This window comes from Magallana gigas, chromosome 1, assembly GCF_963853765.1.
Source record: "Magallana gigas chromosome 1, xbMagGiga1.1, whole genome shotgun sequence".
In the NCBI taxonomy this organism is placed as follows: domain Eukaryota; kingdom Metazoa; phylum Mollusca; class Bivalvia; order Ostreida; family Ostreidae; genus Magallana; species Magallana gigas.
The window spans coordinates 12,896,589-13,159,092 of record NC_088853.1 but is presented as its reverse complement, the minus strand read 5'-3'; the positions used below and the strand labels follow the sequence as shown (position 1 = coordinate 13,159,092).

Here is a 262,504-nt window from a genome sequence, read left to right as displayed (position 1 = left end):
TAAATTGTTCTCTTTGATCTCCATATTCAACTAATATTCCAAACATCAACGTTTAATTATATGACTTACTTGAACCGGGTTTCCCACACGCATACCAATGTTTCTCTGTCAACATAAAAAGCCCACATGTCTCTTCGTTCCAAAAGCAACCCTGTGGTTTGCATCAAGTTGAAAGAAACACATTTTTAATTTCAAATGACTGAATTTTCATAAACTTATTTATCCACTATAAAACACTTAACACATGATTTACGGATATAAGAAAGATACCGGGGAACCAGGCTTAAAGGTCGTGACAAAAAAGTAAAACAGTTTTATATTGATTCCTTATTTTACGTGAGTACTTAGTTTTGCATCAAGTCGCAAGAATATATAATCGTAAACACTGTACTTTTATGATAGTTTCATTATGTATACCTCTGCTCGAAAAAAAAATAAAAAGCGATATTTTAAAATATAAAGATGTGCTTCTTGCGATTTTAGGCGTTTATTTTTTATGTTTAATTACCAATCAAAAATATATTTTGTTACCATTTCATTAGCCTCTAAAAATTCATGTAAAGGTTGATACATAGCAGTTGACGATATGAAAACAGCTATCATGTGTTAATTGTAAGACAAAATACACATAAGATAAAAAAAAAATAATGGAAATCTACTTACATTGCATTGACAATTCCAACAATCTGATCTAAGGGAAGCAACTTGATTAAAAAGAACATTGTTTGTAAACGTTTAGTATCATCTAAATGTAAACGATTGTCAATATGTGTTCTCCTTCATTTATACTTAATTTTCTTATTTAAAAAATTAATATGCTCTAGTGATATTCGAAATATAGAACCTTTTTATTTTGCCTTTTATTTGTAAGAACTATCAATTTGTATTACACGAGTGACAATTCAGTTGACCACACTAATTTCAAAGCAAATTTAACATTTACTTTATTGTTTCCTTCCAAGTGGAATTATTTCATTTTATTCCAACTTTACATAAATATTTTGATACATACACACGTTGCGTTATGAACGTCCGAATAATTTAATAGTTTGTTAGGTACACATAAAGAAAAAGAGAAAGTCGTTACCTTAAAGTTTATGATTTATTATGACAAAACAGCACACTGTCATTATTACCTGGCAACCATGTCAGGAAAATAAAAATATAAAGTGTCTTCTTCATTTTTCTCACCCGGAACTGTACCCTAAACGACAATGTAATGAAAAACATTTGTGTATTAACTCGTCGCCTGTTCAAATCAAGACAGCTGGAAATTGTTAAGCAATCAAATGATTCTTAAAAGTAACCGTAAGTCAAATGTGTAGTTTTATAAAGCAATGTCTTTTATATGCAACTGTAATACAGTTGCTTATCAACTATATTTGGATCTGTAAGGTTTTTTTTTTAAAGAATTGGTAAAAAAGAAACAGGAAGCTACATATGAACAATATTGTAATAGTTCGTCAAAATGTAGGACTGTTTTAATTATATAATCACGATTAGTAATTTGATAAACAAAACAAAATGATTTTAATTTGAAATTATGTTTAAAAATTTTCTGTAAGAAATGACTCCTGATTAGAATCCAACTAAATAATATTAATTTATATTCATTGGCAAATCGAAATAAAATAAGCGTCACCTAATTACAATCTCACTTATCAAAATTAAGAGGTTTGGTGATCAAAACTATTTTCTACTTTACTGATCTCCTGGGGGGATGAACTGTATATAATATATAACAGGACATTCAAATCAGTGTATAAAGAATAAGATAACGTTCAAATTATAACGTTAAATTTTCTATCATTATTCTTTACTATTAAGACATACACTTAATAGTTAAAATAAACTCTAAGACTTTAAGATAAATCTAGAGTGTAATCTGTTGAGCACATATATATTTTCTCCCTAGACATAAGAAAGCAGGGTAACATCATTTAAACAACTTAAAAGATCCCCATTAGAGATGGCATTATATGCAACACGCATAAAAAAGTGAATGTATTAAAATGATTGACTACACTAATGAACAACTAAATTGTTAGAAATACCACAATGACGAATTATCATTTTAATTTTATTAATCCATTGAAATAAGCATTCCATAGACAACCTATTTTATAGATATCGTATTTGTTATCAATAAAGATGAAACGCTTTACAAGCTATGAACAGTTTTAGCATATGCCAATAATACGGATAAGCGTTCGAAAGACAAATCAACTTACCTCAACAAGCTCTTCCGTAGCAGAACTATGTAACAAGTCGTTTATGTTAGGCTATTAATAGATTTTCAATTTAAGGTTGACAAAACATATCATTGCAACCTGTTTTTGATTTTTCTTTGATCACAAAACCTGAACAACATTCAGTTTATATTTAACAACATAAAAAGGTATAAACCATGCATATATTAGTATCAGATATCTAAAAAAAACGGAGGATCACATTTAACTGTTTAAATTTAGGTCTTGCATCAGCTATCTAACCAAGATCTCAAATATATGAACTAATATGAATTGCAATTACAATAAAGGGATTATTGCCATTTGAGTTAGTTTACATTACATTGCAATTTTAGCTTACTTGTGCCATCTTGAGATGGCTTCTGCTTTAAATGGCGTTTAGCAAGATTCAAAAATCGTTTGCAATTAAGACATATGCACTGCAGTTTCACTTTTTACCACCAATCAATTACATTGTCTGTATATTATAGATCGAATAGTGATTTACCCGACCAAGACCCCCCTCCCCTTTCCAAAAGTATATAAGTAAGTAAAAAAAAAATAGAACATGTCTAAACCATACGATGGGTACTGTTTTTTCCCCTCAATTTTAAGCAACATAGTGTTTGTTTAAAACCCCCGACCCCCCCCCCCCCCCTCAAAAAAACAAAAAAAAAACAAAAAACAAAAAACCCAAAAGTAGCCGTATAACCAAAAAAAAAGAAAGACATACGACTTAGAATCTGGGTTGCATTTTACAAAAAAAAACCTACGACACGTCCGTAAAAATTAACAGCCTCGTAAAATGATCTTTAAACACGAAAACTGACATTCAACTATTTGTTTACAAATATTTTAATTGATATACTTTGGTCGTAAGTCGTTATTTATTTTGTAAAACGCAGCCCAGTTTCACAGTTGTTCTATTGGTTATTCTTAGATATGTCTTCTGTGTACATGTACATGAAACAGTAGCTCATGATGAGAGATTTTGTGATCATGAATTACGTTTATGCCATTTCTTTCCACAAAACTGTTGCAACTTTTACAGGTAATCTATCGGAACAAAACAAAAGCCCAATCATCACATGTATAATCGTATGTTATTATGTTTTAATTCCATAATGCTTTAAATAATTATCATTTTAAAACACAAATTAAAATGATTTTGACTGCCTTTATTTGTTGTATACGAAACTACTTAATCATACGATGTTTAAAAGCAATTAACATTATGCATATCAGTGAATGCTAATGTCATTGTACGTAATTAAAATTATTAACCCAAACCCGCCAAAAAAAAAAAAAAAAAACACTTTCAAGCAATCTTATAAATGCATTCGATGCTTGTTTAAAATCAAAACTACATGTAAATTAATAATTACACTATAAGACCTGGTAATTGAGTGTATTTTGTTGCATTTACTTGATAGAGATGTAGGGGAAGATGGGCAGACAACCATTCAGATAGTTAGACAGGCAAATAGACAGACAGACATTCATGCATGCTTACAGGAGGACATACAGTCATAGATAGATAGATAGATAGATAGATAGATAGATAGATAGATAGATAGATAGATAGATAGATAGATAGATAGATAGATAGATAGATAGATAGATACGCAGAACATAGCTAACATTTTTGCTTATATATAAATACAAACTTCAATTTCAGTAGAAACAAAAAAATAGAGTGAAAATGAGAAAACACAATATAACAATGGTCGATTAATTGATGGGAACGCATTTCAATGACAAGAACTGGAATAGTTCTTCTCTCTCTGTTTAAGATCAGTATAATCCACCTGTTTAGTAATGCCACTAAGGCCCTGTGTATGTACGACACACATTTCTGTCCTGGTTTAACATCAAGCTGCTGCAGATTGCTCTTCCTTTTTGCTTGAACTTTTACATGCATCCTCTCTATATTTATCTAAAGTTTCTAAACCTGTCAACATGCCAACATGTAAACATGACATGTGATACAGCATGCGTTCCACAGATGTATATGCCGGAAAATCACGATAGTTTGCCATTTTGGTTCCTCGTGCATTTCCAGCTCTCTCTCTCTCTCTCTCTCTCTCTCTCTCTCTCTCTCTCTCTCTCTCTCTCTCTCTCTCTCTCTCTCTCTCGTAGTTTTCAATTTCATTGACTTTTAAGTTTATATACATTTTTTTATTCAATGGATCAATTTTGAACATCAGAATTAATGATAATTGAATATATAAAAAATACGGTTCTAACACCATACATATGATTACAGCTGATTGCGTTTATGTGTTACTGCATTGGTTTAAATGCAGATGTTATGATGTTATCTTGACACATCTATCCAGATTCAAAATAAGGATCCTAGGCAAGTGTTAAAAAGTCTTTGAATAAGAATTGTTATGCCCCCTTTCGAGGAAGAATAGGCATATTGTTTTGCTGTTGTCCGCCTGTTTCTCGGCCTGTCTGTCAGTCGTCTGTCAAATTTTTGCACGTATTGAAATGAAAGTTGGTACACAGATTTATCAGTATATCTAGACCAAGTTCAATATCGGGTATGATCGAGCTATGTTCGACAGAATTATGCCTCTTGGACTTTGAAAATTCCAATTATTTGCACCTTCCGTTCATTTTTTTTTTCACTTATCGTCTCTTTCAAACTACGAAAACTGTTTCAAAAATATGAGAAATCTGTAAATATTTTTATAGTTCATGTGCAGTAAAATTATTCATTCTGAAAAAATCCTAAAATTACGCCTAAAAATTGTAACTGTCGACCTAACGCAGAGACGCATTTTGATAAAACTACAAAAAAGAACCAGGCATTGGACAAATTTTGAATTAAATCTAATGCTGTTTCATGATCGTGTGGCCAGGAAAGGTTAGCGGAAGCCATGAAGTCACTTTTTAGTTTAATTTTGGTAATATTTCAGGGAGTTTAATGGTAGACGCTAGCCAAGTGGTATCCCATTCGAATGTTGTTAAATGTGGTAAATCAATATAAAAATGCCTTGTGACTCCCACCTTGTTCTGTAGAAAGGAAATTATGTATGAACGGATGACTTAACTGTTGTCACGAAAGTGAATATAAAGATACTTAAAATAACTGAAAATTATTGCATTTTTTACAATTAATTGATATTTATTTGAAGTTGTAAAATTATAATAGATACATAATTCATTGAATGATATTGAATCAGCATAGCACATTAAGTAGCTACCACTGTGTATCATCATAATGGCAGTAACGTAATAGCTGTTGATAGTTCTCGCGAGTGGAAGACAAGGACTTTTTTTCATACTATCAAACTAATTACAAAAAAGAAATCACAATAGCTTAGCTAAAAAACGTTACATATTGTAATTTAATACAGAAACACAATTCAAAAGAAATACTTAACTTTGCATCTACGGCTGCATGATAATATATAAAGATGCACCATGTCATGTGCACTCCGACTGTACTTAGCCCTTTTTTAAAGATGAAAGGATGAGCAAAAATCATAAAAATTGAGCAATTGCAAATTACGAATTCCAATGATATCTTAGAGCTAGATTCAGAGTGAGGTAACGAACCACCAGAACCCCTGCTCCCGTTAACTTCATTCGATAGCAATGTATTCGCACAATTTACCAAGAAATGAAAGCATATATGTGTCGATATACCTAAGATGTATAAATTGTCATTGCTTTATGTTAACATCTCTTTCTCGAGGTGACTAAAACTCATTGTAAAGTTTTATCTTTTGACCCAATATTTTGTAAAGTCGATATGGCAGATAGCAAAAAATCTGATTAATTACTAATAGGTGATTTAAATTATGTAAAATAACCTCAATACAATGCAAAAACATCTGAAAAGATAATGACAATGTATTTGATATTCTGATAATACGATAAAAAAGTGTTTAACTATTAACAACAATTTTGAAAGGTATATATTAGTTTTTACGATGTTGAAAAGTAGACCCAAATTCTGTCAGCATGACTAATTAAATAAAAAGATACACAAGTATTTATATTCTAATTCTTTCTTAAGACTTGAAACCAAAACTGTTTTATTTACAAAATTCTAGCTAAAAATAAGAGCAATTCTAGCTTATTAGGTTATTATTTACCAACTTAAAAATTCACTTAAGCATTAAAGAGCGATTGCCTTAAATCATGTTTACAAAAAACATATTTGATACTTATTAAAGATAACACATTATATAACAAACATTACTTACATTAAAACATTCGGAGACAAAATTAAAATTATTTTTTTTTTATCTATCTTTGAATATATTTAGTTATCATTTACTACGCTTTAAAATGCGTTAGTGCAAATAAATGTTTGTTTGTTTTTTTCCAACAAATGGACAACTATTTTAAAATATAAGGACAAGAAACACATTGATTTCTTATTCATAGCGGTATCTCAAGTTATGTAGATGATTGAAGTAAAACAATGGACCCCAATGAAAATGAAAAAAAAGACTATGATGCACCTATGTCTTTTAATGGTGCTCAATAAAAGGGTGCGTCATATCAGACATGGGAAAAATTAAAATCATTTGCCCACATCGTTTACATTGCATAAACCTTTAACTCAAATATTCATTAACTGCAATGTTGGAATTGTATCATCAAGACACTACACAGGGAAAAGTGGCTCGCATAATTTTCATGCGATTTCCTTTTCGCATGAAAATCATGCGCTAATCATGCGAAAATCAGATGAAAAGTTTCTCATGCAAATATCATGCGAATATGTTCGCATGATATTCGCATGAAAAATGTACAATTTTCATGCGAATAATTTTTCGTATGTTTTTCATGCGATTAGATATTTGTGTCATATTCATATAAAATTCATGCAAAATTCACATGAAAATTGCATGTTTTTCATATAAAAATTTAATTATGACAAATCAATTTATAACACTTTAAAAACATTCTTTCATTCATATGTTGACATATTAGTGTCTTTTTTTTTAAAACAAATTTGACATTAAGACAACTAAACAATTTCTACATGTGTTAGAATTAATACATGTATAAATAAAATTTAGAATAGAGTTTACATTTTATCACAATATAAATGTTTTCAAAACTTTTAAAGTCTTTGTTTATGTAAACATGTAAAACTTTGCCTTTACAATAGTCATTCACACCAACTGAGAGTTATGTCTCTCTTCTTAGAAGGTCAGTAAACATTAAGATTTTATTACATGTGTAATACTGTGCTGATTGCATTGGTCATTATTTACGATACATACTTTAAGTCTTATGTTTTTGAGATACAATTTATGAGTTTGCGTGTACCAAACCTGTTGAACACAGTAAGTGAATTACATAGGAAAATTTCCAGCTATATATTCAAACATAAAATTAATTATTTCTATGCTAGACAATGAAAATTCACTGAAAATTGTTAACACTGTGATACAAGTTTTCCATGATTCCAAGTGATATTGCACAGATGACATTATATTTCAAAAGAATCCAGGCCTTTGTGGTCTTAAGTTTCAGTGTGTACCAATGTTATTGGACTGATGTTGGTGTAATCACTCTGGTGTCTGTATCATGTGCCTTTATCTTCCTTCTTCTGTAGCATGTCTCTTTATCCCTCTCCATATTTAAATATCTTTGTCAACCTTGTGTATATGCAAGACAAAAAATATAATTCATAATAAAACATGCAAACAAATGTACATGTATTGAGTACATGTATAACAGCGTAAAAGCACAAGATTTTTACACTCAGATAAAATTTAAAAAAACAAAACAATCATAATGTACCTCTGTATTGAAATAACTTACAGTATGTTTTATTGATCAAAAGCAAATGAGATCAAGAGGTATGTCCAACCTATTTTATCAAATATATGTTAATCCATGTCTGATTTTATATACATGTAATTACAAACTTTAGAAATATTCAAAACGCAAGGCATAGGCATATTTCACCAAATAAATACTTACATGGTATCATCATATGGACAGTTTGTTGTGCATGATTTCCCAAGTGATATACATGTCTGTTATTGTTATAGCCATCATATATACAACATATACTGGAGAGGCATTGACCTATTCTTCTGTCTGTGTAACATTGCTTCGGATCTTAAAACAACCCTGTAGAAAAAAAAATAAAATGTTATGAACATTTTCAAACTGCATATATACTCCTATAAGTGGATTCACCGTGACAATATGCACAAAAATTATACATGTAGACCGGATCTAGGAGGGGTCAAGGGGATCCAGACCCCCTAAAAAACTCTTTAAATTTAAATTATAAAATTCATAAAAATATGGCTTACTCCCCCTCCCAACCTTGTTACTCAATAAATCACACCCCCCCCACCCCCCCCCCCCCCCGGTCCGAATTTTTCGCTTGAAATCAGATTGCATGCTTGCAACCGCATGTTTAAAATATATATCTGCAGATTTATTTCGTAATCATTACGGTTACACTGGCTGATTCTCCGAACGCCTACTGCCCAATTATCATTATTCAATTATACTTGGCAATTATGGGGCCTTCTAAAGGGGTACAGGTAAACTTTACCTGTGTTTCCTTGAATGAGAAATAATATAACAGTTTGTCATTTTTGTTAAATTTTGAATGTCTTTATAATTAAAATTGTTGCATAAATAAAAAGAGAACATTGAATCAATTTTAATATATTTATTTAATTTATTAGCACTACATGTAATTTAAAACAATAAAATAATGTTTTAAAATTGCATAACATTTTATATACAGTTTTCTTTTTATTTTGACACATAGCACTATTTTATAACAAACTCATAAAAACAGGGTTGTCTAAAACATAAATAACAATTCAAAATGACATTAAGTTTTAAAAAGTATAATTCATACCAGTATATATACAATATTTACACATATACTTGTATGGGCACGGAGTCTGTCATAATGTCCTTTCACTTTCACTGTCACTATGTCAATGTCCTAAATAAAGAAGTTCCGAAGCTGAATCTGCGTAGGTCATAAGGTCGATGATCCCGTCTTGGTATCGCTCCTTCAGGGTCTGCAGTCTCCTCTTGATGTTCGCGTACTTCTTTGTTTCTGGATCTGTAGAATTTCTTTGCCATTCTGGATGTCCTTGAAGATCTTGATGACAGTGTAGATGTTTGGGTGCGCGTGTAGGGCCATCCTCTTCAGCTTCCCGTGCCATGCTTTTAAGTTGTTATTGGTCCGTGGTCCATTGGTTCCAAAGTGATTCCAAATAAGTCTGTCACGCTTCATCGCGGTCTTCCAGGACCACACGTCTTCGATGCTGTCTAGAGGAACTAGGGGTAGGACGGCTGCTCTTCTTATCAGTTTCTTCACGTTCATTTATTTATTCACAGCTTGGACAAACTTGTTGAAGAAAGTGATTTTTTATCATAATTTTATCTCAGTCATAATTTAGATAATCATCATTTAAAATCTCTGATTTTAATTTATACCTTAAGAAATAATGTTTTATTCTTATTTTGTTAAGATGTAAGTTTAAAAATGAAGAAAGATATTTAATTTTAATTTTTTTTATTTAATGATTATTTTATTTCAGTGAAACATTTAGGTTATTAAAAAAAATATGGTATTTTTAATATAATGTTAGGTACATGCAGCCATTACCCGGTAGCACTATTTATTGCATCTTTTTTTGTCCCCCGTCGCAACGCGGTGCGGGGACATAGAAATGCCGTCCGTGTGTCCGTGCGTCCGTCCGTCACACTTTTTTGTAAGCGCTCTCATGCCTACAAATTTTGACGGATTTTCATTAAATTTATACCAAATGTTTTTACCACTATTACCTTGGTCAAGTTCGAAAATCAGCATTGGTCGATACTTTTTGTTGGAGTTATGAGACTTTGACCACAATAATGACTCTGTTTTATCCAAAAATTGACCTTGTAAGTGCTCTCATGCCTACAAATTTTGACGGATTTTCATTAAATTTTTACCAAATGTTTATACCACTATTACCTTGGTCAAGTTCGAAAATCAGCGTTGGTCGATGCTTTTTGTTGGAGTTACGGGACTTTGACCGCAATAAAGACTCCGTTTTATCCAAAAATTGACCTTGTAAGCGCTCTCATGCCTACAAATTTTGTCGGATTTTCATTAAATTTATACCAGATGTTTATACCACTAATACTTTGGTCAAGTTCGAAAATCAGCATTGGTCGATCCTTTTTGTTGGAGTTATGGGACTTTGACCACAGTAATGACTCCAGTTTATCCGAAAATTGGCCTTATAAGCGCTCTCATGCCTACAAATTTTGACGGATTTTCATTAAATTTATACTAAATGTTTATATCACTAATACCTTGGTCAAGTTCCTAAATCAGCCTTGGTCGATAGACTCGATACTAGTATACTGCTTGACCGGCGGGGGACCCAGGAATTCTATTCTTGTTAAATTAAAAATAAGACAATGTCGTCTACCTGTGAACGAAAGTATATACAGGTAAAGTCTACCTGTGTCCCAAAGTATATACAGGTAAAGTCTACCTGTGTCCCCTTAGAGGGCCCCATAATTGCCTTGACCAATTATTATTTTTAATTGAGGAGTAGGCGTTCGGAGAACACACCGTTACACTGTGTTCATTCATTCTTGTTTAAGAAATACACAATAGATAGAAATTTATCCGAAGCTCTTCGGAGAAAATTGACAGACCCTCTGTCAACCCGAATTTCCCCGTATATTGTATAGTTACATGTAAAGACCTGCATCTAAGTTCAATAATAACGGTAGATTTTTTAGTGTTTAAACACGTATCTGGAAACGTTAGTTAACATATAACATGTAAACATAGAATATGCACACACTTGATACATCGTAGTTCTAGGGTACCTGCATGTTGACGATCCGCTCCTCTCCTATCCAGGATCACGAACTTTTCAATCGCTGAGTAAATAATCGTACGATAGATCGGACACATCTTGATGATGTTGATGTAAAGTTTCTGCTGGCTTGCATCACTGATCAGCCAGTGCCGATGTACATAACTTTGCAGCTAGAGAAAATTCAGTTTGTCTGCATATGAGTTATCGCGGGAGATAACTCGAACGGGATTTCGGAAACGAATAAAATGTTTGCAAGGGCTTACAAAAAAGATGCACACCAATATGTAGCGCTTTAAATTATTAATGATAATTATTCTAATCATATCTAAATTACAAAATCTGATCTGATCTACTGATTTTTGGTATATTGCTCTATGTAAAATCAAACACCATCCTGACGGTTCTCAGTACCAAAAATTTACGCAATATGTGACGTCAGCGGGAACGAGACTCGAGTACAAAGTGAATGACAGAGGTAAGAAACATAGGCCTAAATGAAATTTTTATGTATTATCGGAAGATCTCTGCTTCCCGTTTTGATAAATAAAAACCATCATTCGAAATTTTTGCAAATTATTATAAAGAATTCGTTACAATTATTTATAACTGCATAATAAAGATGAAGTGTATTGTGATGATGAACAGAGCTGAGCAAACTTTGCTTATATCCTTAGCGTAATGTTATGGGCTTATGCAATAAAATATCTGATATCTTTTTCATTGAAGCATGACAAAAACATCCCTACACGGATATGGAGTTTGTACTATTTGGATGGAGGTGTGAACATGATGAGATGCCTGTTGGCTGTATAAAAGGTGAGGATAAATCAAAGTACTAAATATACTGAGATTCTATAGGCCTACTCGAGCCAATCCAAAGCCTGAAAATTGTTCATTACAAAGCTTGTTTTCTTCCAAAAGTCAAAAGAAGAGAAGAAAAGATCCTTCCATATTTTTCCAGAGTGTCTTTCCGCCATTAATAGCAGGTTCGTAATTGAGTAAGCACAGCAACTTACATGTACATGTAGTTTTGTTAAGAATTTGTATAGGAGATGTGAAAAATATTAAATAAGAAATCTATTAACGAGGCCGAGTCTAATTTTTTCTGCCCTAGATTTTTGGATGAAACTTTTTACATGAATTTCTACTGATATAATAATTATTTGAAGATTAAAAAATAAGACATTTACCACACCGTTTGTTTAGGGGGTCATCTCAAAGTTTGTTAATCTTTAACATAGGACCCTATGGGATTTTGCTCAAAATGTATCAATTTTGCACAATTTTTTACATTTTTTCAAAACTTCTGCCCTAGGGATTTCTTTTTCCGTTCTACATATTAAAGTTATTGCTAAAAGGCATCAAATGGTCAAATAAAAATAACCTTTTACCTCCTGGTTTGTTCCAGGGGTCTTATCAAAGTTGATTTTTGTATGCCCAATTTCCCAGATTCGTCAGATAATGGCTATTTTTTATTTGACAAAGGTGGAAAAGGTGATCTATATAGTATTATTAAAACATTCAGACATATTTAAGTAATACAAAATATATAACATCACATATTAAGGGTCATTGATATAAAATACATGGTACCTGTCTTGAAATATATGAATTAAGCTATATTTAGGCGGGTTAAGAAAACGTGACAGAGGGCTAGGCTTGCTGAACCCTCTTCACGTTTTCGACCCGAGCCCAAATATAACTTATTATTCGAGACATTTATGTTTTTTCCACAATATAACATTAATTTTACGCATCAAACGAGCTATTTTCAACAATTTCGCTGAATATCTGCAGTTGAAACTATCACGCCATGGCGTCAACCAAGCAAAAAGATGACGTCACAATACAAATGAAACGCTGCGCGAAAGCGTGCGTACTCGTTCTGTACTCGGCCTCGTTAATGAATATCAAGATTACAATAGCTGTATTACTTATATACTTAATTATATCTAGATATTTATAAGATCAAACAGGAATGAAATCATTTAATAATTATACAACAATAATATTTGCAGAGAACCTTAAGTTTGCAGATTTGCAAAGACTCTTTGGAAAAGATTTTAAAAGCATGACAACCAACAACATTCCGGAAGAATTCATGGATGCAGTGGTAAGTAATACTTCTACTTTTTAAGAATTGTATGATAATTTGGATCAATGTTTAACATTGAAGCTCATTTAAAAGATTCGGACAACAGGCTTGAGCGAAAAGTTTATGTGTTGATCACTATTGTCTGTCTTAATTCTGTCCCTGGACAGTCTACATCCCTCTGTAAAATTTTGACATTTTCTCCTTCTCTAGAACAGTTGAGCCAATTTTAATCAAACTTGACACAAAACATAATTAGGTGAAGGGGAATTCCAGTTTGTTAATATAACAATGAAAAGTCACACCTTCTTTTAGTGAAATTAGAATGCGTTGTTATTTTAAAAAAAAATCTTAAAAGCCTTTGGTCGGAATAGCTGAAACTTGTATGGAAGCATTTTGAGGTATTGTAGATTCGAATTTGTTCATATACATGTAATGGTTCCTAGGGTTGGGCCACAATAGAAATTGTTTTTGACATTTAGAAATATTTTCCTAAAAGATTGAAACAACAAAAGCGGCTTGATGATTATGTGAGGAAAAATTTGAAAATCCTCTTAAACAAAATGTAAAGTACTCTTCAAAGTTGTCCAAATGTTTTGTATTTGGCAGCATAAAGTAGATTTGATAAGTTATGGCTATTGATGCTCAGGTGAGCGATTTGGCTTATGTAATAAACTCACAAACTGAAAGCTTAAAATAACAATAAGGACATGGATCAGAGTGATAAAGTGAGAATCGTAGTATTCGGATATGACAAACATAAATTTATTGTATTTGATCAAATCTGCTTTAACGAGCATTTATCATGTTACCAACTGCATGTCATATATCAATTAATTTTGTTTTTATCTTCCAATATTAATAATTCACATTCAAAATAGATACCAGTATGCCATTCAGCAATAGGAAAATTTCATGAACACTGCATTATGTATATTTTCTTGTAGATTGATGAACTAACAAGCCTTTTCGAGAAGTGGAAGAAGAAGAAATTTGAATTATGTTCTTATCTAAATAAAGAAGATTTTCTTATGAAGATAATTGTCATTGTTTTCTGTTAATGTTAATTCTATATAAAGCAAATTAATTAGGACTTCAGTTTTCTTGTCAAAATATAACAGATTATATTCTCAAATTTAGATAAAAAGAGATCAAGATTTCAAGATTATTGAATTTAAAAGCTGCATAGTATTTTGTATGAAAATTGCATGATATTTGCATGATATTCGCATGAAACAACAGTGAAACATAAGATATACATTTTCGCATGAATATCGTGCGAAATTTTTATCATATGATATTCGCATGAAAATTATGTCAAAATCGCATGAAGTTTTCGCATGAAATTCATGCGTGTTACTTTTCGTCTCTTTCTCATGCGAAGAATTCGCATGAACTTCATGCGAATTTCATATGAGATTCATGCGAGCCACTTTTGCCTGTGTAGGGACTTTAAATGGGAAGAAATAATTTAATGATGAGCAAAACGAAACTATCATTATTCAAAAGCTTTACATTCCACTCCCGCAAAATAAGAACCCTTTTTCACAAAACGGTGAAAAAAAATACAGAAAAATATTGCATTGATGTATTTAAAATTTACAAATCAAATATCTATGACTGATTTGAAATGAGTTTCTTTTTTGTAATAGAAATGCATCGCCTTGGAATATATAATTGTATAACAGATATTAGCTTGAATTATTTATTGACATTAACATTTCTCGCTTTGTGTTCAATGTTTTTACTGTTTGAAAAATTCGATTTATTCATCATAGTATTTCAACATGATATCTAACAGTTCTAACATTTTAAAACATTTTAATTAAAAAAAAAACCTCATTTGTTTACGGACTTTCCTTGGAGTATTACATAATTTAGTAGACGTGCAATATTGAATTCAATTTTCAACAGGAAAAGAAAACACCAGCCAAAAGATCAGTAAGGGACAAGTCAATTCAATGAAACATATTGAAAACATCGATTATTTATATACAACAGTCGATATAAACGATGCAATTAAATGATGAGAGCAGAACTTCTTGGCACAGGCTTGTCAACAGAACTAACGTAAGACAGTACATGTACCTTTGATTCTTTGTGCATTCGTGTATCTAATGACAGATTGTGCAAAAGGTATGTAAGTTTTTTTGTTCGTATTTTTTTCTTTCCATTCATGTATTTCTTACAAACTGAAAATAGAAACGTGCCGTTCATGATATTAACACATCAGTGCAACCTTAAAAAATTGCATATGTAGAAAACATATATATTCACAAGAATGAACTGAAAAATAAAATTATAGGGACATGGTACATGTATATGTATTTATCAGAAAAAATCAGTCAAATAGATCTTCAAATTTAGATAGCCTAATCATTGATACTTTAAAATGAAGTTATGAATAAAATTTCTTACAATATTTAACTACAGATGGAGGCTCATCCTGCAGTGTATTTTCTTCTCCTTAGTCTAATAGGTATGTACATGTCAGCATTGTTACATTAGTGGAAGATAATTTGCAAGACAAACGATTTTGTCGTATGTCATGGCATTATTTTAACTAACAGATACGGTATACAGAGGAATGTTTGCTTCCATTTTATTATCATGCTTTATGCCTTTATGTAGAAGAATAGAAAAAAAACCAAAAACAGAAAGGGACGGGAGTGCAGAACTAACCCCACATACAGTGATACTGATGACTTAAAGTAGAAAACAATACACAGACTTTTTAGTGGGATATGCATTTTAAGTCAGACATATACACTATGCGTTTGGGCCAATTGTAAAACATAAATATGTGTAACAGTTTGCCTTTCTTGCATAGTTTGACATTAGAATACTTCACTTAAAGCTGCAAAATAACATGTTAGTTTCTTATATTGCAAAAATAGTTTATACCATCAGAAATATCACAACTCAATGTACCTTATGCAACGCTAGAAAAAAAACATGGAAAAACCTTTTTTATTTCCTTCGTTTCACGTTAGCTCTCGCGATATAGTTTTTTTTTTCTTAAATTCTATCATGACAAATCTTTGCTTAGGTCATACCTAAAATTCACCATTTATATTCTCAGTCAGTATTTGCAGTGATGTAAAACTGCATCGAGTTCGCTAAAGAAAAACATAATCCCAATCAGTCAACCGAATTGAATAGTCTGGAAACGTGACAAAGTGGCATTAATTTGCCTTTTAGTCATCTTTTATAGTTATTCCCATTACCACTCACCTACATTTAGGTTGATTGTATGATAGAGCTTAATGTTAATTGAAAGACATGGTAAGAAGGCTGAATGGCTACGCCATGTCATTCAAGTACCTTTGAGTTATTTCAGTCGAATTGCAGTTAAATGAATTAAAAAATCCGTTCCGATATAAAGACTTAATAAATCTACTCTTTGTTTTAGCCGCGCTAACGGAATCATCAAGAACTAAACCCCATGGGCAAAATAAAGCAGCGATCAATCCTTACAACTCATCAACGTTAAGTATTTTGTTATGTGATCAAGCATGTCATGATGATCAATTCTGCAATGGATATTCCGTTGACACTTTAACAAATGGCTGCTATTTAAGTAGATGCAACATGTTTTATGATGTTCCTTGTTCCACTTGCTCTGCTGGTAGTAAGATATATCCTACGACTAATCCGTATTGTCCAACGCCTGGTTCATCGACGGAGAAGACGACACAGAACAGCGAAAAGAATAGCACACTATCAACTGATAACAAAATGGAAGCATGGTGTCCTTGCATGTGCAAAAATGAATTTAAAACTATTGTGGTTTTGATGGAAAAGAGAAGAAAAAAGCTTTTGGTGGACAAGTCAAAACTTTCGGCTACTATTAGAAAGCGTACGTGTGCTACTGATAGAAGGACATCCTCCACGGTCATTGGCATGGTCAGTGTCATCATACTCATTGCTTGTGGATCGATGCTCATTGGCTCTGATGTCAGATCCGTATTGCATCTGTGTTATCGCAAATGTAACAAACTATTTTAGCAAGTTTCTTTACGCTAATATATACAACATGACGTCTCTATTTGTTTTTAGCTACATGCTTTTGTGGTAAATTTTTGCCCGGCTTCCGTCTTTCTGTGTGTCTATCAACTTTTTAGGAATCTTCTCAAGAAGACTTTTATCTAAACTTTGCACGATGCATAACTAGGTATGTGGGATTTAAGTTTGTAAAATAAAAGGCTAAACCCTCTTTTAAGGGGAGATGATTAAAACGTTTTCCTGGAAAAGCTAATAAAAGCTAATATAATTTTAATAAAAGCAAATTCAGATTGTGTCCGTTAAAATTCGTCAAAATCATAATCTTCAGCGTTTGGATGTGACAACATTTGGAGGTACAATTTAAAAATGGAAAACATTTCAAATAAATCACAGAAACACAAATGTTATAATATATGTTATAATATTTATGCAAGCAATTTTACATTGAAAAAAAAATTATTATTTTAGACTTTTAGACGTTTAAAAATTCTTGGGCATCACAAGAGGTTGAAAGTTTAATGTAGATTTATATACCATATATAAACAGTTGTTTAAATCTTCTTAAGAACTTCAATTCTTAATATGTGATCTTACTATAAAATCATTCTGTTACAGGGGGTTTAATGATAAAACTTAATATTATGAAGGGTTAGAATTTGATTTTTTCAAAAAGGGCATATTATACTACATTGTAAAGGTATTCGGTATTAAACTACATAAAGCTGATTTTATTATGTATATTGTTACTCAGGTGGGCGGCGTTGCCCCTGGGCCTCTTGTAGTTACATTTGTCAGTAATAAATCGTGCATTTAAAGCACTAACAAAAAGAAGTGAATATTATAAAGGTGATATCAATTGATTTCTTTAGCAAAAATTTAAATGTTAATGTTTTAATGGATTGCATAATTAAACTTTCTGCAAGTCGAACACCACCAGCAATAATTACTATCGTCATATTTGATTTATAAACTTATCTGTCGTCTGGCTTTAAAAATATAAAACTGTTTAAATATAGTAAAAGGAGATAAATGTTTTTGTCATTGTTATTGGGTAGGGTAGATAATCAAGTAACTTTAATAGTTTTTGGTTGATATTTTTAACCGTTACTCAAATACGTTTGCATGCCTGCTCAGTTTTGAAACGTTAAATGAGAAAGACTATTTTTTGATTTTAAATCATATCAGCAGCAGATCTTCCGTAAACGAAGATTTGTAAATATTTTATATTTTAGGAAATATAAGTGCAAAAAATTCTGATGATTTGTTTCTCTTTAACTAGAAACTTAAACGTCTTTTTGTTTGATATTTCAAAACCCTCTTCAACATAAATGCAACTTATATACATTTGAATTTTTGTTACCAAAACTTGTGACGAAAAAAAAAAATCCGATGAAGTCTAAAATAAAGACCCTTAACCAATAATATTCTTTTAAATAAGAAATAAATAGGATCCAAACATTTTCAATACACGGAATCTGGGAAAATATTGGTAACCAATGGAGATAGTAGAGATAGTGAAAATTGTCGTTTAACTAACGATAAACTAAAGAAACCATTCAGAAGGCGATATATTTTCATTGGAAAACAAAAATATTTTACATTGAGCATTTCAAGTTTTGGTTAAATAAACTTTTAATGTGAAAATTTCTACCAACCATTGCATGTGCGCATACCTTTAGTCTAAGACACAGTAATGCACTTTAAAAGTAGACGATTTTTTTTTAACTTTTCAACGCAGTACAGTACACTATGATACTTGAATAGAATTACATAATAAGCAGAAAAACGGCATATGTCAAACATGTCTTTTATACATGAACAGACACATTGCAATTCATAAATATTTGAACCACGTTAATTTAATTTAAATAAAAATCAAATATCAAAGGTAATAACAAAACTCGCGAAGGGGAAAGGAAAGCAGGCATAATTTACATTCTGCGTATCATTAAACATGCGTGTAATTATAAAATCAATTATTCATACAAAACGTTGCCTTTTATTACCTACTTTTGATTATTATCTACGCGAACGATTAATTTATGCTATTTTGAAACACAGTTTTCTTCCTTTTTTGTTTCTTGGGTTTCTTTGGTTTTTGCTTTTTTTCTTGAGTGGAATACTTACACAAAACCACTTTATATATGTTAAGAACAAGACGTGTGTCGGAGAGAGAGAGAGAGAGAGAGAGAGAGAGAGAGAGAGAGAGAGAGAGATTGGTCCTAGTATTTTTCATTGATTTTTCATTGATAGATCTTTACGTTATAATTAATTTGTTCCTGTGCAGTATGACTTGTAGTAGTATGCGGGCTGATTTGGATATAGGGAGGATAGCACTTTATCTGTTACCAATCTCTTTTTTATGGTTTCAAATTATCTAATTGATATATACAGTATAGCTTTGTTATATCTTATTTTCAATTTGAAAGGCCAGTGGGAATATGAAAATCAATCCAGTTGAGAAAAGTATGACTGTATTATTTTGTTCCTTGTTTAATATTTCTTGAATAAATATTTAAAAAGCGGCTAGAATTGATGATTATTTCGTTTAAACTAGATTACACTGTTTGGAAAAAAAAAACGGAAACTAAAATTTTATTCCTGAAATGAAGTTAACTTTTGAATTAATAATGGTCTGTGCATATACTCGATCAAACTTCTAATTTTTAGAATCGAAGGTTTGAAAAATTCAGCTTAAATTACATGTACATTTGAAGCAAATGTTTTAGAAATTGGCTGACTTGTCATGTGTTTGAAATGTTTTTAGAAACTTCCTGATTTTTTTTTAATTGATGCTAAACAATGATGGACCAATGAGCTGTGGGCCATTAATAATCCACAACTTATGTTTTTAAACGTATGAAATGGGTTTACATTCTTTTCTTTTTTTATCAATGACACGGGTGTCTATTTCAAGTGAACAGTTACAACAGATATCCAGCTTTAACTATCTGTTAAAAAAACAAATGTTTAATGTTAAACGTTTAATGTTTAAACAGACGAGAACTATTGCGAAACAAAATTCTGTCTTGGATTTGATTGGGCAAGGACATAAGAAAAAGGCAAGTATTATTTTTAAAGTTGCGAGTTTGTGTTTAAGTGTTATGGTTGTTGGTACAACGGCATTAATATATACCAATTAACAAGGCCGGGTTTAATTTTTCTGCCCTAGATTTTTGAATGAAATTTTTTACAAGTATTTCTACTGATAGAATTATTATCTTAAGTTAAAAAAAATAAGACATTTACCACACCTTTTGTTTAAGGGGTCATCTCAAAGTTTGTTAATTTTTAACATAGGACCCTATGGGATTTTGCTTGAAATGTATCAATTTTGCACATTTTTTACAATCTTAAACTTCTGCCCTAAGGATTTCTTTTTCTATTCTACATATTAAAGTTATTGCTAAAAGGCGTCAAATGGTCAAATAAAAAAAACCGTTTACCTCCTGGTTTGTTCCAGGGGTCTTTTCAAAGTTGTTTTTGTATGCCAAATTTCCCAGTTTGTCAGATAAGGCTATTTTTTATTTGACAAAGACGAAAATGGTGATCTTTATAATATTATTAAAACATTCAGACTTATTTTAGTAATAAATAAATATACAACATCACACATTAAAGGTCATTCATATAAAATACATGGTTACTATTTTGAAATATATGGATTAAGCTATAAATAGGCGGGTTAAGAAAACGTGACAGAGGGCTAGGCTTGCTGAACCCTCTTCACGTTTTCAACCCCATCCCAAATATAGTTTATACTTCGAAACATTTATGTTTATACCACAATATAATATAAATCTTACGCATCAAACGAGCTATTTTCAACAAATTTCGCTGAATATCTGCAATTGAAACTATTACGCCATGGCGTCAACAAAGCAAAAAGATGACGTCACAATACAAATGAAACGCTGCGCGAAAGCGTGCGTACTCGTTCTGTACTCGGGCTCGTTAAATTGAAATAAATATATCAGCTATGTTAAGGGCATCCATAAAAAATAGCGATATTTATCACATAAAATGTTAGCCTTGAAAGTGCTGGGAGCTTGAAATATTCAAATAAGAAAAATCATTAAAACGTAAACAGTGTATGAACAGAAATTTGCAGATAAATCCCAGAATTAACGCTCATTTATGTGAAATGCGTAGCGATTTCATACAGCTCCCAGCACTTTGTGATATAATGGGGATTTAATGGTAAGATATGTAAGTTTTCAATATACTTGATCAAGTGTATGCCCTAGCACTACCGCATTATATTTTTCCTATATCACGTTTGGCGTCATTTCCATGGAATTCAAACGCAGCACTGACAAAGATCATGATTTTAGTTTACATTCATAACATTAAAAGCGGCAAATGTCACTAAAATAATGTTAGAATATTAATGTTGTTTATGTTCACACCAGTAATCATTACCAGGTGTTGAAATTGTAATTTACACATTTAAGTTTCATAATGGTTTATGTTATTTTGCTGGTAAATAAATAAGAATACTTTAAATGTATGATCAGGTTTACCTGTAATTATAATTAATAGCGAGCGCAGCGAGGCGGCGCGAAGCGCCGCTCGCGTAGCGAGCTCCATAGACAACGTGTACGAACGGAGGAAATTCGAGTTGAAATCTGCACATTGTTCAAAGAAAATTTTATGAGGCCACGTGAAAACGTTCTACTATCCCAGTGATCCTTTGCGGTGCATAGCAACATGGCGGAACAGAAAGCGTTTCTACGGAAAATTCTTACCTGTAAATCACATACATCATTTTCATTTAACAATAAAAAATCCTTTTAAAAACATTAAAGTAAACAACACATAATACTTACGTAAAAAACTGTACCTATGACGTCATTTCCTTCCCCGAATTTGTCCGACAATTTACGAAAAGTGTCGAGCGCAAAAAGTTAAGTATGACGTCACAGTGATCTTGCGTTTTATATTTCCCGCAATACATTTAGAGGTGGATCAAGCATCTGTACTGAATGTAACGTGTAGGAAGTACACAGTAGGGAGTCACCAATACTGATACTGCGCTCACTATTAACGGAGGATCTTTGGCTGATTACTTTTGTTTTGATGATTTTTTTTTGCTCAGTAAATACACATGCAAGTTCCATGCTAAATTTATTGTCATATTGATCCAATCATTGTATACGTTAGGTAGGTGACAAAAATTATTAAAAAAGAAAAGTCTAATCATTTTTAGATCTACGTGTAGCCACGTCATTTGGTAATGAATAAATAAAAGAAAAAAATTAAACTGTTAAAATATCTACATGTATTTGTTATAGTTGCATATGTGGTCAAACCTTTCAATAATATTGGATATCACACACTAAAAAAAAGGGGGAGGGCACATGTCTACAACGCTTATATAGCGTACAAAAATTAAAAAGATCAAAAACAAAATTGATGTCACAGAGGAAAATAATTAAAACACAGGTAATAACAAGAAATGAGACTGAAATAACACAGACACACAAGTTATTGATTTTAATGATCATTATTAAAAGGTAAAAAAGATATTAAAAATAAAAAAAAAACGGCTTTGTGTTTATCAAAATATTTTAATAAGTCTGTTTAACATTTTATTAATGCTCAGTGGTAGTTTTTTGTTTAAGTGTATAAACCTAGGAAGGGGCCATTGGAATAAAAGTTTGATATCTTCCGGTTCCTTGCGGTGGTAAAAGTTTTCGAGACAAAGCCAAAGTTTTTTGGTTTGGTTAAGTCCACGGGTTGCATTTAACAATGATGACAGATGTGTGACTCCTTCTGCGCTCGCCCCAACGGTCACACCGTAAAACATATTATATTTGTAATAAATAAAGAAAGCAACAAAAATCAGTATTTATCAAGAATTTATTATAATAATCATCTTGACAAATACTGTAGAGATTGCTTTTCTGTGACAAACTTTTCAACAAGACTAGTGTTTTCTGATTTTCAGTATTGTTCAGTCATGATGTGGAATTTATGGAATTTGACTATTCTTCTTTCTGTTTGATATTAAGAGGCAGCGCAGTTGATAAGAAAACCAATGCCTGAAATGATGAATATTTATCAGTTTCAAATTTAATTTCAATAGGTATCAATGAAAAATATAATGATAGGTTACTTTATTTAGGAATATGAAATATGATATACAAAAAGTTAATGAGGATACGAAATATTTATAGAGTGCCTACTTTTTATCAACATCCCCCAAAAAAGTTTCCAGTGCACAATTTTCTGCTTAAATTACCCTAAATTGAATGATATGCCATAATTAGCAAACTATTGTGCTAAACATAACATGACGATGGAAAATTACTCAATTATTGTGCATAAAAATAGCAGTTTTAATTCCGTTAATATCACAACAGGCATAATCAAATGTTTATTCTTTAAAATGTGTGGAAATTCTGTTTGAACAACACTTTAATTTTGTCTATTCATACATGTTATCTTCATAAAATAAGCCTAAATGAAATAACACATTTCGATTTACATAAACAACAATACAGTCTTGTCTATATTCAATCCAGATCCTCACAGTAATCTTTGTAGTGCTAGCCACAAGAGCCAAGCCCGTTTTAACATTAATTTCAATGTAACAATAAAAAAAGGGGTCGAACTCTGACCCCGATAAAAAACTACCAGCTCGCTTTAAAAGTCTAATAAATCAATTAATTTAAAAAAAAACAACCTCGCAATATGCATATATTTTTCATAAAAAGTAATGTCAAAGATACACTCATGCCGCATTTCAAGTTGATAGGTCTTAAAAAAGCGGAGATATACGTCATTATTCTCTCGAAGTCGCCAGTTTATTTTTACTCGGACATTTAACGGTCCAGGGCTCACGATGGGATTTTGCCTATGACAGCAGCAGTATTGCAACAAGTCGAGGAACATTCGCACTAATCTTTTGAACTCTCACATCAAACGTATGCTAATTACATCCTTAAATTCAGATAAAATTCATTAAATACTCTGTTTCATTGGTTAATATTCCTGATTGTCCAATCAGAATCAGTGTTTCTCGAAGACGTCAAAATGGCTGGCCCTGTCAAAAGTCAATGTGGTTGCAGAATAAAAGTTCAGTATTGAGAGTATTTAAGGAATTTTATCGGAGTTTTTGTTACATTGAAATTAATGTTAAAATGGGCTTGGTCACGGTGAATGTATCCGATTGATGAGTTTCAGCTCTATATATTGCATTGATTATTTAAGTACATGTCAATTTTAAATCCAATTAAAAAAATCACGGTTATCAAAGTCATCACCATAAGGTTTGTAACAATATGAGTTGTACAGATTTGGCTTAAAGGAGAAACAAAATTAGAACTTAAGGAGAATTTTAGAACCAGTTTAAGCTTTACGGATGATATTTTTATATTAAATAAATTAAAGCAAGGTTTTAAGATTGCTTGATGATTTTGGCCTTTTCAAGAATATCAAGGTCCCTCAATACACCTTGGAATAGTTTCTTAAATCAGCAGAAAATTACTTGTTTATGATAGATAGCATGATGGATAAGAAGTATATGTGTCAAAAAGGCGAAGAAATGTGCAATTTTAGATAAAAAATGATATTTCATTCAGTAAACACGAACAAAAGCCCCAGGTGGGTTCAAACTCATGACATGCGGTTCACAAGCGTGATACTTTAACCACTGAGCTAATACGATATACATGTGACGTAGTGTCTTAAAAAGTATAAGTCTCTATGGAGTGAAGTACCTTAAAGAGCTCTGTGTAAATCTAGTACAAAATATTCAAATAAAACCTTTATTAATCAAGATATTTTCTTTTTTTTACTAAAATTCTTATGTAGATGCAATTTAGTATTTTAAGGTAAATAAGATGCATACATCCCCAACTAAGTCATGTTTATATTAACTTGAACGAATTACATGAATATATTTTTCATCAAGATTAGGTGCAATGATTATTAACCATAGTTCATTGATTTAATGGGTTTTCACCATGCTCGTCTTGAATTTACTGGAAATTCAACGAAAGACAACTCTCTCTCTCTCTCTCTCTCTCTCTCTCTCTCTCTCTCTCTCTCTCTCTCTCTCTCTCTCTCTCTCTCTCTTCGCATTCTAGATCTACAAAGAGAGACAACTTCGTTTCAAAAATCGACTTAGGATAACAGAAATAGAATTTTAGATAGCTTGAACTTTATTGAGAAATGAAAAGAGTATTTTTTTGTCTTCAAGCATGATTTTTTTCTGCTGCGTTTCAGTGACGGGATTTTAAAACAACACTTCTCCGTACTATCAAGTTTTCTATTTCTTTCATTCATTGCATTAACATATTTAATCTTACGGCCAATGCAGTCCGACACAAGAGTGCTGCAAAATCTGGCCAACTTGTCAGTCTAAAAGACAGAGCAATTGTTTCAAATGCCAGGGAAAAAACGTAATGGCAGATACACGATTCGAGATATTGTCAAAGCTGTTGCCATTTCGCTTTTGCGGATGTATTTCATTTAAAAGTGCATTATGAAATCACAAAAAAAATCCTGCCAGTAGGATACTGCTTATGACGTCATATGACAAAAGTGGATATAAGTACCAACTGCTAGGAAATTGCTGATAAGGTATCCGAAACTCAGTCAATGACAATGTGAAAATGTTGTCATTGGTTACGAAATATTGGTTAGCGTTTTCGAACCAGTAAGAAAAAAATGGAAGCAATATGACATTAGAAGGCATGCAGTTTCAAAATAGAACCATAAACACAAGAAATGTAATTAATTGCATATTCTTCTTATGATGGTATTGCCGTGCGTATCCCGCCGCTGAAAAGAACAAGTGTTACAAGTCGGTATTACTGAGATGTAAGACTAAAAATGTTTCGGAATTTAGGCATGTTCGTCTTCTTCGTGGTGATGCTCCATTATACATCTTAGTTTGTGAAGAAAGTTTTGTTTAAAATCAGAGAAGGCTACCGTGTCGCCACATTAACTTGATCTAGCCACATGCACCGTTTTGCTTTGTTCTTCCTTTTTCAAAAACTTTAAAAGTTCTGGTCGTCGTTACAAGCCTTTTTTCTTGTGCCTCAGAGGTCTTTCTAAATCAGCTTACCATGAGAAATGAATATTATTGAATATTTAATATTCAAATATCAAAATAGTTTTTCTGTTTAATCTTATTATACTGACTTTTCTACTTTTTCTGATTTTGCACTGGAGTTGGATATGTTTCAATATATATTTTTTTTAATAAAAGAGGTTTGATTTGGATGCTACTTTCTATTTTCAAGAAAACTACAATATGAACAATGATTGAGGATCTTTAGTTTATGGAATTGGTTTGTAGGACGACCACTATGCCGTTTCTTAATAAGTTATGCATTTTAATATGAAGTCCCTATATAAAAAAATTACACTACAGAATGGTAAGCAATGTAAAACATAGAATAAAGAATCCATGTTGCAATAGGCGATTGACTTATATAGGTTTTGAAAATATTCTACTCATGCAAAAAGTCTTTTATTCAAGTGCCAATATCAACACTTTGTATCATTTATTCCTTTGTACAACTCTTCAAGAGATCCATTTACACTGAACATTTATTAATTATTTTGTTTTTAATTCAAAAATGAGGTACACAAATGTCACATTGATGAGCTTTGCATCAAAACGCGATTTGCAATCCATGAAATATTAAGGTTAGATACACGTATACAATCAATAAATTAATGCTAGATTTTTTTTAAATTACTAGCTGACAGAAAATAAAGCACATATAAAATCGATTATTTGATTTTTTGGTATAAATGTTAGTTATTTGCTCCAAAGGTAATGGATTTGATTTGAGATTGATAACCGTTTTCTAACTTATTGAATGCTCACATAAAATTCAAAACTCATAAGTGACTGTTGTTTTCTTTTCCCTAAATAATCTGAACATTTTTTTTACAAAAATATTTTAAATGCTTTTTTGCAGATGAATATGCATTTCCTACTCATTTCACTTGCATATATGCTTGAGGGTAAGTTGTATAATTTTACATTGCTAATGGATTTCTTTGTAGCCAAATGCATTTTTCGTCTGTTGTATTTAATCTCCTTGACTTTCATTTAATTATTTGCTTTCGTAAATAGTATCCATAGTCATTTTACGAAATGTGTGTATGTCTCTGGTATGACTAGAACAAACAGGGGATGGTAATTTGCTAATGCATATCTTCGCGCTCTACATTCACAGAAATAAGAATTAAGCTCAGTATACATATCATACAACAACTTAAACTGCATTTTTTATGATCTCGTATAATGTCTCAGCACCCATGGCATAGCGTATGGATATTATTTCACTTTTACACTTTTTTGTACATGAAGTTCTAATACAATATTTCATTTGTTGCGGTTTACTTTCCTGTTTTTGGTTAATTTCTTATGAATGTTACAAAGTTTTTTTTTTCTTGTTATTTTACAGCACTACATATCTTTGCGATGTACATATGCTTAATAAAATAGATAGCACATGACACAGCTGATAACTTTTCGGTTGATATACACTCATAATGATTTTAGATTCTTACAAACACCAAAGAAATGCTTATTGTAAAATAAATGCCAACTTAAAAAATCATAATATGGTAATCAAATTTATTTAAACGAGTAGAGAATCAAATTGCGCCAATATTAGAAATGCCATCCCACGGGTACAGCGAATGCTTTGAAAATATTGATGAAATTGATAGAAGAGTCATTTTCAATAAATATAGAATTTGGCAATTTAAAGGAAATATTTATTAACATTGACTATTTCTCTCTCTTTTTAGCACCTACAAAAACATTATTGTATTGAACCTTGTATTTGTTAATAATTTGTTTATTTTTTAAATTAAGATTTCAAATTAAATGTTGATTTTTTCTACTACTTGTATACGCAATGTCATAACAGTTGAATGATACTTTTTCTTTGAAAGAAAGTACTTTTATATAATATTTTTCAGCAAGTGTGCCTCCGTCAACAGATTTTGTGTTTGACGGATATGACAAGGTCGTCATTGATCATTACGAGATGTTGACAAGTTTTCCCGTTGGTTGCTCATTGGAATGCGAACGAGATATTAATTGCAATGGTTATTCCGTAAACAAAAGTCTTTGCTTTCTCAGCAAATGCAATAAGTATATCGATGTCCAATGTCCTAATTGTTTTTTTGGAAGGAAACGAAACCCCACGAACACAGTATCGTGTCCTTCTCATACAAGTTCATCAATGCAAGTTACAACGTCATCGTCGGATGGCACTGTGGCGACTACACAACCGAGTCGAAACGTAAGCGAGTCATCAGTTGCTGACGGCACGGAAAATAATTCGAACATCACGTTATGCCATTGCATTTGTACAAATGCCTCCCGCTCACTAAGTGAATCAATAGAAATGAGAAGAAACGAGTTGAAGGTTAACAAGACCGCATTGAATTCCTCCATTAGAAGACGTACTTCCGCTTCCGATCACCGCATGTCGTCGAGAGTGATTGGTGCAGTTGGTATCATCATCATCGTTATTTTTGGAATGCTGATCATTTGTTCTGATGTATTTTCTGTTTTTTATTCCAAGTCCAAAACTGTTTAATTTTGTCTTAAGAAAAAAAAACCTGTAAGGTGTTTTTACCTTTAAGCATTTATGTGTCTTAAAACTATATTATCCGTAATCCATGAAACACATGATGGTCAACTGCATCAGGTGCACACAAATATAACTGTATTTGTCCTGAAAATTAATGTTAAATACATGTGGTAATTATAGACATCAAAATGGGTACATATTTGAAATAATGTGACAATTGAATTATTTAAAAGTTTGTCAACAGTGTTATTGCCTCGAAAAAACAGAACGTTATATTCTCCTGCTCGTGACCTAGAAGATCAATATATTTGACTTTTTCTACATTGGACTAAAAATAGATCGTCTCTTCCATCTATTTTTCACTTACTAACTTCTTTTTTCAAGTAGTATACATGTACATTTGTAAACGAGTTGTATGCATAATATATAGGCCTACATTATATTTTCTTTCTTTAAGAGACAATCTTTTACTTTGTAAGATATGTGTACTTGTATCCTTTGTATCTTTTTTTGTATCTTTTTCTACTGTCTTTGTCAATAAATTTTGTCAACCAAAAAAAAAATCGTCCAATGAAACATTGCGTTTCTCAATTAGTTCGGCATACACTGGCTTTGAACTAAATATTGCTTAATAACACTCAATTTAGTATACGTCTGTATCAATTCGTCGCTGAATCATTTGATAAAATATTTATAGCTGTTTTTTCGATCAATACGATGATTTAGCTTCATAAACTGTATATATTTTTGCGAGTCTGAATCAGTCTGGAAACAACATTGATTTTATCAAATTCATATTAAACTTTTACAAAACAGCGCACTCTATAATCTTGTATACCCATAGTTTGGTTTTTAAAGCTGTTTATTGCTTGTTTTATATTGTTATTAAGTGTTGTTTTCTAAAATGTTAATCAACAATGTGTTTCTATTTATACTAAAAAAACGCACCCTCATTATCAACTAATGCTCATTTTGGACGTGCGTTTTCGTATTGTCCTATTGTTTACCAGAGCAATTGAATAAAGCGCTTTACTGTTATGTGATAGTTTTTTTGATAGGCATTATCAAAATATAAGCAGGCTGTCGTTATCTTACATGTTCATTCTACATTTGCCTAAACTATAAAATTAAATGCGATGTATATCTTAGACCATAACAACAAATCTTTTTGAAATATGTTTATACACTATTATCAGACTTGATATGTTTAATTGAAACATGAAGTTCGTTGATTTACAATGCAGACATCAGGCAAATGCACACTGAAAGGGAAAGTTAAAATTGATAAAACACCATTGCGGTATGATTCTGTGTATTGAATATTTATATCATATTTGTCTAACCTCAGTAAGGATTCCATTTTTTTTCTACATTATTTGCATACTGTTATATATTGTCGTTGAATTGTTTTAATTGTTTATTCAGTAACATCGTGCAATTTAAATAAAATTACTTATTTTATTAACAAATGTTCATCAAAATCAAGCTCAACTTTACATCTGTAGTTTTTTTTTATAATCTGCATGCTTTAAAGGGGTTTGTTATACTTTCATGTTAAATATTGAAAGCTGATTGGTTAAGACGCAGTTAATAATATTTACTATTACCCTCAGCGTTAGCAACGCACTTGGCAACGGGTAACATTAAAAAATGTTACATGCGCGAAAATTATACGCGTACGGTTCGCTGTAGAATTCACGTTATTCCTATATAAAAGCAGTAAAATTTTCTTAAAAATTTTAAAAAAGACATTCAGTATAACAAAATAAATAGTGCCTGTTTGGGAGGATAACAGTTGAAATTGACACCCCTCGAAAACCATTGTCAACCTCCGCTTCGCGTCGGTTGACAATGGTTTTCTCGGGGTGTCAATTTCAACTGTTACCCTCCCAAACAGGCACTATTTATATAATGGTCACGATTTGGCTTAAAAATTATTTTCGATTTTTATGTTTACAATGCTTCAGTAAGACATTTTTAGTAGGCAACCAAAATGTGAGTGTCATTTGTTGAGTTATTATCTAGTTACAGAGCTTAGAATTATTCGCTATGTAAACAAGGCTTGTGTTTACATTTTTAATGTTGAAGTAAAAATTCCAGTTTTAGACCTCAAATGAATCGGTTTGTCGTTAGGAACTGTTTATATATGTTCAAAATGAGCTTGAAAAAAGATTTTTTTTTGGTATATTGAATCTATGTAAACAAAAAACAGGGCACTGGCCTTGTTTACGTGGAGAAGAATTGTTAGCCCTGTATCCTGCTTAAAACACATCGACTGGCACCCACATTTCATTTGATCATTGCATTTTAAAGCATTGTAATTAATGAAGACAGAAATGTAAAATTCTACCAAAATCGTGACCATATCCCTATGATTTAAAAAAAAAATTAAATTCATTTTTTTAACATATTGCAATGTTCAAAAAGAAGTATTAGAAGATAAAATATAAAATGACTTTCTTTATAAACAATTGTTAGTCAAATATACGTGGAGTAAGTTATATTTAACAACTAGCAATGCCATAACACTATCTCATATCGACTGTGATTTAATTGCATTGGAGGTTTTTATAAATTAAGAATGTATCGTTTATTGAATAAAGCAATTTTAAACTGTATGTTTTTGCAAGTTCCATAATCAATAGGAAAAGAACAGTGCAATGCGATCAGTGAAATTCATCAACGGTGCAACAATAGAATTAATAGGCATGGTGATTGATATTTTATGAATTTGAACAAAAATGTGAATCAAACCACCAAGGTACATTTTACAATTAAACCTTCGACAGAGTAAAATAAATGATATTTGTTAAAAACTAGTCAAGATGGCGTGAAATATACAACATGATTTGGCTACACATATTTTGCAATTTCTATATTGACATCGTACTTATAGTGCTTTAAAGCTATATCAATTAACGGTTAAAACACCAATCAATTATTTATGTTTTGGTTTGTACCAAGCTTTGTGTCAAAACTGAATGCACACTTGTTCATGTTGCAGCAAGAATTGCTAAGCCGTTTTTAATTTTCGAGTTTGTTTCGAAGCTACTTTTTCCAGTCAGTACTCTTGCACCTGATGTGAGTTTTGAGATTAACGTTAAATCTCACAAGTTGATTTTCAAAGTTTTGCAAAAGTTTTGCACATTTAATTTGATTTAAAATCTATAAGTCTATTGATTTTATTAAATTGATCTCTGGACGCTTAATGAGAACAATTCCTTACAATATAATGGTTTTCAGTTTCGTAAATAAAGCTTAAAGCCAACCCAAACATGTTTTGACTCGCGTATTAGCAGTCAGTGTGATTGTCTTTTTTATCAAAAAAACATCAAAAAGAATCACTCGATATGAATGAAAAATAAACCGTTATTTGTTATACATGTTACACCGGTAAAATCACTACAGTGTGGGTTCATAAGGGAAATTGCGCAATGACGTTGATATAGTCATACTTTTCAGTTACATGTTGTATTGATTTTCAAGGCAAATTTCGAGGTCACCTTTATATTCATAATTCACATTAGTTCATTTTTATATTCAAAATAATAGCAGTCCCGTTGGCAGAAATATAAGAACATTAGGAAACGTTTAAGTCTTTTGTGTTGTGAAGTTCTGACATCATAAACATAAATGAAAAATTGAAACGTTAAGCATTTCCATATAACTGTTTAGGCATATCGATTTGTTTTTATTGTTCGCATGGCAATGGTAATTTCTTTATTCTCTGAACTGCATAAAAACAGTGTTGGGAAGAATCAATTGAACAATAATAGATACAAGACATACATTGCATGCGTTAGAGAGTGACAGTGTAGAAATGAAAAAAAAAGTATGCTATGATTGGTAGTTAACCTAGAAAGCTAATTCTCTCATTTATAACTTAAAAGAATATACAAGTATTATTTGCCAATTTTTTTTATTACCATAAGTATTAAATCGTTAAATTTTGTAAAGATTTGGTTTTGTGTAGAAATATGAAGGAATGTATAAAACTCTCCTATCTTTAATTGATTCATCTGTACAATGAAATAAATAATGAAGTAAATGGTATGTCACTGATCACTGCACAGGTCTTTTTGGATAAAAAGTGTTAATTGATTAATCGTTGAACAAACCACATATGCCAGAAAAATGATAGCATTTTCCATAGGATGAATAACAGACATATCATTTATTCAAAATATAGATTTAGAATATTCAAAATTTAAACTATTTTCTAAAGTAACTAAACTTTCAACTATTTTGAAATATGAGCTATTTTTGGACAGGGGATACAAACGTGACAGGTGATAAGACTTGATAAATTCGATCATTGAATCTACGAATAAAAAAATATGCTACAAAATGGCCGTTTTTTCGGACGCGCAGAGGGCGCCTCCGTCAAGCCATAGAACAACACTTACAACTTTTTAAAATTGAGTCATGCAATTAATATATTTCACTGACAATAAAAATTAGACTATATATGTTTCTTCTGATTTAACTTCACAATAATTTGCAAATTCTTCAATCCTTATGATAGAAAAACCTTCGCATTTTGCTTCCGTGTCTTTACTGTCTACTTTGTATGACGTCACCTTTTGTCAGGGTCGCGAAGAATTATTCACGTTACTGGTTACGAATTAACAAATCGGGGGCGATAAATTTAAATCGAGGAAATGTTTTCTTGATTATATTTCTAACCGGTCAATATAAAATATATATTGACTGCTCGATATTTTTTGGACGAGCTAATATTACAATAATTGACTATTCGTCGAAAAAAACAATGTTATATATTTGCTTTAATATTATGTTTATCTCTTTATGTGTATCCTACTCAAAATGACGTCATAAGTAAACATCTAGTAGTTTAAGGAGATTGACTGATGCAATATATTGACCGGTCAATATTTTTTGGACGAGCTAATCCTGCAATTATTGGCTATTTGTCAATAAAGAGTTATATAATGAGAATGTACTAAAACGTATAACAACATTATACGGTATATTTTTTTTCAATCCAAAGTGATGTTTTAATTTAATATTGATATTCAACACCAGTGACAACATACCTTTTACAAAAAAATGAATACTCGTCTTTGGTTCTTCTATAGTAGACAATAGGTAAGAATCTTCCAGCAATTGACCACTCCCCTATTTCACCATTTGAACATGGCTATCATGACATTTGTTCACATACACGGTGAACAACAACTTGTGCTGAAACCTTTGTATACTGTTTTTTCCGAGTTTGATGTTTACCTGCATCATGTGACTTTTTATGAATGATATTAATATTGCTAGCTACAGTTGTTTACACAGTTTCTGAAATGCAACGTTCAATCCCTACAGATGCCGTTATGACGCCAGGAAAAAAAGAATTGTCAACTGAACATAGTTAATACGCTGAAATTTACATTCACTTTTTTTACTTCTACTTAATTGCACTGACTGAATTTAGTGATATTTACGCATGACACAGAAGACCCAATCAACAATTCTGGCGCGTATGAATACAGTCCTTTTTAAGTATTTCTCAAAGATTCTCCTTTCGACTGTAAACCGGATCTCGACCTGTTGTTTTACCTACGCTGTTGAATATTTCATCGATTAAACTATGTGTCAAAGTTAAATGAATCAATCAAAGTACTGATAGTACTGAAAAGTGCTAACCTAGCTTGTTTCTAAAGGAAATTTACTTTGTGCAAGCTTAGTTAGAAAGAATCGATTTGATTTTTCTATATTTCAGCTTCTGTTTAGGCAATATATTTCCTCCTCACTGCGTGGCAGCCCCTGCAATGATGTATGTAAGCCCCGCACCTTGGATTCACAATAGCCCGAACTTTATACGTTTTAATAAAAGCCCGTGCAACAATGTGCATAAACCCCTGAAACTGGTTTTCTGCTCATAGGGGGCGGTTATTTGATGCACCGGAAGTAGAAGTCTAACGACAATAAAGCCCTTAGCTATGCTTAGCGCTTTAAAAATGAAATTGTGTAATAGATCTGAAAGCGTTTTTGTCAGCATACGTCGGCTGTTCCAATCGCTCATGACTGGTGCATTACTCGTAGAATAAGCCGGATATTTAAAAAAATAAATCATAATTGTGGCAGTAGAAAAACAAGGTGAAAAACGTATATATAAAATTGAATCAGTATTTTTGGAAAAATGTGGTCTCATAACTGCAACGGTGTGCGGGTATGCAATGTGTATGCAAACACCGTTGTAGTTATTGGACCATATCTTTCAAAACTAATGATTCAGTAATTAAATGTATATGACTAGGCATACAAGTCATACCATATTTTGAATAGGAAGGAATATCACAATATAAAAACAGATAAATGTACAGCGTAGAAATCAAAAGTCTGAGAATGTCTGTGTTTTATTTGATAATTAATTTTATATGGAAGTCACCTGATGTCAATTGTTTTAACAACAACAACAACTATTTTGAAGACCGGAACGAAATCAATAAGTTGTCTTAAATTGATTTTCAAATTTTATTTATTCAATAAAAACTTATTTGAATCTTGTTTTCTATTTGTGATCAGCAGCGTAATACTGTACGGTTAAAAAAAAGGGAGGAGGTTACTGTACAAATTCCTGAACATCCTAATCCGTAGGGGAGGGAGGGGGCACAAATATGACTTCAATTTAACATAGTATTTCCTTATTTTTAATTCTTTTTTTTACATGGTCCCATAAAAGTAGGGAGAATCTCCATGTTAATTAATTTTTTTAAATGTTAATTTCTGAGGAAAATATCTATATGAAAAAAGTGAAATGTTTCAAAGTTCAATTGAACTAAGTTTTTAAGGATACAAGTTTTTTCTCTTAATTGGAAAAGTTGACTTACCCAGATAAGCAGTATTAAAAGGGTAGCAAAAACTAAGAATTTATTCTCTATGGAACTGACCAAAAAGGTCAAACATAATCATCTGCAATACTAATGTGCACTAAAATTTTGTTATGCACAAGGAAAAAGCAATACAATTAGACTAAAATGAAAGCAGTATTCCCCACATATGCTTGAACTTAGAGTATTATATATTTCCTATTGTTTTTATTTGATGTATTATCGGATTAAGGATGCTTACAGATAATTATTAATCAAAAGAAATAGAATGCATGATTCAAAGATATTATGAGAGTCCTATTCGTGCACAGTCATTTCATCGGGTTTTTTTTTCAATTTATAAAATGTTCTATCTTTACAGATAATGATATCAAAACTATATTGAATTTTTAATTACAAACAGGATGGTCCTTCAAAAGCAAGACAGTTTAGTTTTCGCGGATTTATTTTAGCTTTGTTTCCTTCATCGGATATAGCAAACAACGTCATTTGTTGATAACATTTATAAAAACAACACAGATACGAGTTAAGATATATAAAATTTATAATATATTCCAAATTTAGAAAAAATTAACGTTTAAAACAGTACCAATTCTACATGTTTCACTTTTTAAGATGTTTACGAGCGTGAACGGCTAGTTTTATATATTGATTTTTTTTTTCGATATTAAATCATCGCATTCTTATTGGTTGAAGAAGATATACGTATATATAAATATATTTGATATCAAGTAAACTTTATACTACATAGGAATTAATAGCCCATGCAGTCATGCTACGACTCACTTTCAGTGTTTTAGTTGCTCTATCGTTGGAAGTTCTCGGTCAGCTACGACAGGTCTCATATTCTTTTTTTGATAGAACAGTATCTGAAGGTTCATTAACCATTCTTTATGGGACTGGCAGCATTTTCCGCTGCGGGGTATTTTGTATGGAAGATGGCTTTTGCACAGAGTTTTTATACAATGCAGAACAAAGCAAATGTTTTGGAATCCATGAGGAAAACAGGAAAGGATATTCTTATCTAAACCTAATTCCTAATGCCGACGAAGTTCAACGTTTTCGTAAAGGTAAGATTTCAACTATATAATCTGTTGAAAATGCCAAGGTGTTAATGTATGCATACATTTATCTCCTGTTAATTCCTAAAAGAGTTTCGTCATATTGTAAATTTTGAATTCACTGGGCCGGTGTTAATAAAAAGGTATACAAATTGTGTATTTACACCTACCATGTTTATTCAAAATTTATATTACATTTAAAAAAAAGAAAAGAAATACAAATGTGTTTTATACGTTCGTTTTCAATTCAAAACTAGCGTCATCGTGTTTATCGCCAGTAAAATTGTCATCTTGTAAGTTTACAGATCAACATGTTAATGATTGGATTTTCATTCCTGTTTAATCACAAAATTTGAATTTCGATCCCTTTGTTTGGTCAACAGATGAAAACTGGATAGCGTACAATAGTCATTTGTATTTGTATGAAGAAAACAAGATCACTTGGCATGACGCTAGGGTAAATATTACTACTGTAAATCGGTGTTGACAATATTTACTCACATAAGTAGCTGTTTTCAATGTCTCTTTTGATGCTTAACGTTAACTAATAAAAGTGTTTCTTGCTATGTATATCTGATTTGCTTCGATGATAAAAATAATATCATAATACTACCAGGGAGGTTGCGCAAATTTAAATGGCTGTTTAAAACTTGAATGACATTGGTTTTTGATATTGTTTTAAAATTAAAAATAGCTGGAGTGTGAAGAACGTGGTTCATACTTGGTGGAAATAGAGAGTGTAGAAGAGTCTCAGTGGCTGGCTACATTTTTCATCTACAACGGTTGGTATTATTCGGCTTCAAATACTTAAAACAATCAAAATATTTAACTCACACCAACAACAATGTTCGATTGAAAGACATGTTCTGCAAATTGTTAGCTCTCTGTCCTATTTGTTACTTTCAAATTTTTTCGTTACGCTGTTAAATCATTAAAATTCGCGAAGGCCAGATTTCGATGATTACTTTAATTTGATAATCAAGGTTCGAAGTGCCGGAATTACGTGTGTTGTTTTATTCCTACTAAAGAAAGTATGACTGTAGATCCTAATTTGTCGGTGATATCCATTCGTAAATCACAGGTTCTTACGACTTTTAAGAAAGTTGAGCCACAACAAAGTCTAATGATTTCACAGTTTGTTTATCCATTATACCTTCATTTCTTCATGAAACATAATAGACATATACTAGTAGTACAGATTTATCCAAATTAATTAGAGAGTTTTAAATGATGTCAGAGAAGCACACTATTTTACGATTTGTCATAATTTAACAGACCTGCCCTTATAGTGCAGACTCATTATTATATAGCCTGTCCCTCTTTAATAGGTAAAATATTAAAATGTTTAAAAAAAAAGATATATGAAACTTTGCACTGACTTTTATGAAAAGTATATATAACATGTTGTTAATTCTGAACAAACAATGGGCTAATTTTCGCTATGACGTAAGCCAAACAGTGAGATTGTTATTGTACATTATCATTTTGATATTAAAATGAGACATAATTATATATAAAGATATAAGTTCTTTGTAGATAACAGACGGGTTTTTTTAAATTTGTTTACCATAACGAATTGATAATGAGCAACAAAAAATGATTATAATCAGTCAGCTAAATGATATACGAATATTAACGAACGATTGTTAGTCATTGCTCGAACGTCATTTGAATTGCATGTTTGTTCCAAAAGTAATTTTCAGGGTTTCTTTATTTCAATTTATTAATTTCAGAACACTGTGGCGACAATTTTCACAACTTTTGCACAGCATGGACGGGAGGTAATGATATTGAAAATGAGGGTGAATACGTGTGGAACAATTCAAACACACCCCTGACCTTTACAAACTGGTATAACCTCGAACCAAGCCTCCACGACCCAAACGGAGCGATTTCTCGTGACTGCATTGATTTACTGAGAAATGGAGAATGGAATGATAGGCCTTGCTCTTTTCTGAATCCCTTTATTTGTGAAAAATAGATACTGTGTGTCTGTTATTTAGCTACTAAAACAAAGATGTAGTGAAATGAAGGAGCTTAGTTGCTTCCTTATTTTTGTACGATCTTTTTTTTTAAGCAAACCTGCTGTCAATAAAACTATCAATAAACTACAGCAATTAGCTTTCAACCTGCAGAAATTTTAGCTCATTATCGAATACACTTTTTGAAAATTAAAGTTCAATAAATCTTGTCTTCAACACATTTCCATATATATTTTACATAGTTAGAACCATTTAAACAAGACCTTAGACTTTCTTCAGGATGGAACCATCGTTTTGTTGAGTAAAAAAGTTAGGATAAGGTACATGGTTTCAAATGAAATGTACACAGATTGCGTAGCATTTGCTCAAAGGCCACACACATGTTGTTCACTTCAAAGAGTAAGTGCTGGGTGGCCAGCAACGAAATAGAGAAGTCTAAGTCACGTTCGTTTTTGTAACAGCTACCCGAAATCCCAGCCATTTACAAAATAGTATTCAACGTATTCGAGAGAGATCTAATATCAAACTTATCCCTCGTGAGACGATGTAGTAGCTACTTTATCCGTTAAACATATCACATAATTCCTTGAAGCAATTTAATACACCGCTTTGAAAATATATGAAGTAAGTTTATCAATCATTGAGTTTCATGTAAATTAAAATTACATATTAAGTATTCCCATTTTACTTCATACCATATCATTGTTATTACATACATCAGAAATACAGGCTAACAAATTTTCACGGACCTCCTTTAAAAATTTCAATAGTAAATATTTGAACTAAATACAGTTAAATGTACAATCGAATTATAAGGCTTCGTAAAGGTAATAGTTCAAATGAAAACGGACAGTAACATGATAAAGGCATGCCATTATTTAACTATGACTCAGTGGTCACTCACATAATAAAATAAACGCTTTCTTTAGTGATTCATGTTGAATAAACTGCAATTAGTCCTTGTTCGGAATTATAGTTTAATACTAGTTTATGATTTTAAACTTGACCATTTTATGACAGCGGACCAAAACACTGACCACATTGATATGAGATATTGTCTCTAAGGATAACCTTATTTAGATATATTTAACTCAATTCTTTAGGGCATCTGGAACAAAAAATATGTAAAAATGAATTTCAGTTGTTCATACATTTGTTCAATATACTAGAATATATATTAATGCATATCAGGGAGGAAGGAAATGATGCAATAATGAAAAGGGTATATTAGTGGATCATTGCCAATACTTCGGTATTCAAAAATTAAAACATACACAGCGAAAAAGCTATAATATTATACTAGAATACAAACATTGCTTTTCACAAATGCTTTAACCTTAAGAGTAGTAATACATTTCCTATTGATTTAACTTCTGTATAGTAGGATTAAGGATTATCATTGATAGTTATTAAACAAAAGAAATAAAATGCATGACTCAGCGGTATAATAAAAGTCCAATTAGAGTACAATCGTTAAATATGTCTTCGTATTTTTTTTAATTCACAAAAAGGTTCACCATTACAGATACTGATATCAAAATTGTCTTGAATTTTTAATGACGAGCAGAATGGTCTTTCAAAAGCATGACGGTTAAGTATTCATTTATTTATTTTAGCTTTGTTTCCTTAATCAGATCTATACTGAAATATCATTTGTGATTAAACATTATAAAACAGCTTATATAGACAAGTTAAGAATATACATGTATACAGTTAAGATTTTTTTTATCAAACTTAAAAAAAAGATAACAAGTATAGAAAAGTTTTTTTTAAATTACGAGTGAAACCCGCTAGTTCTTTTTGTTGACTCTTTTACAGATAAAATCATCTAATATTTATTGATCATAGTAGCAATGCTTAAATATAAATATCTTTAATATCAATAAAACTTACTTACAACGAAACTAATCACGCATGGAAACATGATGATTTGATATGTAAACTTTCAAAAAAAAAAAAAAGGTCATGTAGTCAATACAAAAATGTGGCCTTTCGATGTACTGGTTGCCTCTTTTGACCCAGTTGTAAAGTCATTTTAACATCAAAATACCGAATTCCCCGCGTATGCATGTATAACATTTGAAGATGGATAGTGAATTATCCGCGTTATGATCAAACATAACTCATTAAGCATGTTATGAGACTTGTAAAATGATATTTTGAGTGATATTTTCGAATTACACCGAAGACCCAATTACTAATTCTGATACGTATGAATACAATCTTCCTTCAGTATTTCTCGATGACTCTCCTTTCGACTCGACACCGGATCTCGACCTGATGTTGTACCTACGCTGATGAAGACTTTATTGAATAAACTATTTGCCAACAGTTAAATGAATCCAATTTATTAATTAATTTTCATAACAAACGTTATATCGTTCGGTTAACAGAAGGAAACATAAAATTGCCTACTTATATTCAAAAGCTTTGTGCATATTTTAGTCAGCATACTGCTGCTGTTTCAATTGCTATTCAATGAATGCCGAGATTTTGAAAAAAAAATCATTCTTATTATACTTGAAATAAAAGATCGAATCATAATTTTTGGAAATATATGGTCTCAAAACTTCAACGTTGTGTGCTAACAATTGTTCATAACGCGCTAGAGCCCCAATATATCATCGCAGCATATTTCGTCTAATCATTCTGTAGTAAGAAAAGGTTTTAGAAAATGCTCGCACAAGATATGAGCTAATTTAAAATAATTTTAATTCCTTTATAACGCACTTTATAGCAATTCAGATGTCATTATATATCTGAAGATGTAAGAATCCATAAATCCTTATGACAGCAAACCGTTGCATTGCACGACCGTGTCTTGACTGACTGCTAATAATTACGTCACCATGCGTCGGGGTCGCGAAAACTTATTTGATTCACCGGGTCCGAATCAACGAATAAGTATCGATAAATTGTAAAAGAGGGAATATTCCCTTGATTTACGTAGCCGATCAATATCAAAAAATATATTGACAGATCAACGTTTTTCGGAAGAGCTAATATTACAATTATTGGCTATTTGTCTATAAAGAGTTATATTGTGAGAATGTACTACAGAATATAACAACATTATACAGTATATGCATTTTAATCCAGAGTGGTGTTTAAATTTAATACTGATATCCAACATCAATTATTACATACATTCTACATAATGATGAATATACGTCCCTGATATTTTTTTTAGCAATTGCCCACTTCTACCCCTATTCCACCATTTAAACATGGCTATCAGGACATTTACACACATGCATGGTGAATATATACTTGTACTTGAACATTTGTTTATTGTTGTTTTTTTTCGAGTTTAAGTGTTTACCTTCATCATAATATATATATATATATATATATATATATATATATATATATATATATATATATATTTATAAATTATATTTATATTGCTTTTTCTATTGCTTGCACAGTTTCTGAAATGCAACTTTCAATCCCTACAGATGCCGTGATGACGCCAAGAAAAAGAATTGTCAATTGTCTTTCCTCCAACTTAATCGCATTTATTGATTTGAGGGATATTTATGCATAACACAGAAGACCCAATTACAAATTTTGATGCGTATGAATACAATCTTCTTTCAGTATTTCTTGAATCTCCTTCCAACTGAAAACCGGATTTCGACTAGATGTAATATCTACGCTGGTAAAGTATTCGTTGATTAACATATTTGTCAAAAGTTAATTGAATCCAATGTATTAATTAATTGTTATACTGAAGATTTTATCCATCGGTTAACAGAATAAGTAATGAAATTGTGTAAATTGATCTTAAAGCGTTGTGCACTATTTTTGTTAGCATACTTCGGCTGTCCCAATCGCACTTTTGTAAATGGCGCATTACTTGTAGAATAAGGCAGAGATTTTGAAGAAAAAATCATAATTGTGGCAGTGAATAACAAGGTAAAAAAGGAAAACATAAAATTGAATCGTTTATTTTGGAAAGATGCGGTCTCATAACTGCAACGGTGTGCGCGTTATTCAATGTGTATGCAAACACCGTTGTAGTTATTAGCCCATATTTTTCAAAACTAATGATTCAGTAATTAAATGTATATTACTAAGCACACGAGCCATACCTTATTTTTAACAGGAATGAATATCACAATATAAAAACAGATAGATGTATAGCGTAGAAATCTAAAGTATAAACATTTCTGTGTTTACTTAATAATTATTGTTTATGGATGTCAAGTGATGTCAATTGTTCTAATAACAACACCAATTTTGAAGATATGGTAAACGTCGTTTAAGACTTGAACGAAATCAATAAGTTGTCTTAAATTGATTTTTAATTTCTTGGTATTCAATAGAAACTTATCTTATTGGTACAGTCTTCTTTTTTTTTTATCTTTGATCAGCAGCGTAATACTGTTCGGTTATCAAAAAGGGGGGGGGGTTACTGTACAAATTCCTGAAAATCCAAAATCCTAATCCGTGTCCGTCGCGGGGGGGGGGGGGGGCAAGTATACTTTTGACTTCAATTTTACATATTATTTCCTTATCATTAATTCAGTTTTTTTACATGGTCCAAAAAAAGTAGTCGGGGGATTTTCATGTTAATTCATTTTTTTAATGTAAATTTCATGAAAATTTTCGCTGAGAAAAAAAAATCGATTTGTTAAAAGTGGCATAGTACAAAGTTCAATTGAACTAAGTTATGTTTGTAAGGATATAAGTTATTTCTTCTTCATTAGAAACGTTAGCTTACCAAGATAAGCGGTAAGGGGTAGGAAAAACTAAGAATTGTTTGGCTATGGAACTGACCAAAAAGGTTAAACATAATCATCTGCGAAACTTATGTGCACTAAAATGTTGTTTTGCACAAGGAAGAAGCTATATAATTAGACTAAAATGATAGAATATTTACCACTTATGCTTTAACTTAGAGTAGTTATAGATTTTTTATTGCTTTTATTTGATGTATTATCGGATTAAGGATGATTATAGATAATTATTAATTAAAAGAAATAGAATGCATGATTCAAAGATATTATGAGAGTCCTATTCGAGCACAGTCATTTCATTGTTTTTTTCCTAATTTATAAAACGTTTTATCTTGACAGATAATGATATCAAAACTATCTTGAATATTTGATTACAAACAGGATGGTCTTTCAAAAGCATGATTTGACAATTTAGTTTTGGTGGATTTATTTTTGCTATGTTTCCTTCATCAAATCTAGACTACAACGTCATTTGTCAAGAAACATTATAAAAACAAAACACGTTCGAGTTGAGAATATATAGATATGAAATATATACCAAACCTTAAAAACCTAACGTGTAAAAAGTATAAATTCTACATGTTTCACATTTTAAGGTGGTTACGAGCGTGATCGGAAAGTTTTACATATTGATTTTTTTCTGATATTAAAACATCGCATTTTATTGGTCGAAGTAGATATATAGAGGATATCTATATTGTGTGATTTTATATTTGCTTTATCCAACGAGTTGAAATGGTGTATATATTCGCGACGCTTGCCGAGCGAATATAACCATTTCAACAAGTTACTGTGACCTTGCGCAATACAATTTAGTACGTCATTCCTGAGACAAATCTAACTGTTTTAATGTCAAGTTTCACTGAAATAAACCTTAAAATAATTTTTTAGCTCTAAATAATTTTTCTTAGAGCTTATTCAGTGGATTAAATGGAAATTCCGATTAGAAGACTTTAATAATCAACTTTGTTGACATACACAAAGTTGCGAATGCTCGTTAGTTTGAATTGACTCGAACGAGGAATAATTGTTGATGTTTAATGAAACAAACACTAGGCTAGCCTTATGATTCAAAATTGAAATAGTGAATAAGGATACTTACTGGTGGTGGAAAAAAAGTCTTATGAAACATTAGTTCGGTAAGTTCTTGTATATAAACACAACCAGAGCGCTCTGTTTTCATCGCGTCGTCAGGATGAACTCCTTGATAGTTAACGTAATTTGCAGTTTTATAAACTTCACAAAGCAAATTGAAAGTTGGAAGTTGGCTAAACTTATCAACAATCTTGACAAACAAAAAAATAGGGTCTTGTGGTTACGCTTATGAATAACTAATAAGGTGTGGGAGGGGGAGCTAATCCCCCCCCCCTTCGATTCCGATGCCTGTGCTACGCAGTTATGTGTTTTCCTTCATATTTGTAATTTAAATCAATTTTATATTAATTTTTGTAGTAGATATAGTTATGTTGAAAGTACTAACAAATCTTCGAAAATAGGTCACTGAAGCGTTGAGGCAAGGGGTTGTGTCAAAAATAGTTCGGACAGGAAGTATTTGATAAATCATCACCCGTTTGATATAGCAAAGGTTTATCTCACGGGTAATATACACCACACGTAGGAGATAAACGTATATATCAATATATTTGATACCAAGAAAGGTTTTACAGGAAATGATTCTCTATGCAGTCATGCTACAACTCTCATTTATTGTTTTAGTTTCGTTTTCTTTTTTTAATAGAATAGTAACCAAAGATTCTTTAACCATTCTTTTTTATGGAACTGGCAGTATTTTTCAATGCGGGGGATTTTGTATGGAAGATAGCTATTGCATATAGTTTTGATACAACGCAGAAAAAAATTTTTTTGGAATACATGAGGAATACAGTGAATGGTATTCTTATCAAAACGTAATTACTAATGCTGACGAAGTGCAACGTTTTCATAAAAAGAATGAAATGAAACATAAATTTGTTTTGTACGTTCGTTTACATTTAAAAACTAGCATTATCTTAATAGCCAGTGGAGTAGTCATCTTGTAAGTTTAAAAATCAACATGTTAATAATTGGACTTTCATTACTGTTAGAATTTTAATTTCCATTCTTTGTTTGGTCAGCAAATAAAAATTGGATAGCGTATAATGGTCATTTGTATTTGTATGAAGAAAACAAAGTCACTTGGCATGAAGCTTGGGTAAATATTATTACTGTGAATCAGTCTTGAAAAAGTTTACTCACATAAGGTAGTTATTTTCATGCCATGGGGGTTGCGCAAATTTAAATGGCTGTTTTAAACTTGAATGCCATTGATTTTCATATTCTGTTTTAAAATAAAAAAAAAAAAGCTAGAGTGTCAAGAACGTGGTTCAAACTTAGTGGAAATAGAAAGTCTAGACGAATCTTAGTGGCTGGCAACATATTTCATCTACAATTGGTTACTCTTTGTCTTCTTTGTTTCGCTCAAATGTTTTCGTTAAACAGTTAAATGATTAAAATTCGCGACGGCCAATTTTCGCTGATTGCTTTAGTTTAATAATTAATTATTGGGGGCCGTGCTTACGTGTGATTTTTTACTCCGTCTAAAAACGTTTGACTGTTGACCCTAATTTATTGATTTATCGATGATGTCTATTCTTAAATGACAAGTTCCTACAAATTTTAAGAAAAATGAGCCACAAACACGTCTAGTGATTCCAGTTATCCTGTCAATTTTCTTATAAACATAACATACATTTAGCTACATATTCATACAAATGATCTAGAGAGATTTAAATAATGTGAAAGAAGCTCAATATTTTACAATTTGTCATACTCTAACAGACCTGCCAATATAGTGCAGACTCATCATTATCCAGCATCTCCCTCTTTAATAAGTAAACCATCAAATTGCTGCTAAACGAGAAATCATATGAAACATTGCACTGACTTTAATGAAACGTAGATAGAACATGTTGTCAATTCCGAGCAGAAAATGGGTTAATTATCGTTATGACGTATGCCAAACAGTGATATTCTTATTGTATAATACTATTCTAATTTACGAATAAAACATTTACCATCATTTATAAAGATAAAAAGTTCATTGTGCATTACAGACGATTGTTTTTTGTTTATCATAACGAATTGATACAACTGTAGTGAGCAACAAAAGTGATACACAGGATGAAACTGTGCCATCCAGTCAACTGAAATGTGTCTGACATGTACCTCAAATGTGACTGAATGATTACTGAAAGGTGACTGTATGGCATAGTTATGCCATTCAGTCACCTTTCCAGACCATTCAGTTAACATTCAGTTGACTGAACGGCAGAGCTTCATCCTGTGATAATTATCAATCAGCTAAATAATATACGAATCTACACGAACGGTCATTTGTCATTGCTCGAACGTTATTTGAAATCTATTTGTTCCAAAAGTGGTTTTCAGGGTTTCTTTATTTTAATCTAGTATTCATTCCTTCTTTTCAGAAAACTGTAGCAACAACTTTCACAACTTTTGCACAGCATGGACGGGAGGTAATGGTATAAAAAATGAGGGTGAATACGTGTGGAACAATTCAAGCACACCCCTGACCTTTACAAACTGGTATAACCTCGAACCAAGCCTCCACGACCCAAACGGAGCGATTTCTCGTGACTGCATCGATTTACTGAGAATTGGAGAATGGAATGATAGGCCTTGCTCTTATCTGTAATTTGAACAGAAGAGAATATTACAATATAACAAAAGGATTAACATATAGCATAGAAACCATAAAGTTCATGATGTAATCCAATTATAGGATTGTGTTTAATATTATATATATTTCTTGGTGATATCTATTGGTATGTGGGCTTTTTTAATCATCAACAATAGCAAAAACAAATCGTGATTTTTACTGCGAAACTATTAGTATATAAAAAAATCGATCTAAATGTATACGGCAAAAATAGATTACTTACAATATTCAGAAAAAAGTATAGTCATAGTCCTGTTAAATATTAGACAGATAATTTCCACCTGTAGGTTTTATTACCGACTGAACGGTGAATTGTTTTAGAGACTACTTGTAGTAAGTTATTTTTATAACGATATATTTGCTTTTTTTTCTATTAACTGGACAATATACTAACCCAACAGTGTGGTAATTGAGGAGTGGATAAAACTGGTAGTTCCGATCTTCTTAAACTGACGAAAATGGTAAATTAGTTGTTCATCTGCAATACTTAGGTATTCAAAAATCAAACATGCACAGGGAAGAAGCTACACTATTAAGCTAAAATACAGGCATTGCTCTCCACTGATGCTTTAACCTTAAGAGTAGTAATACATCTCTTTTTGATTTTATTTGATGTATAGTAGGCTTTAGGATTATCATTGATAATTATTAAACAAGCGAAATAAAATTCATGACTCAGTATTATAATCAAAGCCCAATTAAAGCACTGTCGTTTAATTTTTCATTGTTTTCTTTTTCAATTTTCTAAAACGATTCTTCTCTTCATCTTTATAGATAGTGATATTAAAACGGTTCTTAAATGTTTAATTACAAGCGAGATAATCTTCCAAATGCATGATAATTTAGTTTTCCTGACTTTATTTTAGCTTTGTTTCCTTCACCTTTTTTGAGTACAACGTCATTTGTTAAAAACATTATAAAAATAACCCATATACACGAGGAAAGAATATATAAAGTTAAGAATATTTATCAAGCCTAAAAAATAACTTAAGTTTAGAACAGTTTCAATTCTACGTGTAATACATATAAAAATGGTTACTAGTGAAACCCGCTAGTTTTATATATTGAATCTTTTACATAATTAATTATTTATTTTTGTTTTCTGGTCAAAGTACCAATGCTTATAAATAAATATATTTAATGTAAAGAAAACTTTGCATACACTGAATTCTAAAGGCCATTGAAACATTATGATTTGATTTGCAAACTTTTAGAAAAGGTCATGTAGTCAATACATACGTTTGTACTTTTGATGCACTTGTATTCTGACTCAGTTGTAAAACCGTTTAAACATGGAAATAGTGAATTCTCTATGTTACAATTAACAAAAACTATATAAGCATGTTATAAGGCTTGTAAAAACTCGTTTAAAACATCCATGGTTTAGCGAAACACTATATATTTACAATTTTACTCGCTGAGAAGCGAATAAAGTTCAATAGTCTGCCCAAATATATCATCGCAGCACATTTATTTGGTCACTTTTTATTAAGACACAGGGTTTAAAAATGATCCCACAAAATACGAGCTGGTTTTATTCCTTTAAAACGCACATTCTAGCAATTCAGATGTCATTCCTTTAAAACGCACATTCTGGCAATTCAGATGTCATTACATATCTGAAGATCTAAGAATCCATTAATCCTTATGATAGCAAACCGTGGTATTCAACATTCGTGTCTTGAATTCTTATTATGACGTTACGTTAACACTTATTTACGTCACCGGCTACGAAACCACGAATCGGTTGATAGGTTAATTTTTTTTGGACGAGCTAATGTTATTACAATTACTGGCTATTTATTGTTATAAAGAGTTATACAGTGAGAATGTAATACCGAATATAACAGCATTGTAAATTTATTTTAATCCTAACCGATGGTTTAATTCAATACTTGTAATCCAACATCAACCATTACATACACTCTTCAAAATGATGCATATACGTCCCAGGTTCTTCCAAAGTAGGCAAAAGGTAAGACTATATAAGTGATGAACCACTGTACCCTTATTCAACCGTTCAAACATGGCTATCGGGACATTTACTCACATGCACGGTGGACATCCACTTGTACTTTTGTGTACTGTTTTTCTGTGTTAAGTGTTTGCCTGCATTATATGAATTTGTATGAATGATGATGTTATCGCTAGCTACCATCACTTGCAGAGTTTCTGAAATGCAACTTTCAAAACCTACACATGTAATACAAAAGCTACATATGTAAATATGTAAAACAAAATTTAATCAATCGATGCCAATTTTTTAAAACACCAACGACAACAATTGTAAAGATTTGGTAAACGTCCTAAACGTCATTTAAGACCTAAGCAAAACTAATAACTTGTCTTAAATTGATTTTTATTTTTTGGTTTGATTATATTCAATAGAAACATATTTGATTGTGTTCATAATAGATCTTTGATAAGCAAAGTAATACTGTTATTAAACCTTGTTTCCCTCTTTCTGTCCCGGTGGCATTATTTCTTGCTATTTTTACTGCTAAACCGAAAGGTTTAAAAAACAATGTCTTCACAATTTATATGATAACTACATTGTATTAATAATACACCAGAAAAACGGTGATGTACAGCAGTTTCCACATATTAGCTTTTCCCCTGGTAAACCTACTATTTAGTAGCTTTTTCCCCATAGTAGGGTTTCTCCCTCACGTTTTTATATTAGTTCCAATTTTGTTAAAACTATTTATACAAACCCATTAAGGATTAAAATTAATGTGTATACACTCCTAGGTTGCATATATCTGCATTAATATTACAGGTTAAGCTTCGCTTTGCCGATTTACATTTTTATTAACAATGCTTGAAATTAAACGTGTGTAATGGAATGAATCATAGAACCTAGTTTTTGGTAATTAAATTGATTAAAGTGTACTTGGTTTTACAAGATATATACCTATATGTCAAATTCTGTGTTCAGAATTTGTATGTGAAACTGTTTTGAGAATGCTTTAAAACATTTATCCGTCCATCTGTCTGTTTGTGCCAATTTTTTTCAAACTAAACCTCTGTTTTAGAGAAATTTTGTTTCGATGTTCCAGAATCTGATGTTTAAAATCCAACTATAATGAAAAAAATGCATATTCTTTAGGGTCCCATATCTCTTAAACTAGAGATGACCACATCACCATATTTACAGCTAGTGGCAGTGGTAAACCTTTTGTGAATGACTCTGAAAATTTCAGCTCTCAGGGTAGGGTCCCTCGATGTTTCAGGGGCGATGTTTAAAACCTCATTATTGTGATTGAATAGTGTTCCATAAGTGTGGACCCGAATATCAAATTCTAGATTCCACTTAACCATACTATCACAGTTGTAGTGGTATACCACTAGTAGATGACCATGACATGTTTAGCCCCTAGAGTAGGGGCCCTTGAAGTTTCCGAGCCCGATGGTTGAAATCCAATAAAAGGAATATTGTATTTTTAGGGCCCCATATCTCAAAAAATACAGATGACCACATCATCATACTTTTATGGTCATCTTAAAGTAAAACCATCATTTCAAAATACTTATTCACTTATATATTTCTTTATTTAAATGGTTGACAATTACATTTAATTCTGCTCTCTTTTTTAAAATTTACGAACAAAAATTCTTAAACAGGTACGCTGGTGAATTTATTACTCTTCAAAACAATAAATCATTCATAAGATGAGTAATGATGTAATAAATATTTACACAAAAAAATCAAAAAATTTGTATTTATAAATGTAGCAACCGAAAAAAAAAAACAATTAAATAAATAACCAACTAAAGTGCACTTGATTTAGGACATTTTTTTTACTTGCCTATTGATTAGAAGAACAAGCTTTTATCTAAAAAAAAAAAAAATAGGTCAGCTCAATTGTTGTTGTTTTTTTAAGTTACTCTTGTTTCATTGTTCAAAGAAATATAATGGTACACAAGTAAATCTTTATTTCAAAAATATATATGAAATAAATGGTAAGATAAGATTTTTAGGTAAGTGAATCGTATATCGTATTTTATATGGTATCGTTTTCAGAGCTGCACTATGTATATAAATCACGTTGCAAAATAAAAAGCGAAAAGAATTAACACGCAGTGAATGATTCGAGGTATTCTGAAATCCGTGTAAAATGTGTTCCAAAAAAGGTGTAACAAAAGGTGAATTAAATGGTGTTGACTTAGGAATGTTATGAAGGCGATTTCCTTTGTTCGTATCAGGGGTGAAAAAACCATATATTTTATTCTATGTATTAATGACTATTATAATTATACTTTAAAGGCTTTATTATAAGAAATTAATAGCATATCAGTTATTGTAAATTATTGCCACGAATGGTCCGCCAGAAACATTACCGGAATGTAAAAAGGGGGAAGACCAACTTTGTAGTCAGTTTTCCGGGGGGGGGGGGGGGGAGGGAACTGCTATATACCTATTTGTTTCCTGGTTGTTTCATCAAGCCTGATTAACAGTGATGTCACTAAGCAAATGTACGAGAAATACCAGCTTTTATTTTTATTAATCACTTCCGTTCGTCCGTTTCCGGTCTCGAAACAAAATATATTGTTTTAAAGAGATCTTAGATTTGGCAGAGACGTGAACAACCAAACTATGAGAAAAGATTGAAAATGATTGTACAAATGGTTTACATGTTTTGTTTAGTTAAGAGTTAGTTCCGGTTGTCACAGAAAGTACTTCAAAAATTGATTTCTTTTTCATACTCGTTGTTTTACATGGAAGTAACGTATGGGTTCTATTATGTTTAAGACATGTCTGGATGTAAGAATGCCGTCGTCATTCACAATAATTATCATATCCACTATTTTTTCTATATGAGAGAAGCAATGTCTTACAGTTAAATTGATACATGGATATCGAAACGGAAGACATTTCTGTTGCTATTGCAACAAGAGTCTAGTTATTATTATTTTGTCCGCCTTTTTGTTTCGTGAATTTCTCAGAGATGTCTAGATAGATTTTCCTATAATTTTGAGAAATGATAACATTTTGAGAGATGATGAAAAATAAAAAGATCTAAAGGTATTTATTTAAAGGTTTTTTTCTTAATTCACTTCAGTTCCTCCGTTTTCTGTCCTGCGACGAAAAACCTGTCATCTCGAGATCTCAAAAACGGTAAAGACTTTAGCAACCAAATTTGTAGGATGATAGACCTATTTATGAAGACACTAATTTTTTAATTGTTACGAGGGTCGTCAACGGAAGCACTTCAAAAATATTTTTTACGCATTAAATTACTTTTCCATAGAATAAATATAAAATTATAAATATATACATAGGTTTTCTATGCGATGTTATATTAACAAAAAAATCTACTTCCGGTGAGATATCTTAACTAGTTCAAGAACCTTTTTTAAAACAAATTTTGTACCGATGAAACCTCAGAAACTATAAGTAATCAAAGCACGAAACATTCATTGATGATAGACATTGAATTGAAGATGTGTTTAACAAGTTTCAGCTTGTCTTCCGTCACTCCAGGTCCACACAGAACGAGTTCAAACAAATCGAGCTGTTTATCAGTGTAACTTTTTTCGTTTGATATTTGTAGTGAGCTCGATGAACAATAATTTAAAAAAGGCAAGTATACAAGAAATATTTATTACAATTTACATTGAGCACTTCTGTTTGTCCGTTTCCTGTCCCGAGACAAAAACATTATTTCAACAAGATATCAAAATGGTAACGACTTGAACAACCAAACATTTAGGAGAATAGACCTTTTTATGAACATGTGTTAACACTAATTAATTTTATCCGGCATAACTTCCAGTCGTCACAGGAAATACACCCAATTTTGATTTTCAAAAATATTTTGCCTTTTTATCATGGAAGTAAGATTTTAGGTAAAGAAATACAAAAGGTCATATACACATATTTAAAACAAGTTCTACTTCCGGTGAAACATCTCGTATATCTCAGTTAGCTTTTCTTTTTTTATAATAAGCTTTCAGAAACTGTGAGAGGGACACAAAACGTATATGGATAATGGACATTTGATTAAACATGTGTTTAACGGGTTTCATTTGATCGTTCGTCACTTCACGGTTCCAACTCAAAGCGTTCAAGCAATTGAAGTTTTCTTTTTTTAACTTCAGCTTTTTTTAACATGTTACTCAATGTGATGAACAGTAACGTACCGTAGGTAAATGTACTAAAACATCTACTTTCAATTTCTTTGATATCTTCCGTTTGTTCGATTCCGCTCCCGAGACGAAAACCTTTTCTCAACGAGATATTTTAACTTACAAAAACTCGAACATCCAATCTTTGATGAAACACAAAACAATAAATAAGATTTATGTTTACTAGGTTCTGTATGATCCGGTGAAACTTCCAGTCCTCACAAAAAGTACTTAAAATTTACCATTTCTTTTCTTGTTTTATTTTTCTTGGGAATTCTTTAACAGTATATTATAACCATTTTCTGAAATGATTTTTTGTACATATTAATACATGACGAACGGAAGACCTTTTTGTTGCTAAGATACAAGAGTCATTTTTTAAAAAAAATTATGATTGTTAAAGATTTTAACGCAATTTTAATACCAGTCTATACTTTAAAGTTTATAAGGCCGAGAGCACTATTCAAGCTTCACCGAATTCAGGTATTTTATACACCTGAACAAGTTACCTTGAACGAAAAGACGTGCCGAGATGCGTTTTGAGCAAAAATGATATGACAACCACGGCACTGGCAAGGAATATCCAATGAACGACAAAACAAGATAGGTACATATACTTCAAAAATCCTCGATAATTGTAGACCGTTTTCATGTGAAATTTATTACATCGCACATGCTCAAGCACACACTGTCGAGCAATGTCCCATAGATTTTTAAAAAGCCATAACACAATGAATTAAAGGATCGGTTTCCATTTGAAACTCAAAAACTTTAAAATAGATACAAAATCAATATTCAAGTTTGACATCAGCTCGGCTGATAAATATATTTTATTGTTAAAACAAATCCAATTTAAAGACACCTAATGATTTGTTTGACGATCCATTATTGACAAAGAATGGATCTTTTTTAATGTTAAATCAGTTAATGCGTATTGATGATTTAGGAAGGCATATTTACAGTTCTTTGTGACAATTAAAGGTTTAAAAGTCGATTTATTTATTTATCATGTTGACTTTGCCAGCTTTTTTAATGAAAAGAAAAATCAAATGATTTTTTTTGTAACGCAAAAAATTGCATCGAGTACTTTAGCTCATTTAATTTTATATTTGATTCAATCAACATACACCTATCGACAAGCTAGCAAGTCATAACCGAAGTAGACACTACTAAAATGTTTTTTTCGACGTTTCAAATATATTTCTGGATCTTAGTATTTGAAACTGTTAAGTTGCATGTTAAAGGCCAGGCGACTGTTCGTTTTCTAAAGTTAAAACAAAACGCAAGGTTTGATCACATTTTACCCAGATCAGATGAGTACTACATCTACACGCTGTTTTTACCTTCTGTAATTCGATGTGCACTGGAGTGTAATGCAAGACAGCCACTGTGTGTTGGGGTACTGTATAATAGTAATTCGAAGACTTGTAAACTACTGAGGTTCTACTTAACCCAGGTCAACATATACAAAGCGGAATATGGAGACAACTGGAAATACTACCCCATGAAACTAGGAGGTAATACAGTATTTAATATCTTTATCAACAAAAATAGCACATTTTATAAAAAAAAAAAATCTTCAAGATATGTCCTAGTATCTCATTAATTTTGAAATGAATTCAAGAGCATATATGTTAATTATTTGGCTGTCATTATTTTTAAAGTTAAAAATAATAAACAAGTCATTTTAAACTGGAATAATTCATAAATAAGAATAATTGCGTTTAATACAGAAAAACATAACATAAACTGTTGATTGACTTTCACATGAAAGAATTTTTTGCCTAATTACGGCCACTGATGATACATTATACATCTTATTGAATTCTACATTAGAGTCTATGGGCAGCGCATGTTTATAAAGATCTTATGAGAAGTACTTTAAAATTAGTACAATTATTATGGTGAATTAAGGCATATACCTTCTTCTATCAAAATATTATACAAACGTAATCACTTGCCGTAGATATTTTGACAGAATTAATTTTTCATCAAATGGATACGATTCTTCAAATCATGCAACATGGCCGGCTTTTTATGTGTAGTAAGTTATGTGAATTGTATTCATTGTTATCCGGTTATAATATTTACATGTCACTAGTTTAAGATGGATCAATATTGTTCAAGATTCCTATATTATACATTGTAACTTTGAGGTAACGTTAAAGAGTAAGACTTTTATATGTTAAATACACATATCATAAACATCAGGTTTTTTGTTTTTTTTTTTTTTTTTTTTTTTTTTTTTTTAACGACATTTATTCACTTATATACTTTATAATATGTTTTATTACAATCAAGTAGAGTACTCTGAAACCATTTTATGTAGCTTAGTTACCGTGGAATCAATATTATTCGCGGGAAATAACGGAGTTACTGTTCGTGGCTTTCGTTACTTCATGCAACCCTTGCCCACGAAATGACATCCCCATGGACGTACGAGGGTTGTCCCAAAATAATGTAGACAAGACACATAATTTATAATCTGTTCACTGCAATTTCATTAGACTTCAATGTTTTCTTCAATGACCCTTTGGCAAACAATGCTGAAAAGTTCAAATCTGTACGTTATTTATTTCTCGAGAAAATGAATAATTAGTAACAACATGTTTTGTCAGGCGGCGCAATGTGCGACGTCGAAAATTTCCAGTTTTACGTTGTTCCTAAACCCTCCACATCGTTTACGATAACATTTACGTTTTATTTCCGAAAATGTCTTTAAAAAAAATATCTTTAAACATGTACCAAGCATGTACATTCAATATATATTTCCAGTTTTGTTTTTGTTTTTTTTAATATTTTTTAAGTACAAGCGATCTGTCACCTCTAAACTGTCCTGTATTACTTGTTGTCTAACGTCCGTCTTATCGAAATGTGTCGTTCAACATGTTGACGTTCATTGATATTGTTCGGGGTTTCTTTTTTCCACATATTGTCATCATACTTGTTCAAATATTTTGAAAGTTGTTGAACTACTTATTCATAAAACGCATTTCTCATCGATTTTGTTAATTTCATTTACTTCCAAAGCCGCTTAGGATTTATTTCATGGTCTTTACAAAATTGTATCAGTTAATGCTGCGCCGCCTTAAACGCTGACAACGTCATTTTATTACTAGTTAACTTTTCAACTTCTCACAAAACAGGCAATACAATATTTAAAAGTTTTCTTATAGACAAAACATTTTCTGAGTAAATAATAGAACTATTATCAAATATCAGTGTATGTTTTATTTGAATTTTTGCATTCAAAAAGTACTTTTCCGCCCAATTTTCAATTCATTATGTTGATTTTAACTTTTTGTTTTTGACATTGCCCCGCATGTCGAATTTCTGATCTAACATGCTTTCATTTCACTAATTTAATCTCAAACAATATTCGATTTTAAAACATTATTTGAATGCAAATTTCTTGTACCTTTTGTGCCACAAATTTCATCTTCCTTTGTCTTCGATTAACTGAATAACGCCACTTGTCTACGCTATTTTGGGACAACCCTCGTATATACAAGAATTTGTTTAATATTTAAAATACTATTATTATTATTAATATTATTATTATTAATATTATTATTAGTATGATAAAAATATTCTGATCGTTATACCAACGTCCCAACGAACCAAGAAAACGTTGACTACCCACGAACACTGATTTTGATTTCATAAAACCAATTTTCATTATCTTTAATTTAAATGTTTATGTTGGCAGGGTTTGAACAAATGTAAAAATGGTATTGCTAGTTTATTTCCTAGATGTTTTTTTTTTTTTAAGATAATGTTCCACAATATAATCTTTGTTTTCTTTAACTTTAGTTTGCCTCAAGATATTTTACTCTAGGAAAACCAATTAATAGGAAAAGAAATCTGTGAATCACCTCCCCCTACCCTTTTTAAATTTTAGATAAAACATAATCTGACTTGTTGGCATACTACGCATGTATGTTTTCCACAAGTCATCTACATATTCTCAAATTCATTCTAATTTTAATTTCTTTGTATAATCATAACTACCAGCCTCCACTCCCAACCATGTGTGGCCATTTCTGTAGAAGTTTAAATGATTCTAAACACATTAAACATCACATGATACACAGGAAGCTATTAGTGTGCTGAAAGTCATTGAATCGTTGCTGGGTACCCTACAGACCTGACTATACAAAAGGTTAGAGGTTATTAACGCATATGTACCTCTAGCTTAGTGGTTTGGGAATTTAAGTACTAGATAAATATTTATTTATGTCGCTATAGCAATACAAAAAGAGTTACTACAATTTGTTTCTTCATATTTTTCAAGTTTCTGATGGACCTTGGTTTCAGTACATGGAAAATAAACACTGGTACTTCTATAGTGAGAATGAAATGACATGGCAGGAAGCCAAGGTTAGTAATATGTATATTCTTTGTAACGGTCTGTGTCAAAATGTGTTATTTTCATCAGAAATATGTATGGGTCAACCGCAATTTCAGTTACATTTTACATTTGGCTTGATGAAAACATTTCCAATCTGCATGTTATTTTTAGAATTTAGATCTGTATAGAGTAAGCTGAAATTCAAACGAACACGTATGGAAATAATTGTTTTCTCTGAAATGAATTGTTTTTTTTTTATTATTATGCTAGCGTTACAGTTTACAAATGATGATGTTTGAATTTTTTTAATTTTTTTTTTGGGGGGGAGGGGGTTGTTTTTTTGTTTTGTTTTTTTTCTGTGAAACATTGTTTTTTAACTATTAAACTTGTTAAAAATTCTTCTAATCATAACGTTTAGCAAATCTCATAAGGATTGTATAGGAATTCAGCAAAACGTATGATTTTCTTTTAACCAATAAAATTGTTGTTGTTACTATCTACATATTTGCCAGGACGAGTGCAGGGTAAGAAATTCGCATCTAGTGGAGCTAACGACCATCGATGAAAACGACTTCCTTCTTCAAAAAAGCCTTGAAATAGGTAGATTGGTATAATTTTAAAGCAAACATGTAACTTGCTTTTCTTTAAGTAAAACTTATGCTATACGACCTATTTTATAACATTTGAGCAATGGTTGAACGTACAGTGTATCAAAGACATTGGAAAAAGTAATAAAACAAAGAACAAAAACATTAATATTCATTAAAATGCAAAAGAGAAAGAAAAGACCAGATACAAAAAAACGATTATTTTCTAGGTTCATGTGTGCCAATCAACACTTATAATTGTGGTGTGTGGATCGGACTCAATGACCAAGAAGAGGAAGGCCAGTTCAAATGGGAAAATTCCAACCTCCCAGTGACCTTCAGCAACTGGTTGCCGGGGGAACCAGATGGTAGAGAACATAAGAACTGTGTAGAAATGCTGCAGGACGGAACATGGAACGATCGATATTGTTGGCGTAACAACCCCTTCGTCTGTGAGATGGCTTGACATTTGTTTATCATTAAGATTCCACCCTCCAAATTTTTTTTAAAAGTTGGATAGATGGTTTTCCTGAAATTTTCATGGATGATAAAGAATGATAATATCGCGAGGCTTTTGTTGTTATTTTTCAAAATCCATTTCAAGTCGTCTGTCGCCTGTCCCGCGACAATAAGCTTGTCACGTCGAGATATCAGAACCGATAAAGGCTTGAAAATTAAAACTTTGTGAGATGATTAATATATAGCCGTAGATGTGTTCATTATTTTTTTATTCGTCGTAATTTTCGATAGTCAAAATAAGTATTTCACACAATTATTTTTTACATTTTTTTTTACATGAAATAAATGATTATTATTTAATCAATATCAAAAATCCTTACACTAAGTAAAAAAAAAAAACAAACCCAAACTCTACTGAGATATCTCAATTATCTAAGGTAGCGTTTTATAAATTAATGTTGTACCATCGAGATCTCAGAGACAAAAAGTAATTAAGACACAAAACTTACATGGATGATTTACATTTGATTAAAGATGTCTTAAACGTAATTCATTTTTTGAATACCACCCGCTCTTCCACGGAAATGTTTAAACAAATCATTTTTTTTATACGTTTAAGAGTTTTTCTTTGACAGTTTAGTTAGTTTGATAAACAATAATGTATGATAGGCAAGTGTACAAGAAATACTAAGTTTTATCTTTATTGCATTTTCATTTGTCCGTTTTCTATCCCGAGACTAAAATAATATGAGATATCAAAATCGGTTATATAGCCTTTCAGTTCTTCAAAAGAATTTTTAGGCGGTGTTTTCTACGTATATCTATTAACATCATGATGGCCTGGTTCATAACCGTGAACGTCATTGTTTAAAGAAACTTAAATCTACCATATATCAGAACGCTCATGATAAATTGTAATACTAAAGGAATTCGGTTCGTGAGAAGATTTTTTAACTACCCAACTGTATTTTCATTCTTTCCCAACAAACTTGGTTCCTACCCCCCCCCCCCCACCCCCCCCACCCCCAAAAAAAAATAAAATAAAAATAAAATGATGTTCAGTGCAAACTTTGGTAAACATTGGCCCAGTGGCTCTGAAGACGAAGACATATATCCTTGTTTTTTTTTTCTTTCTGATTATCTCCCTTTTGAAGGGTAAATTTCCCTTTTTAGAACACACTTAAACGTCATTCTCCAAAAGGATGGTAATATGTGCCAAGTTTTGTTACGACTGGTTCAACGGTTCTCATTTTTGGGTGTTGATTTAATCAACTCTCCTATGCAGTTTCTCTAGCAAACCGAAAGTGAAACAGTGTTTGGACCTAAGCACAAATCAACACCGCTGACAAGACTTTGTTCTTTAAAAAAACGACAAATTCAATGTTAGTTATGCTGAAGCATTGGGTTTTTTGTTCAAGGAAACTTATTTATGAATATACCTTGAAAGATTTTAAATTGTACGAACAATTTAGGTATTTTTTGTAGTCGTGTGTATTCCTACGCCGGAGTTCAATATAGTCTCATTCAACCCAACGATTGGCTGTCTCCGTAAAGTTTCTTTAGCTTGTTGGAGATTAACGGCGACAGCCGAGCGTCGTGTTGAACGAGACTAGAATTTAATATTGCCTGGATCAATACAGTTTTCCAGATGTATTTCGATTTTTCATACATACTAGTTGTATGATGGAATTAATTTTTTCTCCAAATATTACTAAACATTATTCATATGGGGTTTTCTTGAAATTCTTGTCGGAAAAGTTCGAGGACTCATATAATAAAAATGTGCGTAGTTCAGATACAGATTAGAAACTACTTGTCATACAAAATAAGATATCGTTGATTTTAATAAATACAAATCGATAAAATCAACCCCCGTTAGTATTTCAGTACTTTGATTTTAAATAACTAACCCCATCGTAACTGTTTACTAACTATTTTCCCTTTGAAAAAGGAAATGACCTTTCAATTTAATAAAAATAAAAGTCATCGCTATAGGATGTGTTGTGCCAGGTTTGGTTGAAATAGGCTCAGTGGTTCTGGAGAGAACAAAATTATAACACTTAATCATATTGTCCCTCTTTCTTGATTATCTCCTCTTTATTCAAACAAACTTGAAAGCCCTTTTTGTAAGGATGTTTGGTTAGAAATTTGACAAGCGGTTTTATATTTTACGAAGACGACAACAACAAATGACAGATTCTGACAAGAAAGCCCCTCTTCAGTATTCAAGTTAGCAAATATTTTTATTGGAGATACAAATACATAAACAATTTTACTTCAATTTATTAGTTTCATTTTTTATATATACACACAGACATGTATATTTTTATATTGTATATAAAAAGGCGTCAACAAACGATTGTGGATATTTATGTGCAATTAATTGCAACAAAATATTAGTATTGTGTTTAAATAATTTTTAGGATTTGTCAACTAGTTCACACTATTTTTGTTGTTTGTTTTTTTAAATTTATTTACGGTTTTTTTAGATTATTCATAATGGAATTAGGTGTGATAAGCCATGAATAAATTGTTGTAAAATGAATCAGTATTCGTTAGAATATCGAAGCAAAAGCATGAAATGGTGTATATTGTAAAAAATAAGCTTTAAAAAGCGGTTTGGTAATGCGAGTTCTCTTTTTTTGCTTCTGAAAACTAATTGTAATACATGCATTCAAGGTTGGTCAATGTCTCAAAATGTTTCAATCCATAGCTCTTTTGAAAAGCTCTTGCTGTTTAGTTGATTTGCATCCATATAAATCAATCCTCCTTATACTCATGATTTCCAAGTTTCGATAATAATATACTCTAATATCTGCTCACAACCTTCTGATAAACACTCACAGGGCGAACAATAATCCTTAAGCAAGTCCTTAAAGGTTGCTTAAAGGATATATAATTTTTAAGCCAACTTAAGTCCCCTTTAAGCTGAGCTTATAGGTCCGTAATGTCCAAACGTCATTAAGTCACATTTAAGCCATCTTTAAGCCACCTTTTAATCATCTTTAAGTGGCATTTTCGCTCCCCTTAGTTGTCTTTAAACCATCTTAAAGTTCCCTTTAAGTCAAGTTTGATCACAGAATAATAAAAACATATATTAAATGCAAAAGCTCTTTTATGGGGATTGGAGGGGATAATCCGAGTGATGATATAATTTCCAAGGAAGGGGGGGGGGGGTGTTCCAGGCGGTTTGAATTGTCCCTCCATTAAACATATACATGTATATAAATTTTAAACATAGATCGCTGGCATCAACAACAAGATGGACACAGATTGTCGTTATAAAATTCTTCATTATTTTTTTTTTGTTTCAAAATTATTCAAGATTATTGTAGGGGTGATCTCTCTCTCTCTCTCTCTCTCTCTCTCTCTCTCTCTCTCTCTCTCTCTCTCTCTCTCTCTCTCTCTCTCTTTGTTCATGAAGTTATTAAACAAAATAAAGATAATGAACCAAAAATGCATGATTTAATTTAATAATGGGTTTAAGGTTACTATGTATTTTTTTTTCAATTTTAATGATTTTAAATGATGTTAAAGATGAAAAGACTCTCAACTGCCTTGTTATATCGGGCAGGATATTACTGCTTTGTGTGTCTAGTTTTGTTACTGTGTGTATATCTCATTAGAGTCTTTTGTTTGTCCAACTTAGGAAAACTCCTGGAACTAACACAGAATATACAAGCTATACACAACAATTGTGTTGTGTGCCCAGCTGCAAGTCAGGATTTCTAAAGGCGTTGAAATTTGAGTATATACGTGTATACGATTATCTAGTGAATAAAAGTTAATTTACATTTGTAAATCATTTTCAAAGTATTATTTCCTAACTCTGGACTTTAAAAATGTTACGTCTACAAATTAAAGATACATGTATGTAAGAGTAAAATCTAGAAGGCAAATTAATTACTGTACCTGTGATCATAAATAGGGGTTAATTGTTTAAATATATGTATAAGAGTAAACATGTCACATACCAGGTCTGGCACATCATACAATTGTATGTACAAGTATATGTATACATCATTTGCAGTTGCCACATGCAGTAAATACGTCACCCGTAATTGGTAATATTGTTTGTTATAGAATTGATAGTCTAAAAATCATGTATACAATCAAATATTTAAACATACTGGAACGGCGCCGTGATCATGAAAACCGGGAAAATTGCGTAGAACTAATACCTTTATAGTTTCAATGCATTTAATAAAAGAAATGAGTTCATCTTCTTTGCCGCATTTCATTTAGCTATGAATTAGATGAACGTTTATCTACTTGGTTTAAATTTATTTACAAAGTAAGCCTAACGGTTTCCATTTAGGTATAATATATATATTTTTTTTCACTGAAGACCAAGTTCCGTATTTCATTTTAAATATATGCATGCATGTAAATCGAAAATTAGATACACATGTAATTGATTGTTACAATTTGAATGGAAGTCAAAATCTTTCAATACAAAATACACATTGAATACATTGATTAAATATCCACAGATATATAGGATATAAAAACCGATTAGAATATATAAGTTGCCGTGACGTAGAGGTAGTGAGGTGATGCTGATAAAAGAAGGGTACCGGATTCAATTCTCGTCTTGGGCGTTTTGATTATTTTTGTTTTTCATTTTATTTTCTAGAACAAAAACTGTTTGAATACATTTTCTATCATTATCGTATAGTTAATATATTTTGTTGGTAAATTAAGCACAATATTGAATTAAAATATTTTTATTGGCTTAAAGATGGCTTAAAGGTGGCTAAAACAAGTTTGTACATTGTGGATATTTATGTGCAATATAAGGACCTATAAGTTGTCATTAAACGTGGCTTAAAGTTGGCTTAAAGAAAGTCTTTAAGCTGCCTTTAAGCCATCTTTAAGCAACACATATAGCTTAAAGGTGGCTTAAAGATCGTCTTTAAGCTACCTTTAGGCATCTTTGAGCTATCTTTAAGAATAACTTAAAGATGGCCATTCATCCTGTGACTTGTATATAAGTTGGTAATTTTATTGGTCGGAAATTACGCGGGTAGGTTAAGGCAACTCTGAGTTTAATGACCGTCAACATTCTGATCAATTTGAAAACTGTTTATTTTTTTATGAAAACAGTGCGGAATATTAATACCACGTGCATGTGTTCACCAAGATATTATTTTTCTACTTCGGAATCGACGCGATCTTTGTAGCTGTCGTGCCATGGTATCACGTGACAGTAAAAATAGATCAATTTTTTACCTTGACAAAAAATCAAAAAGTGTAACACTACCCCGAAGTTCATTTGTATGTTTGCTACAATAATTCGATCGGCAATTAGTTCAGGTTTATTAGTATTACTGCTAGAATCCTATTGTTAATCGCATAAAATAAATATTGTAAGTATTTATCGGAAACCCTCTCAACTTCTATAATTTCATTGAAAATACTACGTATTTTTCATTTAAAACAACGAATCACAGGATTCTAGCAGCACTTTTCAAGTAGTTTAAGTCATATAGTTGATATTTATTGAAGTCATCATTCATAATATCCGGGGTAGTGTTACACTTTTGCCTTTTTTTTGTACACACTGACAGAGGAAAGGCTGGTCAAGCCATATAAATGTCGATCTGCTTACCTTATAACACTCGCTGATTAAACAAAATATCTATGCCTGTATTATCCTGATTATATCCTAACTGACACTCATTTAAATCTTAGGTATCTGTATTAACTATGTCATATTTCGCCATTGTTTACACTGCATTCCGATGATTTGTCTCCCGACACGATCTTCTCTATTACACATGATTGTGACGTCATCAATGATAATTATACGTAATAGAGAGAAATCGACGATATTTTCAGTTAGAAGAGTTTTTAGTGATATTTTATGCCTGTAGTTTTTATAATTTAAACCAGAGATAGAGTTAAAATCGACATGTTTCTGAGTAAAATATGACATCATGCTGCTTATTGTGACGTCATTTCGATCAGAGGAATTTGATCGCTGAGAGTTGCCTTATCATACCCGCGTACATCATTCATGTTGTTCTCAGAAACATAGAAGATGCATGTACCCTACGAGTAAAATAGGCCTTTAAAGTCATGGTTTTATAGTTGTTGTCTAACCAGGCTTGCTTACGAAGCGTAGACAGCCTGTCCAGTTAATTATTTAAAACACTTTTAGATACATTCATATACATTTTTGACCATTATCAACTGATTTATTTGTATTCCTGGGCTGCGTTTTATAAAAGAACTTACGACAAAGTCATAAAAATCTCAGTCTCATTAAATGATATATAAAGAACAAAACTTGGACAGAACTCTATTCTATTTGTATCTGTTTGTGACCAGGTATCGATGATTTGACAAAATATTACATCTACTGTTCTATTTGGCCAGAAATGATAATAATAAATTGATTTACTGTCAGCGTCTGTAACACCAGGAACTACAAACTGTACTGAAATAAAAAAAAGTAAAAATAAAATTCAAATAATTAAAATGGCATTATCTGTTTTATTAAATATTTATAATTATGAGTCAATTATTAATTTTGAATCGTTCTACAAGTGTTTGTGTAAATAAAAATAAAAAATTGAGGAAACAATGTATGCTGATCACAAAATACACAAAGGGTAAATGTAAACAATTTAAGTTTATGTCTAAGAAAGAAATAATTGCAGTAAATTATTGTATAAGTTATCTCATTGTACATTGATGATATCTCTATGTACAATTGGTATTAGAAAACTATTTCTTTATGACGTACGCTGCAAAATTTGAAGTACACGCTATGATTTTGACACTAACTAACTTTTCAGTACCTTGAAATGTTAATACATTTTACATTAAAGATTTTCATTATTAAAAAGCTAATAAAATAGCATACTTACAGTAACCAGAAATAGTCACCCTATTCAACAGAAGTGGCACATGAAGAAGTTTGTTTTTTCAAGTCATTTTTATGTATGTTTTTTACACTTGTCTGTGTATCCTCAACTTATTTTTTTACTAGTAATATATTCGCAGGAAAACGTGTCATTGCATACAAATGTAATACTTCCGCGTAACATTGACCTGTTTTGATTCCTGATCAACAGGAGCGGAAATTCTTTAAAGTTTTACTTCTGGATATAAATGTCTACATTTCATTAACGTCAGAGTCAAATTAAAATTCATATTTGAAAATTTTTACAAGTAGACCGCAATTCTGTGTTTGGAAAAAAAAATCCCATAAACGAAAACCTGTCCTTAAGCTTGCTATGAAAACATTGTGTTTTTATTAACTTTACGAGTATAACTAGTTTACGCATATACGACTGTTTGTGTAGCGTTTACCTTATGAGGTACAAAATACCTAACACCGTATTTGATTACTTGAAAAGAGTAATCGTTTGTCAATATATCAGTACCTCATCAGATTTATTCAACAAAAGGAAATGCGTCAAAATCTAAATTTAATAACAAGGAGTTGTTTAGTAGATTATGACGAGTGTAACTAGCAGTCATATTCAACTACCGTTTATCATTCATCAGGGATATATTAACAGGATCAAGTTACTCAGATGTATAGACATAGACGTCTCCTTACACTGGAATTTGAGAATTTAATAGGAATTAAATAAAACCAAACAAACAGACTGTATTTCTTAAAAATATATAGGTGCACAAGTTTCATATTTCGTTAAAAAACTGAACCTGTATTTTAGAAAAGATGCTGTTTGACAAAGATGTTGTTCATGTTTGTATGTTCCTACCAAGATTGATTAAGAGTCATTCGATTACATGACTGTATTTTTGCATTTTAAGCATACGCTTTGTATTTCTTTTGTAAGTACCATAAGTACCGTCATTGTTCGACGGAAATAAGTTGGAAATAAATTATCCAATTTGAAAGTTATTTTCATCTGAACAAAATATTACTTCACCGTTTCTTATGCATGATATTTATGTATGACATGAAAAAGTAACATAATTTTGGAGTAATGCGATTGAAAAAATATGGCTTTTTTATATGTTTATAATCTTGTACATATTTATTTACAAATTTCTTTAATTTCTGTTTCCGATTTCTATTCATCTGCGTTTTTGTGGATTGTGGACTTCATGACCAAACCATGGAAGGACAGTATAAATGGGAAAGTTTTAACCTACCTGTGTCCTTCATTCGGGTCAACCTGACGGCGGCGACAGTAAGGACTGTTTAAATATGCAACAGAACGGAAAATGGAATGAACAATTTTGTTGACATACCGACTTCTTCGTGAAATGGTTTGACGTTTGTATAATATCTCTTTACTGTTTCATGTAAAAAAAGAAATCGGTCCACTTCACTTCTTACTTATTGAAAGTCCGAAAGAAAATCCTAAATAGTTTGCTGTGTATTGGTGGACTTTTAAATGTGAATATTCAAATCTTCTTTCAGATTTTGAAACAAACATTTTCTTATTAACGTTAGGTGTTTGTCATGTTTCCTTTGTGATCCCTATGTGATGGTCAAAGTAAAAAGGCTAAAAATTCTAGGGTTTGAGCTAAGGTTATTGCCGAAGAGTTCTGCATCGTTAATAATGATTGTTTACATTGTATGACCAATTTTCTTGAACTCTATCAGGGAATAACACCAGTTATTGTTTCTACTATGTAATACTATACAACATCTTTGCTAACCAAGGTTTTTTGGTCCACTCTACTCCCTATTAACCCTTGGCAGATTTCATTACGAAAACTCGGCGACAAGGTCCGTTTTATGATAAGCTGCAGCTGAGAGTACACTGTAGCTGATCCAATGGCTGCGTTCAAAACAGGCACTTCTAAATCAAATTTAGAAGAAACACATGTGTGATATTTAGTAAAACATTCGAAGCTTTTACAAATTGAGGCACAAAAATTCACAGGGTGAATTTCTGCCATTCAGTCAACTGAAAGGTGACTGAAAGGTTATGGAGGGTAATCGAGTTCAAAAATCCAGACATGTAAACTTGTAAATCCGAATATGCAATCGTGTTGATGTGTGAGCCTGAGCATGAATATGTGTAATTCTGATCGTGTAACCTATAAAACTCGGGCATAAACACGTGTAAGATTTGACTCAGTTCCTGCGCATGATGCACATTTTGCAACTTTATTGTTTACATTAGTTAATTAAACCTTCAACTTTGCACACTTTCAATCCGTAGTTTCTGCGTTTGTAACTTCAGGCTTGGCAATAGCACATCTGACATGATACAAATTGACAAATGTAAAGTCTACAAGTTTGTCGAATTTTGACATGACCTTATATGGCAACTGCCTTGCTGCGGGAAAAGGCATGCCGTAACCGCCGGACCGGAATGAACGAAAAATAAACATAATATTCAGCTAAACTGTTGCAATAAGCTTTTAATGAACGACACCTTTTCTATCGAAAACACCGGTATTATTTTTAGAAAAAAAAATTGAGGTATGATTGAAACTGAACCAAACAGGAAGAGGTTCATGTACAAAAAAAATCGTTGCCGATGTGACGAATGCGCTAATTTCCCTAATATAATTCTCATGATATTATAAAAGGAAATGCCTAATATCTTATATCTCTAAAAAAAAATTGACATGTAATTTAAACTGGAATATAAGTAAATGCGTACTCTTTTTTAGAAATGAGACGGATCAAGAAATTTCCTAAGGGGGTAAATATATTTTAAGCGGCATGGGGTTCGAAGACCGCCGTGAGGTCCCATGTAACTCCATTGCTTCTGAATTCTAAGAATTTTGAGAGTGAATGTTGAACCGGGTTTCTGATTATTGAAATAGTAAAAATTGCAGACGGGCGAGTGGCTGTCAAAAAGGTGCCCTTATTGTACCGATAACTCCTCGAACAGTTTTCAAGATAGGATGTTGTTCTTTTGCAGATCATTTATACATATATATCAGAAGTATGCAAATTGCTAGGATTTTGATTTCTGATAATTTATAAAAATATCAGCTGTTGAACTTAGTCATTTTTGGGCAAAAACATTGCATATAGAGTACCCCATTTTTACTCTTGTTATTTTTCTGAATTAGTTAGAATAAACGACCTGCAAGGATTTGGTCATTTTTCGCGGAAAAATTTGTTACTTTACATGTATTTATATACTTTTTGTTGTTGTGTAAGTGAAATATAAATAATAACACAATCTTCAATAATAATAAAAAAAAACTAGCGCATATTTTTTGTGCGCCGTAAATTGAAGTTTTACTATGGGAGGCACTGTAGCTCAAAGATCGTCCATCTGTATTTTTAGACAGGGAGCTACAGACCTGTAGCTAGTTCACAAGTGGCTGCAAAGCTGTATTATACTAGCTCTCCAGAAAATTTTTATCAGCCAACTTCACAAAGTGAGTCTGTATTATACCGACATTCAGGACGTCATACTCAATCCCGTAATAATTGCTTAAAATAATTTTTAAAAAATGTAAATTTTTGCCTGCATGATAGGCTTTTTCCCTTTATATTGCCGACAATGCAAAGAAACATTTCTTAAAATAACCTTATCTTTGGATTTTTTATTCATTTTTTTAAAGAGGGTGTCGCTTCTTATGACTCATATTACCGGGTAATCACAATCTCAAAACCAATGTCTTTAAATAGTTTGATTTTCTTATCGATAACTTTGCAACTCAGCTGACGGACCCCGTGTAATTTTTCGCGTGGGGGGGGGGGGGGGGGGTGGGGGGGTCTTGTCACAACTTTGTGGTAGCGATAAGGATGCATTTGGAGATATTTTCTTAATTCAGCCGAGGCCTATACTTTAACAATTTGTTGCATGTACTCTAATAACAGTGGCGTCGGAAGCAAATTGAAAGGGGGGGGGGCTGAACTAATCATAAAAAATATTGACAAGAATTCCCATAATCATGAAAATTCTAATCCTTGCGGGAGGGTATACCAATAACTCCAATCTTACCTGCCCAATCCCCCCCTCCCCAAATCATGAAATTACTAATCCGTGTTGGTGGTGGTGGTGGGGGGGGGGGTGCTAATATACCTACTATGACTCTAATTTTCAATATCACTATTAATATTTCATTCTCTTTAAGTTCTTTTAAGGAACAATTTTGTTTGCTGCGACGAAAAAGTAGGGGGGTTGAATCCTCCCTGTTGCTATATTCCTAATGGTTAGGTCTAACTTGGCAAAAAAGTCGGGAGGGGGGGGGGGGGCTAAGCCCCCCTTCCCCCTAGCCCCCCCCCCCTCCCGGTTCAGACGCTTATGAATAAAAATGCGTATATATCTGTATACACGTGTATTCAAACAAAGTCATTAAATGTAATTTTTTCAGTTCTAAGAGGATATCTGAAGCCGATCGAATTCTTTACTCGCATCTTTTATACATTCTCTTGTTAAAATGTACACCAATTTCATAATTTAATTTTCCGAAAAAACAATACTCTATGAAATGTTGTTATCCAGAGAGATAATAAGATTATAGGCTTACCTAATATATTTTTTTTTTATTCCGTCCCTATTCCGGCGATTACGGCATGCCTTTACCTGCAGCTAGCCTTTTTCTATCAGTGACGTCACTGTTTCCATATAAGGTCATGTTAAAATTCGACAAACTTGTAGACTTTACATTTGTCAATTTGTATCATGTCAGATGTGCTATTGCCAAGCCTGAAGTTACAAACGCAGAAACTACGGATTGAAAGTGTGCAAAGTTGAAGGTTTAATTAACTAATGTAAACAATAAAGTTGCAAAATGTGCATCATGCGCAGGAACTGAGTCAAATCTTACACGTGTTTATGCCCGAGTTTTATAGGTTACACGATCAGAATGACACATATTCATGCTCAGGCTCACACATCAACACGATTGCATATTCGGATTTACAAGTTTACATGTCTGGATTTTTGAACACGATTACCCTCCATAAAAGGTAACTGAAAAGTGGTTGAATTCAGTTATCATTCAGTTGACTGAATGGCAGAGCTTCATCAGCTTTTTCACAACTTTGAATCTACACTATCTTCGAATACTTTTAAATATGTTCAGCTTTCTTGGCTAATTATTTTCTGAGAAGACGATTTTCAAAGATCCTGTTTGTATATTCCTATGTAAAAGTTCAACCCCCCTTGTGGACCCACACTATCCTCGGGGATAATGATTTTCACAACCAACTTTGAATGTATACTGCCTGGGGATTCTTTCACGCAGGTTTCAGCTTTCCTAGCCAAATAGTTGTCAAAATTTCAATAATTTCTAATTATTTCCTTTAGAATAGGGCGTTGTCCTTAATTTTCACAGCTTTGAATTCCCTTTGCCTTAGGATGTTTTGTGCCAAGTTTGGTTGAAATTGTCAAAGTAGTTCTGGAGAAGATGTTGAAAATGTGAAAGTTTACAGACAGACGGAGAGACGGACGGACGACAGACAAAATGTGATCAGAAAGGCTTACTTGAGCTTTCAGCTCAGGTGAGATAAAATCAAAAAAATTCAGAACTTGTAATATGTATAAGTTAAATTTGCTTCATTTCAATAAGAAAGATTCACTGGTTAATTATTCACCCACTTATTTATTTAACGTATTTACAGAAATAGTTGAATAACTCTAGCAGGTTGCAAAAGTGAACGGGCAATTAGGCGTCTTATTGTAAATTGTAAAATTAATCAATGTTTTGAAATCAGACCAAATAGTATTTACTTTTAAATAGATGTATATGCAATAGAATTCAGTAGTATATCACAAACACCTCGGTAAATTATCACGTGAAAATTATAAATAGCCCTCTTTTATTTCATAGTATAAAAAAGCACTTTCACAATATTTCAACGAAACAGGAAAATCATAATAGGTAAAGACAAAACATCTAAGTGTTATAAATTATACTGCTAAAATCCTACATTCTCCTCAATTTCATTGTTAATCATCTGGTTCTCAAAAACCTTCCAAACCTTTGTACAGCTCGCACAGAAAACGGTTTATTGCATCAAACAAACACAGAACATAAGATTCTAGCAACACTTTTCAAGTTTAGCATTGATCAAAATGTTGATACATTTACGTGTTAAATGTGAAGTTCAAGATACACGGGAAAGTAATGTGAACTTGTTTCCCTTTTTTTAATGTCAAATGTTCTTAATGAATCTAAAATTATCTAAGATTTTTATACATTCGTAAGGTTATTATTTGCCAAAAACTGTTTTTTCAAAAAAAAAGTTTCAATTCATAACACTTTTGATATCACTTGCTGTTTACCCGATTTCGTTTAAAACACTTGTCTCTGTATATTCACCCCTTCGAACACTTTTTGTTCCAGATTTTGATACTGATATACACTAATAACTTCCTGACAAATATTTGTATATGTTGCAATATTATTTCATTTGGTGAGGATTACATCATACACGCCGCTCTCTGAAATAAAGAGGTATATTCAGTGAAGGGTAATATAGAACACGATATTTTAAAACATGTAAAGGTCTTGACTATATATATCATTTGTCTTATCACTATTGCTTGAAAGTTTTTCCAGAAACTTAATCAGATAAAAAAATATTTCATTCATACATTTAATACTTTAACATTTATGCCCGTTATAGATTCATTTCTTTGTATTCCTGAATAAATATTCCTTTCTACCGAGTAAATCATCAATAGGAAAAAGATGATACCTTCATTTAACTTTAAGTTCAAGTCTTTCAAAATGGATTTTACCTGACTTAGCGTTAGGTAAATCGTACATGTCGACCTCGTTAATTTGGCCCTGTGTTTCTTTTTTCTTGCTAGCATTCCTAAAATTAAATTAAACAAATATACCATAAAACTTGCATATAACACGTATGAACAAAAACACCATTAAATCAGTCATAGTTTGCAAATATCAGAATTTAAACTCATATTTTTTTTAAGCAAACATGCAAGTGAATGTTGTATCTTTTAAAGGGAAGTGCTGATTTGTAAAATGCATTTAGGTTTTAGCTGCTGTTCAGTGATGCATTGTAATTGTAACTTATGAAAGTAAAATGCTATTTTTCTTCTATAAAAACATGTCGTTTTTTATGATTTTATATTTATATTTTTGAGTCTTTGAGGAAATGAGACATTGAAATTATCCATGAAAACATTTTGCAAAATCCCACTTTTGATTAGTTATCCATTTAGATATAATAAATAACAATAAGTGTCTTCTCCAGAATTACTTGGACATGGAATCAATAATTAGTATGCACCTTAAGATCAGAAGAACTGCTATGGCAGTTGCAAGGATGACAATTACGGCTACAAAAACAGCGATTACTGCAACATACGGTGTGTTTGATTCCTGTGACGATCCTAGAAAACATAGGAATTGATTTAGATAGATAGATAGATAGATAGATAGATAGATAGATAGATAGATAGATAGATAGATAGATAGATAGATAGATATATAGATAGATATTAAATACTTTTTTAACTAGATTAATTTTCTTTTTCTTATATTCGAATTGCAAAATCAATACGATATCGGTAATAATCTTTCATTACCCTGCCTCATATTTTAACATAAGAACATAAAAGAATTAGCTTTGATATATTAGAAATCGTTTTGTCAAACTTCGGTTGATTAAATTTGATCATTTTAAGAAAAGGCAAACTGGTTTGATGATATTTCATCCGGATTTTATTTATAAAACTTTAATTACGGAATGCATCTAGTTCTTCTGTTAATGTAATTTAATATGAATTTTTAAACAAAATATTTCCTTTTCAATGAAACTTCATTTGATATAAATGTGAATTTATATTCATACTATTTAACAATGATGGGTTTGAACACCAATAACATTCGAAATCAAAGTACTGAAAGTACTGATAGGCGGAAGCATGATTGCAGGTTGTCAATGTCATAGTGTTATTATAACTTTTTTCTTTTTAAGAATTAGTTTGAGAACATAAAACACTTTTCTAATATGTCAATTAAGGTATATACATGTAGTAAATGTGGAAATACTCTGTTACTGCACCAGATTAGTCTGGATCATGCCTTAAATAAAGATTCGATGAGAAGAGCAATTTAAACATCAAAACATTTATTTGGTGAAGTACATTTGTATAACAGTTGATACTTATATGCAAGCTGAAATTACAGATATACATTTTCATTTCTTATGCCGATTTATTAAAAATGTTCACTTTGACATCAAAATGATGAAAGAATATTATAGTATTAGAATTTAGTAAACTGAACTTCTGAAACTGTAGTATTTTATTCTTAACAATAATGTTTCACAAACATACAGAAGTTATATTTGTACATCATTTGATTACAGTATTGTACAGAAGTAGTATGTGTGTCACTTTGCTTACCTGAGAAGCAATAGCCATTGAGAAATCAGCTTCATAGAATAATACACAAAATATCTGGACAATGTGTTGTAATAAAAAGGTATTTAACAAAGATTTTTAGATGTTTTCTTAATATATTCTCAAGTTTAACAGTAACAGGGTGATTTCAAAGTCATTTTATTTGTGGAGAATTGCAGACCTCTAATTGATCCACAGATTGCAGTTCATATATTTTGTTGACAAATGTTTAAAACTTAAAAAGAATGTATTTACTTACTGTACTGTATACCAAACATATTTTACAAAGATTAAACATATATGCAAATGTTGAGAATTAAAATACAATGTAAAAGCCCAGTAATTTATGGATAACTATATATTGATATTCAATAATGTACAAATTATGTGTCCTTTACAATTGCTCCATGTTGTACTGTCAAATCACAGGTCTCTAGTATTGAAGACATTTGAACTTTTAACTTTTAAGTTTTTATTTTAATACTAATGGAATCTTCAAGAGAACTTCCACCATTACAGAACATAGACTTTCAAAGAATCCCTTTATGGCTGCATGCTGTAATGGTGTTTTTGGAAAGCGTGTAATCCTGGGGTGTGCCATTTGTGGAACAACAATTTCAATTCACTAGTGTTGTCTTGCATCCATTATACCAATGAAAACTGTCTTTTTCAGCAGGATATTCTAAAATGTGTTGATGAAAAATGAATAATGGATATGTTATCAAGCAATATTTCATTACAATATACTTGACCTCCAATAAAGAAAATATGGATTTTAAAAAAAATTAATCTATAAAATATTTTGAATTTATATGTGTTTTACCTTAAATAATTTATTTTCAAAAGTAGACATGTATTTTGCAAATAAAGGATGAGATATATAAAAAGATCACACAATATGAATTATCAATAATTGTAAGGTTATTTTGGTATATTACATACATGTACAAGTAATGGAAAATAAAGTGATTGAACTGTAAATGAAAGTTTAATGTTTTTTCTCCAAAATTCTTCAGTTTTAAATTGCATTTAGTACAAGAATATTTACTATATTATTAAAGATATGACAACAAGATATCTGTGAGTCAATGCTCACTAGTGATACCCCTGCTCTGATGTGTATACAAAAAAGCATAGTTAACATTACATGTAATGGGAAATGACATCAAATATTTTGAAAAATTAATCCTACCGAATGGCATGCCTTAACAAAGACTGAGTTAAAATTTCAAGCATCTGCGATTGTTGCTGAGATATCTTTGACAAAATTTGTGATATAGACAAACAGACATACAAGGGTAAAATAATATACCCCCTCTCCTTCCGAGCATGGGTATAATTAGTTCATACTTAAACAAGAAAACCACGGGGAATATCGTATTTAAATTTAGTTGTATTTACTAACCTTGAAAATGGTGTTAAGGCCATTAAGATGAGGATTCCAGCATATTTCAGATGCCCTGCTTCCATTTAGAAGTTGCAAACGTGCAATGTTTGTCCCTCTTTAAAAGCGCTGAACTGGGAAGCCAACACCGCATTTTTATAGCATCCATCTTTTTCTTTATTTTGCTTGAATTTAGCCGTGCACCCAAATTTACCAACTCTCCCCTTCACCAGAGATGAAGAATGATGTTGGGCTCTCATTGTCTCCTCTTGTCAGTTAATGTTAATCAGTTTCTTGACATTCATCTGAAAGAACATATACATATAGAACAAATAGATATATGTAAGGTTATTATCTATAATCATTGTCAGGTATATAATTGAGTCTTTTTGGAATTGAAATTAATCATGAACATGGTGGATCAAAGATATACTGGTATATAGCCCAAGTTCTCATGAATTGGAAATTTTAAAATTTAAAAACAAAAGATACAGTCATCAAAATTATCATATAGATTATGATGTAGAGAAATTTCCATAGGAAATTTTAGTCACTCTCATTATAGAGTAATGATAAGGTAATTATGAGATACAAGTAAAAACAGTAGGTTAAAGGATAAATCATATTAATTTTTTTTTAAATGTTCAATTGAATATCTTTGCAATAGCCTATCTGAAATATTCATTATATCAACCATGAATTGTATCTTGTATGATACTTAAAAGCTATATTTGAGATATTTTTAGAGAAAATTCATTTGCATTATTCATGAGTCATTTTTAAACCAAGCTGAATATGGTATTTTTTTATAAGCAAAATGAATGAACCCTATATCATACAGCGCAGTTCGTAACATATTATAAAATCACCATATGAACATATAGATCTGCAAAGATGTCACAAAATATTAAAGGTTTAAAAAAAGGAAATGTTATCTTCCTTTATATTCGATTCCATTGTGCTAAATTTTAATCTTTAAAGATATCCTGTAGGCCTCGCCTTGTACAGTATTCATAACAAAAAACCGACGTTTCAGAATTATCGATGAATGCCTAACACAAACAATATAAATTCTTTCATAAAATTTATGTACTTATCAGAGATTTCTCTGATTCTAACCCCCGCTTTTATATTGTGACATGTCTCCTCCGCACGTCACAATATACAAGCGGGGATTAAGAACGTACCAGCTCCTCGATCAAGATTATTGTAACATGAAAATCTAAAATGATGAGGCAAACGTTTATACAATGAGAAATAACACATTAATTACCTAACTTACCTTACGTATGTCGAAGATGGACAGTCACTGGTTGTTCTCAACGTGCGTTTGTTGACAAAATTTTTTACACTGCATAACGTTATGCAGTATTGTCTGAGATTACTACGCGAAACGTTGGTATGTTTACAAATAATTTATAAGCATTGTATCATTCTAATAATCTTTTTAAATAGATTTATACACACCCTTGTTTTTTTTTTTATAAAAGGCATTCATTACCTGTTTCCCTATCAATTTTTCCTTCTGTACTCATAAACACGCAATTTCAAATTGAACTATTTTTCCCTCGGAATTTCATCTACAGGCATCAGACTCCGTGCTTATCCCTTGTTTATGTCGCATACCATCGCAAGAGTTATCGTTCGTTCCTGTACTATCAAAAACGTAAATCTGCCACTTGCTATCTTTGCTATAGGCATTTTCAATGGATAATTAAAAGCGATGAAGTAAAAATTTAGAGACATACCTCAGTTCTATTATCAGAAACGATGTTTAAACGGGGGTGGAACAGTGAGGGGGGGGGTATAGAGTTGTGTGCCCTTAGTTTAAATAACATCCGATAGTTTACCATGAAAAAGGGCAGGAATTTGACCTATGACGTAGAAGGTCATGAAAGCAATTGCAATAGGCGCTTCCGCCTAAAAAGGGCCCTACTTTCTGCACACATTCCTCCTTTGTACCCTTCGATACAGCCACCAGAACAGCTTCCGTTGGAATGCAAACACTGTTGGGCTTTAAAGCAATGTCCACACTCAAGTTGACAGTTTAAACCGTACCATCCAATATCACACGCTGTAGTTCATTTGAATGAAAAAAGAGTTTACAAAGTAGCACATTTATTGTTAATGGTGTATAAAGTTAATCTAAAACAAATCCTACATCGTTATTTTGTTGTTTAATCATGTTGAAAAGATATCCACAGGAACTTGTTGCATTTTTTTTTAAATTTTGAAATATTGTAAATCAACATTTCATAAAAAAGGTATTGCGAAAAAAAATATATGAAAACCACTAATAAGGTTTTTTTTTCTCTCATATACTATTTGAAATTACTATATAAAAAAGTTAACTATATTATCATCCCTTTCGAATCCAGTTTCATGTTATATGTTCCTACTTTTATTACAGAGATGACCCTTCCATCCAGGAGCACAGGTTCTGCATCCCCCGTCAATTTTATCACAGGTTTTATCGTCCAAACAATTTCCACTACATGTATACGTGCATTCTTCTCCAAAAGTACCATTTCTGCATGCTAATATTTATAGACAATGTAAACGTTTGCTCATTAAATTAAACAAATATATTTAGATTAATGAGTACATAACGAGTTGTATTTGGATTGTATCTAAGCGTTTGCATACGTTGATCACACTTATCTGAGTTCTGCCATCCTGACATACATCCCGCGGGACAGGTGCCATTAATGTTGTTACAAGTGATATTATCTACGCAATGTCCACATTGAAACATACACCTCTCTCCATAATACCCACGGTCACATTCTTTAAACGCCAAAGAAAAAAAAAACAAACAATATCTTAACAAACAAAAGAAAACACATAAGCAACATGCAAAATCAAAAAAAAAATATACTGTTGCATTCCAATAATATCAGTGAAAATAAAGACAACTTTCATTCATATAAAAATAAACTTACGCTTATCACATTTAGCTTTCTGGAAGCCATCCGCACATTTGCTACAATTTCCGAAGAAGGCGTCACAAACTTCGTTATTGTGACAATAGTCACTGCATCGGAACTGACAGTTCCGCCCATATTCTCCAGGGCTACATGCTAAAATTACAACAATAATAACTGATCACAATGTATTTGAATGCTGAAATGTATATTTCAAATGCATACAAACATTCATTTATATCATTTCAAGACAAAAACAGGATATTCTTTATACATGTATTAATGAAATGATCGATGTTATCGTGATTTGCAATGAAAGCAATTGCAACCAATGTTTTATCTTATGTACTTTTCAAATAATTATTCATAACGTTTTGACAGATCAAAAAGTACACTGAACAAAAGTTCAAAGTTTTCACCCAGCATTATGTACAAGCATTAATTTACTATATGAAATGGCCACATTGTTAGTTTTTTGTCTGGCTGTCGAAGGGAGTGATTTCTACTTTATTTAAAATTGTTAAGAATGATGCATTGAATTTGACCTTTGGTTGTGACCCAAGACCATGATCTTTGCGAAATATCAAAACACTTTTATGTTTGGTTCAATTTTGCTCAAAGCTTTTGGATTGTTTTTCAGTTGCCAAATGAAATGCCGTTTCACTTAATATGAAAAAGAAAAATTATATCGAAATATCGTCTGCTTCGGAAAGTTTAGTTTATTATTTAAAACAGCAATGTCTAGGACAAAATATAAAGTGAATGTAAAGTGTGTACACTCTATTTTCGAGAGAATGCAAGCGCCGATTTTTCACGTTTCGTCATCTGCATTATTTGTTATCAAAAGTGACTTATTTTTTAACCTGTTTTACATAAATCTCCTTTGAATCCCTCATTGCATCCATCCATACACATTCCGTCAACGTTGTAACATGTTTCGTCACCCAGACAGTTTCCACAAGTTTCCAGACATTTTCTTCCAAAACCGCCATTTGGACACGCTAAATTCAGTAAAACATAAAGAAAAACCAATCTTACAAAAACATTATTGGTGTTGTTTCAATTTTTAACACGAATAATTGATTTTCAACACAAAATCTGCTCCTAATTTATCTCACAAAGTCTGCAGTATTTTGATCATCTTGAAGTGCAGCTTCTTTTTTTAATCTCATTTTCCTACATTTCTTACAGAGTCATAAACATCCTGAGGATAAAGTTTACATAAATCCATACATCTATTGTGTTGTTATTCCAAAATCAATAGCATGGAGTGATAACATATCTTAAAAAGATATCGTCTTAAAAATTACGACTGATATCTTACATATTGTGCAGAGACCTCCAATGTATCCATCTTTACAACCGTGAACACATTCTCCTGTGGTTTGATAGCATGACTTTCCGTTGCAGAACTGACTACAGTTTAAGTTGCACTCATTGCCGTAAATTCCAGAAATGCATTCTATAAACAGCAAAACATTATATTACAGTGACGTATGCTACAAATATTCAACATGCTATGGCATGTGTGTATGTTATCTATTTAGGCATTAAATGCTTATTTTATCTATATAACGCGCGATAGTCTGTCTACACGGCCAGGTGTCCTATACATATAGACCGACGATATCATAAAATCAGCTTTTGATTATATTTATACTCAAATTGATGATTTTTTGTAGGAAATATTTCTGTCTTGTCGCTTTAAAGCAATTAAATACGTTCTTTATCAGTAATATGAATAAAAGAAAAAAACAGGCATAATGCATGCTATCTTCTCGTTTTTGCAGCTACGAAATATAATGTCGTTCGTTTTTATGATAAAACGGATATAATTTAGCGATTTAAATAGGTACATATTAAAAGAATCAAGCAATTTCGAACTTATAATGTATTTAAAAGTATAACATTGTGATATGGTCATGATATTTTCCCAAAATTACAACATTTTTCCCGATAAGACATTTTTACCGATATGACATTGGGCGCACGGCGGGTGTGACCGGTGAGCAGAGGATGCTTACTTTTCCATGACACCTGACACCTCTATCTTTTTAGAGGTCCGTGTTCCCTGCTTTGAATTTGTATTTCGTTTTATGCATTTTTGAGATGGTTGACAGTTTGTTATTGTCATATTTTCATCTAAAAATGGCATTCTATTAAAAAGCGTAATAACGTCTAACTGTGTTTTGATAGGTGTGGCATGTTATTTAAAATTAAACGTCACCGATTTCAAATGCAAACATAAGTGGTATTATACATCAAATGTTAATATATACCGGTAGTTTCAACATAGGTTAATGTGTACATTCATTTTCGGAAACTGTAATTGAATTGAAGACTAGCCTTCTACACTTTATCTGAAAAAAATGCCGTATGCCTAGAGCCATTAGTATTTATTTTATATTTTGAGAAAAAAAATATAAACTTTTAAGGTGAAACCTGTTTTGTTGCAACATTTAAGTTGCTCGTCTAATCTTCATTCCCTTTCATTGTTAAACAACATATGTCTGCTACTTTTAATACATCATGATGTGACTGCAAAACATATCAATTCGCATGATGTAAAGTTAAATTAAGCTTATACATAAGTTTATACGTGTATGATAAGATAATCTAAGCGTATGCATACGATTTATGATAAAATATTTAAAGCGTATACGTGAAAAAATGACAAACACAAACCGCGACCCATTTCAAAAATCCATAAAACAAAATGCAACTTCAAAGCAGAGCAACACAGACCTCCAAATTATATACATACGTTTATCGCATTTGTCTGTCTTCTGCCATCCAGGTTTACATCCACCGAAGCACTTGCCATTTACATGATCACAAGTCACAGAATTAAGACATTGCCCACATTGGTATGTGCAATTCTCTCCATAGGTTCCATTATTGCATTCTATGATTAGTGAGAACAGCATTTATTTTAGAAAAATGTAAATTGCTTGTGTTTTGGTTATAATATTTTCTCATGATTTCATTCTTTGTCTGTGTAACTATAAGATGACAAATTTAATATCTTACTTTCGTCGCATCGTGCATTTTGATAACCGTCAGCACATCTGCTACAATTTCCAAAGAAGGGATCACAAGTTTCATTGTTATAACACTGATAGCTGCATACGTTCTGACAGTTTCGTCCGTATTCATAAGAACTACATTCTAAAAAATCCAACTATAAAGATAAGCATGATTTTTTCTCAGACATCTAAGACAATTAATGAACAGATTATTTTGTAATTATAAAGTATACTCCTATTTAATTTATATTCATTATTGCAAATGTATCTAATCTTGCAGCTTTTTTGTTACATACAAACTCTTAATGGCTACAAAGTATGAAAGTGAATAATTGGTCCATAGATTGATAAAGTTAGGTTAACGCGGAAATTACAAACATGTAAACAGTATGACTATTATTATACTTTACAATATAAAATCAAACAAACGTTTTTGTTCCTTTGTGTGATTTTCTAAATGCACTAAAACGAATACCTATTTCTAAAGCACAAAAAATAAGCACAAAGGCATCTGTTGAAAGAAAGAGTATTCTTTTATTTGAGTTTGACACAAAGTTATATGAAAACGCTGTTTCAACTAAATCGTACCTGTTGTGCAAAAATCACCTTTAAATCCCTCTTTGCATTCATATGTACAGGTACCGTTGATATTGTCACATGTGTCATTATTCAAACAGTTTCCACATGTCTTGGTGCAATTTTCTCCGTAATAGCCATGCATGCAAGCTAAAGGCAGAAACTTGTTTATGTAATGATAAAAACAGAAAAAAACTTTAATAGCTGATATGAAAAAAATACGGATAAAAAGAGATTTACCAAAGAAAAAAAACTTACGTATATTTTTTTTTTATTTTTAATTTTGTAAGCTTTTAGCGTTTAATATTTTATTAATTGATGTGTTTTGAAACCAAATACACATGCGTTCGATAAAAATTTTACATCACCATAGTCTCCATTGTGACAATTTTCTAAAACAACTTTTAATTCTTAAGCAAACGGTTATGATGCATATAGGCCTAATGTTCTTTGAACTACAAATCTTTTGTGATTTGTTTTGTGATAACACAATACCTTAACACAGAAATACAAAGAAAGGTTGAGATATATCTTACGCATAACGCAATCTGGCTTTTGATATCCAGGTGGACAACCATACAGACATTCCCCAGAGTAACGGTCACAAGCTTTCTCTTGACAATTCAAACTGCAACTTGAGCTGCAATTAGATCCGTAAGATCCAGGTCTACATTCTAGAAAAGAAAAAAAAAAACAGTCTTTAAACTAGAAAAAAATCCACCCACCTCAAAACCACTGAAAGCAAACAAGCTAACTAACCCTCTGTCCCAGTTTCCATGGTTTAATATTTTTACATATTTTCTATGTAAATGAATATAGAGAATGTGTGTATAAGGTTATACATGTATAATTTGGGATAACAATTTGTTTGAAGAAAAATATGAGTTTCCTATTGTTGTTGCAGTTGTTGTTGTTATGATGTTACTGAAGTTACAGTATATTTGATGGAACAACCCCCCTTCCCTCCCCTTAATAAAAAGGTTACAAAAATTTTGGACAAACAAAAGAACATTAATATATATTGCAAAAAAAATGTTTTTCAAAGACAAAACATTTGTAGAGTTTATTTACGTTCTTTAATGAAAATACAATGAAACTTGAATGAAAATTGAAATTTTACATTGACAGGACATCATTTCTCGAAATTTGTATCAAAATCTCATTTTATTTAACAGATTGGTATATATTTATACACATTAGGAAAGTTTGGAGGTTTAAATAACAAATGGATAACACAAAGTGAACCAGTGTACACATCCTGTATATGTTAAAAGTAAATATTTAGGCGGTCTGTTAGCGCTCAACTGTCAACATAAACTCAGAAAAAATGCAAATGCCTTACGAATCTAAGCGATTTAATTGCAATGCATTTATCGTTTTTTCATTATCTTACAAAAACAAATGTAATCATACATAACTAATCAGTGCAGTGTATGATGCAGCAGAATAACTTAATTTTATTGAAGGATGCAATCGCGCCACAAAGATATAGGAAGTACAAGTCGGTTAAGAGACCATATGCGCGTTTTTACGAGCCTTTTGGTTTTCATAATTCTATCTAAAAGCTCCCAAATATTTACTCTATGTTTTTTGATTAAAAAACCTTCACTATTTACTTTAATCAGTGGTGTAATAGGTTAACCAATTTTCTTTGAAAAGGTCAATTTGTAAGCTTTGCGAATATTTTCAACTCATTTGAGAGAGAGAGAGAGAGAGAGATTTGAAGGTTTCTAAAGAGCAAATAATGTAATGTATCTATCAAGGTGAGAAAGAATGAAACGTTCACCTCTTTAACTATTTAGACTTGTTAAAAGATTTTCGTACTCTTATTTTGACTGTAATATTCATTTTGTTGATTGACTACTAAGCCAAGATTTATTTTAAATCAAACAACAGTTCGTCGGTCACTTAGAAAGGAAACGACAGCGATTAACGTTAATTATTTTTTTCAAACAGTAAAGTTCACATTAATTCTCAAAGATAAAAACTAACGTTCTAGAAGTAATCATTCAGGAGTGATAAATCTTAAGATAAGACTTAACACAATTAACACTGACGAATACACAATACTATTTTGCTAAATTTGTTTACTTACCCCTACACAAAGGCGGTTTAAATCCTGGAAGCGCACACCCATTAACATCACATTCTCCAGTGTCAATGTCACAGGTTTCATTATTCTTACAATGACGACATGTTTTAGAACAGTTGACATCATATGTTCCTGTTTCACATCCTAGATAACATGTTAGTAATCTGTTACTCTGATTCAAGAACACTTCATCAAAAAAACATGCAGTATTTTGTGTATAATATCCTGTGGAATCATTAGATTTCGTTGAGGCTCAATTTTCGTGGAATTCGTGGGTACCTCTCATCCAGGAATTAACATCCTCCATGAATTAATAAATTAGAGTAACGAAGTCATATATCATTCGTAGGTTTAAGAGAATACACGAAATTAGGTCCCCACGAACCTGTAAAATTAAAGCAATCCATGAAAATTGGCCCCCACGAAATTTAATGATTCCACAGTAATTGGTACCTATAATGTGACACAATTTTTCAGCTTACCATATATCTGCACTTCACATATTTCCAAAACTGGAACTTTGTCATACCAGCTTCTTACATGAGGCTGATAGAACCATACATATCTTGCTGTTTTGTTACAGTCCTCCCGGATGATAGTTGGTAATGTGTAATAACTATCATCAGTGAAGCAAGCATCTGTTAAACTAAGTGATACGTTTGTTGTGTTGGATACACGGATGCTGTAACCCCGCAGACGTTCTGTGCTAAGTGTTGTACTGCCTCCTTATGTACAGAAAAGATATGCATGTAATATATTCTTGAAAGCAAAAAGCTTTTTCATGCACATACGTAGACGATCATTTTTCTTCACAACCTGTCATTTATTCAAAACGTTGCTCGCCTACACAATGATAATATATATGCGATCATAAAAAATTAATAAACATTTATTATTTGTCGATCAAGGTTGTGAATCTTTCGTCCCTATAATTCTTTTTAAGGTAAATATATATAGCACAAAAAGTATAATTGTCATGTGAAACTATGACACGATAATTTACGTGAGTTACTTGTGACGCAGAAAGAAAATAAATTGATACGTTTATACATTCACTTGTTAGTAATAAAAAGCTTAGTTTTCATTTTTTTTTTTAAATCATTAAATAACAATTATGCCTTCGCCATTAATTTAGCTGCGTAATAAATATAGTAAACTGTTTTGCTTTGATATTTTAATGCATCTATATATGCATTGAACTTATTCATACTTCGCTACTCCTACAAATGATTAAAAAACACACTTCTTTTCTTGTCGTTTAAAAACCAAATATCATGACAATTTTTCTAAGTCTTTATTTGCATTGAATGGATTTGAGGTAAGTCACTTCTTTATTAGTTTGCATTTTTTTCATAAACGTGCAAAAGTTTCTGATGTCATCCTAACGTAGCGTGAAAACAAAAGTATAAAGTTTTACCATTTTTTACTTTGAAACTGTTTTGTAAAAATACCTAACCCCAATATAGATTTTTTTTTAAAATAAAAAATCTCAATTTTAACGTTTCATTTATGGTGTTGAGTAAACATATATTTACTTAATATAAACTTAGGAACATGCTGTTGAAATGCATTTGCCGACTGAAATATGTATGTTAATATATATTTTATATATTATGAATATTGCGTTGTCTAAAACGATCACAATTTAAATGATTGGTACTATAACCTCAATAAACGATTCTAGAAAAAAAAATTAAAAATAAAACGTTGAGAGCAATGAATGTAGAAACATTGTAATAAAAACACAGACTATGTTTTCGCACAAACTGTAAATCCGCAAACTACCTTTAAAATGATTATGATTTTATCTACAAAATCCTTTTTAAATGTATTAAAATTAATTGTAACAGTCTTTTTATAATTAAAAAAACAAACAAACAACCATTGTTAATCCTGTAAATGTATGTTTTGCATATCAAATTAAAGATTTGAAAAGTGAACAAAAACTGTCCAATACTTGTAAAAACCCTAAGCCTTTACTATTGCTTGTATTGTAACAACTGGCATTCCCTATTTAAGTTGTTTAAGACAGGCTTAATCATTTCCCATTATCCAAATATGATTTTTATATTTAAAATTTCTCATTTCACAAACTGTTTCATTTTACAAAAGAGACTCCCCAGTTCAAAATTGTATGGAATTAAAAATTGCAATTCAAATGAAGAAAAATTGTCAAGCATGCACTTGATCATTGTGTATTGGACGAGCGTACAAAAAAAATAATTCTAGAACGTGTTTTCAGTTTGTTTTATACAGATTTATTTTTTCAGTGAAAAAATGGTTTATGTTTTAAAATATATATACTTACTGTCATTTCTGTACCAGAATTTCACAGACTTGATACTTTTTACGGATTGTAGATCAATTTGTAGCCACGCCTCTGTGATACCAGACGATACAGCTGTATGTAAACAGGCTCTGATGTTTTGACTGAAGTTTCCATCCACGGTCCTGTTTGACCAGTAAGGGTATACGCCACCAGAAGTATGAACAGGACTACTGTCAGTCTGTGTAACACCAGGAACGACAAACTGCACTGTAATAATAAACGTATCTTCTCTTGGATGCAAAAATGGTATGAACCATTGGAATGAATTTGGAATGAATGTGTATTGCTCTACTGGTGTCTCTATTAATGAACATTAGAATATATCGCAACAATTCATGCTGATCACAATTAATTAGGCAAGCAATAATTGTCAACAATGTTCTTATTTTAGAAAGAACATCTTGTTACAAATGAATACACAAACTACTTGTTTTACATTCTGAATGACATATTTTCATACTCAATGTTGGGCCTGAATTAGTCGTTTAAATGTCTAAGGACTTTTCCGGATTACGACAAAGAGCACACAGCAGGTGTGACCGGTCAGCAGAGAATGCTTATCCGCCTAGTCACCTGATCCTATCTCTATCTTTTTAGAGGTTTGCAGCACTGTAATGGTTTACTTTGTGGTCGCGCCAACCAGAAAGTACGGAAAATCTTAACTATGACATCATACAAAACAACAAGTCGTCAAAAATGCTAATAAATAAATAATTTCCGAGTATACTGGGTACAGAAACATTTAACTACATTAAAAATTACCTGTGCGTTCAACTTTGTAGTCAAATATGTCCAACAACGATAAATATAAACAACTGACTGATTGCTGTGCACTTGTCGATGTGATGTTATACTATACATTTTGACGCATATGTTGTGTAGAGAGAGGTGTATTAATCCTTTTTTAGCGTGGAAAATGCATTTAATAAATGAACAGAAGATAATCTTTAAAAAAAAATAATATACAATTAAATCTTATTTTTGATTTGGCCTGTGATTTTTTTTCAGAGCGTTTTTTATTCCTTTTTTAGACTTTTTACTGTACAAGAAGGAATAGTGTTATTATCATTTCATTTTTTTAATCAAATAAGGGTATGCCCTTGTAATATTGAAATTTGTTTATGACCTCCTTTCGAGGGAATTATCAACAAATGTCACTAGACTATCAATTCAGGGGACCACACTATGTGTCATACAAAGTAGCATTTGCTATACTTTTTTCATTTTATATTACATTTGCATCGTGATAAAATAACTTTTTTTATATTTTTTTTTTATATTTTATTATAATAGATGCATCGTTTTATGAACATTTAAATCCGCTGATATTTTCATAGTAAGCCTTAACAGTATTCCGAAAACATTTCTTAATGAGGTGCCCTGTAAAAGATTAAAATACCTTTAACCTTTATCTGAGGACTGTCTTACTTTTAAATATTAAGAAATTTAACACAGTGTTACATGTTTTTATCACATTGAAAGAACCAAACAAGTCGCATATTTACAGTCGCTGCATTTGACAGAAAATCACATAAATACATAAGTATCACATGACACCAAAATACATTAATGTTTTTAGATATGTAAACCAAATAAGTTCTAGAGAAACACGAAGTAGTGTTAGTGGATTGCTATATGTACCAAAATCAAGGACTGAATATTATAAGCGCTCTTTTAGAATATCAACAGCCAGTTGATGGAATTAAATGCCAGATTGTGTTCGAACATGTAATATGATGTCTTCTTTTGAAACAAAGTATTTACAGCAATATTATCTAGCGAAGTAAATGGTATTGATTGTGATATCAAATCAGTGCATATATATTTATTGATGAATGTGCATATTTATCTGCATTATTTATCTATGTGTTTTATACTTATTGTTGCACATATATTTTGTACAGGACCACAATGTAAACTAGTACTTTGACATTAATTGTGCTATCCTTTCAAAATAAAAACCGTTATTATTATTATTATTATTATTATTATTATTATTATAAATATACGAGTTCTTACACTTGTTTGTGTCTTTTTTACACAATCTATGAATTTTTTTAGTGCGCAAATGCTTTCTTCCTTACAGCAATTAAACATCCGCATTACACTGCATTCTCTAGATTAAAAGCACTTTAAGCGGGGAAATTTTATTAAGCTTTAGTGTAAGTTTAGTGGATATAAAGAGGATAATGGCATTTTGATGAAACACTAGCATTCGTTATTTAAATTCATTTGCAATTTTTTGTGTACTGATACATTAAGTGGTTTAATCCATAGCGATATATTTAATTCAACAATATAAGTTGATCGGAACATATTGAGCACTTTTCAACTATAAACAATATAATAGTAATAAAATTGTAAGAAATTATTCAAGCAGTCGTGTTTTTCATTCATTATTTCCAATTTACACATTCGATATCTCAAAATTATATCAACTACAAAACAGCTACACTTCTAAAACATATCAAAACTATTCAACTTTGTAAACTATTAGCAGTCATGAAGTTTTATTATGGGTTTATATAATACATCAATCATCATAAAGCATACGTACAGTAACTGGAGACGGCAATTATATTCAGCAGAAGAAGCACGTGAAGATATGTATTCTTATCGTCCATCTTTGTACAAGCCAATTTATAATCTCTCGTTTGCGTTTCAACGACAGTTTTAACCAAAAATGCGTCCTTGTATGATAAAAATTTCCGTTTACCATTCAATATTCTTACTATGCAAAAACCTCATGCGTGTATTGTATTCGCTGTTTTGCTTTATGTTTACATAACACACTGACTTCATTTACTTGTCTTATATTTAGCTGTGTGATACTGCATTGAAACTTATTTTTTTTATAAATTAACTTGAATTTAAAAAAGCGTTTTTCTAAATGTACCTTTTCCTATACAACTGTGCATGGTATTTAGCAATGTACTTGGTTTTGCATTTGGATGTACAGTAAACGTTTTTTGTTCACACCATGGCAGTTTAAAATTAAAACATGTCGTATTTGCAAATTTCCCTAAGTTAAAGATTGTACTAAACGTCTTAGATATTGGTGCAAATATATAATGTAGTGAGACATTATATTGGTTCCCTTTTAACACTTTTTAAGCACATAAACATGTTTTTTATAAGAGTTGACATTAGTTCATAAAATATTTGTAACTATTATTTTTGCTATAGCTCGACAGATAAAACTCAAGTATATATATCGGTGGAGAAAATAACGGCCGGCTGCTTTCTGATCGAGACATCCAGGCTGCACAGGTATTCATACAGAGTGCATAACGTCTATTTAAAGAATAAAATGCATTCTTTGGTGATTCATTCGGGATATGAAGGTAGCGACATTGCAAGAAAAATACATAACCCGCGTTAGCAATGATCGCTACATTCATAACCCGCATGAATCATCAAAGAAAGCATGTTTTTGTTTATATTAACATCTTTCTTTAACTAATTAATAAACTGATTATGAAAAGTTAGTAAAATTCACAAAATTACTGTTCATTTACAAAAGTACGTTAGCTAAAAGAAACAGCCCAATAGTCTCCTGAGAGACTTTGAGTCTGGCATCGTCATGATTATTTCGTGCAGTCCGGGATTTTACTAAGGTCGCTGTAGGTTCAGACCAATCGATAAACAGTGCGTGTCAGTTTCAGTCCTGTCACTTTCAGCCGCTGTAGATTTCGACCAATCGATAAATAGGGCGTGTAGATTTCAGTCTGTCTGTTTCTATAGAGCTATGAATTAGCTATAATTTTTCGTAAGAAATAGAAGAAATTATGCTTGGTAGATGTAAATATATCATAATGTATACTCGGCCAAACTATATAACCAACATAGTAAATAAGCTATAGAAAAAAATCACTGCATGATCTATGTATACCACAGTGCACGATTGTGTGTGTCGCGATGAGCATAACTTTAGATGTTGTAAACAGATACAATGGCAGTCGAAGATAAAAGAAAATAAATATGAATATATTTATGAATAAGGGTAGCTTAATTTTTTATGGTAAATGATATAATGTTTTATAATACAAACACATATATGTACTTTATTGTCAATGCTTATGTAAGACGTATCAATTCATAATACTTTGAAAAACAATTGCGATTGATTTATATCCTCCCAATCAATCGTTTTCATACAAAATCCCCACTCTTGATACTTTAAGAATGGAGTCTTTTCTGGTTTTTGACCTGTCAAACGTAAATTTGATTAATTGGTCATTAAATCAAGGTGAAAGGAAATTAAAATAGTATATTTTCTTTTTTTTCTAATATCATTCAACTTGGCATAGAAAAAGTAATCAAAGTTTAGAATCTAACAAGGACTATATTTTTGGCGGAATATTGGCGTAGGAAAATATCACATGTTTTGCAACTCAGAATTGCTGCAGATAAATTTTCGCAGATGTTTTCGCATTTTTAAAACAATAACATCAATGTTGAATTTTTTTATAATGTGAACTAATGATATGATACTTGGTTTTCAGAATTTGTTTTTTAAATATGATTTGCCTATCAAGTTATATATTTATAAGCTTTTTAAAGCGCCCATTCTATACATTGATTTTTGTGAAAAAATCACTAAAATCAGTTTTCGCTCTTAATAAATGGTCAATATATTAGCTTTTTTCTCAATTTATATTTTTATATTAAGTCTTTATAATATATAAAAATCAGAAATATTTTATCATTGGAAGCATAAAAAATAATCAAAATTTCTTCAAAATTTAAGAAAATTAGAGGAAATGCGGGCTAAGCAATATCAATTTTAGTATAAATATTTATTTTAATTTAGTAGTATAAGCTGACGGACATTCTGATATTCTATCATTTCATTGAAGAATAGAATCTTCAAATCTTAAACAAATGTCTACATAACTTTAAAGAGCTACACTTATTTTTTATCATCCTTTACGTTGAGGAAAAAGGTAGTGACCTTGACCTGACCTTTATGCGAAAACAAAAAGGTCAAATTTAATTAAACTGATAGAATCATTTGGTAATATGATCCGTTTGACTGTGTCAAAATTTCATGAATTTCTTATTATAAGAAGTATGTTTGATAACGAGAAGACTCCTTCCTTAAATGTCTTAAAATATGATATACTAGTATAAATTATTGTCAATTATAAAAGGTATCGATTCATAACACTGTTGAAAATATTTTTAGTTGACTTCTGATTTCTGTCCTCCTTATGAATAGCTTGAATGTAAATTTCCACTCCTTATTCTGAAGATGTTCAGATTTGGATTATAATATAATTATATTAATATTTGTTTAAGTTGTTAGGTTTATTAGTTGGAGATTACATCATACAGGCTGTTTTCTGAAACAAAAAATGGAAACATATACTGTGAATAGTAACGCAGAACATTTTATTGTCAGCAATTTTAATGTGTGTCTTAATGAAAAATACCAAAAATATAATGAATTAAAACGAATACCATTTTATAGTTTTATTTGTTTATTATTCCTCTATCTATTTGTGTTGCTGAATTAAAAATTAAATTATGTTCTATCAATCAGATGCCTCATTTACTAGTTATTATCCATAGTGTAATTAGGTAAAGGTTGTTACCTTAATGCGGTGAAAGGTAAGGGAATGACTGTTAGAATAAATCATTTAACTGTTTCTTACCTATCTTTGCGTTTGGTAAATCATACATTTCGGCTTCGTTTATTCGACTGTTTGTTACTAATTTCTTACGAGTATTCCTGGAATGAATGAAAAATTACATTTTATAAAACTTAACGAATGAACAATAATACAGTGGAATCAGTCATCTCTAGTAAATATCAGAATTTAAACCAGTTATATATGAAATGCACATGTCAATAAGAAGTTCTGCTTAGACAAAAAACTTTTGTAGATTTATTTTTAGTAAGTCTTAGCGCAAATGAAGTAATGAAATAATCCGTAAAACATTTTGCAAAACCACACTTTTATTTAAATAAATTTTATCCTATAAGATACACATTTTTTTTATCGAATTTATCTATAGAATTTTTTTACGCATATTACGTTTGAAATGTGTCACTTGTCTCGATTATGAAATAGTGCAAAATGATTACAAAAGATCGATAATTTAGTTAATAGATTCTACGAATCATACATTGACCATCTTTTGAAAGAATTTGAAATTCAATGATATCCCATTAGAACAAATACATCATATCCGTCTTTGACAGGCTGACACTACATTCAGGTAAGATTTTTTTGTATATTAGGTCGAGAGTATAAAATCATACAAAAATATAAAAAAGAATGAATAATAATTGAGACCATTTATATTTGTTCGGAACGCTGTGATAGAGCAAACTACTAGGAAATGTGCATGGTTAGAATATTGTTACATGGCTCAGCATGTAAAATATTGCTTCACAATATATAGTATGTATCTTAAATCCATAACAGCGACTGCCTTTTAGACTGATGATGTATATAATTTAAAAAAAAACATATAATCATTGTGAACTGATAAGTAAATAATTTATATAAAAGCATGTAAAATACGGATTTAGACTTTCGATTATTGGCATGTACCTTAAGACCACAACACCGACTGCTAGAACGGCTACCAGGACGACGATGACGACTACAAGAACAGCGATCACTGCAATATAGGGTGTGTCTGAATTCTGTGTCGATCTTAATACACCTAAAATTTTAAGAAATATATCTCAAAAACAGTTCGATCTTTTAAATTTGACTCTGAATCTAATTCGATAATTTTAAACTTAATCAGTCGTTCATTTTGTAGACTATTAAACACGTGGCGAGAAGAATCCCAATTGACGACAATGTGTCATATGTGAACGCCCACGAATGAATTTGAACAATCAAATTTATTGACAATGGAATTATTTGTGTTTAGAGAAACTGAAATAATAGTATTTACGTATGATAAGTGAACACAGAATTACAGCTTTTGTGGACTGCACCATAATCTAGATAAGATTTTGAAGCAGGATTACAAAGATATACACGTAGAAGCATTTGATTTGATATATCTTGTTGCCTTATAAATGTAGTTGAAACTGTATATGCATAAACGAAATATTTTCTTTCTTATAAAATTACTTACTGTTGTAATAAAAGCAGTGGTAAATTATACAATTTTACAACTTAATAGTGATTGGTTTTAACATATAGAACGTTCAAAATGCAAGACCCTTACTCTCTGAGCACATTTCTCCTCTGTACCCTTCCATACACCCTCCAAAACAGCTTCCGTTGGTAGGAAAACAGTGTTCAGCCTTGAAACAGTGTCCACACACATGCTGACAGTTTAAACCAAACCAGCCAATATCACAAGCTTTGGTTATTTGCAAAGAAAAGAAGTTACTTAGTAGCACACTCATTGTTAATGGTGTATAAAATTCATATAAAGCAAATATACATATATTTCTTCTTCAAACATGATTTTAAAATAGATATGCAGGAATTTATTGCGAATTTCCCTCTTGTAATAATGAAAATCAATATCAAGTTATTGTGAATAAGATAAATACGCCTTTAAAATCCAGCTTTATTTTATATATGTTCTTACCTTTATTACAGACATGACCTATCCATCCAGGAGCACATTTTCTGCATCCCCCGTCACTTTTATCACAGGTTTCATTATTCAAACAGTTTTCACTGCATGTATGCATGCATCCTACTCCAAAAGTACCCTTTGCGCATGCTGAACATTTAAAAGATAAAGTTAAACGTTCGTGAATTATTGTAAAACGTTGATGAAATTCTACCAATCCGATGAACGCTAAATGAGATGAATATTTGACAAAGGATCATATCTAAGCATTGGCGTACGTTTATCACACTTATCTGTGTTCTGCCATCCTGACATACATCCACTGGGACAGGTGCCATTAATGTTGTTACAGGTGATATCATCCAAACAGTGTCCACATTGAAACAAACAGCTTTCTCCATAATTCCCATCATCGCATTCTTAAAAGGCAAAACAAAACAAAACAATAAAAAAAACACACAAAGAAATAAACATGTTAACAGACAAAGGAAAACAGAGATTGACAAACACAGATTTATTGTTTCTTGATTTGTCTTGCAGATATTTATATACAGGAAGTTATATTCATTTTCTTACCAATCAAATTTCTGACAGAAATTGCAAAATACAATAAATATAAAAATAAAACTTACGTTCATCACATTTGCTATTCTGAAATCCATTTGCACATTTGCTACAATTTCCAAAAAAGGAATTACAAACTTCATTATTGTGACAATGATCACTGCATCGGAAATGACAGTTCCGCCCATATTCACCAGGACTACATGCTAAAATTACACAAAACTAAACTGATCTAAATGTATTTAGATATATTATTTAATAACAAAATGTCTTTCTTTTTTTTTTCTTTTTTTTTCAAACAGGATATGCATTACATAAAAAATGATTAATATTAAGTGTATGTGATGAAAGCAATTTCCACCAAAACCTTTTTTATTTATTCTTTTTAATTTTTTTTTTTTTTTTGTTTTAGATAAAATCATATTCATTATATTTATCACTTTTCAAAGTATTAAAAAGGTATATCGTCTTCGAATATATGATGCAAATCATATTCATTGACAGTCATTTATTTTATTATATTATGTTAATTATCATCAAACTCGAATTTTGTATTCAAACAGTTACCTGTTTTGCATGTATCTCCTTTTAATCCCTCATAGCACCCGTCCATACAAGTTCCATTAATGTTGTCACATGTTTTGTCATCTAGACATTTTCCACAAGTGTCTAGACACTTTCTTCCAAAATAGCCATTTGGACACCCTAAATAAAATTGTTATCAAATTTTAGTAATTAATTTAAAAAAATGTTTGAAGCGTCTCAAAACAGAACAAAACAAAATGGTTTTTCAACACCAAAACAACGCGTTTACTTGATCTCGCAAAATATGCAATATTTTGATTTTTTTGAATTGTTCAAACTATTTTAATCTCACTATCACACAATGGTAACTGAATCATACTCATCATGAAAATACATCGACAAAAACAATCAATGGTGTTGTTATTTGAATATAAATAAAATGCATTGATTACACATTGTACATTCAAAAGATCTTAATATACATGATTACGGCTGGTATATTACGTGTTTTGCAAAGACCTCCAATGTATCCATCTTCACAACCGTTCACACATTCTCCTGTAGTTTGATAACATAACTGATCGTGACAGAACTGACTACAGTTAAAGTTACACTCATTACCGTACAATCCAGAGATGCATTCTATAGAAAAAATAAATCACACCACGTTAACATATACAGTGAAACGTCTCAATACCACTACCTCTTAAGATTAATTATACGTAAGAATCAAAATTCGGTGGCCATACCTAGTCACAGATTTTCCTCATACTTTACAATTTGGTAGACTTTGATGAGTAAAAAAAGGTTAACACCATTAATTTGTTGCTATATGGTCCCGTTGCCCGTAACAGATGGTAAAGATGTAAAAATGTCATTTCAATGCTTATTTGAGAACATATTGTAAGTAATGTGCACAACTTGGGGCCTCTAGGATGGAATATACTATTAAACAATATAATCATTTTTTCAAGAAAAAGAAACACATTTATGGAGAAACACATATATTTAAAGTGTTTCCGTTGTACTACAGAAAAATGTTTTTTTTCATTCAATTTGAATTAAAACTGCAAATCTTGATCTTTTTGGTATGCACTATTATGTCTGTGCATTTAAGAATTTATAAATAAAAATTGAAACCGTTGCTGCATTGACAAGCTAAAAAATAAGTTATATTCTAATATTTTGAGGCATAATTGAATAGCATAAAAAGTATGGATAACTTTTATTACGGTTTAGAAAATGTTAAGTATATCCTCAACTTGAAAGCAACTAAAATTATTCTGGCATTTGCTAAAAAAATATTTCAAAAAGTAAGATTTTCTGTGTGATTTTCTATGCAACTTTAACTTCCTGAACAACAACACTTCTGTTTTGAATTACATGGTTTTTTGTGGTTAACAATAAAAACGTATGCGTATTTCTACAAGTTCCGACGAAAGCAATTACTAAAAATTTCTAAAATCAGAAACCACAGCATATCTAAATCATCTTCAATTGACCAGTTTTTTTCTGTTTCTTGTTGCCATAGCAACGGGTGTCAATTTTCATAAATAGAATATATATTGTATGGACATTGATAAGGTTATAAAAAATAAATAATTTACCATTTCAGCTTATAAAAAAATACAAATGACCTATTTTAAAAATTCCTAAGCTCCATGTCTGTGTTTCAAAAGTGTTGGTTTCTCCAGTAGTTTTTTTTTCTATGAAAAAAGAACTGACAATAGAACAAAGATCGTTTAATACCTTTGGTAGTTATCATTAGTGGGCAAAACCTTCGAATATGGCTTTTAAGTAGGTAAGCTATTTTTCCATCTTTCGCTTCGGTTACCATTCCAACGGCTACCCCATCACCCAACTACATGTATCAGTTTCATTTTACACCTACATATGTATGTGTGTCCACGTATGAAATATAAAAAAATATAGTTACTATGCGTGGCCAGACCCTTATATAAATTATTGATTCTTACATGTACATAGAATTGATCTTAAAATCAACACACTCTTAATACCGGCTGATTCAAAAAGTCTCAGCTCCCTCTTTATTTTTTTAATACCCCTTGGAAACCGGACATCAGGATTTTGCCGGTCGGTATTTAAAAGACATGACAGAAGGTTTAGAAATATGAGGAATATCAACTATGTATTACACCATACGATGGCTTTATAGGATTATGTGCCTATGTTCGTCTCAAATGTAAAGAAAAATTATCATAAAAATAAATAATTATTAGTCTTACTTTTAAGTGCAAATCCTCTGTGGCGTGTGTTTGTTTTCTAAAATGTATTGATTACATTTATCCAAAAGGATTATTTTTTCATTGATATGTTGTAATTTATCATTTTTTCTTGGGCGCGATCCTTGTCAACGCTAATAGTTCTCAACATGAGCCAGTTTCGAAATGTCTTTGTACATCATTTATTAAGATTGTCGACATCTGGATCGCAAAAATTGGTCACCGTTTAACAGTTTTTTTTCTGTTAAATCGTGAAAGAAAGTCATCCTCGTTTAATGTGGTAAATATTTTCAAAGTTAACCCAGTTATATGCATCTGAAGTATTAGTTGTATGACTAATTTAACACCTTGTAGTTTCAAGTATGGAAAATGATATTTATTCTGGTAAAAAGGCAATGGGAAAAAAATTCAACAAAGAAAAAAATAATGCAATTTAGCTTACAACATGCTTCAGAAAATATATAATTTCCAAAAGAAGTTTTGAAATTTGAACAAGAGTTAAGACTATTTTATATAGGGGATAATCAATAATGGACACCCATTATGGTATGTTGTTTCAATAACTTACCAATACACATTGGCGATTTAAATCCAGGAAGCGCACACCCTTTACCATCACATTCTCCAGTTTCAATATCACAAGTTTCGTTATTCTTACAATGACTACATGTTTTAGAACAGCTGACGTCGTAAGTTCCTGTCTCACAACCTTAAAATTACAGATAAATCAATTTTGACAAAAAATTCCATTTCCCAACTACAATGTAGTAAACAACTAGAATTAGACCCTTTCGTGCACGGGTTGACTTTGCATATAATATCGGACATTTACGAAGTAGATCGATACATTGACAAACCGTATTGTTGACATTTACATAACCAAACTTTAAGCCTACAATGTGCTATTAATTTCACTACACTCTGCTTAGTTAGAATAATTCAACTGTGTCTCGGGACAGGTCATCACCATAGTTAAAATGCCTCCCATAAAGAAACATGTATACCCGTAGCAGAAAATTGCAGTATCGCTGCGAACTGATTTTTTAGAAAATTAAAGAAGTTGCATTGAAAATAACGGTCAAATTATTCATAAGAAACCATTTTGAGGCTGTAAATACCTTTCATCTTAAGCTTTTATTCATATTATTTAAGAATTCAACACTTTTTTGCCAACGTGTTTACTTCCTTCAAATTTACACACCATGATGACATTCGCAACTCTTCGGATTTTTTCATAGAAAATGCACTGTGTTAGAGTTATTTCCTGTATTTTCTTTTATGAACAGAATATACAGTAAATATCCAATGTATTTTAATTATCGTTTCTGAGTTTATCCATGCAAATGTGATACTGTGGAAACATAAACTAAAGCGCTTCTCGGGATTTTGCGTGACTTTAATGCGCAAGATTGTAAAATCCGAAAAAATATGACCGGAATACTTTGTGGAATTATCGCTGATCACTAATAAGCAAAGCCTTATTGCGAAAAAATAAAAACAGATGGGTCATCTTCAAGTACCAATGATGTTTAAAATATCTATTACAAAAGGCAGTACTCTTTCGAATCATTGGTATTAAAGACAAAAAATTGGAGTCTATTATTTAACAAAGTAGTATAGATATAACGATTAGAGAATATGATAGCAGCAACTCATCAGTAAACCTACCGAAAATCTGCACCTCACATATTTCCAAAATTGGAACTTTAGCATCTCTTACATGCGGCTGGTAGAACCATACATATCTTGTTGTTTTCTTGCAGTCCTCCTGAATGATAGTTGGTAATGTGTGGGACATATCATCTGTGAAGCACACATCTGTTGAACCAGGTGATACGTCTGATGAATTGGATACACGGATACTGTAACCCCGCAGACGTTCCGTACTTTCTTGTTTACTATTTCCTGTCAATGACACAATGTTTAACTATTTTTAAAAGAATAAAACACATGATTTCCATTGTTTGAAATACACTAAAATATGAACGAAAAATTGTGTTTAAATTTTCCAGAATATATACTTACTGTCATTCCTGTACCAGAATTTCACAGACTTAATACTTTGAGCAGTTTGTAGGTCTATACGTAGCCACGCCTCTGTGACATTTGATGTAGCAGTATGTAAACAGGCTCTAATGTTTTGACTGAAGTTTCCATCCACGGTTCTATTCGGCGAGTAAGGGTATGGTCCGGATGGAAATTGAGAAACATGAATGGGACTACTGTCAGCCTCTGTTGTACCAGGAACGACAAACTGCACTGTGGTGATAAACATATTTTCTCTTTCATTAACCATTTGTTTAGATAGTTATCATTGTTAAGTCAATATTTTCTTTTGGATACATCTGTATCACTCTACTATTGCCTCTATTAATGAAAAGAAGAATAATACGCCAAACGGTTGTGCTTATAACGTAAAAGGTACGGAAACAGGTATTGTAATCAACTCAATTTTATATCTATTTTTTTATTTATACAATTGCTAGGGTGTTTCCTTCTAAAACACTTTTTTGAGAAAATCGTTGCTATTTCTGCATAACACCAGGCTTAGTCAAATAGTCACAGTAGCGCATTAAATTTGTGGGTCACTACTTCTATATATACACACGGAAGTGTTCATAAAGTATTATAAAAAAAACCACTTTAAGCAACATTAATAATAAGCTCCGTTATAACATATCTATTATATGTAGTATAAATTGTATTCCTTCATTTTTTTTTACTATGAAAAAATGTCAATAACAAACTGCGAACAATCTCAAAAATCCATTAAACGAAATACAAATCCAAAGCAGAGCAACCCGGACCTCCAAATAGACAGAGGTAGGATCAGGTGCCCAGAATGAATTAGCATCCTCCGCTGACCAGTCACACCCGCCGTGTGCTCTTTGTCGCAATCGGGAAAAAATCGGAAAAGATAACAGAAACAATGGTTGTCACATAAGATCCTGCTTACGGGTCGACATCGTAACAAAGCGTCATTGAAAAGGTTTTTTTTTATCGTTTTATTTTCAAATTTCCAACCACTCTGTAACTTTATCTTCAGCAGAAGTAGTAATATTCCGCCGAATTTTAAACTTCTTTTTTTTCAAAGTACGATTGAATAACTCTTTATTTTTTCATTTTAATATTATAGAAACATGTTCATTGAAGCGGCTATCTAGGCCAATATTCAAAAAAAAATCTGCAGCATTTTATTTTTGCCATAATTTGCTACAAATGTAAACATAAGAAATTAGGCATTATTTTTGGATTTATGTCGGGATATAGGTCGGTACGTGATCAAATCTTCCACAAAGCCATTATGGAGGAATTTATCACGAACCAACTCAATTATATCCCAATATACATCCAAATAAGCTGCCTTTTTTAAAGTAATAAATAATCCAATCACCTGTCAGTAAATTGTTTAAAATACAAATGTACATTTTTAATCTAGAGAATCATTTCTATGAGATGCTCTGCATAGACTTAGGTATATTTAACTTATATTTTATAATTTAAACAATTTTCACCTTTTTAATATTATCATCATGTGTCATAGGTGATTTTATAAAGGGAGAAAAAACGCATAATTTCAGTAACTACAGACAGACAGGTGTATATTCTGACAAGCCAATTTTGTAAACGCTGTTTGTGTCTCTTTTACTTAATTATTGTGCAATTCTTAAAGGGGAAGGAAAATGAAAATATGTTGTACAATAAATCAATTAATTATCATCTACTATGATTGTAAATCGTATTTATTTTCAATAAAAACCCCGGAACAATGAATAAATCAATAAAATCGATCGCTTAATTTAAATTTTCCGCCGCCATGGGGGCTGCCATTGAACTTTAATCTATGACGTCACAACATCTATTCCGGTTTGTCTTATCAACATAACATCAGTATATTCGCTCTAAATGACAAGTTCTGGAAAATTTGAAACAATATTGATTTGAGACCGTTCTTTTACCTTTGCAAACTACAAACTAACGTAAAATGGAGCATGTTCGTTGAAATCTAAAAGCGGAGGTTAGTGTCGGAGAAATCTCCGCGTAAATGTGGAAATTGTCTGCCGTCGTTATTTCGACATGGTAATTCCGACCTCAAAGATCCCGATTACAATTATAACATTTATTCAGTTAGCGAAGAACTTGACTTTGAATAAAAAATTTAATCGAGGTCGTTTTCAACTTTCATTGATAGCAGATTAACAGCTGTCATTTACGTATGAAAATGCATATATTTATGCATACAATGATACATGTATTTATTCTTTAGATTGACGTGTGAACTCAAACAACAATTTTGTTTAGTCGATTATTTAGGTAACAGAAAGGCATAAACCAGCGGTAATTATAGTCAGAGCACTGTGTACATTCATTTGTATATGTAAACCAAACCGGAATAGATGGTGTGACGTCAAAATAATTAATTTTTTTGGTTTTTAATACAAAAGAGTTCTACATCATGTCAGCCTCCAGTAAATACGATTTCTCCGACTTCAAACGTTCATTAAAGCTTAATTACGTATTTTATTTTCAAAACAGCATGACCACATGTAATAATTTACACCACTTTATTAAAATAAAGAAATTATGTTTTTGACTTTCCTTCCCCTTTAAGTTCAAATATGCATTACCATTCTTACTCACAACAATTAAACGTCTGCGTTATATTAAACTGTTTTGATTTAAAGAACATCAATTCTGGAAACTTATTGACGCTTTAAGTTTAGTGAATACAAAGAATATAATGACATTGTTTTAACACTATCAATCTTTATATACGATAATTTACCTTTATATAGCAAGTACTGCTACACTGCGAGGTTCAATCGATAAAAATATTTTAATGCAACGACCGTAGTTAATTGCAAAATATGCACTTACCAGCTCCAGACAAACGGAATAGTATTTTAACACAAGCAGATTTAGAGAAATTTTTCTAGCAGGTTTGTTTATATTCTTCTTTTTTTCTCTCCTATGTAGACATTTTATTTCACAAAATAATATTCATTGCAAACCAAAAGTACATTACTAAAAATATATCAATATTGTCTACCTTTAAACTCTATATATACATGTAGTAATGTAGGGCGTTTTATAATAGACTTTATAATGATTACATTAGAATATTACTACATACATGTACTTACAATAACAAGATACCGCCAAAACATTCAGCAGAAGAAGAACGTGAAGACATAGTTTCTTTTCATCCATGTTTGATTGTCCTTATTGAATGTCCTTCGTCCGTGTCTACAGGAACCAAAAATGCGTCGTTGTAAAATGCAATATACTTCCGTGTACCTTTCAGTATATTAACTGTGTAAAATCCTTATGCGTGTAAATAAGATAAAGCCATGCCTGCTTTAAATGGAGAGTTCAAAGTGCATTTTATACCATCACTTTATTCAAGAGTGTATATTTTTGTGAGATATAAATCATTTATTAATGGCGGTATGAATTTTTCTATTGATGCACATTCTAACAACTAAATAAAAAACAAACAAAACAAAAAAAATCAGATTATTTGATGTAAACTTATTTTATTAAGCGTGCACGATACGTGGATGAAACTAAATTTTCACTAGTAAGTGTGTGTGTTTGTGTGTGTGTGTGTGTGTGTGTGGCAGTTAGCAATGCACTTTATTTGAAGTTTGCTGCTAGAAATGTGTAGTATTATACAGAGCTAAATGTAATACGTTTACGTTTATGGAACCTTGATATAAAACATTTACATATCTTTCTTTTTTTCATATTGAATTTGATAATCATACCAGACATTTATAATGTTGGTGCAAATGCAAAATTTAGTCAAACATTTATTATACTGCTTATAAAAGATTTAAATGTTTGAGTTTGTACAGCATTAATCACTTCCACTTTAACACTTATCAATCCTATAAATTAAACATGTCTACAACATGAATTCATTGAATTATTTGGTCGCCATATTACTTCCGATTGCTCCTCAACTACAATCAGGGTATATATATATATATATAGAGAGAGAGAGAGAGAGAGAGAGAGAGAGAGAGAGAGAGAGAGAGAGAGAGAAGGAGAGCGATACGGGTGTTTTCCGACAAAAAAAGTAGTCAGCACGGACTTCTAAATACACGAAATTTGCTGAGATAATGTTGAAACTGCAATCAATTGATTCAAAAATGGAGTATTCTTTTTTTTCAATACCGAGGGTATCCAAAATGTTATGAACATATAGTATTGCCTTACTTTGTTTGCACACATGTGGCCTTCATATAAAGTGCATAACGTCTACAATGTATTGTAGACTCGGCCGAAGTATACTTTCTTTAAAGTAAATGTCACCTGAGTAGCATAAAACCCGTACATAAATTTGTCGAGGAGTCTCATACGAGGGTTGTCCAAACAATTCGTGGACAATCGCGTTTTTGTCATATTAAATGGGGTTATATATACATATTGTATATCTAACTCTTTGTTATAAAATTTCAAATGAAACTAAAGTGGTTTTGAATGTTTTTCATTAAAATAAACTAAAATTTTAATGTATCAAAAGGTAGCGGAAAGTACACACGGCCCAGCGTAAAAATTGTCCGAACTTTGTAATTGAGTTTTTAGATATGAATACTTATAGTTTTTATAAAACATTTTAAAACTTCATAATCATCTATTGTGATGTAGACGGTATGTTGTACGTCATTCTCATACGTCATTTGAAGCTATTTTCAAACTAGCAGAGGACTTTTCATAGATATTAGGCAAGAACATGTCTTTGAAAACGCGTGAAAAAGCGACATCGGCTGACCGCACGGAACAGCGCGCCATCATAAAATTGTGTCGACTGAGGTAAAACTACGAAAGCCGAGAAGGATCATTCGAGATTCGAGATTCGAAATACGAGATTCGAAATACGAGATTCGAGAATCGAAATTCGAGATTCAATATCTAAATTAACCAATCAAATCATGGATCTGAAACCTGTATCCTAGCAACATCAAACTGTTCTAAATAAAGATCATTCGTACATGCTCTTTCCTACAAATAAATGTCTTAATAGCTCTTATATAGTGGTTATAAAATGTTTAAATCAACATTAATGAATTAACCCCACACAGTATAAACAATTAAATTAGAAATAACACTGTTGGCTTTGCGAATCTAAGTGGTTTTGTTTGCCCTGTATGTATTTCCCCCCGAACAATTTTAACCCGAAGTGTATTCGCCCCAACTGTGTAAAAATCGGCTCGCGAAGAAAGATCTGTTTAATCTAAATGTTTTAGCTATGAAACGAAACTCAATGAAATAATCGACATGTTATTTTGTAGAGTCAAATTCAGTTTGATTTAGAATTTGAAATTGATTTGATTTGTTACAAGCATATATAGACAATAATTAAGCCTCTAAAACGAGAAAAGAGAGGAGGTAGCTAGGGTAGGGCAGACCAACTAGCAAGCTTTAATTTTAACGGTGTTAGCGCACCTGTGATTGACATCGACTCTCTCTCTCTCTCTCTCTCTCTCTCTCTCTCTCTCTCTCTCTCTCTCTCTCTCTCACCACCTAGCATTTCCTTTTCCGTGAGGGGGTTTGGGGTATTTGTGATGTCTTACATTAGCTAGCGAAAATGATAAAAAAACATGAAATTTTCTTTAAATTGTGTGTGGATGTTGTACGCAAATAATCTGTTTTCAGTATATACATTTCAAGAGGGGGGGGGGGGGGCTATATAGTCCTAATTAATTTGTCAGTTATTCTGTCCCCACTTTGTTTTCTCTTCGTTTTCCAGGTTTTTTTTATTTGGCTCGGCAAATTAATATAAAACTTTCTGTGTAGCTCCATAACGATGCACTGTAGATAAATTATGAGTAGTTTTACTTTTGATAAACAGGTACATATCCGTACTTGATTTTTAATTTGACTCTAATAATCGGATTTAATATTCCAATAATTATAGGGTAGGAAAGAGTAGACGGGACTTTTTTGCGCATATCCTACTGTACCATTCATTCAACACAGGTATTAGCACTCATCGAGTTCGACTTGCTTTCCTTTTCTTTCATCCACTGGATTTAAAGCTATCAATTTTTTAAAATATTTTGAATTTATGGCCTGATTATATATAAATTAGAGCTGCGCTGATGCATATATTTACCCAAATGGACCAAAATATAACCAAATGAATCTAAAAATTTTGACAAAACTAGTTTTAAACGTACGACTCTTTTTCAATTCTAATCGGGTATGTCCTTTAGAAAAATCTTGAACCACACACATTTTAGCAAATAAAACGACAATTGTTTCATTTTTTTTATGGGGAGGGAGGTGGTGCCGGTAAAAGACATGTATTGCTTGTGGCAGTTGTGCTATACTCTCATTTGTTATAATAGGTAATACTGATATAAAATGAAAGTTTCCAATTACACTGTACATAGCTTCTATCACGCATTTTGACCCGTGCGATAGTTTAAAACAATTTTCAAAGCATTTAATGTAATTCAACCGATCATTTTTGAAATTTAATTTTCTGGATCCCCGCCTGATATGTCTGCCTTCTTGTATATTAGAATTAACTTAATCGGCTATGTTATGGGACGATACCATTCTTTATCAATGTTTTTGCAGGATATGTAACAAATAACAGACAATTTGTGGGTTTTTGCACTGATTATTTGAGATAATTTGCCGCCATCTTTTATGCATTCCACACACCACTCACAGTTTCTTTATTTGGTGTTCTGTGTGTATGGCGACAAATTGGTAAATTTGCACCACTCACCCCTTGTAGCTTCATCCTGATTACATTTTATCTGGCTAAGTGTACTGTAGTAGTATATTAAATACACACATCTTTGTTTGCAGTGCTTATTTACATCTTTAGAGATTTACTTACAAAAAAAGTAAACATTTGTATGACTTATATGTAATTATTGTCAATTTTGGTGCGGTGGGGGTAGGGGGGTAGGTAACTACAGAGAAACTTAACTTGGCTGGGAAACATATGCTTTTATTCTTTCTTGTTGATATATCAATGAATGAATTATAACAAAATATATGTACAACAATTAATTTTGAAATATTCATGCACAATCAAATAAAAGGTTTTACTGTTCTCTGCACAAGAAATCGGCAATGTGAACAAATTGGCACCCTATCACCCCTACCTTTAATTGTAGAGAGTAGGTATCCTTCTATATTGAAAACAATTCCAAAAGTAAGACTCATAATAAGTTGTTTACTGAGGAAAAGGAAAAAAAATTGTATTTATTAATAATTCCGTATGATGTGATAATATCTCAATGATTTGTTTATAATCATAGTACTAGTGTATCACTGTATGCATACATAAAAACGATTAGTAATGCTTATATTTATTAGTGAAACAGGACAGATTATTTATATTTAGATTATTTAGATACATGTGCTAATCTTCATGCGGGGATCTAGAAAGGAGGGGGTCAGGGGATCTAGACCCCCTCCTCGGGAAAATTGGAGCTTATTAAATTTACTTAGTAAATTTTTTAAAAATTGGCCTAGGACCCCCTACAGAAAAAATTAGCTCCGCTTATGAAGTTCTCTACCATAACCGCATTTTTACACAAAAGGGGTGAATAAACCCGGGTTTTAAACTATTACTGGTGGTGAAATACCTTAGGGTTCAAACGCATCAGGTGGAAATGCACCAGGGCAAACAAAATCACTTAGATCCGCGAAGCACACTGCATTATTACTAGTCTACTTAGGTATTCTGTGTAAAAGTAAATACAAATAATTATTTAGTTAGGTAGGAAGAAGTGAACATAGCATTTATTTGTATATAAGAGCATGTACGTATGATTTTTATTTAGAACAGTTTGATGTCGCTAGGATACATATTTTCAGATCCTTGATTTGATTGGTTGATTTAGATATTGAATCTCGAATTTCGAATCTCGAATCTCGTATTTCGAATCTCGTATTTCGAATCTCGAATCTCGAATGATCCTTCTCGGCTTTCGTATAAAACACCGTCAGAAACACAACGAACGATGGAAGAAACAGGAAAAACATCGAAATATTTCGAGTTTACTTGTCCACAAGTGGCACAAGCGATATTTTGATAGAGTATGCGATTGTACCCTCTGACCAAACGATGAATGCGGCATGTTACTCTCAGGTAAACCAAGGACTACGACGCTATAGAAACGTCGTTATAAATCAGCGTCAGACTGGGCCGTGTGGCCTGTATAGGCAATGTTTATACAATGATAATTCCAAAACAAAAATGTACATTGCTCTGATTTTTAAACATATACATTATTATGATCTATATTAAAATATCATAATACTTTCCTAACAATGGCGCCGTTATTTTGAATAAGATTACATGTGTCCACGAACTTTTTGGATAACCCTCGTATATTCATTTAATTGGGTTTCATTCTGGAGTACAAAAATTTTAAATTTGCAATGACGCCCACCTCCCTGTCTGATATCTTTCAAAAAGAACTATGAAACCTGTAATTTTGGTGAAAAAATTTAAGATCTCGTCTATAAATTCTTGAATTCAGATTTCCTTTCAGGTGTTTGGGAGTAAAGAAGATAACATTATATGCATTAACATCCATATTGGCCCTGCCCTAGAGTCAAAACCCATACTCCAGGGGGAATGTCATTTAAAATTGTGGTATATATACAATAGATCACCTACGTTTACCTAAAAAAAATCGATAGTATTTATGTAACCGCGTGTTGTGGTTCTTCTCATTTAAAAAAAAAACTAGATTGTATTACGACCATACTGTCTCTGCTTGATATACGTATAACAAAGTGTTATTTATATTATAAATTTGCGCTAGTGCGGTGATAAAATAGAAGAACAGAGGAACACAATAAAACATTCATCAGGAAATGTGTGTTTGTTTTGTTTTGTCTTTCATTGTATAATTCTTATCAGTGCAATGTTTGTCATTCTTTTATGGTTTCTGTCAGATGTATTTTGTTCGTGTGTGTAGAATACCAAAAGTCGACGAGGAATTAAGAGTGTGTCAGTTATTAAAAAGGGGTATGTAATGATGACCGCAGTAATAGATATTTTAAACGAATTAATTGGTTCTCGAAGATAAAAGAAGAAAATACATTCATTAATTCATTCATGATTTTATGAAACCTGCAAATCGACTGCTGAGAAATGTTTTATTATATATAAATTATTGTCAATGCTAAAAGGTCTCGAATTATAGAAATTCTTAAAATATTTGCTGTTAGTTGACTTCTTTACTCCTTATCAATTAACAAATCACCACTTCTTATACTTCCAGATTTCGATAATAATATACTCCAATATCTTTTTGACAAATACTAGTATAGTTTGTTCAGTCTTTTGAGCAGATATTATATCATGCATGCTGTTTTCTGAAACCAAAAAAAGTAAAAAGTAAAACACCCTGTTACGATTAAAGAGTGTTCCATGATCTTGGCCTTTTTTTAAAAACGCATTGATTTCCTTTAGAAAAAGATCTATATATAGAAAATATAGATGCACACCAAAGTTTCGAATATGAAATATATATAACAAATATACGGATATAGCGAACTGATTTTGAGTCCCATAGAAGTTAATAATAACGAAATTTAACACTTTTATAGCGAAGTTCTCTCAGTTTAATAAAGTTTGGACTACTATTAAGATAATATTCATATATATATTCATATAAATTTTTCGACCCACAGTCCGATCATTATAGGTATCAATGTAATATATTTTTTATTCTAAGCCTCAATTAGTAAAAATTATAGTCTTGTGAAAGAAAACATGTATATAGTGAATTCGCTTTAGTTATTATTACAAATTCCTTATACGGATATAACGAATTACGGATATAGCGAAGTAAATCCTTTGGTCCCTAGGATTTCGATATAACCGAGTTTTACTGTAATGATTTATAGCTAAAAAAAACCATAACTTGAATTTTCAGTTAAACCCTATGTTTAATTTGTTGGGCACCATGCCTCCTTAAATATTATGATATATATCATTAATCTAACAACGTTTGATTGTATGCGATGCGTAAAAAGCTTTCAGAGAACTTAATGAAATATAAACTAATATCTTTAAAAAGTTATTTTGCCCATTATCAATTTCTGTAATTGTATTCGTAAATTAGATATTCCTTTCTACTAAATTGGTGCTTCGTTTTACAGAGTATTATCAATAGTATAGGGTTACGTTCATGCAGCGATAGATTAAGGAAGACCTGATAGAAGAAACCATTTAAAATTATTAACGTTTGGGGAATCATACATATTGATATCGCTTACCTGGCTGTTTATTTCGGGGAGGTTTTTTGGGAGCATTTCTAAAACGAATCAGAAAAAAACCCAATAAAGATATTTGCTCCTCAAGATGGATACAAAGACTATGTTAACAGATATAAAAAGCAAATATCAGGATTTTAACCTAGTACCTATAAATTAATGTGTATGCATATGCCAACCTAATTTCTGTTTTTCAAAAATAGTGCTGCTTCTAAAAATTGCTTGTGTGAATTGTTTAACCTGATTATCTAAAACGTGTATCTTTCTTCTGGCTTTTTTTTTCCGGAAGTAAAACTGCTCATTGTTTTCCCCTTTTTTCATGAAAACATGTCATACCGTATGTGTTAATAGACTTCGTTTCCAGTAAGTCTTTAATTAAGCAATTGAATAAGGAAGTCATCCATAAATAATCTGCAAAAAAAAAAACAAATCTTAGCTTGAGAAAAATATGTTGCCCTTAAGCAATTTGTGATGCAAATTAAGTTTAAATATCATCACATATAAGTTTTCAGAACTTCTACAAAATTTAAGCTTGATTACAAAATTTCAAAAATAATAGCATTTAGCAACAAATATACCTTGATTCGTGTTTAGATAAATTGGCATTAAATCCCCCAAGAATTTACAAATTTTATGCAATGTCATCTTAATACTTAGTTATTATTATGTATTTGGTATGTACTTGTAAGTAATCAATGCATCAAAAAGCAAATTGCATTGTAGTTGGTTTTGATAATAATCATCTATACTATTTGGTGGAACGTTTTACTATAGAAAGATGCAAATTTAGTGTGAAATACTGACAGAGACATTCAATAATATGTATGAACCTTAACATTACAACAGGTACTGCTATCTCTGTTGTCAGGACGGCGACAAGAACAGTGATAATTGCAATATACAGAGTGTCCAAATATTGTGTCGATCTTAATAATGAATACAATAATATATATCGAATAGGCAGCCATTGTCTACTCTTAAGGCTCGATCTTATTTAATGACTTGCAAGAAATCAGTCTACCGATAGTAGATTGTAATTAAGGTATCCCAAAGAAACCCAATGGAAGGCATTATGTCAAATGTAAACGCTCATGAATAATTTAACAAATTAAATTGATCGAAAAGGATCTTTTTATCAGTTAAACGAAACAAATAGTATAAACGTTGCAGTTTTTTTCTGCGTCTGGTGATACATATAAGTGAACATAGAAAACCCGCTAATGTCAACTGCTTTATAAAACAGATAAGATTATTAAAAACAGCACCTTTTATTGTCAACATTACATTCATACCATATTATTATAGTTTATAAGGCGGGGTCATGTTTTAAACGAAACCTTTTTGGTGATATAGTGAATGTCTAATTAAAATGTACATAACGAATAGCAGTGATCTGACATTTAAATGCTTACAATTCTCAGTTATGTAAACACAGTGAATTTATACTACGAGGTTATAGACATAGAAAAAAAACTCAATATATGTATAAGGAAGTTTTTTTTTTCCAAAGTACCATGCGATTTGGCAAATTTACCTGAATTTTAAAAAAATGGTTGAAGGAAGTAGCATTTAATTAAAAATACTTATTTAAAGATTTTAGTTTTATGTTGCTTGGAACTAAGAATAGGAAAATAAAAGTTGTTTTAAATATTCCTAAAAAGTTATGGAAAAGTGTTGTAGTAATGGCATCTCAAAATCATTAAAACTGGAGACAATTCAGGTTAGTTTACTCATTTGTCCTTTATGATGATTCAAAGCTGGTTTTCGTTCCTAGAGGAAGTTTCTATGTTAGTTTTGGTTATAAAGTGAGGTTTTTGCAGCTACAGGGAAATAACTCATATATCCATATCTATTTTGCTAGGTTTTGTAGTGTACCCGATTAAAAAAAAAACAGGTCACTAGTATTTTATCCATTACCACATAAAACGAATTCTGCATCATATGGTTTAAAACAAACCAGAAAGACATGACTGCACATATACTATCATAAGATTTATTTTGAATCGATGGACTTGGAAAGGTGTTATGTTGTTTTGTTAACATGCAAGTCGTCCAATTTTCTAATGATGTCGCATTTAATTCATTAGAGATTAATACAAATGAATCTTAAGATAAATAGTGACATAATTTGGGCTTTCTGCAGAAGTTTCATCAGAATACTTTTCTATTCATGCATTTGATTATATTCGTTTGTTATGTAGCTTCAGTAAAAAAAGCATTACTGGCAGTTAATTTTTAATACCCAAGATGCTGGAATAAGTTCCAAATTACATGTACAAGTTTTTGCCAATTATGACCAAAATGATTATAATGACAATATCATAACCACAGCGCTGTTTTTTTTAACTTAAGTGTTGGCCAATATTGTTATAAACCTAAACTTATTGTTTATTTGTCTTTCTGGAAACTAGCAGTCAGAATGTACCTTAAATATACAATCATATACTCTTGTGAAAGTAATGCGATTGAAGTCAATGAAAGATAAAATATCAAAGATATCTTCATTGACACAATATTTGTTTTTTCACTCGGTAAAATTCAAAGGAAAGAAAAATATATTTCTTAAGGAGATTCAAAAGGGAAATGATTAAATCTTTTTTTTCTACGTTCGGCGTCAATTGGAACACCTTGCACAATTTTTCATCGCTATTACCGGGGAATTTTCCTGTCTGTTGCAATGCAAAATCCCAATAAACTTCCTATTTTTAGCCGAGTTTATCGATTTTTTTGCACTCCATCGAATGAACCTTGGTTGAACCCTGATGTATTTATTTATAAACATCGAATGATTTAAGATCATGGGTGGAAAAATATATTGGGACAGGGTTTAATCAAATTGTATTTTTTTTTCAACCTGGCATAATTATATTTAAACGCACTGAAGGATAAAAAGTTAATCAAATTATCACACTTTCTTTCCTTCTTGTACCAGAATTTTAAAGTCTTTATGCTTCTTACAGTTTGTAGATCGACATGTATCCACGCCTTTGTGACATCAAACAGTGCAGTATGTAAACGTGCTTGATGATTTTGACTGACGTTTCTATCTACGGTATTATAAGGCCAGTGATGGTATGTCCCAAAAGAAAAGATTGGACTACTTTCAGCCTGTGTGACACCAGGAGCTACAAACTGTACTGTTATCATTCTAAAAAAAAATCACAGTCCCTTAGCAACTAAAATGACACAAAGCAATTGATTGAATATCTATAATTTTGAGTTAATATTTTTTTTCACTTTAAAAAAATATATTGCTTTAACAAGTAGATTAATATAGGAAAATGTATATTGGATGAGACGAAATAAGGTGATCATAAAATAAGAAAAACGTTAAAAGTAACAATGAACAAGCGAAACTTTAATCATCAGGCATTTTCTGAAGTTACGTATTTCTTATTATATACAACCCTTTCTCAACGATTGGCTGTATAAAATGAAAAAAAAAATCAAACTTAAATTTGATGCTTATTTCACTACATACCCTTTATATTTTTTAACATTGTACAAAATGGTTTCATCTAAATGAAAATCTACACACCAGAAGAATCGTAATCAAAAGGCCCATGGGCCACATCGCTCACCTGAACAGCAGTTCCTTGTAACATTCTATTTCGTAGCATATGTTTTTTTCTATTTTAAACATTGAACCCCTTTCTGGGGCCCCATTTTTGGTCCGAGGTTTATGGTTGGCTTTAACAGCATAAATAGTAACATAGGAATGAAGATGTGTAGCACTGCGGCGGGACCGCACGTACAAAGCCTGAAATAACGTAGAAGAGCTCCACATCAAGAGGTATACCTCTCAGACTGTACAGAACAACATCAAGAAAGATAACTTTTGGTTCCACTACATTAGAGTTTACACAATTTGAGGATCCTTGCGTAGTAATCTCACAAACTTTAGCATTATAGTTCTCGAGAAAAAACTTTTTAAAAACATTTTCAATATATCTTTCTATGTTAAACTTTGAACCCCAGCTTGGGGCCCCAGTATTAGTCCAGTGCCAAAGCTTTATTTATTTGGAATCTACATTATTTAAGGATGCTTGCACAGTAATCTCACAAGCTGAATCATTATAGTTCCCTAGAAAAAGATTTTTAATCATTTTCCCTCTATATTTCTCTGCATAACTTTGAACACCGCTTTGGGCCTCAGTATTAGATCGAGGGTCACGGCTTTTATAATTTTGAATCTACACTATTTGAGGATGCTTACGTAATTATCTGACAAATTGAAGAATTGTAGTTCTCGAGAAGAAAATTTTTAAACATTTTCCATATATACTTCTACCTTTAACTTTTAACTCATCTTGGGTCCCCAGTATTAGTCGAGGGGTCACTATTTTAAAACTTTCGAACCTACATTATCCAAGGTTGAATGCATGATAGTAATCTCACAAATTGAAGTATTGTAGTTCTTGAGAAGAAGATTATTCAGCATGATACCTTTTTATTTCTATAATAAACTTTGACCCCTTCTTAGGGCCCCAGTATTGATCTGGAGGTCACTATTTTACCAATTAAGAATTTACATAAGCCAAGGATGCATGCATAATAATTCCACAAACTATAACATAGTACATGTAGTTCTTGAGAAGAAAATTTTAAACGTTTCCTTTATATTTTTTAAAATGTTTAAATTTTGAAACCCTCTTGGTGCCCCACGTTTCTCCGGGGGTCACAATTTTTACAATTTAGGATTTTCACTATATATACAATCTTTTGTGTAAATATTGGCATTTTTGGTGCAGTGGATCTTGAGAAGAATTTCTTACCATTTTTCCTATGTAGTTCTATGTTAATCTTTGAACCCCGCCTGGGGCTCCAGTCTTGGTCCGACGGTCACGATTTCTACAATTTAGAATCTTCACTATACATATCAAAGGCCGGAACGCCCACAAAGGGCTCGAGCTGACATTTTCTTTAATATAGGTATCATTAATTTAAATTTCTGTACCAATAGTCAAATATTTTGTGTAACTAAATTTGTACATATTATATTATTTATTGCCAAGCAACAACATACAAATACACATAAAACATGGGTTCATCAACAAGAGTTCACAATAGCACTCGCCATGCATCGGGACACACCAGTCCTCGACCATGAAGCCCGCGAGATAGAGATCCCTGCACGCGCTGTCTGAGATAGGTTGTTCGTACAATAAGTCCATAAATATCACAATATGCAATTATATTTTTATATGCAATTTTAACATCACTATGTGATTGGATACTCAGTATATTTCCTTATAAAATACGTAGTGATACATTTGTAATACAATGAATCATAACTCATCATGGTTACAAAAATCGAGGAAATTTCAAAGTCATATTAAATTAATTAATAGAAATTAATACTTGCAGAGAGTCGAAGACCCCCCCCCCCTTTTCCCCTACCTTCTTTGAGTTCATTGTTCATGCATTTAAAATTAAGACTTTTCTACATGTATTATGCTTACCTATATTGGTCAACATCATAATGATAATCCAATTAAAACACAATAATGAATTCCTTTAGCTGATCTCAATTAATCCTTTTCTGCATATGGAAAACACAGACATGTAAGTATACAATCGAAGAGCTGGGTAATACTAGTACCCGCTAATGAGACATGCACACCTGTGTTGTGTACGTAACTTCAGACAAGATCAGTTATTTGTAACATGCATGTATTTTTATGACCTATTCTTCAAATCCACTTGCACTATTTTATTACGTAAATAACAGCTTTAAGGTGGTGCAGGACACCTGCATATTGTGATGTATACTTCCTATTGAGATAAACAATAAAGTATATTAAATATTAATTAAATATTTACCCCCCCCCCCCCAAATAATGTTACCTGACATTGAAGCGCAATGGGTTAGAACGTTTACATGTCTGTAAGAGCATTCTAATCTAAAACCGGCAACCGCCACGGGGAGGGGGCATAATTTAATTTTTAATTTTGTTTGTAATAATTATATAGACCATTATACTTTCTATGACATGAAATGTAAAGATTATTGATTAACTGAAAATTCACTGCAAACAGTTCAACCCCAACATAAAGTGCTGCGCATTGTTATTATCAAATGGGAAGGGATCTCATCCTTCAGTTATGAAAATTATTATTTTAGATGTATTACCAGAGCTTGCATGTGGCCTTCATTTTTAATTAAACTGGTACAAAACATTTATGTATTTTTATTGTTATTTTGGGGCAAACACTTGGTGCGGGTATTACTGTCTAATGACAGCATCTAGTTTAATTTGAACATATTCTATTATGCAAAAATACATTTACATAAATTGATTAGGCAGCAGGCAATGCCTATGTAAGCCTTCTCCATAAGATAGTCTTTCTGCTGGTCATTTCAATCTTGAAATCTTAAAATATCTCTTTGGAAAATATTTGTATTGGATCAAGCAGTGCAAACATTCAGTAAGAAATCGAAACATATTTTTATTGGATCGAGCAGTGCAAACATTCAGTAAGAAATCGAATCAAAATTTCTAGAAAAGAGTTTATCATTTCTTTCACATTTTTTACATCCACTTATCAATTCGTTTGATTAAAATATTTGACTGTTCGCAGAGCTACCTAGGTCTGCAGGTCTCATTAGCGGGTACTAGTTTTACCCAGCTCTTTGATTAGATGGGTTCGCGTGTATACATACATGTCTGTGTTTTCCATATGCAGAAAAGGATTAGTTAAGATCAGCTAAAAGAATTCATTATTGTGTTTTAATTGGATTATCATTATGATGTTGGCCAATATAGGTAAGCATAATACATGTAGTAGCAGTAGCACATTATAATGAGATGCCAGCATTACATAAGTTCTACTTTCACTTTCTAAATGTTATCTCCCTTTGACAGCATACTGTATCATCATCTTTTAATATTTAGATAAGCTTATCATCGTTACCTATCCTTCGCATTTGTAAAGTTTCTGTCATTTTAGTTGCAAAAGTTATTTTTTTTCATTTGTCAGACTTGCACTATTGAGTTGACCCCATATTGACCCTGTATAAACAACTTCTTATATTAAATTTTTGTATTACATGTAAGTAAGTGTAGACACTTATCATTTTTATATGAGTTATATTAGGAGGGAAGGAGTATTTCTTTGTTAATGTATTATAATGCATCAAATACAATGTAGGTCATGACCTTATGGGACTGTTCTGACCCCACGAAAAATTGAATTAAGCAATTTCCAAAACGTTATGTGCATCAGGAGAGAAAAAGCAATCAAGAAATGATTTAAAATTTGCTACTGTACACATGTAAGAATGTATTAAGAAGACTGAATCTTTAGAACCAGGTTAGATAGCGGGGTAGGGGTGGGGGTGAATGTGTCTTGTGAAATGTGAATGTGAAAGTCATGAACATGAATAGTATAGAACAAAACACACACTAATACATGTATATATACTTAGGAAGTATTACAAAACATAGATGATTGATCTATATCTGGGTTCTTAAATTGAATCATATATCATGTACATATTATATTATTGTTTCTTTGTTCAAGGCATTTCAGATGGTATGAAGGTCATGATCCCAAGTGCTCTTCCTGAAATTATCAAATATTATAAAAACCATTGAGATCCCCACCCTAATCCAAAGATATTATTCCTCCTTAGGTCATAGCGCATCAGATCATTAGGACATGTAAGTCAAGACCCTAAGGGGAATCAGAATAGAATCAGAAATTGTCAATTATCTTTAAATTATTGATGTTTGATGATCCTATCTCTATTTAATCTTTATTATTAAGTCTCCCGAATGAAATTTGGAGACTTATTGTTTTTGTACGGTTCTTAATGCATGTATTATTATTCTTCGTCCTCTTCTTTTTCTTCTTTCCCGCTCTGAACTTGTTTCTCAGAGTCTCAGAGATGGCCGAACAGAATTGTACAAAACTCTAGGATATGATAGGCCTGCATATCTTGTTGTGCACCCTGGTTTGATTATTCTCATTTTGGGTTAGACAACCACTTTTCGGGGGGAGGGGGGGGGGTCTAACATTGAACCTTGTAGGAACAATTCATGGGCTCTGTGGGTGGTCCTGACCCCCTCAAACAGCAAGTCCCTTAATATTTTCAAAACAGTTGAGATCCCCACCCTTAAACCATATGTATTCTTGTTCCTTGTGTCAAGGGGCATCAAACGGTGTGTAGGTCATGGGCCCCGGGGGTGGTCATGACCCCCCTCGAACAGGAAGTGCACGATAATTTCGAAAACGGTTGAGATCCCCACCCCTTAACCATATATATTTTTGATCCTTAAAGGGCATCAAAAGGTTTGTAGGTAATGGGCCTCAGGGTTAAATTTAATTTTTCAAAACCGTAATGCACATCTATGGAACAGTTCCTATCATATCCCAAGATATCATGTGTCTATCCATTAAATCAAAAAAAGGAGTTCTAGGATCTATGTTTTTTTGAAGAGATAAACGTCAATTTTCTGCTACTTTTGGACTCCCTGGATGAAATTTAAATTTTTAAAACCTTACTGCACATCTATAGAACAGTCCCTATCATATCCCAAGATATGATGTGTCTATCCATTAAATCATAAGAGGAGCTCTTGGATCTATGGGTTTTTTTTTCAGTGATAAACGTCAATTTTCTGCTACTATTTGACTCCCTGGATGAAATTTAAATGTTTAAAACCTTATTGCACATCTATAGGACAGCCCCAATTATATCCCAAGAGATGACGTAGCTACTCCAAAAGTTGTAAGAGGTGTTCTGGGAACCATACTTTTTTTTGCAAAAAAAAAAGTCATTTTTTGTTGCCCACTGATCCCCTTAATAAAAAAAAACTCTGGAACTTGATCACACCTCAATATGACACCCCCAATCATATTCTAGAAGATCATTTGGCTACTGCCAAAAAAAATGAGTTTTTAAAACCAGTTTTTTTGTAAAAAAAAAAAAAAAAAAAAAAAAAAAACACGTCATTTTTCAGCCATTAAATGACCCCCAGGACAAAATTAAAAATTCCGAAACCTTATTGCGCATCCATAGGATACTCTAAAACATATTCCAAAAGATGATTTGTCTACTGTTGAAAATGTAGGAGGAGTTCGAAGAATAAGGTTTTTTGTGAAAAAACGTCATTTTTTACCAATTATTTGACCCCGAGGACTACCAGAGAATTTTTGAAACCTTTTTACAAAACAACATGATACCCCAAATCAAACTCCGAGAGTTCAGTTTGCTGGTTTATAAGATGTAAGAGCAGTTTGAGAAAGTAAAACGTGACAGACGGACGGACGGACGGACTGACGGACAGACGGACGGACGGACGGAACAGGGTAACAACAATATACCTGAACTTTCTTTAGAAAGTGCGGGTATAATCAAAGATTAACTTTTCTAGTTAACAACCGTATGAAAATTGCGATACTGTCCCTCCAAATATTATTTATTTACGTATTTTCCGTCTACTTTGTACATTGTACAATCAAAATACTGTTCGCAGCGCTTCTTGTTATCTCGCTTCGACAAACATCACTACCCAAATCTGTACACTTACGTCCTTACAATGTGATATGTGCATGTACATCACAAACATGTATTATAGAAAAATAAAATAAAATTTAAAATAACACAAAATATATAACTATATTATTCTTTTTGAGAAAGTGCAATTGTTTTCATCAGTCCTTAGATTTGATTTCGTTGAATAGAGTTCGTGAAAAAATATTACGGGAGACAATATATGTTCTACCGTTATAATTCTATGCGCTATTTAAACTGATCAGACTACTGCGTATACAATCTTATATTATAGTTACAAAGTAACTTAAACATGATTTAAATAAAAAAGAAATTATTAGTGTTTTGATTAAGTCATTCAATATGTCGGCGATATTTTTGGTCTTAACCTCAACAGAAATCCAGCGGAACAATCGTATAGGTCTTAGGGTTGTTAGTCATGTAATTTGGTGTTGTTGTTTTCTATTTTTCCCCCTTTTAGTTTCTCTTTAGTAAATTAATACATAGTTAAGTTTGTTTAAAATAACTATATAAAACAAAAGAGTATTGTTCTTGAATCCTCCATTTTTTTTTTTTACATATATATGTATACACCGGGTGTTACACGTTGTTGAACCATGTCGCACCGTGCGCGTTCGTAAGCTGTATTGTATGCATAATTTAAGAATCAGTGGAACAGTATTTAGGGCGAACAGAATAATTTATCAATTTTAAATACATTCTACTAATCAGCTTCTCACTCAGCGTCGATAGCGTCGATAACAATTGATAAAAACGTTATTGATGTCAGTAGGATATCATCTTTCGTATTCATTTTCTAAAAAAATCATATTGTTCACATGTGACTACCAACACCATTTTAATTGTATGAATAAATGATGAAATGATAAGCCGGCACGTAAACTATAAAAGTGGTTGTCGCATGTAAAAGTGTCTAATTTTAACGAAAACTACTCATAAAACATCATATTGTAACGCATTTAAACGACATTCCATGTTTAGCGCACATTAGTGACTTCATAATAAAGTGCCTGTTGGATTTCGATAATAACATAATTAGTACAATGCAAAACTTCAATAACGCAGTCAGACGTTGAAAGTATCGTAAATTTTGCGTCCAAATAATGCTTATACCGTATCTTGTTCTTTCATATTATTCCACAAACGCATAAAAAAAAGTGTGGAAAACTGAAGCGGGACAGACAGACGAACAGACGGACGGACGCAGAGGAAAGATATAATCCCCTCCGTTGAAAACCAGTAGGGGACTAATAAGCATCAAATTTAAGTTTGATCTTTTTCATTTTATACAGCCAGGCGTTGAGAAAGGGTTGAAAAACTGAGCGGGACAGACAGACGGACGGACGGACGGACGGACAGACGGTCGGACAGACGGACAGACGGTCGGACAGACAGACAGACGGTCGGACAGACGGTCGGACAGACGGACTGACGGACGCAGAGGAATTCATATTATATGACAAAAAAAAAGGAAGAATATACAAGAAAATATCAAAGCTTTAGTCCCCTCCGGTGAAAACCGGTAGTATAGACTAATGAGATAATTGTACTTAATGTAACCAGAGACTGTCATTGCATTTGACAGCAAATGCTCATAAAAATATATGGTTTTAAAGCAATCTTTGTTAATGTGTGTTCACAAAATGTATCCTTCAATACAACAATGAAACTTCCGCGTAACATAAGCTTGTTTTGACGTAAAACCACATGCGTGAAATATTTATGGATTGAGGCAGGATTTAAATGGTTACCTTTGCATGGATTCCCCCTATAATTCATATTACTCATTTGTAATAAGTGGAGCGAGAATTCACATTTAATAAAACTTCCTACATGTAGTATTCCTAAACATAAAGGCACTATTCATATGTAAAGTACATTCCGTCAAAATATATCACAAACTACACGTACCTTTTAAAAAATAAATCAAGAAATGTACCTTGCTTCTTTTTTTTTCTTTTTCTACTTAAACAATGTATTTTGAATCACACTTTTTAAATGCTGTCGCTCAAAGATTTGAAGTGTCGATTACAAAAGGCAGAATAATCGCCGTTGATTTTTTATTTATCAAGTCAAATATATTGAGAACTTCTGCGTGATATTCCAATTGCTTGAACCAAACAAATCGATGTTTTACCATGTCATTCCTGCAGTTCAGCGTTTGGTTTGTAAATTTATTTGGCATATATTAAACAAAACAGTGCCATAAAAGTTAAGTCATGCTCACCTTTGATTTTAGTCTCACATTTACAAAAGGAAGATATAGATGAAAAGCTAGAATGAGATAAAAAATGAATGTTCGTCTACTTTTAGACCCCAGCGCCTAATCTTTAAAAAGATAATGAGATCAAAAACTAAATCTGATTTAATTTTATTTTTTTTTTATTTATTTCACCAATAAGTTGCTTTTAATGAAATAATAAAACGAAACGGTGTACTCGAAAAAAAAACCCAGTGATAGTCATTGTTGGAGCAATAGGGAAAACATTAAATTTGTGTGAACCACATAAGAGACATTGGATAGGGTAAGACACAAAGCGCTAAAATGTACAATGTATAATCTAAATAAATATCACTTTCACACAGTGTGTAACAGCGACTAGATATTTGGTATTTGAAACCAGGAAGTAAAAGGCTGCACAAGTATACTGTGTTTAAAAAATAAGATAAATTGCATGGCATGAGCATTTTCATAAAATTGAAAGGTGCGTAAACTTTGAATTATGTTCCGCGTCGTAACTTTTGTCTAGATTAACAGTGTAAATGGTTTTATCATCACAGAAAACAAGGCATGGGACGTTTTAAATGCCTGGCCACTATTTATCAAGATATAGTATTTTACATGAACACTTTTCATGCCTAGAGGTTTTTAGCGAGATTGATTCATTGATGATTGAATTATTGACTTTTAGATTTTCTTAATTTTTATATTTCATCAGGTAAAAACTGTCACATACTGTTTCCTTTCATCTAACTTGCAAGTTCCTAAATTGTATTGACTTCTTACAGGTGGTTATGCAGGCCAACCTGATTTGTTATATTAACCTAGAAATAAAAAAGTCAACTCTATAAAAGGAAATCCGACAAGGGTCTTGTGTCGCTGATTGTCAAAAATATAGCACTGATATTATCCTTGAATACGAAAAGACATTTAAAGCCAGACATCATAACATCGGTCGGACGTGTAATATCTTGAAATCTTCAACCCGGAAGAGATATTGCGCTGTAGTAAAGCACAGTATACCGCCACAACACAGGAGAACAATGGCCACGAAAGACGCTCAAAGTGCTGTACTCCTACTCCTGCTTAGTAGTGTGTCCGTACTAAGCTATTGTAAGTATCAGATTCTACCATTTTTTGTTAAAATAGTTATATCGCGTTCAAAATGTAAGAAAGAAATTGTTCTTTTAAGTGTATTTGTAGGTCGTTGTTACGTAAGCCGAGAATATAGGTCATTCATGCATTAGCTTACAATGCAATGTAAATATTGGCTGATTATTCATATTATATGATAGAGTTGTATTTTCATGAATAAGTTTTCAGAGCTTGCAAAATATAAACACTGACGGTCAGTAATGCATGAAAAAAAATTGACGCGAACTTTCAAGCATCTAAATGAAAAATTAAAACATCTTCTTTTATACGAATTCCGTGTCAACTGTTATGCTAAAGAAATTGCGACACTGAGACGGTCAAACAATTGAGATAATATTGGTAGCAGGGCTATTTTTTTTTTTTGGGGGGGGGGGGTGCTATCACATTTTAATTCCTATCAGGACCTTTTAATTTGATAAACCACATTCAAGAGTGTATAGAAAATTCTTGTTTTAAATATGATAACAGAATCGCGGCTATCGATGCCATTCAAACCAAAAACCTGGCCTCTAACGAAAAAGGGACACATATATGCGATAACTACGAAAGCCGAGAAGGATCATTCGAGATTCGAGATTCGAAATACGAGATTCGAGATTCGAAATTCGAGATTCAATATCTAAATTAACCAATCAAATCATGGATCTGAAACCTGTATCCTAGCAACATCAAACTGTTCTAAATAAAGATCATTCGTACATGCTCTTTCCTACAAATAAATGTCTTAATAGCTCTTATATAGTGGTTATAAAATGGTTAAATTAACATTGATGAATTAACCCCACACAGTATAAACAATTAAATTAGAAATAACAATGTTGGCTTTGCGAATCTAAGTGGTTTTGTTTGCCCTGTATGTATTTCCCCCCCGAACAATTTTAACCCGAAGTGTATTCGCCCCAACTGTGTAAAAATCGGCTCGCGAAGAAAGATCTGTTTAATCTAAATGTTTTAGCTATGAAACGAAACTAAAAAAAAATAATCGACATGTCAAAATATAGGTTATGATAAAGTTTTAAACCATAGAAGATATAATGATTTACAACCTCAAAGACAAAAATCCAGATAAGAATAATGTGTTGTAGGGTATGGCAATGCCATTGTCGATATGAGAGAGAGAGAGAGAGAGAGAGAGAGAGAGAGAGAGAGAGAGAGAGAGAGAGAGAGAGAGACAGACAGACAGACAGACAGACAGACAGACAGACAGACAGGCAGGCAGACATACACAGAGAGAGTTTTGTAGTGTCAAATTCAGTTTGATTTAGAATTTGAAATTGATTTGATTTGTTACAAGCATATATAGACAATAATAAAGCCTCTAAAACGAGAAAAGAGAGGAGGTAGCTAGGGTAGGGCAGACCAACTAGCAAGCTTTAATTTTAACGGTGTTAGCGCACCTGTGATTTACATCGACTCTCTCTCTCTCTCTCTCTCTCTCTCTCTCTCTCTCTCTCTCATCACCTAGCATTTCCTTTTCCGTGAGGGGGCTTGGGGTATTTGTGATGTCTTACATTAGCTAGCGAAAATGATAAAAAAAAACTAGACACGATCTCGTTGCGAGCAACGAGGAGGTCTTCCGTCCGCTGAAGACGGAAGACCCTAATAATAAAACACTGTTTTTGTCTAAATCTTAATTAAAGAGTGTTTTTCAACTTGTACTACAGTCCAACAACCCTTTTATGTTGAATATTTTAGTTAGAAAATTAGATAAAAAGGAGAGAAAGAACAAATCTTGGCTCCGGCGAGATTAGAACACACAGCCTTTGCAGGTGTCTCAAAACATGGCTGACGCGAAATAATTCCCGAATTTGTCTTTGAATTTTGGAAGTTTCCGCCCGGGAGAGGAGCTGAGTTTTTGTATGAGATGAAAAACAATGTGTAAGATGTCTGACTATTCAGGTTTGGTAACAGTGCGAGGTCATTTGAAATATTGATGCGTGTTTGTGTCTGGAGGGGGGGGGGGTGAAAAGACCCGAGCTTGATTTTCGTCTTAAATAAATCGAAAATAGAATTTTGAGGTGTGGATCTCAGATTCGGTTAACAACAATTAGGGGAAGTCCTAAAATAATGACTGATGCATTTTACCCATGTATTTCAGTGTTGAGAATGTTTTTTCGTGTCGTTTACTATTATGTTTGACTGTTTTATTTCAGCAGGATTGATCAAATCTTTATAAATGTAGAAATAACGAAATCAGTAACACGTAAATTTATTCGGTAAAAATTTGATGACAGTAATTTCCACAGTTCTAACATTCATAAGTAGTTCACACGCTATCGTAGATACAGACTAAACGGAAAACAAGAAATATACATGCAACAGAAATATTACGCGGCTGCTTACATCCCTTGTACTGTGTAAATTTTAAGTCCCCGTACAGGCTATACTCGCCGTTTGATCTCAGGAATTTCTTCTTAATTGTTCAATCCGCTGCATATTTCACAGACAATAAGAATGGGGTCCGAGGTACATTTACACAATTTCATTAGGATTGAGTAAGGGGCTCGGGAGTTAGAATTTTTTTCTTCAGTACATCTCAAGCACGCCAATCGAAACTCGAATGCCCAAAAATTCATATCTCTCTTAAAAATGAACGAATAGGTCTGGTCATTAGTACAGTAATCTAGACTTGAACTACGTTGAAAATAAAGGTTCAAGATGACAGATCCAGTAAAATCAGGCCAGGAAAACTAAATGATTTTGTGAATAGGAAGGGGCGGGGGGGGGGGGGGGGGGTCGGTGCGTGTACTGTGTAAATTTAATTTCCATGTATAGGCAATAAGCGCCGTTTATTTCAGGAATTTCGTCTTAATTGTTCAATCCGCTGCATATTTCACAGACAATAAGAATGGGGTCCGAGGTTCATTTTCACAAATTTTCATTAGGATTGAGTGAAGGGCTTGGGAGTAAGATTTTTTTTTATAGTACATGTCAAACACGACAATTGAAACTCAAATGCCAAAAACTTCATAACTCTATTATTAATGAACGAATTGGTCTGGTAATTAGTACAGTAATCTAGAATGGTTATTAGTTAAAATTAAAGGCTCAAGATCAAAGATCAAGTAAAATCGGGCCAGAAAAACTAAATGATTTTATGAATTGGGAGGGGGGGTCGGTCGTTGACTGCTTTATTAAACGTAGAATATTAAATTCTAAATATCACATATTACACAATTTCTAAATAAAATACATATGTTAGAACAATATATAAGCGTTGTTTGAAAGATGTAACTATTGATTTTTTTTACATCTATTTATTCTTAGGCTCAAACACTCATAAACGGGTGGTCAGTTTTTAAACCTTGTCGCAGTCACCCGTTCGTTTGTATAGTTACGTGTATAAACTTCGGAGGCTTTTCTTAATCCCAGACAGGCAACATATTTGTATCAGTATATAGACATGCACAAAAAAGGAAAAAGTACACCATCTTTAATAAAAATGACTTTTTAGCGTTGACTTCCAATCAGTAAGAAGACAATCATTTAACAATGAATTTCAAATTATTTGAATCCATAGACATTATCCCGTAACTTGATATAAAATATGTATAATTTTTTGGGCGCCAATGTACATTTAGCTTCTATCCAATTTACTCCACGTTACCTGAACTAGTTCTTATTCAAATGCTAAAACATTTGTACTTGAGAGAGAGAGAGAGAGAGAGAGAGAGAGAGAGAGAGAGAGAGAGAGAGAGAGAGAGAGAGAGAGAGAGAGAGTGAGAGAGAGAGTTACGTGGGTGCATTGCTTAATGTTGTGTGCATACAGTTATTGAGATGGCGGCATTTCTTTGATGCCGGCAAAGCGACCCAGCGAACTCTAATGCGGTCGAACTGCAGGGGCACTTCGGCGGCATGTCTTTGATGTCGGCGATGCGACGAGCGTCGTAATTTAGAGAGCTGCTGACAGAAAAGAGCTCTATATTTGTACTAAAAAAATCCGCTATTTTTTTTTATTTATGACAAAAATAAAACGGAAAACATTCTAATCCATCATTTTAAAGATTAACCCATTTATCAAAACACAAATAAGAGAGAAAAAAGATTCGGCACTCAGGGACTGAACCCGGGTCGCCTGGGCACAAGTCCAACACTTTAACGACTGAGCTACGCGGGCCCTCGCTTCAGAATTTTGGAGTCCAAAATCTCAAGAATGCGTGGATCGATTTTAAAACGAATATCATATTCAGAAGTTTTTTAGAGCGTCTTTATCGAATAAAAAAATAAAGAAAATTCAAATCCAAATAATTGAAAAATTAAGGTTTTTCATTTCCTTCCGGTGACGACCGGAAGTGACGGCGGACGTTCGGATATGCGAAGGGCACTGCGGCCGTTCACTCTCTACCTTCTCTGAAAATTTGAAAGTCCTATCTTGAATACTTTTTGAGAAAAATCGTGAACAAGCAAAAACATAAAATCTTTAATATTTCGGTACCGGAAGTGACGACCAAAAAAATCTCGTGTAATTTTCTTACAAATTTTGTCATAAATAAGATCTGAAAGTTTCATAAAAATCGGCTGAAGCGTTTTTGAGAAAACGTGACAGAAAAAAAAATTAATAATAATAATAATAGAGGAAAAGAAACAAAGCAAAAACAATAAGGTCTTCCGTTTCCAACGGAAGACCTTAATAATAGAGGAAAAGAAACAAAGCAAAAACAATAAGGTCTTCCGTTTCCAACGGAAGACCTTAAAAACATGAAATTTTCTTTAAATTGTGTGCGGATGTTATACGCCAATAATCTGTTTTCAGTATATACATTTCAAGGGGGGGGGGGGGGGGGAGGCTAGATAGTCCTAATTAATTTGTCAGTTATTCTGTCCCCACTTTGTTTTCTCTTCGTTTTCCAGGTTTTTTTTATTTGGCTTGGCAAATTAATATAAAACTTTCTGTGTAGCTCCATAACGATGCACTGTAGATAAATTATGAGTAGTTTTACTTTTGATAAACAGGTTCATATCCGTACTTGATTTTTAATTTGACTCTTATAATCGGATTTAATATTCCAATAATTATAGGGTAGGAAAGAGTAGACAGGACTTTTTTGCGCATATCCTACTGTACCATTCATTCAACACAGGTATTAGCACTCATCGAGTTCGACTTGCTTTCCTTTTCTTTCATCCACTGGATTTAAAGCTATTAATTTTTGAAAATATTTTGAATTTATCGCCTGATTATATATAAATTAGAGCTGCGCTGGTGCATATATTTACCCAAATGGACCAAAATATAACCAAATGAATCTAAAAGTTTTGACAAAATTAGTTTTAAACGTACGACTCTTTTTTTCAATTCTAATCGGGTATGTCCTTTAGAAAAATCTTGAACCACACACATTTTAGCAAATAAAACGACAATTGTTTCATTTTTTTATGGGGAGGGAGGTGGTGCCGGTAAAGGACATGTATTGCTTGTGGCAGTTGTGCTATACTCTCATTTGTTATAATAGGTAATACTACATATTGATATAAAATGAAAGTTTCCAATTACACTGTACATAGCTTCTATCACGCATTTTGACCCGTACGATAGTTTAAAACAATTTTCAAAGCATTTAATGTAATTCAACCGATCATTTTTGAAATTTAATTTTCTGGATCCCCGCCTGATACGTCCGCCTTCTTGTATATTAGAATTACATGTACGTTGACCATATGTACACATTAACTTAATCGGCTATGTTATGGGACGAGAACATTTTTTATCAATGTTTTTGCAGGATATGTAACAAATAACAGCCTATTTGTGGGTTTTTGCACTGATTATTTGAGATAGTTTGCCGCCATTTTTTATGCATTCCACACACCACTCACAGTTTCTTTATTTGGTGTTCTGTGTGTATGGCGACAAATTGGTAAATTTGCACCACTCACCCCTTGTAGCTTCATCCTGATTACATTTTATCTGGCTAAGTGTAATGTAGTAGTATATTAAATACACACATCTTTGTTTGCAGTGCTTATTTACATCTTTAGAGATTTACTTACAAAAAAAGTAAACATTTGTATGACTTATATGTAATTATTGTCAATTTTGGTGCGGTGGGGGGTAGGGGGGTAGGAAACTACAGAGAAACTTAACTTGGCTGTGAAACATATGCTTTTATTCTTTCTTGTTGATATATCAATGAAAGAATTATAACAAAATATATGTACAATTAATTTTAAATTAATACAATTAATGTTAAATTAATTTTGAAATATTCATGCACAATCAAATAAAGGGTTTTACTGTTCTCTGCACAAGAAATCGGCAATGTGAATAAATTGGCACCCTATCATCCCTACCTTTAATTGTAGAGAGTAGGTATCCTTCTATATTGAAAACAATTCCAAAAGTAAGACTCATAATAAGTTGTTTACTGAGGAAAAGGAAAAAAAAATGTATTTATTAATAATTCCGTATGATGTGATAATATCTCAATGATTTGTTTATAATCATAGTACTAGTGTATCACTGTATGCATACATAAAAACGATAAGTAATGCTTTTATTTATTAGTGAAACAGGACAGATTATTTATATTTAGATTATTTAGATACATGTACTAATCTTCATGCGGGGATCTAGAAAGGAGGGGGCCAGGGGATCTGGACCCCCTCCTCGGGAAAATTGGAGCTTATTAAATTTACGTAGTAAATTTTTTTAAAATTGGCCTAGGACCCCCTACAGAAAAAATTAGCTACGCTTATGAAGTTCTCTGCCATAACCGCATTTTTACACAAAAGGGGTGAATAAACCCGGGTTTTAAACTATTACTGGTCGTGAAATACCTTAGGGTTCAAACGCATCAGGTGGAAATGCACCAGGGCAAACAAAATCACTTTGATCCGCGAAGCACACTGCATTATTACTAGTCTACTTAGATATTCTGTGTAAAAGTAAATACAAATAATTATTTAGTTAGGGTGGGAGAAGTGAACATAGCATTTATTTGTATATAAGAGCATGTACGTATGATTTTTATTTAGAACAGTTTGATGTCGCTAGGATACATATTTTCAGATCCTTGATTTGATTGGTTAATTTAGATATTGAATCTCGAATTTCGAATCTCGAATCTCGTATTTCGAATCTCGTATTTCGAATCTCGAATCTCGAATGATCCTTCTCGGCTTTCGTAGATAACCCAGTGTGATATAAGCTCGTACGTTAGATATCTAACAGTAAAATAATATTTACACGGTACATGTGTACTTGTTACCTACCAATTATTCTCTCTGAAAAATGATAGTGACAGTTTGCAAGTGTCTTTAGCCCCTTTTTGTCATTTGACTTGCCAAATCTGTCAAAATCCATCTCGTTGAACACCCACAAAGCCATTCTAATTGTTTACATCCAATGCTGATGCACTGATGAACGAACTGTAAAGTTATCATTATGTATTGGCCGTCTAAAATTGTGAATTTTTGCAAAAAATTGAGAATCTTTTGATTTTACAAAGCTTTTTTTATTATTTTGAACAGCTCATGCTTCAGAAAATTGCAGCAAAATTCATGTAACTTGTAGAACAATTGTACATAAATAGTTTTTCACAAACATTGACTGTAGTGTGATTACAATTAGTTATTACTATGAGGCATGTCAATTTTAACAGCAAGCGTATCATGTTTTTTGAAAACGTTCTTTTTAAAAAAAATACTGTTTAGTGCAGATTTTATACAGTTTTGGTTGGAGGGAGTTTGTTTCTTGGCATATTTTTGTGTAGCAATATCTGAGATAGGTTTGTTAAAATAGGTTACTCATTGTATATTGTTGAAATGATGAACGGTGTGACTATTGTTTAACGATGAAGGATAGTTCAGAACTTTGACATCTGATTAAAAAATATAGAAACTATTTTGTATATAGTATTTTCCATCCTGCATTATTTATGCAAACAAAAACATGCCGCAAGCATTGTTAAGATAACATTGAATTGTTAACTCTCTATATCGCTTGAAATGCGACAATTCACATTAATTGGTTAATTAACCATCTGATAATCCTTAGTAATGCATTTTAATAATTAAATATAATTAATCGAAATGGAAAAAAGAGAGCAATCTTAACTTTGCCCAATTAAGAGGGAGGAGACTTTATTATTAGTTGTTAGTATGTCAACAACTTATACTGCACTATTTCTGCACATTGCAAAGCTTAATGCTATTTTTAATTTACGTTGTGTTGTATTATTAGCCGCTGTTAACATTTGTTTCAATGATTATATTAGATATTTGTTGATTATCAGATATAATCAGTATGTCAGTATGTACATGACACGTTAGCTCAATATTAATGATGTTTAATGTTCTTCCAGTACAGTTTGTCAATCCTGGTGTAACACAGGCTAACAGTAGTCTGATTCATGGTTTTGGTGGCACATACCCTTATTGGCCTAACAGGACGGTAGATGGAAACTTCAGTCAGACTTATACAGCCTGTTTGCATACAGCTGTATCAGATGTTACAGAGGCGTGGCTACGAATTGATCTACAATATGTTAGAAGTATTAAATCTGTGAAATTCTGGTATCGGGGTGATAGTAAGTATAATATCAAGGGGAATTTCAACGCATTTTATCTTTTTTACGAGTTTAACCTGTGATCGATCCGTCAATAACAATTATGTGTTTTATTCCATGAAAAATAATCGTAGGTTGTATAATTAACAGGAGGCAGTGTAGCGGAAAGTACGATACGTCTGCGGGGTTACAGCATCTGCGTATCCAACACAACAAACGTATCACTTAGTTCAACAGATGCTTGTTTCACTGATGATATGTCACACACATTACCAACTGTCATCCAGGAGGACTGTAAGAGAACAACAAGATATATATGGTTCTATCAGCCAAAAGTAAGAAGTGGGGATGATAGCGTTCCAATTTTGGAAATATGTGAAGTGCAGATATTCGGTAAGCTGACAAGTTGTATTACTATCTTGACACCAATTGTGATAAATATAAAACATTGCTATTTTGTGATAAGTGTACTTGAATACAAATAACAGATCACAAACATTTTTTCTAGGTTGTGAAACAGGAACATATGACATCAACTGTACTAAAACATGTAGTCATTGTAAGAATAGTGAAACCTGTGACATTTATACTGGAGAATGTGATGATAATGGGTGTGCGCTTCCTGGATTTAAATCGCCTCTGTGTAGTGGTAAGTTAAGAAGCAAATTAAACAAACTACTATTATGTATTCTTTAGTGTTTATTATGTGAAGTTTTATTTCAATATCTATCAATCCTGAATGATCAGTGCAAGAATGTTTGTTTTTATCTTTGAGAATTACTGTAAACTCCTCGTTTGAAAGTAATTATCAACGTTAAAAATACATCGTTGTTGTCCGTTTCCAAGTAACCGACGAATTGAGTATCACTTTCAAATAAACCTGTCCTTAGTAGTCATTCAATCAAATGGATATTAGACAAAATTAGAACACAATGCAAAATGCTATTAAACGGGTTTAATTTGATGTAAAAGGTCAATGTTTGATTCTTTCTGAGCTTGATAGTTACATTTAATATTTTGCTCTTTAGAAACATTCAAATCTTTTGATATCTCTCTCTCTCTCTCTCTCTCTCTCTCTCTCTCTCAGTTTAACCTCACCATATCTGTTTACAAACACGATCAATCATGTGTTCTTATATTTGTACATTTAACGCTTGCATCGCTTGAGATCACCGTTTCCAAATCGTCTATGGGCTATTTTAAACATAGTCACCAACTGTAGCTGTTAATTATTGTTCGTGTTTGTTGATTACATTTAAAACAACAGGAATTCAATACTGAACAAGCTTTTGAATACAGTAATATGAACCAGAAGTTCGTAGAAACGTGCATTTATTTTCTTTGTTTCTTTGTTCTTTGAACCGACTTCAAAATTTTCAAGATCACTTTTGCGCAAATGGTAACTTTTAGTAACAGTAATAGTTATGCCGCGTTTCATGTATTTCTCATCATTTCTGGATGATAACCTTTGTGGGGGTGTTAAGGAAGCATATGGAATCTGAGTTACATGTAATTCCGTGAAATCACAAATCTTTGTTATAATGTACATATTCAAATATCTAGGCAACGAAACGTAGATCAAAAACAAATACTGACGACAATTTTTTTTCTTCAGAAACTAGTTTGCATTACGTAGATTTACACATTGATGACATCATGACTAAAAGTTTGATGTCGTGTGAATTTGATCGGAAGGCATTGTAAACATATTCAAAATATAACTAATCTAAGAACTCTAATAAAGTATTGCGGTGTGATTTCTTGAAAATAGATGTCATTTTATCAATCATACGCTAAAAGGTATGTAAATTTGCTTTTATTTCACGGCCAGGCTTTCCTCTGTCGTTGTTTACGATATAAACGACTAGAACAACACTACTCTGTATATATTGAACTTTGATCGTTAGTTTGATCAATGCTTGAATTGAAAAGTTCTGCTAGAATCCTATGCTGTGTATTGTTTTGATGCAACATACCATTTTTCGTGAAAAGTTGGGAATGTTTTACTAGAGCTGGATGAATAACTATTCAGTTAAGAAGTACACAGAATTCTAGCAGAGGTTTTGATCAAACTGAGATGTTTTGCCTTCACTTGGTATGTTTAATTTATTTTGGAAACTGCGGGGTAGTGTTGTTCTATCTCATTTAATGTTAAGGAATATACGTAAGCTATTTAAAGTTCTCACGTGATAATGCACCAATGTGGCAGTAATGAACTATCCAATTTTATTACACTGACATATAGCTTAAAGGACAGTGCTAAGTTTTTGATCTTATTTAATATGATTATTTAATTTCACAATTTTGAATAGATCAGTCAAAATAAGACGCCAAATTGCCCATATGCTTCTTTAACACCCCCGCGTTTATACCTGCATAATAACAAAATATGTACAATACGATTAATGATTAATTGCATTACAGATTAATCGTTTGGCTTCCGTTCGTGGTGCATTTGCATTTCAAGTGAGCTTTACGCGACAGTTGAGCGTGTACAGACAGCTTAATTAACGCTTTCATTGTACACAAAATGTGTACATCGGTTTCCATTGTGTTATCTCATTTTTCATTCAAACCTCAAAACTATCCTGTTTAAATATAGACCAGTCTGTTGAAAAGTAGCCATTTTCATACATTTTTCGTAAAATGATTTCCTGTTAATCCATATTTTCAATTTCCATAGCATTGTATTTTTAATTTTTATTTTTATTAAAGTACACAACTCAACAAAAGTTTTGGAGTAAAAAAGCAATTATATTGCAGAATAAATTAATGTACTAGTGATTTGTTTTCCTTTTGGGGGGGGGGGGGAGGGGGGGGGTTGCAGTTAGTATAAATTCATTAGGGGGGGGGGGGGTTGCAGTTAGTATAAATTCATTAGGATAACATCAAAAACTACAACAGGATATCTAATTTTTTCCTTTGAAACTAAACGTTTTCCCTAATATATACATGCATCGTATATTACACTCAATTATTCAGTAAACTAAGTTATATAGAAATATACATCTTTATGATATAAAATAGGTTTTTGTTAAGGGTTTTTAGAGGGTTTGTTTTCGGAGGCGTGGTTTGTTTTCCGAATCTATTTATGTGGGGTGTTTCGTGTAATTTTTTTTAGAATGTGGACCTGGATATCACGGATCTGATTGTAGTTTAAAATGCAGTTTGTACTGTGAAGAGAAAGTTTGTGACCGTTACTCTGGTGAATGTCTGTATGGTTGTACACCTGGATATCAAATGCCAGATTGCGTCAAGCGTAAGATTTATTTCAAACTTTCTTGTTTTACTTTGTTGATGTAATGTGTTATCACAAAAAATCACAATAGATTTGTAGTTCTAAGTTCAAATATCGCTACATGTACATATGCATTATAAAACAAGTAAGTTTAATTAATTGCAATAATAGAGACTATGGTAAAAAAGAATTTGTCAACGAACTTGTAATGTGTATGTAGTTTTAAACCACATCAACTAATAAAAAATATTAAACACAGCTCACTGTCAGTCTATTCCTGTGCGCTTATTAAAACCTTTAAAATATTAGATAAAAGAGTAGTAATATGACATTAGTTAAATGCATCCTCTTTTTATCGATAATTTTTCTTATAAACAATAAATATTTGTTTCTGTTTGTATCGTTACTTAAAGAAGTTTGTGCCTTTAGCTTGCATGCATGGTTATTATGGAGAAAATTGCACCAAGACATGTGGAAACTGTTTGAATAAAGAAACCTGTAACAACGTCAATGGTACCTGTACGGATGGATGTAGTGAGGGATATAAAGGGGATCTTTGCACAACAGGTACGGTTTAGATAGAACCAATTTTTAAAGAAAGCTATTTATGCAATTCAAATGGACGATATAATTTATTTTACGACATCATGTTAGAATTTCATGATTTTTAAAATGATGATTTTTTCAGTCTATTTTCAAATCCTATAAACAAACTGAAACGTTTGTTGTTTTTAAATTGTAAAAACACGTACTGTTTATAATCAGGAAATGTTTGCAATTTTGTGTAAACATAATCAAATTATTTATAATTTAGACACAAGTTCTAAAAAAAAGATCACACTCTCCATATAAATATACAATACAATATACCTTTGATAATATTAATTTCACAACATAGAGGTCAATGAAATTTACATTTATAATAAAGAAACTGTTTATAATAATACAACTATCAATTCTGTATTGGGTCATTTATTTAATGTCACATTTTTTTGTAATAAAGGTTTTGTCTTAAATACCTAAAACTTATTAAGTTCTTAGAAACGCACGCTTAGAAACGGTTGCAGCAGTGTATGAATTAATAAGAAGGCTAAAGTGTGCATTAATTTTCTAATACGTTATTTCTTATTTTAAGATTTGTCTTTGTAGAATGCAGTTCCTATGAATACGGACAAAACTGTCTTAACCGATGCAGCTCTCATTGTTACAACAACGAAACTTGTGACACATTTTTTGGAAATTGCAGCAGGTGTGCGGACGGCTATCAAGATGCAAAATGTGATAAAAGTAAGTTATTAAATGTTTCACTTTGTTGTCTAAAAAACAAAACTATGAAGGAAATCGTTAAAACTTAATGTATTTTTTTTCACTTATTATAGAATGCAATGATGGAGCCTATGGAGAGAACTGTACGTACCAATGTGGGGAATGTCTTAATGCTGTGATTTGTAACCACGTTAATGGCACGTGCCCTAAAGGATGTAAACCTGGTTGGCAGAACACAGACAAGTGTGATAAACGTATGTAGAATTTACATATAATGAATTTATTTACTGATTCTTCATTTTAATCTTTCATAAACAATAATATCAAACTTCGGGCAGTTAATGTTTATGGTCATTCATTATTATTCATTATTAATACGTATTAGTATTTAGTTATTCTTTATGATTTCGATATCTGCAACAAAGTTCCGGGAATTTTGGTTAAAAGCAACATTTTGTTACTTTTTTTTAAAAGTTGATAATCAAGCAGATATGTTATTTTTGCACGCAGAACATGAATGACGTATTTGGTGAATTGTGTTATACTATGCAAATAATTTAGATAAGTTATATATTGCAACCAATTAAGATTTGCTTCATACATTTCTTCAATATAATTTTTATTTTTGCTTTGTTAACATAATATCAGCCTGTAGGAATGGTACATTTGGAAGTGGTTGCAAGTTTATATGCAGTGGAAACTGTGAGAATAATGACACTTGTGACAGGACAAATGGAGCATGCTTAAATTGTGCTCCTGGATGGGAAAATCAATATTGTAATAAAAGTAAGAAAAAATACATCAAATGCGCATCTTGGTTTAGATATCAAAATTACCGAAGAACACAGTTATAAGATCATAACAATGAATGTAAAAAGAGAGTTGTTTTTCATCATAGCTTGTGATGTTGGGTGGTACGGTTCAAACTGTATGGAAACATGTGGGCGTTGTCTGGAGGTTGAAAATTGTTCCATTACTAACGGAAGTTGTTTTGGTGGCTGCATGGAAGGATACACAGGAGATGCATGTCATGGTAAGGTTTGGTATTCAAAACAAACATGAAGCTGTAAGTATAATTACTTATGAAAATTTGTATCCCCCCATAATATCACAATTTATCGATATATGAAGTCAAAAAATAGATGTTCTATTGAAAAAAATTGCTATATGTTTTTTGATATTTATTAGGTTTTTTTCCGAGTCAAATTTATCAACATGAAAAAAAAAACATCGTAAAAAGGCAAGTAAAGCAGGACATGTTTAACATTGTCAATGTATTTTTGAAATAAATTTTCAATACAGAACGAATACAAAGTTTACTTAAAGAACCTGAATCACCGAGTGCCGCAGTCATCGCCGCTCCTGTGGTCGTCATTGTTGTGCTGATAACAGTCATCGTAGTTGTTGTCATCTTAAGGTAGTTGTTCTTCTTCTTAGTTTTAATATCAGTTTTAATACCTGTAACTTAGTTATTCAAATCTTGTCTGTGTCAGGACTGAAAGGTGCTTGCTTTCCAACTTGTTCGAGATAATTTGAGGCTATATGATTATATTCAATGACGTATGTTGAAATATTAAAACCGCCTGCGTTTAGTCCATGCACATAAAATGACCTTTGATAACAACGCGTAGAATTATATATAGCATAATAAAGCTTCGAAACCTTTTAAAACATTCACTCTTTTACATCACAGAACACTGTGGACATACACATGTAGTGAAAAATAGCAGTATGTTACTCGAGTTTGATTTTATGATATGCCTAAACGAGTTATAACACTGAACAATTAAAAAAAGTATAATATTAGTTTAAAGAAGGGATGATTTTGCATATTTTTTAAGAAAACAGTTTGAGAACCTCTTATAAGATTCATGCTACATGTATAACGAGGTTCACTTTTTAAGATTTAAACAAATATACACAAATTTTTACAAAAAAAGTTTGACAATTTTTTTTAATTTTTTTTTCAGAATGTTTTAGACTTATCGTTATCTGAGTGTACATAGTATTTATTTGCTTAATTTCCGATTTTGGCAAAAACAGCGATAAAAAGATCATAATTGCTTTCTTAAAAATTGGCATGTTAAAATAGTTTTTGTCCAAACTTTTTTAGCACATTACTTAAATATAATCTTCATGAGGCAAATGACTGATAGAACTTGTTTTTTAAAATAAATTGTAGTTTATTATTTTTAAATCCATTGCTTGATATACTCTTGAAATATGGTTCTATGTAATCGTAGTGGCACATTATAATCCCAAGCCTGCATTTTACACGTGAACTTTTTTTCACACAACATCCATTTATTTCATGTTAGAAAAACATTTATCCAAAATACAAACGTAAATATGATCGGTATTGCTCATCATTTTGTGAGGTAATATTACGAACGGATTTATATATGCTCATACATTTTTATGCATGTAATAACTTCAGAAGAAAAAAAGTTCTACAATTCAAACATTTGATTTAGCACAATAGATGTATTAAATTTCTTCTACTGAAGGGTGTATTTTTAATCAAACTCAAAAATAGACACCGTGCATGTGCAATCGTTCTGGGTTTTTTTGTTTATTTATTCTTCTATACGTCGACTTACTAGTATAAAGTTGCGAAATGTTAACCTAACACAAAATACAATTATAAATTTGTAAAGCAAATATGATTAAATGTATTTTCTTTTCTTATTTTTTTTTTTAGAAAAAGACAACCTTCTAAGAAAAATAAGCTGAAGGAGCACAGTCTGCAATTGCAGGCGATTCCAGAACAAGGTCTAAACGCTAAATTAAGCAACTTAAACTTCAATTTTTTTTATTGTATATTTATTTCAAAATTATATCTGTCAATTTAGAGGAAGAAGTAGAAATGCCTTGTGGGGACGAGGTATATTACACAAATCATCAGATCCACACTAAGCATATCAAAATCCGAGAGCTTCGAAGTGTTATTCATTCTCTGGAGCATGACATTGAAGATGGATTTGAAAAAGAGTTTCGTGTAGGTTTAGATACAATCTTTTTTGTAAAAATGTCTTGAGTTCGCAGAATTTATATGATACAGTCCAATTGATTATTGCTTCAAAAACATAATTCCCAAAAGACAAAATAAATAAAGGGGTAGTTTCATAACACTTGATAATATTTAGAGATTTTTATACTGAAATTTAAAAAAAATGTAGAAAATAGCATGCTAGAGTTGTATTTTTACATTATTTGCTAATTAATGTGTACCTTAACAGCAAAACAATTTTTATATAACATTGTCACTTCACAGGCTATTCCATTTGGCGAAAGTCCTGAAATTCCCTGCACAGTTGGCAAGCTGCCAGAAAACATGGTGAAAAATAGATTCAAGACGACCTTTCCATGTATGTTTTTTGGTTTCTGTTTTTTTTTTTTTGTTTCTTTGTTGTGGTTTTTTTTTTTTTTTTTTTTTTTCTGGTGGGGGTATCTTTGTAATGTTTTATCTTTGGTTTTTTTTCTTAAGATTAACATAAGTAGATATTTATTTTACTTATAAATTAAATGACACTCTTTTCATATATGTTAACTTTCATTTAGTTATAGATGTAATATTAGCTTAGCAGTGGTACATATGAAACATTATATTATTAAGAAATGACATTTGTCGAGAACATTGTTTTCTTAAAATACAATAAGGCTTTTCAAAATCCCTTTACTCCTTAGCGTATGTAATTCAAAAAGTTATGGAGAATTTGTACATTTTTTTCTAATTAATAAGCGCTTTTGTACTTGTATAGATAAATGGCATATAAGAACTGATAAGAAACTTAAATGCCCGAAGAAAAATAACTGTAGTATTTTTTTTATCTGAATACATCGTTTAATTTCGTCATGAACATTTTTTGAAAACCTCAGCAAAATGTACTTATTTTCGAAGGAACACAATTTTGTATGGCTAGAGTTTGTATGCTTGTCATTGTTTGAGCAAAGAGCAATAACTCTTTTTTTCATATTAAGAATAAGTACTCTAACAAATTATGAAGGTAGTAAAAAGGTAGACCTGGGGGCCATATATTTTTAAGGTTAAATATCAATTATGAACTATGACCCAACACGAGTCTTTAAAAAATGTTGAAAAATTTTAAACTAATTTCAGCTATATTGCTGTTTTAAACTTCGACCCTAATATATCCGTAATATTGTACAATAGAAAAATCACTGAGGAACCTTTTTCAAGAAAAATAATGAAACATAAAAAGAACAATAGGGCTTTTAATCCTAAACTAAAAAAAAACCGAATTATATCAAAAATATATCATAATTCTATGTAAAAATGCCATGGATAACAAAAAAAGTATACTTTTGCCAAGAAAATCTTATTCATTATTGTAAATGCAATCTGCATATTTAAAAATTGTATTTCTTTCAGATGACCATTCTAGGGTGATTCTTGAATCTACGGAAAATGGAGATTATATCAACGCTAATTTCATCAAAGTTTGTAATTAAGAAACGTAATCTTTAAATTCTAAACATTAAATTAAAAGAAAGGTTATTTATCCATTGCATTAAGTTGTGAGACTTGAAATAAAAGGTTCACCTTATTTTTTTTCCAGAATGCATATGGGGAAACAGCATACATAGCGTCTCAAGGTAAAAAAAAAACATGCTCTTTTTTTAATAAAATAGGTTGACTTGAATGAAGTTAGTCCGGAAAAAACAACAATATAATTTGATATTGAAAAATTGCGTGCACACTTATAATTTTTGTCATTTTTAGGACCAAGAGCCAATACTGTGGTTGATTTTTGGCAAATGGTGTGGCAAGAAAATGTTTCGGTTATTGCCATGGTAACCAACTTAATGGAAGGAGCAACGGTATATTTTTGATTAAGTTTTCCTTTTATATCGCTTAGTTTCTATTATTTTACATTTTCATAAATTTTCAGAACTGGTCAATAAATAAACATTTCATGAAGTGATAATCGGTAAAGATAGATTGAATTAGTTCCATGGCATTTGAAATGCATGGAAAAAAAATGTGACTGAATATCAAGGACAAATGTAATTTTAATTTTGTTTCATTTTTTTCTCAAATACCAAATTATTTGTGATAATGCTTTTTTCCAAAATGGTTCCATTAAAATTTTATAACAACCCTGCAGTGATGTGTAATAAGTGGTATATTCGTATACAAGTTAATTAAGTACAACAATATTTCTGTTCAACTGTTGTGATAGGTAAAATGTGAGAGATACTGGCCTGAGATTGACGGAAGTAAAATAACAAAAGGAAAGTTCAGCATTCATCTGGTATCTACGAAGACGTATGCTTATTTTGCGATTCATCAACTAAAGGTTGCAAATAACCAGGTAAACTATCTTGCATTTGCGGAAACAGTTGTTTCTTAAAAACTTATAATGAAGGGTGTTAAAGATACGTATTTTCAAATAAAAATTACTTATTTTTTCTTTAAATGTTTATGGTAAATAATTATTGTCGGACTATTTATCAATAGTCCGACATAATAAATTTTGCATACTTGTATAAGACAACTATTTTAACGGATTCCCCTGATTATATACAAGAATTTTAAATAAACATAGAGATTTCTGACTAAATAACAATGATCTGAAATAACTTTGACTAATATTCCACAATGTTATATTAATTTCTTCTGTTTTATGTAAGATAAAGAAAAGCCGCCTGATCACACATCTCCAGTACACAGGGTGGCCTGATCACGGAACCCCGAGTCCATTGGAACTCCTTGCGTATCATCGTTACGTTTCATTGGCAGTAGAAAAGCGTCCCGAAAGTAAACTTGTCGTTCATTGCAGGTACATGCAAAGTTTATTGTTATTTTGTTTCTGTTACATAAACACAAATGATGCATAATAAAACTGCATTGCATATTCATTAAAAAAGATAAAAGTATATCTAAAATATTACATCGACATGACTTTGTATTATATCAATCGATATTGTTATACTTTCATGTTAAATACTGAAATCTGATTGGTTTAGACGCAGTTCATAATCTGTTCTATTACCCTCAGCGTTATCAACGCACTTAGCAACGGGTAACGTTACGAATTGTTACATGCGCGAAAATCATGCGCGTACGGTTCGCTTAAGAATTCACGTTATTCCTATCTAAAAGCAGTGATGTTCTCTTTAAAATGAAGACATTCAGTATAACAAAATAAATAGTGCCTGTTTGGGAGGATAACAGTTGAAATTGACACCCCTCGAAAACCATTGTCAACCTCCACTTCGCGTCGGTTGACAATGGTTTTTTCGGGTTGTCAATTTCAACTGTTACCCTCCCAAACAGGCACTATTTATATAATGTTAATTCTTAAAGACATGATTTTGTTAATATCTTGGTTATTAAAGTTTATTTGATTTTTTTAAAGAAATTCGCTCAAATGCTTGTATTTATTCTGATTAAAACCCATGGCGAATAGTAGATCATGTTTGGTTTTAGTGCTGGAATCGGCCGCACTGGGACATTTATTGCCCTTGATGCACTACAAGCGCAAGGGGAAAGAGATGGCAGAATTAACATTGTGGAGTTTGTACATACGATGAGAGAAGATCGCATGAACATGATACAAAACGCTGTGAGTACTATTTAACATTCAGTCAATCCACTTGATAGCTAATGGGCTGGGATTTTTTGTTGTTGTTTTTTTTTTGTAATGAGATCTATTTTTTATGCATAAAATTTTGTATTTATCGTTGACCAGTGGATAAGGAAGTACTGAAGTATTTTTTTTACGTTTTAGAAGACATTTTAATAAAAAGAAGAAAAAAGCAATGAACCAACGCTTATTTACTGTCCTATGTTTTACAGAACCAGTTCCGGTTTCTTTATTATGTACTTCACGAAAATGTCCGGGCAAAAGGGCGTGTGCGCAGCAAAACTGACTTTATTCAGGAGGTGGAGTCAGAGATATCGTCCAACAAAGCTGTAAACTTGTCAAAGTTTATGAAAGAATTCAATGTAAGAGATTTTTCAAGAGTTGTATTTTTTTTAATTTTAACATTTTTTACACATTTATGACAATACTAATTTCATAAATGTGATTTAAAAATACATCTTTCTTGTTTAAAATGAATACGTTCACGTCTTAATTTTATTTAAACACTTTGATTACTGCAGTGTGTAATAAAGCGGTTATGGTGATGTTAACAAACATATAAAGTGTATTAAAAGAAATTTAGATCTTTAACATTTTAGGAACTTGCTTCGATTAAAACTGTGTTTGAGGAAAAAGATATGCAATTCGGAAAACAAAACCAAAGCTTAAACATGTCCAAAAATGTTTTACCAGGTAAGTGTCTCTTAACAAAGAGATAAATTCATAAAAATTGGAAGACCGGTGCTGACATAAAAACATTAACTTTATGTTTGAGTAAGCATAGGCTACCTTATTTATAGTTTATGTAATGTAGGATACGAATACAGCTCTCCATAATATTAACTAATGCACCAATCAGAATAAATAATAAGCTAAACAATAAAGTTGTATGGTCACAACAATATGAAATATTTTAGTTTTGATGTTACTATCTATAGAAATATTTAATTTCTGTAATTCAATGATGAACAGTACAGGGGTTTTTTTCTTGCCTAATATGATATATATATATATATATATATATATATATATATATATATATATATATATATATATATATAGGTAATTAAATTTTAGTATCTTTAAAACAATTACGAATAGACAACTTAACTGTTGTTCTAAGGAACTCTTTCTGTTTGCAATTTTAAGCTGACAAGATGAGAATAATACTGTCGTCCCATGTCCCTGGACGCAGCACGTATGTCAACGCTGTACCAATTTCGGTGAGTACTTATAGTTAACTATAAACATTGGTTAGACAATATATGACAAAAAGACATAGCAATCAGATGGGGAAATCTGTGTTGTCTACATGTTTTGTCATAGCAGTAAAACACGCTTATAAGGACGTTCCAGGGACAGAAACGTTTGCTTCGTTATAAACATACTGATTCATCATATGTTTAAAACCCACAAAGAACATAAATCACTTCACTATAAGCGTCATTTCATTATAAGCTTGTTCGCGCTTTAAGCGTATTCGATACGATTTCAACTAGTCTTTAAACACGCGGCCTAGTAGACAAGTATTAAAGTAGTAGGTCTATAAATGTCTAACAAGTTGTACATAATTTAATATTTGAATGTTGCAGACGTTTACCATGAAGGACTGTATGATTGCCGGTCAGTATCCGGTACAGGGGGCGGCTATAGATTTGATCCGCCTTCTGATTGACCAGGAATGCAGTTTCATGGTGTCCATCAACCCTTTGTCTGAAATACCATCGGTCAGTTTATAGTAAATATTTTTATGTTTCTTTTTGGAAACCGAAACATAAATACAATGTAAACAGTAAACAGCGCTAATAATTTTAGGGTAAAAATTTTATTTTCGTAGGTAATTTTGAGGGAAAATAAATATTAATGAAAACAATTTTAATCAATATTTAATGAGAAAAATATTGTATGAATTGACCCTCTTGTTTTATTATCGAACCACTAATAATGAAACATTGTTTGATTTGTAGACTGTTGAATGGTTTTCTTTGTCTGACCGTCGCCGTGAGTTGTTTAATTTCGAAGTGGAAATTATGTCCAGTTCTAAAATATCGGATAATGTCAGAAAGTCGAGCGTTAGAATAAAGACTGCATCGGTGCGTATTTTGTATAAAAAAACTCATTTCTTTAAGCTTTTAGTTAAATTTTATATTTGTAGATAAATTATGTCTTTCGATACATGACAAAGTTTCATCATGAAGATCGTATGATTTTAAGGGACTACATATTGTTGAGCCTAACATTGCCCCTTTAAATGAATATCGTCATTTTACTGTTATTCTTTGTTTTGTTTGTACAGATAAACATTTGAAGTTTTTTCATAGCATTTTTTTTTAAGTGTCCACAAATTAAAAATATGAAACCCTTAAGATCAATTCTTCCCGCTATGTTCGCATTATTCAAATAAAACGGCTTGTTTTGAAGCAGAAAACATTGAAAACATTGAGCAATTGCTTGAACAACCAAACTACTTTCATCAAAGATATATCTATCCAGTACTTTTAAGTGACAAAAAGTTCTTTTTCGTTCACCGCGTCGCTCTATATTTCCCATTCGAAAATTAAAAAATTGAAAAATGTTCAATTTTCACAGATTTTGGTTAAGGTAAAAAAAACTAGCATCACTTCTCACCTCATAAACTGCCAGTGAGTGCTATAACAAAATCAAATAAATATTCGAAAAATATGTTTTATATCAACTCTTCTGAAAACTAACGATTAAATGTACCTGAAACGCTTTTAAAAATTTCGAATTATGGGGACCAAATTTAAATAATATCGTTATTATATAGGTTTTTTTTATTAGAGTCGTTGTTTGAATAGAGTTATGTTATCGTTCCTAATACATGTACGAGTGTGTTAATTTTTTTTCGTCTAATTTTCATTTCACATTCAGTTTTCCTTTTATAAAAGGTAATAAACATATTTTTCAGTCTAATGATTGGCAGGAGGTTACTATCTATGAAATCACATCGTGGCATTTCAAAGAAGACCTTCCAGCTGAAACCAACCCCATTTTAGAACTTGTAAAGTTTATAATGCAGGGGCCAAAAATCGATCCCGAAAACAAAATGGTTGTTCTTTCCAGGTTAACATCTCATTTTATTTATAGACTAACATAAGAAATAACCTATCTGAGTCTTAATATTTACATACACTTTTCTTTTACGTATGCAAACGTAATATGAATGCTATATTTTTAGGCATTTGTTGATGTTCTAACCATTTCTTTGATCTTCCTTTTGAGAATCACACACTAAAATTTAAAACATGGCCATGAATACTTGAATACTTATTAGTATTGACATTTAAAGTTATAAACTCATACTATCTGTTGCATCAGAAAAAAAATTCGATATGTTTCTAGAGATGGCGCTACTGGATGTGGAGTGTTGTTTGCTGTGTATAACGCCATACAACAGCTACAACAGGATCAGGAAGTGGACATGTTCACCATTGTCAGACAGCTACAGAGTCGTCGTCCGGAAATGATCACCAGCATGGTAACACATGTAACGAAACACTTTGCTATTCATGTTTAAATACATGGTTTACTGTCAATATTTGTTTATTTGTTATTTGTTTGATATCAAAAATTAGTTTTGAACAAAAAGTCATTTTTATTTTAGAATGAATACACTTTTTGTTGCCAAGCAGTGGCTCAGTTTATCAAAAGTGACACTGGGATGGAAGATGTCTACATGAATTCTCAGCCTGAAAATGACGAAAGCATTTACGCAAATGTTTAGACTTGTGTATATATAACTCTGGATCTGAGAGTTTTACAGTTTTGTTTTACAAGTTTTTTTTTTAACTTTTTCATCTAGTACCAAATAGCCTTTTCCAGATTGCTTTGTTTTGTAATGACATTTCTTCTGTGCTTTCTACACGTTTATGTCATGTCGACTTTTTTGTCAAAAAGAAAAAAAAATGGAGTAAATGGACTTTTGATTTTAAAAAAATTATGAATTTTATCTTGATATGTAAAATATATATCGTATATCATAAAGCGTTTAAAACATAGTTTAAAAAGAGGGGTTTTTTAAAGAATGTTTTATCATAGAAGAAAATTAAGTATGACATGTTTAAAACATCTGGCCTCGATAGAAGAAAACAATCCATGTTTAAAAGTCCCTATTGAGAATGATTATTTGTAAGTCGAATACACATAGTTTTAATTTTTCAAGCGTATGCTTTGCATATATTTTATATTGAGTACCTAATGGTGGTTATGCTGGCCTACTACTTTTAATAATTTTCAAATTCTTATTTTACTTGTCAGGCAATATCAATTTTCTTTATTGATCCTAAAATCATATATCATTTAACGTCTGTATTTTTTTCGCAGTATGAGAATGATCTTCATTGCATATGTATTTATCGTGTAAAAAGTGATTGGTTCACAGTGTATCCTTGTTTCTTACTTATATGTTTCTAAATTATATTGAATTCTAGAAAAATAAGCGATAGAAGACCCTTGTTTAATTTCCTTTTAGAATATATATTATTTTTTTTTATTTTTAAGTAATTACATATATATGTATGATAGGTTGGCCTGTGTTACTAATACACTGCAAGCTATTTCGTAGGCTAACATTATTATATCTGTTATTATTTCGACGGATGCATACACCCTCGATATAAGTTGCAAATTCATTTGATACGGTGTCTGGAGTATAGCTAGCTAGCGCAGTGTTGTTTCTTCTAGTAGAACATCATGTTTCACAAGGAGCATTGCTAAAACGTAGAACGAAAAATAAGACGGAAAAAGAAAAGAAACGAAAAAACGGAAAATTTAATATTCCAGTTGTTTTTTCATTAAAAGAGTAAAGACTGGACAGAAACAATTTTTTTGTATCATTTATCATATCTAACAAATGGTTACTACTGTATGGTTGTTTGCCTTGTAAGAACTTCTATCAACCATGGCAACTGCTTTCAAATTGTTATGCTTAAGTTCGAAATTAAAAAAGAAGAAATGTGTAGACATTAAGAAGCAACTAGATGGTATACCACGCAAGCGCAGGAAAAAACACTTTACACATTAATATGATACGATTTTTTTTTATTATTAACCAGAGGTTTCCGACCCAAGGTACCTGATGCATGATGGACTCGTTCTACACTTTTCGACATGACGTTAATTAGTCACCCGTTTTCTTGGTTATCCCGTTCTGGAAAGTTCTAACCGAATCTCTCACAAGAGGTCGTTCTATCCATCAACACCAAAATCGCACAGTCACGAAACGAATTGGCTTATTTTATCCTATTCAACATTTGTCAAATCCTAACTTCTGTGTATACTCTAAATAAATTACCAGTAAATATATTAGTTCATTCTTTATGTAATCATTCAATGTTATTTCATTGCAATCAAAAATTTGATGTAAACTTCCCCTGACTTGAATCCGCCAAAGCGTGTCCACCTCTTTATTCTCATTTTTACTATTTCGGGTTTCGAAAATGTAAGTAGGTATTTGGTTAATTTCACAATAATTACTTATCAGTTAAAATTCAATTGTAGCTTATATACGGACATCATCTCACACGTGTTGAAATACCAAATGTGAAAGCAGCTACTCTGGTACAGGCATTTTGTAGTTTATTTGCAAAGAGTTTTAATGTATATGTAAAGATGTTAGAGTATATTAGCTGCAACTTTTGGAATTTTATTCTACAGTAATGATAAGCTTGCAAGTTGTCACGATTCATGTGACGTCTAAAAAAAGAATTGTTTACTGTAACCATTTCCGGAAAACGCCGTGCGCATGATCGAGTTAAAAAAGTAATGGCAGACGTCAGCAAATGTCAATCCAAGAGTTCAACTTCTTACCAGCCAAGAGTGAAGGTACAGCAAGCAGATCAAACCGTTTAAAATATTTCAATAAAGGTAATTATGACCAGAGTAAATCCAGAGGAACAAAGCACTCGTATTCACGCGAAGCAGACGATAACTGTAAAACACAAACAACTGATAATGATGTTTATTACAATGCGGACATTGCGCTCGTGGAGACAGTGGCAGAAGACAGAGATATTTCATGAAGGGACGGCAAGAGGTTGAACTGAAGCATATGGCTGACCAGCTGTTTTGCGTTAACTTAAAGTGTTCTCACCCCCTTGTATAATTAGCTTAGGTTGAAGCATTTAACTGTTATTTATACTGGCTTGGGATTTTACACTTATTTGTAAAGCCGTATTTGGAATACGATGTTCTCTCATATGTGTGTTTTTCATTAAAGAAATAAGGAATCACTGTTTGAGTATTTATGAGATGATTAGACACGGTCGAGGCGTGATCCAATCCAATAAAATCCCGAATGGAATAATGATGAATTTGATTTCCATGGTATACTTCACCACTTCTTGATAATATTAAAAAATGTTTCCTTACTGTTTATATATTTATATCATTTGCAGTTTTTTTTTTCAAGTGAATATTAAATAAAATAAAAAATAGAATTATCATTAAGCTTTGCAATGTTAGGAAATGGTGAAGTGTTAGTTTTTGATATCCATAATCACAAATGTAAAGTTACGATTGCCCCCCCCCCCCATGTTATCTTTAAAAAAAAACTCGACCCACGAACCATTAAAAATGGCTTAGTCTAAAAAAAATTATGATTTTGTTATATGTTGTTCTCTGGAAAGTCTACTTTCGGGATCTGTTTTTCTTTTTTCAATGGCGTCAATATTTTTCTCGAATGAAGACTTCAAAGTTGGTGTCATACTTTTATACAATCGCAATTATACATAATGTGTACGACACTATTACACATGTAAACCTATACATGCACACGCACATATAGCTACGTAGATAAAAGTTTGATTAATTATAAAATGACTGCCGTCATGAGAAAAGGGCCCTTATCTTTTGACGTCACAATGCTCAATTTTCCTCATTCTATATATTGTTCACTGATGTTGAAAAGTAAGGTAGGTAATCCTTACAGATTTTATTAATTTATAGCATTAAAACACCCTAAAATATATTTATATAAAATACATTCAAATGGAGGTTTTTTGTCTTTATGCGTTAAATAAATTTATCTTTTATAAGTATTCTATCAACTGACAATGCAGAATTTTTGACGTCAAAGCTGCGGCATTGTAAACGCATTTTTTTTTTTTCTGTTTCTATTTTTTCTGCGTCTGTGTTGTGTTTTCTGAATAATTAGAGTCTAACCTTGTTTTAATACCGCGATTGATATTTTTTTTCACTCCAATATTACATGTTGATTAAAAAAATAAACATTTTATAAATGAAATATACACATTTAACGTCAATATCTACACATTTCGAACGCGTAATATTGCACACAAGATGATGCTGAGACGTCATAAAATTGCTGCTTTTGCATCCGCTATGAAACACTACAATTTACATTCTAGTGTATGATGAAAAAATGCTCTAATTGGGAAATCACTTTTTCATAAATCATTGGTAGAAACCAAAACCCACTTGCATAATTTAATGCGAGACTGGTCGTGGATTTCCGATGATGAGTTATAAAGTAATCTGAGTAAAATTATACAACTTTAGTTTGCATAATCAATACATGTATGATTTAATAAAGTAAAAAAACAAACAAAAAAAACCTACACTGCACACTCTTTGTTGATAAGAGGGGTTGAAGGCTGAGACCTACCGACCTACATAATCGATGCAGAGCAGTATTGTTCAAATCTAACAGTTATCGGTGCAGTAATTACTGTGAAACAATAAAAGTCAAATATTTCAAATCATAAGTTTGGAAGTTCCCTCCCGGGAGACGATTCTACACTTTTTAAATTAGTCGGAAGGAACACGAGAGAAGCTATGTCTCAATTATAGTGCTACCGCAAACATACAAAATAAATTCTAGCATATTCTACGTGTATTACAATTTGCGATCAAATTTTGAAATTATTTAACGAATAAAAAGCTATAATTAACGGATAAGAAGAGTTTGAGAAATATTTTGACAGGATAAAAATCTACTCTGATATGTCGCATTTGATTTCATGGAAAAATCTGATTCTTGGTGACATTTTCATGTAAAGTGCCTTTTTAAATATAAATGTAAATATACCTGTACGAATGAAAAAAACTTGTTTATTATTTGAGCGCAACATATTTTTTTTTGTGCAGTTTAACAACCCAAATCCACATGTGTACTTTTTGAGCTAACTTACATAAAAAAAAAAAATCAGTTATAACATGCCTGAAAACTCACCACATGGATTTATAGCATTTTATATGATTATGTTCATCTCCAATCAGTTACATACATGATCGATTCAAAATTCCTTAAATTAAATAGGTTTGTAAATGCAATCATTATACATGTACTACAATACGTTTGATATCAAGTTGATAAAATTTACGTTTTATAAATCAATTCATGTTTATCGATAAATACATGTATAAACACTACATGTGCGACATTTACAATTAATAACATCCATAGCAATACAATTTGGCTTCATAGATGATGGTTTCTCATCTTTTCTTTTTTATACAAGAAGCAAATTTCGATGATACTGAAGTCAATGTTTATGTGTGTTTGTTACAATGTACAGCAATAAAAAAAAATCCGAGAATCGCGATATTTCTTAAAACTTCGGAATACCGTATGCAACTTTATGCACTCTATAAACGTTTATCATTTAATTTGTCATTTTGTTTAAAATTGATAATCACTTGGCCGATATTTGAGAGAGAGAGAGATAGAGAGAGAGAGAGAGAGAGAGAGAGAGAGAGAGAGAATCGTTTAACATCGATAATAAGAAAATTAAATTTAGTCAACATGTAAAAATGTTACTTCTCACTGAGTATATGCTACGTTTATCGGCACTGTACTACCAATTAGTGCTAAAGATAAACATAATTATTGCAGAAGTCTTATTGAAATTTACCTGCAATCTTGCATTTTGAAAAAAAAGTGAATAATGCTGATATAATATTTAATTATTTCAACGATTATGGTTTATAAAAATCGCATCACAAAAATACCACGGTATGCGTGAACTTACAAAGCGATTAAATAGAAGTGTAGATTCAGCACGTGGGGTGACTTTTGGACAGTGTTGGTCTGTCGTATTTGATACACTTAATTAGGTGTGTACGACTATTTTAAAACAATAAACCTAAACAAAAGGTAGCGATCAATACCGAAAAAATTAACGTAACCCGCGTTCTGTAATGTGGCTATCTTTATAGCCCGCGTGTACAGGTATGTAATGGATAAATAACGAGATGGTGTTGAATAGTTTAGAGAAAACATTCCCTCCGAGGGCCGAAGGCCCGAGGAGGGGATGTTTTCTCTAAACTATTCAACACTATCGAGTTATTTATCTTACTTAAAAAAATTCCCCCATTTGAGCCTCTAAGAAGCATTGACCCATTCATATATCCAACTGTGATGTCATACAAAAGGATCTAGCTCATTTATGATTTAAATAGTACCATACACAATAGCTTAACCAAACACACCCTTTATTCATGGACGAGTGAACAGGTGCGCATGTTAAAGTAAACCATTCCGCTGTACTGAGCAACCTAAACTTAGATGATGCATTTTTTTAACGCAAAGTACATTCAATGTATATAGAGGTCTACACTACCGGGAAAGACGCGGATACCATTTGAATGATATTTTAGACTTGCAAGGAGAAAGGACGAATCAGAAATTTGACGAAAATTAACAGACGATTATTCGTTAAAATTTTTGATAGGAGTCTTAAGAAGTCGTAGTGCGACAATATTCCTTAAATTGTTAAAACTAAGGAAAAGGAGTGATATGGTTCAAGGTTCAAAGAGGAAGTCTACAAGTGTTTATGGAAGTGATTTATATGTGATCCCAAATGTATCAAAATAAAGAAAAGGAAACATTTCTGCTGAAATTTCATTCGTTGCTTATAGGATATACATTTATGGATGACAGGATTCTGTGTTTATGTTGGAAATACACGTTTCAGCATTTTGTCATTTTTATTTGTTTTATGCACTGTTGGATATTTTGAATATCCAACCGATGGGTGGTTGGATATTAAAAATATCCAACTGCCGAAGAAAGCATTTTAGTGTTTTTATTTACATCTTTCATTTAATAAATTAATGAAATGAATTGATCGTAAAAAGTAAGTAAAGGTCATTAAATTATTGTTAATGTACACCAGAACGATAGATGAAAGCTATAGCCAAAGCGTCATATATGGTATTTGAGTTTGGCATCATCATGATTATATAGTTCGTGCAATCCGTGATTTTTCTTAGGTTGCTGAAGATTTCGAAAGATCGGTAAACTGCATGGTTAGAATTGGACCGAGTTGATTTCAGTCCTGTCTGTTTCTATACAGCTGTGAATTACAATTAATTTTCGTAAGAAATAGAGGGAATCATACTTAATGGATTTAAATTTAAATCCATAAATATAAGATGCCATTTTTGTTAAAATCTTTTCTCTCAAATCAACTGTCCACATTCTTGTAGTTGTAATTACTTCTCAGTGAGAGAGTCGAAGACGATTTTTTTTCCATTGGTAATTTTATAAAAAATGAAGTGTTGATAACGTATAAAAGAGAAGAGCAATCATGACAATAAATTAACACAATAACACTCGAGTTTCAAAAACAGCTATAATTGATTTTAAACTTGCTTCAGAACTATGAAGATACTTAATAAGTAATATCAGTAAATATGCGATAAAATTTCCGTGCAAAAGGTTAATTAAAAAGAATAAATATTTCTCTTTTTGAAAATAAATTCGTGTATGCAATTTGACTATGCCCCGAAATTGTGAAACATAGGCATCGAATTTGACCATCTTTATGTTTGTTACATGTTTGCTTACAAAAAAACTTTGATGTATTCAAAGGTTGGGGAGAAGTATTTGTTTTCCTTAGATATCCTTAATGTATCCATCTTACATGTATGTTTGGGGGGGGGGGGGGGGGGGTTATTGCATGTGGAGTCATCAGAAGTGTGCAGAACTTAAACTATATCTGAATATTCAAAATGTTTTTTTTTCTCTTCTGTTAAAATTGTAAGAAATCTAGAATTGTAGAAATTTATTAATTAATTCTACTTCAAACAATTAAAGACGATGTGAAAGGAGGTATAGAAGAAAAAAATGTAATGCAAAAAAAATTTTGACGTTCGTGACATCGTGACGTTTTCAAAGAGCTACGTCAAAGTCGTGTTAACATATCTTACTAAAATTGTCATAAAATGCTTAAAACACACAAGATCTTGGATATCTTTGTATATTTGTATTCAGAAAGAGTTGACTAATCAGAATAACAAAAAAGTGAGTTTGTGAAATTTTGACCTTAAGGGCCCTTTTCTCATGACGGCAGTCATATATTAATGTGTATTTGATAATATAGAAAATTAATGAGAAATACATCACATATTGAGTCTGGGGGTGTTTGATTTTCCATAAGAAAAAGGCGTAATGAAACCAGCCATTTTCATTTCTTGCCGGTTGAATTAACTGACCAATGCGTAGGCGGCATACATGTAACGTTATTTATTCAAAAGCTGTTCAACTGTTATTAAAAATCAATGTATAAAAGTATACAGTTAAAAAAATTTATCTAATTATAATACAATAATTCGATCAGTAGAATATTGACCTCGTCATGCGTTCCACAAAATATACTGAATACCTCTGATAGCGATCCAACGTGAAACCGGTTCCGGTAAATATAATAATTTCGAATTTACTCGATTCTACATGCTGTGATTGTTGATTATGCAGAGGCTTATTCAGAATTAATGGTTTGTGGCTGTCTTCAGAATAGTAAGTAACACTTTTTGGGTGTCAATAATTTAAGTTTAAGAAATGTCATTGGCGTTGTTGCATCATCATCTGATACGATTCACCAAATACACTTCAATCAGCTGATTGATCAAAAATAACTCCTTTATATATGAACTTTATATTATACTTTAAATGTTGCATACATCTGTGTAAGTTTTAGTTCTGTGCATTTCCATTATGAGTGCTATAATAAAATATATTTGAGAGAGAGAGAGAGAGAGAGAGAGAGAGAGAGAGAGAATAGTTACATACACATACATGTACTATAGAGTCAAGTTTGAAGCTCTACATATTTTAGAAGCAATTTTAGAAACTAAATTAATGAATGAATAGAAATTATATGGTGACACATTCACAAACATTAAATTGACCGTACATGTCCCAAAGATCAACAAGTCAACTGAAGGGTTCTTCATTTATTCAGATACATGTATAGGGATTAAAGGATTAAACCCTGTAATATAATTAATATATATCAGCATAAAAATGATCAATGTTTACAATAAGTTTCAGCATAATATACAATCATATTCAAAATATTTTTTTCGTGAAATACATTACTGCTCAGAGTTCACTTATCAAACTATTTGTAAAGAAGGATAACTCTGATTATAATGCATTATACTTTCAGTGTCAAGAAGAGTTACTGCCCTTGAACACAATTTACAATTATGCTCTATATCAAATAAAAACAAACTTTCAATCTAGCTCTTATGTAGATTACTTTATATTAAGATACATATAATAAATTTGCAACGATCACCTGTTTATGGAACAAGGTTTCACAATCCTGATTACTCTGATAAATTTGGTAGTACATGTACTCTCTAACTACAAGTATTAAATATGGTAACAATTACTAACCTTTCATATATATTAGAAATGAAATAATATTGCTTAGATATCAAAACTATTAATTACTGGGATACTTTATATAATACATTCTTTCATTAACAAGAGGCCCATGGGCCACATTGCTCACCTGAGCAACAATAGACATTATAAAATCAGCTTTACGGAGTAATATACCAAAAAAAAATATGGAAAATGTAGTCTAACAGATCCTGTATATAAAAAAAATCAATGTTTCCTTTGATATTCTGTTTATCATTGATCCCTTTTTGTCACAGCATAGTCATTTCACCTATTGAGCATTACAGTTCTCAAGATGATCTAAATCAAATGATATATAAACCTACATCAATCTTGTGAAGCCCAAGAATTGCCCAGAGGCCAAAGTTTAAACAATTTTAAAGAATCAAAAATGTCAAAATGCTTGCATTTAAGTTAAACCATCTATTATAACATTTGAATTTTGGTGAATTTAAACTGTTTTCTTTTGTAAAATTGGTCCCCGATCCCATGTGGCTCCATCCTACTCCTGAAACATGTGATTTTGACAAATTTGAATCTACACTATCCAAGGTTGCTTTCACTAATGTTGCACCTTTTCTAAGAAAATTTTTTTTACAGAATTTTTTTTTTCTCAATATATTCCTTTGTAAAGTTTAACCGGTCCCCATTGTACCCCTTCCCTACCCCCAGGGATCATAATTTGACCAAACTTAAATCTACCCTACCTGATGATACATGTACTTCACACAAGTTACAGCTTTTCTGGCCAGTCCTGTTCTGATTAGAAGATTTGAAATAAAATTTCTCTTTATATTCCTATGTAAAAATTTGACCCACGATTGTGGCCCCATCTTACCCCCAGAGACCATGATTTGAACGAACTTGAATCTACACTATCTGAGGATGCTTTCACACAAGTTTCAGCTTTTTCTGGCCTAATGGTTATTGAAAAAAAGATTTTTAAAGATTAACTTTATTTACTCCTATGTAAAACTTTGATCCCCCGATTGTGGCCCTATCTTACCCCCAGGGACCATGATTTGCACAAACTTGAATCTACACTATCTGAGGATGCTTTTACAAAAGTTTCAGCTTTTCTGGCCAAATGGTTTTTGAGAAGAAGATTTTTAAAGATTAACTCTATATACACCTATGTAAAACTTTGACCCCCCCCCCCCACCCCCATTGTGGCTCCATCTTACACCTGGGGACCATGATTTGAACAAACTTGAATCTACACTATCTTAGAATGCTTCCACACAAGTTTCAGCTTTTCTAACGAAATGGTTTTTGAGAAGAAGATTTTTAAAGATTAACTCTATATTCTCCTTTGAAAAAACTTCGACCCCCCCCCCCCCCCCCTTGTGGCCCCATCTTACCTCTGGGGACCATGATTTGAACAAATTTGAATCTAAACTGTCTGAAGATGCTTCCACAAAAGTTTCAGCTTTTCTGGCCAAATGGTTTTTGAGAAGAAGATTTTTGAAAAATATCACCAAATTTTCAATAAATACTAATTATTTACCTTTAAAATAGGGTGTTTCCCTTTATTTTAACAAACTGGAATCTCCTTTACCAAATGATGCTTTGTGCCAAGTTTGGTTGAAATTGGCCAAGTGGTTCAGAAGGAGAAGTCAAAAATGTAAAAAGTTTACAGACAGACAGACGGACAGATGGTTGCCGGACAAAAAGTGATCAGAAAAGCTCACTTGAGCTTTCAGCTCAGGTGAGCTAATAAGGTATTATAACCTAAAAAAGTAGAATTAGCAAAATGTAACAATTAACAGAAAATGTCATTTATTTATTATCTATTAAATTATTTATTTAAGTTTAAGAATACCAAAAATAGAACCCTTACTATAACTGACTGCTTCCAATATGTTGGTCAATTAAATAAATAAGTTAAATTGCCTCTTGAAGAAAACGGGTCTTTCTTAAATGAAGCCTAGCCTTGGTCTGTCACAAAGGCTACTCAGTTAAAGCGGGAAAAATTATAAAAACATACTATTGGCTAAATAAACAACCTGATCCTGGCCACATGTATGTCAATCTAATTAAAATTAGACCTTTCATCTCGCTCTCTGTTATATATGGATACCGCTCATCATCCATATATAACAGAGAGCGAGATGAAAGGTCTTATTTTAATTAGATTGCATGTATGTAAGAGACCATACAGGTGAAAAGACTTAAGGTACCTCACTACACCTAGACTTATACTCAGATCTTGAGTTTGAATTCGTATGGAGCTTTTGTTCATGTTTACTGAAAATGCAATTTTTCATCCAAAATTGCAAATTTTTTGGCCTATTGGACTTAAATACTTCTTATTCATTATGATATCTATCTTAATCAAGTGATTTTCTGCTGATTTGAGAAAATATTTAAAAGTGTAGTGAGCCACCTTAAGGCTATAAAATATCAGAAGCCACTAATAATGATTACTTGATAGGTGCATAAAAGACAGGGAGTTACAGGGATAGAAGTCTGTTTCTAAATATTTACATGTAAAATATGGAATGTAGGTTGTTGATGATAATGATGAAATTTCAATATTAATATGCATGAATGTAATTATCAAAAAATACACCCTATTACACTAATAATGCCGTCATTGTAATTAACAGGGATTGCATGACATGATTTTGTTTCACAATACAAATAAAATGCATATAGTATATAAGAAATCATTTTTAAGGCATACTTATATTCTCTCTCTCTCTCTCTCTCTCCCTCTCTCTCTCTCTCTCTCTCTCTCTCTCTCTCTCTCTCTCTCTCTCTCTCTCTGAGTCTCTCTCTCTCTCTCTCTCTCTCTCTCTCTCTCTCTCTCTCTCTCTCTCTCTCTCTCTCTCTCTCTCTCTCTCTCTCTCTCTCTCTCTCTCTCTCTCTCTTCCACCCACTCACAGATGTCAGAAATAATATTTCTAATCTAAATACAATGTGTATCAAAATTGCCAAGGAATTATCAAACTTTCAATCAATGATGTACATGTATACTATCAATTGTCATATCATTTGACTATCAATGCAGCTTGTTACATGTTACAATTGTTACAATTACTTGTTACAATCTTGTTACATGCAGATTGAGACAACTTTCAGTCTTCACAAATCAGAATGAAGTTAAAAACAATTTTAAACTAATACAACACAAGTATTTAAATAGTTTGAACAATGACAGTATATGATGAAAAAAATATTAATGTGATAGTTTGATTGATTATGCAGAAATGTATTTACTTTTATAGATATAAGTAGGAAATGAAAATGACTCGGAGTCTGTACAGAGTATAAAACACTAACATGTATTTCTAATCAAGTAAGAGTTTGGCAGATAACTGTAAATCAAAGTGAATGTTAATTAAAAGAATAATAAAATTGAAAAATATATTCACTTTATATTAACACAACCCTTAAATTCATTACAGGATGATACAATGGAGTTAATTCATTCCTCTGGTTCACTGTCACTCGAATTGTCGGAGTCACTGACGAATGAAGCGTCACTGATGAACTCACCCCAGTCTCTCACACCCAGTTTACCCTCCTTGTGGTGACAAGCATAGCCAACATACCACAGAATAGCTGCCACATGGGCACACATTCCTACCACTTGGGCACCAGCTCTACATTTACAGAACCACCCACAGATCTCACCTGCTTCGTATCTTATCCACAATAAGTAGGATTTGGAGGAGACGTGGCGACTCTGTTAAAGCACTCGTAATAGACCTGGCTCCTCTTTGTGTACTTGAATGCACAGTCACCTTCAATGTGCTCCTGGGCATAACTAGGCGATAACCTTAATTGGTATGTGCCACATGTAAGGGATCTGAGTTGCTTCTCATCCAGGCAGGGTAAATCTGTAAGATCCTCATTTTCCGCCCAGCAAACTGTTCGACGATCTAGTTTATTTAGTTCCACACGCTTCTGCAGTGTATTTACCTGCTTGGAGAGATAAAGGTAAAGCATCTTGGAACCAAGATCCAGGTCTTTTTCGGCATCACCAGCAGAAAGAGGTTTCAAATACCTAAGACAAAATACATTGATAAGCAATTGTAATAATGTAAATAATAATCTAATAAAATATGGATATTTAACCAGATTTGTATTGTCATAGAAATTAATGTAATTTTAAATGTATAATCTTACAGTTAATAAGCTTATAAGAGTATAGATTATATATGCATATTTTAATTAATATCTTTATATAAATACATGTACTATTATATGTAGTGATATACAAAAGGTACATGCCTGTTAGATATGGCACACACAATGTGGACAAAGTCACCAATATGCGGTATTTGATTTGATGGGAGAATTTTTCCTAAATAAGGCCACTGTTAAATTCGAGCATTGGCCAATTCTACAACCCACCGGATCTATGAATAGATGTAAAGATATATGTTATGTAAGATGATAGCTAGTACATGTATAAGCATTGCTATAAAATTACATGGTTCAGAACTCAGAAGATACAAGTTTCTAAATTAATTGATATAAAAATTGGAATCATTCTTTTAAAGACTTAAGTGTAATTCTTATTCAAATATTTTATACCTTTGTTACAAGTCGACTGGAGTTTGCATTTTCAGTTGGCATCTGTTTCTCTCCCTCATCTGTGCTTGTATTCCCATCTCCTCAAGGAAGTCCAGAGAGTCCCTGAATCCTCTGTCAATGACAAAAATGTCTTCCTCTCTGACCCAATCGCAAATGTCCTCAATGTTGGTTTTCATGACATGATTTAATATGGTGGCATCACTGTTCTTGGTGATGTAAGGACCCATAAAAGAGATGAAGTACCCAGCCGTTGACACAATAACCAGTGGTTTAACTAAGGGCCTGCCTTTGTGTAAACTAAACGATTGTCTCTAAAACTTAAAGTATCCACTCTTATTGATGTAGATGTATGTTCCGTCTAGAAGTAGTACAGTAAATCTCGGTTATAGCCAAGTCCTAGGGACCGATGGATTTACTTTGTTATATCCGTAGTTCGCTATATCCGCATAACGAATTTGTAATAATAACTATAGCGAATTCACTATATACATGTATTCTTAGACCAGACTCAAATTTTTGCTCATTAAAGCTTAGAATAAAAATATGTTACTTTAATACCTTTAATAATTGGATTGTGAGTCGAAAAAATTATGTGAAAATAAATTTATTCATATTCATATCAATTCATTCATTATTTATGTAATAGGGTAGTGCAAACCTTTTTAAACTGTAAAGACATTTGTAATAAGGTGTTAAATTTGTTAAATTCACATCTATGGGACTCAAAATCAGTTTGCTATATCTGTTAATTTGTTATATCCGAATTCGTCATAACTGTGAAAATTTGCAAAGATTTGTTAAGAATTTATCAGGGACTCAAACAAAACTTTGCTATATCTGAGAATTTGCTATATCTGTGTTCGTACCAAACAAGTTTTACTGTATGGCCTTCTGGGTTGCTGCATCACCAAAAAGAGTCTGGGCCCATGGTCGAGTATGTTGTTGGATGACCGTTTCTCTTGTGATCCAAGGTTTTCTTTAACAAATCTGTCATTCATCAAAGCTGTTCTGATTGACTTTATGCTTCTGTGAACACTGGATTTGGAAATATTTAACAATGTAGAGAAAATGTGGTTCGAGTCCCCTCCCCGAAGTTTCATCAAGAAGATGGCCAGGCTGGTACAAAAGGATCTTTCGGGGTTGATCGGACTTTGGTATCTTCAACATATGTAAGCAAATCTTGAAATGAAGCTTTGGATATCCCAAGAAGGTCTATGTATTCTGTGTCAGTAAGACTATCACTGTTGCCAAATTCCAGTCTTGTTTTTCCAATTCTCAATACTTCTGAATGCAAAAACTTGACAAGGCCTAAAAAAAAAAGTTGTGTGTTTAGGGTAACCCAACCTAACCTAGAAAAATGCTCCGTTCCTACTATTTTTAGATGTCTGTTTTTATCCGATTGTGAATTTTATATTATTTCTATTAAAAAATCTGTTTTTAAATATGACACAAACAAACATTCTTAGGATTCATGCAGAAAAAAAAAATGATAAAATAAAAAAAAATCCCTACCTACCTAACCTAATTTTTTCATCAGTGTTAAAATTACCCTAAACACCGAACTTTTTTTTATAGGCCTAAGCTGAGTAATTAATGTCTTGTTGAAAGTGGTGGTATCTGCTATTGGGTTCAGCTCATTGATGTTTTGCTGAAGATGGTTCGGACAACAGCGAGATCCAGCTGGAATGATAATCTCCTTAGAAAGAAAGATACGATGCCTTACATCCACTGGAACGACGACTAATTTCGGTCCTGGACTTTTACAAATGCAGCACATATCGTGTCCCTTGATGTACATGGAAAGGCAGTGTAACAGAAGGTGGGCTAAAAGGAGGTACTGGAAGCACTTCTGGCCTACCTCGATCTTGTGTTTTGACATGCTTTGTGTGCTCCTTTTGTCTTAGATGGTAGTAGCACATACATCTGCATTTGTTGCATAGATGATCATTGTCACCTGGTGTTCTTCCAGAAAGCTTTGTTAAGACAGCCCTACATTTCTTGGGAACACTGCGTCTATCTTTTTGTTGCACTCTAAAACTTCATTGTTTGCAGAACTTGACATCTGAAATAATAAGAAAACAATTCAATTTTTTTTTTCTTCATAAAAGTACCAGTATATGTAATATACATGATTTGATTAACAATTTTAATCCATATGTCTTGAGTGAAATGTTTAAATATCTGTGTCTGAAGAAATAAAATTTGATATTTTAAAAAAAACAAAGGGATAAATGTAAGGATCTCTAGGTTTCAGAAATGCTAAAACTTCTTAGCAAAATCCAATAACGTATGTTAAAAAAGTCAAAACATATCCAATGGAAGTTCTCCGTCACCGTATCTTATCATAATGAGCGCAGCCTGCACATCCAGGTTGCACTACAGTATTAAATTACTATACATTCTTACCAAAATTGCACAACTTTACATACTGATTAAAAATTCAAAACGAACTTCTGGAAAAAATTCCCTTGACATCTTTTTAAACAATGCTTCATTTACAATTTTCTAACAAAATACACACGTTCATCCAGCAAGGCGTGAGACTTTGTTTACCTCGAAGTTACACAACATTCCACAAAATCATCAAAATAATGCACATTTTTACTAATCAAAAGCGATTTACAAAAAATTGGGCTAAATCCGTAGGTTTTCCAAGCACGATTCACATTGGTACTTATATTCTTCATCAATTTTACGTAAAATATTCTAAAATTGTGTTGATCTTTCACCTGCGCCATGCCATTGTTTTACATGTGTTGTGACTGTATGTATTTGTCAATGATACTCACAAATATGAGTTAATTGTTAAAAACCTCTAAAGTCTGACGGATAAAAGTTTTTAGTATTTGAGCAGTTTCTCGCAAAATGCCTTATCTCCCCACACTTGAAACATTCTCTCTCCCTTTTGAAACTATTAGATCTTGATCTTTTGTTATCTGTGCTATATAGTATTTTATCTTTATCATCAAATGTGACTCATTTGTCATCTTCCTTTGGTCCCATAATCAATAATTGGTTTGTAATTGCTGTATTCATGTGTTGAACTGCTTCTTCAAGTGTTTTCGGATCTTTATCAAGTGTAACTATTGCAGCTCTTTTCTCCATACAACCCCTTAAGAATGCATAAATGGTAATGGTGCTTCTAAAAAACTCTGGACAGCTGTATGGGTAAGCCTCAGTGAATATTTCTTCTATCTTCACTGCAAATACTTCAAGAGTTTCATGTGTCTTCTGTTTGATCTCCTGAAGTTGTTGTCTCATGATATGAAGTTAATTGGTCACTCTTGTGTAGTCTTTTCTCTTTCTGCTCTACAAATCTGCCTAATTGATCATCTAACTGTCTAGCATATATTATTTCTTTAAGATCATTCTCTCTCCTTTCACCCATATCATGCACATCATCCACAACTGTATCTCTCTTTCCTCTCCTTTTGTACAACAGTGCTATTTCTTTTTCTTTCTTATCTATTGTACGGTCTCTTTCTTTCAATTCTTCCTCTCTTTCTCTAATAACATTCTCTCTTCCTCTAATAATTTCTTCTTTCTCAATCAGCTCTTTTTTTAACCTCTCAATCTTTTTCAATCAATCTGTTACTTTCATGTTAGACTCTGCCAGCTGTCTGCTGTGTTTAACAGGTCCAGTACAATCTCCAGATTTAGCTATATAGCTTGAAATAAGCTGAATAGCTTTATTAAGCTATTCAGAATAGCTTCATTTAGCTATTTTGTCATACATTTTTCTTAAATGTGTTATTTTTTCAGTATGTATAAAAAATCGCACTTTAGAGCAGTGATAATTTTCAACTTTGAACTGTTCTGTAAACAATGCATGTAAAGATTACTCAAAAGTTTGCGTCCCCTTAAGAGACTTTGCACTGAAAGTTTTGGGGCAACTGATTCATGACCACACAGTTACTTCTTGAATGAAATATAAAGGAGGTCAGTTATGTTAAATAAGATAATTGATTGGTAATAATTTATCACAATGAGAAGAAATCATACTTATCCACGCCTCATCGCACACAAAGTGGTGAACAGTTACCCAAACAATGAAAATATATTTTTTGCTTAAAAGTGTTTAAAAGCTGCAGTGTTAAAACTATCTTACATTTGGGTCAAGTTTATAATGGTCAGTGGCGTAAATATATGAGTAGCAAGTTAATTGCGATTTTCGTCCATTTCTTACCATTAAATTTTTCTTCAAAAACTGCATATAAATAGCTTTATTAAGCTATTTTGAATAGCTTTATAAAGCAATATAGCTTTTTCAAGCTATATAGCTAAATCTGGAGATTGTGCTGGACCTGTTTAACGCTTCCATTGCTGCTATAATATGTTTACCAAAATAGGAGTAGCCATGATCTTGATCTTTTACTCCTGTATACACCTACCTAATACTGATCTTAGTATATGTATGACCTAAATCATCAGACATTCCGTCGAAATAGTCAAGTTGTAGATCTTAAACAACATGTAAGTGTATACTTGAAAAAAAAAATAAGAAAAAAATGTAGAAAAAAAAATCAAAATAAACAAGAAAAGTAATACATATAGTTCTTTCCAAAATATACCAATAATATAAACTTTAATTGAAATGAATAAATATCTTCCTAGATTGAATTTGGAAGACAGAAAAAAAAAATTAACTAGGCATACGGCTCAAAAATGCACGAACTGATGTGCGGGGTATCTAATCTGAAAAATAATCAGACATATACAAACACTTCTGACACCATATTGTGAAGGTGTATATTTATTACATTTATAACAGTGCCCAGTTAGTGAATAACTCACCAGGCTGAATATTGTATTAATCGCAGGATCGGCGAGAACGTCCGTCTGTATGTATACAACTACCGATCAGCTGACTGTTATTGAAGCCCGAACCCGATGTAAATAAAGCACTACACAGCAGAGAGATGTTTGTAAATAGTCTTTTACTTAAAAACGAAGCTTTAAAACTGCCGATTATTTGATACTGGTTTTTATGTAAATGAATTATTTACGTCTTGCATTAACCATGTTAATGACAGCTTCAACATGCGGTTTTATACTGGGTTGATATAATTCACTTTTAATACATTCCCTGAGAACTATCGACAGGAATGCAGATCGTGACGTCAAAGTTAACTATGATGTCATATCATATGTGGCAAAACATGGCCACGGCCACGAAAGTTGCTCAATGTGTTGTGATTCTTCTTCTGCTTAATAGCATGTCCGTACTGAGTTATTGTAAGTATTATTTTTTACCATGATATTTTAGATTATTTCTATTTCGATCAGGATGCAAAAAAGACATGGTTGTTTTAAATGTATTTACTTGTCTTGGTTACGGAAGCCCAGAATGTAGGTCATTCATGTGAAGACTGTAAATCGAAACTAGATGCTGTCATTAGACAGTAATACCCGCACCAAGTGTTTGCCCCTAAATAACACTGTTTTGTACTAGTTTAATTAAAAATGAAGGCCACGTGCAAGTTAGGGTAATTTTAAACATTTAAAATTGTAATTTTCATAACTGAAGGATGAGATCCCTTCCCATATGATAATACACATGAGCAGCATATTATGTGCAATTTGAGGTTCAACTGTTTGCATGTGCATTTCAAGTTAATCAAAAATCTTAACGCCATGTCATAGAAAGTATAATGGTGATAATACACATGAGCAGCATATTATGTGCAATTTGAGGTTCAACTGTTTGCATGTGCATTTCAAGTTAATCAAAAATCTTAACGCCATGTCATAGAAAGTATAATGGTGTATATAATTATTACAAACCAAAATAAAATTATGCCCTCTCTCCGCGGCGGCTGCTGGCTTTAGATTTGCTGCTGTGTGCCTACATGTAGATAATCGTGGGCATGGATTTAGAGAAGGGGTGGGAGTGAGGGATCCAGACCCCCCCCCCCCCCCCACCATGACAATTTATTTATATCAGTACTAAAATTACCAAAAATACACCTCGGACTCCAATGCCCTTACAGACATGTAATTGATTTAACCCATTGCGCTTCATTATTTTTGGGGAAAATATTATATTTATACTTTATTGTTTATTTCAATAGGAAGAATACATCACAACGTGCATGTGTCCTGCACCACCTTATAGCTGTTATTTACTTCATTAAATAGTGATCGGGGTTTTGAAGAATAGGTCATAAAAATGCATGCATGTTACAAATAACTGATCTTTGTCTGAAGTTACGTACACAGCACAGGTCTACAAGTCTCATTAGCGGGTATTGGTTTTACCCAGCTCTTCGCTTAGATGGGTTTCATGTGGTGTATACATACATGTATAAGTTTTCCATATGCAGAAAAGGATTATAGATAACATGCGTAAACATTTCTTTTGTGATGATCAGCTAATAGGATTCACATTGTGCTCTTATTGGATTATCATTATGATGTTGACCAATACAGGTAAGCATAATACATGTATAGTGAGTATTATAGTAGCACAATACCATGAGACATGCACCAGTATGTACGACGTATACAAAGTATTACTTTCACTTTCTGAATAAGTGACCTCTCTTTGCAAGCGTACTCTATCAATATCTTTTAATATTTAGATAAGCTTATCATCGTTACCTATCCTATGGCATTTGTAAAGTTTTCGTCATTTTAATTGCAAAAGTTATTTTTTGATTTGTCTGTCAGACTTACACTATTGAGTTGACCCCATATTGACCCTGTAACAATTTCATATTAAATTTGTGTATTACATGTATAAGAAAGTGTAGAGACTTATCACTTTTATATGAGTTATAATAGGAAGGAAGGAGTCTTTCTTTCTAAATGTATTATATTTAATGCATCAAATACAATGTAGGCCATGACCCTATGGGATTGTTCTGACCCCATGAAACAAGAAAATACAAAATATCATCTTATGTCATTATGATGCATCAAATGGTATATTAAGTACATAACCCCCCCCCCCCCCCCGGTGTTGTCTTTACCCCACCCCCCCCCCCCCCTTATAAAAAAGAAAATGGTGATAAACTGTATATTGATAACATTTGAGATCCCCATCCCTAAACCATAATAATTTATGCTTGCTCTTTAATTGTGTCATTGCATGTTGAAGAATATAACGAATTATTTAAGTCATTCACGAATAGTTTTAATCATGAAACATTATGCATGTATATACATCCACATCATGCTCTCACGCACGCACATATACTCAGCATGGCTATTTTCCCGTGATTATATCCCCGAATAATACTCTCAAACAACGCACACAAAGAACCATTACTGTTACTCACATCATACTCATACATTCATACACAAACAGTTACTTCCCTTAGATCATATAAATATAACTACAATACCCCCCCCCCCCCCCCCCCCTTTTCCAAGATTTAACTGTTATACTGAAAAAAATATTAATAATCAGATTTCAATTTCTTAATAAGATTACTGTCCAATATTTCTGAAAAACATGTTACATTCACAATTTTTGAACATTTAGTAATCAGCCACAGTTCACAGTTTACAAAGTTTACAAAGTTTAAAAAGACAGTAACAGTTCAAGGTCCATGTCGATACAAATAATTTCGCACGGAAGCACATGGACACGGCTGACATTTTAAATCCTTAAAACGTTGCATCCTCGTCGCCAGTGAAGAATATAACGAATTAAATCATTCACGAATAGATTATTCATGAAACATAATACATGTACATCCACATCATGCTCTCACGCACGCACCTAAAATAAATACAGTTGAAATCGATAAAAGGGAATACATCCAAGATATCTTCATTGAACAGTTATCATTTTCCACTCATAAAAGTTCACAAGAACGAAAACAAATTTCTTACGAAGATTCATAACGGGAAATGTTTACATCTTTCCTCCATTCGGAAGTACTCTGGATACCTTGCGCAGTTTTTCAACATTATCATCCGGGCTTATTAGTGACTGATGCAATGCCAAATCCCCGTAGACTTTTTTTTTTGGGGGGGGGGGGGGGTGTATTGTAACTTGAAGCGGTAGAGGGGGCTCTTCAAAACAGATAATCTGGACATTTTTCATATTAGTGAATGAACGTAGTTTGAGCACAAAGATATTTATGATTAATGCAATATCAAGCAAAAAGTGGTGGAAGCAAAAACTCGGGACAGAGTAAAAAGAATTTATTTAAACACTTTTTTTATATATATTTTCATTACCAGATCTATACAGTATGTACATGACACGTTGAAATTTCTTTTTTAATAATGATATTCAATGTCTTTTCAGTACAGTTTGTAGTTCCTGGTGTAACAGAGGCTGAGAGTAGTAAGACTCATGTTTCCAATTTATCATCCGGGCTATACCCTTACTTCCCAAACAGTACCGTGGATGGAAACTTCAGTCAAAAAATACTAGCCTGCTTACACACAGCTGATGAGTCAGGTATCAGAGAGGCATGGCTACGAATCGATCTACAAATCGTAAGAAGTATCAAGTCTGTGAAATTCTGGTACAGGAATGACAGTAAGTATCACCTTATTGAAATATCTTTATTCATTATCACGTTTAACCAAATAGTTTTGAACTTTCCTTTTTTTATTTTTTATTTTTCGACAAAGTAGGTCATAAATAAGAGGGTATGAGGAGAATGTGTACCCTTGAGGACAGGTACCCGTATCCTACTGATACGGGTTCTCTAAGGGAAACCGTATCCGGGTACTGGTCGTACCATAGGGGAATGTAAATTTTCCTGTTAATACTAATGAATAACATGTATATCAATTAACGTATACAAGTAGATTGTGGTATACAGTAAACGACTTTGCAAGTTTCTAAAACCTAGATTTAATTCAAAAGTATATTTATTGTAGCAAAGGCAAGAATTCATTTCACATATGCATCACGTTAAGTTGAATTAGGTTCTAGTATAAAATTAAGATTAAGGTTTAATGTATGATTTCAAACGTCCATTAATTTGTTCGTTTAAATCATTCCTGGAGATATTTTATTTAGTTATTAAACCTTTGACTTGGAGAGAGAGATAGAGAGAGAGAAAGAGAGAGAGAGAGAGAGAGAGAGAGAGAGAGAGAGAGAGAGAGAGAGAGAGAATGGTGCGTTTTACAAAAGTTCTTGCAATTCTCTTTGGTTTAAATCCCACACTGGGTTCTATTTTAACGAGAATATACTTTAATAAAAGTCATTATGTATACTTAAAGTACATGCGATATAATGTCTACTCACGTTAAACACATAAAACAGGAAAGTCAAGTGTATATCCAATAGACTCGTATACGCTCATACACAGGATATATTTGTGTGTCACAGGTTGACAAGAATGTGCAGTACACAACTTTTTGTTGTTCCTTTACCAGCGAATGTTGTTGTCATTTAAATTTAGACCACGTGGTTTTATTTTACCCTTCTAGTTTTGCAGTAAAAATCATGCCTCGTGTTTATATTCTATTTCATAGAATCTATAGGTACTTGTAGTCAAATATAAAATCCAGACGTTTTTTGATTTTAAACTTTATCTTTATTAATTAGAGGATAAAACGAGCTCTAAAAATAAATATGACAATCGAAATTATAGTTTTTTTTTCTGATCTGCAACAATTAACATGCTTAGTAGCGGTCCCCCCTATAAGATAAATGTTTGATCCGCGCCTGACCTAGTTTAATTTAAATTTCTTCTAGATGATGAAATAAGACATATATCTTAATAGATGTTCATGTTTTAACATAAATCAAAGTAGGATATGATATGAAAAATGACCAGTACAGCTGTACCTACGTATTTTGAGAATATTATCCGAACACTAACACTTCCGCTCGAAATTTCATAGGAACTGAACAAATATCGGTGAAGTCTCGTAAACTTTCTTTCGAGCACCTTTGGATTTATTACATACTTAACAACGATAAAGAAAATATCCCGAACACATTTGCAGGGATGACTTTTACTTTCTTGAACACCTGTGTACAACATATCGATGTTTATCAGCATAATGTTTTGGCTTCGCACAAGCTTTCGCATTCGTTCCATGCATTTTTTGGTGGTCGCATCAAGTCTCCTCTAAAAAGTGGACATTGACACTATTCGGACGCAACCGAATGCGGTCCAATGCGGACCATGGGACGGTTGCACAACGTGCCTCATGTAATCTTGCAACGTTTTACTACAACACTCGCGACCTTCAGTTTTCGACTATTAATATGATTATTAATACTATTAAAAGAAATAAATATATAAATTACATTTAAAACATTTACTCGTACAGGTACACGTTACAACTGCTAAACAAGAAAAGTAATGAGAGCTGTTATGTGTACTTCTAACTTTTAACCTACAAGTACAAGTACGCGTACCCGTCAGTCTGCTAAATCTCTCAAATATGAGACTTTGAAATTCGCCGTCTTAATCCACTATCTGACAAAAAGAGCGGGGGCGAATACTTCCCTTTATCAGTATACACCGTATAAGTATAAATGATCTCTTTCCGGCTACAATTGACATTGATTTTGGCTGTTGCATTTGTCATCTTCTTGGGCGGTACATCTTCTCTTGCATTTAATTATTTCTACTGAATAGTATCGAAAATGGGTGGTACATATAAATTCAGTTCAATCATATATTTTACAACATACATGTACACCATAGCATGGCATATCAGGCACCCCTCTGACTCCTACTAGCATTCGTACGATGAAACGTTTGATCGCACAAGCGCCGATCGTCCAATCGCGTTGGCACACGTTTTCAGTCAGTCGTCCGATCATTTTGTCTTTCGTGCGATTCTATCGCATTGTCTAACAACACTTGATTACAATGTACAACAATTGCATGTAGACGCAAGATATACCGCAAAATTCAATATGTATACCTTGCTCAGCGGTCGCTCTGAATCGTGCGAGTTTCGTGCAAGTTCTTTTTAATATGCGATAATGCTAATGTAACAGTTTACAAACCATATCTGATTTGCTTTTGGTCGCACGAATATTTTGTGCCCTCAGCTCGTGCGATTATTGAGAACTCATAACCTATTACAAGGGTACGAGTGTTCCACGGCACGGGTTCTCCAGGGTACGACTTTTCCATGGTACGACTTCTCTAGCATTTCGTAGGAGTGACCACTAATATTATTATATCATTTTCTTTATTCTCGACTATCCATTAAAAGGACATGGTCACGATTTTGGTCAAATTTTATTTTTCTCTTATTAGCTCACCGAGATGAAGTCAGGGGGAGCTTATGCTATACCCTCGGCGTCGGCGTCGGTGTCGGCGTCGGCGTCCGGACCTGGTTAACGTTTTTGTTGCAGGTCCTGTATCTAAGCTATTACTTGTCCTATCTTCACCAAATTGCATGGATGATGCATCTGGACCTACTTATGGACTTGAAAGACTTGGATGCTGAATCTGAGTCCTAAATTTCAGATGCTGGAGGAGGTTAAGGTTGTTGGACCAGGTTAAAGTTTTTGTTGCAGGTGCCCTTTGATAGCAATATCTAAGTTACTGCAGGTCCGTACTTCACCAAACTTGCATGGATGGTGTGTCTTATGATACTGATGCACCAGACAGGCTTGAATGCTGAATCTGAGCCATAGGTTTCGGATGCTGGAGGAGGTTAAGGTTTTTGGAGCAGGTTAAAGTTTTTGTTTCAGGTGCCCTTTGATAGCAATATCAAAGTTACTGCTGGTCTGTACTTCATCAAACTTGCATTGATGGTGTGTCTTATGATACTGATGCACCAGACAGGCTTGGGTGCTGAATCTCAGCAATAGGTTACAGATGCTGAAGGAGGTTATGGTTTTTAGAGCTGGTTAAAGTTTTTGTTGCAGGTGCCCTCTGATGATTACATCTTAGTTAATACAGGTCCTAACTTCACCAGACTTCTTAGTCTTATGATACTGATGCACCTGACAGGCTTGAATGCTGAATCTGAGCCATAGGTTTCGGATGCTGGGGGAGGTTAAGGCTTTTAGAGCTGGTTAAAGTTTTTGAAACAGGTGCCCTCTGATGATCATATCTTAGTTATTACTTGTCCTAACTACACCAGACTTCCATGGATGGTGCGTTTTATTATACTGATGCACCTGACGGGCTTGAATGCTGAGTCTGAGCCATAGGTTTCAGATGCTGGATATGGTTAAGTTTTTTGGAACAGGTCACACGTTTAATAGATAATAGTACTATTTCAAACTTGCATAGTTGATTAAACTGTAATATGAATGAATCACAGAGGAAGCTTCAGATGTAGAGCTTAATCTCCATTATCAAGGATGCTAAAAAATATATCTTAGTTAATACAGGTCCTAACTTCACCAAACTTGAATGGATGGTGTGTCTTATGATACAGATGCACCTGACAGGCATGGATGCTGAATCTTAGCCATATTAGGTTGCGGATGCTGGAGCAGGTTAAGGTTTTAATTGCTAGTGCCCTCTGATGATAATATCTTAGTTATTACTGGTCTGAACTTCACCAAACTTGCATGGAGATGCGTCTTATGTATACTGATGCACCTGACAGGCTTGAATGCTGAATCTGAGCCATAGGTTTCGGATGCTGGATGAGGTTTAGTTTTTTTGGAACAGGTCACATGTTTTATAGATGATAGCTTGCATAGTTGATTTAACTATATCATAAATGAAACGGAGAGGTTGCTTCAGATGCAGAGCCTGATCTCCATTATCAAGGATGCTAAAGAAATCTCCCATCTCACTCAAACCTGCTCGATAGATAGATGTGTTTGTTGATAAATGATATAACATGATTCCTATGATATAGTATTGTATGGTATGAAACAATATTCTTTAATATGATACAATATAATATGTCATATCATATGTGATATTATAAAAAGTGATATGATACGATATGCTATTGAATCATTTTTTTTTATATTTTATGATATTGTAACATGATATCGTTATGTATTGTATTGTATATTATGATACAATATTGTATAATATTATATTGGTTTATTAATTTATTATTTTATCACATGTTACTATTACATAAGATATTGCAAAATATAATATTATATCCTATGATACAATATTGTATATTCTATAATATTGTATCATACGATATTGTATAATATGATATTAGTTTCTGTGTATAGAATTATATCACATGAAATTGTATAATATGCTACTGTTAAAGTATATAATATCGTATCGTACGATATTGTATAATATGATATTGGTTTATAATATGATATATTATCACATCACATGAAATTGTATTGTATGATATTGTAAAATATATTATTGTATCATATGATACAATATGTATAATATAATGTTGTATTATATATTTTACTTTATCACATTATATTGTATCATTTGATATGATACAATGTTGTATCAAATTATATTGTATCATATGATACAATATCATATTATGTTTCCAAAAAGATACAGTATCATACAATATAATTCTATATTATACAATATAATATCATATGTTTCAATGTTATGATGTATTATGTAATATGATATTGTAATATAATACTATATTGTTTTATATATTATGATATTGCATTAAGTGATCAAATACAATAACGTATAACACAATACAATGTCATACCATACGTTACAATATCATATCTCATCATTGTTTATTATGGTTTTTTATTGTATTATATGATATATATTGTAAATATGATAGGATGTAATATTTAATTTTATATGATTGTATTGATTAATATATGAACATATGATTATCATACAATTTTTTAACAGATGATATACGATATTGTGTCAAAACAGAATCCATGAATATCCAAGATCATAAAGTATGATTTTCATTTTATATGATAAAGGTGGTCTCATAAAGGTAATGTGTCAAAAGGGTGATGTCTCGTCTCGGTGAGCTTTGTAATCTGTGATTACCTATGTTTATTATTTACAATGCTATAGGAATGCATTTCTAACGATCATATGAAACTTGGGTGCCAGTCAATGAGTTTTAAGTAAGATACAGGGCTCACAATTCTTCGTCATGTAAACAAGGCTCGTGCCCTGTTTTTGTTTACATAGGTTCATTATACCAGTAAAAAAATATTTTTTAAGCTGATTTGTCTATCTTTTTATTCATTTTAAGCATAAAATAAACAGTTACTAACAATTAACTTATTCATTTGAGGTCTAAAACTGGAATTTTCACTTCAACATTCAAAATGTAAACAAAAGCTTTGTTTTCATAGCGAAGAATTGTCAGCTCTGTAACTCGCTTATAACTCAACAAATGACAATCAAATTTTTGTTGCCCGTTAAAATGTCTTACTGAAGCATTGTAAACATTTAAATCGAAAAAAAAAAAAATGACCAAAAACGTGACCATGCGCCTTTAAGATACCACTAAGTGGGATTTTTTTTTTTATATTTGGACCTGCAACAAGTCAAGAAAACATGTTTGTCTATTTAAGAAAAATAATCACATGTTATGTCATTGTTAGGAGGCCATCCACATACGAGCACATTACGTTTGCGAGGGTACAGTATTCGTGTATCAAACACATCAGACGTATTTCCTGGTAATTCAACAGATGTGTGTTTCACTCATGATAGCTCACGAATGTCGCAAACTATCATTCAGGAAGACTGTAAGAGAACAACAAGATATATATGGTTTTACCAGCCGCATGCAAGAGACTCGAGAAATGGTGCTCCAATTTTGGAAATATGCGAAGTAGAGATTTTCGGTAAGACGAAAGGTTTTAATACTCTATTGACAGCCATTGTATAAAATATCAAATATTGCATGTTGTTGTGAAACAGTATGTGTACTTGAAAGAATTGAATCCAAGAAACAGATTACAAATATTTTATCTAGGTTGTAATACAGGATCATATGGCGTTGACTGCTTAAAAACATGCGGCCATTGTAATAATAGTGAAACCTGTGATATTGACACAGGGGAATGTGATGATAATGGGTGTGCACTTCCGGGTTTGCGTCCACCAATATGTGATGGTAAGTCTGGCAAAGTATTACTTTGTATTCATCAGAAATCAGTCAATTAAATGGAAGTTTCAGTCAAAATTCCATCACTAAATGCTATTTAACAAGTTTAATTTCACTGCTTTCAAAGGTCAATGTTTCATTCATTGAGAGTTTCAACTTTCATAGCTTTTAATTTTTATTAAAGAACACAAGTCAATGAAAGTTTTGAAATAAAACAGCATTAAATTTCAAGTTATGTTAATTTTAAATGATACTTTTTTTATGATAGCAGGACAAATATGCCTGTTTTGTACAAAATAAGCATTTAAATATCATTGTTCTATCTGTCAAATACGCCAGACCTAAATCAATTGTTTTTAATGTTTTATTATAGGTTATTGTGCGCAAACATTGAATTCTCTTCGGCATAATGCATAAAGAGGCAAAATGAAAATGTGATGATTTTGAATTGAGTACTTATTAAAATTTTCAAAAATTTTGTATTTGTACATAACTCTTTTTCGTACATAAAGATTAATTTGGTTTTTTTTATATCAATTTTCCTTGTAGAATGTAGATTTGGATCATACGGATCTAACTGTAGTCTTAATTGCAGTTCGTACTGTCAAAATAAAACTTGTGACCGTTCATCTGGAGAGTGCCTGCATGGGTGTAAACCTGGATATCAAATGCCCAATTGTGTCATACGTAAGACGGCCATACTTCTGTGTTTATTGTTTGTGCTGTGAACTCTTTTTGGTTGGATTAATTGTGATGATAAATGAAAATCTTAATAGGTTTCTAATTTTACGTCGATTAGGATCGGACGCACGTAACATTTGTATTAAACTTATCAAAGATATTGAATACAACTCGGTGCTTGCCTATGACATTCCTAATGCGTCTGTAAAAATCTTAAAACGTTAAAATGCAGGTACATGTATAAATATGACATTAATCATTGCTTTGCCTCTTGTTTTTGATAGGGTTTTTTTTGTATATCAATTATTTTCATTTTTTTTTTCTCTTTACCACAAATTATCCGATATATTTGATTGTAGCTTGTACGGCCGGACATTATGGAGATAATTGCACCAAGACATGTGGAAACTGTATAGATGATAAGACATGTAACAATGTCAACGGTACCTGTACAGATGGATGCAAAGAGGGATTTAAAGGGGATCTTTGCATAACAAGTATGTTTAAGATAAAACCTAAATTTAATGATACATATGTATCAAACTGAAACGATTAATATACATAATCACATATAATTTATTTCAAATAGACAACATTATGAAAGAATTTCACAATTTTTTTATAATTATTTTTTTCAGTGTACTTTCAAATCCTACAAAAAAACCAGAAACGTTTGTTTGTTTTAAAATTGTAAAATTCACATGCTGGTTCCAACCAGAAAATAATGCTCATTTTAAAAAATGTATTATTAGATTGCAGTGAGTCTTTTGAATACGGACAAAACTGTCAGAACCGATGTAGCTATCACTGTTACAACAACGACACTTGTGACCCTATCTTCGGAAACTGTAGCAGATGCGCTTCCGGTTATCAAAATGCAAAGTGTGATGAAAGTAAGCTATTGAAAGCATCACCTTGTTGTCGGAAAGATAAAAGAAGAACAAATGAACAAACGAAATCATGGAACCAATAAAAAGGTATTTTCACATGTTACGGTTGGGTTTTTTTTTATTTAATGTAGAATGCAATATTGGAACTTATGGAGAGAATTGTACGTACCAATGTGGGAAATGTCTTGATGCAGTGACTTGTAACCACGTTAATGGTACGTGCCCTAAGGGATGTAAACCTGGATGGCAGAACACAGAAAAGTGTGATAAACGTATGTAGGATTTTCTTACCATGATTTCATATATTGAATTTTATGTATTTAGTATATGACTTTGATCAATCGCAACTTCTCGGGCATATCTGACAGGCTCGGAAAAACACCTTAAATGTATTACTTAAGCGTCCATGACAACCCCTCATTTTATTTATACTACTATATTAAAATAATAGACTCAAAATTTTGGTCTTTAATACCGAGAAATCGAAAGAGTACTGTCTTGTATTATATATTTTTAACATCATTGGTACTTGAAGATTACCAATTTGTTTTTATTTTTTCTCAATCAAGCTTTACGAAAATGCCTTGAAAAAATCAAGAAATCATCTTGGTTTTTTTTCATTTTACAATCTTGCGCATGCGCATTACATTTACGCTTAACCACGGGATGCTCTGTAGTTTATGTTTCCACAATATCACATTTGCATGAATAAAATGAAATACAAGTAAATTTTCATTGAAATTTTTTTCATATATTCTGTTCATTAAAGGAAATACGGGAGATAACTCTGATATGAACAATCCCGAGAGTTTCGAATGTCAACATGGTGTATAAATTCGAAGCTAGTAAAAAAACGGTGGTGTTTAAGTGTTAAAAAAAGTGTTTAATTTTTCATTAATATGAATTAAAGAACTAGGTACACTTTGAGTCATATTTTGCCCTGTTTTAGAGTGATTTTTAAAAGTATCACCAAAAATGAAAATGAAACATTTATTTACACATAAATACCCATAAACTAAGAATCTATAAAGAGTTACCTGCTTAGACTTTCATAAGGGTAATTGTGACGTCACAAACTGCATTTTCCCGTAATTTTCATAAAACTGAGCAGAAGACACCAATTCCTATGAGGTTTTTTGAACAGAAAACTATGTCCGCAACCATCGCCAACGATGAAACTCACATTATAACTTTATCATGTTAAAACACATAAAATATATTAATTTTGTTGTGGGCGACGGCTGCGGACACATTTTCCTCTTCAGAAAACTATGAGAAAATGTGCAATTTTTCAACATTTTTGACTAAATATTAGAAATGTGCCAAAATGTTGAAGTCATATTTATTTTTTGAAACAAGATAAAAAGGTATAACTTGGCATTTCATATACACACCTGTTCAAGATATTATATGTGTATTTTCAGGAGATTTAAACAACTTTTGAATTTTAGGGCGAATATTAAAAGAAACTGTACCTTCTTCTTTTTCGATGAAAGATATCAACAGCCTCAAAATGGTTTGTTATGAATAATTTAACTGTTATTTTCAATGCCGCTTCATTAATTTTCTCTTAAATTTTTTCGGAGCGAATCTGCAATTGTTTGCTACATTACGGGTATATATGGGAGGCATTTTAATTGTGGCAAGACACAGTCGGGTTATTCTAACTAATTTAAGCAGAGTGTAATGAAATTAAAAGCATTATTGCAGGCTTAAAGCTTTGTTATGTAAATGTCAACGATACGGTGTGTTGATGTATCTATTTCGTAAATGTCCGATATCATATGCAATGTCAACCCGTGCACCCACGGGTCAAAGTCTTGTAAAATAAGATATAATTACCACATATTTTAAGATCTATTAAGACTTCGTTTAAATCAATGATATACCCTAAAATATACCACAAAAGTGACACACGAGAGGCTGTCTAGCCGATACTTATTTTTAATGGGAAGCGACTCCATTTTGTATAAAATTCTAACATCCGGTGATGTTTATACATTCGACGTGTTTTTCCGAACCTGCTGTAAAGGTTCGAGAAGCTGCGATTGGACTTTGATTTAACTCTATTTTATATAATGCTATGCAATTTTAAGCAGGGTATGTTAATAAACTGATGAGTATTAGATTATTCTTTATTATTTCAATTTCTGGAACCAAGTTTCAAAAATAAAACATATTTCTCTTATAAACAACATTCTGATACTTATGATACTTAAAAAATAGATATAACGTAAAGCGGATGGATAACTTTTGCGTGCAGGTCATGTGTGACGTAGTTAATTAATTGTGTTATACAATGAAAATGATTTAGATTAGAAAGTCAACCAAATGAAACCAATAAAAAGTATTTTCATATGTGAGGGTGTTTTTTTTATTTAATGTAGAATGCAATAATGGAACTTATGGAGAGAATTGTACGTACCAATGTGGGGAATGTCTTAATGCAGTGACTTGTAACCACGTTAATGGAACGTGCCCTAAGGGATGTAAACCTGGATGGCAGAACACAGACAAGTGTGATAAACGTATGTAGGATTTTCATACCAGGAATTCATATATTGAATTTTATGTTTTTAGTATATATATATATGACTTTGATTCAAAGGGGATCTTTGCATAACAAGTATGTTTAAGATAGAACCACAATTTAATGATACATATGTATCAAACTTAAATGATTAATATAATTTATTTTAAATACACGACATTGTGTATGAATTTCACAATTTTTTTATAATTATTTTTTTCAGTGTACTTTCAAATCCTATAAAAAAACAGAAACATTTATTTATTTTAAAATTGTAAAATTCACTTGCTGGTTCCAATCAGAAAATAATGCTCATTTTAACAAATGTATTATTAGAATGCAGTACTTATGAATACGGACAAAACTGTCAGAACCGATGTAGCTATCACTGTTACAACAACGACACTTGTGACCCTATCTTCGGAAACTGTAGCAGATGCGCTTCCGGTTATCAAAATGCAAAGTGTGATGAAAGTAAGCTATTGAATGTATCACTTTGTTGTCGAAAAGATAAAAGAAAAACAAATCTACAAACGAAATCATGGAACCAATGAAAAAGTATTTCATATGTTACGGGTTTTTTTTTTATTTAATGTAGAATGCAATAATGGAACTTATGGAGAGAATTGTACGTACCAATGTGGGGGATGTCTTAATGCAGTGACTTGTAACCACATTAATGGAACGTGCCCTAAGGGATGTAAACCTGGATGGCAGAACACAGACAAGTGTGATAAACGTATGTAGGATTTTCATATCATGAATTCATATATTGAATTTTATGTCTTTAGTATATGACTTTGATCAATCGCAACTTCTCGGGCCTTTCCGACAGGCTCGGAAAAACACCTCGAATGTATTACTTAAGCGTCCATGACAACCCCCCCCCCCTTTTATATATACTACAATATTAAAATAATAGACTCGAATATTTGGTCTTTAATACCGAGAAATCGAAAGAGTACTGTCTTTTGTTACATTTTAAACATCAGTGGTACTTTAAAATTACCAATTTGTTTTTATTTTTTTTTTCAATCAAGCTTGATCAATTCTATGTAAGAATCAATGATTTATAAAGGGTCTGGCCACGCATAGTCACCAATTTTTCTTATATTTCATACATGGACACACCTAGGTGTAAAACGCAAAAACCCACTAAAAGTTGGTTGCTGGGGGTAACCGTTGCCATGGTAATCGAGGCTAAAGATTCCAAATAGCAAAACTTACCTACTTTGAAGCCATATTAGAAGGTTTTGCCCACTAATGTTAACTATCAAAGACATAAAACAGCCTTTGTCCTATTTTCAATTATTTAATTATATAAGAAAATTGATGGAGAAACCAATACTTTTAAAATGTTACCATGGAAACCGTTACAGATTTTCGAAATCAGTTTTCTGCTATTTTTTAATAAGCCCAAATGGGAAACTGTTAAATTTTTATATCCATATCAATGTCCATGCAATATATATTTTGTCATGAAAATTGACATCCGTTGCTATGGCAACAAGGCCAAAAATTAAGAAAAACTGAGAAATTGAAGATTTTTTTGATATGCTTTCATTCCTGATTTTAGAATTTATTTGCAATTGTTTTAATTGAAACTTGTAAAAATATATCTAAATTTTTATTATACACGACAAAAACCTTTGTTATGCAACAGAGAAGTGCTGATGCTATGGAAAATTAAGTTGCGTAAAAAATCACACAGAAATTCTTACTTTTTGAAAAGTCCATAGCAACGGTAGTTATTTTTAGAAAATTTCAGATTTTTTTCAAGTGTCATTGAAGTTAAGGACATACTTTATTTTTTCTCACCATTTGATTTTATATATTTATTCATTAATATTGAATAATATCCATTCAAAGATGCCTAAAAATATAATAATTTTCCTTATTTTGAAGCTTTTACCATAGCAACGGTTCTCAATTTTCATATTTAAAATTTAAATTGCACAATCATAATAGTGTTTACCAAAAATTCCAAGATTTGCACTTTTTATTCAAATTAGATGAAGAAAACAGATTCTAAAATTTATGTTTAGTAACCATGGAAACACTCTAAAAATATGCGTTTCTCCATGAATTGTTTTCTTTCTTTTGAAAAATGACAACTTTTTAAAATAATATATTCTACCTTGGAAATCCCAAATTCTGCACATTACTCACAATATGTTCTCAAATAAGCATTAAAATGCCATTTTTACATCTTTACTCCCCGTTACCATGGCAACGGGATCACATAGCGACAAACAAATGGTGTTCGGCTTTTTTACTCACCAAAGTCTATCAAATTGTCAAGTATGAAGAAAATCCGTGACTATGCGTGGCCACCGAATTTTGATTCTTACATAGAATTGATCTTAATAATCAACGATTTGGATTTTTTTTATTTTACAATCTTGCGCATGCGCATTATATTTACGTTAAATCACGGGATGCTCTGTAGATTATGTTTCCACACTATCACATTTGCATGGATAAACTCAAATACATGTAAATTTTCATTGAAATTTTTTCATATATTCTGTTCATTAAAGGAAATACGGGAAATAACTCTAATATGAAAAATCCCTAGAGTTTCGAATGTCAACATGGTGTATATATTCAAAGCGAGTAAAAAACGTTGGTGAAAAAGTGTTGAATTTTTCATTAATATGAATTAAAGGACTATGTGCGGTTTGGTCAAATATCTGCCCCCGATTTCAACCAATTTTTAAATAGTATCGTATAAGAATGAAATCTTCACAAATCATTGTAAGGAGGATGCCTATAACTTTAACCTTGATTTTAGTCATTATTGCTCACTCGCTTTTTATCTATGACGTCATCTAAATGACCTAATTCCCGCAAAGCTGCAAACAAATGAAGATATTCTCATTTTTGCTCTATATTTTGCATTCGGAAGTATAGAGCGCATGTCTGCTCAAGTGCAATTTTAACATATGTTTTTCTTCAGATAGTTATACATATTAAACTAAAAAATGGTACTTGAGCAAGCCTGCGCTCGATGTTTCCCAGTCGAAAAACCATCGGAAAACACCCATATTTTGCTACAAAACATCAATTTATCAAAATAATGCAATATTCATGACGTCATTTCTACGTTATGACGTCACTGTGGTGATAACCTTTTACACCTTTATTTCCAATATGATTTTAACTATCTTTCATCTTATTTTAAAGCTCTTTCTAAAACTTTGATTTTGGGGGGCAAAAATTGCATAAAACCGCACTTAGTCCTTTTTAGATGAAAGATATTAACAGCATCAAAATAGTTTGTTATGAATAATTTAACTATTATTTTCAATGCAGCTTCATTAACTTTTTCTAAAATCGTTTCGGAGCGAATCTGCAATTGTTTGCTACATTACGGGTATATTTGGGTGGCCTTTTAACTGTGGCAAGACACAGTTGGGTTATTCTAACTAATTTAAGCAGAGTTTAATGAAATTAAAAGCATTATTGCAGGCTTAAAGCTTGGTTATGTAATTGTCAACAATAAAGTGTGTTGATGTATCTATTTCTTTAAATGTCCGATATCATATGCAATGTCAAGCCATGCACGCATGGGTCAAAGTCTAGTAAAATTTAATATAACTACCACACATATAAATTGTGGCGAGACACAGTTAGGTTATTCTAACTATTTTAAGCAGAGTGGAATGAAATTAAAAGCATTATTGCAGGCTTAATGCTTGGTTATGTAAATGTCAACGATACGGTGTGTTGATGTATCTATTTCGTAAATGTACGATATCATATGCAATGTCAACACATGCACGCACGGGTCAAAACTTAATATAAATACCACACATTTTAAGATCTATTAAGACTTCGTTTAAATCAATGATTTACCGTAAAATATACCACAAAAGCGACACACGAGGCTGTCTAGCCGTTACTTATTTTGAATGGGAAGCGACTCCATTTTGTATAAAATTCTAACATCCGGTGATGTTTATACATTCGACGTGTTTTTCCGAACCTGCTGTAAAGGTTCGAGAAGCTGCGATTGGACTTTGATTTAACTCTATTTTATATAATGCTATTAAACTTTAAGCAGGCTATGTTAATATACAGATGAGTATTAGATTAATTTTTATTATTTCAATTTCTGGAACCAAGTTTCAAAAATAAAACATATTTCTCTTATAAACAACATTCTGATACTTATGATACTTAAAAAATAAATATAACGTAAAGCGGATGGATAACTTTTGCGTGCAGGTCATGTGTGACGTAGTTAATTAATTGTGTTATACAATGAAAATGATTTAGATTAGAAAGTGAACCAAATGGAACCAATGAAAAGTATTTTCATATGTTACGGGGTTTTTTCTATTTAATGTAGAATGCAATAATGGAACTTATGGAGAGAACTGTACGTACCAATGTGGGGAATGTTTTAATGCAGTGACTTGTAACCACGTTAATGGAACGTGCCCTATGGGATGTAAACCTGGATGGCAGAACACAGACAAGTGTGATAAACGTATGTAGGATTTTCATATCATGAATTCATATATTGAATTTTATGTTTTTAGTATATATATATATATATATATATATATATATATATATATATATATATATATATGACTTTGATTCAACTCTTTATTATTTCAATTTCTGGAACTAGGTTCCAAAACCAAAACATATTTCTCTTATAAACAACATTATGATATTAAAAAGATAGATATTACGTAAAGCGGATGGATAACTTTTGCGTGCAGGTCATGTGTGACGTAGTTAATTAATTGTTTTATACAATGAAGATGATTTCGACTAGAAAATCAACTTATATGTTGCGACCAAGTAGGTTTCGCCTCATATGTTTAGACATCATTCATCGATAGAATATTAATTTTGCCTTATTAACACAATTCCAGCTTGTCGAAATGGTACATTTGGATTTAATTGCATGTATAACTGCAGTGGAAACTGTGAGAAAAATGACACTTGTGACAGGAGAAACGGAGCATGCGTTAATTGTGCTCCTGGATGGGAAAATCAACATTGTAACAAAAGTAAGAACATTTGAGATATAGTTGGCATCTTCTTAATTTCTGCATAAGTAGGGATGCAGCAACATGTTATTATAGAATGTCACAGGTGACAGCCTGTCTATACACATCAATGTCACAGGATTACAGTGTTATATAAAAAAGAATATTTTATATTTTGGTATTGCCTTATAGAGTGTATACACCTATAAAACTTGTCGGTTTAAGTATTATATGTACTGGATCATCGCATCCCAGTAGACCTACATTATCTCGTTTTCCCTACAATTGTCTATATGTTTGTATTCTTCTAAATATGTTATGATAATCTCCATTTGGAGGAAATAAAGAAAGAAAGAAAGAAATGTATATCAATTATTTTTATTTTTTTCTTTACCACAAATTATCCGATATATTTGATTGTAGCTTGTACGGCCGGACATTATGGAGATAATTGCACCAAGACATGTGGAAACTGTATAGATGATAAGACATGTAACAATGTCAACGGTACCTGTACAGATGGATGCAAAGAGGGATTTAAAGGGGGTCTTTGCATAACAAGTATGTATAAGATATATCCACAATTTAATGATACCTATGTATCAAGCTTAAACGATTAATATATATATATATGATTTATTTCAAATAGACGACATTGTGTAAGAATTTCACAATTTTTTTATAATTATTTTTTTCAGTGTACTTTCAAATCCTATCAAAAAAAACCCAGAAACGTTTGTTTGTTTTAAAATTGTAAAATTCACATGCTGGTTCCAATCAGAAAATAATGCTCATTTTAACAAATGTATTATTAGAATGCAGTACTTATGAATACGGACAAAACTGTCAGAACCGATGTAGCTATCACTGTTACAACAACGACACTTGTGACCCTATCTCCGGAAACTGTAGCAGATGCGCTTCCGGTTATCAAAATGCAAAGTGTGATGAAAGTAAGCTATTGAATGCATCACTTTGTTGTCGGAAAGATAAAAGAAAAACAAATCTACAAACGAAATCATGGAACCAATAAAAAGTATTTTCATATGTTACGTTTTTTTTTATTTGATGTAGAATGCAATAATGGAACTTATGGAGAGAATTGTACGTACCAATGTGGGGAATGTCTTAATGCAGTGACTTGTAACCACGTTAATGGCACGTGCCCTAAGGGATGTAAACCTGGATGGCAGAACACAGACAAGTGTGATAAACGTATGTAAGATTTTCATACCATGAATTCATATATTGAATTTTATGTATTTAGTATATGACTTTGATCAATCGCAACTTCTCGGGCCTTTCCGACAGGCTCAGAAAAACACCTCGAATGTATTACTTAAGCGTCCATGACAACCCCCCCCCCTTTTATATATACCACTATATTAAAATAATAGACTCGAATTTTTGGTCTTTAATACCGAGAAATTGAAAGAGTACTGTCTTTTGTTACATTTTAAACATCAGTGGTACTTGAAGATTACCAATTTGTTTTTATTTTTATTTTTCAAACTAGTTTTTACTAGTTAATAATCAACGATCGGGATTTGTTTTATTTTACAATCTTGCGCATGCGCATTATATTTACGTTAAATCACGGGATGCTCTGTTGTTTATGTTTCCACAATATCACATGTGCATGAATAAACTCAAATACATGTAAATTTTCATTGAAATTTTTTCATATATTCTGTTCATTAAAGAAAATACGGGAAATAACTCTAATATGAAAAATCCCTAGAGTTTCGAATGTCAACATGGTGTATATTTTCGAAGCGAGTAAAAAACGTTGGTGAAAAAGTGTTGAATTTTTCATTAATATGAAGTAAATTTTTAGATGAAAGATATTAACAGCATCAAAATAGCTTGTTATGAATAGTTTAACTTTTATTTTCAATGCAGCTCCATTAATTTTCTCTAAAATAGTTTCGGAGCGAATCTGCAATTGTTTGCTACATTACGGGTATATATGGGAGGCCTTTTAACTGAGGCAAGACACAGTTGGGTTATTCTAACTAATTTAAGCAGAGTGTAATGAAATTAAAAGCATTATTGCAGGCTTAAAGCTTGGTTATGTAAATGTCAACAATACAGTGTGTTGATGTATCTATTTCTTAAATGTCCGATATCATATGCAATGTCAAGCCGTGCACGCATGGGTCAAAGTCTAGTAAAATTTAATATAAATACCACACATATAAACTGTGGCGAGACACAGTTAGGTTATTCTAACTATTTTAAGCAGAGTAATGAAGTTAAAAGCATTATTGCAGGCTTAAAGCTTGGTTATATAAATGTCAACGATACGGTGTGTTGATGTATCTATTTCGTAAATGTACCATATCAAATGCAATGTCAACCCGTGTACGCACGGGTCAAAGTCCAGTAAAATTTAATATAAATACCACACATTTTAAGATCTATTAAGACTTCGTTTAAATCAATGATATACCGTAAAATATACCACAAAAGCGACACACGAGGCTGTCTAGCCGATACTTATTTTAAATGGGAAGCGACTCCATTTTGTATAAAATTCTAACATCCGGTGATGTTTATACATTCGAGGTGTTTTTCCGAGCATGCTGTGAAGGTCCGAGAAGCTGCGATTGGACTTTGATTTAACCTTATTTTATATAATGCTATTAAACTTTAAGCAGGCTATGTTAATAAACTGATGAGTATTAGATTATTTTTTATTATTTCAATTTCTGGAACCAAGTTTCAAAAATAAAACATATTTCTCTTGCAAACAACATTCTGATACTTATGATACTTAGAAATTAGATATAACGTAAAGCGGATGGATAACTTTTGCGTGCAGGTCATGTGTGACGTAGTTAATTAATTGTGTTATACAATGAAAATGATTTAGATTAGAAAGTCAACCAAATGGAACCAATGAAAAGTATTTTCATATGTTAGGGTGTTTTTTATTTAATGTAGAATGCAATAATGGAACTTATGGAGAGAATTGTACGTACCAATGTGGGGCCTGTCTTAATGCAGTGACTTGTAACCACATTAATGGCACGTGCCCTAAAGGATGTAAACCTGGATGGCAGACCACAGACAAGTGTGATAAACGTATGTAAGATTTTCATACCATGAATTCATACATTGAATATCATGTCTTTAGTATATATTATATATATGACTTTGATTTAACTCTATTTTATATAATGCTATGAAACGTTAAGCAGGCTATGTTAATAAACTGATTAGTATTAGATTATTCTTTATTATTTCAATTTCTGGAACTAAGTTTCAAAAATAAAACATATTTCTCTTATAAACAACATCATGATATAAATTTTTTTTAGATATAACGTAAAGCGGATAGATAACTTTTGCGTGCAGGTCATGTGTGACGTAGTTAATAAATTGTGTTATACAATGAAATTGATTTAGATTAGAAAATCAACTTATATGTTGCAACCAAGTAGGTTTCGCCTCATACGTTTAGACATCATTCATCGATAGAATATTAATTTTGCTTTATTAACTTAATTCCAGCTTGTCGAAATGGTACATTTGGAATCAATTGCATGTATAACTGCAGTGGAAACTGTGAGAAAAATGACACTTGTGACAGGAGAAACGGAGCATGCGTTAATTGTGCTCCTGGATGGGAAAATCAACATTGTAACAAAAGTAAGAACATTTGAGGGAAAAAACTACTTAGAATGTGCACATCCTTTAGATTGTCAAATTCCTCCTCGCTTTAGTTTTTAAAGAAAAATATACATTAAAATACGAAATAAAATTTAATTTAAACGTCGATCTACCAAAAAGAACAGTTATAAAATTATGACTATAAACGTACAAAGATAGCTTTGGATTTGTTTTTTTAAAGCTTGCGATGTTGGATCGTACGGTTCAAACTGTGATAAAGCATGTGGACGTTGTCTCGGGGCTGGCAATTGTTCCTTAACTGATGGAAATTGTTTAGGTGGCTGTCAGGAAGGTTTCACAGGAGATAATTGTCATGGTAAGGTATAATATAAAAATAGCCAACCCGGAGCTGTAAGTTTAATTACTAATGAAAATTATGAATCACTTACAATATCAGTACCAAAAGGAATATTAAGACAAAGAATCGATGTGTATAGATTTAATACACTATGTGCCGTGTGATATGTATTAGTTTTAATTAAAGCAGGATCTGTAAAACACCTTCAATGTAATTTTCAATTGATATTTCATGCAGAAAGAATACAGAATTTACATAACACACCTGATGCCGCAGTCATCGCCGCCCCTGTCGTCGCCACTGTTGTGCTGATAACAGTCATCGTAGTTGTTGTCATCTTAAGGTAGCATTTCATTTTCATAATTTTAATCAATTGTATACATGTTTCTTAGTTATGCATGTTTTTGTGTCAGCACTGAAAGGTGCTTGCTATTCAACTCGTATCTTTTTATTCCAGTTAGTTTTAGGATACTTGTATATAATTACATTCAATAACCGAAGTTGAAAAATTAAAACCGTTTGCATTTAGTCCAAGCACATAACATGACCTTTGATAACAACGTATTAGATTGATATAGCAAAACAAAGCATCCAAACCTCGGAAAACATTTATCCTTTTACACCATTAAACCTTGTGGAGCTAAAGTCTGAACAGGCTTCAACATTGAACAATTGAAGGAGAAATTAAATATTCGTTTGAATGGTGGAATTATTTGAATAATTTTCTTTTATGAAAACTAGAAGTTCAATTTGAGACACCCTTATAAGATTCATATATCGCATTTCACTTTAGATTGAAATAAATGTACACAAATTTCCAAAAAAAAGTTTGGCAAAAAGTTGGGTTTTTTTCAGAATGATTTAAAACTTATCTTTATTAGAGTTTACATGGTGGTGCTCGGTTTAATTTCCTACTTTGGCAAAACAGCGAAAAAAAGATCGTAATTGTTTTTTTAAAATCTGGCAGTTTTAAAAAGTCAATATTCCAACTATCATTACACATTATTTTAAAATGATTTTGATAAAGCAAAGAAGGAGGACCACTCAGGCCATGACTGATCCAACTTTTATTTTTTTTTTTTTTTTAATATTTTAACATTATATAAATAGTGCCTGCTTGGGAGGGTAAGCATTGAAATTGACAGCCTGAGTAAACCATTGTCAACCGACGCGAAGCGAAGGTTGACAATGGGTTTCAAGGGGTGTTAAATTCAACTCTTACCCTCCCAAACAGGCACTATCTATTTTATTATACTGAATGTCTTAATTTCAAAGAAAACTTTACTGCTTTTATATAGGAATGACGTTAATTCTATGGCGAACCGTACGTGCATAATTTATGCGCATGTAACAATTCGTTGTGTTACTCGTTGCCAAGTGTGTTGATAACGCTGAGGGTAATAGAACAGATTATCAACTGTGTCTAAAGCAATCAGATTTCAGTATTTAACATGAAAGTATAATAAATTTGAATATACTCTTGAAATATGGTTCTATACAATAGTAGAGACACATTATAAATTTAAAACTTTTGCTCTTTTGCACGATGCATTTTACATTTTGTTCGCACAAAATCCATTTAGTTAATGTTAGAAAAACTGTAATCCAAAATATCAACGTAAATAGGACCGGAATTTCTAATCGTTATGTGAGGCAATAATTCACACGGATTTATATGTGCACTTACATTTTTATGCATGTAATACCTTAAGAAAAAATTTTACAATTCACAAAATTGATTTATCACAATAGATGTACTGAATTCCTTCTATAGAAGGACACGATTTTAACTAAACTCAAAAATAGAAATCATGCAACTTGTTACATCATTCTGGGTTTTTTTTTATTTTTAGTTATTGTTTAATTTTGTTTTTTGTTGGGGGGGGGGGGGTTCCATACGTAGACTTTTAAGTTTCTAAATATTAATCTAGCACAATATACAATTGCTTTAGTAAAATTTTAAAGCAAATCTGATTAAATGTATTTACCTAAATGTTTTTTTAGAAAAAGACAACCTTCTTAAAAGAATAAAAAGAAGGAGAACTGTGTGCAATTGCAGGCGATTCCAGAACAAGGTCTGACAACTAAATAAAGCAACTTTAATTTCCAATTTTTATTGTATTTTTATTATAAAATTATATTTGTAACCAGGGTTATATAATTATAATATATATTTGCGCTTTAGCATTTGTTTTGTTCGTGTGCTTGTGAGTGTTTATTTTTAGCCCAGCGACGACAGACTTCATCTATAAATAAATGTCACATGATATGGCCAAAAAAAAATTAATGATTTGTTTCTCAGGCACCGCCGCATCAGTAAAATTATCGCTGCATAAAACTTTTTTATCGTTATTTTTCCGGATTGTTCATATCTTAGCATTATCGGTTTTCTCTATTATGGAATCAATGTAAACAAACGCTCAGAATAAATGCTTGTCTCTGTCAGTGAAAACGATATTTTATCTAACACATCTACCAAGTGACCAACCAAGGGGGTTACTTGGGCTAAATACAAGTTTATGTAAATATAAGTACACGCTTTGTGGTTGGTAACTTAATTATCTAATTCAAAAGACATTTTCATAGCCTAAGTTAACCTCTGTTGTGATTAATAACTAGCGACTGTCTTATCTTTAGAGGTTATGAATTCGGTTGATGCAACCAAATACAGTGCACTGAAAATTACGACCTATGTCAAGTTAATTCTAAAATAATCATAAAACCGTTTGTCTACAGTTACCCTTAAAAGTAAACAGATCCAACTAGGTCTATACCACGGTTGTAATTAGGTCAAAGGGTTGGACTAATACCTCAAAAAAACACTGAAACACATAGTCTGCTTTGTTTTGTCATTTCGCCAACACAGTTACAAAACATTTCATCTACCAAATGTATAAATACACCTAATAAATTGGATAAGATTTTAGGAGTTGTTTATCTTAATTGACTTGCTTCTAATCCAATTTAAATTGAAAAGTTACCTGCAGCCCAGCCGATGTGAAACTTATGTCAAAGTGTTTATTTACCAAAATATAATGTAAAAAACAGCATCGAAATCGATGCAAAAATAACGGAGTTACGCCGCTTCAAAGTGGCTATTTTTACCTGCTTTGGGAAATCTAATCAAGAGAAAACAGAATTAGGCGATAACGAGGCTTCAGTGGAAGTGACGTCATGAGGTCAACAGGAGGGAAATTTCTTTACAAATCTATACAAATGAAATTCGATTTTTCAGCCAAAATGATTGATATAGGTCTGATGTTTTGACCTATATAGTTATTTTAAGTGTTGTGGATTTAGAAATTTGTATTCGTAATTATTTTATTACAGTCAGATTTCTTTTTAAAGGATTTTAAAATTTCCTATTCTCGTCGCCTTTTTACCGATAATTACGATATCTTAAAAAGGCTTGTGTTATTGAGACAATGACACAGGTAAACAGGTTAACTAACGATGCCACTGCTCCAGACACACGTGTATCTTGGGTATGTAAACACATGGTACACGAGTCTGGTGAACAAAGAGAGGGTTTCACATCTCTAGACTGGTAAAATGATTTGTGTATAATTAGCTACTCTATTGTTAAAAAATAAAACAGAAAAATAAATAAGACTGTGTAAAATCAAGCATTTGTAAGCTAATACATGTGTATAGTCCGTAAATCAGTGATTAAAGAAAGATGCATGAGACTATCAAATAGTAAAACTTATGTTCGAAGTAAATGCCTTTATTGTTACTTATCTAATCACTTAAATACTGACCAAATTTACAATAAAGCAATTCAAACCTTTTTTATGTGATCAAGTAGTTATTTCGGAAGAAATTACGTTGGTCCGAATTTCTTATTCAATAAAGTGCAACTTTCTTTCGAGCGCTATGGTCAGCAATTTAACGCTTTAACTCCACATTGGCAACGAATCATTATGAAATCTGAATAAACTTGAACATTTTGACAAAGGGTGTAAATGAATATAAAATGAAATTCCATAATCGTATTTTTAAAAGAATACAAGATATACTTATAATCATGCAGCCATCTTGGACTTTCGCCTTGATCCGTTTATGATCCCGCGTTTGTTTGTTAAAGAATGCATACTATTTTGATTGTTATTGGTCCGATATCAATATTATTGAATAATCGAGCGATATCATTTGTAATTTTATGCCTTATACGAGGAATAGACCCTGCGTTACCTTTTACGAAATATCATTATGTATTATCATTATTATTAATCAGTTAATAATTTCACGGAAAAATCATTCGAAAGAGTGCAATATTAACAAAATATGTTTCTAATAACAATAGTGCTTTGATTAATTGTCATTTTGCTACATATGCTGTGCATTTATATGCAAAATGTGTTACACATTTGACTAAATTCATGAAGCAAACAATTTGCCGAATTTGGCATTTTCATTCGATAAAATACGGGACGGTTTAAACTCAAACAACAGTTTTTTTAATCACACAGGTTTGATAAGGAAATAAAACAACAGGAAAAATGTTCATATATCGGTAAAACAATGCAATAAAACAAACAGTTTACATACGATATTCCTGTTTCTCATACAGCGGCGTTGAACCCGTGACGTCACAATTCATTTCGCGCCAAATCGGCTTGATTCAAAACTCGTTCAGGTGTGAAATCGGGTTTTCTTTTCCCCAAATGTCTCGAAAACTACTTATGCGATCTCTGTAAAATTTTCAGGATGATGTTTTTAGATATAGATCTCCATTATATCAAAATTTGACCGGCACTGCAGGTACCCTTTAAGGTTGAATATGTGTATACATGTATTATCATTAGCATTATGCCATTGTCAAAGAATGGAAGTCTACCCGATTTCTCAAATTTCTCCTTTTTTTCTGTGAGGGAGAATTTGAAATAAAGTCTTCCTAAACTAAGTTTGCCCTATGTGGGTCCCTGTTAACACTACCACTGAAATTTCTTTGTTATCTTTAGAAATTGAAGCTTCAATGATATTGCCTAGTACCATGAATAAAGAACAGTTTTATGATGACTAATTTAATTTTCCTTGATTTCTGTCCTCAAGGCACTAAAGATTGATAAGAAAGTAATTAACACCCTATATGAATGCTTTATTTGATGAATTTTTATGGCAAATTCAACTAGTGAAATGCCATAAGAAATCCCCAATTTCAGTTCAGACTTGTGTTATTACTGTGGAGGGGAAAGATGGGCTGCAAAATAAAGCAAGGGCACAAACCATTTGTCATGTTTGTTCATCTACAAAATCTAAACCTTTGAAAAGGAAACAGAAACAGTTTAAACTAAAAAGAACAAATTTAATATTTAAACTTTGCCAATGTATTAGCTTGATGAATATCTGCTGGTGAGTACACAAATAAGTCATACATGTAAAATATGGGTAACAAAAACCTGCCTGCCTCATCAACATTTCAAAACTTGGCCCGAGAAACTAATGATTATTATTTTTTTGGCCTATCTAAAACCTGTTCTACCTGTTCCCGCCAATATTCTGCACTAAATGTTATATGTTAAATACCTGGACACTTTCCACTTCGATGTCCAGACAGACACATCGTTTGAAAATTCTGATGAAATATGTATTGTCTGTCTTTGGGGAAGCTGTCCCGGTAAGGCGTTTTAATAAATGTAATCATGTAATTGCTTTATGAGAAATGATTTATGTGTTTAAATATAATAATGAATTATTACCAGTTTTTATATAACTTATAATTCTACTGAATGAAGTGAAACTTTGACCAAATCACGTTGTCTGAGTTATTTCTTCCGACACCGACTACAAATGGCGCCCACGTCTATCCTTCATGTTAAACTGTAAACCACAAAACCGGGATTAGCAGGCAAAGCAATTTAAAGTTGTTTGTTTTTTCATTGACACACCCGGGGGTCGAAACTTCATAGAATACTTAAAGGTAAAGATTCTGCGGTGCCTCCTGTGAAGAGAGTTTTGTCTGTGTCTATATAGCTAAATATTTAGAATGAATATGTGATGAATCTGTCCGAAATGGAAACGGAAGATGTGTTTAATTGTGAATATATGTGAAACCTGTCCAGTACCGTTATTCACGGACTAGAAGGAATTTGTCGGAAAAACGCGCGGATCCAAAGGTGCGTTGTCACGTGACCGAGTAACTACGAGGCGTGAGCAATCAACTTTGTCGCAGGAAAGCCAAGGTTAATGCTTGCAAGCGACGCAAGCGAAAGAAAAGAGGTACTGTAAATTATGCATTGTAATTTTTCTGATTTACATTTTGTTTTTTTTTTTAGATTTGCTGTGTTTGTTATTTTGATTTTTTTTTTATTTGCTTATCAAAGATCTACTGCTGTTCTTTTTTTTTCAAATTCTGCTAAAAAAAAATTGTTTATTTTGAATTTTATTTCATCATTTGATTTTAGGGTTGTGTTGTGCCTAATGTTTATGTTCAAATCTTGGCTATTATGTTACTTTTGTGCAATTTTAGTTAAGTCAGTACCAATCATAGGTAATACCCTTCATGTATCTAACACTATGTGCACTCATTTCTGAAGTACTAATCAGTAATTAGACATAGTGACAAAACAACCTGTGTGTTTACCCACCCAGTGTGTTACATGTGGTTGTGTGATTTATTTTGGATTGGTTTAACAAATTAAAAAGCGCTGCGTTTTAAACTTCAAGCCATAGCAATTCAGTGGTATATTTCAGTTGTATTGATAAATTGTGTTTACATATGTTCAATTGTGCTTGTGAAGGACTAAGTTCAGTTGGTATCTGTCATGTCAGATCATTCTATTGCTGATAGAATTAAGATGTCAGTTGATAAGAAAGATTGAGAGATGTACTCTTCGAATTGGAGATTCAAGTTTAATGCAGGAAAGTCAAGTGTTCTCCGGTTCACCCCCTCACCACCTGATAATGATTCGCCTGTTACATGTACATGGTTTCTAGGTACATAACCCGTATACCTGTCTTATACATATAATCACTTAGGTATTCACCTTCATTCAAAACTTGTCCATACTGAGAAAATCGCTAACGCCTGTAGAAAAGGGCGACAAGCCTACTTTGCCTTAAAAATACGTGAACATCTCAACCAAGATACCATATCCCGGCTTTACACCAGAGTTATTCTCCCTTCCATCGTGTATGGCTGTGAACTCTGGTATGACCTACGCAAAAAAAGATCTGCTACTCTTCAGCATTTTATCTGCAAACATGCAATTGGTCTCCCAAAGAGTACCAGATCCGACATATGCGAATCACTCCTTGGGCTTCTCCCAATAACATCTGAAATTGAAAAAAGAAAACTTCAATTCTTCTGCCGCATATGCAGTCTGGACACCCAAACTCTTACTAAGAAGATTTTTCTTCACCGACTCTTTTCTTACATCAACTCACCTGAGCGCAAGAAGTTTGGATACATTTACGACGTTATCAACATTTTGGCTAGATACTATCTCACTCAACATCTCTTGATATACCCGCAAGTTGGTTACTTCCCCCCTAAGGATCTCTGGAATAAAACTGTGAAGGCAGTTGTAACCCACCTCCACATCGACTCTAGGCGTCAGTGCATGCTTTTGACCCCGACTTCATCTAATTTAACACCATAAACGCATGAAGACCCCCGTTCGCTGTTTGAAAATTTCCATCCAACATACACGAAAAAGAACTCTGTAAATTCGTTGTCAAGCTATAGAGTCTACCAACCTTACCTCCGGAAGTATGTTCTCTGTGTGGCAGTTACTTCATCAATGTGTTTCAGCACATCTCGATTGTCTGCCTAGGAACTGTTGCTCTCCGAGACGCTTGGTGGAACACAGTGATTGAGGATTTGACATTTTACTTAGTGCCGAACTTTGCGGCCTTTGTCATTAATCATCATTCTAGATTTTCATTGATTGAATAAAGATGTGCATTAGCAACAAGTTACCTGGTCATTGATGGTAGTCAGAACAGAGTGTAAGAAGGTCCCTAAGGGGTACAGCAAAGCAAATGTTGATTCCATTGGGGTAGAAAGCCAGATTAAGAGATATACTTGAAACAATTGACATACTTTTTGGGGAAGTTTCAGATAATGGAATAATTATGCAGGAAGTTTTTGGTACTTGTCAGTTACCAACAGAGTGTGCTACCTCCTTTGGGTGTAGATTAAAAACAATGTTGCAGAATGCAATAGACAATGGGTATCTTGACAAAGCCTATAAGAATTACTTAGATATAAGTTTTGGACCTCTTTAAGATCAGAAAAACTTAAAGGTCAGACTCGACATAGATATGACTCCATTACCAAATATGATAAGTTGTTGTTAGAAATAAGAAGGGTTGAGAGAGAATTGTCTATTAGTACCAGAGATGACGAGAAGAAAGGAGTTGTACATTAACACGGTATGTCAACAGGTTCAGATTTACAGGTACTTGAACAGAAAATGAACAAGAAAATGGAAGACATGGAGAATACACTTGATGGTAAGTTAGATGAAAAGTTAACTCAGATATTGGCTAAGTTAGATGCTAGAAAAGAGACTGGATCGAATTACAATTATCATGGAGGATGGAGTAGAGGCAACAATGGACGAGGTCGAGGCAACTACAGAGGTAATGTAAGCCAAGTATAAGGACATAGTTATGACCGCAGATACCAAAACAGAAGACAGAACAGGGAAGGTTACTACTCAAATAATTCAGGTAAAGGTCTCTGTGGATGGCCGATCAGGGACCAATTCTACTCAAGGCCAACAGATTATGTGTGAGTTGATTGGTGAGTCAAATGAAATGATGATTGAAATACAGAGTGAAAAGATAAATGCACTTTACATGTTTGGGGATTATTAGAAAATCAACCAGAAATGAGAACTTTAGCAAACCTAGGTTTGGAAGTATCAGTAGCAGATGGTTCACTGTTACAATACAAGGGGTATATTGAATGTACTATAAAGATTTCACTCCTTGATATTGAGTTCTTTGTGCCTATGTTGGTTGTACAAGATACAGAATTCAACAAAAAGTGTCCAATTATCATTGGTACTTGTGTACTTAGAATTTGTAGATATGTATTGAATAACAACATTTCAGGTACTAGCATTCCTTTACAATGGCAAAGGGCATTAAATACTTTAAAGGGTCAATCTTACCAGGTTAGATCAACATATAAGAGAAGTGTCATTATTGAACCAAACAAATCAATTGTTGTAAAAGGGAGAACAAATGGTGTACCTAGAAAAGAAAGTATGACTTTGATTACAGAAAATTGTGACAAAGATTTAAAGTTTGCAGTGTGTCCAAGAGTGGTTGAGTTGTCAGGTTCTATGAAACCAACCGTACATGTTACAGTTTGTAATATCACTGCTAAACCGATCACAATTAAGAGTGGTATGATACTTTGTAACTTAGAACAAGTTAATATTGTCATTAATGTTGTTCATTTTCATTATTGTGATGAATCAGAGACCAGTGTGATCCAATCAGTCTAGGAGTTAAGATTGCCTCTATTGTATTAAGAGGCAGTCTACGATAGAACCATGCAAAATCAAAATTTTATAATGAAAGGTGTAGATTAATTTTCATAGTTCATCTGGATATATCTAAAGTATATTGTCTATTTTATCAAATTTTCATGGTTAAATTTATATGCACCACCGAAATCCCCCAGATAAGACCATTTCTATTTTGAGCTCATTATTCATGATAAATTTCATGCATGAATAAGGCTAATTTCAGATAGTCATTTAAGTATTAAATAGAGTTTAATCATGCCTAGAGTCAGATTCACATAACATCTGATACAAATACCTTTGATTTGGTGCACAAATATTTTTTAATTCATTCTTTGATTTTAAGCTAGATGATCAAATATTACAATAAGATAGGTAATGTCCAAAACACACAACTTCTCACAGCAGGATATAAATCTATAAATATATATCAAACAATTCTACCCCTACTATATATATATATAGTAGGGGTAGAATTTTTTGAGATATGACTTATTAAGCGACTGATTGATAAAAATTCAGGTGCCTGTGAAGCTGAGCACACATGTTCCCACTGGTTCTGGTAAGAAAACCCTCGCCTTTACGTAATGGCATATTTCTTAACATACCAAAAATATTTATATAACAGTCCAATTATGTGTACCAGTAAATATTGCTAGAACCTACTACATGTATCAATCATGTCAATGTCTAATCGGTTTAAAACTACCCCCCCCCCATTTGATTAGATATCTATGCCATTCTATGGAAAAGATGTATATGCACAGTACATTTTATATAGTGTTAAAGTGTTTTAAATTTGAATTTTACTTGTTTATTTGAAAACAATTTTTTTATTCAAGGAATGAATTAGTGCTGTTTTAAACCCATGCTTGATCTCAATTTTCTTATCTGTTGTCATTGATAAATTATTGTTTTGAAAATGAACAAAAACTCTTTTAAAGAACAGCAAATGAAGCAATGTTTGAAGGGAAATTAATGCATCGATACATCAGAATAATGTTTGGAATTTTACCAATAATAGGTGTTTGCAGAAGATGTATTGAGAAGCATAAAAACTGTTTCAAGAATAATGCAGATATGAAGGAGGAGTTGAAAGGTGTGTTTCTTACACAATTGATTGACTGAATTATTATGATGTATTCAACTCTTTGTTGCACATTATATATGAAACAGAAAATATAAATACAAAGGGGTTGAGGAGTACTGCATGTAAGAACAAATGTTGTCTGATATTTTCATACCAAAGATATTGAATGGGGGGGGGGGGGGGGGGTATGCCAGACCTGCTTCTCTCACTGAAGCATTTAAGAGCATAACACAGATTGACACATACAAAGGTTTAAAAAATCAAAGGGTATTTCAAAGGGTTAATGTATTTTTATCATTAAGATAGCTCTTAGTTTGTATTCATGCTGAAAACTTGTTTAGCTGGAAAACATTAGAATAACTGATAATAACAATATCTTTTGGATCAAAATCTTTAATCGTCTACACTTTGTATTTAGTTATATCATAATATGTCAATAAAGTTCAACTAATCAACACTTGGGATATCCAATTGATATTTGTATAATATGTACATTAGATATTGTGTATGAAAATCAGAAATAAGATTTATATAGATTACATATACTGTTATATTAGATGATATTATATACATGTACATTACATGTACTTTTTTGTAGAAATATGCTTTTTATTAGAGAGAACTACAAATTCTGAAGCAATGGACGCTGATGGATCTTTTTTTTTTCACCCAAGAGGTATAAAATAGACAAAAAATTATATTTTACAATTTAATAGAATCATTTGTATTGTCTAGTGTTGTGGCTGTTTTGTTGGTAATCATCATTTTGAATGAATAATACATTGGTTAAGTGAGCTTTTTTTTTGTTCTTTCAGAGGACCAAGAGAATGAAAGGCAACTGTTTGTGCCTGAAGACAGTATGGAAATATCAGGTAAGGTGATATCAAGTGCATAATGCTCTGTTATATATTATATTTCATATATTATAATATAGCACATACCTGAAAAATAATTCTTATTTGGGGGAGGAGGGGGGGGGGGGGGGTGATCCCAACCCATTTATAAAAAAACATTGTGTATCATGTTCACATGCAACATGTACAGGTGCAGCTGTGCAGTTATGAATTACATGTAGAATATAAATCTCAAGATTTCAATACAAAGACCTATCACAAATTGGTCCTTGTGAAGTATGACTTGTACAAACTAAAAAGACAAAGTTTAATTTGCTATTTTGGATATATACATACAGATTTCAATTTTATTTTTAGACACGGATAGAAGAATTGATGCTCCAGAAAATACCAAAAGCGATAGTGCACCATGCTCTCAGACAACAGATTCAGGTACGACAAATACATGTGCCCCTCAGTTAAAAATATTCTGATTATATGAAGTTAAAATTATATTAATTCCCAGATAGCAATATTGTGAATTTTTAGGAACCACTTTGTCTGCAAGCTTTCTCATATACAGAAGTGTATTAGAAAGTAAATCTTGCACTCATTATCTTTCAATTGAGAACCCTTTGCCTGATAAATATAAAACTTTGTGCAGCGATTGATTCTGGTGACTACAGTTACAGTCCATGAAGCAGTCTACGTTTCCACTTGGATGGTTAGCGAACTCTGAATGGAATTCGCAATGAGCGAACGCAAAACGCAATTGAAGCAAAAGCACAAAGTGAACGGTGAACTCATGATGAATTTTATGTAAACGATTTATTCGGAGTGCCTTGGGAGCTTACTCTTACATTGTATTTCATCAATAATCAGGATGAAACATAACAAACAAGAAATACAGCACCTAGTCATTCACTGTTAACTTACACTGTTAAAAAAAAGAAGAAAAACATGCAATGTTATTATGGTATTCTTTAAGTCATGAAAAAAACAAAAATCAAAAACAAAACATAAAAAACCCCTTTTTTGAATTTATGGACTTGCGCAATATTGTGTACTTTAAATTCTACAAATTAAATGCTGATTTAAATGACTTTTCTGATGAAAAAATGTAAGTTTCCTTCCACCATTATATCACACCCTCTTTCCTCATTTTCATATCCCAGTGTACTTTTTAACATTGCTGTATATTACTTATATTTAAGTTTGAAAAAAACAAATTGTTCAGAACTGTTAAAATTATCTAGATTTTATGTTTACAATAATCCAAGCGACAAGAGATAAGCGCATGCTATGATCATTGTGACATCACGAAAAAGTTCATACAGAATTGAATGTTTCAAATGTTTATATATATATATATATATATATATATATATATATATATATATATATATATATATATATATATATATATGCGTGCATCCAACAGCTGGGTTTAGTGTAATGCTTTGAATAAATATATTTGAAGGAATATACCGGTATATATATAATATTTATTGTTATATTTATTTTTAGATTTTGATCTTCTGTCATCTCAGAAAACTGTGGGGTCTGATTGGTCCAAAGATGAAAGATCACAGCGTGAAATCTTTAATGAAGCTATGGAATTAATGTCAGATGGAAAGTACTCCCCTTTAAAATCACAGCCATCAATGAATCTTGATCAACTTCAGTATTCAACGAGAATGTACTACATACGTCAAGCTCGTACTGCCTTCCAATATGTTTGTGAAAGCATTGCACCATCCCAGGGCTCCCTCTTGATGAAGGATGTCTTGGAAAGCATAAAACCTAAAGATCAGGAACCCAGACCTAAAGATCCCCTCACAGAGACTGTTGTAGAAGCTTACCGAAAAGCTGAAGATTATACAACTAAGATACAGATTTTGTCCATAATTGTGGGAATGTACACCAAGTCAGAGCTTCAGACTTTTATTGAAGGATTGACCATCTACAAAATTGATGCTGCAAGAAAGTACGTTTCAACACATGGACCTGGACAGTATGTAACTCCACCAAAAATATCCCGACTACGTCTTTCAAAGGAGAAAATTCATCACTTTATTGAATTCATTTTTGCTCCGTGTTATCTTCAAGTTGTTGGTTTTGGATCAAAAAACTTGAAGTTATCCTCAGGCCTTACAGTGAAAGTTCCAAAGATGATTAGAACAATGATTGCTTTTCGGCTTATTACCGCATATGAAAACTACTGCAAGGAGAATTCTCTAATTTCTCCATCCAGGGCAACTCTTTACAAAATTATCAAGGCATGTGCAGCCTCCCAGCTTCAATCTCTTCATGGTTTGGACAACTTTGTTAGTGATGGTCTAGAGGGCATGGATACCTTGAAGAGGATTGTGTCAAATCTTGCACTTCCAGAGATTAGAATATCTGAACTTAAAGGGAAGATTGACACTTTGAAGCTGCATTTAAAGAGTGGGTTTAGAAGTCACATCAGACCTGAAAGTGACTGTGCTCAACACTGTATACAATATGCATTGTCGGAAGAAGAGTGCCAGCATGCTCACACTGGTACCTGTGAGTCTTGTGACATCATGTATAGTGTTAGAACCGAAATTCATGACTTAATAGAGGGTACAAATTTTCCAAGCATCCAAGAAAGGAAAGAAGTTAAACATGACTTTGGGGTGTCAGCAGAGAAAGTTTGGGCTTGGAGGGATCATTTAATCAGGAATGTTAATCAGGACTTGTGTAAAAGGAACATTCTCCAAAACTTGAAGTCACACGAGGTGTTGATAATTGCCGATTGGGCCATGAAGTACTTGCCTTAGACTTTCCGTGAGACACAAATGGTGATGTTATTTGGCCAATAGTGAAACGTACATACATAAATCAATGTTCATAGTCGTCTAACATTGCTACATGTTAAAATTGATGATGTTATTTGGCAAATAGTGCTTCATGTATGAATTGATGTTGTTTGGTTATTAGTGCTACATGTATGAATCGATGATGTTATTTAGCTTTTAGTGCAACATGTATGATGATAAAAGTTGTCTAATAGCACTACATGTACGAATTGATGATTTTATTTGACTAATAGATAAGTGCTACATGTGTGAATTGATGTTGTTTGGTTATTAATGCTAACACATGTAGTTGTCTAATAGTGTTACATGTATGAATTGATTTTAGATGTCTAAAAAGGCTACATGTATGAATTAAAGATTTTATTTTACTAATAGCACTACATGTATGAATGGATGTTGTTATTTGGCCAATAGTGATCCATGTATTAATTGATAATAGTTGTCCAATAGCGCTACATGTATAAATTGATGATTTTATTTGACTAATAGCACTACCTGTATTATTGATGTTGTTATTTGGCTAATAGGGACACATGTATTAATTGGTGATGATAGCTTTCTTAATTTAAATTAATTACACATCTCTATCTATTATTATTAAGTAACTGAATAATGAATATTTCAATTCACGTATTTTTTATTCTGAAATTGAAATTCTCTATCTGATATATTCATTGAAGGTTGAAATTTGTCTCTATTGCATATTTTATTGCATAACTTTGTAAAGAATTGCTAGTCATATTTCATTTTAATAACTGGTCAGGAGTAATTTGGTCTTTGTTTTTGCTCCATTTGAAGCAAAGGCTCATTTCAAGTATTTCTTGTAAACGAGTGTTACATGTAGGCATTTTTGTTTTCATATCAGATGGTTATATGTACTTTTTAACGTTCATTATTGTACCAAAAAATCCATGAATATTAAACAGGTTATATATTAACTTAAAAGATTGTTACTTGTTGTGTTTTTCTCAAATATCATCTTATCAATATGCTAATGTTGTAAACTTTGCTTAAAAATGTATGATAATAAGAATCGTTTGATATGTACACTCATTAAAATTTGAATACATGTAACATGAAATCCATTGTTATTGTACAGTTTTATGTCAAAGTGGATACTTATATAAATTAAGGTGGTATGGGACATCTGTCAATATTATTATGGATTAATGTATGTTTTAATTCAAATATTTCCATCGGTTTAGAATTTTCAAATTTTACAATATTTAACTGGAAAATAGCTTAAAAAAATATTTGGAGAGGTAAAAATTGTAAAAGCCCAAGCAGGATTCGAACTCATGACTTGCAGATTCGTAGTAAACCCTCTAACCCACTGCGCTACCCTGTTAAGTGACAATATCGGGAAAGAAACTACTTAATATATAATTACACATCATTTTATTGTTTATTTCGATAAACAATATGTAAGAACATGGAATTGTCCCAAACCACCTTAAGGATAATATCTCTTGTAATAGGATAGTGCCATTCATAAATTGAGAAACCAATCTTTAAATTATGAAAGTTAATATTTGTCATTATCGCACAACATTCATAATGAAAACATATAATCACATTCCGGTAAGTTTTCCGAGAAATTTATTTATGGGTGAAACACATTCTTGATAACAAATTATAGATACATTTCAGCACAAGGCTTAAAATTGCATGAGTGAATTAAGCAAATGAGACAGGGGCAATATTATTTAGAACCATTTACAATAATAGAGCTCTTTTTCCTGGACAAAATGATATGACATGTATACAATACTCAACAGATTCAAATTGTATTGGATTGCAAGCTCTACCTTAATGGTCCAAGTTTCCTTTCAATTGCACCCCCCCCCCCTCTCCCCCCCCCCCCACCCCCAATGACTGAGGGCAATCCATAGTAATAATGAGTGTTTAATTTTTAATCATTGTAAGACTATTTAATTCTTCAGTTGTTTTATTTGGCGAGAAAATCTAAATAATTATGTAAGAGCATTTTACCTACTTTAAGTGTTAGTGCACCATGTCCACCCACCCCCCCCCCCCCCCCCCCCCCCGATATTTCCACTGAATTTCATTTGCAACCAAATTCCATCAAACAGATTAAAGACAAGTGAAGACTCTTTAAGTTGACAAAATATTATATTAATTGATGCGTTTCTTGGGCAGTTATGCTGGTTTTAGTGCAAATAGGTCAATTTTGGTAAAATTTCAGTATTTTCATGAAGTTAAGACCCTCATATCTTTGTGTATTGTGTTTAGAAATTTAAATTCATATTATTTAGAATTACTATGGGTTTTCACAATGTGAAGAAATGAGTTTCATTCAATTGCAGTGTGTAATATTTCCAATAAATTAAAAAGAATTGCATACTGTCTGATTTCTTAAAAGTTCTATAAATAGAACAAGGGAAAACCCAAGTGCCATCCGTTTCCATGGTTACTGATGTAATGAAATCAAAATCCTTCTCATCATAATCAAGTTAGGTTATCATGAGTATTTGTGCCAAGTCTCATGAAATTTCGATATACTTCCATTGATAGCCATTTGCATGGTTCTATCATAGACTGCCTCTTAAGTACAGAACAATTTGACAGAGTCAAATCTCTTCTCAAGGAAAATAGTTATGTTTTTTTCAAAAGGTCTTTTAGATTTGGGTAAAAGAGACTTATTGAATTAGAGGATGAAACTCCATTCAAACAACCGTACAAGAGAATACCACCTAATATGTTAGCATGTTAAAGAAATGTTACATTCAGGGGTTATCAGAGAATCTAATAGCAACTGTTGTGTTTGTCCGCAAATCCGACGGATCTCTTCGCTTTTGCATTTACGTGAGACTCAAAAACGAAAAACGATTGCTTTATTCTACCGTGTTTTGATGACATTGTCGATACTTTGAGTGGAGCGAAGTATTTCAGCAAATTGGACCTCAGATCTGAATATTGGCAGGTGGAGATAGCAGAGAAGGACAAACACAATAGCTTTTTTGGTAGGTAACATAGGATTTTACGAATGCAATAGGATGTGTTTTGGACTTACAAATGCTCCTGCTACTTTTCAACGCTTAATGGAAAAATTTACGGGTGAAATTCATCTTAAAGAATGCTTGATATTTCTTGATGACATTTTCTAAAACATTTTAAGAGCATTGTCAGCGATTGGAAAAATATTTAAACAGCTAGCACACCATGTATATGATCAAAGCGAAATAACTCATTTTATTATCAGATTAAGAATAAGTACTCTTACAAAACATGTAAGAAGTAAAAGGATAGCCCTGGGTGCCATATGTTTTTAGGGTTTAATTCCAATTATGAACTATGAACCAACACAAGTCTGAAAATGTTAAAAAATTGTAAACTAGTTACAGCTACAGTGCTATTTTTAACTTTTACCCTCATAGATCAGTGATATTTTACAATCAAAAAACCACCGACGAACCTTTTTTGAGAATGATAATAAAAGAGAACGAAAAACAAAAGCCTAGGGCTTTTTTTACAGAAATTCAAAACTATATCATTTGTTGCAATGCCATGGATAACCAAAGAAAATGAATACTTAGTTCCATGGCATTTGAAATGAATGGCAAATCATGCGACTCAAAATTAGGTACAAATTTTATTAACCGGGTTGTCCAACGGAAAAATCCGATTATTAAAATGGTGAAAATGGCGGGCGGGCGGCTGCCAAAAGGGTACCCTCATTGTAAGGATACCTCCTCCTACAGTTTTCAAGAATGGAAGTTGTACTTTTTCAGATCAATTGTACATATATCAGAGGCGTGCATAATGCTAGGATTTTGATTTCCAATAACTAATGAAAAAAATACCAGCTTTTGAACTTAGGCATTTTTTGGCAAAATATTGCATATAGGGTACCCTCATTGTACGGATAACTCCTCCTACAGTTCTCAAGTAAGGAAGTTGTTCTTTTGCAGATCAATTGTACATATATCAGAGATGTGCATATTGCTATGAATTTGATTGCCGATAATGAATGAAAAAATACCAGCTTTTGAACTTAGTCATGTTTTGGCAAAATATTGCATATAGGGTACCCTCATTGTACAGATAACTCTCCCTACAGTTCTCAAGATAGGAAGTTGTTCTTTTGCAGATTAATTATACATATATCAGAGGTGTGCAGATTGCTAGGATTTTGATTTCCGTTAATTAATTAAAAAAAACAGCTTTTGAACTTAGTCATTTTTTGGCAAAATATTGCATATAGGGTACTCCATTTCACTGGATACGGGTTGACATTGATTACGGATACAGTTCACATAAATGAAAACCCGGTTTGCTGTCACATTGACAGCTTTTCACTTGTTTTAATTTTGTTTCATTCTTTTTCTCCAAATACCAAAGTATTTGTGTTAATGTTTTGGGTTTTTTTTTCAAAACAGATCCATTCAAGATTTTTAACAATCCTGCAGTGATGTTTAATAAGTGGTATATTCGTATAAAAGTTAATTAAGTACAGAAATATTTCTTTTCAACTGTTATGATAGGTAAAATGTGAGAGATACTGGCCTGAGATTGACGGAAGTAAAATAACAAAAGGAAAAATCAGCATTCACCTTGTATCTACGAAAACGTATGCTTATTTTTCGATTCATCAATTAAAGGTTTGCAAATAGCCATGTAAATTATCAAACTATCTTGTTTTTGTGGAAAGACAGATATGCAATCTTTATATACAATGCATTTTGTTATAGATACTGATTTTAAAATAAATATTACCTCTTTCTCCAAAATACTATTATTTTTTTTAAAGGTGACATTATTTGTTAGGGTATTTATCAACGTTCAATTTTGAAATTGTTTATCACATGATGTGTAATGTTGTTTCTGACCTTAGTCAGTAATGATTATGCTTTGAAGTAGGGAATTCCTGAGTAAACATAATTTATTTATTGATGAAATAAATGTATGTAGAAATATATATGACTATCATGCGTTATTGTATGCGTTGTGTTATAATGATTTCTTACGTGTTACTTATTTGAACAAATAAAGAAAAGCCGCCAGATCAGACATCCCCAGTACACAGGGTGGCCTGATCACGGAACACCAAGTCCGCATGAACTCCTTGCGTATCACCGTTACGTTTCATTGGCAATGGAAAAACGTCCTGAAAGTAAACTTGTTGTTCATTGTGGGCACATATTTTTATAACGTTACTATAGATTCTGCATTACAAACCCTTCTTCGTTAAATTTCATGAGAAAAAATTCAAAAATCAAATCGACATGACTTAATATTTATCACATTTTATATTTGATATCAATTGTCAATTTCAACCCTTAAAGACACAATTTTGATAAAACTTTGGTTTTTAATCGATTTGAATTTTTTTTTATATAAAACGCTTGCAGGATTGTGTTTCTTTGCGATGACACTAATTTTCTTTACAACATCCATGACCAATAGTAAGACATGCTTCGTTTATGCGCTGGCATCGGCCGCACTGGGACATTTATCGCCCTTGATGCACTACAAGCGCAGGGGGAACGAGAAGGCAGGATAAACATTGTGGAGTTTGTACATACGATGAGAGAAGATCGCATGAACATGATACAAAACGCTGTAAGTACTATGTAACATACAGTCAATCCACTTAATAGCTATTTCTTTTTCGATAATGAAATATATTTTTATGAATATTTTGATGCACCCATGTGATTGTTTTAAAGCAGTATATAAACTAAAATGCATATATCATTGACCAATAGGTAAGGAAGTACTTATTTTTTTTAATAATAGAAGACGTTTTAATAATTAAAAAAAATGAACCCACGCTAAATAACTGTCGTATGATTGAGTAAGCATAGGCTACCTTATTTATAGTTTATGTAATGTAGGATAAGAATACAGCCCTCCATAATATTTATAAACTGCGATGCACAAATAAGAATGAATAATGTGCTAAACAACAAAGGTGTGTGGTCACAACATTATGAAATATTTGATTTTCGATGTAACTATCTATAGAATTCAATTATGAACAGTACAGGGTTTTTTTCTCCCGCTTAGTATGATGCATATGTGAGTAGCTTCATAACAGTTGCAAAGAAACAGCTTAGCTGTTGTTCTAAATAAATAATTCTGTTTACAATTTTAAGCTGACAAGTTGAGAATAATACTGACATCCCATGTCCCTGGACGCAGCACATACGTCAACGCTGTACCAATGTCAGTGAGTATTTATAATAAATTGTAACTGAAAATTGAAAATCAATGCAAATGACATAGCGATCAGATGGGAAAATATGGGATGTCTACATGTTTTATATATTTTGTCATTACAGTAAAACTAATAATGCAACATTGTTTGATTTGTAGAATGTTGAATGGTATTTTTTGTCTGACCGTCGCCGTGAGCTGTGTAATTTCGAAGTCGAAAGCATTTCTAGTTCCAAAATATGTTCCATGTCATGAAGTTGAAAGTCAGGATGAATGCTGTATCGGTGCGTACTTGATATAATTTTTAAGCTGACAAGTTGAGAATAATACTGACATCCCATGTCCCTGGACGCAGCACATACGTCAACGCTGTACCAATGTCAGTGAGTATTTATAATAAATTGTAACAGAAAATTGAAAATCAATGCAAATGGACATAGCGATCAGATTGGAAAATATGGGATGTCTACATGTTTTATATATTTTGTCATTACAGTAAAACTAATAATGCAACATTGTTTGATTTGTAGAATGTTGAATGGTATTCTTTGTCTGACCGTCGCCGTGAGCTGTGTAATTTCGAAGTCGAAAGCATTTCTAGTTCCAAAATATGTTCCATGTCATGAAGTTGAAAGTCAGGATGAACGCTGTATCGGTGCGTACTTGATATAATTTTTTTTTATCTTGTAAGCTTTCAGTTCAAATGTTTATTTGTGCATAGTGGGTTTTTTGCAAATGCATGACAAAACAAAATCAAAACACATGAAGAACATAGAATTTTAAATTTATTAGACTCATTGTTAGAGTAAAGATTATTTGACAGTTATTTAATGTTCCTAATAACAGTGTTCATATTTTGTTGTTCATATAATATCTTCTCTATTGGTTTACCTGTAATATTGGAATAATAATTCTATTTTTCAGTCTAATGATTGGCAGGAGGTTACTATCTGTGAAAGCACATCGTGGCATTTCAAAGAAGACCTTCCGACTGAAACCAACGGCATTTTAGAACTTGTAATGTTGATAATGCTGGGGCCGAAAATCGATCCCGAAAACAGAATGGTTGTTCTTTCCTAGTTGCTATCTAATTTTACTAAAAGACTAACATAGGAAATAATCTATCTGAAATCTAATATCTAGATCCACTTTTTTATGAATGGAAACAAAAATAATGAATGCTATAATTTTAGGCATTTTGTTGATGTTCTTACCAATTCTTTGATCCTCCATTTGAGAATCACACACTGAAAGAGACACATAAATATAAATATTCAATAGTATTGACTTATAAATTTACAAAGTTATAAAACCTGCTACATTAAAATAAAATTTCATTCCGTTTCCAGAGATGGCGCTACCGGATGCGGATTATTTTGTGCCGTCTACAACGCTATACAACAACTACATCAGGATCAGGAGGTGGACATGTTCACCATTGTCAGACAGCAATAGAGTCGTCGTCCGGAAATGATCACTAGCATGGTAATATATGTAACGAAACAAATTGATATTCACGTTGAAATACATAGTTTCTCCATCAAATTTGTACACGCACACGTGAAGTATTTCTTTTTTTTTAACTTTTGCAATCATGGTTTGTTTCCTCTTATCTTGATATAAAAAATTAGTTTAAATAAAAATAATTTTCATTTTAGAATGAGTACACTTTTTGTTGCCAAGCAGTGGCTCAGTATATCAAAACTGACTCTGGAATGGAAGATGTCTACATGAATTCCCAGCCTTGAAAATGACAAAAGCATTTACGCAAATGTTTAGACTTGTGTATATAAAAAAGCTGGATCTGAAAACTTTACAATTTTGCATTTTTTACATTTTCAGTTTGTATCAAATATTCTTTTGCAGATTGCTTCTCTATGTGGTAGAACAGATTTATTATTATCTATTTCATATGTATTTATTCGTTTTTGGATTTTCTATTTTCGTTTTGTGCAGTATATTCTTAAATATTATTCATCTAAAGTTTTATTGCGCGCGTATGGTTCTTTAATTTCATTGGTTCATATTATTATCCAATAAATTTGATTCTCTATTAGTATAAGTAACCGTTCAACCTAAGTCCAATTGGGCAGTATTTCATTTTAAACGACGTCGGACAATCCAGTGTTTATCAGCTGCATCTTGTGGTATGTTAATATCATATTTAGTTATATATTTCTTTACTACCATGATAGTGATTAGGGCATATTATTTTAATTGCAAGGTTTATACTTTATCGTATTTTTGCAGTTAATCTTGCCATTGTAATTTCTGAAACTTGTTTGTAAGTTCTAATATTAAATTGCTACAAAACATGTTTTACCATATAAATGAATACTGAAGTAACGGTTGCATTTTTATGAACAAATTATCGAAACTAAAACATATTGAATTTACATGTAAAATTGTATTTTGTCTAATGTATTTTTCTTTGTTTATAGGTCAATGCTTTAAAACGTTTAATAAATCTGTTAAACAAAACGGCTGTCTTTTGGAATTCCTTACTGCTCGGTTACATCTAGATAATGACAATTTGTTTGTGTTTCTACACGTTTTAGATTGTTTAACCTTTGTACATATGTAATTACTTGTAAACTATTATCATGCCGACTGATTTTGTTTTCTTTTTATCAGTCAAAAAGATATACGAATTAGATGAAAATCGACCTCTGATTTTAAATAAATATTGAATGTAAAGTTAAGACCAAGAAATGATGCACTTCCGCATCTTTTAAGAAAATATTTTTATTTTCTACTCCAACAAAAGTTAGAAAACATTATATGCTTGGTATGATGCCATGAAACCATGTATCAAATTGCAAATGACATGGTCTCTGGGTTAGGGGTTCAGGCCCTGAAGCAGGGTCAGTAGGCCCCTAATGTTAAAATGTATATACTCTTAGAAAATATTCCTTTATACTTCCAAAATTTTATATTTGAGAAAACCTAGATGCATTGTTATGATGTGTATAAATACATCTACATGAAGGGGTTTAGGCCCTTTGGTACGGCCAATTTGGTAAGATCTTCTTTAATATAACATGTTTTGATTTTATAAGGTACTTTTACAGTCAAGGTTGATAAACAAAATTCAATAATTTTGTCAAACATGTTTTCTTAGGACAAGGGCTTACTCTTTTTGGGGGAATCGGGGGGGGGAGGGGGGATACATATAGCCTTATAGAAAAAAGTATCTATTTATAGGTCTTTTGAGTAACTTAGGTAACCTATTGCTGTTGGTCGTGTATCGCATCTTTACAATTTTGCATTTCTTACTTCATCTTGAAAGCTTCTTGGTAAATTTCCATATGATATAAAAATATGTGTTTTAGTTTAAGAAATCTACTTTTATTTCCTGTGCATTGTAGCAGTAAACTGTATTCATAGTTTGTGCATTACATGTATGTGCAGAAATAAAATTGTGATTATTATAATTGTTGTATCCTCCTCTTAATGTATTGATGAGGCAAACATAAACATTAAATAATAAAAGAGGGGTTTGAAACGCAAACACGATATTTCCAAAGTTGTCTCTACAAATACAGGCTAGACATGTTTAAATTAAGTAACTGCTGAAATTATTCGCTAAATGTACATGTTACTATCGACTTTATTTTTAAAAAGAAAAAGAATTTAGAATGGAGCTACATTTTAAAAAGACAATTAATTCATGATTTTGTTAAACATTTAAAGATGTTACATTAGCAAATTAGCACTGAAAGTTATTGGAAATATTCAGTTCTTGTGCAACACTTTTCTAAAAACCGAAAGAGAAATAAGGTACACAGCGTTAAGAGCGTATAATCTAAAAAGATATCAATGCGGTGTGTAACATCGAAAAGATATTTGATATCTGTCATAAGGAAGTGAAACAGGTTGTTCACATAGGCATATTATGTAAACATGTTTAAGTGCACGATTTTATGCAACAATTTTCTTGAGCATTAACGCGTATAAGTGGTGTGTAAACTTCAAATTGCATTTCGCCTTTTAACATATTGTCCAAAGTGTAAACTCGTTTTTTAAAGATAAAGAACAAATATTTTTTTATCATACATGTAGTAGAAAATTAGGCATGACATGTTCAAAATATCTGGCCTCTATATAAAAAAAAAAATCCATGTTTGGAGGTCCCTAGTGAGATTTATTGATTGTCAGTCGAATATATGTATTTGTCACTTTGAAGCATATGTTTTTGGTTTATTTTGAAACCTTGTCTGTCCTGCCCTCCATTTCGTTGGTTAGATATTATTATTGGAGGTTTTTGATTGTTTTTCTCTTTTTGGGGGTAGGCATCGTCTTCAACATATTCAAATCCATGTGCAATTATATCTACTCATTTTACTTAAGCAATATCGATTTTCTGTATTGACTCTAAAGTTATATGTTATTTAACATGTTAATTTGTTCACAATATTTGAATGACTTGCATTTATTTGTATAAGGCTAAAAGGTGATTGGCCGATAGTGTGTCCTTGTATCTAACCTGTATGGTCCTAAATTATATTGATTTCTAAAGGTGGTAATACAGGCCTACCTATCACAATTACTTAACAAGAAAAAATAGTATATTCTCTAAAAGGAAATTAAACAAGGACTCATATTGCTGATTGTGAAAAAAAAATTAAAAAGACATTTAAAACCAGACATAATTGGACGAACGTGTAATGTTATCCTGAAATCTTCCACCCGGAAAAGTTATTGTACCGTAGAGAAGCACACCACAACACAAGCAAACAAAAATGGCCACGAAAGACGCTCAAAGTATTGTGTTTCTTCTTTTATTGAGTAGTATATCCGTACTAAGTTATTGTAAGTATCAATTTTTGTCATTTGTTTTAGTATATTCCCTTTGCGTTCAAGATGCTTAAAAGTAATTATTGTTTTAAGTTGATATGTGTTGGTCGTTGTTACGGAAGCTCATAATATAGGTTATTCATGCATACAATGCGAATAAAGTTTAAATATTTGTTGATTGTTTTTTTATGTAATAGAAAATAAAAACATTTCACAACCTGTAAATAGATGTTCCCTACATTTATCTTATGAGGCCGTGATAAGACAAACTATTGAAGCTAAATGTGGTTTTGGGCATTGAAAAATTGAAGAGAACTTTTATGTATCTAAATTAAGATATTTCCTTTTAAATACAAATTACTTTCCTACCAACGACATTGAGCCAGTCAAAAATGAAAAACAAATTATAAAAACTATTGATAGCATTAATGTTTTCTTGCTCTTTAGCCATATTTTAAGTCTGATTTGAATGAACATAATGAACAGTAACAAGACAATTGATGCAAATCATTATACATCTCTGCACAAGATGCATGTGCAATTAGTTCACCTTTTATTAAACCAAATGCAGTATTTTACAGTAATGGTATCGATAAATTCAATTAACGTGCAGATCTAAGAATTAAAACATGTAAAATTGATTGTCTCTGAAATATGTGTTAGAATGATAAGTAAAAGATTTGAAGAGGACATGTTTAAAGGCCAGCAATTTGGTATGTTAATTATCATGAAATCATCCTCCTCCTCCACTGAAAAGGTTTTTTTTTGTTTTGTGTTTTTAAGAGAATTGTATGCTATCCTTGTCATTTTGGTTTTTTATGTTTTAGTCACAGTTTGATAAAAGAATACAAGTTATACTTGTGCTTAATGATTAAATCTTTTAACGACAAAAGTAAACTCGCCACTTGTGTGTTTAAGATATTCCTGAATTTAAAATGTGTATCATGCTTGCACTGTATAGGTTTATGTACATTGCGTGATTTTAGATAACAGCAGTCGTCGATAGAATATCGCAGGTATATATGAATAATTGGGAACACAATTTATGCACAAGACAAAACAGATGTTATTAACTTCCTGTTCGGTACGACTTCGTTACGGGGCATCTGAGGAAGATAGGGAAGCAAATACACGAAATTTAACGGGATGTGCATGTCAATGTTTCAAATAATCTTATAATATGTTTTGTTAATTTAATATTATTGTCACTAAAAATTGTACTTCGTTTCCATATTCTGATTTGAACATATTTTATTGCATATATATTACAATGGGATTAGGCACAAGTTATAAAAACTGAATTTGCCCTCTCCCTAATAATATTCTCTTCACATTCTCGCTGAACATACTGAAACGTTTACAAACAAATATCGATCCGCTAATAAACAAATATTAAGTTAAGAATATGTGTAGACTGTCGGATATTATCATTTTTAGCGATGAACTTTGTAAAGTTTATAATGACTTAAATATTGCAGCAAAATTCACAAACGCGTAGGATATTTGAGCAAAATTGGCTGTAGGTTTTTAAAATGAGGCAGTGTTAGTAAATGAGACATTTCGTGTATGAAATATTTTTTATACCCCCCTTACTATGAGATTTTTTGAGAACAAATATTGAATTGTGTGGATCCTATAAATGTTCCTTTGAGAAGCATTTCGTGTGATCATTGGTGCGATTTTTGAAAATCAGATTTTATTTACAAATTAATTTACAAATATATTCTGCTTATTCTTTTTATATTTAAAAGGTTGATTATTCGTTTTCATAAGCAAGAGAAGAAAAAGTTTCGGCAAAACATTTCACTCATCGTTCTCCTTTGAATTAATGAATAGTTCGAGGGTATCTTAGGAGTGAATGTGAATTATCACCATAGCAAAGGTTTTCAAAGTTGGCAATCAAAAACACACAATTTTTAATAATATTTGAGAAATGCTTGTTAAAACAATCTATTCGGGGTATATTAGTGAGATGACAAACAGTGGAACTGATTTAATTATGAATGCGAGATAACTCGGATGTTCTACATATGACTAAAAATCAAGGGCAAACAGAACCAATACCGCTTGTACATGTATTGCCATCGTTTACGTACGTTTTATATTGAAGGTTTTGACCTTTCTGCATTTCTTTGCTGCTGTATTTTGACCCAAAGTATATCTGGTTTTGAATTAGGCACTTTCTATCTTGCAATATGTAAAACAAGGCACAACTTTTTTTGATATAACATTGTATTGTGAACTCTCTGTCTTGCTTGAAATGACATTAAAGAGTTTGATTGACCATTACATAATTTATAGTTATGCATTTCAACAATAAAATATTTATGGATAAAATTGGGGGGGGGGGGGGAAGAGATCAATCGTAACTTTGCCTCAATGAAGAGGGGACTTTTCATTAGTGGTTACGAATGTCAAAAACTAATACCGGGTACTGCACCACTTCCTCACATTGCAAAGCTAAATGACAATTCTATTTTAAAATATTATTATGTAGTGCAGCCGCAGCCTGCACCAACACGCCTCTTTTCTGGAAACTTAAAGCAGACAAAGACCCTGGTAAAACTGAAACTAGGAACGTGAAACGCAAAGAGGAACAGAACAAGAAATCCATATTTACTTGATTAATGTAATAGATGAGCCAATAATGATATATTTTACGGATTTTTTTCTTTAATGTTAAAATGGGTTGCAATATGAGTTAATTTAATGATATAGAAAATTAATGATATCCTCAAAATTAACTGCGTATGCATTGACCAACAGGCATTATTAATAATCGAAAAATCAAACTAGATACTGTCTATTGGTCTCAATTTCCATCATACATTAGATTGCAGGCATGTTTTATTATGCAACTGCATTGACAAGACAAATTAAAAGGCAGTTGCTAGTAGGCCTAATATGTTAGTACGGTAGAAGATTAAGGAAATAAACGCTGATATTAGTAGAAAGAATGATAAGAAAATAAGACATCTAAAATCATCAAGGGAGTACATTAACATTTTTAAGTGTCTTTGTCCGTGATACTATGGACATGCCGCCGCAACAATTAACAACGAATGCGGTTGAACAATGCAACTGCATTAAAAAAGTGTACTGCAGGTCAAAAAAACAAATAACTTTTTAAGCATACTAACATTTCATATCATTACTAATATCGGATTGACTTTTTTCAAATGTCAAAAGAGAGGGAGAAAGATATGGAGAGAGAGATAATGAGAGATAGAACTTAACTTGCCAAGCAAGCATCTTCACAATGTCAATGTTTTTTGTGATTACGGAACTCCATGAAGTTTGTGCGAAGTTCCATATTTATAAAACCTTGATATTATGAGAATCAGCGAAGCAGGGCTTTACCAGAATTTAAAAGAGGTTCCACCGGTTTTTGCGTGGGTGTTTTTTTTTTTCATTTTTATTTTTTGCATACTGAATATTTGATGCCGGTATAGTTGCAGCCGATTGTGCTAATTAGAATGCACTTATTTAGTATCGAGTTTTTCTGGGTTGACCCCTGAACTCCATACGAACTACATAGAAGCTATTCTGTAGCTTTTTCGCTGAAGAAAAATTTTGGCGGACTTTTGTCCAATCAAAAGAGAGAGAGAGAGAGAGAGAGAGAGAGAGAGAGAGAGAGAGAGAGAGAGAGAGAGAGAGAGAGAGAGAGAGAAGTAAATGTATCAATACGATTCAAACATGTGAATACAATATTCACGAAAACAATTCATAAACAACATTTGTCAGTAAACGCGTGTATATATGCATGCATGGACCTATGTGAATAAATTCTTAACAGTTTAACATTCAGAATTATTGTTAAGGTTGAGGCATTTCTTTAATGCCGGCAAAGTGACCGGTTAGCTTTAATGCCGTCGTATTGCGTGGGTGTTTCGGCGGCATGTCTTTGATGCCGGCGATGCAACAGGCGTCTGAATTTAGCGAGCTACTGACGAAAACAAGACTGAAAATCTACGGTATTTTGAAACGAGCTCTAATGCACATCAGTACGTTAGCTAAAAGAAACAGTCAAATCGCCCCTATAGGAATTTGAGTGTTGTCTCGTGCAGTCCGTGATTTTTCTTATGTCGCTGTAGGTCTCGTTCAATCGATAAACGGGGCTTGTAGATATCAGTCGGGTTGTTTCAGTCCTGTCAGTTTCTTGTCAGTTTCAGTCGCTGTAGGTTACGATCACTCGATACATGGGGCGTGTAGATTTCAGTCCTGTTAGTTTCTATAGACCTATAAAATACCGATTAGTTTCCATAGGAAATAGAGGGAATCATACTTAGTAGATGTAACTATTACGATATGGTAATTCTGAATTTATAGAATGTGCAAAGCTCACTGGTAGGGTTTTTTCAATTTCTCATTTATTTACAACAAATATCGATACAGTTGTCGACATTTGTGACTATTATCACAGATGAATAGCTTTCATTTATTTTTCTAAAATGTCTATGTTAAGGCTTATTTGTATTGATTTTATCATTTACTGATTATTGACGTGTGATTATTTTGGTTAGTTAAATGCTTAAGTAGTCACAGAAAGGCATTACATGTAACCAGTGTTTTTATTCAAAGCACTGTGAACATTGTCTATATATATGTAGACCAAACCGGAATAGATGGTGTGACGTCAAAATAATAATACCGAGCGCAGCGAGAGGCGGGCGAAGCCCGCTTCGCGAAGCGAGGATTAATGGTAACACGTATATATAAGAAAATCAGTGAAAAATGAAAGTTGAATCGGGGTACTAAGGCCAAAAAAATTTCTTCCAGCCCTGGGCGCCGCCATATTGGCAGCAATTTTGTTTTTAAAACGTTAGTTCGATCTTTGATTGATCGGTACTTATCGATGTTTATTGTCCCTAAACTCGATTAAAATTTTCCTGTGTTTCAATAAAAAGTAATTTGATTTAAAAAAAAATAAAAGAGGACACCAGATAAGTTTCAGTACTGCTTCAATCAAGAAATACGACTAGTTCTATGTATGTCTTATCAAATTATCAGATGGAAAATAAAAACATTAAGGTCAAGGAACTGATCATTTCGGTACCGAATAAAGTGTTCAATTTTATTACAGCGGCATTCATATGAATTAAATTGATAAACAATGAAAGAAGAAATAAAAAATAATTCGGAATAACGTTACTCTCTTCGGCTATTTCCGAAGACAAAACTTGAACGTTTTACGTCTGAAATCTAATATGACGTCACAATGTAGACTGAGCACGCGACGTTTAGTTAAACTTTGGCTAATGATTTGAGTAGGCAACTAGGCGGATCCTACTGTGTGCATTTCAAATAAATTTTATTCTACAAAAATCAAACTGCACTGTGTTAAATCTGCGCTTAGTCCAACGGTCACACCGTTTACATATTAATAATTATTATTATTATTTTTTTTTTTTTGGGGGGGGGGGTTAATACAAAAGAGTTCTACATCACATTTTGTTTAGCCTCGGACTAGAATGTCTCGACGTCATTGGATGAATCGCGTCACGTGATTGTCTTATAAATTTCTTTACACTGCGGGCGTCAAAATTTATGGCGGACGTAACGTTATTTGAGTAGTCTCGTTCAACCAGACGCTCGGCTGTCTCCGTAAATCTCCGACGAGCAGAGATTTACGGAGACAGCTGAGCGTCTGGTTGAACGAGACTATATTTGAGCTGATTTTTTACTCAAACGTTCAACCATACCTTGAATTTTTAAGCCCAAAAATATTTTAGAGTGACCCCCCTTTGCCCGTGACGTAATGAAACGATTCTATATACAATGGCATTCAGGTTTGCTCAGACGACTGACGAGAAAGGTACAAAATTAGATTATAAGCCTATGAATTTACTTGTTATGTATTATATTTTGTTGTTTAGGTCCTCGACAAAACAAAACACTTTTTGATTTGTTACTGACTGTTTACAAACAATTTGTTTTGCCTCGGACTAGAATGTCGCGACGTCATTGGATGAAACGCGTCACGTGGCTGCCTTACAAATTTCTTTAAAAGGCAAGCGTCAAAATTTATAGCGCAACATGGCGGACGTAACGTTATTTGAACTGATTTTCGACACAAACGTTTGTTTACATATCAAACTTTAGGTCCTCGACAAAACAAAACACTTATTAGGTTTGTTACTGACTGTTTAAAGAAATTTGTGGGGTCGGTAAAGTCCATAGAAGGCTCGGCTCCGCCTCGCCTTCTATGGACTTGACCGACCCCACAAATTTCTTTAAACAGTCAGTAACAAACCTAAAAAGTAATAATGTCAGCCACCAGTAAATGAGATTTCTCTAACTTCAAACCTGCATCAAAGCTTAATTATAGCATTATCAAACATTATTAATTTAAACCACTTTTTTTGGTATGAATAAATTTTACCGAGCGCAGCGAGAGGCAGGCGAAGCCCGCCTCGCGAAGCGAGGATTAATGGTAACACGTATATATAAGAAAATCTGTGAAAGTTGAATCGGGGGCACTAAGGCCAAAACAAATTTCTTCCAGCCCTGGGCGCCGCCATATTGGCAGCCATTTTGTTTTTAAAAAGTTAGTTCGATCATTGATTGACTGGTGCTTATCGATGTTTATTGCCCCTAAACACTATTAAAATGTTCAAGTGTTTCAATAGAAGGTAATTTTAATTAAAAGAAATAAAAGAGGACACCAGATAAGTTTCAATAGTGCTTCAATCAAGAAACAAGACTAATTCTATGTATGTCTTATCAAATTATTAGATGGAAAATAAAAAACATTAACATCAGGGAACTAATCTTTTAAATACTGAGTATTCAATTTAATAACCGCGGCATTTATATGAATTAAATTGATAAACAATGAAAGAGGAAATGATTTTTTTCTCGGAATTACGTAACTCTCTTCGGCTATTTCCGAAGACAAAACGTGTACGTTTTACGTATGAAACATGACGTCATAATGTAGACTGAGCACGCGACGTTTAGTTAAACTTTGGCTAATGATTTGAGTGAGCAACCAGGCGGATCCTACTGTGTGCGTTTCAAATGAATTTAATTTGGTCTACAAAAATCAAATTGCACAGTGTTAAATCTGCGCTCGGTCCAACGGTCACACCGATTACATATTATCAAGGTTATAGCGAGCGCAGCTCGCCGGCGCGCAGCGTCGGTGCGAAGCGAGCTCTACCGGCAAGGCGTGTGTGAATAGAAAATTCGGACTAGTTGCACATTCAACGAATTTTTTTGGCGTCAGTAAATCGGACCAGTAATGCATTGCTTTAATCGTCCCAGTAGTTCCCTGTAATCATGGCAATTTTTATCACTTCACACTCTCACGAGAATCAGCAAGACAATATAAAAACAATAACGATGTATACAACATACAGTCAATGCTACCTCTAAAGTTCACCTCAGTACACTCTCAATCAAAAATAATCGAGTGACGTCACAAAGGTTTACACATTGATCTGATAGATTTTTTCGGCGTCAGTAAATTTTGACCCACAATTCATAGTACCAATGGTTTCCAACCTCACGTTCCAACATCACGTTCTCCCGAGAATCAAAGTAAAACCTCTGAAAAGCTTATAAGATGTGTAATTTTAAGAACATCATCCTTTTTAGTAAATAAAACAGTATACTTCACATACTTTTATTTCTCAGGGGAGTTTTAAAGAGTTAGACGACCCTTAACCAACGTCAGCTTTGACGTCACAATAAGCACTGATAAGGGGAAATTACTCTAATTGAAGTTATTGTAAATCTGCTGAAATGACCAAAATCCTCTCAAAATCTTGCAAAGGCTAAGCTAAGGAACAGCTGACGAATAAGGACATTTCTTCAGATACAGGAAACAGTTGTAAATTGCACTATTTGGATGAATGCTCACATTTATTTTATTCACTATAATTACGGTAATTTCCTGAAACGTAACGTTATACGTAGCAGCGCCATTTTTTTAAGGGGGTGGGTGGGTGGATGGCAGTCTCATCCAAAAAATCTTTGCAAGCAAAAAGAAAAAAAAATCATGAAAATTCTAATCCTTCAGCTCTTTAGCAGTTCAATGGTTTCTTTATTTTCATTTCCATTTATTACACTCGGGTGGGGGGGGGGGGGGGGTGGACAACACCATGTTCTTTTAACATGATAATCAACTATTTTTAAGCGTAAATTAAAAATATTTTTTTTTTAAGTGGAGGGGGCAAATCCATGGTAAGTCGATTTTCTATGTATAAATTGACAAAAATGAAAAACATTTTAGCATGGGGGGAGCTCTATGATGAGTCAAGTTTTATATGTAAGTTTAAGAAAAAATGTCTACTGCAAAAAAGGGGGGAATCAATCAATCAATCAATCAATCACAATCACTTTAAAAGAGGAGATACAGTGCAATGACTATTTATATAATAAAATTTTTATTTATTATTTAACAACATTGTATCTGAGATTAAACTACTGTTCTACATATAAAAAAAGTAAATAATAGCAAATCTTATAAACTATGAATAATGAAAATTTACTGAAAAATAGGTATGTTTTATTTTTTTTGCATACAAATTTCACGTTCTTAATTTTATTTTATCAATTTATTATAATTCATTGTTTGACCACATGCAATGCTCGCCCCAACGGTCGCGCCGTAAAACATATTACGACTTCATAAACAATGGCGTAACACCCTTTTTTATTCTTGAAGGACATGTATGAAATTTTTATCAAAGATACTTCATAACAACATTTACGTGTTGTATCAATAATGGTCAATAGTCAAGGATTGGGTTGAAATTAATAGTTAAAAAAGTTATCCGTCAACAAAAAACGGAGAAATGGAGAACCCAAACAAAAGTTGACCCAGATGCCCGAATTTTCCGAACGCCCCATTCAATAATTAAGGTCTTCCGTTTCCAACGGAAGACCTTATAGTGATTGTAATGTTTCTTTTTATTATTATTATTATTTTTTTCCCCTTTTTCTCTCGTGAATTTCTCAGAGATGTCTTGATGGATTTTTATAAAATTTTCAGGAATGACAGAAAATAAAAAGATCTAGAGGATTTTAATTAAAAATGTTCTAAATTCACTTCCGGTCGTTCGTTTCCTGTCCCGCGACAAAAAGCTTGTCACCTCGAGATCTAAGAAACGGTAAAGACTTAAACATTCAAGCTTTGTGGGATGATAGACCTATAGCTGTAGATGTGTTTAAACACTTTTGTTTTGTTCGTCATAACTTCCGGTCGTCACCGAAAGCACTTAAAAAATATTTTTTTTACGCATCAATTTTTTTGTCAATAGAATAAATATATAAGAATAAATCTATTCATAGGAAATCTCTGCGATGTAATATCAACAAAAAAATTCTACTTCCGGTGAGATATCTCAATTTTCTCAGGTAGCTTTTTTAAAACACATTTTGTACCCGCGAGATATCAGAAACTATAAGCGTTCAAGACACGAAACTTTCATAGATGATAGACATTTGATTGAAGATGTGTTTAACCGGTTTCATTTTGTCTTCCGTCACTTCCGGTCCATACCGGAAGAGTTAAAAAAAAAGAGCTGTCTATAAGTTTAACTGTTTTCCTTTGATATATTTTAGTTAGATAAATGAAAAATAATGTACAAAAGGCAAGTATACAAGAAATATTGAATACAATTTACATTGAACACTTCCGTTTGCCCGTTTCCTGTCCAGAGACCAAAAACCTGATTTCGACGAGATCTCAAAAACAGTAACGACTGGAACAACCAAACTTTGTGGGATGATAGACCTATATATGTACATGTGTTAACACTATTTTGTTTTATCCGGCGTAACTTCCGGTCGTCACAGGAAGTACACCCAATTTTGATATTTTTATCATTCACAATAATTTTCGTATCCATTTTTTATTTATGTGAGAGAAGCAATGTCTTACAGTTGAATTGATACTTCTATATCAAAACGGAAGACCTTTTTGTTGCTTTTGCAACAAGAGTCTAGTTAAGGTCTTCCGTTTCCAACGGAAGACCTTATAGTGATTGTAATGTTTCTTATTATTATTATTATTTTTTTTTTCCCTATTTTTGTCCACAAGATTTCTTAGAGATGGCGGGATGGATTTTCTTGAAATTTTCAGGACTGATAGAAAATGATAATATCTCTAGGCGTTTTTTTCATTTTTTCAAAATTCACTTCCTGTCGTCCGTTTCCTGTCCCGCGACAAAAAGCTATGGACAATGAGATCTCAGAAACGATAAAGACTTGAACCTCCAAACTTTGAGGGATGATAGACCTATAGTTGTAGATGTGTTTAAACATTTTTGTTTTGTTCGTCGTAACTTCCGGTCGTTACCGGAAGCACTTCAAAAATAACTATTTTTTCGCATAAAATTCATTTTCGATAAAATAAATATATAAGTATAAAACTATGCATAGGTTATCTATGCGATGTTAACTCAACAAAAAATTTCGACTTTCGGTGAGATATCTCAAATATCTCAGGTAGCTTTTTTGAAACACATTTTGTACAAACGAGATCTCAGAAACTATAAGTGATCAAAGCACAAAACTTTCATGGATGATAGACATTTGATTGAAGATGTGTTTAACCGGTTTCGTTTTGTCTTCCGTCACTTCCGGTCCACACAGGAAGAGTTCAAACAAATCGAGCTGTTTATCAGTTTAACTTATTTCCATTGATATTTGTAGTGTGCTGGATGAGAAATGAAGTACAAAGGGCAAGTTTACAAGATATATTAAATACAATTTAGATTGAGCACTTCCGTTTGTCCGTTTCCTGTCCCGCGTTGAAAAAGCTTGTATCAACGAGATCTCAAAAACGGTAACGACTTGAACGATCAAACTTTGTGGGATGATAGACCCATAGCTGTAGATGTGTTCACACTATTTTGTTTTGTTCGTTGTAACTTCCGGTCGTCACCGGAAGCACTTCAAAAATAACTACTTTTTCGCATAAAATTCTTTTTCCATAAAATAAATATATAAGTATAAATCTATGCATAGATTGTCTATGCGATGTTAACTCAACAAAAAAATTCTACTTCCGGTGAGATATCTCAGGTAGCTTTTTTGAAACACATTTTGTACAAACGAGATCTCAGAAACTATAAGCGATCAAAGCACAAAACTTTTATGGATGATAGACATTTGATTGAAGTTGTGTTTAACCGGTTTCGTTTTGTCTTCCGTCACATCCGGTCCACACAGGAAGAGTTCAAACAAATCGAGCTGTTTATCAGTTTAACTGTTTTCCTTTGATATTTGTAGTGAAGTCGATGAACAATTAAGTAGAAAGGGCAAGTACCAAAAAATTTTTTTATTACAATTTACATTGAGCACCTCCGTTTGTCCGTTTCCTGTCCCGAGACAAAAAACCTTGATTCCTGGAGATCTCAAAAACGGTAACGACTTGAACGATCAAACTTTGTGGGATGATAGACCTATGTATGTAAATGTGTTTACACTATTTTGTTTTGTTCGGCGTAGCTTCCGGTCGTCACCAGAAGCACTTCAAAAATTTGTTTTATTCATTTTACATAAAATGAAAATATCAGTATACAATCTTACATATGTCATCTATATAATTTTAAATTGGCAAATAAATTTTACTTCCGGTGAGATATCTCAAATATCTCTATGTAGCTTTTCTTTTTACAAATTTGATGTCCGCAATATTTTCGTCATTGTAAGTGATTGAGACACGAATCTTTCATAGATTGTTTGATAGAATTTTGATTGGGGATGTGTTTAACGGGTTTAATTTTGTCAACTGTCACTTCCGGTTCTTACCGGAAGGGTTCAAACAAATCCTGTTTTTAACAAGTTTAGCTGACTTTCTTGGAATTTCATTTAGCCTGATAAACAGTGATGTACATTAAGCAAATGTACGAGAAATACCAGCTTTTGTTTTTATTAATCACTTTCGTTCGTCCGTTTCGGTCCCGAGACAAAAAATATTGTTTCAAAGAGATCTTAGATTTGGCAGAGTCGTGAACAACCAAACTTTGAGGAAAGATTGACTTATGATTGTACAAATGGTTAACATTTTTGTTTAGATCGGCGTTACTTCCGGTCGTCACAGAAAGTACTTCAAAAATTGATTTCTTTTTCATTCTCGTTGTTTTACATGTAAATAACGTCTGGATATATCATTCACAATAATTATCATATCAACTTTTTTTTGCATGTAAGAGAAGCAATGTCTTACAGTTAAATTGATACATGTATATCAAAACGGAAGACCTTTTTGTTGCTTTTGCAACAAGTGTCTAGTTACTCCTATCATCATTTAGGAATCTAACTATTCTTGTGATGAAGCCCCATTTATCAAGTTTCTCGCCTAACTCTGAAATGTTTCACTTATCGCTTTGGAACAAACCTGCACGCCCTGTTTAACTCAATTTTTTTTTTATGTATATATTTATTTCATAACATACAAAAGAGATTTTGAGGCAAAACCTCCACAGAGGCCCTCTAACTATTCCTCACCTGGGGTGCCAGGGGCCCCCTGGATCGGAAGTTTGTTATATACAAAACATTTTTTAAATGTAGTCATAAATTGATAAAGTTTACATTCTTATATTGGTATCTGGGTCATAAATGACAAAAGTAGATAAAACTGAGAAATAAGAATATACGTGTCTATAAATCTATGCATATAATGCCTTTTTAAGCATACGTATGCGTAGTTATATAAATATTCTGATATACAATTATGTTATATAGTTCAAAATATAAATATGCAGTATAGTAAGGTATAACAAAGCAAGTGCAAAGTAGCAAAATATAATGTATTAATACATGAGCAACTCTCTTTCAACCGGAGGTAGCATCCCAACACATCTCCAGAGTCTCTATAAAGCTACCCCCGGACTGAATTACCTACATGGTGGCTGATCTACCATGTAGTGAGTTTTGTACAATTATAGATTTAAATATAATTTTTTAAAGAAGATTCCATCACAGGTCTTACGCATATATTTTAAAACATTTGAATAGATCAAAACAGAATCTTTTACTACATAAAACAAAGATTGTTCTGTTTCTTCAGTGTTCTCAAGTCGACAGTACATTTTATGTGTATATATTTTATATGAAATAAAAGAGAAAAGTAGGTTGTACATTTTGATTGTGTTGTTTTGTGATGAGTAAAAACCTATAATCACATGTTTCCACTGAACTTGAAAAGTTACAAAATCACTGATTGCATTCCATATTTTCTTAACATTTTTACAATCGAAAATTAGATGTCTTATATTCTCTGTGTCATTTTGACACACTTTACATTTTTTATTTACTTGACTCTTCCATTTGCTTAAATACAAGTTATTACATAAAATGTTATTAAGAAGTTTATAATTAAATTCTGCTATTTTTTTTTATCTTCCATTGATTTTATTTTATTGAAATAGATACGTTCCCAATCTGACTTCGAGCTAATTTGGAACTTGTTACTTAATTTTTGCTGTGAACATGAGATTTGAAATCTCTTATTTTTTAGTATGGAATAAAAAAAATTGGTGTTCTGTTTTTCTGGAATCAATTTATCAATCTGTAGATGATTGTAATTTTTCTTTGAAAATCAAAGTTTTTTCATATTTCCTAAATACTTTTTGTAGTATGGTATATTCACAAAGCCAATTACTTTTGTTATGTATAACAGTTGCAAAATCATCTAAGGATTTTAGTTTTCCATTTGTATTGAAAAGGTGTTTTGTAAATAAAATTCCACTTTTTATCCAATTTTTAAAACAAACAGTTTTGCCCTTGTAAGTAAAAGAGCTATTAGACCAAATAGGTTGCTTCAAAAATGATTCTGTAGTTTTAAATTCAGGTCTCGTTTTGCAAATATTAAAACACGAAAAAATTTCTTTGTAGAATTGGGGCATTTTTTGAACAATATCGAATTTCTTAATTGATATTTCTGATGTGATTGAGATAAAGCGAATGTCTATGTTTAATTCTTTGAAAAAGCTGTTTACAAAGTCGTTTATAGCATGTTTAGTTTCTAATAATCTTGGTACCCATGCAGCTTTTAAAGCTTTTAATTTTGATTCAATATCTATTAAACCTATTCCTCCGTCTTTTATATCCCCTATCACAGTATTTCTCTTTATTCTATCATGGTTGTTCCATAGAAAGTTAAAAATTAATCTATTTATATTTTTATATAGTTTTCTTCCGGTAATTCTAGTATTGTGGATAAATATATTAATTTCGGGACTGCTAGAGTATTTATTATAGAGCATTTACCAAAGAGTGTTAATTTTCTTTTCTTCCAAGGTTCAAATAGTTTTTCTATGTCATGATAGACTTTCATCTAATTTTGTGTATAACATTCTGTTTTGTCGTGGCCTAGGTATATGCCTAGGCATTTTACTACGTGCTTTGAGACATTAATTCCGCTTATTGTACATGCGCGGGTCTAAAGTGTTTCATTTATCATAGAGGCCAGCCCTCAAACAAACGCACCCCTTACTGTACCCAGTGCTGGGAAGACTCCCATTTCAAAAAACACTGTCTTTACAGCCCTAGATGTAAGGTATGTAAGGAAGAAGGACACACTCCGGGCGATCCAGCATGGAAGCATTACACAGAACCTGCGACAAATGTTGTGCCCTTCTCCGGGGAAAAAAGTTGTCTATCTAACTTCTTCCCTTGCGACATCTCTATCTTTGGTCACATCCACAAATCGGCCGAACACGCTTACCAATATGTAAAAGCCATGAGAAGTGGGGATGTACCACGAGCATCCGCCATCCAATCGGCTAAATCGGCTCTTGAGGCCAAAAAGATCGGCAACCTGGTCACCCCTTCACCGTTGTTCGCTGCTGAGCAGGTCTCCTTGATGACCGAGATCATAGAGGCCAAGGCTGTACAGGTGCCCGTTTTTTGCCGATACTCTGAAAGCCGCAAAAAAATCAACAGTTTTTGCAGAGTCCACATACGACAACTTCTTGGCATCAGGATTAGACGTCATAGGAACAAGCCATACGAATGCTAAACACTGGCCCGGCAGGAACACCCTCGGAAAAATCCTAGCTGACATGTCTGCTCGCCTACGCGCTCGCTCGCCGTCGGTAAGGTCCGCATCAGCTTCGAGATCAAAGGGGAAAGAGTCAGGTCAGATGAATGTGTCACAGATGATACAGGATTATAAAAATGCTAGTTCTCGAAAAACCAGCGCAAAAAAGGCGCCAAACTCCGGATAGATCGATCATACTACCCCAAAGACTCACAGTAGCAATATCAATGATACCTCTTGTTTGTTTGCCTAATTATGTTTCTTTTATTACCATATATATGCAATATTATGTGAACTAATCAAAATGTGTGCACTAAAAATAATTTCGGTTAACGCTCGAGGTTTAAATTTAAAAGAAAAAAGAGAAAAACTTTATAACTGGATATCAGACACAAATATAGACATATGTTTTTTTACAAGAAACACACTACATTGTAAAACGAATTCCAGTACAATTGTAATTGGTCAGGAAAATCAATTCATGCATTTTCAGATTCCAATTTTAGCAGAGGAGTTTCAATTATATTTTAAAAAAAACACACATGTAGAAATTATAGATATTCATAAATCAGTAGATGGTAGAAAACTACTTGTCAATGTCAAGATTAATGAACAAAACGTTTAACTCAATTTTAATAACCATTTTTATGCTGTGTTTGTGTGCCCATCTACTTCTTACATAAGGAACTCAGTTTGAACAACCTTATTCGTAGAATTTGACGTTCATTCATGTGTACAAACACACACATATATATATATATATATATATATATATATATATATATATATATATATATATATATATATATATATATATATATATATATATATATATATATCATTGTCCTTAGGTTTTCTGATTATATGTAATTTATATTGTATGTGACATGAATTTTCCGAAAAGAGGAAATAAAGATTGAATGAATGAACTTTAAAAGATATGTTAGATACGTTGTATAATATCAATTAGTACGTTCATGACACGTTGACACAATTTTATCGATATTCAATGTCCTTCCAGTGCAGTTTGTCGATCCTGGTACAACAGAGGCTGAGAGTAGTCCGACTCATGTTTCTAAAATCGGTTCTAAACAATATCCCTACTGGCCTAACAGGACCGTGGATGGAAACTTCAGTCAAATCATACTAGCTTGTTTACATACAGCTGTATCTGGTGTCACAGAAGCGTGGGTACGAATTGATCTAAAAACCGTAAGAAGTATCAAGTCTGTGAAATTCTGGTACAGGAATGACAGTAAGTATATATCAAGCAAACTTTAAACGCAATTTTTTACTCCAACTCAATGAATGGAATTTATGTGTTTTATTCTTGGAATAATAATTACACGTTGCGTCATTGACAGGAGGTAGTGTAGCAAAAAGCACAAAACGCCTGCGAGGGTACAGTATCCGTGTATCAAACACATCAGACGTATCGCCTGTTAGTTCAACAGATGTGTGCTTTGCTGATTATAGTTCATCAACATTACCAACTGTCATCCAGGAAGACTGTAAGAAAACAACAAGATATGTTTGGTTTTACCAGCCGCATGTAAGAGATGCTACAGTTCCAGTTTTGGAAATATGTGAGGTGCAAGTTTTTGGTAAGCTGACAAGTTGTGTTTCTCTGAGGGTACAGATCGCCAATAAATTAAATATTGCGTGTGTTGTGTGAAACATGTAACTCCATTACTCATTACATGCATGTTATTTAGGTTGTGAAACTGGTTCATATGGCGATAACTGCTCCAGAAAATGTGATCATTGTAAGAATAGTGATACGTGTGATATCGACACAGGGGAATGTGATGATAATGGGTGCTCGTTGTCAGGGTTTTGGCCACCAATATGTAATGGTAAGTAAGCAAGTCGGGCAAAGAAACGCTTTGTATTCAACAATGTCTATTATGTGATGTTTGTGAAGTTTGATTTCGAGATTTTTCAAATCATGACAAACTAAGCACTGCCTTTGAATAAATCTGTTTATAATAACCAGTAAATCTGATGGAGATGTCAGGCGAAATTCGAGCACAAAACACTATTTAGCAAGTCTAATTTCACTGCATCAAAAGTCAATGTTTCATTCATTGAGAATTTCAACTTTCATGGCTTTTATTTTTTATTAAAGAACATAACTCAATTAAAGTTTCGAAATAAAAAAGCATAATATTTCTAAATAAATTGATTACAAATACTATTTTTACAGTAATATCAGAGACAAATGAGCCCGTTTTGAACAAATTGAAATAAATTGTTTAGATAGGATTTTATTACTTGTCAAATTCGCCAAGCATAAATCAGTTGGTTATTATTGTTTAGCAATAAGCTATCAACTGCAAATATCCAAATTTCTACACCATAATGCATTTAGAGACAAAATGAAAAATTGAAATGTATAACAAATTAAACTTTCAATTACTTGTTTTGTATATAATTCTTTTTTGTATTTAAATATAATTTTTGATTGTAGAATGTAGACTTGGATCTTACGGATCTTACTGTAGTCTTAATTGCAGTTCGTACTGTCAAAATAAAACTTGTGACCGTTCATCTGGAGTATGTCTGTTTGGTTGTAAACCGGGATATCGAAAGTCAAATTGCCTCCTACGTAAGATGTCTTACTCTGTGTTTGGTTTGGTGTGGTTTAATCTATTTGTTAGATTATTTGTTATTATGTAAGTAAATCTTAATAGAATTCTAATTTTACGTCGGATAACATCGGATGCATAATTAGCGTTTGCTTTAAAAATAAAATGCTTTTAAATAATTTCAATAATAGAGAATTTGGTATAAATTCAACATTTGTATCAAGCTTATTAATTGTTTTGTTTCAAAGCACTGCAATTATCAGAGATACTAAACACAACTCAGTGTTTGCCTATACTCGGCCTATGGTATTGCCCGTTCAACGTTTAAAACATTTAAACAAGAAAATGTAGGATATAAATGTAGTATTAATTATTGCTTTGTCTATTGTTATTGAAAATGCTTTTGCATGTCTTTTTTTCTCTCTCTTTCTTTACCGTTGATTTGCCGATTTATTTTATTGTAGCTTGTAAGCATGGGTATTATGGAGAGAATTGCACCAATACATGTGGAAGCTGTTTGAACAATCAGACATGTGACAATGTCAACGGAACCTGTATAGATGGATGCAGTGAGGGATTTAAAGGAGATCTCTGTATAACAGGTACTGTTAAGAAAGAACCACGTTTTCAAGAAAGCTGTGTATCGACCTTAAACAAATGATATAGTTTATCTTTCAACAGAGGCATTTGTGTTAGATTTTCAGATTTTGGGAATTAATAAACTGTATTTTTAAATCCAACAAAGAAACAGAAACACCTGTTTGTTTTTAGATTGGAAAGTACATCTACTGTTTCCAAACAATTTTTTTTTGGTATTTTTGTATTTTATATGCATACACCATAAAACTGCCATCGATCTGTTGACAAGTAATTTAATTTCACACTTTGTAGCCACGCACGGTTAGACACAGTCTAAGCAATACATATAAATCAAAGAGTATGATTATAACATTTTATTATTATTATTGTTTATTAATTGTCTTAAATGTTTGAAAGAAAATTAAGCCTATTTTGAAAGTTGCATTTATTTAAGAATGCAGTTCTTATGAATACGGACGAAACTGTCAGAATCGATGCAGTTATCAGTGTTACAACAATGCATCTTGTGACCCCTTCTCTGGAAGTTGTAGCACTTGCGCTGACGGTTATCAAAATGCGAAATGCGATGAAATTAAAAACATTAAACGTATCATCTTGTAGTCACAAAGATAACGAATGAAATTGAGAATTAAAATTATAGACAAAACAAATGCACAATGTATTTTTGATGTGAATGTTGTTTTCACCAAATATAGAATGCAATAGTGGAACTTATGGAGAGAACTGTACGTACCAGTGTGGGGAATGTCTTAATGCTGTGACTTGTGATCATGTTGATGGCACGTGCTCTGAGGGATGTAAACCTGGATGGCAGACCACAGACACATGCCATAAACGTATGTACACGTTTTTCATAACTTTTGTTTATGTCTTGCGGATTGATATGTTTTGCAGTTACGGCATGATGTTAAGTAATAGGCAGGTTTTGTTGAACAATGTAAATTAATTCATATTAAACAATCAACTTAAATAGTGTAACCAAATAGGTTTTATCTTAAACGTTAAGAAACTTTTTTTCAAATGTAAAATAGTAATTGTTGCTCCTTTAACACATTTTCAGCCTGTAGAAACGGTACATATGGAATTGATTGCGCGTATAACTGCAGTGGAAACTGTGAGAGTAATAACACATGTGACAGGAGAAACGGAACTTGCTCTAAATGCTCTCCTGGATGGCAAAATCAATTTTGTAACAAAAGTAAGAACATTTCAGAAAAACCTATGTCAAAGTTGCATCTTTTAGGCTGTTCTTAGTTTAAATACATAAATATGAGGAACGAGATTTGTTCTAAAAATTAATCTTCTATAAAGCAGAAAAGTGTAAGAAGAAAGTTGAATTTCGTTACAGCTTGCGATGTAGGATTGTACGGTTCGAACTGTAAGGGAAAATGTGGACATTGTCTGAAGGCTGACTGTTGTTCATTTACTGACGGAACTTGTTTTGGTGGCTGCATGGAAGGTTTCACAGGAGATACATGTCATGGTAAAATATAGTATAAAAGAGTCCGAGGCTACAAGTTACTTATTTACTTCTGAAAATGTGTATCACTTAAAATATCACCTCCTAAACGATACATTTGGGCTATTTTAAACGTGGTCATCGACCCCCCCCCCCCAATTGTCGGTTACAGTTAATTTTCTTTTGTGTCAATAACATATAAAACACCAGGTATTCAAAACTGGTCATTCATTGCATTGTGATGTATATATATTTTTGTGCAGATTTTTTAAGCATATAATAAATGGCACTAAATTGTGTTATTAAGATGCCTGTACATTGTTTCATATGCTAGCATAATTAAGAACAATTGCAATACAAAAAAATGTAAATGAGTTGAAAATGTTTGCAAAGCCTAAAAATTGACTTTTTAAAAGGAAATTGGTAAACTTATTACGCCGTTCTTAGAGATAAATGTCTATAGGTTTTTTTTATTAAACACATAAAGTAGATATTTGGGAATATTTAAATACAGTTATAGAAACCAAAAACACTCGTAAAATGTGCTTTATTTACTAAATTTACATAATATACTGCATGATTATGAGCGTTGAGCCATAATACACCGCCCAGTTTAATGCTTTCATCGTACACAGAATGCGTACACGGGTTCGTTTTGTGTAATCTCATTTGTCATTCAGCCCTTCAAGCTTTTCTAGAGTGTATAATGATAAACCAATCTATTTTTTAAAAATCGCCATTTTGATACAAATTTCGAAAAATGATTTCCCGTCAATCGATAATTTCAGTTTTTATACGATTTTAATTGTATTTTCATTTAAGAACAAAGAGTACCTCTACGAAAGTTTTGTAATAAAAAAGCAATCATATTAAAATATATAAGTATGTTTTTTTGTCTTCCCGTCATGTTGATTGTTTTTTATTTGTATGTGAAGGGGGATGCTCCATCAAGTATAAATTTATTAACTTAACAATAACAGCAACAACAAGAAACCCATATTTTTTTCTTCAAAATTCGTTTTCCCTAAATCTTACATAAACACCTAATACACTCAGTCTGTAAATAAAGTTACACAGAAAATAAACATCTTTAAGATCTGAAACCACGGAAACTAGGAGAATGGGTCAATTAGTTTGTTTGTTTGCTTTTAGTGTGGTTTTTATTTAGAGGATGGTTTTTTGGTTTAGTTTAAAGATAATTGTTTGACTTTTTTTTCTTGTAGAATGTAGACCTGGATCTTACGGATCTTTTTGTAGTTTAAATTGCAGTTCGTACTGTCAAAAGAAAGCTTGTGATCGTCATTCTGGAGAATGTGTTTATGGTTGTGCACCTGGATATCAAAAGCCATATTGCGTCATGCGTATGTTTTTATATCAAACTTTCTTTGCTTTGTCGCGTTGATATACTGTGTTATTACAATAAAAATCACTAGAGATTTCAAAAAGATTTCAATTTTTGCATCATAATCGTTTGCTTAAGAAATTGGAAGTTCTAATTTTTGTGACAATTACACCATGGTAAAACTTTGAATCAGTTATCGAACGTATGATGTGTATTTAGTTCCAAAGCATAGCGATTGATAAAAATATTGAACACAACTCACTGTTTATCTATTCATATATGTTTGTTAAATGCTTAAAAAATTAACATAAAGTATGAGTATTACATTAATGTTTAGTTAATCTCTTTTTATCGATATTTTTTCATATCGCTTTTAATATTTTTCTGTCTAAATCGCTACTTAAACAATTTTTGCTTTTAGCTTGCATGCATGGATATTATGGAGAAAATTGCACCAAGACATGTGGAAATTGTTTGAATAATGACACATGCAACAATGTCAACGGCACCTGTACAGATGGATGCAGTGAGGGTTTTAAAGGGGATAATTGCACAATAGGTACAGTTTAGATTAAAGACACGTTTTCAAGATAGCTGCATGTATGTGTCGGACTGAACTGAACGATATAATTTATGTTTTACAGATGCTATCTTGTTATTTTTTTATTTTATTTTTGGAATGTATATTCTTTTCAGTCTATTTCTAGATCATAAAAAGGTTCAGATTTTTTTTAAAATTTTAGATTATAAAGTACACATACTCATAACTGTCTACAATCAGAAAATGTTTGCAATTTTTGTGTAAAACCCATTCCATTATTTACGATATTTGATGATATATTTTATTTCACACTAATTCGCAAAAAAAAAGGTTTGTCTTATATAATTTGTTACGTCCAAAAAATGTTTTTAAAAACGCACGATTAGATACGGTTCAACCAATCAACGAGGACACTGTATGGTTACAACATAGGTTGTTTTTTATATTGTATAGAATGCAGTTCTTATGAATACGGACGAAACTGTCAGAACCTGTGCAGTTATCAGTGTTACAACAACATATCTTGTGATCCCTTCTTTGGAAACTGTAGCAGATGCGCTGACGGTTATCAAAGTTCAAAATGCGATGAAAGTAAGAAATTGAATGCACTGTCTTGTAATCACAAAATTAAGAAATGAAATTGAGAAACGAAATTACAGAAAAACAAAAAGCACATTTTTTAAGTGAATGTTGTTGTTCTTACCAACAACAGAATGCAACAGTGGAACTTATGGAGAGAACTGTACGTACCAATGTGGGGAATGTCTTAATGCTGTGACTTGTGATCATGTAAATGGCACGTGCTTCAAAGGATGTAAACCTGGATGGCAGAACACAGACAAGTGCGATAAACGTATGAATATGTTTTGATTATCTTACGTCACTCGGATTGATGTGTTTTGCAATCACGTCAAAATGTTAAGCACAGTAATAGGCAGCTTTGGTAAACAATGAAAATTAATTCAGATTAAACAATCAACTTAAATGTTTTAACCAAAAACGCTTCACCTTAAACATTTAGAAATTATTTTTCGAACATAAAAGGATTATTGTTGCTACTTCAACACAATTTCAGCCTGTATAAATGGTACATTTGGAACTGATTGCATGTATAACTGCAGTGGAAACTGTGAGAATAATAACACTTGTGACAGGAGAAAAGGAACTTGCGTTAGTTGTGCTCCTAGATGGGAAAATCAATATTGTAACAAAAGTAAGGAAAAACTATGTAAAATGTGTATTTTTAGTGGTAAAATATTTTCTTGCTTCAAATTGAAAAAAATACATTAAAATATGAAAATTAATACATTAAAACACATTAAAATAACCAAGTAGTACCCTATTTCTAATTCATGATAAAATGTCTAAACATGTAAAGAACATTGTGAAAGGGAATACATTACAAGTAAAGCAAAACATTTTAAACACTGTCAATGTTATTTTTCAATAATATTTAATGCAGAACGTACACAAAGTTTACATACAAAACCTGAAACATCTAATGCTGCAGCCGTCACCGCTCCTGTTGTCGTCATTGTTTTGCTCATAACGGTCATCGTAGTTGTTGTCATCTTAAGGTATTTGTTCACTATCTTAGTCTTTTATATCAGTTTTCTATATATTACTTAGTTATTCATGTTTCGCCTGTGTCAGTACTGAAAGCCGAAGTTAATCTAAGGCTGTATAATTATGCTCATTTACTTCGTTTGAAAAAATATTAAAGCCACTTGCATTCAGTCCTTGTTCGTTCGAAAGCAACGAGTATTATTTATAGCATAACAAAGCATCGAAATCTTACAATTCATTTTCTTTCATAGAATACAGTAGACGCACACATTAAAAAAAGGAACAAAACTTTTTTCGATTTAACTGCCAAAAAACGAAAACGACAGAATAGTATCCAGACTGAATCGATGACATATTTAGCATGTCTGCCTGTTATCAGCCCATCAGTTGAAAAACCCAACTGCACAAAAAAGCCTGTTTTACTACTTTTTTCATCAAATTCATAGGACATATGTATAAAAAAAAAGATAATAACTGAAAACAAGATATTACGTTCGCTTGAAAGAAATGAGCATGTTATAGTAATGTGTTTATATATACATGTACTTGAGTAGATAATTGTCTATTTTTATCACAATTATAGATGTACTAGATTCGAATCTAGAATGGCGAGATTTTGAAAATATCATGCACCATGTGTCTCTGTCCTGTTTGTGTGGGTTTTTTTTATTTCTGGCTACATACTTAGAGTATAGAAGTTCCTATGTATTAACTTCGCGCACTATACAATCAGTTTGTAGTGCTTGTAAAACAATTCTGATTATATGTTTTTACTTTTCAGAAAGAAACAGCCTTCCAAGAAGAAAGAGAATAGTGTACAACTGCAGGCAATTCCAGAACAAGGTATTAAAGCAAACTTAAGCAGTTTGAAATTGAACATTTTCATTCTATAATCATTTTAAGATTACAGTTTGTTTTATTTAGACGAAGAAGTAGTAACACCTGCCGGAGACGAAGTTTATTATACAAATTATCAGATCCATGCCAAACAGATCAAAATCCGAGAGCTTCGAAGTGTTATCCATTCCCTGGAGCATGACATTGAAGATGGATTTGAAAAAGAGTTTTGTGTATGTTTAGATACAAACGTCCTGCTAAAAGTATCTGGAGTCAGTGGAATTTATATTATATATTGCCATTTATCATTGACATACCTAAAGAACAAACTATATTAAGTGGTAGTTTATTAAAGTATAAGCTTGAATATATATGGCCACTACTTAAAACCTTTTATAACAAAAAAATATAATTTTAAGATTTTAATACAAACATTAAAAATGTAGAAAATAATATAATAGAATTATATGTTTGCATCAATTGTTTATTAATTTGTACGTAAACAGCAAATATTTTATTTATATAACTCTGTTACTTCGCAGGCTATTCCATATGGCGAAAATCCTGAAATTCCCTGTACAGTTGGCAAGCTGCCAGAAAACATGGTGAAAAATAGATACAAGACGACCTTCCCATGTATGTAATTGGAGGGGGTGTTCTAAGTTGCTTTTTATTAGAATTTACAAAAATTGGAATATGATTTACAGATCAATCATTTGACACTTATTCTATATTCATTTACATTCGCTGTGTTTTAAATCAAAAAAGTTTAAGATCAGTATCCGTAGTATTAAATCAGCATACCAGAGAGTTGATTTAAATATTATAATATTTAAAAGTGACATTTCTAACTGGAGCTTTATGTCGTCAAAAATGTAAGGGTGACTCGATATTCTTTTATTCCTTATTTATTTAAAATGTATGAAAAAAAATTTATAATTAATTTTTTTCTGTTTTAATAGCACATTGGTCCAAATTTTCTTTATGCACACGACACGCCTTGTAGGTACAGCTTACTTCGCTGGCTATTACTTTTTTTCTAGGCACAACATTTTCTATGCCTATGGATTGTATGCTTATCATTATTTGAGCAAAGCAAAAATAACTCATTCTTCAGATTTTTTGGGATTAAAAAAATATTTATAATGAGGCTCTTAAAAGTTTTAAAACGATTTTTTTAATGGCCAAACGGACCATATCTTTTTAGGTTTACTCTCAATTCTGAACTATGAACAAAAACTTGTTTGGAAATTGTTGAAAAAAAAAACACAGCTAAAGGGCGTTTTTAACTTTAAATCCCATTAGAATCATCGTATTTTACAATTTAATTCCTGTTTCTATTTCTGGTCTGCGTATTAGCTCCTTAATTATAGATTTGAAATATTAAAAATATTTACTATTCACTTAAAAATTATTTGAGAAAATGTTGAGACTGATATGGAGAATCCCATAGATGACTTTTTCTACTCATAAAACCGGAAGTACTCAAAATTAGAATGCGACTTGAAATATATGATAAAGTCTATCATAACATTTTGCATGCCTCATTTTAAAAGTCCCACTGTTTAGTTAGATTTTACTTGATTTATCCCCCTGTTTTCATAGTTTAAAGATTTTCTTGCATCTCGAAAAAATACGAGAAAGAAGGAAAGCGTCGGCTACTCATTTTTATACCACAGCATAAAGTATGAAATTCCAAACGGAAGATCAAAAAAGGACATGATGAAAGCAAAGCAGTAGCTTTAAGACGTATACATAATTTGTAATTTTTTTCTTTCATATCAGCCATTGAAGAAACTTATTTGATGTTAATAATAATAAAACAGAACGAAACTATTCTTTATTAGACCGGAAAACAAAAAGCCCAAATTGTATCAAAACTATATCATATGATACAGCTTCAATATCATGGATAACCCAAAATTTCATACTAATTGTCAATAAAGTTTCATGTTCATTTTTTTATAAAGTATATGCATAATTTGATATTTTTGTTTGTATTTTTTTTTTTACAGATGACCATTCTAGAGTGATTCTTGAATCTACGGAAAATGGAGATTATATCAATGCTAATTTCATAAAGGTTTGTAATACAAATACCTTATCTTTAACTTATAAAACTTAACTTGAACCAAAGGTTTATCCATTAAGTATAACTTATGAAACTTCAAAAAATGAATGATACAAAAGTTGAAGGTACATCTATTTTTTTTTTCAGAATGCATATGGAGAAACAGCATACATAGCATCTCAAGGTAAAAAAAAATTATGTATTTTTTAAAATTAATTCTAATCAAGTATGATGACTTTTATCAAATAGGTACTAATCAAAAAACAAAATATTAATGGTAATTGACAACTTGCATGAATAGTTATGATTGCTGTTATCTTTTAGGACCAAGAGCAAATACAGTGGTTGATTTTTGGCAAATGGTGTGGCAAGAAAATGTTTCGGTTATTGCCATGGTAACCAACTTGATGGAAGGAGCGACGGTATTTTTTCTCTTTATCTTTCATAAAGTTTCTTTGTATGTGGCTGAGTTTCCTTTCAATTCTATTTTCATGAATATAAAGCACTGATCATAGTGTTCATGCGTATCATTAGAATGCATAAGTTTCTAGGCATTTAAAATGTATGAAAAAAACCTTTTTTTTAATTTAAAGTCAAATATTATATTCAGCATCTTTGATTATTTAGGTTTTTTCTCTAAATACTAAGTAGTAAGTGGTTGTTCTTCCATTCAAATTTTGGAATAATCTTACACCATGGAAAAATAACTGATAAATTTTTAACGGCATTTAAGTTGAAACATATTTCTTTTCAACTATTGTGATAGATTAAATGCCAGAGATACTGGCCTGAAGTTGACGGTAGTATGATAAAAAGGGGGAAGTTCAGCATTCAACTCATATCTACAAAGAATTATGCTAATTTTGCGATTCATCAACTGAAGGTCGCAAATAGCCAGGTAAATTCTCACACATTTTCGTTTGTGTGGTAACACATATAGACATATACAACGTAGTATGTTAAAGATACTAATTTTCAAATAAAGGTAACGTCTTTTCTCCTTAAAGATGTTTATTTTAGTTTTAATGGTAAAATAATTGTTGAGAGGATATTTTTCAACGTTCACATACATTTTTGCAATGACTTATTGCACAACGTTCTGAGATGTTCCTGATTTAGGGAATTTCTGAGTAAACAAAACTGATTTATATTATAATATTTAGGAATATGTTTGACTACCACTGTATTGAGCTATATTAACTGTTGTGATATGTATTTGAAAAAGACAAAGAAAAGCCGCCAGGTAACACATCTCCAGTACACAGGCTGGCCTGATCACGGAACACCAAGTCCGCTGGAACTCCTTGCGTATCACTGTTACGTTTCATTGGCAATAGAAAAACGCCCCGAAAGTAAACTTGTGGTTCATTGCAGGTACATGATATTTTTTATGCTGTAATTATGGATTCTGTTGATAAAGACAAATCGTGCATGACAAATCTATTGCGTTATATATTCATAAAAGAAATTCATATATTATATTTCGAATAATAAATCGACATGACTCTGTTTTATTTCAATCGTTCATTTAAAATTTTAAAGGCCTAAGTTTGATTAAACTTTGGTTTTTTAAGTTGGTTTGATTTTTAAAAAAAAACCGCTTGGGAGACGGTTTTGGGTTTTTTTTACCGACACAAATTATTTAACAAATTAATGGCCAATAGTAGAGTATGCTTTGCTTTAGCGCTGGTATCGGCCGCACTGGGACATTTATTGCCCTTGATGTACTTCAAGCGCAGGGGGAAAGAGATGGCAGGATAAACATTGTGGAGTTTGTACATACGATGAGAGAAAATCGCATGAACATGATACAAAACACTGTAAGTGCTATGTAATGTTCTGTCAATAGACGCTATTAATGTTGACTGAATGTTCTGCAAATAAAACTGAATAGCGATAGATGGTAATTCAGAAACATTATAGTAATGATTTGGGTACATTTCAGTTGACTAAATGACAGAGCTCATTTATTATAGTCTACTTTATAGCAAAGGTTGTTTAACTTCGTGATTTGATTATTTGATTTTTTATTTATTGAATCGCGATATTGTTTTGAAAAAGTTTTTACGCACATCTATATTATTACCTACCAGTCAGTCTGAACGTATGACGTGTGGTTTTTAAACTTGATTCATTTTATTTATAACTTTTTGTAAGATAAGGAACAATGTAGATTTGGTAAAATCAAAGTAAAAGACTTGCAAGATGAAAATGAACAAATATATGCTGTATTGTGATTTAGAACCAGTACAAATTCCTGTATTATGTACTGCACGAAAGTTTCCGTACAAAAAGCTGTGTGCGCAGCAAGACTGACTTTGTACAGGAAGTGGAATCGGATATTTCGTCAAACAAAGCAGTTAACTTGTCAAACTTTATGAAAGAATTCAATGTGAGTATATTTTCAATATAACATGTGTATACATTTGTTACAACATTAATGTGTATATATTTAAAGGCAATTAGTATGAGTATTTTAAGTCAACAGTTTATTTCTGGTATTTCATATTTTCGATTAAAACAAAAGCATTGATTGGTCATTAATTGATAAAATGTGTGTAGAAAATAAACACCGACATTAAAAAATGGTACTTAGATAATTTACTGGACACTGTTATACAGTACCTTGAAAATTGGTTTTCAAAGGTTCAATCGATAAACCGTATACTGAGGACAGACTATTTTGATCTGATAATGATAAGACTAGGTATTGATTGAATACACAATTGATTTCATAAAAATAAATGAAAAAGTATCTCCAAAGATGTTTTATTATTATAGGAACTTAGTTCTAATAGACAAACCTTTGAGGAAAAGGATATGAAATTTGGGAAACAAAACCAAAGCTTGAACATGACCAAAAATGTTTTACCAGGTCAGTGTGTTGTAACAAATTTGAAATCATTACATATACTAATTCAAACGGATGTTTGGGTGCTACTAACGTAAATTGATTGTAAAATTTTAAGTACGAGTAAGCCTATTCTTAACTGTTTTGCATGAAGGTTAGATAAATTTATTTCCATAATATTTCTAAACCGCTCTGCTTCCTATTAAAACGATAAATGACGAACTCACTCGATAGCTTTCTATACTTGTACATGTATTGTCATTTCAATATGAAATATTTTGAATTTTGCTACCTTAATTAGTTAGTTGGTACTTCATAAGAATTGCAAAAAGACAATTTCAACCGTTGTTTTGATATAAACTTTCTGTTTTCAATCTGAAGCTGACAAGATGAGAATAATACTATCTTCCCATGTCCCTGGACGTAGCACATACGTTAACGCTGTACCAGTTTCAGTGAGTACTTATGATAAATTGTAACCATTGGTTAGAAGATAAATGAAGATAAAAAGCATAACATTCAGATGGGGTATCGCGAGGAATTTTGCCAATACTATTTTTAGAATTAAAACAGGGGTAATATCCACAGCCTAGTATGTCTCCTAATGTCTAACGAACTTTTCATTAGTTAATCTTTGAGTGTTGCAGACGTTTACCATGAAGGACTGTATGATCGCCGGTCAGTATCCGGTACAGGGGGCGGCCGTAGATTTGATCCGCCTACTGATTGACCAGGAATGCAGTTTCGTGGTGTCCATCAACCCATTGTCTGAAATACCATCGGTCAGTTAATATTTTTAATGTTTATTTTTGGAAACCGAAGCATAAATAAACAATGGTAAGAATTTAGGCTGAAATGTAATCTTCGTTTATAATTGAAGAGACAATTAATATTGATGAATAAAACATCATTCAATTTTAATGAAATATACAGCGAATTTACTTTCATGTTTTTTTACTGAAATACTGATGCTGCAGTTGTGTTTTCTTTGTAGACTGCAGAATGGTTTTCTTTGTCTGACCGTCGTCGTGTCCTATTTAGTTTCGAAGTGGAAACCATGTACAGTTCTAAAATATCAGACCATGTCAGAAAGTCGGACGTAAGGATAAAGGCATTATCGGTGCGTATTTGGTATACGAAAAACTTAAACTGTTTTTTTTTTGTCTTTAGAGATTATTCTTTCTAAGTTATTCTGTATAATTGTACATACATAATATCCTTATATACATGTCTATGACAAAAATGTTTTCATCATGGAGATAATACGATTTTGAATTTGTTAGTGGCATCATCGTAATAGAGACTGATTGACACTTATTTCATTCTTGGTAATAAGTATATTTTAGATCGTATTGTATATTCATTTCAGTTTCACTGAAATAAAGGGATAATAATCTTTTTTCAGTCCAATGATTGGCAGGAGGTAGCTATTTATGAAATCACATCTTGGCATTTCAAAGAAGACCTCCCGGCTGAAACCAATGCCATTTTAGAACTTGTAAAGTTTATCATGCAGGGGCCGAAAGCTGATACCGAAAACAAAATAACAGTTCTTTCCAGGTTAACATTGCTTTGAAGTGTAATAGTAACACACAAACACACACTTCTCCTCTAAAGAATGCAAACAAAATATTAATGTCCTGTTTTAACACTATGTTGGTGTTAAAATCATTTTATTGTCTTCAATTTGAGAAGCATAGCTTAAAAAAAGAGAAACATGAATAGGAATAGGAAAACTTAATAGTAATGACATGAACTAATTGTAAAACCTACGTCATCGCTAAAAAAAATGTCCCTCTGTTTCTAGAGATGGCGCTTCTGGATGTGGAGTGTTTTGTGCTGTGTATAACGCCATACAACAACTACAACAGGATCAGGAGGTGGACATGTTCACCATTGTCAGACAGTTACAGAGTCGACGACCGGAAATGATCGCCAGCATGGTAATACATATGACGAAACACTTTAATATTCATGTTTAAATACATGGTTTCTCCGTCAATTTTTGTACACGCACATGTGAACTTTTTTTTAATCTTTGAAATCATGTTTTGTTTACCTCTCATCGTAATATCAACAATTTGTTTTTGAAAAAAAAGATTCATTTTAGAATGAGTACATTTTTTGTTGCCAAGCAGTGGCTCAGTATATCAAAACTGACTCTGGGATGGAAGATATCTACATGAATTCTCAGTCTGAAAATGACGAAGGCATTTACGCAAATGTTTAGACTTGTGTATATATAACTCTGGATCTGAGAGTTTTACAATTCTGTTTTTTTTTTTTACATTTTCAGCTGGGAAAAACGTACTTTTGCAGATTGCTTAGTTTTTGCAATGGCATTTCTCTAGTTTCTGTAGTGCTTTTTACATGTTTGAAAATGTTTAACCTCGATATATACTCCTGATACTATGATCATGTCGACTCTCTTTATTAATTATCTAGAAAAAAGAATAAGAGAAAAGAAAAGTTTTGATTTTAGATAGATACTGATTTTTTTTTGAATCTGTAAAATACATCATAAAGCATTTTTAAACAGGGTTTTCTAAAATTATTTTCAAGTATAAAATGGAACTGGAAATGTTGTTTCACAAGCTAAGGTGAATATTTTTTGTAAAAAAAAAAATAAACATCAAAACGCTTCACAATAAAAACAAAATAATGTAAAACCTCAGTAGGAAATATAATGGTTAGGTCAAATAGGGAATATGAAGAGATAACCTGTTGTTTGAAGATATCTGCGATAACAAAATAAGTGTATGTCATTTAATTATAATCCTTTGTTAAAGTGGTGTTCATTTAAGAAATAAACAGCAATTTAAAGAGTTTACCGGGATATGAAATTGGTAGGTCACGTGATCAGATCCCGTGTTTTTTTCTAAACAATAATCAAAACGACAAATAAGCACGGGCGATAATCATTGTGACGTCATGAAAAAAGTAATCTATAGGTTTTATATAGGGAAGCATGTTTTTAAATGTATAAATGTATAAATAACGTGTCTGGTGTCGAATCAAAGATTAATATGCAATTAATAGATAATGTAAGTTTTGAACAACTGAGATGTTTGTTTTGAAATATTTCACATACAACTTTAATGTTTTACATAAAGTTCGGCAAGATTTGGAAACAGTTCTTCATTAATTTTATCTTATTTTCTATTGGTAGTAAAACACAATTGTTTCGTCTAATAACATAATGTCAAGGTCGTTTAAATGTTTACTGTGACATTTTCTTTTATTGTATAATCAAAATGTAATAAAAATAAAAGTTTTTAACTCATGTCTTTTAGTTTGGTTTTTGTTCTCCAATTGTAAAGACTGACTGTCAAAAATTATAAAAAATAGTTTATTTTCGAAGAAAATCACGTTAAGGTTATTCGATGAATTTCTAGAATGCACCTTGATAGGAAAATTTTTTTGAGCTCGAGGACAGCCAAATGTTGCCGCACATTTGAATATTAATATCAGAAAAATAAGATATCTAAAAACTATTAGCAAAAATATAAAACACACAGTTGATATTATTTCTATAACTGCCATCGTTTTTTGTTTAAGAGTCACCAATCCAGTCTTTCTTTACAAGTCTTGATTTCACAAAATGATAGAACCTTGATATATATTTTTGGGAGTCTAAGTAAAGCAGTGGACAATTCACTCGGTTTTCATCGCTGCGTCCCCGATCTCCTGTTCAGATAGTATGTGAATAGGTATAGTAGTCGACAAAATGTTCTCTGGCTTCCCCGACTTCCTCCTACATCATTGATCCCCTCTCATCACCGTCCCTGCCAAAGACTGTTATTAACATAATCTGTAAAACCTGTCTTTTTCAAAAAGTGTAAGATGAATAAAGTTCAGTTCAGATGTTTTCTATTATATCAAGAAAAGTATTAACCTTTGGTACGTTTGACATGAAAAGCCTGCAGAAAAGATGCATTCCCCCATGTATGAATGATATACGACAAGTTTGCAAAATAATAACACTTTGCTTTGATCTGCTCAACTTACGCTCCTAATTCTCTGTTCAAGTTGTCCTAGGCATTAATGAGTTTCACAGTATACGATATTATTTTACAATGTGATTTTTAGCTGGCACCTTTACAAATATCGTACTTTATTGTAATGTATCTGTTAATATTTAACTATAGGGATGACTGATCAATTTATATTTTATGCCATTGACGAGCTACCACCATATTTTCCCCACACAACCTTTATATATTGCCGCTAATAGTTAGAATTTAATTTAATGCTATTACTTTGCAGGTCTAATATTCAATCAATAATTTTGCGATCCACTCATTGGGGTTTTAACATATACATGTAGTTTAAGGTACAACGTGATTTTTTCTAAAGGGAAATGTGCGGCAATATTGTAGTTTTGAGGATAATAATGTGAAATTTTCATGAACTAGCTTGTTTTTGCTCTAAGCTGACCAAAACCTGTTGCCAACAGATAAAAAAACGGATTAAAACGTTAGAAACTTTTGAAAGCAGAAATTAAAAATTTGAAAGGGAAAATTTAGACATAATAAAAAAATTATCATTATGATGATACGAAATGTTTTGAAGCCCAATCTCAATATAAACCTAAATATTTTGCATTGCAATATTGTTGGAAGCATTCGATTCCGAGGATCAATGTAAAAAAAATCATACGATATGCTACGGAATCATTAAAATTGATGGTTGCTCAATTTTAGTGGTATTTGAGAGTAATCCTACCCCATGAAGAGGCATATTCTCGACGAAAAAAATTGAAAGAAATTTTCAATTGAAACTGAAAACCGACACATATAGGAAATTTTATCTCAACGAATATGCCAAAAAAAACCAACAATCCACCAAAATTGCCCCCCCCCCCCCCGCAAATTTAAATGATTCCATAGAAGTGGTGGAAATTCCCAGTAATCATCGTCATCAAAATGAACCCAATGTCAGCATGCGTCACATTTTTAGCTTTCATGTTTATATAATATATAGCGGTTATTCATCCTTGAAGAATACGGGCACGCACACCGATTATTACATTTACTGTGCTAGTCAAGGGGATTTTTTATTAAAGTCTTTTGTTTTTAATATAAAGGATACAATGTTATTTGATAAAAAGTTGTGATATATAAACGTTTGGAATAAATTGGATATCAACTAGTTTTAAAAGTAATCAATGAATATAATATTTGTTGAATGTTTGACTTAAACCAATCATTATTGAAATGCTGATTGGCCTACAAGATATGCAGTTCATTTCATGTTTACGTTTCTTTACTAAAACCCACCAGGAAGAAATATTGTTCCGTGTAGGGTAGTTTAATTACAATTCTGATACGCACTTTAACTAAACAAAACAATGATGGCGGCAGTGGACGTTTATTTCATTGCACTTTTACCTGTAGTGTGTATCCAGTGTGCTTCTAGTTACAGTAAGTATACTTTTCCATTAGTGTCGAAAAACATATTACGGAAATCATAAATGTTATCATATTGAATCATATAATGAATGTGAGGCACATATGTTTGACAGATCAAATAGGATGAGCTTGATAACAAACATATTTTTCTTCTTTCCTTTTGTATAATACTGTTTTTAATATTTGCAGACAAGACATTACAAATTTTCAATTAATCTCCTTAACATCCTCAAACACTTATTCACACAATGTTTGTGACTTTTTTTTTATATGAAATTTCTTTTAAAGTTAATCTCCTACTTTTTAATACCTTAGTAAAAATCAAACGAACACATAAAATGTTACTTTTTTAAAATCCTTAAAGCATTATATAAGTTTAAAAATCACTATGCTTGATCAACGATGTACATTTGTTTCATGTTTGAAATAGGGTTCCAGAGGCAATAAACTTATTTAAAATTCCATTATGTGTATTTTTAAACGAAATAGAAACGTCTTAAGTTTCGTCTACGAGACCGGTTTAAAATGAAAAATAATTTGAATCGCCCGATGCAATTCATTGTTGTTAGCGGGAGCTTTCAACATATTTACGTTCTGCAAGTACACACTGTGCATGCTTAACCTTGCTTTATACTTAAGAAAAACTGGCACGGACAAACCTACATCATTATTAAATAAAGAATGATGATATTTCAAATTCGAGATTTTTTTGTCTTTTAATAGCAAGCTGTCATTGTTATCATGTTTATTAATTGTTTATTTTTCTCGACCGATTCTTCACTAATATGCTATGTTGTTAAAACTCATGTCACACTTTAAATGTAAACACATCAGATGTACTTTAGTGGTAAAAGTAGTTCTAATGTAGATATAAGGGTTGTTTTCGGGATGACCGACATTTTCAGTTAGTTCACATAGGTAATCATCAACCTTCGTTTTAGTTTTGGTTGAATATTTAAATCGCAAAAGCAACCATCTGCTGTGGTGTGTCAGAATATTGAAGTCTCCTAAACCTCTAAGCAATGGTGTATACATTTTTTAAATTTACAATTAAAATAATAGATCAATAAGATAGCATTAAACTTTCCTCTACAGCATGGGTAAGTCTTGTTACACGGTTATCGAATATTAGAAATCTGGAGATGTATTATCTTATCTTTAAGACATATTTTAAGAAAGATGTATCTACATATCAAAAACTGACAACGAAAGTCAACTTGGTGAAAATAGAGGTATAATGTTTTATTCTATTATTTTAAATCGAAAAATTCATCAATATAGCAAATTAGTTGAGAATGGGTCTCACATCCTCATAGAAATGCACACGATTCGAATTTGGGTGTTACATTCAGTATTATAATACACGATCAAAAAATTTCAATGGAATAACCATCATTATATTGATTAAAAATAGTGTCTTACATGTGCATTTCTTATATATGCTTAAAACTGTGTGCACATATTTTTCAAACGGCGCAAATGCTTGTGAATTTGCAAAACAAATATTTCACTGTACAACCCAACAGTAAAAGCACTGACTACCTCTCAATATGTTGATTTAGATATTTGGTCTAATTGTTCTTGCCTATTAAAGCTATGTACAGTGGAATGTATATTAAGATTTGATTAATCCTCTCTATCTCGATTGTAAAATCAAATGAGACCCCACTTTATCAATAAGCTGATTTTCTCTTCCTTGATAAAATATCTTTATTGCCGAAACCATCTTTTTTTTCCAAAACCACTCCCATACACATATGTATAACTCAAACAACAAATTCGATGGGTTTTTTACAGTTCAATTTGTTGTTCCTGGTGTTACACAAGCGGAAAGTAGTTCAATGCATAACTCTGGAGGCGTATATCCTTATTGGCCAAACAGAACAGTAGATGGAAACTTCAGCCAAAATGTTAGAGCTTGTTTACATACAGCTGTATCGTCTGGTATCACTGAGGCTTGGCTACGAATTGATCTACAAGCTGTTAGAAGTATAAAGTCTGTGAAATTCTGGTATAGGAATGACAGTAAGTTGGAAAATTCAAAAAAATTCACATTGCATGTTAGGATAAATTGATAAAAAACTATATATATAAAGTGAAGGTGACAATGATATTTTTTTAAAAGGGGCCGACGCGTCAACAAACACAATTCGTCTGTTAGGATATAGCATTAGAGGTTCGACCAACAGCCTTTCATCGGACACAAAAGTGTGCTATTCCGATAACTCCGGAATACTACCCACAGTTATAGAGGCCGGGTGTAAAGTATTAGCGAGATACATCTGGTTTTATCAGACAAAGTCGCAGTCAGGAGAGGTTCCAATTCTCGAAATATGTGAAGTGCAGGTGTTTGGTATGGTTATTTTTTTACATCAGTACCTCCGTCAAAAATATTGACTTTCATATTTTGTCTCATGAGTGCTAAATATCATTACTTTATAAAAGGTTTTTTTCAACAGTAAATGTTTTCGATTTTTAACTTTGTTTTTAAAAATATATTTCCTTTACTATTACATTATGATCATGGTTAAATAAAAAAAAACAGAATTGATACATGTCAGGAAACAGATACATGAATATCGCTAGTTACATGTAATTATGCGCATAATTCCTTTGACCACATTCATGTGACCATTGTTTTATCAATTTTAAATCTATATTGTATTTCAATGCACATGATGCAAAGTGCCATTTATTCACCCCGAAGGTGACTTGATCCCTACTTAAAGGGGCTGACTTTAGTCTTTAAAGAGCATATTTATGCGCAATGCAGAAAAACGAAATGTTTCTGTACTTTTTCAGAATTTTTCGGTACCATTTATACATGTCAAATGTAAGAATTTTTCGGTACCATTTATGCATATAAAATTAAACACAATAAACAAAACACAGTTAAGGTAGTCCATCCATAACTGATGGGAATTTAACAATTTTGATTAATCTATCCTACATCATATACATATGTCAAATTTATTATGAGACTGACATCAACAAAACTTGGAAGTATATATGTTGACAATTAAATGAACTTTTTGCACTTGAAACTTTTTTAAAGAGTTTTTCTTCACTTTACAAAAATTAAGAAAAATCGTTTTCTCAAAACATGTATGGTAAATTATGATTTTTTCTGGCATTTTTAATAAGAGTGAGAGCTTTTGCAACCTTTTACCAAGAGATTTGTGAAAAAGTTACTTGTATTAAAAAGATATATTTAAAAAATGCATTTTTCCCATAGACTTCAATGTTAACTTTACGATGTGATAAATTTGTTTTTTTTATTTCAAAGATGAAGGTTTACTATTTAATAAACCTCTTAAAATCACACTTAGATTGTAGTGATCAAACTTGCAATCTATTAAATATGAAATATGATAGTCATGGATGGACTACCTTAAAGATATTTAGATATTTCAAGAAATATGTTCTTTCTGTTCCCTAAATTTTTCATTTGTTCGGTAGGTGAGCGTTGCCATTGTGCTTTTATGACGTTATGATAAAATGAAACTTTGTAGAAGTACGTTAAAAAAAAAGGAAAAAGTGTGCGCCTTGAAAGTTTTTCATACACTCTATGACAAGTATACTCTTTGAAAGATTGCTTGAAACATAAATAAACATAAATAAATCACTTTATCTAAGATAGTTGCCCTTTTTTGATTAGAGGAAGAATATTAAACCTACCACCGAACAGTAAACAGCGAGTTATATAAGATTGATAGGATACATCGCTTCAATGAAATATTTCTTTTTGAAATTTAAGGATGTAAAACAGGATTTTATGGGGACAACTGTTCAAAGTCCTGTGATCACTGCGTTAATAACAAATACTGTGATATAGATACAGGACAGTGCGACGACCTTGGGTGTGCTCTTCAACATCAACCGCCATCCTGTATTAGTTAGTATTCTGCACATTTATTGCACACAATTTTTTTTTAATTTTTTTGTGTTACTAGCGGTTAGAAGATCTATCTATACAGTTTGTTCGTAATATTTTAGATCTCATCATTTACAAAAGCATTATGTGTTTTTCTTTTTACAAGTCAAAAATGAAATCCTGTCGAAGAAAAATGCTTAAATCTGTTTAACTGTAAAAAAAAAATTCTTATGGTATTTGTTTAGAGTTATTTATGAAGAAAATGCAGAAAACGACATTTACATTCAAACAAAAGTCATTACAAGTAATTTGTTTTTCATATCTTTCCAGACTGTATCCCTGGCTTTTACGGCCCTAAATGTGAATATCATTGCAACATGTTTTGTAAATGGGATTATTGTAACAAAGCTACAGGAACCTGTTTATATGGTTGTGACATTGGATACCTAGGCTCCCACTGCAACTTCAGTAAGAAACACAATTATTATCTTTACTTAAATTCTTTTTCACGACAAATAAAGTTAAATGTTTTTTAAAAATCTTTTTGTAGCTTGCCCAAAAGGTACTTTTGGACAAAATTGTCTTAAAACATGTGGGAATTGTTTGCACAACACAACTTGTAATCACGAAAACGGAACATGTCCGAATGGTTGCGATGCTGGTTTCAAAGGCCAATATTGCTCAACACGTAGGTTTGAGAACACTTGATTTATTTTCTTCTTGGCTGCGTTCAAGATCGTACTTTCTACTTAGGGCTACGTAGTTGAACAGTAAGCTAGCCAAGCCGCTACGTAGATATTTGCAGCCTGAATAATTTATGCTAAGCATCAAATTCAAGATGCCCACCTTAGTTACAACTTTGTGACAAACATGAAATATATCTTTTTAGTTATATTTTGATCATCCTTTAAGTTTCAATGAATTTTAAAAATGTATATTTCTGCTTGACAATAACAAACAATATTTTCAACTTCAAATCTTAGACCTAGCGGTTAACCTAGCAGTCCGTTCAATAGACCTATATATCTTAGATCTAGCGGCTAGACTTGCTGGTACGACCTTGAACGCGGCAAAGTACTCTTAAATATCTACCATAATGTGCAGAAAAATTTGCCAACAATGTGATGTTTGTAAATATTTTAATGAACATGTTAACTGTTATAAATAGTTATCTAAATATACTAATTCTAAAAGCTTGTGATGGTGGCACATTTGGACAAGACTGTCGATACAGATGCAGTAACAATTGTTTAAATGATGAAGCATGTGACAGAGTGGATGGACATTGTGACTCCTGTGTTACTGGGTATCAGAGATTTAGCTGTGTTGAGAGTGAGTACAGTCAATAGGTATCCATTCTAATGACGATAATTAACATTAACAGGACAACTCGATTGTTTTGACATGTATTGCTTTGACCTTAAGGATAAAATGAACAATTAACTTTTACATTTTAACCTAAAATAACTATGTTGCACGGGCTTGTAGTTTAAAGTTAGGAAATCTATCAGTAATATAAAATTAAAGTTTTGAAATGCAATTTAAGCAAAAACAATGTATCGAAAACCCTATTATTCAAATTGTTATCTTTTATCAGACGAATTCCTTTTTCAATATATCCAATTTTATTTTGAAAGCACATTGTTATTTGCATTTTCAGAATGTAGGAACAGGACCTACGGAGTAAATTGCTCCAAACAATGTGGAGGCTGCCTTAATGGTACTGATTGTCATCACATTAGTGGCCAATGTTATCAGGGCTGTGACCCCGGGTGGTACCAGACAACGGACTGCGACGTCAGTAAGTCGTATTTTTAGCGTTCTCTCTCTCTCTCTCTCTCTCTCTCTCTCTCTCTCTCTCTCTCTCTCTCTCTGTGTGTGTGTGTGTGTGTGTGTGTGTGTGTGTGTGTGTGTGTGTGTGTGTGTGTGTGTGTGTGTGTGTGTGTGTGAGCGTTGTTTACAACAAGACTATGTAAATTATGCTAATACTTTTGGAAACATCGTATATCTTCATGGCATATACTGCTAATGTTTACATATGTAGGCATGTTTCCTAGTATACAATATAGACAAAAATGTGTTATGCATATCATCAGAAACTTTTTAAAGTTCTTTTAAATCTCTTTCTTTACGAAGAATATATTGTTCAAAAGGAATTCTATGATAGTGGGGAATAGCAATGCAAACACACATACATTTAATAATCGATAAAAAAGGGTTTTTTTATGTTATTAGTTTGTAACAACCAAACTTTTGGAGATAATTGTGTACATCAGTGTGATGGACACTGCATTAACGATGAACCGTGCAACAAAAGAGATGGAACGTGTGAGCAGTGTTCATTGGGATGGGCCGGTAAATTCTGTAACACAAGTAAGATGATGGAATTGTGTTTCTTATCAGGATCTCTCTTGCAGTTTCTTATCAACTTGATGACGAAGGGTCCAATTTGTTTTGCCCGGATATATGACTCACCTAAAATGAGAGACTTTAACGAACGTTGAATTCTCAATATTATGTCACAATCACTAAAGCTCAATGCATATACTGTAGATTCCTTATTTTACGCGAGTACTTAATTCCGCGATTCAACGATTTATCATCAAATCGCGAGAACATAAATTCGCGAATGCCGAAATTTTATTTTACTTTCATGTTGTTTACATGTGTCCCAAAATTAAAAGCGAGATTTTAAAATTCGCGAGACGGACTTCTCGCGATTTTACGCGGATATTAATTCCTCGCGTTTAATTAGGAATTTACAGTACGCTTCTGACAAAATCTGTTCTAGGTCAATCACCAATAAATGTACACATGTACACACTTTAAAAAGTCCAAGTAGTGGCTGACCTTGCTATAAAAAATTATGCTAGAATTACTTTTCAACATTGTTTAGCATGCACCAATTTCTTTAGGGTGTACCACAGTACTAAAGTGAGTTTAATATTAGCTCAAGTTACATTTAACCATCTAGATAACTTAGTTAACAGTGATTGAGCCAGTGAAGAAATCATTTAGATTCCGATCGGCTTTAATGCTCGTATTGAAATAGAGTTAAACCGTCCCAATGTTTGAGTTTTGAAGTAGTTTATCATTAAAAAATTATTTTTGTTTTGTTTTGTTTCAAAAATCAACCTCGAGATAAATTAAATAATATATTTTTAGATTTTGTGCAGTACTTCTTATGAAATATAAAAAAAAACCCTGCATTTTGGCATGTACCCCGTTAAAACAAAGTCAATAACATGGTTATTTTTTAAATGAAATTAATCCAAATTCATCATATAAATGTCATATTTCAATTTGAATAATTAAAAAAAAAATCTCAACGGAACGCTTTTCCTTATTATATTGAATTGAAAAAGAAATTTGATGCAAAAATATTTGAAATGGTCCCTACTAGAAGTCTACTTTTGAAATTTGATATATCCTTTAAAACTCTAAATCGTGAAAATCACTAATATAGAAGTGAATTGGGTCCTTCGTCTTTAAATGATCATACTCGATTCGCTTTTAAGGTCCAATTAATCTTTTATAGTGTGTACATTTTTTGTTGCAAAAAGCTTTCAATAAAATGAAATTGAATATCAAATCAAAATTATCTCCTGTCGTTTGTAGCTGCCAAAAGCCTATCTCAGACGGAAAATAATAACTTAGTGGTCACCATCGGTTCGGTTGTTGCCGTTCTTTTTATCCTGGCCATTCTGGCAGGAGTCGTATGCCTTTATAGGTAAGATGTTATAACGTAGTGGTAGTTTCCGGAAACTATCATGTCTGATTATTTTAGGTTGTTTTTGCATTTAAATATATTTTGCATAAACAAGATTTTGATACTAAAGTAACTCTCTCTCTCTCTCTCTCTCTCTCTCTCTCTCTCTCTCTCTCTCTCTCTCTCTCTCTCTCTCTCTCTCTCTGGCAATCTATTGATTCGTAAACAGCAAGAATATAGGATATTTCATCATGTTTAACTAAATATCTCATTTTTTTTTTTTTAGAAAAATGCATGCAAGAAAAGAAATGAGCGAAAATGTAGATGACATCAATATATATTATTTACCATTCGCAAAAGGTTTGACAATTTTCAGTAACGATTTCACTTTGTTTTTCTTTCGAATAAAATGCCATGTTTTCATTGGTTGATAAATGGCATGTGACTTCTTGATATATTTCTTTGTTCGGTTGGTTTGATTGAAATTTGACAATAAGACCGACGCCTCGCCTTCTTATCACGATGTTTCATTATATCTAATACAAAAACCATGTTCTATAAGTTCTTAAAACATTTGAACTAGTTGTATATGCTGCATATGCAATAGGACAGTAAGAAAACGGTTAAAAATTGATAGCAACAAAACATTGAAAGTGAAAAGGTGTGCATCGAGATTTTCATAGGCTATTTGAAAGGTGAAAATAAGAACATTAAACATTTTGACTCTGTAAGTTTGACAAGATGTCACGCCCCTGGCCTTAACAAGGTCACCGCTTCTTTAGAAAAAAAATATTTCACTTAATAGCCCTTGGGCCATCGGGTTTGTTACTGACTGACACCAGATATATAGCGGATTGATCAGCTTCATAAAGCTTCGCCGTCTATGAAAACTGATCAACCCGCTTTATTTCTGCAGTCAGTCAGTTACAAACCTAATAAGTAATATTAATTGAAAATTGAAGATTGTTTTTTGTTTGATTCAGTGATTTTTTTCTTTAGGAGAAAATGACTATGATGCAATTTCCAAACAGCAATGAGATCATTTTCACCAAATAATATCAAACAATGTAAGGAAAAATCATGTAAACCATTCTCTTTCTGATAATAAGGACTTGATTTAAAACAAGGAAAGAGATATGCATATTTTTTGTAATTCTTTTGTTTATTTACTTGTACCATCACAACTTAATTTAATTTTATTGTTTCGTAAAAGTGATAAAAAGAATTAAGTAAACAAATTTCTGTAAATCTATATATGTTTTAACATGTATATATTAGAATCGAATTGAAATATGTATCAATTGTTACACTAAGAGTGTATTGTTAATATTTTGTATTTAGTAATGGAATATGTTTTATTCGTGATTAAGGACATGAAAGTCCAAAACTACGGATTTAATTTTAAGTTATTAGCATGGCTATCAACTTTAATCATGTTCGAGTGTTGATCCAAAATTAATGTCACAGATGCGATAAAATCATAGAAAAGTCAACGTAAAGTGACAAAAATCGTACGTTAATATATCTATATTTGACAACTCAATAATTGGCTTTGATGCTTTATTGAAAGTTTTTATATTTTTTATTGAATAAATTATCAGAGTAGTATATTAAGCGTGGGTACGAAAACTTAAACATGTAATCGTTTAATACGCGATTACATTGTATCAGATTTTGTGCAATGGATTATTGATTACATTGATGTTTGTCCTATTATCGATTGTAATCAAGTACTTTATAACATGTTACATGTATCTAATAAAAAATCCACAACCTCAATGTTGTACGTATTTAAAAATGTGAATGATATCTATATCAACTGTTCAAGTTGATAATGATTAAAGATAAAATGGCTTTTCATTATGAATGAAATGAGAGTTCAGATGTCAAAAAACAATCAATACAGAAAGTTTAGTCTTTTACATTATGTTAACGATTGTTTTTCTTATATGTTAAAGGTTTAGGGGAAAATCTTGATTATAGCATTTAGCATTTTTAGCTATCAAAATAAAAATTGATTTTTATTTAATCTTAGAAAAATGGAATCTGATGATTAAAATATCAATTACAATAGAATTGGACTATCAGAGAACCTTCCTTTCTGATGGAAGAAATTGTTTTTAGAGTTTGTATTTTTCTTATTGATTAGATCTTTGTTTTATTTGTTTTCTTTACATAAGGGTGGTCTCACCACACTGACTGCAGTGTGGATTCCTCAATTGACCAGAACAAACTTGATAAGTGATACCTTCACACCCTTATGTCTCTTTGTCTGCCAAAATAGACCTAGATAAATAATTTCAAAGAATCTGTGAGGAAGAGTGATAGATTAATTGTCTGATTTTGTACTCTTGTAATCCAATATTCATATCTTATGTGAAAGTGGAAAACCATTTTAAATGAATCTTAAGAATTTCATTCTTTTTTTCCCCTAAAACAACAATTGTAGAGTAACTACCATACATATTATGCAACACACAATAGTAAGTTGAAGGATAACCGGAAGTAATCGAAAAAGGTAATAATACAACAACTTACACTCCTAGAGTGTTACATGTTTCATTGCAAAGTGGTTTGGAACGGTGGTTTTTTTTTTTTTTTTTTTTTTTTTTTTTTTCATGCCATTGTTTATGTTTCTAAATCAAAGAGTTTGAAAGCAATTTGTATGTGGATTAATGTGTCAGTCTAATTTAAATTCATATTTTGCTAATGATCGGTGCATTAAACCTTTTTGTATCTTTTGAATAAATATTATTTGACATTTCCCACCTCTTTATAGGCTTAAATATTTAACTGAAACAAATCAAAGGTTTCTTTGTTTTGTTTTTTGGGAGTTTATTTTAATCTTGATTTGATTTTACTCTCCTATGCAGTTACTCTTACAAACCGAAAGTGAAACAGTGTTTGGACCTAAGCACAAATCATCACCGCTGACAAGATGATCTTGAAAATAATAGATAAAGTCGGTGAACTGTATGCTGTACCATTGGTTTTCAAGGAAACATATTTATACATACCTTGAAAATAGTCAGATTTTATATAGTACGAACAATTTAATTATTTTGTGTAGTTGTATATATTCCTACGCCAGAGTTCAATATAGTCTCGTGCAACCAGACGCTCGGCTGTATCCGTAAATCTCCGAAAAGCAGAAAGTCTCTCTTTGTAGTCGGAGATTAACGGAGACAGCCGAGCGTCTGGTTGAACGAGACTAGAGTTCAATTTTGCGTGGATCCAGACGTGTACAATTTTTAGAAATATTTCAATTACTGATACACAGTTCGAAATTCTTGTCGGAAAAGTTCGAGAATTCATACTATAAAAATGTGCGTAGTTCAAATACAGATTAGAAACTACTTGCCATGCAAAATAACATATCGTTGATTTTAAAAATAATAATAATCGATAAAATCAACCCCCAACAGTTCTTCAGTACTTTGATTTAAGTTAAGTATTTTATTTAGATTGATTAAGCAAGCATGGAAACGACTTCGGTAACATTTCATTTTATTTTTTTAATGATTTTCTAGAATGAAATATCCCACAAGTCAAATTTATTTTTATTTTTTTATAAAAAAAAAAGTGATGTTCTTTTTTATACTGGCTCAGCAATAGAAAAAAAAACAACAGATAATTATAACATGAAGTAAGTGTGACAATGATATAAATCTCTATATGAAATTAGAAAGTATTTAGTTTAATTTGTTTTGTTTTTTGTTGATTTTTTTTTTTTGCCCAAATAGATATTATGATCATTGTATGGTTATTGGAAAAAAAATCAACAATCAACAGATATTTTGCGTTTAAATGTTTCAATTAAATGTCGATTTAAGTACAAAAGATATACCATTTATCAAATGTTTGTCTTAAGTCATGTCAATATTGTATACAGGGTTATTTTCGCCCCGTGTAATTGTCGCCCTTTAACACTTGCAAACAGTTTCGTCCCGTCTTGAATTCGCCAATACAAAGTTGTGTTTAAAGAAAGATTTTATGAGACATTGGAATTTGCGTAGTCTTAAATTCGCCCACTGACAACAAGGGCGAAAGGGGTAAAAATAAAACGGGGGCGAATATTTCTCTGAATACAATTACAAATCCAATACATATGTAAGTCTTTGAAAATCTAAAATTTCAAAATCTTACTGATGAAGAATTTAAGTGACTGCTTACTAGTGACTGCTTACTCCATAATAAGGTCGGCAATAATGTTGTTCTGAAGGGATTAGTAATTTTAACATTGATGCATCGAATCATGTCAATATTGATATTTCTTGCATTTCGTATCCACATCTTATTTGTTCCGATATTTATAATATAAACAGGCTTTAAACAGCAAACAATTAAAAAAAAATGTTTATGGGGAAAAAAGTAATTACTACTCTATAATAGGGCGCATTTATCTCTCTTGACATAATTTCTACCCTGATGGGTATTTGTAAAACGTGGCATGCCGATATAACAATTGAAACCAGTCTCAATAAATTTTATTATACTTTCATGTTAAATACTGAAATCTGATTGGTTTCGACGCAGGTGATAATCCGTTCTATTACCCTCAGCGTTAGCAACACACTTGGCAACGAGTAACACAACGAATTGTTACTTGCACGTAAATAATGCGCTTACGGTCCGCCGTAAAATTCACGTCATTTCTATACAAAAGCAGTAAAAGATTCTCTAAAATAAGACATTCAGTATAATAAGATAAATAGTGTCTGTTTGGGAGGATTACAGTTGAAATTGACACCCCTCTTAAACTACTGTCAACCTCCGTTTCGCGTCGGTTGACAATGGTTTTCTCGGGGTGACGATTTCAACTGTTACCCTCCTAAACAGGCAGTATTTACATAGTGGCAGCCACGGATGGTTTAAGACATGACGTGAGAACATAAAATCGCGAATGCCGAAATTGTATCATAGTTTCATGTCGTTTACATGCGTCGGAATATTAAAAGCGAGATTTTAGAATTTTTTTAGAATATTTCGTTGCCGTTAGTCGATTGATTTGTATCTAATTCATCAACACCAGGAGAGCTGTACTTTTCTGTACTTTTCTGTTCACTTCATGAATTCTGATGCACTTTCGGACCTTTTTTAAATACCACTGTTTTCATAAATTTCGTTGGACAGATAAAGCAGAGTCCTTGTTTTCAGACGTTGCATAAGGGTGTCATATCCGATAATTTTCGCTTTCTTTTTTCTTAGCCAACCAAACAGACTACGACTGTCTCTGTCGCTTGATTTTACCTGCTTTTCTTTTCACGAGATGTTTTTGTGATCGGCTTCGGCCGATCACAGTTGTGTCCATATGAGGCATCCGGCAAATTAAACTATTTGCGCACGCATTGCGCCTCGAACTATTTTATTTTTAATGCAATGACAACCTTATTTAAATCTATAAATAGACTAGTTTACTATAAACGTTACTCTTATCATTTTACCCTGAAAATAAAACATTTAGAGGGTTACATACATAATGTTTCAAATCACGTTTTTTTTTCACATATGCGTAAGAATATTAGTCGGAAGTATGATTTGCCTACTAAGTGTAAAGTTCATTCATGCCTTGCCATTTCGGAAAGCATTAAAAAGGTGTGATACATATTTTACTGCATGTAGCGTATAGTATATTAACAGAATTGACCAATGGTATTTCACGCCGATCATTCCTTTAAAAGGAATACTTGTCTACACTTCCCCGCTTTCGATACCGGTAAACCACAGATGTTATTGTAAGACGGGGTATTAATAATCTTATTGCTATCACCGATTGCTTTCATCTCGAAAAGTACTGAGAAATTATAACTTCTTTCACATCAGTAATCAATTCTGTGGCCATTTTGTTTATATCATATATAAACGGCAGACTAGAATATTGTTTGCTTCGTAATTGTATCATGTAAAATACATATCAAATCAATATTCAGAAATACATACGAAATTAGTCATCATCGTTACAGTCGACGAAGTCGTGGAAAAATTTAAGATGCCGTAATGAAAATTGAATTTGGACGATCACTGTTGGCACATCACTGTATATCAATCAAAGAAAAATAAAAGATTGACTTACGTTGCAAGAACACTTCCAGCATTCAGAATCAATGGCATCAACTAAATCAGATATACAATGGTTTGCAAATCTTTAAAGTAATTAAACATACAAAAGTACAACAATTTTATATGATTTATAATAACATGTGATCCTATTAAAATGTGTTAATTATTTACGTTGATAGCTATAAATTTCAATATATTTTTTTATTTTATTAGTGATAAAATCTGGACTTATACCTTAGTGTTTCGTGATTTTGAGGCCTGGTATTTCAGTTAACATTCAGATGATTCAATGACACAAGTCAGTTGATGGTATTGATTTCAAAATGAACGGACGTATAATACTATTTTTGTAAATATATTTCAAGAAGAAGGTTGCTTTATGCATGTTTATATGCACAAATGCTATAAAGCTTGCAAATATACATTGAATCGTGCATAAGCCTTTTAAAATTATTCTTAGTATGTGAATGATCTTGGTTCTCGTCGAAATTATGTAAACATGAAATATCAAGCAGGTATTTAAATACACAGTATCAATTTGGAATGTCAATTTAATTCTACTTCCAAACATTTTAATTTTTCACATATGATTGCCTCCTTTATAAATCTGGTTTGGCTCAATATTAAATCGTGATCATTACCTGTCAAAAAGTCAGGATAAGAACGAAACATAGTAGATTGTTCATTCTTCTAATCTGGTGTAACGACCGCCAATGTGGTATTAAACTATTTGTACCAATTCACTACCTTATTAAAGAGAACATGTTTATTTTTAGGAGGCTTGATTGTCAACTATTTACCAACACATTTATCTTTAAGTTTAAGGTATGATTTGTTTAACCATCAACCACTAATTAGAAAGGAAATCATACACATTTTGATCTTTTAAATTTGATTATTTTCCATGACATTTTCCACCTGTAATTTTTTATTTGAATATATAAAGATATATTGCAAAAACTCATTTCTGCAGTTTATTTGTATAATTACTTTCCGAGTAGTTCTATGTGTAATTATAAGTTTTGTTTCTTGAAATAATATTGTTATTTACTTTAGGGAAAATACATTCAAATACTAAAAGCTTGAGCAAATATTCCCTAGTGAATATGACTATAGATTGATCAATCGAACATAATTGGTTTGAAATTAATCAAATGCAGTAAGTTGTTTTCACAATCCAGTATCAATAGCTATAATTAACAATGATTAAAAGAGAGTGATATATATTGTCACATTTATAACCAAAATAGTTTCATGGCAAAAACAAATGATATACCCATTTCCTTTCAAAACGTATTCATGATACATGAAAAAATTACATTCATTAGTCCATCAATTGTTTTCCTGTTCTAATCGAAGAACAACTTTTTTAAATAATTTATGTAATATTATCACGTCTTCTACAAATATTTAGATATAAAGAATCTCCTCGAAATGATTTAACACGAAAATATCTTACATGACTCAAATTCAAAAACATTGAAAATTTAATGAAAAATAAATAAAAATTATAATACAAAATACACCAAAGGAATACAGCTTATAATGATTTTACAGAAAGTTGCTGTTATCATCAAAGTTTTGGACTGAAATTTAAACAATGTCAACTCATACATAGAACAAGTATTCCTTTTAAAGGAATGATCGGCAATGATGATATATTGATAGCTAGAAGCAATCAACATGATGAGTTTGATGTAAAATAATCAAAAAAGTACTGTATTTTTACAAATAGAATATTTTGAATCTTTACACCATAATTTCTTCATTATAAACCGTCAACAAATTTAGTTTTGAAATAAATTTGGGGAAAGCCGTTCGTAAACTCCTTGTCTAGTTTTATATTTTTAACGTTATTATTAAATGTTAATGTATCTTCTTCTTCTTCAGAATACTGAGTAGGACTCTTCAAAGAGCATGAACATGTATACAAAGAAAGAGTTGTATCAAAATAATTTAATGCGACTGAAAAACATTGAATGCCATCATAACTTGCTATTATAGTCGCATTATAACGTAACCTTGTTTATAAATCAAGCCGTCTTCCTAGCTACTATTATGCAACATCATTAGATCGAGGTCAGTTCATGGAGCATCTTCTTATGATTGAGGTCAGTTCATCGAGGTCAACTCCATTACTGAATGAATCTTTCGATCGAAATTCTTACGCGTGAGACAGAATGTGCATTCTTGAATTAACAGGCCGAACTGTATT

At 32.0% G+C, this 262,504-nt stretch overlaps 8 protein-coding genes and 6 long non-coding RNA genes across 27 annotated transcripts; 9 read left to right on the top strand and 5 right to left on the bottom strand.

The window, feature by feature from the left end:
• Positions 1 to 6,857: 6,857 nt before the first annotated feature.
• Positions 6,858 to 11,213, bottom strand: LOC117687690 (uncharacterized). 2 transcript variants are annotated; one of them, XR_004600543.2, is made up of 3 exons: positions 11,076 to 11,213; positions 8,187 to 8,339; positions 6,858 to 7,858 (listed from the first exon to the last, which is right to left on the bottom strand). It is a non-coding gene; the product is annotated as an uncharacterized lncRNA (long non-coding RNA). The 2 variants fall into 2 exon arrangements; XR_010713632.1 differs by having other exon boundaries at positions 11,051 to 11,188.
• A 233-nt stretch (positions 11,214 to 11,446) lies between these two features.
• Positions 11,447 to 14,240, top strand: LOC105328614 (uncharacterized). Its single transcript, XR_004600542.2, has 5 exons — positions 11,447 to 11,543; positions 11,795 to 11,884; positions 11,990 to 12,054; positions 13,087 to 13,181; positions 14,108 to 14,240. It is a non-coding gene; the product is annotated as an uncharacterized lncRNA (long non-coding RNA).
• Positions 14,241 to 15,210: 970 nt separating this feature from the next.
• LOC136273143 (uncharacterized) lies at positions 15,211 to 18,184 on the top strand. Its single transcript, XR_010711343.1, has 3 exons — positions 15,211 to 15,296; positions 15,594 to 15,639; positions 16,573 to 18,184. It is a non-coding gene; the product is annotated as an uncharacterized lncRNA (long non-coding RNA).
• A 36,176-nt stretch (positions 18,185 to 54,360) lies between these two features.
• On the top strand, positions 54,361 to 58,721 carry LOC109619222 (uncharacterized). Its single transcript, XM_020068824.3, has 4 exons — positions 54,361 to 54,735; positions 57,513 to 57,598; positions 58,082 to 58,169; positions 58,387 to 58,721. The coding sequence occupies exons 1-4, from the start codon at positions 54,393 to 54,395 to the stop codon at positions 58,620 to 58,622; spliced, it is 753 nt and encodes a 250-aa protein (XP_019924383.2). The 5' UTR covers positions 54,361 to 54,392; the 3' UTR covers positions 58,623 to 58,721.
• Positions 58,722 to 71,339: 12,618 nt separating this feature from the next.
• On the bottom strand, positions 71,340 to 90,218 carry LOC117687689 (multiple epidermal growth factor-like domains protein 10). The gene is made up of 17 exons (XM_066083433.1): positions 88,791 to 90,218; positions 86,213 to 86,440; positions 84,387 to 84,629; positions 83,908 to 84,048; positions 82,349 to 82,486; positions 81,825 to 81,962; positions 81,241 to 81,378; positions 80,975 to 81,115; positions 79,535 to 79,672; positions 79,074 to 79,211; positions 78,229 to 78,366; positions 77,933 to 78,073; positions 77,686 to 77,823; positions 77,223 to 77,360; positions 72,786 to 72,888; positions 72,271 to 72,347; positions 71,340 to 71,970 (listed from the first exon to the last, which is right to left on the bottom strand). The coding sequence occupies exons 1-17, from the start codon at positions 88,855 to 88,857 to the stop codon at positions 71,936 to 71,938; spliced, it is 2,280 nt and encodes a 759-aa protein (XP_065939505.1). The 5' UTR covers positions 88,858 to 90,218; the 3' UTR covers positions 71,340 to 71,935.
• On the bottom strand, positions 73,927 to 77,216 carry LOC136275119 (uncharacterized). 2 transcript variants are annotated; one of them, XR_010713625.1, is made up of 3 exons: positions 76,788 to 77,216; positions 75,308 to 75,591; positions 73,927 to 74,584 (listed from the first exon to the last, which is right to left on the bottom strand). It is a non-coding gene; the product is annotated as an uncharacterized lncRNA (long non-coding RNA). The 2 variants fall into 2 exon arrangements; XR_010713628.1 differs by lacking the exon at positions 76,788 to 77,216 and adding an exon at positions 76,569 to 76,755.
• Positions 90,219 to 90,269: 51 nt separating the features above from the next.
• Positions 90,270 to 102,399, bottom strand: LOC105319954 (multiple epidermal growth factor-like domains protein 10). Its single transcript, XM_066083440.1, has 13 exons — positions 102,267 to 102,399; positions 99,148 to 99,381; positions 98,791 to 99,027; positions 97,691 to 97,831; positions 95,384 to 95,521; positions 94,922 to 95,059; positions 94,423 to 94,560; positions 94,069 to 94,209; positions 93,803 to 93,940; positions 93,431 to 93,568; positions 92,797 to 92,911; positions 91,891 to 91,967; positions 90,270 to 91,578 (listed from the first exon to the last, which is right to left on the bottom strand). The coding sequence occupies exons 1-13, from the start codon at positions 102,331 to 102,333 to the stop codon at positions 91,547 to 91,549; spliced, it is 1,734 nt and encodes a 577-aa protein (XP_065939512.1). The 5' UTR covers positions 102,334 to 102,399; the 3' UTR covers positions 90,270 to 91,546.
• A 19,669-nt stretch (positions 102,400 to 122,068) lies between these two features.
• On the top strand, positions 122,069 to 148,229 carry LOC105328158 (receptor-type tyrosine-protein phosphatase epsilon). Of its 2 annotated transcripts, none has more exons than XM_066083338.1 (28): positions 122,069 to 122,240; positions 130,586 to 130,810; positions 130,940 to 131,182; positions 131,298 to 131,438; positions 133,911 to 134,048; positions 134,457 to 134,594; positions 135,177 to 135,314; positions 135,407 to 135,547; positions 135,942 to 136,079; positions 136,192 to 136,326; positions 136,596 to 136,710; positions 137,995 to 138,065; positions 138,146 to 138,291; positions 138,568 to 138,661; positions 139,687 to 139,754; positions 139,874 to 139,910; positions 140,038 to 140,135; positions 140,498 to 140,629; positions 140,949 to 141,097; positions 141,748 to 141,883; positions 142,117 to 142,266; positions 142,504 to 142,597; positions 143,054 to 143,127; positions 143,497 to 143,631; positions 143,872 to 143,997; positions 144,834 to 144,988; positions 145,268 to 145,412; positions 145,530 to 148,229. In XM_066083338.1, the coding sequence occupies exons 1-28, from the start codon at positions 122,171 to 122,173 to the stop codon at positions 145,647 to 145,649; spliced, it is 3,552 nt and encodes a 1,183-aa protein (XP_065939410.1). In that variant the 5' UTR covers positions 122,069 to 122,170; the 3' UTR covers positions 145,650 to 148,229. The 2 variants fall into 2 exon arrangements, with proteins under 2 accessions (XP_065939410.1, XP_065939417.1); XM_066083345.1 differs by having other exon boundaries at positions 122,076 to 122,240; positions 145,268 to 145,403.
• Positions 148,230 to 157,095: 8,866 nt separating this feature from the next.
• On the bottom strand, positions 157,096 to 159,754 carry LOC117688360 (uncharacterized). Its single transcript, XR_010713621.1, has 3 exons — positions 159,126 to 159,754; positions 158,820 to 158,947; positions 157,096 to 158,592 (listed from the first exon to the last, which is right to left on the bottom strand). It is a non-coding gene; the product is annotated as an uncharacterized lncRNA (long non-coding RNA).
• Positions 159,755 to 164,280: 4,526 nt separating this feature from the next.
• Positions 164,281 to 189,645, top strand: LOC105335774 (multiple epidermal growth factor-like domains protein 10). 7 transcript variants are annotated; one of them, XM_066083361.1, is made up of 21 exons: positions 164,281 to 164,360; positions 167,386 to 167,622; positions 173,563 to 173,808; positions 173,940 to 174,080; positions 174,621 to 174,758; positions 175,112 to 175,249; positions 175,505 to 175,645; positions 175,774 to 175,914; positions 178,030 to 178,170; positions 178,509 to 178,646; positions 178,771 to 178,911; positions 182,527 to 182,667; positions 183,065 to 183,202; positions 183,605 to 183,742; positions 183,997 to 184,134; positions 184,256 to 184,396; positions 186,128 to 186,268; positions 186,698 to 186,835; positions 187,038 to 187,172; positions 187,392 to 187,497; positions 189,159 to 189,645. In XM_066083361.1, the coding sequence occupies exons 1-21, from the start codon at positions 164,285 to 164,287 to the stop codon at positions 189,175 to 189,177; spliced, it is 2,913 nt and encodes a 970-aa protein (XP_065939433.1). In that variant the 5' UTR covers positions 164,281 to 164,284; the 3' UTR covers positions 189,178 to 189,645. The 7 variants fall into 7 exon arrangements, with proteins under 7 accessions (XP_065939433.1, XP_065939443.1, XP_065939438.1 ...); XM_066083371.1 differs by lacking the exon at positions 175,774 to 175,914; XM_066083366.1 differs by lacking the exon at positions 178,509 to 178,646.
• Positions 189,646 to 198,509: 8,864 nt separating this feature from the next.
• Positions 198,510 to 202,470, top strand: LOC117680990 (uncharacterized). The gene is made up of 3 exons (XM_066083415.1): positions 198,510 to 198,601; positions 198,941 to 199,015; positions 200,090 to 202,470. Exons 1-3 carry the CDS (start codon positions 198,589 to 198,591, stop codon positions 201,364 to 201,366), a joined length of 1,365 nt encoding a protein of 454 aa, XP_065939487.1. The 5' UTR covers positions 198,510 to 198,588; the 3' UTR covers positions 201,367 to 202,470.
• Positions 202,471 to 206,869: 4,399 nt separating this feature from the next.
• On the top strand, positions 206,870 to 210,734 carry LOC136275106 (uncharacterized). 3 transcript variants are annotated; one of them, XR_010713620.1, is made up of 8 exons: positions 206,870 to 206,988; positions 207,525 to 207,598; positions 207,745 to 207,968; positions 208,116 to 208,240; positions 208,510 to 208,650; positions 208,935 to 209,070; positions 209,244 to 209,464; positions 210,108 to 210,734. It is a non-coding gene; the product is annotated as an uncharacterized lncRNA (long non-coding RNA). The 3 variants fall into 3 exon arrangements; XR_010713618.1 differs by having other exon boundaries at positions 208,510 to 208,664; XR_010713619.1 differs by lacking the exon at positions 208,116 to 208,240 and having other exon boundaries at positions 207,745 to 207,869; positions 208,510 to 208,664.
• Positions 210,735 to 212,245: 1,511 nt separating this feature from the next.
• LOC105327333 (multiple epidermal growth factor-like domains protein 10) lies at positions 212,246 to 256,008 on the top strand. 3 transcript variants are annotated; one of them, XM_066083401.1, is made up of 12 exons: positions 212,246 to 212,397; positions 228,402 to 228,635; positions 248,772 to 248,999; positions 250,404 to 250,541; positions 250,851 to 250,988; positions 251,071 to 251,208; positions 251,715 to 251,852; positions 252,181 to 252,321; positions 252,756 to 252,893; positions 254,139 to 254,250; positions 254,516 to 254,589; positions 255,229 to 256,008. In XM_066083401.1, the coding sequence occupies exons 1-12, from the start codon at positions 212,328 to 212,330 to the stop codon at positions 255,264 to 255,266; spliced, it is 1,587 nt and encodes a 528-aa protein (XP_065939473.1). In that variant the 5' UTR covers positions 212,246 to 212,327; the 3' UTR covers positions 255,267 to 256,008. The 3 variants fall into 3 exon arrangements, with proteins under 3 accessions (XP_065939473.1, XP_065939477.1, XP_065939481.1); XM_066083405.1 differs by lacking the exons at positions 212,246 to 212,397; positions 228,402 to 228,635 and adding exons at positions 246,506 to 246,658; positions 248,444 to 248,671; XM_066083409.1 differs by lacking the exons at positions 212,246 to 212,397; positions 228,402 to 228,635; positions 248,772 to 248,999 and adding exons at positions 246,506 to 246,658; positions 248,444 to 248,671.
• LOC105327342 (receptor-type tyrosine-protein phosphatase epsilon) lies at positions 228,800 to 244,453 on the top strand. The gene is made up of 29 exons (XM_066083353.1): positions 228,800 to 228,984; positions 229,096 to 229,236; positions 230,433 to 230,570; positions 231,264 to 231,404; positions 231,629 to 231,766; positions 231,917 to 232,051; positions 233,251 to 233,388; positions 233,791 to 233,928; positions 234,364 to 234,501; positions 234,623 to 234,763; positions 234,986 to 235,123; positions 235,373 to 235,487; positions 236,258 to 236,319; positions 236,401 to 236,546; positions 236,856 to 236,949; positions 238,329 to 238,396; positions 238,532 to 238,568; positions 238,709 to 238,806; positions 239,151 to 239,282; positions 239,610 to 239,758; positions 240,069 to 240,204; positions 240,627 to 240,776; positions 241,166 to 241,259; positions 241,617 to 241,690; positions 241,883 to 242,017; positions 242,230 to 242,355; positions 242,641 to 242,795; positions 243,043 to 243,178; positions 243,346 to 244,453. The coding sequence occupies exons 6-29, from the start codon at positions 232,021 to 232,023 to the stop codon at positions 243,463 to 243,465; spliced, it is 2,751 nt and encodes a 916-aa protein (XP_065939425.1). The 5' UTR covers positions 228,800 to 228,984; positions 229,096 to 229,236; positions 230,433 to 230,570; positions 231,264 to 231,404; positions 231,629 to 231,766; positions 231,917 to 232,020; the 3' UTR covers positions 243,466 to 244,453.
• Positions 256,009 to 262,504: the final 6,496 nt, after the last annotated feature.

What these genes read in the sequence shown, in the direction of transcription:
- LOC109619222 (XM_020068824.3), top strand. Translation starts at nt 54,393, where the DNA reads ATGTTTTTTTCGACGTTTCAAATATATTTCTGGATCTTAGTATTTGAA. An exon ending in TGACATGGCAGGAAGCCAAG is followed by an intron (nt 57,599 to 58,081) that starts GTTAGTAATATG and finishes CATATTTGCCAG; the next exon opens with GACGAGTGCAGGGTAAGAAA. An exon ending in TCAAAAAAGCCTTGAAATAG is followed by an intron (nt 58,170 to 58,386) that starts GTAGATTGGTAT and finishes ATTATTTTCTAG; the next exon opens with GTTCATGTGTGCCAATCAAC.
- LOC117680990 (XM_066083415.1), top strand. An exon ending in CTCTCAGACAACAGATTCAG is followed by an intron (nt 199,016 to 200,089) that starts GTACGACAAATA and finishes ATTTATTTTTAG; the next exon opens with ATTTTGATCTTCTGTCATCT.
- LOC117687689 (XM_066083433.1), bottom strand. Translation starts at nt 88,857, where the DNA reads ATGGACGATAAGAATACATATCTTCACGTGCTTCTTCTGCTGAATATA. An exon ending in ATGTGAAGTGCAGATATATG is followed by an intron (nt 84,049 to 84,386) that starts GTAAGCTGAAAA and finishes CATGTTATCTAG; the next exon opens with GATGTGAAACAGGAACATAT. An exon ending in AGGAGATTTATGTAAAACAG is followed by an intron (nt 78,367 to 79,073) that starts GTTAAAAAATAA and finishes TTGTAATTTTAG; the next exon opens with CATGTAGCCCTGGAGAATAT.
- LOC105335774 (XM_066083361.1), top strand. Translation starts at nt 164,285, where the DNA reads ATGGCCACGGCCACGAAAGTTGCTCAATGTGTTGTGATTCTTCTTCTG. An exon ending in AAATGCAAAGTGTGATGAAA is followed by an intron (nt 184,135 to 184,255) that starts GTAAGCTATTGA and finishes TATTTGATGTAG; the next exon opens with AATGCAATAATGGAACTTAT. An exon ending in CACAGGAGATAATTGTCATG is followed by an intron (nt 187,173 to 187,391) that starts GTAAGGTATAAT and finishes TATTTCATGCAG; the next exon opens with AAAGAATACAGAATTTACAT.
- LOC105327333 (XM_066083401.1), top strand. Translation starts at nt 212,328, where the DNA reads ATGGCCACGAAAGACGCTCAAAGTATTGTGTTTCTTCTTTTATTGAGT. An exon ending in AGGCTCCCACTGCAACTTCA is followed by an intron (nt 250,989 to 251,070) that starts GTAAGAAACACA and finishes ATCTTTTTGTAG; the next exon opens with CTTGCCCAAAAGGTACTTTT. An exon ending in TTATTTACCATTCGCAAAAG is followed by an intron (nt 254,590 to 255,228) that starts GTTTGACAATTT and finishes TTTTTTCTTTAG; the next exon opens with GAGAAAATGACTATGATGCA.
- LOC105327342 (XM_066083353.1), top strand. Translation starts at nt 232,021, where the DNA reads ATGGAAGGTTTCACAGGAGATACATGTCATG. An exon ending in CACAGGAGATACATGTCATG is followed by an intron (nt 232,052 to 233,250) that starts GTAAAATATAGT and finishes TTTTTCTTGTAG; the next exon opens with AATGTAGACCTGGATCTTAC. An exon ending in GATTTGAAAAAGAGTTTTGT is followed by an intron (nt 236,547 to 236,855) that starts GTATGTTTAGAT and finishes GTTACTTCGCAG; the next exon opens with GCTATTCCATATGGCGAAAA.
- LOC105328158 (XM_066083338.1), top strand. Translation starts at nt 122,171, where the DNA reads ATGGCCACGAAAGACGCTCAAAGTGCTGTACTCCTACTCCTGCTTAGT. An exon ending in AATGCCAGATTGCGTCAAGC is followed by an intron (nt 134,049 to 134,456) that starts GTAAGATTTATT and finishes TTGTGCCTTTAG; the next exon opens with CTTGCATGCATGGTTATTAT. An exon ending in TCAACGCTAATTTCATCAAA is followed by an intron (nt 139,755 to 139,873) that starts GTTTGTAATTAA and finishes TTTTTTTTCCAG; the next exon opens with AATGCATATGGGGAAACAGC.
- LOC105319954 (XM_066083440.1), bottom strand. Translation starts at nt 102,333, where the DNA reads ATGGATGAAAAGAAACTATGTCTTCACGTTCTTCTTCTGCTGAATGTT. An exon ending in TTTGGCGGTATCTTGTTATT is followed by an intron (nt 99,382 to 102,266) that starts GTAAGTACATGT and finishes TTATCACCACAG; the next exon opens with TGCAGTTTGTCGTTCCTGGT. An exon ending in TAAATCGCCAATGTGTATTG is followed by an intron (nt 95,522 to 97,690) that starts GTAAGTTATTGA and finishes TTTTTTCTATAG; the next exon opens with AATGCATCTCTGGATTGTAC.